Genomic DNA, 288,358 nt, shown 5'->3' with positions numbered 1-288,358 from the left:
AGACCTGGTGATACCTCTTGGCAAGCAAATTAAAACTTCCCCAGTCCACTGGCTCACACCTAAAGTAAAATAGAATTGAGCATCTGGCAGGAAGGCGGACGGAAAACGAGTGTCCGCAAAGGCAGCACGGAGATGCCTGCACCGGAAGCGCCCTGGAACCCGGAGGTCCTCGCCCAGCTCCACCCGCGGGTTGACCGCACTGGCTCAGGTCTTTCTCCACTCTCCGGTGCCCTCGAGAGCGGACCTGGAGCGGGCCCTGCAATGGTGCTCTCTGACAATGCCACCCCCCTGGGTGGAGGACCTCCGCCACTGTCCCCGCGCGCCTCTGAGCCCACCGTCTCCGACCCGGGCTGGAGGCCGAGGAGCGGTACGCGCGCCCGCCCGTGAGCACCCAGCCTCACAGCAGCCGTGTCACCCACCTGCTGCCCCAAGGCTAATGTGCGCTAGCAGGACCTGCCTGCCAAGTCTTCTCGGTGACAGCTGATGCCCGGGCGTTCCGGCTGGGCTGGTCTGCTGCCTGTTAATATTTCACCTCGCTCTCTCCTCCCCCTCCTACACACCAGGCACACCCCGTGTCCTAAACCCCTCCCAGCGGTTGGTGCTTTCCTCTTAGGACTTAGGGGAACTCCGGCGGTAAAAACCACAGACACTTCCCCTTAATCACTCACTCGGGGATTTCCATGACCCTAAAAGCGCGATTATTTCTAAACCTCGGTGTATCCGCGAGACATTTACTGAAAGGCTAAGCTCTGCTTCACTGATCGTGGGTCAGAGGAAAGAGTGATAACCTATGCAGGGAAGATGATCACTGGTCATCTTGACTGGAAATGGTCCATCTCCCTTACCTACATATTTTTAAAAACTCATGAGACTTGGTGAAACCTTTGTGATAATTTTTACTTTTTGGTCTAATTGAGAAATTAGACCAAATTAGGACCTTTGGTACTTGAACGTTGTACTTCCCCCACAGAATTTCAATATATATACTCAAAACAGACATCTTTGTTATCACTCTGGCACATATTTCTGAAATAATGTATGTGTAAATTAAAATTTAATTTTTTCCTGTGATCTAAGCCTCTAAGTATTAAAGAAAAATTCCTCATTGATTGCATTATCATTTATATTACTTTTGATACTTATTACACAATTGTCAAAATCACAAATTTTTATACATGTTGATAATTAGTAAAGATAAGTAAAATTCTATTACAAATGTAATCTTAATGGGGTTGCAGTTTATATTTTAACAGTCTATTCAAGTGTGTGTTCACAAATATTACCTATTATTGAATGTGATAGGGTTCACATAGATTCAGTTCCTTTTTCTCATTTCTAAAGATTGTAAGTGCTGAAAATTTCTTTTACACAAGTAAGTAGATAGGTCCAGAAGATATTATTATATCAATCACCTCACAATTTTTTGAACCTTTGTTTTATAGCTCAAAAGTCATTTACTAATCTTTAATCCAAAAATGTAATTAGTTATCGGTAGATGGCTCAATTTAGTTTAGATCTGTGACTTGGAAACTACAGACTTTTGCTCTCCATGTTGGGTTGCCAGAGTTAACAAATTAAAATACAAGGCCCTTAGTTAAATTTAAATTTGAGACAAACAACAAATCATATAACTCACTATTTATTGAATACATTATTTATTGATTATCTGAAATTCAAATTTAACTGGGTGTCCTGTATTTTACCTGGCAACTCTATACCCACATATTAAAGACATTCATTTTCTCAACACTAACAATGAATATTGCTAATTGTCCAGGAAAATTTTACACCCATTTTAAAATCCAAGGTGGGTGAGAAATGAGCCAGCATTTTTTTAAAGAGAGAACCATTGTGAAAATATTGGTGAGAAGACAGAAGAAAACTGGAAACCATAACTCTTGTTTTCAGACAGATCAATTTTAGGAAAACCTACATGTGGAAAAATGACTTGTGAAATACTACATCAGATTGTTAATTCTCTGAAACCTATTTGAGTTACCACTTACACATTGCTAAATTTTTTGTAAACAGTTGGTACATTCATCCAAGGGAACATTTATTCCAGTTTAAAGGTGATGGCCTATGAAATCCTAAACTAAGACTCCCAAGTACTTCCAATTAATAATGATTGTTGTGGCTCTGGCTGGTGTAGCTCAGTGGATTGAGTGCGGGCCTGCGAACCAGAGGATCGTGGTTCGATTCCCAGTCAGGGCACATACCTGGGTTGCAGGCTGGTTTCTTGCAGGCCAACTCCCAGCAGGGGATGCATGAAAGGCAACCATACATTGATGTTTCTCTCCCTCTCTCCTTCCCCTCTAAAGATAAATAAATAAATAAAATCTTAAAATAAAATAAATCATTGTTGATTACAAAAATGGAGTCGATCTATCACTTGGGACTACTTCAATCTAAAACTGCACCCAAATTTTTAAAAATACTTTATTTATTTATTTTCAGAGAGAGGGGAAGGGAAGGAGAGAGGAAGAGAAATATCAATGTGTGGTTGCCTCTCATGTGTCCCCCACTGGGAACTGGCCTGCAACCCAGGCATGTGCCCTGGCTGGGAATCGGACCATGATCCTCTGCTTCACAGGCCCACGCTCAATCCACTGAGCTACACCAGCCAGGGCCAAAATTTTTAATAGTGTAACATTTCCCTCTCTAATCCTTTGAATATTCATAAATATATTTTCTCTCCATATACTATTTTAGAGACAGAAATAAGGAAGGAAATGTTTGAGAAAAGTAGCAAGGTAGACACACAGGCCCATTACTACCTCTAGTTCTCCAGTTTTCTTCTACTGTAGGTGTGTAAGTAAGGTGTAAGTGTGTGAGAGGGTTTTTTACTCCATTCTGGTTTTGAATTTTGATAACTCTTAACAGCGGTTCATTGTCAATATCTTATTACTAAACAATCACCTTTAAAGTATTTTTCCCTTGAGGGTAATCAGGCTAAAAAATTCTTTTTCTGGAAGAAATTTCAAATAAAAAATAAGTGGTGACAACTTCCAGCCTAACGCTATTGCACTGTAAATTTTCAAAATTTTTGATTAAAAAGTCTACTCAGGAATCTAGAAGTGAAAATAAAAGTGAAGTCTAACAAAGGGAACATGCTGTTCTGTTTCCTAAGTAAATATGAGAGTAAATGCCAGAAATTTCTTAGTTTGTTGACAACTTATATCTTGCAAATAAAATACAGCCACATCAGCCTTGAACAAGTGCTGATGAAGATATTTACAAGTAAATATTTTTTTAAATATTGTATTTATTTATCTTTAGAAGAGAAGGGAAGGAGAAAGGGAGAGAAATACCAATGTATGGTTGCTTCTCATGCGGCCCCTGCTGGGAACTGGTCCCTGCTGGGAACTGGCCTGCAACCCAGGCATGTGCCCTGACTGGGAATCGAACCACGATCCTCTGTTTCGCAGGCCCACGCTCAATCCACTGAATAACAGTGGATTGAGCTACACCAGCCAGGAACAAGTAAATATTTTTAATTTAGACAGACCTATTTTTAACTAATGAAGTTTACCCTTGTAAATGGTGGCTTAATTTTTAATTTTCTTTAGTTAGTGGTTTTAGAGAGAGAAGAACAGAGAAAGAGAGAAAGAGAAATACTGATTTATTGTTTCACTTCTTTATGCATTCACTGGTTGATTCTTGCACGTGCACTGACCATGGATCCCACCCATAAATTTGGCATGTTGGGATGACGCTGTAACCAATTGAGCAACCTGGCCAGGGCAATGTGGCTTACTTTTCATTTTTGTCCTGATGGTACTTTAGTACCATATAATTTAGATAATTTTGATAACATAATTTAGATAACTTAGATAGTCTAAAGTGCACACAGTTTAAGTGAATAGCGCCTGAACTAACAAATATATATACTTAGGTGACCATTAACCAGGATCAAGAAAATTTTCCATCACCCAGTAAAATTCTTTTATGCTCTTTTCCAGTCATTACCTATCAAATCTACCATCCCTCCATCTCAACCACTATTCTGCTGTCTATCACAAGATTTGTCTGTTCTTGAACTTCATATAACTGGGATCATATAATGTGTATTCATAAAGGCTTCTTTCACTAACGTATTTTTATTTTCATCCCATTGTAGTGCAGCAATAGTTTGTGCTTTGTGTTGACATGTAGTGTTCCACTGGATGAATTTACCATAACTTGTTTATTCATTCTCCTGTTGACAGATACTTGGGTTTCTTGGTTTGATACCTTATGAAAAGCAAAGCTCTAAACATTTCAGTTCAAGTTTTTTTGTGAATCTATGGGTTCATTTCTGTTGCATAAATACCTGGACATGTAACTGCCACTGAATATGTATATATTTATTTTTCATTAGAAACTGCCAAAAATTTTTACAAGGTGTTTACACTGTCTTATACTTCCAATGGCAATATATAAGAATTTTAGTTTTCAGACATTCTTCCTGAGACTTAGTACTGACCACTGTTTAAATGTGAGCTCTTCTTTTGAGTTTGTAATGATACCTCATTATGTTTTTAATTTTTATTTCTCTAGTGATTAATGATGTTTAATATATTTTATGTGCCTTTTGATGATTTATATATCATCTTTTGTGAAGTATCTGTTCAAATTTTCTGTCCATTTTTAAACTGAATTGACTTTTTATTATCGATTTAAGGGAGTTCTTTATATTCTGAATATAAGTCCTTTGATATACGCCTTGTGAATGTTTTCTTCAAGATGGTGGCTTGACTTTGCCTTTATGAACAGTTTCTTTTATTTTTTAAAAGGTTTTATTTATTTATTTATAGACAGAGAGAAAAAGTGGGAGAAAGAGAGGGAGAGAAACCTACTTCAAGATAGTATTTTCTCCTGTGGTTTCTTTTAGAAGCTTTATGATATTAGCTTTTATGCTTTAAGACTATGATTTATCTCAAATTAATGTTTACATACAAAATGAATTGAGGGCCAAGATTTGTTTTTTCTTTGAATATTATTCTATCACAATTTATTGAAAAGACTCAATTCCTCATCAAATTGATTTAGTGTCTTTGTCAAAATCAGTTGAACTTATATCTGGAAGTTTCTTTTTGGACTTTATTCTGTCTTATGAATCCATTTGTCTACCATTATGCCAATGCTATAATGTATTGATTACTGTATCTTTATAGTAAGTATTGATATCAGATAGCATAAGTCCTCTAACTTTGTTCTTCTTCAGAATTGTCCATTTCCAGACCTTTAAATTTTCATTTAACTTTTAGAATTGTTTTGTGAATATCTTTTTTGCTGGGAATTTTGCCAGCATTACATTCCACCTATAAATCAACTTGAAAAGTATTGATTTTTATTGTTATTGAGTCTTCTATTGCATGAGTATGATATATTCCTGTATTTATTGGCTTTCTCTAGTTTTTTTGTTTTCAGTACAAAAATCTTTCTCATATTTTGTTAAATTTATCCTAAGTATTTCATATTTTTGATACTATTATAAATAGTGACTTTAAATTTTCAATTGTTTTTTAAAATATATTTTATTGATTATACCATTACAGTTGTTCTATTCCCCCTTTGGGACTGAGAAGGACAGTGCCAGATACCTTGGGACCCAGGCAGCCTGCCAGGGGTACAGATGCCCACATCCCAATCCGGTAGCCTGAGTCGCATGTGTGCCTGCATACCAGACCTCTCTGCCACAATCAGAAAAAACTGTCCGGTTTGGACAGTTTGGAAACAACAAAGGAAGGGTTTTTGTGTGTGTGTAGGGGGGGTGTTTCCCCTCTCCTTTTTTTTCCTCTCTCAACTTCTTTTCTAAGTAATCTTATATCTTTTAAACTGTATTGTTGCTCTGTCTTTCAATACTCTGTCCCTCATTTCTTTTTCTTTTTGTCCGGTTTGAGTCCTTCCGTTCTTCCCAAATTTTCCACTTATTCCTCCTTTCTCCTGACTTTTGAGTGTGTGTGTGTGTGTGTGTGTGTGTTGGATTGTTTGTTTGTTTGTTGCTTAGTTTTCTTTTAGGTGTATCATTATTTTTTTGCATTATTCTCACTTCTTTTTTTTATTTTAATAATATCTTTGTATTCCTCCTCTTTCTGTACAGGTTTCTTAGTCCTGGCTGTTTATATTTTACTACCTGATGATTCCCACTGCTCTTTCCTCCACAGTGTATTGCTAATTTTCTACATTTCACTTGCTTTCCTTTGGCATACTACCCAAGCTCTATAACCCCCATTTAGACAGATCACATAGAGTTTATCACGTGAATGTTGCTCTAATATTATTGTAAATAATAGCTGTTCTATACAACGGTAATACTTCATAACACATCTCTTGGACCTTAGACCACCTTACAGGTTCCTGAATTCTATTACTGTAGTGATTAACTCTATTTGCTCACACGCTACACCTAGTTACTAACCTGTACTCTCACCTTACCTCAAAATCTGACCACCGGCAACCAAACTGCTTTCTAGATACAACTCACAAGCCTCCCCTTCCCAACAAGAAACTTATCTTATGTCCATCCTTTCTTAAAATTGGCAAGCTGTGTCGAAGAGCCCGGTTAACTCTATACATAGCCTAAAGACTGTTTATTTCTTCTCTACTGACTGTGACTATAAATAACATAAAATAATCTTCTGCTATCATAAACCATTTTTTCTCCCCCTCCAACTGATCACACACCCACAATAAAGAAAGGAGTAGGTGGAAGCGGAGAACACCAAGATACCTGCAGGAGACTGCACAACTGAATTTCACAGGTATCCTACCACAGAAGTTCACACCATAAACCCAGGGAACCAGAACAGAGCAATTTAAGAAGCTGAGGCCAACAAGAAGAGCAACACAAAAAATGAGAAGACAAAGAAACAATCCCCAAATGAAAGAAAAGGAGGAAGTCTCAGAAAGAATTGGTTATCAGGAAATTCAAAGAGCTTACAACAAGCTACCAGAAACTACAGGGGAGCTACAATGAACTCTCCAAAAACTATACAAACATGAAAAAGGAAATAGAAACCATCAGCAAAGGCCAAGAGAAAATGAAGAATAAAATTTCAGAACTGAAGAACACAGTAGAAGGTATGAAGAGTAGGATCGATGAGGCAGAAGACAGGATCAGCGAGTTGGAAGACACAGTAGAAAGAATCTCCCAGAAAGAGCAAGAAAGAGAAAAGCGGCTTAGAAAGAATGAAGTGGGATTAAGAGAAATGCAAGACAACATGAAACGTAATAATATCTGAATAATAGGAATACCAAAAGGAGAAGAAGAAGAAGGGATAGAAAATCTACTTGAAAGAGTAATAACGGAAAATTTTCCTACTTTGATGAGAGATAAAGTCACACAATTACAGGAATCGCAGAGAGTCCCAATCAGGTAGAACCCAAAGAGGCCTACTGCAAGACACATCATCATTAAAATGGCAAAACTCCAAGACGAAGTGAGAATCTTAAAGGCAGCAAGGGAGAAAAAGGAAGTAACATACAAGGGAGTCCCAATAAGGCTGGCTACTGACTTCTCAATAGAAACATTCCAAGCAAGAAGAGAATGGCAAGAAATATTCCAAGTAATGAGAAACAGAGGCCTACAACCAAGGCTACTGTACCCAGCAAGGCTCTCAATCAAGATAGAAGGCCAAATAAAGAGCTTCCAAGACAAAAGAAGTCTAAGAGAATATGCCTCCACCAAACCAGTTCTACAAGAATTACTATGCCCTGGGTGGTGTGGCTCAGTGGATTGAGCAAGGGCCTGTGAACCACACAATCCCAGTTCAATTCCCAGTCAGGGCACATGCCTGGGTTGCAGGTCAGTTCCCAGCAGGGGACTCACAAGAAGCAACCATACATTGCTATTTCTCTCCTTCTCTCCTTCCCTTCCTCTCTAAAGATAAATAAATAAAATCTTAAAAAAAAGAATTACTAAAAGGGCTGCTTTAAGGAAAGGAAGGAAAAGAGAGACATGGAGAGGAACACAGGTACATAAATGGCAAAAAATAAGTACATTTCAATAATAACCTTAAACGTAAATGAAATAAATGCACCAATTAAAAGATATAGAATAGCTGAATGGATAAGAAAGCATGACCCACACATATGCTGCCTACAAGAGACCCACCTGAGGTCAAAAGACCACCACAGACTAAAAGTGAAAGGATGGAAACAAATTTTCCAAGCAAATGGACAAGAAAAAAAAGCCGGGGTAGCAATTCTCATATCAGACAAAATAGACTTCAAAAACAGGGCCATAGAGACCCAGAAGGTCACTTCATATTACTCAAGGGAAGAATCCACCAAGAAGAAATTAACATCGTAAATATATATGCACCCAACATAGGAGCACCCAAATATATAAAGAAAATCCTAGAGGACCTCAAGAAAGATATTGACAGCAACACAATTATAGTAGGGGATTTTAACACCCCACTGTCAAAAATGGACAGATCTTCCAAACAAAATATCAAGAAAGATATTGCAGCATTAAATGACACTCTAGATGAAATGGACCTAATTGATATATAGAGAGCCCTTCATCCCAAAGAAGCTAAATACACATTCTTTTCAAATGCACATGGAACATTTTCAAAGATAGACCACATGATAGGACACAAAAAGAGACTCAACAAATTTAGGAAAATACAAATCATACCAAGCATTTTCTCTGATCACAAGGGACTGAAATTGGAAACCAACCCCAAAGGAAAAAACCCAAAACACCCCAAATCATGGAGACTGAATGGTATACTATTAAACAATGAATGGGTCAAGATTGAAATGAGGGAAGAAATCAAAAAGTTTCTGGAAACAAATGAAAATGAACTCACAACAACCCAAAACTTATGGGACACAGTGAAGGCAGTCCTGAGAGGGAAGTTCATAGCAATACATGCTTACCTAAAGAAGATAGAAACATTTCAAATAGACAACCTAACCTGACGCATCCAAGAACTTGAGGAACAACAACAGAGACAGCCCAGAGCAAGTAGAAGGAAGGAAATCACCAAGATCAGAGCAGAATTAAATGACATAGAGACTAAAAGCACAATTCTAAGGATCAATGAATCCAGGAGTTGGTTTTTTGGAAAGATAAACAAAATAGACAAACCTTTAAGTAGGCTCATCAAGAAAAGGAGAGAGAGGACCCAAATAAACACAATCAGAAATGAAAGAGGAGAGATTACAACTGATACCACAGAAATAAAAGGGATTGTAAGGAATTACTATGCAGAGCTGTATGCCAATAAATTTGAAAACCTAGGTGAAATGGACAAATTTCTAGAAAAATATAATCTTCCAAAACTCAATGAAAAAGAAGCAGAAAACCTGAATAGGCCAATAACAACAGATGAAATTGAAACAGTAATCAAAAAACTCCCATCACACAAAAGCCCTGGACCAGATGGTTTCACAGGAAAATTCTACAAAGCTTTTAAGGAAGAGCTAACCCCATTCTTCACAGACTATTCCAAAAAATCCAAAATGAGGGAAAACTCCCAAACTCTTTTTATGAAGCCAGCATCATCCTAATTCCAAAGCCAGATAGAGACACAACAAAGAAAGAAAACTACAGACCAATATCGCTGATGAACATAGACGCTAAAATCCTCAATAAAATATTGGCAAATCGCATCCAACAATACATCAAAAAGATCGTACACCACAACCAAGTGGGATTCATCCCAGGGATGCAAGGATGGTTCAATATTCATAAATCAGTAAATGTAATATATCACATAAACAAAAGCAAAGACAAAAACCACATGATCATATCAATAAATGCAGAGAAAGCATTTGATAAGGTACAACACCCATTTATGATAAAGGTACTCAGAAAAATGGGAATAGAGGGAGCATTCCTCAATATAATAAAGGCCATATATGAAAGACCTACAGCCAACATCATACTCAATGGGCAAAAACTAAAAGCTTTTCCACTAAGATCAGGAACAAGACAAGGTTGTCCACTTTTACCACTTCTATTCAATATAGTATTGGAAGTTCTAGCCACAGTGATCAGACAAGAAAAGGAAATAAAAGGCATCCAAATCAGAAAGGAGGAAACAAAACTGTCATTGTTTGCAGATGACATGATAGTGTACATGGAAAATCCTATAGCCTCTACCAAAAAACTGCTCAAACTAATAAATGAATTTGGCAAAACAGTGGGATACAAAGTCAATATCCAGAAATCAAAGGCATTTCTGTATACTAACAATGAAACAGCAGAAGCAGAAATCAAGAAAAAANATCAAACTTAAAAGCTTCTGCATGGCTAAGGAAAACAGTATCAAGATAAAAAGAGAAGCAACTGCTTGGGAAAACATATTTGCCAATGATACCTCAGACAAAGGTTTAATCTCCAAAATATACAAAGAACTCACACGACTCCACTCAAAGAAGACAAGCGACCCAATTAAAAAATGGGCAAAGGACTTGAACAGACACTTCACCAAGGAGGACATACGGAGGATCCAGAGACACATGAAAAGATGCTTGATATTACTAGCTATCAGAGAGATGCAAATTAAAACCACAATGAGATACCACTTAACACCAGTCAGAATGGCTACCATAAACAAAGAAACAAACAACAAGTGTTGGAGAGGCTGTGGGGAGAGGGGGACTCTAGTTCACTGTTGGTGGGATTGCAGACTGGTACAACCACTATGGAAAACAGTATGGAATTTTCTAAGAAAACTAAAAATAAACGTGCCTTTTGACCCAGCAATTCCACTGTTAGGTGTATATCCTAAGAACCCTGAAGCACCAATCCAAAAGAACCTATGCACCCCGATGTTCATAGCAGCACAATTTACAATAGCCAAGAGTTGGAAGCAACCTAGATGCCCATCAGTCAATGACTGGATCAAAAAACTGTGGTACATTTACACAATGGAATTCTATGCTGCAGAAAGGAAGAAGGAGCTCCTACCCTTTGCAACATCATGGATGAACTGGAAAGCTTTATGCTGAGAGAAATAAGCCAGGCAGTGAAAGACAAATATCATATGATATCACCATTAACAAGAATCTAAACAACAAAACAAACAAGCAAGCAAAATGTGACCAAAGACACTGAAATACAGAATGTGCTGACAGGGTCCAGAGGGGAAAGAGGAGAGAATCACAGGGGAAAAGGGGAAGGACTCACATGCACAAGTATAAAGGATACATGGACAATAACTAAGGTGGGGGTTGGAAATGGGAGGGAGGTGGGGAGCACTGGGGGGGAGTAGGGCTGGGAATACAAGACAGAAAACTGTACTTGAACAAGAATTAAATTTAAAAAAATCCACTTCCTTGCCTTATTCTTAATCATAGGGAAACATAAATATTAAGTATGATTTCTCATAGATATTCTTCATCATATTCAGAAAGACTATTTCTACTTTACTAAGAGATTTTTTAAATTATTATTATAAATGGGATTGTATTTACAGTGATGATCATGGAATTTTTCTTTTTTATCTGTTAATAAGAAGAATTACATTAATTTATGAGCATTAAACCCACTTTGCATTTCTCAGATAAACTACACTTGTTCATGATGTAATATCCTTATTATATACAGGGTCCACAGAAGTAAGGCCTGCTTGAGTGTTGTGGGTAGGGTAATAATATGGCTATAATAATTTATAGTTTTAATTTGAACATTTTACCTGAAATGTCATATGCTGTGCTTGAGTGTGATATTGTTATATTACAGAATTACATGCTTGAGATTTTGTAATGAAAAGGGGGCATTATTTTTACTGGACCCATATTGCTGGATTTAGTTCTGTTTAGAACTTTTTAAAAAATATATTTTATTGATTATGCTATAGAGTTGTCCCATTTTCCCCCCTTTATTCCCCTCCATCCTGCACACCCCCTCCCACACACATTCCCCTGCTTTAGTTCATGTCCATGTCTCATACATATAAGTTCTTTGGCTTCTACATTTCCTATGCTATTCTTGCCCTCCCCCTGTCTATTTTCTACCTACTGTCTATGCTACTTATTCTCTGTACCGTCTCACCCCTTCTCCTCCTCCCACTTCCCTGTTGCTAACCCTCCATGTGATCTCCATTTCTGTGGTTCTGTTCCTTATCTAGTTGTTTGCTTAGTTTGCTTTTGTTTTTGTTTCAGGTGTGGTTGTTAATAACTGTGACTTTGCTGTCATTTTGCTGTTCATATTTTTATCTTCTTTTTTCTTGGATAAATCTCTTTAACATTTCATATAATAAGGGCTTGGTGATGATGAACTCCTTGAATTTGACCTTATCTGAGAAGCACTTTATCTGCCCTTCCATTCTAAATGAAAGCTTTGCTGGATAGAGCAATCTTGGATGTAGGTCCTTGCCTTTCATGACTTGGAATACTTCTTTCCAGTCCCTTCTTGCCTGCAAGGTTTCTTTTGAGAAATCAGCTGACAGTCTGATGGGTACTCCTTTGTAGGTAACTGTCTCCTTTCCTCTTGCTGCTTCTAAAATTCTCTCCTTATTTTTCATCTTGACTAATGTAATTATGATGTGCCTTAATATGTTCCTCCTTGGGTCCAACTTCTTTGGGACTCTCTGAGCTTCCTGGACTTCTTGGGAGTCTATTTCCTTTGCCAGATTGGGGAAGTTCTCCTTCATTATTTGTTCAAATATCTTTTCTACTTGTTGTGTTCCTCTTCCCCTTCTGGTACCCCGATAATTCAGCTGTTGGAACATTTAAAGATGTCCTGGAGTTTCCTAAGCCTCTCCTCATTTTTTTGAATTCTTGTTTCTTTAATTTTTTTTCTGGTTGAATGTTTCTTTCTTCCTTCTGGTTCACACTGTTGATTTGAGTCTCAGTTTCCTTTCCATCACTCTTGGTTCCCTGTGCAGGGGTGGGACTAGCATGGGGCAAATGTTAGTAAGAAGGAAACAGAGGTCAATTTGAACGAGGAGGCTATAAAAAGTAAGTAGCAACTCTAAATAATTCTTATTTTTCATTTTGGACAAATGACATTTTAGAAAACTTGAAAAAGTATTATTTAACTATTGATGTAATTATTTTTGAAAATGCACAAATAGTGGAAGAACTGGAAATGAGTCAACATTCTAATTATCCAAAAAGAAAAGAACGGAATTTCTGCAGACAGTTTGGAGTAAGTAAATTAACAACCATGTTAAGCAAGCTTCTATTATGAATAGTCAAAGGGTAGCATGTAAGCTTTTAGAAGTGAACATCATGATGTCGTTTGCAATCATAAGGAACAATCTGAATCTGACACACCCACTTCCTGTTTTGATAAGCTTATGACTGGTAGTAACTTTGTAGATGTTTGAATTCCATCAAAACCCCTGGCAAGAGCTCTCACAATCTCTTTGTGGCAAAGTAGACAGAAACTGGCTGGATGATAGCATAGGTGGCATTGAATTGTATCTGATGTTAAGTCGAACTTCGTACTTGTTGAACCGTTTCTTTCCTCCTTGCAGATTTTGATAATGTGTCTAAAGATATGATGCCTCCAAGATGATCTCAAATGTGTCCTTTGCAATATTTTAGTGACTCTAATTAAGATAGAGTTACTGTCATTGAAAAAAGAATAATAAAAAAGAATGGATAACGATGTTGCTCATCATTTTTGCAAGTGGCAGAAATCTAGGATTGATAACCAGTAAGATGGATAACAGTCTTAGTATTCAAGATCTTAATGGGCGAGTATGTGGTTTAAACTGACCTTGCCAAAGCATGTAATAGCTCAAGAATAGAGCTGCAGAGACATGTGTTGCAGTGTGACCGTGCTAGCCCGGCTGTGCTGGTGGGGGTTGGGCAGGAGTGAGGTGTGAGGAGCACACCCAGTGCCAGGACAGGGGTCATGATGACAGCAGTCTCTAGTTACTCTCACTACTAGAACTCTGGGCCTGTGCAAATCCCTTCCCCTGGGTAGCACCCTGGGTGGATTTCCCTACTTCCAGGGGCCAGTCAGGTTCTCCTCAGCAGCTGGCTTTGGTCTGGCATTGCTGCTTTGTGGACACTGCCCCTGCGGGTTGCTGTCACTCCTGCCTGGGCAGGGTCCCCAAAGCTCCTCTCTTGCACTGTCTGCCACCTTTACTGCACCTAGGTTTGGGGAAGAAATCTGCTCCCACCAGATTAACAAGTACTCTGCTTCCATGGTACCATGCAGAATAATGATCTTCAACTATAACCACCGTTTTCCTCCTGAGGAAGAGTTTCTACTCTAGTGAACAGAAATGGAAGTTACAGGAATCTGCAACTTTATATCTGCTTTGCCAGCCTCTCCATGTCACCCAAAATGTTCACACTGGAGTGCCTTGGGGCTCTTATCACCGATGACACTCATCATCTAAAGACATTTATGAGTTTACATTTCACTAGTACATACCTTCAGTCCATACTCTCCCCTGAGGTTTATTTATTTCCTTCTTAGTATTTGCCACTACAGTATGCTTAGCATATGTCCTTATACCACCTGGCATAGTATGTATCTTTCATTCATTTAGTATCTGAACCAATTACAAAGTGTGTCTGACAAGAGCAAGGATTTTGTATCCCCAATACACAGGACAGTACCTGCCATGTAGTAGATGCTTAGTAAAGATTTGTTAGGTGAATAAATGAGTGACACTTTTAGTTCAATATGAAGAACTCACTAAACAGAAGTTTTCAAAAATGGGAAGAACTTCTCCAAAGGCATTGAGTTTCCTGTGACTGGAGATACCTGCTTGTCAGGGATATTGGGCAATTCATTCAACTACTAAGTGGAAGCAAGGAGGAAACCAGAAGAGTCATTTGCATGAAATATGACTACTACAGGATTAGAGATGAAATATAGTTGGATTTTTCACGAGCACAACTGGTTTCTACCTCCAGTCCTCTTCCCATGTGTGTGATACTCCTCTCTGCCCGCTTCCTCTCTCAATTTCTTCCTCTCTGTCCTCACCTTTCTCCTCCACCTCCCTCTCCCTCACTTTCCCTTCACACACATGCACACACCACGCACACCTTTATGTAACCTGGATGCTGCTACCTGGAGCCCTGCCTCCCTTGTCCCTTGAGATCTCAATGGCCTTAAGCCCAAGTTTCATGGCACGGGGTGTCCAAGATTCCTACGAATTTCTGGAAACTTATGTGGTCTCATGATCATCTTTGCCTCAAGAATCCTGCATCTAAACACGCCATCTCTGCCCACGCAGTATGAACATACATGTGAAATCTAGCCTTTTCATCCTTTTCCATCAACGGAAGAACATAGATTTCACAGCGTCGCTGGGGCTTATTACATCACCCACTGCCCACAGTGACTTGGACATTTCTGTCAAGTCCTGTGCAGTCTCCCTTCCTCCAGGCCTCCATCCAGGTTCTCCCTCCTACCACTTCCTGCTTCTCCCCTCCCTTCTTTCCACTTATCTTACTCTCCTCTCCCACTCGTTCTCTCTCTTCCCCCTGTCAATGGTCCCCTGTGCTCATCTTTCCCCTCACAGCGAAAAGCACCCATTCCTTTTCTCTGTAAAACACTAATCCAGTCTCATCCACAGAGGGAACAGTAGGTCCGGGGAAGGCCCTGAGGCAGCCTCTACGGAGGAACAGAAGGAAATGGAAGATAAAGTGACTAATCCAGAGAATGCTGAAGAAGCAAAATTGAAAGAACAGTGTCCTCATCTGGGACAAAAGCCTGGAGGTCCAGATTTCTTAAGGAAATGATTACAGAAAGGGCAAAAATATTTTGATTCTGGGGATTACTGCATGGCTAAAGCAAAAATGAAGAACAAGCAACTTGCTACTGCAGCCTGGATAAGACCGGGGTCACTGGGGACCACAGTCCCACTCCACAGGGCCTTCCTCAAGGGACGGACCTTGTTGCTAACAAGCTGGCCAGCTGCTGACAAGGAACCACCAAACTGCTTGTAAACCCTTTCAAACAGTAAGTCTTGCCCTGGTTACTCATGCCTCTGAATGCCAGCCAATGTCTATACACTCTTATTTCTTAAATTTAACAAATCCCTGAACTCCATGCTTCCCCCAAACTCAATGCAGTATCAGGATTTTGCTTTGTTTGAGAGACTGTATTTTGTCCTGTCTTAGCCTACAATAAATTTACGTCTATTTAAAAAAAAAAGAAAAAGAAAAGAAAAGAAACAGCTGAACCGCATGCATCTTCTAATTCCCATTGTTTTCCCTTAATATGTTACTTCCCTGCTTTTCTTTTCATTTTGTTCACTCAGTCGTTTGAGAGGGACAGCTTTGCAGGCAGTGGAAGTGTGGGGAAGACACGGGAAGACGGAGAGAACGTGTCAGAGCAGCACAAAGTAACCCATGTGAGAATGATTGTATGCGTGACCTAACTCCTGGTGCAGGTCTGGTCGTAACAAACTCCCAAGCAAGTTTTACACTTTTAATGTTTTGGCTTTCTTTAATTCATTCTAATTACAGCTTGGTGTGTTACTCTTTTTTAATTAACCTCTACTGTATTGATTTCTTCTGTGTCTTCCCTTTGGATTTTATAAAGCAGACATTTAAGACCACAAGTTGGAAGAAAGTTCGCATATTTCAAACACCAATAAATGGGGCTCCAAAAGATTTATAATTCTGTGCTTGAACCTGAATGGCCTGAAACCTGATTCAGCTTTAACAATAGGACTTTGCTCGGGCAATATTTGTCCATTCTGGTGTAACTCATGTGACCCTAAGTGCTCATCGGCGGCCATTGAAGCTAATATTCTTATTCAGTTAGATAATTACAATACCTTTTGTTGTTAAAGATATGATTGAAGTAAGCACATGCATTGACTGTTGAATTCACCTTTGTGCCATTTTGTAGATATAGTCGTTTTGCACAACAACAACAAAAGCCTAATCCAATCAACACCCAGGCTCTGGTATCCACCATTCACCCAAACGTTTAGCCATCTAAGTGTCTCTGTTCCCCCCCCCACCACCACCACCACCAACGATCTCTTCTTACCCAGGAAGAGCTGTAGTAAAAGTGTCAGTGTGATTTATTTTACCTACAACATACTCGGACCTCTCACTACATGCCGGACCTTAATGGTGTTTATTTTCTACCCTTTAGCCTGTACCCACACCATGGAGACTAGTGCAAGGAATTCATCCTTGTGGGGAAAGTGAATTCTTGTTCAGAAAATTAGACAGGAAAAAGATCTGATTGTCTAACACTCTAGGTAAACAGGAATTGACCTACTATTCTTATAGCTGAGAATAAAACCAATTTCCCTTCTTCCTCATGTGAACCATCCTTTTTTTCAAAGGTGTTTATTATAATTTCTAATTGTAACATTAACATGTCCACACTCCTAAAATCAGGTGTGGACAATTAGGGTAGCTAATATGAAAGCTAGTGTTTTTTGAGTAGTTATTATGTGGCCAACACAGTTCTAAGCGCTTTACATATGTTAAGCATCATTGCCTCCATTCGCCACTGATGAATCTGAGAGGTACAGGCAGGTCACATTTGTTTCTCAAGGTCACACAACCAGAAAATAATAACAAATAATTATGCCACCTGGAGACAATCATCATTTCAGTGAATATTGTCCTCACTTTTCCTCTCATTAAATTCTTTTAAAAAATTTTTTATTTATTTATCTTTAGAGGGGAAGGAAAGGAGAGAAATATCAATGTATGGTTGCCTCTCTTGAGTCCCCTGCTGGGGACTGGCCTGCAACCCAGGCACGTGCTCTGACTCGGAATCAAACCAGTGATCTTTTGCTTTGCGGGATGATGCCCAACCAACTGAGCCACACCAGTCAAAGCCACACCATCATTTTTATGATTATACAGTGTCCCACTATGTGGAGAGGCCATAATATAGCCATTATATAGTACTTTTTAAATGTTTGAGATAAACATCTTATTCATTTATTTTTCTATTCACTTGTCTGATATTTTAACTTGGTACAAATTTCAAGAATTGTCACTAAGTCAAAGAGTACAACTCAGGTTACTTTCATATATTTGAGAGACTAAGAGATAATATTTTATATGTACTTTTTTGTATTACTTTTCTAGATCCAACATTAATAACAAAATTTACGATGAGGTGTTCTCCCATTAGAGCAAAAACAGACCTTTGTATGCTGTGTTTCCAAATCAAACTTCTATCAGTTGATTTTTTCTAACATAAACTTGTAAATACATTTCTTTGTAGGCTCACTGGGCTTCTTCACAGAGCTGGTCACACTGGACCAGGGAACTTTTGTTTTCTGGTGTTGTTAGCGCCTCCTAGTGGTAACAAAGCAAAACCTGGCCATGGTGGTTCAGGTTTGTTGGGGAGTTTTTAAAGTAAAAAAACATAAACATAATTTATAGCTTCATGGTATTTTTCCTTTTCTTTTGTTAATATAGCCACAAAGATTACGAAACTTCGAAGAAGAAATGAAAATATTTTTAAGTAAATTCAGAGCACAATTTCATCATAAATATGAAACCATAAATTGTAGTTTAGTTTTTATAAAAGGTCAAGATATTTCAGGAAATTCTAGGTTGTTTTTAATGGTAACTTTTCACACTGTCTCAAATTTTTTAAAAAATTTTAAAATATTTTATATATTTATTTTTAGACAGAGGGGAAGAGAGGGAGAAAGAGAGGGAGAGAAACATTAGTGTGTGGTTGACTCTCACACTACCCCTAATGGGAATCTGGCGGGCAACCCAGTCATGTGCCCTGACTGGGAATCAAGCAGGCTGGTACTCAGTCCACTGAGGAAGTTCACAGGCATATCTGAGGAAGTGTGGCTGGAGTGCTGTGAACGAGGGGAGAGTAACGGCAGAAGAGGCTGGGTAGGGTTTCTCAGGCTCAGCTCTGTTGACCTTTCGGGCTGGGTCATTTCTAGTTGTTAGGTTGGCCTGTGCAGGATGCTTAATAGCATCCCTGGCCTGTACTCACTAGACATCAGTCACACCCCTCACCCTCTTGACAAACTCCAGAAATTGCCAAATGTCCCCTGCGGGCCATGTAACATCAGCCCTGGTTGAGAAAGACTGGGTTAGAGCCTCAGGCAGGGCCTTGGAGGACATGGTAAGAAGATGCCTGCACTTTATTCTGAGTCCAGTGGGAAGACACGGAAAGTTCCAAATAAAAAAATTGTGTGATTCCAATTACCCTTTATGTTACCTTTGAACATCTTCTTCCAAGGTTATCCAATGACTTTGGTTACTACCACTGTAACTAGAATCTGCCAGTTCCAGTTTATCCTCAGCTTGCAGCTTCTCTGCATCCTTCTCTAGCCCTAGTTCCATGTCCTGGAGTAACTTTTGCCGATGCAGACAATAGCCACTGCTGGCCTTGCTTTAAGTAGGCAGGAAGAACATGGACTGAAACACACTTTATTCATCAGTAAAATGGAAATATTACCCGTCTCATAGGGCTGCTGAGGATAGCAAAACAAGTGTCTGGAACGGTGTCTGGGCATAGTGGCACCCTGTAAATCTTAGGAGGAAACAGAATGAAACAACTCTTGTGACATATGTGGAGGTGTGCCCCTCAGATCTCATTTCAGGAAAAATCTTGCTGCTCCACTGCCAAGAGTGTGGTTAGCTGACAGTCTCCAGCTGTTACTGACTTCAGGCTCTGTGACACGTTAGCACAGGTCATGCTTTTCCTTGGAAAGTATGAATATTTCTAGATTTTTCTGCCAAATGCAAAACTCCTGTAACAAACAGTCTTGTTCCAGCGCCTCCTGTTGGGTGGCCAGAGAATGTCAGATCTGCAATGTGGTCTCAGACTCTCCCACCCCATACTACCTCCCCAAGTCTCTTTTGTTTTTTTCATAGACATTGCTTTTGAATAAGCAAGCCTCTTGCACTCCTAACTCAGACTCAGCATCTGCTTCCCAGATGAAGAGAGGTTGGGAGCCCCACCTCCCGAACTATTTGCTTTGCCCTCCGCCTGGAACTTTCTCCTCCTCCTGTGCCGCCAAATTCCCATTCACCCTCCCAGTCTCAACTCCAATGTCACCTTCTTTGCAGAGTTTTCTAGAAAACTCATAGTTACTGCTCCTTCCTCGGTGATGCTACACAGAGCAGCCCTTTTGCAGATAAAGGCTCAGGGCGGCAGTGATCTGTATTCCAGAATAATTTTTCATTTCTGTTTGACCTGCTCTTTATTTTCACTACATAACAATGCTTTTCATGTGTTTTATTGTACTTTATCTGATTGTACTTCTAATTTTCAGGAGTGGAAATGCCCTATTTGTTTCTATAGACAAACATAGAATGGTTCTATATAATATTATGTAGTAAATGTTTAACAAATGAAAGAGTGATGACTAGATTGGACTTGTGCCACTTCTGTGTAAAAAGATACATTTTGAATAATTGTTAAGATGCATGGGACTATGACTAACACAGAACCAGATAGAGCAGAGCTGGTCTGGTGCTGTTAAATGCTAGATTAGATAAAATAAAACCTTTGAGTTCCAGGGAGGCCGTGGGTGGAAAAAACAGGTCAGCTGGGCCTGAGGACAAATGCAAAAACAGATCAGGTTTAAGAACCAAAATGCCAAAGCTAGCTGATTTGCAGAAAACTTCTCCAGGAGTAAAAATGTAAATATGACTGCAGAGCGGACCTTCGGGGTCAGCTAGAACAGAACCGGAAATGGGATAACTGCAGGGGGTGGGGAGGTTTTTAAGTCTCTGCTACAGAAAATTCTGGTGGTTTTTTTCTTTTAATAAACCAGTAGCTCAATGTGTTATCTTTATGTTTGGCTCCCAAGTTTGAAACATCTGAACCAAATTAACTGCTGAGGGCTATACTATCACTGTGGTGCTGAGGGCCTGGCAGCCCGCACTGGATTGAAAAGTTTGGGAGTTCGAGCAGCTGATATCTATGATTGCTCACAAAGAAAAAACTCTTGTGATTCTCCAGCCTGTAGCATTTAGGAGGTTGGTGGGAATGAAGGGGCAGCCGTAAGATTCTAGCACTGTGGTTGTTGTGATCCTGTGGGGACTGTTTTTTAGGCGGTGATTTGCAGCACAGATCCAGGTAAACATTGCCACCTAGTGGCAATTCACTGGAAGTAACCATCTATCCATGGTCGTCCGTTCAGTATTTACAACGTGTCAACTGTTCCAAGAACTATTCGACAGCAGAACAAGAGAGACTCCAAGTCTAAGCCCTGGTCAGCCACACATTCTAATGGGGGCCAGGCAAACCCCGACCCCCACAGTGGTAATGTAGCCCTCAGCAATTGATTTAGTTCAGATATCTCAAACTTGGCAGCCAAATACAAAGATGACACACTGAGCTACTAGTTCACTTTTTTAAAGCGCAAGTTTCCTTTTAATAGAGAAAATATAGATACATTACATGTTGGGTAAAGGAACCTCTGAATGAGCCAGCTCGAAAGTTCCTTTTGTATGCTACTTTTTAACTACTTTTCACTATCTCAAGTACTCTCCTTTTCCTCAATTCTTAAAATTTCTAAGACCATCTACGAATTCTTTAGTGCACTTAAGTGGCTTTCTTATGTTATTGAATGTCATGGGGAAAATACAATAAACTTCAAATTAAACATTTTACTAGTAATGAATATGAGACTTTAAAATTTTAATTCTTAGACTAGTCTGACTCCATTGTGGATGTCTGGCAGCTGGCAGCTCTCAGGCTCCCCCCGCCCCCTCCCCTCTAGGCACACCGAGAGAAAAGTGCCTTCTCCTTTGGCACCAAAGGCAAGTTCAAACCCTGTAAGCCCTGGTCCACACCCTGATAACAGTAAAAGCAGAGTCAGCTTTCTTTCCCTGCCCTCTCAAGCTGTCCTTGGACCTGCCTGGAAGCTGCCATGTTTTCCCCCAGAAAGCAGCATCTATGTGCTTAACAACCATTTCTAAGCAATCTTGAGAATATAGAAAAAAGCTGGAGGCATCGTGCTCCCTGATTTCAAAAACACCAACTCAAAAAGATCCATGCACCCCCATGTTTATTGCAGTGTTATTTACCACAGGCAAGCAATGGAAATAACCTAAGTGCCTGTGGACGGATGAATGAATACAGCACGAGTGGTATGTATGCGATGCAATATTACTCAGCCATTAAAAAGTGGAATCTTGCCATATGCAACAACATGGATGGACCTTAAGGGCATTATAGTAAGTGAAACAAGGCAGACAGTGAAAGACAAATATCATACACTCTGACTTATGTGTGGAATCTTTAAAAAAAAACTGAAGTCACGGATACAAAGAACAGATTGGTGGTTGCCAGAGGTAACGGTGGAGGAGGGCAAAATAAGTAAAGGGGGCCAAAAGGCACAAACTTCCAGTTATAGCCATAAGTTATGGGAATGTAATGTACAGCAAGGTGACTCTAGCTACAAATAGTGTATCGTACATTTGAATGTTCCTAAAAGAGTAGATCTTAAAAATTCTCATCATGAGAAAAAAATACTTGTAACTGTGTGTGGTGACAGATGCCAACTAGACTCATTGTGGTGATCATTTCACAGTGTACGCAAATATCCAATTACTGTGTTGTGCACTGGGAGCTAATATAATGTTATATGTCAACTGTACCTGCATACAATTATTTTAAATTATATTTTATTGATTATGCTATTATAATTGGCCCCGTTTACCCCCATAACACCCCTCCACTCAGCACACTGAACTCCCTCAGTCAATCTCCACACCTTAGTTCATGTCCATGGGTCGTGCATATAGGTTCTTTGGCTACTCCAATTCCTAGACTGTACACTACATCTCTATGGCTATTCTGTAACTACCTATTTGTACTTTTTAATCCCCTTTTCACCCATTTTTCCTGCACCCCCTGCCATCTGTCAGCCATCAAAATGCTCTCCATATACATGATTCTGTCTTGGAAAAGCTTGGAAATGTTTGTTAAGCACATAGATGCTTCGTTTTCCTGTCACCCAAGCTGGGTACTTGAGGTTGCCCTTCATGTGGGCTGAGTGCACCCTCCTCTTCTTGTAGTTGAGCCTTGGTTGCTATTGGTAGGTCAATGGGAGGGATTTACCCAGGCCAGTCGGTTTAAAGGATTGTCTGTGACCACTGACCATCAACCTCTACCCTTCATGGAGGATCAGCTGTGCAGGGACAGGGGGTTGGTGGTACACTGACATGGTCTGTAGCTCTCCACTGGGTGTGCAGGCTCTGGGGTTTCCTGGGTGGTGCAGACCAAGGTCATCCCCATCTGTGTTCTGTCCGGGTCCCCCCTCCCCAAGCTATAAAGCAATCTGAGATGGCTGCCACTTGTGCTAGGCTTGGAGATTCCCATGCCAAACCAAGCTGTCAATCTAGATTGGCAGCTGCTAGGGCCAGGCCTGTGGCCACATAGCAAGAGATACAGGGGTTGGGAGCTGGAGTCTTACTGAGGCTGGCTGTTGCTTGTTTGTTAGGATTTAGGGAGTCGTAAAGCATGAGCCTAGATCAGCCATTCACATCTTGGGTGGGCTCATAAGTTGACTGGGATGAAGTCTCAGACGATCTCCAGGGTGGGACAGACATGTTAGATGGGTTGATGGAGCCTCAGATATGGTGCCTGCCTGCCAGCTCTGTGGCCCCATGGGCAGAGGGTTCAGAAAAGGGACAGTGGCCTCCACCCACCTTTCTGTCTGGGAGAAAGCTGTCCCCCAGCTTTCACATTGATGCCAGACACTTTGTTTCCTCCCTGTGTGCCACTGGTGCCTTTCAAACTGCTACCCTAGTGCTAGAGGTTAGCGGGAGTGAGTCTGAGTAAGTTTGTATGTGGTTTCCTTAAGGGGAACTGCTTGGGACTCCAGAAGTTTCTTCCATTGACTCAATCCCTGCTGTCTTCTGCAGCCAGAAGTTACAAGGACTTATCTTCCTGGCATTGGAACCCTGGGCAGGGGGCCTGGTGTGGGGCTGGGACTCCTCGCTCCTGAGATATCCCTCCTGAATTTTTATCCACCACACGTGGATGTGGGACTAAACTGTTCTGCATCTCTGCCCCTCCTGCCAGTCTGGATAGATGTGATTTCTTTAATTCTGCAGTTGTCAGACTTCCATTCGCCTCGATTTCTGATGGTTCTAAGTGATGGTTGTTCTATATTTTAGTTGTAATTTTTTTTGTGGTTGTATGAGGAGGCAAGCTGCGTTCACCTATGCCTCCATCTTGACTGGAGGTCTCTAAAATTGTTTTAATAAGAATAAAAACTACTTCACGAGAAAAAAATAAAATAAGACCCTTTTCATACCATTTTGGTACAGATATAGCATAAAAAGTCTCCACATGTAAACCTAATTTGGAGGTGAGGGAGGGCTCCATCACACCTCTAGGTGGCAGCCACAACAATCCTGCTTTTCTGAACTATGAGAGCATGTTACAGTGATGACGATTAAATAGCAACTTGAGCATAAGCTACAGATTATATATTGTTATCTATATAAAAGCATCCAGACTTCCACCAAGATGGAGGCATAGGTGGAAACACTGTGCCTTCTCCCACAACCAAGTTTGAACACAACAAAGGTTTGGAGAACTAGGACACACCCAAAGACCAGAAAACGGAATTATACAGAAGTCCGACAACTACGAACCGTTCAACGGGGACGGTAAGAGAGGCAGAGCCAGCAGCGGAGCTGGGTTGGGCAGGACAGATCCCCCGACCTAGGCACGCAGGCAGCCCAGAACCAGTCCGGGTGTGGGGCAGACTGACCTCGGTCGCACATTCGCGCATAGTGAGGTGGACCACGCAGGCCCCAGGGGGCGAACCCAGTGGTGGAGGGCTGATGGCGGTGGCACACTCGCATGCAGTGGAATGAAACGCATGGGCCTGGTGATGGTGGTGGCTGCGGCGCTGGGGCTGCAGCGGCAGGCGGCAGATGGGAAGCCATTGTCCCTCTTTGACCCCGCCCCCACATACAGTGTCACAACCCAGCGACTTAGTTGCCCTGTTCTAGTGAACACTTTAGGGCTCTGATCCTGCTACGGAACAGGCACGAACAGCCCAAAAGATGGTGCAAGAAGAACTCAAAGTCCCAGAGCCAATAACTCTAAGCGACCGAGAAATTGCCAGCCTCTCAGAAGCACAATTCAAGACACTATTTATCAGGATGCTCACAGAACTGGTAGATTATAGTCACAAATTAGAGGAACATAGTCACAAATTAGAGGAACATATGAAGGCTAAACTAATTGAAATGAAGGGAGATGCACAGGAAACCAATAGTGATGGAAAGGAAACTGGGACTCAAATCAATGGAATGGACCAGAAGGAAGAACAAAACATCCCACCAGAAAGGAATGAAGAAATGAGAATTCAAAAAAATGAGGAGAGGCTTAGGAACCTCCAGGACATCTTTAAACGTTCCAACATCCGGATTATAGGGGTACCAGAAGGGGGAAAGAAACAGCCACGAGTGGAAAACGTATTTGAACAAATAATAAAGGAGAACTTCCCCAGTCTGGCAAAGGAAATAGACTTCCAGGAAATCCAGGAAGCTCAGAGAGTGCCAAAGAAGTTGGACCCAAGAAGGAACACACCAAGGCACATCATAATTACATTAGCCAAGACCAAAATGAAGGAGAGAATCCTAGAAGCATCAAGGGATAAGGGGACAGTCACCTACAAAGGAGTACCCATCAGACTGTCAGCGGATTTCTCAAAAGAGACCTTACAGGCAAGAAGGGGCTGGAAAGAAGTATTCCAAGTCATGAAATCCAAAGACCTACAGCCAAGATTGCTTTATCCAGCAAAACTTTCATTTAGAATGGAAGGACAGATAAAGTGCTTCTCAGATAAGGTCAAGTTCAAGGAGTTCATCATCACCAAGCCCTTATTATATGAAATGCTAAAGGGACTTATATAAGAAAAAGAAGGTGAAAAATATGAACAGTGAAAGGACAGCAAACTCACAGTTATTAACAACCACACCTAAAACAAAAGCAAACCAAGAGGACAGCTAGATCAGGAGTGGAACCATAGAAATGAAGAGCACATGGAGGGTTAGAAACAGGGGGGTGGGAGGGGGAGAAGTGGGGAGAAGGCACAGAAAATAGCATAGATGGTAGGTAGAAAATAGATAGGGGGAGGGCGAGAACAGTGGGGGAAATATAGAATCTAAAGAACTTCAGACACATGGTTATAAACTAAGGGGGGGAGAATGGTGGGGGAGGGAGTGTGCGGGTGGAGGGGAATGAAGGGGGGAAATAGAATAACTGTAATGGTATAATCAATAAAATATATTAAAAAAATAAAAAAAATAAAAGCATCCACTAAAGGTCAAGTAGTAAGGCACAAAGTTTTAAAAGGTTGAAAGATGCCTTTGACAAAATGATTTACACCATCATTATCGGAATCTAAAGAACATTTTAAAAATACAAATATTTTACTGGGTAGGAAATGCTGTTATATAGACTAACTCACCCCGAGGATCGCATGCAAGCCTGAGAAATGTGTTCTGAGGGGCACTAGTGGGCTAAAGAGAACCCCCACGCTTCACCTCTCCCCATGCCAGAATTTTCACACACGCTTTAGATCTTCCCCTCCAGTCACTCCCTAAGATACCAGAAGGATGTATGTTGCCAAAACAAAAAATTTTCCTTACTTGTATTTCTTTAAAGATTTCATCTATTTATTTTTAGAGGGAGGGGGAGGGCGGGAGAAAGAGGGGGAGAGAAACATCAATGTGTGGTTGCCTCTCATGTGTCCCCTACTGGGGACCTGGCCCGCAACCCAGGCATGTGCCCTGACTGGTAATCAAGCTGGTGGCCCTTTGATTGGAAGGCCAGCACTCAGTCCACACCAGCCAGGAATCTTTACTTGCATTTTATTAAAAATACTACCAACAGCCCTGGTCCGTGTGGCTGAGTTGGTTGGGTGTCATCCTGCAAACCAAAAGGTCATTGAACAGTCAGGGCACATGCCTGGGGTGCAGGTTCCGTGCAGGTCTGGGCATGGACAGAAGGCAGCAGATCCATGTTTCTCTCCCTCTTTCCCCTCTCTCTAAATAAATAAATAAATGTAAATGAATACCACTAACCAATATCATTATGTTAAGTGATATGAACAAATGAAAATGCAGCCACAAATATTTTCAAACAAATGTTAAGAAAGATAATACCATGTGTGGCTGTTCTCCTTTAATTCCTTGCTTCCAGATGGAGAAAATGTCAAACCATCACTTTGGTATAGATTTTTACTACAAATTTGGTCACTTCAACTTCCTTTCTGTTCTGTATTTTTTATGTTCTGGGCCACAGATTTTCAAGCCAAGTAAGAGACAGTAAAGGGAACACGCAGAACTAAGTAGAAACCCCAGCCGCTGCGCCAGATTCCTGAGTATCTGCCCGGCGTTTGCAGCTCCGCCTTCCCTGAGTTCAGGAAAACCAAAGGCCCCATTGATACTTAAAGGCTCACTGACCCTTTTAAAAGGGGTTGGTTCTATTGGCATATTTTTATGTGCTAATGTTTATCCATAAAAGGGAGATAGCTTTAAAATCAGGTTTGGGTTATTCAGGATTTCAAGATCAGAAAGTTAAATAGTAAACATATGAAATTAGACGATCTGTAATTTGTACACGGCCCTTTGCTTACCATCCTGAGACTTCTGCGTTTTATCCGGGAAGGATCCGGGGCTGAAGAAAGTGACAGACCCCAAAGCGCGGAGGAGCTGGAGTGTCTGGGTTTGCCCTTGGAAAAAGAAAGAAGCCGGATCAGCAGCATCGACAAGTCCCAGCACCGGCAATCTGCTCTCTACATCTGCATCTCAACGTTCCAGATGCTCTAAAAAGAGGGTCTGCAAGGCGGTCAGAGTCTGGCTTCACCCTCGGACCCGCCGGTGATGGCCTCTGGGCAGTCCCGTAGCTCCGGCCCAGGACCCAGAGAGGGCGGACTGATTTTGATCAGAGAGCACCCGACCGGAAAGGCACCTGCCTACACGCGAACTTCCATTAATTGTGCTAAATTCCTTCACGGGATACAGGTGAATGATATCTCTCAAATCCGGCAGCTAATTTTCCCAAGGAAAATCCTGAGGATTAACTCAGCTCTAGAACTAAATGCCTGTGATATGTGCGTGAAAACAAATGTAAATAAGCATAACAAAAAGGGCAGAAAAGGTATTCCCTTCCCACACTGTAACTTCCAGAAAGAGTGTTGTGACACGTGTGTCGTTTCTTAGCTACTTCTCAGCGAAAAGATCTGTGTTCCTGATATGACAGCCCGTGCCAGCACTCTGTGTCCATCATCTTTAATCATCGCAGTAATTGCCTAGCACCTTCCGAAAACAGTCACGTCCACCTGGGACCTCAGAATGTGACCTTATTTGGAAATAGGGCCTTGCAGGGGCAATTGGGTAAGGACCGATATGAAAGCATGCTGGGTCTGAGCAGGCCCTGACTCCGATGACAGTGTCCTTCCAGGACAGGGAATGAGACACATGGAGACACAGTGGAGAGGAGCCAGGGTTCCGGCAATGGGCCTATAAGCCCAGGAAGGTCGAGGACTGCCTGTGACCAGGTTCAAGGCACCCTTCTCCTGAATACTGTGCCTGTCACAGTGAATGTTTTAAGCTGAGTGAGTTTGAGAAGACAGCAGAAACAGGAAGGTAACTCTGACCTGCTCTGCACCCCACCCTTCTGCCCTGAAGCAGGTCATAAAACTGTGAGAGGTGCCTCCCGTATACTCAAAGGAAAGGCATGTCCTTGTCTCTGAAGACAAAGGGACACTGGGAATCCAAACAAGCAGGCCTTGGAAGCTTCTGCCAGTTCACCACACACACCTCATCCTCCTCACCTTATATCTTTCCACCCTTCAAACTGGCATAAAAATGCACAAGTTTAACCATTTCTTTAGGCCTTTATTTCCTTCTAAAGGTTCCTGTATCACATAAAACTTTGGTTAAATAAATGTGTATGCTTCCCACCAATTAACCCCTCTTTATCAGTTTAATTTCAGACCCAGCCACGGACCCTACAAGGGTCAATAAAAACTTTTTCTTGCCCTTACCAGCAACCCCTAGAAACTAGGAGTGAGGGACAGCTTCCCTGCCTCAGAGCCTCCAGCAAGGAATCAACCCTACTGACACTTTGACGTCAGACTCCTGGCCTCTTGAAATGCCAGGGAATAAATTTATGTTCTTTTGAGCTGTCCAGTTTGTGGTCATTCATTATGTCAGCCCTGGGAAGCTAATACACTGCAAGGTAGATGTCATTGTCATTTCCCCAAAGGTACTCGGCTGCTATGTCCCAGGCCACTGGCTACCTACCCCAAATCCATTCTTTTCTTTTTCTGACCAACAGAGGAAAGTTGTATTTGGGTTAAGATGTCCATCCTAAATGCTACATTTTCCAGCCTAGGGACGATTAATGAGAGAGAAGCAGAAGACACTGGGAAGACTCCTTAGAGCAGAGACGGCAAATACCAAGGCCGAGGCTGAAATCTGGCNAGGTAGATGTCATTGTCATTTCCCCAAAGGTACTCGGCTGCTATGTCCCAGGCCACTGGCTACCTACCCCAAATCCATTCTTTTCTTTTTCTGACCAACAGAGGAAAGTTGTATTTGGGTTAAGATGTCCATCCTAAATGCTACATTTTCCAGCCTAGGGACGATTAATGAGAGAGAAGCAGAAGACACTGGGAAGACTCCTTAGAGCAGTGACGGCAAATACCAAGGCCGAGGCTGAAATCCGGCCCTTCACCTTGTGTCTACCCAGCAGCAGCACCCAGCTCTTGCTTAACTGTTAAGGAGTATGTTTATTGAGTCCTAAAATTACATTCGGCCCTTCAAAGGCAACTGCGAGGCTGATGTGGCCCCCAGTGAAAATGAGTTTGACCCCCTGCCTTAGAGGAAATGGCTTCCCCCCTGCAGTAGAAATCAGAGACTGTGGGGATGGAAACCAGGCTGGAAGGCGGGTGGAGCAAACTCATGGAAGGAGCTTGGGTCCCTGATGGCTGTAGAGTTGCCATAGCAACCCTACCTCTTTATCACATGAAAATGATAAAAACAACCTTGCTTTGTTTATAAGCAGGTTTCTCTGACTCTCCTGAGGGGGAAGGGAGGCAGGGTCATTAGTTATGTCTGAATCTTATTTCTTAATAGACAGTTTGAAATTAATATCCCCAAAAGGCATCTTCGTGGTGGCAAAATTTTGGTTCCTTCAAGACCTGTGGTTGACAAGGGGGAGGGTTTCCAGGCAGAGGCAAGCTCCATCTTCCAATCTGTAAAATGAGATAACCGGACAAAGTGGTCTGGGCCATTCCCTAGACATGAAATGAGCACCGTGGGGGCTCGTCTAATCAAAGGGCTGGCTGTAGCCTCACTTGAAAATGCCTCCCACCGAGATGAGGTCCCAACTCAAAACTCCTAGGCAAGAATGTCTCTTAATCCAATGGATGCTTCTAGGGGTAATGTGAAAGAGAAAGGAGTGGGGAGAGATTGATCTGAGATCACATAAGCTTTAGAAACTAGCTAAACGCGATAAACGGGACTTGCTGCCTGCGGCACTTCTCACATCCATCACCAGATGATGGTCCCTGAAAGTGAGCTGCGGCCTGCGCGCTCTGCCTACCTGACCGCGGAAGCCTTTGTTCACGCAGGGCACCTGGTGAGGTCGTTATGTAGGACGCGCTTTGAGAACTAATACTCTACACCAGGGGCTGGCAAGCTTTTCTGAAAAGGACAAAATGGTACGTTTTTAGGCGCTGTTTTTAGGCCCAATGGTCTGTCGCAACCGTTTGATCCCGTCATTCTGGCCTGAAAGCTGCCATAGACAGTGTGTAAGTGGATGGGCATGGCTGTGTTCTAATAAACCTTTGTTTATGGTGTTTATGGATGCTGCAATATAATCTAATGCAATTTTTACATGTCATAAAATGTTTTTCTTCTTTGATTCTTTTGACCATTTAAAAATATAAAAAGCCCTCCTAACTCACTGGCCATGAAAAAATAGGAAGTGGAATGGATTTGACCTGCAAGTAATACATACTCTGCCAACTGCTGCCTTAGGGGAATAAAAAATTATCCCATTTTCCTCTTAATTGGTGCTTTTTAAAAAATACATGCTAATGGTATACTACTTAAAGTCACAGTGCTGGGGCTTGACAAAAAATAAAATAAAACAAAATAAAATAAAATAGTGTTTGCAAATCATATTCCCAACATGTATCTGAGGCAGAGGATTGTTCAGAAGAAAAACCCCATTTTAGATGTAGCTTTTTTATATAATTACTTCTTGATAGAAAAATGTGCAGTTTAACTCTGCACTTATATTCTGATTCTACATTGATAACAAAACCCCTGGAAAAATTAGCATATATTTTTCTAGTACTGATCTTTATTTCCTCTGCATAACTTCTAAAAATCTAGTTTTCACTCCTCTAGAAGGCACCAATAAATGCTCTTTGAATGAACACATCATCTCTTCCCATGAAAAGTAAATGGTTGTTGGGACCGAAGGAAGGAGACTCTGATGGGGCAACGGGCACAGGACACCCATGCAGGTGGCGTGCTTTTGGGTTGTGCACTGGAAGCCTGTGTGCTTTTGTGAACCACTGTCCCCCCGAGTGAATTCAACTAATTTTTTTAAAAGGTGGGAAACATTTGCATTCTGCCTAGCCTTAGCCAAAATTGTAATAAAGCTTATCTTGAACATGTTCAACCTGGCTTTTTTCTCTATGTGTGGTATGTCTATTTACTATTACTATCGTTTTTGAACCAGAATTTTCCCTTTCCCTCTCTAAGACCCCAATACTATTCATACTTTCTCTTTCAACTTTTATTAACACCAGTGCTCAAGATAAATAAGAGTCTTACTCTCATAATGACGTAAATGATTTATGTCAGCAAACAATTTTAACTGTTCTGTTGGATGTGCTTGCATTTTAACAGAAGGGACAAAACTTGGTATCTGGCGTACTTGTCCTCAGGAAGCCAGCAGTGAGAAAACCATTCCTTCCAGGAACTTCAGGTGAACTTCCACTCCTGAAGCACATCCCTTAAGGCGCCACCTCCTTCACCCATGAGGAAAGACTACGCCGTGCCACTGGGTGAAAACAGCTTGTTCGTAACCACACATGGTCCCAGAGGTGCCAGGCAGGGCTAGTCTCTACCAGGATCTGGCACAGATCGGGCAAATAGTGCCCTCCAAGAAGAACCCCAGAGAAGGACTGTAATTGCCCTTTGGATTGCACTTTAAAAATGCCTGTAGCGGAGGGAAATAATTCTTCCTCTACCCTTCTGAGTTCTTGGCTGAGACTTCCTGTAAGGAAAACAAAAAACAGATTAGGAGGAAAACACTCAGAAGTGTATGTGTATACATATATAAACTTTATGTACCAATGGGAGAGACCCAGGGAAAAACTAAGCCACCAGCTTAAATACCATCTTTGACTGAAGATAAAAGAAAAAAAAAGGGTTAGACTGTCAGCGGATTTCTCAAAAGAGACCTTACAGGCAAGAAGGGGCTGGAAAGAAGTATTCCGAGTCATGAAATCCAAAGACCTACATCCAAGATTGCTCTATCCAGCAAAGCTTTCATTTAGAATGGAAGGGCAGATAAAGTGCTTCTCAGATAAGGTCAAATTCAAGGAGTTCATCATCACCAAGCCCTTAGTATATGAAATGTTAAAGGGACTTATCTAAGAAAAAGAAGATAGCCCTGGCTGGCGTAGCTCAGTGGATTGAGCATGCGCCTGCGAACCACACGATCGCGGTTCAATTCCCAGTCAGGGCACATGCCTGGGTTGCAGGCCAGTTCCCAGCAGGGGACTCACAAGTGGCAACCATACATTGATACTTCTCTCCTTCTCTCCTTCCCTTCCCCTCTAAGGATAAATAAATAAAATCATAAAAGAAAAAGAAGATAAAAATATGAACAATGAAAGGACAGCAAACTCACAGTTATTAACAACCACATCTAAAACAAAAGCAAACCAAGTTAGCTAGATCAGGAGTGGAACCATAGAAATGAAGAACACATGGAGGGTTAGCAACAGGGGAGTGGGAGGAAGAGAAGGGGGAGAAGGTACAGGAAATAAGTAGCATAGATGGTAGGTAGAAAATAGATAGGGGGGAGGGCAAGAATAGTAGGGGAAAAATAGAATCTAAAGAACTTGAGACACATGGTCATAAACTAAAGAGGGGGAATGGTGGGGGAGGGGGTGTACAGGGTGAAGGGGAATGAAGGGGGGAATAGAACAACTGTAATGGTATAATCAATAAAATATATTAAAAAATAAAAATAAAATAATTTTTTAAAAGGTATGGGAGAAGGAGCCCAGTAATGGGGAGGTTACCAGGGAAGGGGTAGAGTTTGTTATAAGATTTAAGTTGGGACCTTCTCTGCTGATAAGACCCACTTCTGATTTGGTCACCTCTTACCCCGGGGCAGAGAGGAGACACCCTAACAAATGATTTTCTTTATACATGTTAACATTCCTCACTAAAAGATAACTCCTACAGCTTTCAGAGCTTCTCCTGCATCTGTTGTTTCTCAAGATAATCAGCTCAAAATAATCGTTATGCCGAAGAAGCGCATTGTGGAGTGGCATATTCTGCTACCTTCCACACCAGGGCACTGAGACCTACCTTAGAAAAAAGCGTCTACTAGAGTGCTTACAGGACAGACTTGGAGCCCACGCACCTCTCCCTGCTGAGATTCTGAGCCCATCACACAAAGGGAAAGACGTGAGATGCTTGGATAGCAATCAAAAATTCATGTGAAGTATCAACTTTTATATAACCTGTATTTACTCCGCCTTACTTTTATCAAATAAACGGGTAGTGTTCAACCTACCCCAAAATGGCACCTCTGTATTCCATCACTGACTCTGGGCCGTTGCTTGAAAAGAGAAACACATATTTAGAGCACAAACTCTCAGACTCCACAAGTCAACGTAAACTTCTTATCCAAGGACAATGTAACCTGCTGGCAAATATAATGGAGACCATGCATTGCACTGCGTCTCTCTCTCTCTCCCTCCCTGTGGTCATCTGCTGCCCCTGTGGATATGATTCTGGAACTCTGCGCTCTTTATGTTGATGGTTTGCAGGGAACTGAGGGAGAGTAAGAGCTGAAAAAGAAACAGGGGCTTCGTGGTCTCACATTACATTATACTTTCCACCCGTTTGAAGTTAGTGTAACCCCTCACTAAGTACTTGGCAAACTTTAAACCATACATCTGTGAGGCTGGGTTGGGTTGTTTTTCCCCCTTCACATTACCTTTCACCTACTTTAAAATAAACCATTCATTGTTCAAGAGGGAAAACTCAAATTTGTTTTTCCAAAGTAATCTATAATGGAGTAAAACATTGCTGGAAGGTTTGCAATTAACTAATTTACTGTGCAATAAATCTCAAAGGGAATGCAAGTTAATGAGGGATTCATTTTTCAACCCTCAATATTTAGGCCTCTATTTGCTTTTTCAAATTAACAAAATGTAAATTCTTTTTTAAATTGAAAAGCATATGAACCTGATTTTCTAAATGTTTAAACTAACGTAACATATACAATTAAAGGGGAAAACGTAAAAGCCCACTTTCTTGTGTGTCTTAATTTGCTTTAGTATTAAAATAATGGAAGCAAATTATGGAAATAAGAAGTTTGTGTGCAAATTTCATTAGACTTAACTTTCAGTTTGCCTACATTTTCCCAGACTTTATCACTGAGAGATAACAAAAACTACTTTAAATATGATTAAAGAAATATAAATATAAGGCTCGCTGTGTGCTCCCTGTGGTGCTATAAGCCAGAGGTGATACAAGATGAATAATCCAGCATCTTTAATTCTGTAATAGATATTTGTATACAATAAAAAAGATACTTTCTATTTGGGCTGCTAAGACTTTTCATGATGTTGCTTTGCTTGGTTTCCATCACTCTGTCTTGCATGTGAAGGAAACCAAGGTTTTGCCACCCCTGAAGCTACCCTTTTGGGGTATGGATTTTAAACTGCTTATTAAGAAACAAGACTCAGTCGGACTCTTCGACCCTCCAGCCTCTTCTGCAGAAGAGATTCAGAGAGAAAGCTGGCTCGGAAAGGAGACTGCGGGATGTGGTCCCAGCCTCATTTGAAGTAAATGTGGTAAATAACGGAGCACGTTGGCTAGATCCCCGCTGCGCTCCACTGCTTCTGGGTCGCCCGGCAAGGGTCTCCCTGCCAGTGCGCGGGCCCCTTCCGCAGCTACCCATAAATCACCCATTCTCGCTTCTGAAATCTAGTACCTCTTCCCCTACTTCTTCTTTGTCTGAAAATGTCGTATGTACCCAACGTTGCTCCCCTGCCTTTGGAATTTTCATGCTGATGTGAATTCCGTGTGCACGTGTACTACACATTTCTTTTCTCCTGTTAATATCACTGTTAATTTGGTTATTGGCCCAACTAGAAGATCTTAGAAGGTGGGAGAAAGAATATTAATTTTTTGAGCTCCCACCTATACTTTGCTTGGAATCGTATGAAACTATTTGCAATTATTCAAACATTCTAAACTTTCTTATGCTTTTATGCCTTTACAAACACTAATCTTATTTGTAACACCTTTTCCCTCTTGGAATACTTCATGAAGTTTTAGAAATCCTTCAAGTTTCAACTCAAATACCACCTCTTCTTTAATTTCTTCCAAATCTCCTGTTAAGTAAAAGTTAGTTACTTTTTGTCCTTGAATCTACAGCGCCCTAAACACATTGATATAAAGTGAATGTTTTGTAACTATTGATTTTTGTTTCTGTCTGGGGCGAGCTTCTTGAGAGCAAGGGCTGGGAATTTGTCATCTTTACTCTCCCACGGACTGTCCATCATGCACAGATAGGCAACGATACAAATGCAATGGCAGCTCTGAGGACTGAGTGACATCCTCTTTCTGGTTTCTGGGGGAAGACTTCCCAGAGGAGCTGACACTCGGCTTTCACCAGGAAATTCTCAGGAATTCCAAGTAAAGAAAATAGCATGTGCAGAAGCACACGTAGGAGCCCGCAAGGCTTCTAACGTGGGTTGGCACAAGACAGAAAGGTCCAGTGAGACCTGCTGCAGATTTGTCAGCAGCGTAGTGGACAGCCAGGAAGCTGATGTGATAGATGTAGGGAGACTGGGCAGCAGGCCATTCTCAGAGTCTGGGCGAGAGTGGCCACAGCCTAGCATGAGATTTCCGCAATAGGGATGGACAACACATTAAGGTTCGAGAAATACGTAGGGAGCAGAGTTGAGACTTGATTTGATATGGGATTCTGGGGTTGAGATAGGGTTTTAAACAGTGAGTTGTATGATGAGCTTTATACTTGAGAAAGATTACCGGCCACTGCTGTGTGAAGAGCGCATGGGATTAGGGGTACAGGAAGAAGGGGGCATTTATAATGAGACTACTACCAGCCCAGGTTCAGCTACGTTGTGTGTTAAGTAGATTTGGGGGGACCAGCCTATAGGCTCAATTCTCACTTGTTACATTGTTTCCATGGGAAAAGTGATCTTGTTACCATTGGTATTTAGCTAATTATTTAGAAAAGACAGGGGAGCAAAGAGACTTAGACATTGATCTTGACAAATTGGGGAGCATAAACCTCACCATGTTTGCTTCGCCAGGAAGCTACAGCTTTACACACCCCAGAGATGACAGCATGGATCCACCAAGGGGGTTAACACTCCTCCCTTAACCCCTTGAGTACCAAATCACTGGGGGATGCAGCGGGAGGTGCAGGACCACAGTGCCCTGTCAACCTAACTAGGGGGTGTAAAGCCATCCAAAGCCTGTGCAATCCTGGGAAATTCACTGGTCAATTTGAAAAAGCTTCTGGTCTTTCCCAAACCCAAGCTGAAACAATCCCAGGGAAACAAAGTAGCTCTCCCTCTCTCTCTCTCATCCAGGGACCCACACTTGCCAACACACTCGCTCAACACACTGGCTCGGCCTCTCTCCACAGCCCTGTGGCCCTGGCAGCCACGTGGCCCGTGGTCACACAGACTCCACATGCAGGCTCCGCCACAGCACAGCTGTGGATTGCAGCCGGGGACACTCGTTCAGTTAGCTGGATGCTGGGCAGGACTGGACTTTCATATGGAGCAGAAACTCTGGGCAGTGGCCTTTATACTGGCCCTACTGCAGACAAGATTGGACTTTTTCCATGGTGGGATGGATGGAGATAAAACCTTGAGAAGTCAGGAGGGGCACCCCCTTCATTTTACATCATTAATGAAGTTCACCCAGGAGCCCCACCCTCCCATGCAAGTCTTAGGAAAGTCTTGACTTCTCGACTCTGTGAGAACTCATTTTCCACCAATAAAAGAATGCATTGTAAACTGATTTTCAAACATATTTTTGGTATAGAGCCCACATGTAGCTGGGACTGGCTGTTCTGAGAGACGGGACAGGGAACCAGGGCCAAAGCAACCTGAGCACCAGTTTCAGCTAACTTCGCAAAAAGGATAAACAAACGAGCAATGTTGCGTATCCAGAGAAATTACTACTTGCTGCAGCAGATTTGTACCATTCTACTTCTATTAAGTGAATATACTTCTATTGACTAACTAGCCAATCTGCTAGTTAGTAGAAACAGATCGATTCTCACAATGCTTTATTTGCCTGCCAGTAAGCCCAGAAGATATCCATTTCTAGTAATTAACAAAAAATATATGATGATGGGAAATCACCCATCATCATATATGAAGTTGGAAATGAAGCAGTCCAAATGAAGCTTCAACAAAAAGACTAAAATCTAGGCCTGGAGAGAAAGCTGTGCATAAGAGGCGAGAGCAGTTCCTGAAACCCTGGAAGTCCAGACAGGCCAATGGGCCCTGGGTGACTTTGAACATGGGTGTCAAGTGGCCCCACGCAGCAGGCAGCCGGCGACAACAACACCCAGGAGGGAGAAGCTGCCTACACTGGAGGCTGCGTGGGAAACGTGGTCTGTGGTTGGTAACTGGCCGCTGGAGTGAGCCTTCCTCACCCTGAGGAGACAGAGTTGGCAGTCTTTGGATGTCAGGGCCCTTGGGCATTAATTCAGAGACGCCATATTCAAAGAGAGACAAATACCAAAGAACAGCAGAACTCAGCTCGCAGGGCAATGTTTGTGAAGTTAGAAAATAATTTTTGAGTACTTATCGTGTTGCAGTCACTGGACAAAACCTCGGGAGTGAAACCTAGACACTCTATGTGTGGGTGCCACCAGTTCTCCCTTCGGGAACGAAGGACTTACTCCTCGGCGGCTGGGAGTGCTGTTGGCAGAAAGCCCTCAGCGCCGGGCCCCTACAGGGACTGCCTGAACACAGAGGCCCCCTCACTCCCAGAGCAGCCCACGTTGCTGATCAGAGACGGGGCCAGCATTCTCACCCCAACTTGGGACAATTCGGAAGTCACTCCAACCTCAGAACTGCCCACAGGTTGGACTGAGGTGTCCATTCAAACTGCATTGTAGCCCTGGCTGGTGTGGCTCAGTGGACTGAGTGGACAGGCTGTGACTGAAAAGTCACTACTGGTTCAGTTTCCAGTTGGGGCACGTGCCTGGGTTGTGGGCCCATGATTTGTGTCTCTTGCACATTAATGTTTCTCTCCTTTTTACTCCCTCCCTTCCTCTCTTTGAAAATAATAAAATCTTTTTTAAAAAAAAACCTGCATTGCTGTGCAACTTCTCATACTTCCCAAACATTATTCCTATCCTTCTCTTCCCTTCATTTCAGAGGAAACTGACCCAAAGAGCACTCAACCAGTCAACCTGTTATCAGAGGAAAGAGGTTCGTCGCTAGTGTTGCAGGAAAAGAAGTTCTGGGACACTCATGTAGGAGGCATTTTAAGTAATAGTGGCAAGATTTATTAGCGCAAACAGTGACAAGTGACAGTGCATTCAGGGGAGGCAGAGAGCAAGCAAGCAGGCTATAAGGGAGCGGTTGGTTGCATGGATTCAGGAAAGGAAGTTATAAAAGAAAAAGGAGGGTCCTCTGCCATTGCTTTCTATTCCCCTGGTTGAAAGACTCATGGGGACCCTTAGAGCTGCAGAGAAAAGGCAGCAAAAAGTAGGAGCCAGAGAGAAGGAAGGGCATGGGCATGCTCCAAGGAGGGTTTCCTTGTCTAGCTTCCACATACATCCTTGGCTTTGAGAAAGAGCAGGCTTCTTTCAGACTACCCCCCATCTCTTTCCTGGCTTTTCCCTGGGCCTGTGCTGGTGCCCGCCCCCAGTCCAGTGACTTTCCTGGACTCTCTGGGGCTTGTGCCCTTCCCAAACCTGACCTTCTCTCCAGACTGTCCAAGGTCAGGCCCCTCCCCCTTGTACGGGCACCATTTGGGCTCCTACTGTGCATGCCTCACCGTTCCACTCGTCCTCTGGCTTCTACTGAACATGCACTTAGTAAAGGGAACCCCCCTCCCCATGTTCCCCCTCCCTCATTAATCAGGCTGGATGATGCCCATTTCCCACCTCCAGGGTGGCTGTAAAAGCCATCTTTCCTGCCTAGTCGACTAGGCAGGATGATTTGATCTGGTGGAACAATGTCGGTAACTCCCCCAAGTGACTGAAAAGTTAATCAGGCTTAATAAGATGTGTCTAGTCCTGTTCATTCCCTCCTCTTTTGTTCGTACCTAACTAACTGCCTACTCTAGCAAACCTAGGGCACACTGATCTCCACCTCAGAGTCTGCCACCTGGAGAGCCCAGCCTCCAACAGGTGGCACCATAAGTACCAGACAACCTGGGGCGGGGTTCTGGCGCTCGATCACCCACTACCCGGCTGGACACGAGGACCCGGTCCGCGGCGGCTGACAGAGTACCGATGCCCCAGCATGGGTAGCAGCACAGTCATTAAAGTGGGCACCAGTAAGAAAATGGAATGGTGTGTTTGCAGATGCTGTGCACTAGCTCGAGTGTGCTGTGTCCGGTACTGAGAAATACGGGGAAAACAGTCACTTACAGGCATCTCTTGTTAGGGAGGAGTGGTGTTTTAGAAAGAGAAAACAGGAGGCCAAAAGTGATGGAACATTTAGTGTGGAGACCACAAGGCCTCCTTTGTAGCACATTAAGAGGTTCTCAAGCCTGTCGTGGGAAAGCAAAGAAAGCCAAGGAGCAGACCCAGGGTTTAATCATAAGAGGAACTGAGTTTGAAAAGGAACTGGTCCGCTATGCCAAGATAAAGGCCCTGGTTGGGAAAGGGTAGATCCTTCACATGTGTTGGGATTAATCTGGGCTGATGATCCCCAAATCTTACACCTGAGATTTCTCACACCTGAGCCTTCAGAAAATGCCACCCATCCTATTAGGAGCCGGCATTCCTTACTTTCTCAAGGACAGTGCAGAGATCTCTCCCCTGGAGACAGCCCTCTCTCCCTTCCCCCTCCTCAAGGTCTATACCTACCTAACATCTGGCTTCAAGGGTAATAACTAGAGTAAGTCACACTATAACACAGATAAGATCATGCTGACAAAAAAGAAAAGAAACTATGACCAAACAGCTGCAGGTCCTAGTCAGCCTGGGTTTGCAGGAGCCAGGAGACTGTGCTTGAGATTCAGTTGAGGAGACTGGAGCATAAGGATGAGAGAAAAATGTTTATAGAGTTTATCAACTTGGATCAAAATATAGAACTGAACACCCTGGAAAACACCTCAGGGGGTGTTGAAAATATGCTAATGGATGGCTTCTAGACATGTGGAAGAAGTGAAGACTGCAGTAAGTGAGGTAGACATCCCAAAAAGTGGAAGAAGAGATGAAAAGGCTCAGAGCAATGGGTGTGCTGGTGAGGATATCTCACGTGAAGCTGAAAAACCTATCAGAACGCAGTGTTCCATGGAAGAGCCAAAGGATGTGGCACTTACAAAAGCAGTGAGGAAGGCACTGGCAACAGGGGCTCCAGCATCACGGCGCAGGGAGGAGGCGGCTTTTCTCTCTAGGTCAGGGCTGATGGTGGGAGATGTCACTACAGGACAAGGATCACTAACAGCCAGGGGAACGTTAGGCCTGCCTCCCAGCAATAGAGACCAGGTGGAAGGGCTTCGCTCTTAAAAAGCAGGGGGGATCAATTTAAGTAACTAAATAAATAAATTTTTAAAAAGCAGGGAATGCAGTTCTTGTCACGAGTGGAGGGGCACCCAGGGAAGTCCCACCCGCAGAGAGTTTTGGAGCTGGTTAATCAAACACAGCCTCCCTAGAGGCAAAAAAAGAAAAAGGAAAAAAAGATGGGTAGGCAACAGGGGTACTACGCAATCTATACAACTAAAAGAAATCAAGGATGGATAAATGGGGGCCTGAAGACAGCTCAGTCAAAAGTCACAATTTTTGGCTAAGTTTCTGAACCTGAACCAGTTTGCTAACTTGGAACCCACTGACTGAAGGAGAGGCCAGTCCCCAGGAGGAAGGGGCCTGAAGCACTACGGTCCGTACAGGTGGTAAAGACCGCCCTAGCCCAAGAGACTGGTGGCTGTTGACGCAAGTGGCTGCACACTAGGGAAAGGGAATAGCCAACTGTTTCAAGACCCGCTGGACACTGGGTCTGATTTGAAATTGAACTCAGAGACCCGAAGCAATAGCATGGATCCCCTTGTAGAGTGAAGCTTATGGGGATGAAGTAAGAAATGGAGTTCAACTCACAGCTGGTCCACTGGCTCCACAGGCCCATCACAGTGTCCGTTTCCCTACCCTCTGCGTGTATCACTGGAATAGACATACTTGGCAAAACCCACATTGGGTCTTCGGCCTGCCTGGGAAAACTGCCTTAGTGGGGAAGACCTGGTACAAGCTCCACAAGCGTCTTCCCTTCCCTTCCAGCCAAGATACAAGGTCAAAAACAGCATCTCATAAATTGGAAAATGGCATAAATTAGAGAACACTGCATGTCAAAGGGGCAGGAGTGTATGGAGAAGAAATCAGGTTAAGGTGGCAATGTAAGATATTACTGGTGGTCTGGAAGGGACTCGACGAGATGACATTTGATCAAAGACTTGAGGAGTGTGAGGGCTTGAGGTAAAAGCAAGGAATTGACTCCAATGTTTTTGGTTTGACCATTTGAAAGGACGGCACTGTTATTTACTGAGATGTAGAAGAGAGAGCGTGGGGTTTTAGTGAGCAGCTAGATATAAAGGTCTGTGGTTCAAGAGAGAATTCTGGGCTAGAAATAGAAAGTTAGGAGATGAAAACATACTCTGGTAGGTGGGACTGAATGTAATCAACAAGAGATTAAAACCAGAGGACCAAAGACTGAATCTTTGGGATTTAAGAAGGAAAGCAAGGAAATTGGGAAAGAGAAACCAACAAAGCAGACAAAAATCAGAACCTTGCAGTGTCTAGAAATGAAGTAGAGAAAGTTTTCAAGGAATTGAATTGGATAAACCATGTCAAACTATGCTCATGAATCAACTAAGATGACTGAAAACCATCTGCTAGATTTAGCTACATGGAGGTCATTTGTAACCTTGAAAAAAAGCAGGGTTTTTAAAATGTTAATTGTTGCTCAAGTACAGTTTTCTGCTTTTAACCCCCATCCCAGCCCACCCCCCACCTCCCCAGTCAAAAGCAGTTTTAAGGCCAAGAGCATGATTAGAATATATTCAAGAAAGAACAGAGTACGTGACAATGAGCCTAGATAGCTCTTTAAGTAGCTTTTCTCTAAGGAGACGTGGGGCTGTAACCAGGGGAGACAAAGGTCAACAGAGTTTTTTTTATAATGCCAGAAATACTGGTCGTATTATGTTTGTTTGTGACGAGAATTGTCCTATAAAGAGGGTGAAACTGATGATGTAGGAGAAAAGGGAAGACTGATAGAGTGATGCCCTTGAGGGGCCAGTGTGCCAGTGGAAATGCCGGCACAGGCAGGCGCAAGGGCAGCTCCTGCCCGAGAGCACGGGAAAGGCAGGGCCTCCAGCACCAGTGCAGCCGCGTGTGGAGTTCAAGTTGGAGAATGTCCAAATGCGCCTTTGATTGCTTCTGTTTGTGCAGCGAAGCAGGAAGTAAGGTTATCAGGTGGGAGGTGTAGATGTTTGGGTTTTATCCTCTGTGCAATAAGGATATATATAGCATGATCGGATGTGGATCTAGTGATTCCTAAGAACGAGGTCCTCGTCTGATAAATTAGTATCCTTATCAGAAAAATCACCAGAGAGCTTGCTTTCTCTCTCTCCACCCTGTGAGGCCGCAACACAGAGGCAGCCGGCTGAAGCCAGGAAGAGAGATCTCTCCAGACACTGACGGTATTGGTACCCTGACCTCAGACTCCAGAACTACGACAATTAATTTCTGTTGTTAAAGCCACCGACTCTACAGCATTTTGTTATGGCAGCCTGAGCTGACTAACACAATACAAAATCAGAAAAACCTAGCTTGCGATCGTCACTGTGATATTTTATATTTTTATTCAAGACCTCTTCTCTAAAGTGTTCTCACAACGTCCCCGTGGGATGTGTCTCTTTGTTACTACTTCTCCATGGCATACTAGCTTTTTGTGTGTAGATGAGTTACCTCCGATTAAGTCATTCTGTCTTTGAAGAAAAGGAATTTTTATTTTTACCCTTGATATTGTGTTGAAAGGAAAAAGCAAGCAAAACAAAAAGCTGAACTTAGGGCTTGCTAGACAAGGGAGGGGTATGCAGTCCCTCTCTAAACAAAGCAGAGAGTTAGAATTAAAAATAATTTACTTTTGCTTTATTCGGATATAATTGACTCACCACAGTCAAGTAATTAACATAAATATTACCTCACATAGTTACCATTATTTTTTTTTTTAATTTAGAGTTAATCATACATAGATTTCTGGGAAGTGTGGACTTTAGGGACTGGCAGACTCTTAGAAGTGGAAATGTATATAAGGACAGGTTGACCTTTAGCTGAGAAAAGTGTGTTTACTGGACTGAGACCACAGCTGATTGGCTGACTTTAGAAGTGTGAGGCTATCATCAACTTGTGGTTTTTATTTTATTTTTTAAAAGATTGTATTTATTTATTTTTAGAGAGAGGGGAAGGGAGGAAGAATGAGAGGGAGAGAAATATCAATGTGTGGCTTCCTCTCACATGGCCCCCTAATGGGGACCTGGCCTGCAACCCAGGCATGTGCCCTGACTGGGAATATAACCAAAACCCTTTGGTTGCAAGCCCGAGTTCAATCCACTCAACCACAGCAGCCAGGGCACTAACCTGTGGTTTTTAGAAGTGTGGTAACTAACATTGGCATTGATTAGTTGGAATACGTTTAAAATGGCCTGGCAGTTACTTGTATTAGGACTAAAGAACAAGTAGACCCTTTTTATGAAAACTTTTACTCTTGGTACCTAACATGGTGTCTTACTCAGCAAATGCTGAGTTTAGTGTTTTTTTCTCCCTCATTTTAAGTGCAGAAGAAACAATGTACTTTAAAAGTCCATAGCCCTGGCCGGGTCGCTCAGTTGGTTAGAGCATCCTCCCCGATATGCAAAGGTTGCAGGTTCAATCCCCGGTCAGGGCAAATACAAGAATCAACCAATGAGTATATACATAGGTGGAACAACAAGTCAGTATTTCCATCCTTCTTCCTCTCTTTCAAATGAATTTTTAGAATAAAAAGTTCATAAAAACAATACCTTAAAAAGACAACGACAAGGTGTTTAAAGCTACATAAAGCTTACCTTCAATAATAAGGCAAGAAAAGTGTGATTCATTCAGTGGCTAGATGTCTGTGTACCTTCTGAAAATGATGATTATCAAGACAGTACTGTCACCGAGTGAACCAGGGCTCAGCCATGTGGTGCCTTAACACATGACCCAACAATTAGTGCTGAAGGAAACAGGTTTTTATTAACAGGGTTCCAACCAGGGGGGTCTGAGAGCACTCCTGCTCAGAGCCTTCCTTTCCCACAAGACCCAGTACTTCCTTTGCTCCCCAAAAAGCTGCAAGCCAAAACCATGCCCAGAATCTCTCCATATCCTTCTCTGTTCTTCAGCCAGCTGCGCAAACGGGTCTCCATCCCCTCTGAAACGTGCGCTTGTGGGTCTCGGAGTCACCACCCTCTCGCAGCAGCAGCTCTCTCCTTCAGGACCTGAGGTGTGGCGTTCTCAGCCTCCATGCAATGGTTCAGAAAACATGTGCGGTGTTCTACTGGATCATGGAGGAGGCCAGGGAGGCACATGTTCCAGGAGAGTGACTTCTCCGCGTGTCCTCCAGAGAAGCAGGGTTCTGCAGCTTCGGCATTTCCGGTCACAGTTCAGCTCCAAGCATCCCCTGCGGATCTGCGCTTGGTCAGGCAGGTCCCCACACAGCTCCATCAGCTCTGCCCCCATCTTCTTTTTCTTATGCCAGAGCTCGTGTCATGCTCCTGCTCCAAATCATGCAGTTTCCTCCTTACACACCAGACCTCGTAGCCAACTCCCCTCTACACCCTTTTGGACTGAGTGGCTTCTTCTCTTTTTGCCAGCTCTCATTTCAAATGCTTGGCCCAGAACTTCCTATGTGACCTCATATCAGGTGCCTCCCACTATGTGCCATTTTTGCCAGTTCCCCCGTATATTTTGCCTTCTTTCGGCTGCCATCTCTAGTCAGGCGGAGAGTTCCCAGCGACTTCTGGGGTGGACACATTCCCCCCACCCTGCCTCTTGAGCAGACACTATATAAGCTCCCCTGACTATGTCAGGAGACCCTGCATGCTCTCAGAGCCATGTACACTTTTCATCCTAGGTGGCAGTCCCCTTCCCTTCAGGAAAAAGCACAGCTATCAGTTTGTCATTGTTGTGCAAAGTCTCTTAAATGATGTATCATCTACTTGACCCTTCCCCCAACCCCAGGTTGTGAGGGTTTTCTCCTATTTTCAGGGGACCCTCTCTCTGCACCCTGTTAGAGTATCACAACATGAAACATATTTTTGTTACAACAGTAAGAGAAAAAGATACAAAATACATAAGCAAGCAAAAGCATACAAATACTTTTTTTAAATGCACCAAGATATCCCTGGCTGGTATAGCTCAGTGGATTGAGTACAGGCCTGCAAACCAAAGGGTCACTGGTTTGATTCCCAGTCAGGGCACATGCCTGGGTTGCAAGGCCAGTTCCCAGCAGGGGACACATGAGAGGCAACCATACAGTGATATTTCTCCCCCTCCCTCCTTCCCTTCCCCTCTGAAGATAAATAAATAAAATCTTTAAAAGTAAATAGATGCACCAAAATAATAACATTGATTGTCCTTTAGGTTTTTTTGGTTTTTGGGTGATGTTATTTCTTTTTCTATTTTCTAGGTGTTTTTAGATGTGTCAATATTACTAATTATAATTACTTTAATACACTTTAAAGCTATACACATTATTTTCTCTTTACCTGTAGCACATAAAAATAGAACAGTAGGGTTGGAAAGAACTTTACATTTCATATACCTCTACTCACAAAGCCAAGTTCACCATTATCATGCAAGGTACCTGCTGAGTCACGGATATAGAAAAAAAGAAAGCAGATCTAGACAGAAAACAAGGATGAGTGAGAAAAAGTTGCTTCAATTCATGAAGTCAGCTTCTTTCAAGTGTGCTAGGGAAGACAAAAAATAAACATTTGCTGTTAGTCTTCATCTTGTATTCCCTGTCTACTCAAACCCGATACTTCCCCACTCCCTCCTCAAGTTCCCCATTCTCCTCACTGGTGTTCAGACCTGAACAGCTCCCCAAACCAGCACTGATGCAAACTGGGCATAAATTAGCAACATCCTCTGTCCCTTCTACTGTCAGACTTGGAAAGACTCAGTACTATTACTCAGTAGGCCAGTCACACCCGCCAAAGCTACTTCTGTCTGTGTTTCTTACCTTATACTACCCCATCCCCTATCTCCTGTAACTCGGGTCCCATGTTTTGACCAAGTCCTGAACTCTCCTCTATCCTAAATGCCCTTCCCTTTCGCCAACCCCATGGTGTTTTCAACGTAAGAAATGTACAAATCTGTAAGAATTTTAATGAGTTTGTTTGAGTCCAGCTGAGGACAACTAATGGGAAGCAAAATCTCAGTGACTGAAAAATGCTCTGCAAAATGGTACTTGCACCGCTCGTTTTATACCGTAGAATCAAAGGGCGACACGTAAGGGTCTTACATAAAGTTCATTGGTGACAGATTCGGGAGGGGGAGAGGGGAAGTTTCTGGGATTGGATAAAAAGTAAAACAAATAGACACACACTTGCTTTATGTTTGTACATTTGGGATAGTTAACAGTCAGTAATTAACACGATAACAACAACAAGGAGAGGATCTGTGGTCTCCGCCCTGGCTTTACCAGAAGGACCCAAACAAGGAAAGTTCCCTTGACATTCTGAAGGTCTGTTATAATACGATGGAGGCAAAAGGGCAGCAGACAGGCTCAGTTAAGTAAAGACTGACCTTTGTCAGGGAAGAGTCTGGCCTAGGACATGACTACCTGCCATGACCTGCTTTCAGTTAGAAAGTTTAAATTTAGACCATTCTGTGTGGCTACTCTGGTCTCTGAGTTTATAAGGCCGTCACACAGGCCTCGACTGACCTTGCCAGGTTCATGTGTTGCCCGCTTTCGTCCACAGTGTCCAACAGTGAGGATGTTTGGGGGTCAGAGAGATTCCTGACTTTAGCTATGATAATAGCCACTATTTGTGGTGCTAAGCAAAAGTGAGTATATAAAATTGACATATATATTTTATATAAAATGAATATATAAAATTGTTACATATATATGTATAACTATCATGTGCATGATTGATAGTCATTATATATGTACATTTATTTATATAATCCAAATATATAATTTATAAAAGAAATAATATACGTACTATTTTATTTAATATGGGAAAGCTACTACTTAAAAAATACCAATTAGTAGGCAAAATATACTTTTAAAATGAGGACCATGAGAGAAGTATTAGGAAATAAGTCCTTTTTGTGGCAGAGTTTATAATATACCAATACTATTGAACATAGTGGTAGACATTTTAAATCCTTTTTTAAAAAATATTTTATTTATTTATTTTTAGAGAGAGGGGAAGGGAAGGAGAAAGGGAGGGCGAGAAGCATCAATGTGTGATTGTCTCTCACGTGTCCCCTACTTGAGACCTGGCCTGCAACCCAGGCATGTGCCCTGACTGGGAATCGAACTGATGACCCTTTGCTTCACAGGCCTGTGCTCAATCCACTGAGCCATACCAGCCAGAGTTTAAATCCTTTTTGAAAGAAGGTCCTAAATTAATAAATAAAGGAGATATTGGTGTCTAAAAATGGCCATAAAGGGGGCCAAAGTTTTACCTTTCCGGATACTGATTTTAAGCTGGTTATTAAGAAACAAGACTCAGAAAGCACCTTTGACCCTCCCCTTTCCTTCCTTTCAAAATCAGGCATGAAGCCCTGCTTCAGAAAGGGAACCTTAGGATCGTCACGTTAGCCCAATGTGAACTGTGTGTGGTGGGTGGAAGTAACCTCCAGGGGGGACCTGGTGGCTGAATCCAAAAAGGCCCACATACTACCCATGATGAGCTCAGGGCAGGCCCATGCGGGGGCTCTTACACACTCAGGGACCTAAAGTAACCACCTGGATGTTCTGAAACTAAACCTTCCTAACTAAACGTGAGTCATGGTGAGTAGTCACGTCCTAGTCCTGTACCTTCCTTCACTGACAAAGGTTACTCTACCCTAACTGAGCCTGTCTATTGTCTTTTTGCATCTATGATGAATCAGGAATGTCTGGGTAATTTTCTTATTCCAAACCCTCAGGGCACAATTTTGAAGCAGAGCAGAGACCACAAAACACCTTATTGTTATTGTTATCATGTTCAATTGTTAACTGTTAACTATCTTTCCTAATCTACCACCACCGGATTTCATGTATCCCTTTTATGCCCCCAATATTGATTATAATGTATAAAATAAGGCACAAAACTGCCATTCACTGGAGCATTCTCTCAATCCATTGAGGCTTTGCTCCCTAGCAATTGTCTTTCTGGCTCAAATAAATTCATAAAAATTCTTACAGGTTTAGACATTACTTACCTCAACACTAGGTAAATACTTCTCTTTAGAGTCACTTGCCTTGTCATTCTCCGTGTTAAAATTTTCTTCAGTTTTTAGGGTCTCTGACCTGGCTAAATCCTTGTTTGTTAAACACTTTGCCATCCCCAACATTACATCCTCAACTTCATGTAATCTGGTATATTTCATAGGGTTTGCAATTTCAATTAGAAATCAATTTGCAAAGACAAACAGACTGGTTGACAGGCTAAAATGTCGACCCACAGGACTGCTGGAGGGGAGTTTGTTAGATTATAGTTTTATGCTTTGCCTTTAAATGCAGTGATGAGACATTATTGACTGCTCTGATGACTGAACCCTCCCAGAGCCAGGAAGAAACTTTTAGCAGTGAGCCAAATTTTCTCACTTTATAACTAAACCTCAGAGAATGGAGGAAGTAATCCCAGATCACAGAACAAATTAGGAGCAGCTCAAAGCTAAATTTCAGATCTGCATTGTGTACCATATAATCACCTGGAAAAAAATTGTTGACAAGACATTCTCTTACAACTCCCCCACCTGGAGGATCTCTTAGAAGGCAAATTACTCGTCCCCAAACCCGCTCAGTGATCCTCCCCAAGCAAGTCTAGAGCGAGGTGGAGAGAACCCGAAGCCAGCATTCTGCAATCTGAGATTAAATCACTGTTCACTAGGTTTGAACAAGGACTACAGCACGGTTATTAGCTAATCCAGCAAACTACTCTTTCAAAAGTAATGTTCATGGGCAAATCATTGAAATAAAAAAAAAAAAAAACCAACTCACGTATCACCTAACAGGAAACAAAGGGAGAGGAGCAACCCCACTAACTTGTTTAGGGCTTCTAATCCCCAAGCCAGCCTGCAAGCCTGAGCCTGAAGCCGCAGCCCTGCCCATCTCCACCTCTTTTGGCTTTTTCTCCAGGACATCTTTAGGGAGGGGCTGGTCTTATGCAAGTCTGATAACACTTTTGCAGCATGCCTTCTGGCTTCTTGATCCCAGCAGGCACGTGGAAGTGAGTGAAAAAGCAAGTTCAACAAGAAGCAATTGAGTAAGGGAGGTAGAAAAGCTTTAATTTTTTTCCCCAACCAAACAATAATATTGGCCATGGACCCAAGCCTTGTTCACAGAGGGGATATGAACACCCAATCAATCTCACTTGTAGAGAAAGAACTAACAGATCCTTCTAGTCTTTTCTGAGAATTCAGGACTACTTGGCCTGACCTGAAAAATCCCAAATAGTTTTAGACTCTAGAAGAATTCCTCATCTCACCCTCAAATTAAGCTGCAAATGGTGAGAGATTTGGCAATTAAATAGTACCTTGCTTCTGTGAGATCTCTACTCAGAAGAATCTAAAATTCAAACCCGATCATGTAAGTTTCTTGTGTAAGATACTTCAATGGTTTCTCTTTGCTTCAAGTGGAAAAATCTAGTCACTAAAATTTTATAATTTGGTAGTTCTTTCATGATCGGACCCTCCAGATTTCCCTCTCAGGTGGTATGAACCACTTCCAGCTTTCACTGTCTGCTCTCAACCCACATCTATTCTCTGCAACCTCTGCTCACTCTGTTAGTATAGATAGCTAGATGTTAATAAAGGAGGGAAGCAAAGGAAATCAGACATTATCAGCATAATAGAGGGGAAGCACAAGCCTGCCTGCTCTATCAGGAAGCTACAGTTATGCACACTCTGCAGGGAACTACGGGTCTGTTCCCAGCAAGTCACTGGGGGGAGGAATAGAACAATAAAATGGGAGGTAAGCACATGCACAATAGAAACCAAAAAAGCAACCATAGAGATCTCTCACTCTAGCCTGGGAAAAGGATCAGAAGGAAAACAAACACAGCCCAGGAAGATACAGAAAACAGATAGACTTTTGGTCACACTGTGCCTCCTCACACAACCAAAAGAAGGACAACAACAATTAAAAAAAAACAAAAACCAGAACTGACAGAAAATAAAACTGTATGGAAGTTCAACAACCAAGGAGTTAAAGAAGTCACATTTATCCAGATGGGTAGGAGGGGTGGAGTCAGGCAGCTGGGTGAAGAGTACTCGCAGCGAGGCGGTGGCTGGCGGATCAAGGCGGGGGGAGGGGGAAGGTGTCTGGCAGACCCAGCCAGGTGGTGGATTGTGGAGTGGGATGGGCAAGGCAGCAGCCGGTAGACCTGAGCAGGCAGAGGCTGGTGGAGTGGGCAATCCCACATTCACATGCCGATAAACCAGGAGGAACAACTGGGGAGCGAAACAGACTGAGCAACCCAGGGCTACAGCATAGGGAAATAAAGCCTCAAACCTCTGACTGAAAACACCTGTGGGAGTTCAGGTGGCAGTGGGAGAAACTCCCAGCCTCACAGGAGAGTTCATTGGAGAGACTCACAGGGTCCTAGAATGTACATAAACCCACCCACCCAGGAATCAGTACCAGAAGGGCGAACTTTGCTTGTGGTAGTGGGGGAAGTGACTGAAAACTGGCAGAAAGCAGAGCATCACAACACAGCAACATGAGTTACCCCATCCTGGTGAACACCCAAGGCTCTGCCCCTTACTATGTAAAAAACACATGAGACAAAAAAAGAAATTGCCCAAATGAAAGAACAGATCAAAGCTCCAGAAAAAAAAAATACAACTAAGCAACGGAGAGATAGCCAACCTATCAGATGCACAGTTCAAAACACTGATAATCAGGATGCTCACAGAATTGGTTGAATTTGGTTACAAATTAGATGAAAAACTGAAGGCTATGCTAAGTGAAATAAAGGAAAATGTACAGAAAACCAATAGTGATGGGAAGGAAACTGGGACTCAAATCAATGGAGTAAACCAGAAGGAAGAAAGAAACATCCAACCAGAAAAAAATGAAGAAACAAGAATTCAAAAAAATGAGAGGCTTAGGAACCTCCAGGGCATCTTTAAATATTCCAGCATCTGAATTATAGGGGTACCAGAAGGGGAGGAGGAAGAGCAACAAGCTGAAAACTTATTTGAACAAATACTGAAGGAGAACTTCCCCAAGCAAAGAAAGTTCTGGAGAAGGAGAAGGAAATCTGGCAAAGGAAATAGACTTCCAGGAAGTCCAGGAAGCTCAGAGAGTCCCCAAAAAGTTGATCCAAGGAGGAACACACTAAGGCACATCATAATTACATTACCCAAGATTAAAATGAAGGAGAAAATCCTACAAGCAGCAAGAGATAAGGAGACAGTTACCTACAAAGAAGTTCCCATCAGACTGTCAGCTGATTTCTCAAAAGAGACCTTGCAGGCAAGGAGGGGCTGGACAGAAGTATTCCAAGTCATGAAAGGCAAGGACCTATATCCAAGATTGCTCTATCCAGCAAATCTATCATTTAAGAATGGAAGGGCAGATAAAATGCTTCTCAGATAAGGTCAAGTTAAAGGAGTTCATCATCACCAAGCCCTTATTATATGAAATGCTAAAGGGACTTATCTAAGAAAAGGAAGATAAAAACATGTATAACAAAAATGACAGCAAACTCACAATTATTAACAACCACACCTAAAACAAAAAGAAAAGCATATTAAGCAAACAACTAGAACATGAACAGAACCACAGAAATGGAGATCACATGGAGGGTTATCAATAGGGGAGTGGGAGGGGGAGAGAGGAGGAAAAGGTAAGGGAATAAGTAGCATAAATGGTAGGTAGAAAATAGACAGGTGGAGGGTAAGAATAGTATAGGAAATGTAGAAGCCAAAGAACTTATATGTATGACCCATGGACATGAACTAAAGTGGGGAATGTGGGTGGGAGAGGGTGTGCAGGACAGAGGGGAGGGAAGGGGGGAAATGGGACAACTGTACTAACACAATCAATAAAATATATGGGGGGGCAACTTTGCCCACAAGATCCCCCCATCCACCAGGGATGAAAATGAAACTACCAAGACGTGATCTGCTTGGGGAGGAGAGGTGGCCAATCTCTCAGAGGAGAAAGACCAAGAGCTCCTTCCTCAACAGCTTTTATTGTGTTGAAATACACAGGAATACAGGTAAAGCTCATCAATCAATGTCAGGCAGCAAGGATCAAACAGTAGATAACATTTCAAAAATATCTGAGGGCTTAGTCTGAGTAAGTGTCTGTCAGATAAGGGGGTTGCAGAAACTTTGGGAGACATACTCATTTCCTGCTCAGACTTTTATCATATGAATGAAAGCACTCTTAGCAAAGCAGGCCTCGCAGGACTTTTAGGAATTCTTTCTTATGCCCAATCATCCTGGATCCCGCTCTAGTGGTCAAGGGGCTGCACTGCCTCCCCATCATAGGTTTTCAGGCTTAAGTGGATTAGAGGCAGGAAGCCTTTCTCCCAGAGGACATGGGGACTCAGGCTCTGTCACAATAGCTGGGGGATGAGGGTCCATCACTCCCTCTTTGTTGCAGCCCCACCGGTCCTTCCATGATGGCCTCCCAAGTGATCGTGCCTGGCTTAGGTTGCCCCTCTTCTGAGGGGCTGTACCCGTCATAGACTAACTGACCAAGCACTGGGGGCAGGGGACAAGCTTTGTCTCCATAGTGGCTCGCATTCCAGAGGTCGCTCACTCAGCCTTAGCCATGGGGGGCATTTACAACTCCAGAGCGGTTCCCAACAAATATATTTTAAAAGTTATAACTAAAATATAGAACAATGATCACACAGAACTGGCAAAACTGATTTGAATGGAAGTTCCCAGCAGTTCCTCTTAAAGAACCCACACTTGAACTACCTCAGACTAACTACCCCTGAGCTCCAGCACCAGGGTGGCAGTGTGAAAGGCGCCAGGGGCACACAGGGAGAACCGCAGTGGCTGCATCTAGGCAAGAGCTGGGGACAGCTTTCTCCCATACAGAAAGGCAGGTAGAGCCACAGAGCTTGCAGGTGGGGGCGCCATATCTGATACTCCATCAACGTGGCTAACACTGTTTGCTCCCCTCTGCAGATCCCCGGGGCTCTGTCCCACCCAATTTACAGCTTTTAATAGCAGCTTTTCCATATAAATGACTAGTCTAGGTCCATGCTTCACAACTTCCTAAATCTTATCAAACAAGCAACAGCCAGCCTCAGTAAGATCCTAGCCCACGGCCACTATACCTCTTTCTAAGTGGCTATGGGCCTGGCACTAACAGCAGCCAGCCTAGATTGACAGCTTGGTTTACCTTGAATTCTCCAAGCCCAGCACAAGTGGCAGCCATCTCAGATTGCTTTATAGCTTGGGGAGGGGGGACCTGGACAAGAACACTGATGGGGATGACCTTGGTCTGCACCACCCAGGAAACCCCATAGAGCTACAGACCATGTCAGTGTACCACCGCCCCCCTACTCCTACACAGCTGATCCTCCACGTGGGGTTGAGGTTGGTGGTCAGTGGTCACAGACAATCCTTTAAACTGATGCCTGGGTAAATCTCTCCCATTGACCTACCAACGGTAACCAAGGCTCAACTACAAGAGGAGGGTGTAATTAGCCCACATGAAGGGCACACCTCGAGGACTCAGCTTGGGTAACATAGAGGGGGCTGTGCCACTGGACCCTACAAGATACCTACTATGTTAGGCCACAATACTAAGACAGGGAGTCATAGCAGCTCTACCTGATATATAGAAAAAACACAGGAAGGCTGCCAAAATGAGGAGACAAAGAAACATGGCCCAAATAAAGAATAGATTAAAACTCCAGAAAAAGAACTAAACAAAATGGAAGATAAGCAATCTATCAGATGCAGAGTTCAAAACACTGGTTATAAGGCTGCTCAAGGAACTAGGTGAGAACCTCAACAGCATAAAAAAGATCCAGTCAGAAATGAAGGATACATTAATTGAAATAAAGGACTATTTATAGGGAAACAACAGTAGAGTGAATAAAGCTGAGAATCAAATCAATGATTTGGAACATAAGCAAGAGAAAAATAACCAATCAGAACAAGGTGAAAAAAAGAATAAAAAAAAAAAAAGAAAAAGAATATTATGAGCAGTCGCTGGGACAACTTCAAGTATTCCAACATTTGCATCATAGGTATGTCAGAAGGAGAAGAGAAAGAGTAAGAAATTGGAAACATATTTGAAACAATATGCAAAAAAAATCTCCCCTAAATTTGGTGAAGGAAATAGACATATAAGTTCAGGAAGCACAGAGAGTCCCAAACAAGCTAGACCTGACAGGGACCACACAAAGACACATCATAATTAAAATGCCAAAAGTTAGATAAAGAATCTTAGAAGCAGAAAGAGAAAAGCAGTTACCTACAAAGGAGTTCCCATTAGACTGTCAACTGACTCCTCAAAAGAAACTTTGCAGGCTAGAAAGGACTGTCAAGAAATATTCAAAGTTGTGAAAAGCAGGGACCTATAGTCAAGATTGCTCTAACCAGCCAAGTTATCACTTAGAATCTAAGGGTGGGTACACAGCTTCCCAGACAAGAAAAAACTAAAGGACTTCATCATCACCAAACCATTATTACATGACATGTTAAAGGGACTTAGTTAAGAAAAGATCAAAACTATGAACAATAAAATGGCAATAAATACATACCGGTCAATAATTGAATCTAAAAAACAAACTAAACAAACAAGAAGAACAGAGACATCATCTCAGATATGGGGAGTATTTTGATGCTCGCTAGGTGGGAGGAGGTATAGTGGAGTAGGTGAAGAGGTGAGGGGATTAAGAAGTAGAAATATGTAGTTACAGAATAGCCATGGGGATATAAAGTACTGCATAGGAAATGGAGTAGCCAAAGAACTTATACATATGACCCATGGTATGAACAATGAATGGTGTGGGGATTGACCGAGGGAGTGTAGGGTGCTGGGTGGAGAGGGGTCAAAAGGCAAAAAATTAGGACAATTGTAATATCATATTCAATATAATATAATAATAATAATAATAATAATAAAGCAAATAGGTTAGTGGGTGAACGAATCAGAAGCCCCAGAAACCTTGAGAAGTAGATTGGTTACTTTGAAAAGGCACCCCGTCCTTACTAAGTCTGCGATAACACAATCCCAGCTAACAAGAGCTCTCTCTCTCTCCCTGCTCCCACCTCCTGCTCCCCTCACCCCTACGCCTCCCACCCCAGTAAGGAGGTGCTCACCCTACTCGTTGGAGTGTCCTCTCTTCCTAGCATCCATGTGGGACTAGCAGCTGCCTGCAGACTCCGAAAGCAGTCCCCAGCCAGGGTACAGCCAGGAAAAAAGCTCAGCTAACCAGACGGTGAGACAGGCTGGACTGGATTAGCCTTGGCATGGCACAAAATGTCTGGACCGGCCCAGATCCTGGGCCTGATGAAGGCAAGATTGGGCTTTCCCATGGTAGAACGGATGGAGATGGAACATCGGGAACCCAGGGAGACTCTGATTTTGTATCTGGTGCCACAAATAAATCTTATCACTCGACCTCGTCCTCCCCTGTTGGTCTCCTTGAATGCTTTCCTGGTGACACTGTGAGAACTCCACTTCTGCCGGCAGCACCTCCACAGCCTCCTCTGCCTGGCCCTGACCTTCTGATTTTTTTCCCCCTGTGTCAAGGTTCCCCTGACATTTTGATACCAGCTTAGGAGCTCTCTCTCCTGTGCTTCAGAAGAGACCCAGCAATTCTGCCATCAAAGCACCCCCTCTACCTGTTTTACTTGTTCATCTTCTTCTCCACTAGACAATAAACTTCTGGAGGGTTATTTGAGATTATATCCCCAGTACCTGTAAACTACAGACCCTCAGTAGCTATGAGTTGAATCAGATTGGAAATTCAGAATCTGTAAAGAAACCAACACTGATGAGCAGCTATCAGTGTTAGGTACATAGGTAATTTAAATATATCTTTGCATTCATCCTCGAGCATCTCTGAAATGTAAGGACTATTAATTCCATTTTGCAGGTGAGGAAATTAAGTCCCTAGAGTTCAGTCACTTTAACAAGGTAGACATTGGGTAGGAGTACAGTGGTCCATACCAGGTCCCATGCTCTCTTCCAAAGTGGGGTGGCTGCTGCCTGCCAGGCTGGGTGGGGACACCGGAGCCCCAGGGTCCCTGAAGCAGGATCTGTCAGGTGGCAGCAGGAGGTGGTGTGCAGGCCCCGTCCACCACCACTGGGTACCCCCACCCACGACCACGAGGTGCCCTGCCCAACCTGTGCAGGGTTGGGGGGGTAGGACTCCCACACCTCTCCCCTACCCTTGTGTTAGGAACCAAGAGGCCGTGAGGCTTGTCCCAGTAGAAATGTGGTGGGTATCAGGGACGCTTCAGTTTCAGGTGGTCTAAGGGTGTGGCAAATGAGAATGTGGGAGAGGAGTTCATTGAAAGGAGTCACCCACAAATCTGACATCAACCGTTCCCCCTCAGTCAAACACAAGGACAGAGATGGGCCAGTGAAGCCAGGCTGTGGAGCTGGAAGCTCCTCAAACTCATCTCCAGCTTAAGTCTGAGGGTGGTTTATATAAGCCCCAATGGTCACGACAAGTTGTTTTTTCCTACACTATTCCAACTCCGCCAGGCTGTAAACAATGACTTTGCCTCAGAAGTTGTAGTTGAATAGGAAGAGCTTGGAAGAGCCTTTTGAATTGAATTGCCAAGTCCAAGCTTTTGAAGCTCCTCAGAAGTTTACTTGAATCACAGCCTGAAATACATCTTTTCCACAAGGACTGGACGTGGTTCAGGAATCTGGTGCGTCCTTACAGAATGTTTTCCTCTCCCTGACTGGGAGCTGCTCTCCATGCTCTTCCCGTCTTTGCTCCTTCCCAGCAGTTGAAACTGACCTTGTCCATCAGGCAGAGCCCACCCCGTGCGGAGCAAGCCCCTGTGTGACAGTGGCCAAGGCCACACACACTCTTCTGATGGCAACTTGAGATCTCACCGGGACATTCACCAGGGCATTTTGGACCCCAAGGCCTTGGTTCTGAATCTGCTCAGAGCTCGCCTTCCTGGGTACCTACTATTAGGTTCAGTGTCCTTCTCTGTGCCCCCAAATACCCTGTACATTTCTATTTGGGACAGAGAACTCACCTTTTACAAACATCTGTTTCTTGATCCATCTCCTCCGCTGGACGGTGGACTCCCTAGGTCAGAGACGCTCCTGTGTTGCTGTGTCAGCCCAGGCCCTGGCACTCAGAAACTGGGCTGTGGAACGAGCAAGCTCCTTTAGCTGTTAGGAAGGAAGGCTCCCAGAGTGTCTCCTTGGCCTGTGGAGGACTGTGGACAACAGATTCGAAGCAATGACCAACCCAGATAAAGCATGAGGCATCGGAAACCAGCAGCTAACACTTTAGTGATCTGATCTCTTATACATGGAAGCCACTCAGCTAGACTTTCAGGCAAATGACTACAAATTACTGCAGTTTTACATCTACCATCCTTCCCTCCCTCCTCTAACCCATAACCCACACGTATGTGTGTGGGGGTGTATGTATATACATGTGTATATATGTGTGTGTATACACACACACACACGTATTACCCTGGGTGTATATTCTGGAATTAGGTTATACTCAATTAAGAGACTTATCTTTATCAGCTTTCCCTTTTCCACATATTTCCCTGCAGAACTGATATTGGGTAGTATAGGGATATTAATATTGGGTAGTATAGTTGTCATGATCTTGAGTTTAGTACAGTTTTCCAGGCTTAAGTATGAAAAATGAAAACATTTATTTTTCAAAGGAGGGAATTCATGCTTAACCTCATCTCTGAGATTCATTCAGTTACAAATAATTTTTAAATTTTAATTTAAATTATTCAAATAAGTGTTGCCTTTTGGGGGGGATGTTTAATGTGTATTTAACAATGCTGTCATTTTTCAAAACATCTTTTGACTTATTTTAGGCCACAAAAAACGCAGACTTGTTTCGTTACTGTAGCTTGTCACACCCCCCAGAATCCCGAAGGCAATTGTGCAGGCGTGCTGAATGCAGCCTGGGGTTCCCATCGTCCTCCAAACGTCTCAGATTCACAATGAGTGTTTTTCTCAACATGAGCAGACTAAAATATCTGTTTTCTGAAACAAAAAGAAACACGATTTATTGACCTTACTTAACCAGAGGAAACACATGGTGTCATTTAACACTAATTCCAGATTTGGATCAAATTTTCGGAGTGAGCAATGCCTCTGATTGAACTGAGCATCTCCTGCCAGTAAGGAGTCATGCAAAGCTCCGCTGTTCAACTGAGAACAGAACAGGCCGAAGTTTAAAATTATATTCTCTGGGTTTCTACAGGTTAGTAAAATATTTGGCTAAATGGTTGAATACACTTAAATGAGAGTCATAATATTTTCTGATACAATATTTGGAATTGAACTAATTGCTGTTCATCTGTTTCTCAAACAGAGGGTGCAGCCCCCTCGGAGGTTCCCATGGCAACCGGCTATGGGTTTTGCGAAACCATAGACTAAGTGAGACACCATTTCTGGGAGCACCAATTTTGCTGAATGCCCATTAGCCTACAATATTTTCTATTAAAAAGAATACATTGTGAATAGAATGCAACATTTGTGAAATTTAAAAAAAAATAAACAGGAAATGTTTTTAAAAATGTATTTGCAGTGCCAGCACTAGCTCTCCATTTGCCTGAGGTTGTGTGTTCGCTTTCCTTTTCCTCATTAAGTTGGTTTGGGCGAACTTCGAGATGCTCTGCCGAGCATGTTGGTCTCAGTCAGAACTCACTAAATGACTTTGAGGAAAGCCAGCTAACTTTCACCTTGGCTGTGTTTTGGTCTTTATCATTTTAGTTCTTCTCTCCCCCTCTTCCTTTCTTTCTCCATCTCCCACATATACTAGCAACAAAAGGAGCTTGTTATACTACCTTTTAAAGGGTGCCTCCTTTCTCGGGCTGTACGTGAAGACTGAAAGAAGAGGCTATACTGTCATGAATTGTCTTTACAAAAAAATGTTTATAAATACCTAAGTGTTATGTATGATATCCACAGTTTCAGACCATGCTGGCGAGCCGCCATTGGGTGTCCCTTTCCTGAGAGTACCAATTCCCACACATCCGCCCGCTGGGCACCTTTACCTCTGACTCAGATCTGTTCCCATAACTACTCTGTCTGTAGCACCCAGGGTTACCCCTTCCACCTGCCTTCTTCGAATATCCAGGTGCTTCTCCTGATTCCCCAGAGAAACAAAAGGTGACGGCACGAGCAGTTTGGTGCTAACATTTGACGTGCAAACGCTGCAGTTTTCAAATTAGCTGGAGGTGAACAGAGTTCATGATTCATTTTACCTAAATGTTTAAGCTTCGTGTTTTCTTTTTTCCCCAATTACTTCAACTCCTTCAGTTTTTGCATAAAGCTTGGCAAAATCTCTGAGAGAAACTTTCTAGCATCAAAAAACGGGAACATGTTCTAAAATTATTTGGCCTATGAAGAGATGATAGTCTGAATGAGAGATATATTCCAAAGATACAGTCAGAAGCGTCATGACTGCTCCTACTGCCCCCCCAACATGAGACAGAGTAACAGGAAGCAACTGACCGGCCCATTGTGGGAGAAAAGAAAGTCGCTTACTTAACAGACTTCTCATTATACTCTACATTGGAATCAAAAGGCAGAGTCCAGGAAGAGAGCAGCACAGGGTGAAGAGACCCATATTTAGACAGATTTATGGTCCCCTCACACGGTGAAAACATTATTTATAAGGAACATGCGGTCAGGCCAGGGGAGAGCATGACTATGGACTTGGCTCTAAACCTCATCATTAGCTGCCACACAAATCATGCTTCCCATCCGAGTACACAGTAACTTAACGCTGGGTCTCAAAGGTGTGCAATTAAGTCATACCAGCACTGGGCAGAAGTTTTAAATAAAACAGATGTGATGTATATTAATGCCCTAATGTGACATCAAAGGAGCAGTTGGGGATTATTTTCTTTCTTTTTCCAAATGGGCTTTGATCTGGCTCTCCCTTATTGCCAGGATTAGTGCCATGGCCAGAGGCTCAGCGTTAGAATCGGACCGCCACTTAAGGACTCCTTGTGGGGCTGCGGCTGCCACTCACTGAATCCAATTTCCTGTGTAGAGATGGGACCATCAACAGTTCTCCTTAAAACAAAGCAAAACAAACTCTGGAAGGATTAGGACGTTGCACCAACAAATGTCGGGAACAAAGCTTTCTTTAGAGAGCCTGTTTCTGTTACATTATTTTATGCCTGGGTATTTTTCAAACATATAAGAAATAAAAATGGAATTAACCTGTTTAAAAGCTAATGTTTAGAAACAAAATAGGTTCAATATATCAGTCAATTACAAAGATAAAACAAAATATAATAATTTAATTTTTTAAATCCTCCTACACTTTACCGTCCTGCTCAGTGCAAGTGAAGACAGATGAGCGAAAATACACTTTAGACCAGTACATAGAATGGAGACCCTGAATGCCCTTTTTTAATGGTGAGGATTTGGAAAGAGAAATTTCTTTTTTTTTTTGGTAAATGCCAATTGATCTTAAAAGCTAAACTGACATTTGTCATTCCTTTGGCTTCTCAGCTTCCAAGCACCACTTGCTGTATTTGCAGAAACCCCACCTGTTCCAGAAGCTGAAATGTTGGAGTGAAATGTTTGCTTTCCCAGCCGACTTTGCATAGGATGGAGGCGTATGACCACAGTCCTTTCCTCTAGATGTCCCTCTCCAGGACTTTGAATTGGAAGCTAGCGATCCAAAAAGAGTAGAGACCCTACTGACTCTATTCTGGCAAGGATGGCCACAGTGCTGGCTCCTGAAGCTACTTCCCAGAGGTGGCAGGTGTGGACAGTTAATGTTATCGTCCAAGACTGATGTCAGTGGTGCAAACGGCAATGTGTGTACCCAGCAGACTCCCCCTGTAGCGTGAGTTTGGGTGAGGTTCTCGGCTCATCGTGACCTCTAACCCTGATTCTTTGGCCCTTGCAGAGTCTATGATTCTCGCTCTCTCTCTTTCTCTGTACACACATGCATACACATAGTGCATACAGGTATATGTGTGTGTGCATATTTATGTTTTCTGCTTAAAATAGCTGAGTTTATTTCTATTGCCTGTAACAAGAGCCTTCATTTGCACAGAAACCAATGACAAGAGCAGCTGCACACAGCAGCCTCCAAAGACATCATTGGAACCTGGGATCCATCATTTCGACTCTGCAGTAACGGGGATGCATATCCAACTGGTATTAAAGGACAGAGCTCTGGGAGCCTGTGCTGCACAATGGCACAACCGTTAACCAGAAAAACATCTGAAGAGCTCATAAAAGGCAAGACTTTGAGGAAACAAGTGGTGACTGACATGGAGCAAAATGAAAGCCACGAGGGACTGAAGAGCTGTAGGAGCAGGTGTTCCCTGCTGGACAGCTTAAAGAAAAGGAAAGAACAGCTCAGAATCCTAAATGGTTGACTAAGGACCAGCTAAAAACAAAAGACTTTCTATGTTGGTACTTAATGGAAAACTTGTCTCTTGTAGGTATTGGGCTAACGTCGGTAAAACCAAGCTCCAAGTTGGACCTTATTGATTGCCACATGATATTAGTTGAATTTATAGGTTCCACAGTTCTAAAAAATAAATTCTATCTGTGAGAGGGTGTTGCCCAAAGAATCGAAACAGATCATCTCTAGGACCTGCAATGTATTCTGAGCCTCCTTTGCTAGAGGAGGTTGCGGTGCTTCTCTTCGCATGAATCTGTCCTGGCTTACTTGAGGGCCCTGGCGCAAGTTAGCCGGTGTGTAGGGTGAGCCGGCCCTTCATTTGCCCGGTCCCCTCAGTTGTCTGCCACTCTGTGACTGCAATTAGAGCTCCACATGCCCCGAGTGGCCTTTTACAATGTCAGACTGAAGGGAGATTATTTGCTCATTTATTTTAGGGGGCTGGGGGAAAGATGCAATACCTAAGTGGTGTTCTGATGCTTTCAAGTAGGAAACATGAAAATATTAAGTTAGACTGAAATTTTCAATCTGGGATAAATTACCAGAGATTCTGAAATCACTGGGCTAGGTCAAACAGCCGGGAACAATTCTAATTGTATGCTCCATTTGTACATTAAAATCTAGCCCACTGAGACCCACTCTAGCCAACTACTGCCCAGACCAGCCACCACAAAGCTCCAAGTAGGCTTGATGATACAGAAAACAGCGGGAACCAGATTAACTGCGGCTGATTTAGAAATACCTTGTATGGAATTAGGTGGAGCCCTGATTGGTGACATGAGTTATCCTTTCAGCTTAAAGTGCTATGAAAGACAGCCAACCATGTTTCTAAATGCCACTGACCTGTGAATTCATTACTCTGTGAGAACATTGAGACCACCAAATTTAGAGTACACCTCTGTGATTAACAATGAACATACTGCAGTATTTGTCTACGCACGCCACACGTCTTCTTAATCATCTGTGTGTATTTTGAAGCAATTGTACAACCCGGTGAGAGAAGTCTTAGCCAGGTCTGAATTGTCATTCTCACCAATGTGCAAAGACAGACCCGCCTTTGTGGTCGGCCCTGGCTTATCCATGCTAATTAAAGTTGAGACACTAGAAATTCCTTGGTATTGTGTGAAGGAAATAATCAAAGATTCAGGGAGGTAGGAATGTTGTAGTAAATTCTTGATGTTAAACTCATCTCCTAGCTATGTTCCTTGAACAGCTAGAAGACACTCTGTTCACCAAGTGTCTTGAGAAAATGCCAAGACCTTGAGAAATAGTGGAAAGGAGGGCACCAGCATCTTTGAATATTGCTGTAATAGCTGTCAGAAAATACCCTAATTGAAATGAGCACGCTGGTTTCTGTAGAAAGAAAAATTTTGATCCAGAGGTGGCAGGAGCTAGGTGGAAGCCATTAATTAACAGATGCAAAGTGGGTGTCATGACAAAAATAGGCACCAGGGTCAGGGTCCTTTGCAGGGTAGTCTGACCTATAACACCCAGCAGTGGCTGATAATTATGAGTTCCCTTTGGTCAAATTATAGGGCAACGTATGCAGGTCCTTGACTGATCTCTACAATAATAACAAACAAAAATAAAATCTCTAGGACTGGTGAACAGTCCTGAGTGTACTCACTTTTACAGTGATTTATAGATTCACAAGTGGTAGGACCTGGTGAACAGGAAATAGTATACGACCCAGATGCCTTAGTAAGAAACCTGCACCCCAGAAGGGAAGATAAATCCCACAGAAACACAGGGGCCTGATACTGTATGATTCTTCTAAGAGTCTAGAGGTATGGAGCAGGTTGAGATATTCTCTTCTAAGTAAAGGTTAAAAGGATGGACAGATACAACTATAAAAATATATTCAATATGAACATATTATTGTAAGCAGAATCAAAAGACTAACGATAGACTTCTGGTCGAGATGTCAGTGTAGGTAAGTGTAGTACAGGCATCCTCCCATCGCCACATCAAAATTACAACTAAATGATGAACAGCCATCATTCGGAGTCACCAGAAATCCAGCTGAACAGAGGTCCTGTAACTCAGGACATAAAGACGCCACATTGAGCCAGGTAAGGAGGGTAGAGACCCAGAGGGAGCTTGCCCCACTTCCATACGTGGTGGTTAAAAATAAGGGGGAATATCTTGGCTGCTGAGGTCTTCCTGGAGGAGTGAGGAGTCCCAGCCCTACACCAGGGGCCCTAGCCCAGGGTTCCGGTGTTGGGAAGACAAGTCCCCATAACTTTTGACTGTAAAACCCAGGGGGGATTATGGAGAGCTGAGTGAGATGGAGAGCTTCTGGAGTCCCAGATGTCAGAGAGCTGATGCATGGACTTACTCAGACTCACTTGCTCTGAGTTCCAGAGCTGGGACAGAGCTCAAAAGTTTCATTAGGGACATACAGGAGAAACTGAATGGTCTGGTTTGGGGGTGAGAGTTAGAAGGGCAGCTTTCTTCCAGACAGAAGTGCTGGCAGAGGACACTGTTCCTTTGCTAAGCACCCCCAGCCACAGAGGCAGCAGGTGTGTGTGTGGGGGGCATATCTGAATTTCCATCAACCTAGTTAACACTGTTCACCTTGCCCCAGTGATTCCCTGAGACCCTGCCTCACTCAACTTGCAGAACCACAGAAGCTGTTTTTAGTGGCTTTTCCATACAAACAGGCTGTCTTGGCTCATGCATGAGACTTTCCTAAACTCTTCCAAAGGTTCACAAACCCCAACCAAGCAGCACTGAGCTTCAGCATGCCCCACACTTCTTGCTAAGTGGCCTCAGGCCTTCGCACTGGCAACAGCTGGCCTTGGTTTGCAGCTTGGCCTCTTCTGTGTACCTCCAAGCCCAGTAAAAGTAGCAGCCCACTGCAGAATACTTTGTAACTCATGCTTGCTGGCCCCAGGGAGGGCACAGATGAGGACTGATCTTGGCCTGCAGCTCCCCAGAGGTGCCAGAGCCAGCGTGTCTGATGGTCAACTGTAGTTGAAGCCAGTCCTCGCCTCCCACTGGACTTGGAATAAATCACTCCCATTGATATGCCAACAGCAACCCAGGCTTGGCTACAACAGGGTGGTGCACCCAGCCCACGTGGGGAGAGGAGGAGAGGGCACACCTGGAACACTCAGCCGAGGTGACTAGGGGGGTCATGCCACTGAGCCCTACAGGACACCTATGACATAGGGCCCCTTTACCAAGACTGAGAGATGTAGCAGCTCTGCCTAATAATACATAAAGCCAAACACAGGGAGACAGCCAAAATGAGGAGACAAAGAAACATTTCCCAAATGAAGGAACAGAACAAAACTCCAGAAAAAGAACTAAACAAAATTCAGACAAGCAATCTATCAGATGCAGAGTTCGAAACACTAGTTATAAGGATGCCCTTTGAACTTAGGGGGAAGAAGATGAACTTAGAAGTTCAACGAATAGACATGAAACATAAAAATGGAGCTAGAAAACCTACCAAAAAATCAGTCATAAATGAAGAATACAGTGAATCCAATGAAGAACACATTGTAGAGAATCAACAGTAGAGCGGATGAAGTGGGGAATTAAATCAGTGAACTGGAAGACAAAGAAGCAGAAAACACCCAATTAGAACAGGACGAAAATTTTAAAAGAGTATTCTTCAAAAAAGAGAAGAAAAAAGATTTTAAAATATGACTAATAAAATGGCAATGAATACATATCTATCAACAATTACTTTATTTACTTATTTTATTTTTAATTGATTTTAGAAAGAGAAGAAGCAGGGATGGGAAGGAGAATCAGAGAAAAAGAGATTTGTTGTTCCATTACAGTATCATAAATAATTCATCACCTTGTATCCTGGCAAGGTAGCTCAGTTGGTTAGAGCATTATTTCCAAACACCTAGGTTGGGAGTTCGATCCCTGGTTAGAGTACATACAAGAAGCAACCAATAAATGCATAAATAAGCAGAACAACAAACCGATGTTTCTCTCTTGCTCTTTCTGTCAAATCAATCAATGTAAAATTTTTTCTAAGAATTAATCACTCTAAAAAATCCCAAAGTTTTAAAAACAGCTTCATCAGATATAAATCACAATTACTGTACTAAAGCAAGTGATGAACAAAGTTTCAGACTGGAGATGCATCTGTTTACAGGCCATCAGAAATATGAATCCCCTGAAGGGAAATCTCCCACTCAAAGACATCAGACTATAATAATTTATATGTCACAAGTCCAAAGCTTTTATATTTTTTATTTTAACTTAACAATAATAACATATGCCCATTGTAAAAAAGTGACTGGAGATAAATAAAAAAGAATAAAAGTCACATACGATTGTGCCAATCAGAGAAAATGTCCGTAACCACTCTACTATACACAATTCTCTCTAAAAATGTATTTACCTAGTTTTTCAACAAAAAGAAATATATGTATATTTCTTATATACATACATGTTATACATATACATATATTTCTTATATACATATATGTTATACATATATGTATATATGTATGTTTCTTATATACATATATACATACATATATATATGTATAACATTGCTTTGCTACTCAATATTTTTTGAATGGCTGCTTTATGTTAGTCATGGAGTTAATCTCTAGCAACATAATTTTGTAACTTTCCCTTTCATTAGAGTATAGAATATTCTAAACATCTTTCCATCTCAATCCATATGCTTCTTCAACCTCATTCAAAATAGTTGCATGATACTTTGTTTTGTGAATATAATGTAATTAATTTAACTGAGCTCCCATTTTTGGAAAATAAATTATTCCCATAGAATTTGTGCCTATTTTGCTAAATCTTTGCACAAATCCTTGATTATTTTTTTAGGACAATCCCCTACAAGGGGAACCTACCAGCAATCTTGCTAGAAGCTTCAGTTGGGGTCTTCCACCACTTTTCTTTTGGTCACCAGGGCTCTGAGCTCCCCTGCGGGGTCAGGGGTGTGGGGTGGTGGATGCGTGGGGTGGGGGGAGGTCTCCACATCCTGCATCTCACCTTCAGTCAGGAAGGCCTTTCACAGTGAACCCCGGGGGTTCATCCTTGTCATTGGTGGAAGGTTTGCTTTCAAAACATTCAAAAGATATCAATGGAAAGAAAGCCTAAAGGGTTTAGTTTTAGTCAGTCTGTCAAATATTTTGAAGTAAAATTTTAATCCAGCACTCCTCTCCAATTTTATTGCACACGTTAAACAATGTAGTATATGATATATTGATGTAGTTAGGCCAAATATAGATTTTATTTATTTCTTAAAAGGTTTTATTTATTTTTAAGGAGAGGGGAAGGGAAGGAGATAGGGAGAGAAACATGAATGGGTGGTTGCCTCCCACACGTCCTCCACTGGGGACCTGGCTGGCAACCCAGGCATGTGCTCTAGACTGGAACTCAAACCAGTGACCCTTTGATTTGCAGGTTGGCACTCAATCCACTGAGCCACACCAGCCAGGGTTATTTATTTATTTTTAAACCAAGTTCTGGCCAGTTTTATTACAGAAAAATTTTGCATGACTTCCTCTTTACTAGTCTGTTCTGGCATGCTTCTAATGATACCAGAATTGCCTGAGTCAATGATAGCCGGTGTGCACACTCCAGGATTTTCCACACGCTGTGTCCAGTTCGGTACCATTGCCGGTGTTGTGATGGACCCCAGTCCCGGCCAACATGGCGTAGCACTCTGTTTCAGGTCTGCTCCAGGCTGGACAGTTGTTGGCCAGGGTGACCCATTTTGCTTTGCCTTCTCTGATCATCTTCAGAGTCTCCTGTACCCCAGCATCTACTTTCCACTTCTCATAACCAGTGGGAGCCTAGAGTTGATCCACTCCAGAGGCTTTTTTGTCTTGTTTGTGGTCACCATCTTCCTGCCTTTGGTGCGGGATGGCCTCCCAAAAAGAGCAGCTGCCAAAATGGCGGGGGAGCAAGAAAGGGCCAAATGTGTATGTTAAAAGAAATATATTTTATATTGCATACCCGCTTTCTTTATCAGCTCTGATTAATATCTTGGATTATAGTGTATTTGCCAGTTGCTTATTTGGAACCGGAATGAATTTACACACCAAAAGCAATTATTATGAATTGCTCTCCAGCACCAAATTAACACAAAAAATCTACTTGATCTATTGTTTAGCTACAATATCATGCAGGAACCCTGTAGTCAAGACCTCAACCCTTACCCCAATGGTTATGTTGAATTATGGAGGTTTATGCCAAAAAGGGAAGGTTCTCCAAACAGGCCGGCTCCCTTCTCCGATTCCTGGTTCTGATCAGTCCCTGCTGGGGACAGAGGCTCCGTTGCTGAACCCCAGCTGGGCAGAGAACAGTCACCCCCCGCTGGGTGTGGAAACCAGCGCCCGCCTTCATGAGGGGAAGCTTCACCCTCAGGAGTGCTAGTTTGACCATAACGGTCTCAGAGTGCTTTTAAAAAAGATTTGATTTGTTTATTTTTAAAGAAAAGAAGGGAGGGAGAAAGAGAGGTAGAGAAACATTGCTACGTGAGAAAAATATGCACTGGCTGCCTCTCATACACTCCCCAACTAAAGACTGGGTCGCCCCACAGGCATGTGCCCCGACTGTGATCAGACGGGTAAACTTTTGCTCTGTGGGATGATGCTTCACCAACTGAGCCACCCTGGTCAAGACTGGCTGACAGTCTTTATGACTGAAAGGTCCCATCTGGGACAGGGCCACCTGGGTCGCTGTGAGTCAAAGAATCATGAAGGAAACAGAAGCCCTTCTTGAACACACGCAGGTCAGTGATAGGTCTAGAATGACCTTTGTCACATTACACTTACTCTGAGAATCTCTCCCTGACCCTCCGTATCTGGGTCAGATGTCCGACCTGTGGTCTCCCTTAACAAACAGGGCACACTCACCTGTCCCTGCCAGTTTACCTGCCTGCCTCCTCTACCCTGGCTCAGTGGTTCTCAATACTGGCTGCACACACAGTTATCTGGAGGGCTCTGAGCAAACGTGGTGCTCAGGCTCTATCCCTGTCCAACTAAAGCACAATCTCTGGGGTGGAGCACACACACCACGATGTTTGAAAAGCTCCTCAAGAGATTCTAATAATCAGCCACGATTTAGAACCACTTCCCCGGTTTAAAGAACAAGGGGCTCTTTAAAAGCAGGGCACATGCTTGCTTATTCATCATGGGTATTGAATGAGTTAATAAACCTCTCAGAATAGTGCCTGGCTGGCAGACATTCAGCTCTTAATAGTTTAATTGCCATTTCATTAGTAGTAGTAGTAGTCAGTACAATTCCCGACCAGCAGGCACCTTACCACTCATTTAACTTACATAAACTAACCAACATACGCTGCAGACAAAGAGGAGAGGCACAAGGGAGACATTCTGTTTTAGAAGCCTGGGTGATTCCATGCACCTCCCACTCAGTCCTCAACGGCCTCGGAATAAGCCTGAAACCAGTGACCTGGGTCTGCTTTTCCCTGCACTGGTCTTGGTCTTAAGTGTCTTGCAAAGTATGAGCATCTTGCTGTGGTATATACAACACAGTTAACCTTGAACAATGTTGGGGTTAGGGGTGCCAACCCCTCGAGTAGTGGAAAATCCACATAAACTTTTAAAAAATATATATTTTATTGATTATCCCATTACAGTTGTCTCATTTCCCCCTCTTCATCCCCTGCACACCCTCTCCCACCCACATTCTCCCATTTTAGGTCATGTCCATGTGTCTTAAGCTCTTTAGCTTCTACATTTCCCATACTATTCTTACCCTTCCTCTGCCTATTTTCTACCTACCATCTATGCTCCTTATTCTCTGTACCTTCTCCCCCTTCTCCTCCTCCCACTGCCCTGTTGCTAACCCTCCACATGATCTCCATTTCTGTGGTTCTGTTACTGTTCTAGTTGTTTGCTTAGTTTGTTTCTGTTTTTGTTTTAGGTGTGGTTGTGAGTTTGCTGTCATTTTACTGTACATGTTTTTTATCTTCTTTTTCTTAGACAAGTCTCTTTAACATTTCATATAATAAGGGCTTGGTGATGATGAACTCCTTGAACTTGACCTTATCTGAGAAGTACTTTACCTGCCCTTCCATTCTGAATGAGAGCTTTGCTGGATAGAGCAATCTTGGAAGTAGGTCCTTGCCTTTCATGGTGTGGAATACTTCTTTCCAGCCCCTTCTTGCCTGTAAGGTCTCTTTTGAGAAAACAGCTGACAGTCTGATGGGAACTCCTTTGTAGGTGCTTTCCCCTTATCTCTTGCTGCTTCTAGGATTCTCTCCTTCATTTTGGTCTTGGCTAATGTAATTATGATGTGCCTTGGTATGTTCCTCCTTGTTTCCAGCTTCTTTGGGACTCTCTGAGCTTCCTGGGTTTCCTGGAAGTCTATTTCCTTTGCCAGACTTGGGAAGTTCTCCTTTATTATTTGCTCAAATAAGTGTTCCACTCGTGGCTGTTCCTCTTCCCCTTCTGGTACCCCTATAATTCAAATGTTGGAATGTTTCAAGATGTCCTGGAGGTTCCTAAGCCTCTCCTCATTTTTTTGAATTCTTCTTTCTTCATTCTTTTCTGTTTGGTTGTTTCTTTCTTCCTTCTGGTCTACTCCATTGATTTGAGTCCCAGTTTCCTTCCCATCACTATTGGTTCCCTGTGCATTTCCTTCGTTTCACTTAGTGTAACCTTCAATTTTTCATTTTATTTGCAACCAAATTCAACCAATTCTGTGAACATCCTGATCACTACTGCTTTGAACTGTGCATCTGATAGGCTGGCTATCTGTTCCTCGCTTAGCTGTATTTGCTGTGGAGCTTTGATCTGTTCTTCCATTTGGGCCATTTTTTTTGTCTTGTCATGCCTGTTATGTATGAGGTGCAGAGCCTTAGGTGCTCACCAGGGTGGGGCAACCCAGTCACTGGGTTGTGATGCTATTTGTGGGGTGGGGTCCAAGAGGAAATAATGGTGCTTGCTCTGCTCTCTGTAGAATTTCAGTCCCTTCCACCACTTCCCCCAAGCAAACTGGGTGCTTCTGGTGCTGATTCCTGGGGGTAGGGGGTGAGGGTTCTGTACATTCTAGGACCCTATGGGTCTCTTCAATGAAATCTCCTGTGAGACTGGGAGTCTCTCTCAGCGCCTCAACCCCACAGGTGTTTTCAATTGGTGTTTCGAGGCTTTATCTCCTGGCGCTGGGGCCCTGGGTTGCACGGTCTGTCTTACTCCCCAGTTTCACCTGGTTTATCTGTGAGTGAATGTGGGACTGCCACCTGGTCAGCCAGCAACCTTGCGGGCAGTGCCTCACTTCACAATCACCGCCTCGCTGGGTCTGCCCATTGCTACCCTGCGCCTGGGGGCTGCCAGGGAAGGGTCTTTCGTGCCCAGGGTGCCTTGCGTGCCCAGTGTCACCACTTTTTGTGCCATGACCTCTCTCTGCTGGGCCACCTGACTCCGTCCTGCCTACCAGTCTTGATGAATGTGTCTATTTTAACTCATTGGTTGTCTGACTTCCATACAGCTCAATTTTCTGTCAGTTCTGGTCATTGTTTTGTTTCTAAATTGTTGTTGTCCTTATTTTTGTTGTGGGAGGAGGCACAGTGTGTCTACCTGTGCCTCCATCTTGGCTGGAAGTCTCCACATAAACTTTTCATTTCCCCAAAACTTAACTACTAATATAGCCTACTATTGACCAAAAGCCACATTGGCAATGTAAACAACACATATTTTGTATTACATGTATTATATATTGTATTCTTATAAAGTAAGCTACAGAAGCGAAACTGTTAAGAAAATCATATGAGCCCTGGCTGGTGTGGCTCAGTGGATTGACTGCTGGTCAGTGAATTGAAAGGTCTCTGGTTCGATTCCCAGTCAGGGCACATGCCTGGGTTGTGGGGCCAGGTCCCCAGTTGGGGGTGTGGGAGAGGCAACGCATTGGTGTTTCTCTCACACACCCATGTTTCTCTCTCTCTCTCCCTCCCCTCCCTCTCTCTAAAAATAAATAAAATCTTAAATAAAAAAAAGAAAATCATAAGAAACAAAATACATTTACAATACTATACATATTTATTGAAAAATAATTGTGTATAAGTGGACCAGTCTGCTTCAAACTCATGTTGTGGTAGGGTCGACTGTATAGGCAGTTAAAGTTTTCGAGAATAATTTTGACTCTGTGAGTTTTTACCAAGGTATTTACATGATAAATTGACTGGGAGTCAAAAGCCTAAGGTTCTGTTCCAGTCTCTTTGAGCAAATCTCTTCAGCCTTCTGGGTCTCATTCTTCCCTTGAGAGTTTTATTCTCTGATTTTGAAATCTGGACAGACCCTGTTTTACTCCATCTTGTCTGCCCCTATGACCCTGGTAGATCGGGCTCCTTACTCAGGACTGCACGGGCCTCACTCCTGGCTGCCCTGCCCAGCTGCCCATCAAGGCTCTCACCCCACCAATGCCCCACGAAGCCTCCTCATGCCTGGGGTGGTACCGGGGAGGATGTTACATCAGCTCTGAATAGGACAGCAGCTGTGTGTATTGAATAAGTGGTCTTGGAAACCACTGCCATTTACACCAGAGTCCAAAAGAAGAACAATGCTATGGAATCATCTTTCTTGAATGCTGGTTCTGGGAATAATGACAGCTCCAGGAGTCCAGTTCATACTTTGGGATGTTTCTTTAAGAAAAAAAAAAGACCGTCTGACATTTCAGTCAGCCAGCCTGGCCTTTGGCCCAATTTTCCCAATCAAGGGAGGTTTCTCAGCCTGGCAGCTCATCAGGAACCACCGAACAAATGCCAATAGCAGTTCCCCTCCCCCACATTGTAAACAAGGTGTGAAGTGCTAATCAAACACACATGGCAGTCCAGTTAATTTAAAAATACACAAAATCAATGGGAGAAATGAGGCCAATTCCTGTTAGAGATGAAATAATAGAACTGCCAACATTCTGTTGTACTTACATTATTTTAAATGAGAGTCTTTGAGTAGGTCCAGGGGTTCTTTTAACCATGTGCCGAGGTGTTCTAATGAGGTTTGACCTGCATTTAAAAATAGTGAAGTAACAAATCTTTTAAATGCAGATTGTGCATTTGGGATTGTTGTATGTTTGTTTTGGTTCCTTTTGGTTTTGTTCTTAACTCTAAAGGCGTGGTGGACTGGTCTTGAACTTGGGGAGTTTCCTGAGTGTCATGTTAGAGTGGAAAGAGATAAGATACACTCAAGAGTTGCCCATTAACTCCATCTAAATCCATTGCTCTTCATAAAAACACAGGGTTAACAGAGCAGCAGCCTCTCTTTGGGCCAGGCAGCAGCCCTTCAAGTTCACTTGCACTCAGCCAATACATATTTTGTCAGAGAGATTTTACCCCTAAACCTCCTCCCCCTCTATCGTTTTACATTACTCTCTACTTCTCTCTTTGACACCTACCTATTCAATGATCCAGCCCGTTGCTTTTATCTGCTCCTTACACAGCCACAACCCTGGTGCTAGCCAGCACCCCCTCCCCCCCCGGGGACAACCGCTGTAGTTTTCCACTGGGCCCCTGTACCACACTCGCCTACCCCATAATACAGTGTTACACAGCAGCTACAGCAATCTCCTAAGCACCCTATTGTGATCATATGATCCCTCTTATGTAAAACTTCAATGACTCCCTTTTGTATTTTAATTTTGTTTTTCAATTACAGCTAACCTTCAATATTGTTTTATATAGTTTCAGGTGTATAGACAGCATTGTGCTTAGATGACAAGATCCCCACAATAAGTCAGGTGCCCACCTGGCACCACACATGGTCATCACAGTATTATGGACTCTATTCCCTATGCTGAACTTTACATCCCTGTGACTGGTTTGTAACTGCCAATTTGTACTGAACAGCCCCTTCACCCAGCCCCTCCAACTTTCCTCCCTCTGGCAACCATCAGTCTGCTCTGCATCTATGAGTCTATTTCTCTTTTGTTTATTTGGTTCTTTATACTCCATGTATAAGTGAAATCATATGCTATCTGTCATTGTCTGACTTAGTTCACTTAGCATAATACCCTTTAGGTCCATCCATGCTGTGCAAAGGTAAGATTTCGTTCTTTTTCATGCCCAAATAATATTCCATTGCATATATGTACCACAGCTTAAAAAAAAAAAGATGGCCAGTCTTTTTATTTTTTTAAAATTCTATTTTTTTTTAAATTTTAGAGAGAGGGGAAGGAAGAGAGGAAGAGAAACATCAATGTGTGGTTGCCTCTTGCATACCCTGTATGGGGGGCCTGGCCTGTAACCCAGGCATGTGTCCTGACTGGGAATCGAACCAATGACCCTTTGGTTCACAGGCTGGCACTCAATCCACTGAGCCACACCAGCCAGGGCTGTACCACAACCTTTGATCCACTTGTCTATTGATGGGCACTAGGGTTGCTTCCTTTTTTTAGCGATTGTAAATAATGCTATACTTGGGCAAGAGAAGCAACAGAAAAAATAAACAAATGGGAGTACATCGAACTAAAAAGTTATTGCATAGCAAAGGAAACCATCAACAAAATGAGAAGAAAGTTTACTAACTGGGAGCACATATTTGCCATTAATACATCTGATAAGGGATTCGTATCCAAAATTTATAAAGAACTCATACTACTTCTGCCAAAAAACCCACAAGAATTCAATTAAAAAATTGGCAGAGGACCTGAACAGACACCTCTCCAAAGAGGGCATACAGATAGCGAATAGACAGACGAAAAGATTCTCAACATCACTAATCATCAGAGAAATGCAAATTAAAACCACAATGAGATATCATCTCACACCTGTCAGAATGGCTATCATCAATAAATCAACAAACAAGTGTTGGCAAGGATTCAGAAAAAAGGAAACCCTTGTGTACAATTGGCAGAAATGCAAATTGGTGCAGCCACCATGGAAAACAGTATGGTGTTTCCTCAGAAAATTAAAAATGGAACTGCCTTAATACCACAGCAATTCCAGTTCCAGGTATACATCCAAAGAAACCCTGAAACACTGATTCCGAAAGATATATTCACCCCTATGTTCATTGCAACTTCAGTGACATTCCACTGCTGCTAGCTAGGATTGAATTGCGAATCCTCAGCATGGCTGAAGAGCCCTGCTGAGCCAGCTCTGTCTCCTTTATGCTCTTCTCACTGCGCTCCAACCACACCCGGCTTTGATTTTTGTTGTAGTTTCTTCAGGGCTGACAGAAGTTTCTTTCCATCCTTAGATTTTGAGGACATGCTGTTCCATCTGCCTGGCACGACCAGCTCCACGCCTCAGCTCCCAAGCAGCTCTCTTTCTCTACACCGTGTCTCCTCCTCAGAGAAGCCTCCCCTTACTTCCTTGCCCAGGTTAGGTCTCTACACATTCTCATCGCTCCCAAACACGTTATCGGTTAACAAGGAAAAACCGTATCTAAATTTAGTTAGATAACTAAAATATTTCAGGTTGGCTTCTCTCCCGAAACAGTAAGTTCCATGAGGGCAGGGGTGTTGTCCTGTTATTGCTGTAACGTCTCACCCAGCAGAATATCTTACACCTAGTGGGCGTTCTATATACTGACTGAATAAATAGTTTCTCCTACACAAATTGGTTTACTCTCTGGTATTTGTTTTAGTCCCCCCTTCCAAACTCATTTGCCTTCTTTATGACACGATTCAGTTTCTCCCTGAAAGGAGAGGCTGCAACAGTTCCTTCAGGACTGATCCCTCCCCTCTCTGGAGGGGTGAGTTGTGAAGGGTGGTAGGAACCCGTCAACACTGCACCACGGAGGTCCCTGCTCTCTTTGTGATTCTGCCATAGGCAGCCATTTTGAGGTCTTCTGGGAATACCTGTCTTCGTATCACATACCCAACCCCATTGATCTTTGTGTCGCCACTGGTCTCTAGTGAGCCACACAGAAGCAAATTAATAGGTAATACTATAAGATACTTTCCGAGTGTCACTTCTGCTCATACTGGCTCGTGGCTACTGCACACCCGCTCAGATGTTGGCACATCACTCAAGTGCCAACACTATATTTCTTTTAATGGGCCATGCAGAACGGCTTAGAGTGGATTTTTGCTTTAGCACATATGGAGGTACTACTCCTGCTGACATGAGGCAGTCTATGACTCCGGTTTTCTTCAGATCTTTTAGCTGGTCCATGCTTGTTCAGTGATCACCCAACTGCCGCCACTCCACCTGCAAATGGGCTCACAGCCTTTGAGTAGCTGCTCTTTTTTTTTTTTTTAAGTTGTTTTCCCCCTATAGATAGTATCCTGTCTGGTTGATTGTGAGATTTTTGTGTGTCTTAATTTTCAGAAGTTTGACTATGGGGAGCCTTGGTATGGATTTCTTTAGGTTTATTCTATTTGGAATTTGCTCAGTTTATTGAATCTGCAGGCTTATGTCTTTTGCCAAATTTTTAGAAATTTTTAACCATTATCTCTTTGAATTCTATCTCAGCTCTGCCTTCTTACTCCTCTCATTATGAGATCTGAACATTAGGTTTTTTTTGTTATAGTCTTACATGCCTCTGAAACTGTTTTGTTTTTTTCAGTCTATTTTCTCTGTTGTTTAGATTGGGTAATTTCAATTCTGGCCTCAAATTCTGATTCTTTCCTCTGTCCTGTATATTCTGCTATTGATTCTATGCATTATTTTTTTTTACTTTAGTTACTCTAATTTTAATTCTAAAATTTCCATTTTGTTCTTCCTTATATCTTGGATTTCTTTGCTGAGACTTTAAAAAATTATTTATTTATTTATTTATTTATTTTTAAATTTTTAAAATTTTGAGTAGCTGCTCTTGATGGCTTCACGAGATTAAATTTTCCATAGTTTTTCTTTGCTTGACATAATTTCACAAGTTAAGAATCTGCTCATATAACAGTTTTCCTCATTTCAATCTCTATTAATAGAATTGTTTCAGTTTGCTGCCTGAGCAGACGTTGGATTACACTATTGGGGAAACCAATTTGGTTGTCTTCAAAATCATCCCGTTCCTGTTTTCTACCTGGAGGGTTATATCAACATTATGGGAGTATTGTGGGAGCAAATCAAAGGTACCTGAGTTCACCGTTAAGGTCTGGAATGTGTATGCAGATACCGTATATGTACTTCTCTCTCCACGTGTACATCCAGCGCATTTGTGTTAACCCTTTAGGTAAGTTCAATTATAATTTTCCTAAGACTTGACTCTATTGCTTATACTTTAAATAATTTTTGATAGTACTGTCCTTCTCTTTAAAAGACCTGCACTCCTAGTGTTTCCAAAAGATATTCAAATTTCTCACTCAGCATATGGTGGTAACAGGTCAAGTTCTAGAACCAGACTGCCCAAATTCACTACTCAGAGATGTGTGACCTTTATGCCAGTTTTCTTATCTGCAAACCTATGGCAGTACCTACCTCACTGGCTTTTCACCAGGATTAAATGGGTTAATTCATTGAAAGTGCCTGGCATATAGTGAGTGCTCTGTACATAGTAACTCATCATCTGGTCATCAGTACATATTAACTGTTATCATCGGGCGTGTACTAAACTCCACAAAGGTAGAGGTTTGTGTCTGTTTTGTTCATTACTGTGTTCTTAGGGCCTGGAAGAGTTCCGGGAACAGTAAGACACTCAAGTATTTGTTGAATGGGTTAATCCATTGGAGGTTCACAGGCCAGCCCGATTGCAACACTCCCCATTCCCACAGAGTATTTTCCTGTTTTGTGACTTCCTCTAATAGTGCTTCTGTTGGCGAGACATAACCATTCAACGCCCACTCTAATACAACCTGTATGAGGCTTTTCCTAATCATCCCAGGAGGAAATCTGCCTGTAGACAATTATCTCTTGGTACATCACATGGACTACTCTCCAGCAGTCAACAGTCGTATTTCTTTGATCTTGTAAGCAACTTGAGGGAGCTACATATTACTAGAGTTTTCGTAACCTATTGAAGCACCATCATTGTGGCGGCAGTCTTTCTAGGATTACCTCTGCGTGGAGAGCAAAGTCTCACCCACTGCGGGGCAAAGGGTAGGGAAGAGCCAATAAATACAGTTGAGCCTCAATGTATATGGTTTGTCCAGTACATATTTCCCAGGTAAGGGTTATACCCTCAACTTCTAATTACTTCACAACCAGTGTGCGATTTGAACCTAGGTTTGAGGCCCACAGTTAGTAGTAATAATACCTACTACATCTTACAGAATTTGGTATGATCAAATACGGTAGTAAGTGGAAGTGTTTATTTAATATTGTTGAATACTAAGATATTGTTATTGAAATAAACAGCATATTTATATAAAATGGGGAGGGCAAATGACTTGGTATTTGAAACACTAATGAAAGCAAGGCAGAGCTTTGCCTGTACCTGTGCAAATACTGCGTACACCTACTGAAGTTTGAAGGGCAATTTTGAGTTGTTCAATAACAATGTTTCTAAACAACGCTCAGAAAAAATTATGGGCACATTAATAAAACAATCATGCTTCTAAAGTATGTTGTTTCCCAATTACTCTTACATTTTGTTTTGGTCCTCATAACCAGTGTCAGAACTGGTGTACATTATAGTTGTTTCACTTTACCCTTAACAGAAGTCTTAGTTTCAAGTCACACAGTCAATGATGGCAATGGGACGTCGACCTGATTGGAATAACTTGCTCCAACAGGGAAACTGTTGGAGATACTCAGGCCTCAATTATTTTGCTTCAATGACTTTGGATGCTGATGGGGACTTCATCTACAGTTATTTCTTAGTTCAGATCAGTGTTAAATTTCCTAAACAATATTCCAAATTTGGCCAGGGCTTCCTACTCCATTCCAGATCAACAATGTGCCCTCAAAAGGGAGTTCTGAGCTGGTTAATACACACATGCCCAGTGAGTCATCAGCTGTTTTCCTGTTGGACACTTTATGGGCTCATGCTGTTCTCCTGCAAGTCTGATTGTAGACTTCTGCATAAATTCCTTTGGCCTAGAATGCAGAAGAACTACATTGTTGCTCATGGCTTAGATTGTAAAAGATAGCTAAATCTCAAGTCCACATTTTCCTCTGGCCAGTCTCATTGAGATTATTTTATAGGGATCAAGAGACTTCCTGGTGCCCAGAGAAAACACTTCAGAAAATACTGTACAAGTGGTTTTGCACAGCATGAATTCAAGCTACTCATGATCTAGGTGCTCATGTATAACTTTTTGTCTCTGAAAAAACTAAGGCCTTGACTCATGGTCACCCCAGAGTTCAGAATCATACAGTTGTGATATTCTGACCCATCATTTAGATCCTGCTGACCTACAGCCAATGAGATGCTTCTCTCGAGTCCTGGCTGTGGGTATGTTTAGCTCGTAATCAGTAGAAAGAGGTGCTTAAATACAAGTTGGTACAAGGTTTACTTAAAGAGAAATGATCTTCAGCCAAGTTTTTTACTGCATTCATGACTATGTTGGCTTAGAGTAGCTGCCTTCAATAGCTCTTGGAGATAGTACTCAACTGAAATGCAAGTGTTTCTTCCTGAGATTCTGCCCTTTGACCCACAGCGTTGAGAACATGAATTTGTCTTACAGTTGTCCAGACCACAGGTGGCTAGGCTTGGGCCCAGGACGGCTATGAATGTAGCCCAACAAAAAATTGTAAATTTACTTAAAACACTGAGATTATTCTGTGATTGTGTCACAATGTCACATAAAATAAGTACACGTGCTCCTGCTCCTTGTACAAGTGCATGGCTTCAGTTTTACGGTGTGTGGCTTCCAGCGTGTTACCTTTCAAGCAGAGGCAGCAGATCGAACACCAACAGACATTACATGTGCTTGTGGTGACTTAGTGAGGCAGCGATTACTAGTGATATTTCAACCTACCATTGCAACGTTAGGCATTTGATGTTACTTAGAGGTCAGGTAAGCACTCTTATTTGATTTTATTGAAGGTACTTTCACACCTCAGCAGCACCTTGTACACTGCCCACCACGCTTTACAACTTGCCTTCCTCCTCATGCCCATCAGTAGCCACAAGGGCTGTGGAAAGGCCCAAATCTTGCTATTTTCCTGTCAATGAATTTTCATAATAAAAGTAAATGAAGGCCCTCATCTATTATTTTTAAAAATATTTTATTTATTCTTCGAGGGGAAGGGAGAGAGGGAAACATCGATTGGTGGCTTCTTGTACGCCCCCAACTGGGGACCTGGCTCACAACCCAGGTATGTGCTCCGATAAGGAAATGAACCGGCGATCTTTTGTTTCACTGGCTCGTGCTCAATCCACTGAGCCACACCAGCCAGGGTCCTTATCTATTATTATTTTTTTAGTCCCAGCATAGCTTCTCAAAAGAAAAAAGAACCCCCCAAAAGAAAAAATACAGATGAAGGGAAGATCGTTCAATTAAAAATGGACAGATGACTACTTTTTTGTCGAGGCAAATGGTAAGGCACTCTGCTTAACTTGCAGGGAATTTGTGCAAGTTTCCAAAGACTAATTTGAAAAGAGATTATGTGCAAAAACCATGCTGCCAAATTCAATGCACATGAAGGATTATGTTGTAAAGACAAAACAGCAGAACTTAAAATTAAGTCTGTTTTCTCAACAAAAATTTTTTCAAAAAGTTACAACTTGGGCAGATTTCATTGTAAAATGAAATTTTACAATGCATACATTGCATACTTAATTTCAAAAAAAATCAAAACCTTCTACTGATGGTGAGTTTATTAAGCAATGCATAGAAAGTGTGGGAGATATAATTTGCCCTAGAAAAAAAGGGATATTTCTAAAACCAGTTTGTCTCACCAGAGTACAGCCAGAATCAAAGAAATTAGAAAATCTATTGAAAGATGTTTGGAGAGTAAAGCTGCTAATTTAAAATTTGATGCTTAGGTGACGGGTGATGGCACTGAAGCTACAGATGTGGCTCAACCTGCCATTTTTATCAGAGGCATTGATGACGAATGTCACTGAAGAAATGGCTTCTTCAGTGCCATTAAAAGACATAATTAACTCAAGAGATTTATACGAAGCAGTAAAAAATATATTCAAGTGATTTTCTTTGTCCATTGTCAGCGTATCCAGTACAGTTACTGACTGTGCGATCGTGGATAAAAGGGAGGGACTTGTAAAATGAATAGAAGGCAGTGCAATTGCTCCCCAAAACTCACATTTTGCATAGTACGTCAGGAAATTTAGGCACAAAAGCTTTAAAAATGGATGATGTCATGTAAATCACCATCAAGACTGAATTTCATTAAGAGCCAAGGGATTGAATCATTGCTAATTCCAGGAATTCCTTAAAAGTCCTGAAGCTGACTATGGTGACACCATTCACTTTCTGGAAGATGGCTAAGTCAAGGCCAAATATTAAAAAAGATTTTGTGATTTGCGATGTTGTCATTTATGGTATCAAATAACAAATTTGTGCTGGAACTTAGACAATGAAAACTGGCTTACAGATTCAGCATTTTTAGTGGATTTAACTGTTCATTTAGATGAGTTATACATACATCTTCAAGGTGAAAACTGACTTGTCAATACCATGTTTCAAACCGTAACAGCATTCCACCAAGTGAAATGGAAATTAAGTTTCAGTGAATTTGCCAAAAAAAAATGGCAAGCAAATTAAGGGAAACAATTTTATGCATTTCGACATGTTGGCTAAACACAGTCCTGTGAACAGTGAAAAATATGCAGCCTTGCTTTTCCATTTGATACAAGAATTTTAAAACAGACGTCAAGATTTCCAGGAAAACAATATTTTGCTATATTTGCAACTCAATTTTTAGCCGACATAAATGTTACCTGACAGTTTTCAAATAGAATGCATAGAGCTGAATTGAACATTCTACTTAAAGAAAAATATGATTGTGTCTCTTTACTGGACTTTTGTAAGTCCTGTCTTCCCAGAGACAAATACCTCTTGCTTCACAATCACGCCTTATTCATGTCATCACTTTTTGGCAGCACCTACATCTGCGAGGGACTATTTTCAAGAATGAAACACATTAAGAGTAAAATTAGAACCAAAATATCTGATGAGCATCTTGAAAACTGAGAATTCCAACTACTTCTATCTCACCAGAGACTGATGCAGTAGTTTCTCAACTACAATGTCAAACATCCCACTGGTTTTATGTTGCCCTCTCTTACTTTTATAATGAAAAAAAAAATCAATGACAATAAAAAACTAAGCAATGGTTTTATTACTTAGATATGTACATTTTCTATATTAGTGATCACAAACTTGGGACCTGCTTAACGGTTTTAGATTATCAAAAGAACTGCTGCATAATGTGTGTTATTATGTGAGGACTTTCTTGCTTATTAGTGGTGGTGGATATCATGAAAATTACCCATGGACCTTATTATTATTTTTTTGCTCATCAGTTTTCATTAGTGTTTGTGTATTTATTTAATGTGTGGCTCACGACAACCCTTCTTTCAGAGATGCCAAAAGGTTGGACACTCCTGATCTAGACAGAGAAGAGTGTCATTTTAATCTTGTGTAAATCCACTGTAATGCAATAACTTGATTTATAATTGAACAAATGGCCTTAAAAGGACCTGAGATGTTTCCTAATATCCCACGAAGAAAATTAAACCCAAAAGATGTTTAATCAATAGATATAAATTCTGTGGAGGTCATGGGAACAATGGTCTCATAATAAAATATACTTGGGACAATACATGAAGATACAAAGATACATAAAGGTGTATCATAACCCTAAAAAATAAGTTGGCAGTCCTATATATACTAAGGGTATCCTCCTGGTTTCAACCTTGGTGATTTTTAAAAAATTTTAAAAAGATTTTATTTATTTCTAGAAAGAGGGGAAGGGAAGGAGAAAGCGAAACATCAATGTGTGGTTGCCTCTCATGTGGCCCCTACTGGTGACCTGGCCTGCAACTGAGACATGTGCCCTGACTGGGAATCGAACCAGCGACCCTTTGGTTCGCAGCCCGCGCTCAATCCGCTAAGCTACACCAGCCAGGGCTTTTGGTGATTTTTTAGAAAGGTTCTTTTTACTAAGAATCTAGCTCTGTCCAGTTACTTACTTTTACAAACCATGCCAATTTTATAAAATTGCACTCTAGTTTTTAATAGCCTTACATTGAAAAAAAATCCAAGCACCAGATTAGCTGTTTAGGAATTTTACAGTAGACTCTTTGCTCAGTTATCTCTAAACACTGCTTTGAGCAGCACACAGATACAGCGTCACAGGATTCTCATCTGATTTCTAATTCAGTAATAAAATTTTAACCAGAGGACTTTATCAAACTTCTCATGGTTATTAGACTACAGTGACCAAATGCCAACAATTTAAAGTGGGACAGGGGAAATATGGTATACACCCTGCCGAAAACATGCTTGACTCCAGCAGCACATATTTACTCAGAGCTGCCAAATAAAGCCAGATTTTCAATATAACTGAATACAAACCTACTACGATTTCAGTCGCCAGGACCAGGGAGGTCTGGCTGTCAGTAAAGAGGTTAGGAAACGGAATGGGGTCTTTGTGTTCTTCTTCACCAACCTCATCTGCTGACAGGATGGAAACCCGTGGGGGTTTCCATGACTCACCAGTGAACATGACTCACCGGTCTAACTGCCCTTGCTGGCAGTTACCATCTAGGTTTCCTTTTATTATTAGTTATTACTCTTTCTCTCTCAAGAAAAAAACCATTTGTCTGCTTAGACCAGCAGGGCGATTCATTTACTGAGCTGTTTTACTTTAGTTTTGAATCTGTCTTTCTAAAAGTAACATTATGTATTTTATTTAAATTCAGGCTCTAAGAAAGACTACTACACTTCTCAAATATCTAGAATGCCCCTCTTTGTTCTCCCTAGAGGCTCTTCCTCTCAAATACAGATTAATACACAGGAGTGGGCAAAATACTAACAGTCTGCCCACCTCTGTACTCTTCTGAGTGTTATGCTGACTCAGGTTCAGTTAGTTACCTACAGGTCGTATGATTCTGGTTCACAGGATCCAGAACAAAGATAACCGGGCTTTAAGCCACCCAACATAAGGTGTATTGCCTACAGACACAAGATCGTTTTGAGCTAAGATATACAACCACTACATTCTGCACAAGACGAGGAGGACAATGCATTTCAAGCTCTACAATATGAGCATTCTTCTATTGAGAAGAAATTATACATAGAGTTTTCAGATTTGCTTTGCCAAAACTGAGCTGTCAATAATTAAAGATATTATATACACACAGAAATAATTTTCAAAGACAATCAAATCTACTTCTTAATCAAAGCTCAGAACCTACCACTTAAATTTGTAAATTTTTTATTTATAAAGAGAACTAATGATTTTCACCAATGTAAGTGTTATATTTTGGATATTGTGAGACAATATTTGGGAAAAATAAAACCAAAGGCTATTTTGAAAGACCATATCAAATTCGTCCATTTCTTCGGTGCTGTTACATGTCATTTAAGAATGGAGACAACTGTGCTTACACTGTTGTCAATGGGGATGGTCTACCTGACAAGTATAGGCCATGAAGTTCAAAGAATTGTACCTGTACTTCAGAAGTTCCAAGTGCCAACCTAACCTTCATGTACCAGTTACTATTATAATCACCCTTTACTTTCTTTTATCACTAGAACTTGTTATATCAGAAGTCCACTGAAAAGCCAAAAAGTTTTAAATGTATTAATTGTTAAAAACAACAAAGAAGAGTTTAAAGAATATATTTGAACCACATAAACAAACAAAAAGGTAATACATAAGAAAAAATAATGTAACAATTTATGTAAGTACCTAACATGATGAGCATGCTCTTACATCTAAAACAAAAAAAGATAACATTGGTACTATATATATATATATATCTATATATTTGACAAGTGTGCATTAAAGAATTCTCTAATATAAAACATTTAAAATGTGGAGAATATTTTTTCAAAATACAGAAAACAATTGTTAGGACAGGCACACCCCCCAATTCTTATAAAAACATGCTGGCGGAAGGTAAAACTCATCTGAGCACTCACCTCTCAGATGTGCAAAAGCTACGAAGCTGTTAGTCACTGGATATTGGCTCCACTTTGCACGGTTTGAGTTTCAACACTGATTGGTATGAATTATGAATCACACAATTAATTTGTTATTTTCAGTGTTTCTGCCAAGGTTCCATACAGGAGGCATCAACATCATTTGTTTATAAAAGTTACTTCCTTTGTTCTTTTTTAAAAAAGGCACTATATTTAGAAAATAGTTATTATAGCAAATAGTGCTTTGGGAAATCTGAAACTCTAAATCAACGTGCTCCATGAACTGTAAGTAGATCTTAGAAGCCCTAATTGAAAAGAACACAAATGTAAAAAGCTCATAACGTGAAAGATTATAAAAACTGGTTTATTGTAAAAGCAATTCAAGAATACCCAGTTAAAATCTTAACCCAATGCTACCCAAAACAACCAAGGAGCAGTTAAACACGTTTACATTAGGAACAAGAACATAAAACAAGACCACACTGAGGCTGTGATTAAACTCAGGAAGAGAAAGGACTCAGAGGTCTCCCTCAGGTCAGTACAGAGGGTGTAAGAACCAAGCACTGCCTGTGTCAGCTACCACAGTGCTGCTACAACATTGAGGTATAACTGGGCAAATTAAAGTCAAGGGGAAATAAAGAACTCCATATTCTTATATTGTGGGTATACTTTGAAATTTTAGGAATAACTGCCTTTACTGACAGCAAGGTAAGTTTTTACTGAAGAAAGAAGTTATAAAGTTCTCTATCAAAGTCCCGCTAAAATCTTCGCAACCCCGCCCCTCCCTCTCCCTTACCTAGAGCTATTCTGCTGATATATAAGATATAGTCTTGATTTTCAGCTTACTGGCAAATTACAGGCACTCCTCTCTTTGATCTTCTGCACATTTAAAATCCAACATAGGCTCACTTCTCCGCCTTTTGGCTAAGATCAAATGTAAAAAAACCCAACATGCTACATCATCCATGAACTCAATTATATATTCTAGGTAGAATTTCATTATTGCTCTAAAAAAAAAAAGAAAAAAATCAATGCATCTGCACAGTGGCCATTTTCCCTCAGATGTGATTCAAGATTTAATCTTTCTGCTGTTTTCTTAATAAAAGCCTTAGAGTCAATTATTAGGAGTGATTGACCTATGAATCATTATATACAACACAGTGATTGCTTTTTTTTTGAGCACTGAAAATACTATAAAAACTTCTTTACCTCCAACTTTTTTTGCACTCCTCTAAATTGAAGGGTCAAAATACTTAGATTTTGTAATTAGAAAAAAAAATCTATCTTTCCAAGCTGAGGCATTTCATAGCAGTTTTAGCCAGGAAAAGAGATTTTATGCCTGTTATAAACCCTTGAAAATAAGGGCTTACTCTAGAAACACTGACAGGCCCTTAATCACAAAGGTACTAGCTGGTGCCACTGTAGTTCATAACCAACTACTGCTTCATAGCTTATACTGAAGAGTTGACTCGTGCTCATTTTTTTTTCCTTTAAAAAATACTCTTTGGAAACCATTATGAGTCCTGTAGACACATACTCTAGTTATATCTCTTACTGTAAAAATAAAAGTATAATCATGATTATCTATATTTCTTTGCTAAATTCAACTAGTAATATACATTTATTAATCTGATCACTTTACCAGCTAATGCATGACCTTACAGTATTATACTGTCCAGGGTCAATTCTGATTACACAGAAGTAGGAGCAAGTCTTATAAGTAAGGACAGTCTTATAGGCAATATTTCAATGTAGTGTTCAGTACAAATGATGACTAAAATACTAAACTTTACTTCCAAAACTAAGGTGAAGACAGGACTTCCAAAGCTAAAGGAAGGTGAATGACCACGTAACGTTTGCTTCAGTCATGTACATTAGAAAGCTACTCAGTGACTGATAATTAGTCCAAGGGAGTAACAAGGGGGAAAATAAAGCCATTTCTTGGTTACTTCTTCCAAATTCATCAGATAATATTCCTTGTGTGCCTGGAAGGCACACACTACTCCTTTAGGCACTGTCTGGAACAACTGCTCTTTCTAGAACATTCAACTACCTCCAACATCTGTAGACTGCCCCGACCAGATTTAAACTACCTGTGAAATATAAACGACTGGTCATGTATTCTAAATGCATACATTCAAAGCTACCATTTTAAAATAAACTGGAAAATAGGGAAGCCTAAAAAAATACATTCTGCTATCACACTATCACATAAACTTGTAAGTGTGTGGGAATATATATAGAGAGAGAGAGCAGACAATCAAGATTTAAATAAGAAGGTAAAAAAATCAGGAAATGAAGATTTTTACCAAAGAAACTACAATAATTGTCCCAGCTACAACAATAAACAGATTCACTAATATGGTAATTTGCCTTGGTTCCAGAAAAAAACAACAACATGACAACAAAACCACAAAAAACCCCAACCAATCAAGCAAAATAATTCCACAATAAAACCCACCAAAACCTATACTAGAGTATGTGGCAATAATTAATATATTTCTATGAAAATTGTCTCATGCCTTATAAGCTCCTAAAATAAAATCAAGGTCACTATGTGACTAATGATATAGCATTAGGAGGGAAAAAAACAAACACTGAAAATAAAACAGTCTTCAGCCTTGGTTTCAGCTCTCTCTCCAAATCAGCATTAAGTACTCAGTATCAGACACAACATTTTTGGCTTGTCAGACCAGTAAGTCATGTTTTTCACTGGCCAGAGGCAGCTTAAGAAATAATTGCTTAAACAAACTAAATGCTGTGACGTGAAGCATTTGACTTCCAAGTCTATTTGTTAAAACGACTGGTGAACATCTAACAGGGCAAAAGGAATGGCATCCATCATCCAAACAGGCTCACTTCCCCCAGCCCCCAAAACAAACAGTAGTTATAATAGCAAAAGAAACAAAAAAGTTTTTTTGATTCTTTAGGGCCAACTATGAAAGAGGTCAGCAATATATTAACAGCAGCAATGGACAAGGAAGAGCAAAATAGTGGATGAAAGAATCTTGCTGGACGTTTGTTCATCTTTTTCTGTATCAGCCAGAAGATCACAACTGGCTTATTTTAAAAATTTCTGGTATGTGTGTCTTAACTCCTTAGATCCTTCACAGATTTAGAATTCAGTCTACCTGAGGGCTCTATAACCATGTAAGAAAGCTTTCTTTATCTAGCTTGGTGGCAGCCAAAACAGACTCCATGTCATTAAGGATGTCAGAACTCAAAGCTTCCTGAAGACTTGGCATCAGCTCCTCTCCTTCTATGTTCATTCCATCTCCCTCCAGTGTTCCAAGGTCCACATTTGTCCCAGGAATGGCTTCAAGGTAGTCTGGAAAACGATTCTGCTGTGAGGGTAGGGTGCTTTGGTTGATAGTATCACCTAGTTGGAGCAGAAAGAGAGAGAAAATAAGGTCCTTTGTGAAAAGCTAACATCAGCGTTTTATCACGTGAGAACACACAGAAATGTATAGAGAAAAGCACTCCTGACTGACCTGAAATGATGCCATTTATTTTAGACCAAACAACTCACAAGTAACAATGCCGAGATTACTTCTGCTTCAACATATGTCCATATAACTATTTAACCAACAACTTGATCACTTATTCCTATGTACTGAGCACTAAGGGGGGGGGTCATTAAAAATGTAAAAATCCCTTGAAAAATCATATATACCAAGAGAAGGAACAAGCACACTACACAAGAGCATTACTGCTTGATTCTCTCTCAAATATGCACCAACAAAATAAGAGAAAATATGAAAACGAATGATATAGTCCCATCTTTCCCTTAAGTACACTTTGGAGAACTAAAATAAAGGACTGGATGAAAACTCTATTCCACTCTTAGAGATTAATATTTCCTAATAACAAAACAAGCCTCCCAGAAGTCTTTGAACAGATAAATCTTCCTAGCTTTGCTTAGAACTTTACCAAATTTACCTGGCCATAAAAGGTTTTTCTGTTTTTTTTTTTTTTTGGGGGGGGGTGTTGGGCGGCAGCACCTAACAACATTAACATTTCTTAGAGCTTCGTGAACATGCTTTCTTAAAAACGAATATAAACCATTAAGTGCTGTAGGGGTTTGGAGAAAAGACAAATGGGGGACAGGGGTAAGGGAATGTGACTAAGATGGGCTGAAGTGACTCCTAAGGGTGATTTAAGATGTAGATAAGCAGAAACAAAGGGGGGACACCAGGAAGCACCAAAGCCAAGAGCTGGATGAGCACTAGCACAAAGGACTCGCTGAACACTTTCAGAAGTTGTCAGCTGAAGAACCAGCTAGCTGGAAAACTGTTTCACTTCCCTGCCAGTTCATGCCCTTGGAGACCTGCCAAGTCCGAGGCCATCAGGGGTTGCCAGGCAAGCCACTGGAGGAATGACTCCTTAATGACCCCTGTGAGGAAGGGGTTTCTCAGCTCCTGCAAGACCCTTGTCACTATTCTAACCAGAGTAGGCGAGCCCCATGACCAAGCCTTTCCCACTTGGCTTCCTGAGCCTCACAACACCTACGTCGGACCAAAAACCCTCACAGGAAAGAGGGAGGCAGACACTGAATTACACAGAGAAATCTCTCTCCAAAGTTAAGGATATCAATCTATATTAACAGAGAATTCTAATGGAGTCCTCAATCATCCTGCCAACTAACTTAGTATTTTAAATGCTAAAATAAGTCATGTCACCAGTTTTGTTCAAATAGAGCTAAGATTCCATGACATTTAAAAACTGAGAAAGGATTCAAGTTACAAACTGCCATATGAAAAAAGAAAGCACAATATGAGTTGAAGTTTACAGGATTTGAATGATCCTTCTTCTGAATAGCCTTGGCTCACAGTAGTTATTAGACCTGGAGATACCTGCCTGGAAGTCAGATTCCTCAGAGGAAGGAAGAATACCAACCTGTATCCATTTCATCAACACTGTTCAGGAAGTCATCTGGGGTCCTAGGGACACTGTAGCTGCTCATGCTCAGTCCACTGTCTGTACTCTCATCTCGAGAGTGATAGGTGCCACTGGAAGAGAGACCAATATGAAAGTTTTAAAAATGATTTCAAGGTAAAAATAAATACCTGCTGAGTATGAACATGATTTTCAAAGAGGATCAGGGGAACTCCTGCCCTGCGGCAACTGAAACAGGCCCTCCTCCAGGGCCCATGCGCCAGACAGCCCTAGTCTACACAGTGAAAGAGACAAGGTAATCCCAATGGAAGCTGGCCGTTCTAAGGGACCAAGACTGCTCCGAAATCTGTGGGCCTGGTGGCTACAGGGAATGAAAAAAATACACCCAGTTTTCCTGGCTGACAGAAAATTCTCTGTATAGGTGTTCTCTCTGTAATGCCATTTTGAATCTAGGGACCCACATAGCTCTTGTTTCAAGGTCTCAATTCGCCAAGTGGTGGCGGCGCAGGCGGAGGTCAAAACACGACCTCTTGGTAGGCAGTGAGCAGGTCTGCACTAGACTCACATTAAATTCCTTAGCTCTTATGCAGCAAGTTTAAACTAAGGGGAAAAAAATCAAGGAATAATAAAGAACCAGAATGTCTTTTTGGACCAGCCCAGAACAGATAAGCCACTGCCGATAAGATAAGAATTCCCAGAGCTTGATCTTCTTGCTTCTGTTTAGGAGAAAAAAGCCCAAATACCTCAGCATAAGATAGGAGTACTTAGAGTCCCAACTGAAGAAAAGATTAATTGAAAAGTAAACAAAAACAAAAAACTACAAGGCACACACCTTGAGAAAAACAGAAAAACAGGCCAAGATAGATCTTGACTTTAGGCTAAATGAAGTTTCCCAGATTTACATACAAGTATAGTAAATATCCTCAAGACATTACTTTCATAAATAGAATACTTTCCTGGGCCAGTAGCATTGTAGACAGCAGCTGGCATTGACTGTAAAATTTGGTGTTCTACTAATTCTAGAAAATTTTATGGTGAAGTGCAAAATAAAGGTAACTGTTGTTCAAGGGTCTGTGACCATGATGTGAACTTTCACTTACCTCACAGCTTCAACACTTAAGCAGCTATTTAGCTTACATGAAAGTTAAAAACCAAATGTTTTACAAAGCAGCTTGAACAGTTGCTTTAGGTTGAAAGCCTGCTTCTGCCCAGCTTCTCCCCTAAATTACTAATGCTGCGATGGCTTTGCCCCCCACCCACCCTCACTCTGTACACTGCAAGCACTGCTTTACCCTAATGCTTCTACCAGACTGTTTCAGAGTAGCTGGACTGTCAGTTGTGTGGAGTTCTTTCCAAGCCACAGGGGCAGCACGAGAGCATTCCTGAGGACAGAGTCCACAGAGCCATTCCCCTGACCTGGCCCTCTGCCCTGCAGAATCCCACTGCCCGCAGCCCCCACTCATCCAATGAACATTCACGAGGATCTGCTACCATCATACACGGTAGGCATTAGACCAGCCTCAGAGGATGCAGGGGCTGACAACAACAAAACCACTCACAACTTTAGGGGTGGGGGGAGATGAACAAAAGTATTCAGTACATTAATGAGTCACATAAAGAGCGATGTGCTTCTATAACTAAGAAGAGGGAGCTTCAGAAGTACAGTAGGAAGGTTTCGTGAAGGGGGCATCAGAGGTGGCCTTGAAGGCTCTCAGGGTCAAAGGGAGGTAAGGGGATGTTACACCACTAAGAGTCAACTCCATGGCAAGGTAGGGAAACAAGTGTTTACAGCTTAAGGGATCTGTAGGAATCAAATAACAGACAACAGGGAAACCACCATCAGTTTTTGAAAAAATAAATGTTATAATCAGATGTATTTTAGAAACTACAGAGAGTGAACTAATAACACTGATGTTGTTTACCAGAAATTACAATTTTGAACTGCAGCCCAGCTTTGATCAAAGGTTTTAGGAAAGAATCTTCAGAAATGACTGTCGGAAGGATATGCATTCTATCCCTTTTTCTAAATAGCCTATTTTATCCCTGGATTAGTACAGGCATTACATAGATGGGTGCTAGAATTATATGGTCTAAAATTCCCCTTGTGGAGAAAAAAAAAGTTGTGTGGCTATCACCTTTCCTAATTAAGCTCAATTTAAATTCAGAGCTACATTACAATCTTGTATAAATACACTCGATTTTTGGCAGAACTTTAAGCTATCTGTGTCAGATAAGTAAATTTTGTTTTTCTTAAGATCATGAAGTTTTCAGCTCAATTGGTGAGGACTAAATGGGCAGCACAACCACTTGCCTAAACCACTTGCCCCCCCACCCCCTTAGTGCTTATCTTTAAATATTTTTAAAACTGCGCTGTTTAAAATTGGTTAAAAAAAATATATATCTAAGTACAAAGACCAGAAAATATGTGTTACTTCTTTTTAAAAACTGAAACTCCAAAATATTTTATAACCTAGAAGAATGAACTATAATCCAATCTTAATTATAAATGGCTTTCTAGGCAAAGAATACAACCTGCTTCAGTGGGAACTCACTAAAACGCAGCCTTCAGCAATGTTTCATATGCTGCCTTTAATATTAATGTATTTCTTGAAAAAGCACAACTTTACATTTTACCTCCTTGAACTTACAGTGTTACGGTGCTGCTGCCCTGGAAAGCTCTGACTGAATGCTTATGTGGAATATTCCTTCCAATCATCCCTACGGTGTAGCCCTAAGTTGGTTTAAGATGCAGTTCATTTGCTTTCGTAGAAAGGCATTTACATGTTTCCTCACAATTCTGTAGCTTTATGTAACTGTTAGTCTACATACAGTACAGGCAGAAGCAAACACGTGACTTTGAGTTAAGTATCCTCTCTACAAGTCTGAACAGCTCACTTCCTCTAACAGAAGCTGGTTGTTAATTCTCATTTTATGGTACTTGCTGCCATTTATGGAAAGATTCTTTCACAGCGATGATTTTTGGCCCACACAGATGTCCAAACAGCTTATTACAAATACTAAGGAGAACAGTCTCAAAGCTAGTAGATGATCTTTTTTTAGATAACTGCCCAGCAGCAACCCTCACCAACCTGTTCAGGAAGGGATCTGAGCTATTGGTCGTCATTGTTCTCAACTCCTGAGACATCCCAGGAGAAGACACGGGATTCTGAGTCCCACCGTCCTGCTCCAGTGTTGGTAACTGGCTCCGGAGAGCTAATTCCTAGAAAAAACAGACACAGACAGGATCAGTCTACTGATTAATGAATTTATGGTTAGGTTTAAAGAAATAAAATGCACATTAAGGTAACCATGTGCATATAAAGTTGAAGTATTAACATCTAATTCAAAGTGAGTAAGTTCCCAGTTAGAAAGACCAAATTCTCTCCCCTTCAGGTGACTGAAAATTAAGTCGTATAAACCGAAAGTTTATCTAGTCTTATTAACCCCAAAAGATGTACTTTATCATCTAATTTTATTTCGTTATTCTCATGAGACTTTGGTAGACACTCCCAAATCTTTCCATTGGGGTAGGATGGCAAATCTGGTCTTTTAAAAGACAATTCTTCTTTAAGTTTATTTTTACTCACCAACCCTCAATATGGTTTTGTGTGTTTGGCACCAATAAGTAAAAAATAAAGTGAGAAAAACATTAGACGATTTACTGTTAAGACACCAATCCCCCTCACAGCCCCCCACACCCTGTATCGTTCACAATTTGCTATCAGTGTCTCATTTTGATTTCAGGTTTTTCTGTCTTGGGCACCAAACAATTTTTCAGCAGGACTCTTACTTAGAAACCCGAGCAAAAGCTGCAGGCTGAAGGTTCCAAACGGCCTGCCTTAACAGGGCCCCAAACACCCGAGGCCTCAGCCTGGTATGTGGTCCAGACCTAGAGGAGAGTTTACCTCACCCTGGCCAACTCCTTAACACCTTCGTTCCTACTGTCCTTCCTCTCACTTTTTCGTAGGTTCACTGTTCCCCTTCTTACGAATTTCCCCTGTGCCTCCGAAGCTCTTATAAATATCATCTCTGCTACAGCATCAGCTTTCTCTCCCTTTACCTTTTTGGTTTGACTTGAAATACGGCTTTTTATCACAAGAACAGTGCAGCCCTCTTTGAGGCACAGGGTCACCATCTCCAGTCCCCTCACTGCCACAGTCATTGCTGGGCCAGAGGCTGTGGAGACAGTCTGAGCTCTGCACCACTTCTAAACCATGAAGTCTTCCTGATGCAAATACCACTTCTTAAAATCCAGGTTTATGCCTTCTGGTTACAGCATCCCCACAGAATGGGGTTTCTTAGCCAGAGGATCATGACAGAATAAAGAGGGCCTATGAACTTGGATGGAGGAAAGAAAACCACACCTTTATTTTCACTGACTTCTCACTGAAATACAGCATTTTATTTAATTATAATTGTAGGCAACAGACAGTAGTAGTATTTAGTGTATCACTGACTTTTCATCAGTAGACACTATTCTATATTACACTGTGGTTGTGTCAAATATCTTAGAATGCCATTTACACTACTATTTCAGTGTTTTGTGCTCATAAGACATAATGCTGTATCGTATTACTTATACATTAGGCAGCGGATTCACTCATTCAACAAGACAGCTCCTTGACCTTTTGGATTTCAGTGACCGTCACCTACACCCACCTCAATCATCCACTTGCACAGAGAAGACCTTGCTGTTTAAAACCAAACCGACCTCTAAAATCTTGTCACCCCCTGGAACTGGCTTAGAAATTTCTTCCCCAGAAATCTGACGTGCACTCATCCCACTTTCTGGGACGGTGACTTTTCTTTCCACCCAGTGCCTGCATGATGTGACTCCCACTTACTAAGCTTACAGCCTTAGGACTCCACTCTGTTCTCTCCCCCACCATTCTAGTCTATTGGCTTCCTTTTGTTTGTTGGTTTGTTAAACTGAGGTATAAATGGCATATAACATTACATTAGTTTCAGGTATACAACATGATGATTCAGTATTTGCTTACACTGTGAAATGATCACCATAGTAAGTCCGGGTACCAGCCATCCCCATACCTAGTTACAAATACTCTTTTGTTTCCTGTGGTGATGGTGACTTTTAAGATTTGCTCTTAGCAACTTTCAGTTATGTAACACAGTATTATTAACTAATCACCGAGCTGTACATTATATCCCCATAACATTTATACCTGGAATTTTGGACCTTTTGACTCCTTTCACACACTTAATTCACCCTTCATGCCTCCCCTCTGGCAACCACCAATCTGTTCCCTGTATCTATAGCCTTGTTTTTTTGTTTGTTTGTTTTTTAAGATTCTACTCATCAGTGAGATTAAACAGTATTTGGCCTTCTCTGACTTATTTCATTTAACATAATGCGCTCAAGGTCCCATGTTGTTGTAAATGGCAAGATTCCATTCTTTTTTTTATAACGACTGAATAATATTCCACTGTGCATATATACCATGCCTTCTTTATTCACGGCTAGACACTTAGGGCATTTCCATATCCTGCTTATTGTGAATAATGCTGCAATGAACATGTGGGTGCAGATATCTTTTCAAATTAGTGTTTTTTGTATGAAACTTTTAAATTATTCATTGAATTTGTTGAGGTAATACTGGTTAATGCAATCATATAGGTTTCAGGTATAAAATTATTAGTGCCTTCTTCTTCTTTGGATAAATATCCAGAAGTGGAATTGGTGGATCACATGGTAATTCTATTTTTAATTTTTTGAGAAACCTCCATACTGTTTTTCATTGTGGCTGCAGCAATTTATAGTCCCACCAACTGTGCACAGGGGTTCCTTTTTTTCCATATCCTTGCCAACGCTTGTTATTTTTTTGTCTTTTTGATAACAGCCATTCTGACAGGAATGAGGTGATACCTCATTGTGGTTTTGATTTGCATTTCCCTGAGGATTAGTGATGTTGAGCATTTTTTCATGTGCCTGTTAGGCCATCTGTTGGTTTTTCCCCCCCAAGGCTGATCAGTTGAAATACAAGAGCACCTTTAACATTCTTTATATACACATAATTTCATCTCAATATAGCAATTTCAACCCTTACTCCAATGTGCTTGCTTCATTTCTATACTAAGATCGCTAAGAAATGCTTGAAAAAAATCATACAATTATTCAGACTGTTTCTACAAAGTAGAAAAACAGTTTTTGGCCTTGGCTGGGCCCTTTGTACCACTCAATTTTTTTTGGTAGTTGGTCAGTTTTTCTTACATTCCCATGGTCACTACTACAAACCTGGCACACTTCCTCAAGCTCCTATTAAGTCCATTTCCATCTCTTTCCCATTTAAATAAGAACACTGAGGCCATGAAGCACAATTTTCTGGCTCCTCCCGCCATCCCTTCCTGCTCCCCACAAAGCTATCTTCACTCATACTCATCTCTTCTAGTCTAAGGAGATGGTTTTTCCCCTTCCTCCTGTTAAAAGCCTACATGTTTTTTTTTAGTAGCTTCTGGGAATCCATTTTATTTGTTTTCTCTCTATCCTAGATCTCTTTTTTTAAGATTTAAAAACATTTTTAAAATTTATTTTTAGACAGAGGGGAAGGAAGAGAGAAAGAGAGGGAGAGAAACATCAATGTGTGGTTGCCTCTCACATACACCCACTGGGGACCTGGCCCACACCCCAGCCTTGTGTCCTAACCCGGAACTGAACCTGTGACCAGTTTGCAGGCCAGAGCTTAATCCACTGAGCCACACCAGCCAGGGCTCTATCCTTATCTGTGATCCCTCCCATTCCCTCCCCAAGTGACAAGTGACTTTAAAACAATGACAGTCACTCCCCACGCAGGTCTATATGATGACATCTTGTCTCTCGGTACCATGTCTTTCCATATGCTCTTTCTGACTGGAATACTTTTCTTCCTTCTCTATTATTATTTACAGCTTTCTCTCCGTAACTCTCCATGATGATTCCACCTCCAGATGTTATGTCTTTAACACCCTGAGCACATGTATGTCACATGATTTAGTACCTATCACACGGTATTGTAATTATTTCTTTATTTTTCCTCTGTCCCTTAAGGGCACACTGAATGAATGGGTGGGCTGTTTGGGGGCATAAAATAGTATCCTCTAATACTTTTGAGAACTTATGTTGCTTTTGAAATAAGAATATAAATAGAAATGAGAATAGAAATAGAAATAAGAATACATATAGAAATGAATTTTAGAATGAATAAAATTCTGGATGAGGCTGCTAGCTAGGGTTCTGAGAGGAAACTCGGTCTTTCAAACATGAAAGTGATTTGTGATCATCCTGAAACAAACTTCATTTGCTTTCTATCAAAGAAGGCCTGTTCATGTCTGTGTACCTAATTTTGAATTCCCTACAACGCAAAGCCAAGTACATGCCATAACACTAACCAGGAAATCACTACTAAAATGACTGAATGAATTGGCTGACAAGAGACAAGATGTCATCATACAGACCTGCGTGGGGAGTGACTGTCATTGTTTTAAAGTCACTTGTCACTTCGGGAGGGAATGGGAGGGATTACAGATAAGGATAGAGCCCTGGCTGGTGTGGCCCAGTGGATTAAGCCAATTAAGTCATCTTCATTTTATGACTTTTTATTTCACTGTTTTTTAAATAAAATTCCTACTTCTTCATGACTGTTTATAAAGTTAAAGTCATTCATGCGCAGATTATACATGTTTTTGCTTTGAATTGTGCCATTGTGCTTGTTCAAAGCTGTCCAAGTTTTACTTTTTGTTGCCTTTAACAACTGAATTTCTACTCTTAGCAGACAGTGCAGAGCCACCTTACCCACATTTATAAAAAAAGGCAATTTAGAGATGAAAATAAGAAGGGAAATCACTCCAAGTTGCCTAACTAGACATCCACTTCTTGAACAGCTACGGAACATACTTTTCACCAAACCTACAGCTGAGCCTCGCATGACTAAGAGGAACAAAACTAGGGATTCAACTATACTGAATGGAAAAAAATGCTACTTTATTTACTGGTGGCAGTAGGAAGGTGTTAGCATTAGCAAATAGAAAGGAATCTGTCATGAAAACAAATATAATGTGATAAAGCCAATGATAAAAATTATAATATACAGATTATAGAAATCATACTGAAGGTATGAATATTCAACTCACTTTCTGACACTTCCAATTACAGCGAAAAGAATGCATTGATTACATGCCCTTAGTAATTTTTGAACAGCTTGATGTATAATTGTATAGTAACTTTCATTCTATTATTCAAAATGGATACATTCTTATGTAGCTCAGTATTTGCTTAAAGCCAAACTGGCTTTATATAATTAAAGTTTACTTGGCAGTCCTTCTCCAGGTCATTAATTCCTATGTTAGTATTTTTACCTGTTGTGAATATGGTTTATTATATTGGGTTTAATAAAGATGAAAAATTTCTGTTTCTATTTTAAAGAAATTATCAAAATTGGGAGAGAGACTTCCGTATTTAGGTAGGAAAAACAAGCTAAACTTTTCCCTGCTTTTTAGCCCTAAGTCTTTGGACTTCAATGAAATATAAAAACAGTTAACTTCTATTTCTCACATAAACACACACATCTATACAGAGAGTTTTAAAAGGCAGATCTTAGAAGTGAAATAGAAATTTGGGGAGGTGTCCTACTACTGCTTACCCACACAGATATCGAAGGAGAGTGAACACAGAGCCAGTGCTAACTGAAAGTTCTTCTATAAGCTGTCCTGCTTCCAGTGAGGAACAGTTAAATTGCGCATTTTCTGGGAAGTAAGCTTTATTTGTAACCGAGGACTATTACATTGTGAACAGATACGAATATGAACAGACTTGTCTAAAATCCAGAATTTTAGAAATGTTGAAAATTTGTTTCAGATCTGTAGAGACATTTTGCTAGTGACTCTAGAAAAAAATAACTATTTTAATATGAGTATGAAATCAAGTATGTAATCTGAATTTTTTAATAAAAAATGTATCTCACATAAACTTTCTCCATTACACTGCATTAAAAAGCCTGTATATATTTATATGTATAAAATACGCCTGTTTTATTGCAATAAATTAATTTTATTAAAACACATTTTGGATGAGTATGAATATTACTTTGTAACTGGGTAAATCTGGCCTGTTTAAAAATAAGCCTTGGGATATAACTGGATTGTCTATAAAAACTGATTTCAGTTGAAACATGTCACATTGAAAGTTACGTCTATCTTTAAAAAGTTTTTATATCCTGAACAAATGCCTAAAATTAGAACACTGGGCTAAAATTATAAGTTTGTTAAGCTTCTCTTTTCCCTAAGGTATTTAGAAAAAAATAGTTTGACAGACTTTCAAAAATGGAGAAGCAAGTTGATAGGAATTTCGGCCAAAATTTAATCATGCTTCTGTATTTCAAAGGTCAAATAGTCTTTTTTTTGAGTAGTATTTGATTTTTTCTAAGTGAAGCAAGTATTTTTAGCTCATTTTCTTCTGTAATAATACAAATATGTGGTGGCTTTTTCCCACTGAGCTTGTAAATCTTAGCTAATCTGGGACGCACTGAGTCAGAGCTATCTGCACTACAAGTAAAACCAATGGTCCCAGCTTGGTCTGGAGGAAACTTTCCAGGATGGTTTATAAAGAAAAACACAAGTTTGCCTGCTTTATATAATACACTTTCAGGGACTCGGGACCTAGCCATAAGCCACTGACCTTTTTCATATTGCCCTCCTTTCATTTAAATAGTAGTATTGTTTTCCATAGGGTAAAAAGACACTTGTAAGATAATATAACTGGTAGCTAAAGTATTTTGGCTCCATGTGAAATGGGTTTTGGGGTTCCTATCATTTAGAAAATGAGAAAGGCAACAGAAGTAGTTAGTAGTCTAGGAACATTTAGAACATTTCTAGGTCATTCAGTTCTTGTATGTAAGAGAACTGAAAGCATGTATCTACGCCAAGTCACATAACTCAGAAACAACTCACATGTCTGTCTATCAACAGGTGAGTGGATGAAATAATTGTAGTATATCCCTATAATGGGATGCTAGTTAGCAATAAAAAGGAAAGGACTACAGATGCAACATGAATGAATAATTTTCAAAACAGTAACGCTAAGTGAAAAAGTTATGATTCCATTTACAGAAAATGCAAAAAATGCATGCCAACTTGAATTATACTCCGAAAGCAATTTTTGTCTTTTAGCAGATACTAAGCTATGTAAGATTATATCCATTTTTGAATAATATATGGCACCTACTCCCTCCATAATCAAAAGAAAGGTAAGTTCATTAAAGTAGAAATCCAAATTTAGAAATGGAGAGTAACTCTAAAAACATACATTTTATACAGTTTGTCTCGATGATAGTTTATAACAAAAAATTCCAAAAATAGAGAGGAAAAACCATTTCTTCCAACTATTTTAAGATAGGCTCTGCCTTATCCCATTTTCCAATATAGCTTTAAACAGTCACAGATACTTCATTACGTCTGAAGTTATTAAAACATTCAGCCAATGTTTAGAATGCTTTTTGTTTTTTAATGTTTGGGCTATTTACCAAAGTATCTTCAGCTTCAGAAATATTTTTGACTGAAAAATGTGCATGCATGGATTTGGGGATAGTTATAACAACTGTACGACAACCCTAAATTCTGAAAAGTAATATCCATAATAGATTTGCTGTTTGGTGTGCCCAGCATTACCTTCAGAGTCACACTCTTTCTAGGTCTTTTGTATTTTGTATTACTTAAATAAAGTAACAGAAGTCATTATAGTATTCTTCAAATTATGTTGACTTAAACAGGAAGGGAGGGAAAGAAACCTATTAGAGTATACAGGGTGTGAGGCTGAATCTCCCACCATCCCTAAAAGATTTCAAACACGCCCATTAAAAATAAAATATAAAACTGTCACAAGAAAATACCTAAATGAATCTACAGTTTATATCAATATTAGGACTTCTAAAAGAAGAGAAATTATCTTGGGGAAAGTGTTCATTGGATTCTGAAACTGCTTTTCCAGCGTCTGCTAATAAGAAAGAAATTCAGGTGGAAAAAGAAAGATTGATAGGGCCCTGGCTGGTGTGGCTCAGTGGACTGAGCACCAGCCTGAGAACCGAAGGGTGGCTGGTTCGATTTCCAGTCAGGGCACATGCCTGGGTTGCAGGCCAGGACCCCAGTAGGGGACATGTGAGGGGCAACCACACATTGGTTTCTCTCCCTCTCTTTCTCCCCTCTCCAAAAAAAAAAAAAAAAAAAAAAAAAAAAAAAAAAAAAAAACCCAACAAAAAAACCCATTGATGGCATTTTTTCCCCCCACAGGGCTGAAGACTGGTAAAATTTTGGACATCTGAATCACTTTACCATGGTGGGCTAATGACATAGTACAGTATCTTCAACAGTAATACTGTGGGTTTTATCACTCATTAAACCAGTGACTGACTTAATGTATATTTATTACTCCTCATAAGGAATGGCAACTACACAATATTTATTAGTTATAAAATAGTTATAGCTATAATTTCTAGAAGATTGAAGCAATTGTTTGCTCATAAAAAGTATCTGTATACAATAGTCTTATATCTATTTCCTGGGAAGTTTCAAGAATTCTGATGAGGCCACTTAGGGATGAGTTTTGACCTAGGTCTTACAACGGAAAAAGAGAACCTTCACTGGTAAGAGGTCAGAAGAAAAGCCCATGAGCAGAACTGTGGCAACAATACATTAGACAGAACTCAGCAGAAGGAAGAGTAAACTGGCTGAATCAGCTTAATGACCACAGACCATGAGCCAGGTTGCAGAGTTTAGGCTAATCTCATAGGTATTGGTAAACCACAGGTATTAAGAACCACATTCTTAAAGGAGAAGAGAAGGTAAAAAAAACCATCCATACTCAGGGCTGACTATCTTTCCTTAAAGTGTCTATTTCAAAAGACCTTGAAACAAAATATGGGATGCGTTCTCAACCCAGTCTTTGTAAAGGTCTCCAATTTACAAAGGTGCAACTGATGTATTAGACAAACATGCAGGTAGAAAATTAAGCATTCTGTGCTCCATCTCACAGAGCAAAGATGCTATTCATACTTTCAAAGTTTTCCTCAGAAAATTACTTTTGAAACACAAAATAGTGAATAATCAAAGTAATAAAGAGTATAAAGGTCTATGAAGTCAAGATTCTCTAATGTTCTGTGAACAAACCCTAACATATTAAAGTGATAATTTCCATCTTTAACTAAGAAGACACTCTTCTACCTTTAAAGTAGTCTTAATTTTTCAAAATTTTGCATTAACCTTACCTATGCTGACATTAGTTTACGTGATTAAGAGAATCTTGCAATACAGACATGCTTTGTTAATTCTATTAGAAAGTATTGGGTTGGACAAAAAGTCTGCTGTTTTTTCTGTATGATGGTTCTAGTAGTGCTTAGTTGTCTTTAACTTCATTCGAAACAATTTTATTAGACTGCATAATGACAGCTGCCAATCAGGATGCATTAAAAAATCAAAATTGTTCATTTTTGTGCAGCCATTTTCATATTTAAAATGGAAGAGGATATGCAACATTTTTGTCATGTTATGCTCTATTATTTCAAGAGAGGTTAAAATGCAAAAGAAATGCAAAAAAATCTGTGCAGTCTATGGAGAAGGTTCTCTGACTGACTGAATGTGTCAAAAGGTGTCTGTTAAATTTCTTGGTACTACTGACATTTTGGCCAAATAATTCTTTGCTGTGGGGCTATCTTATGCATTGGAAGATAGATGTTTTAGCATCACCCTGGCCTCTATCCTAGAAGCCAATAGCAGGAGATAGCTGACATACTCAAAATATCCAAATCAGTAAAGTTATTGGTGAAAACGAAAAACGTGTGTTTTATGTTGTGGAAAACATGTAATGAATGGACTTTGGGCCAAACTATTACTTAAAGACAGCCTTTGAAATATGTAATTTATAAACATTTTAAAATTTGGTACCTTCTCACATCGCAAAGCATATGAGGTACAGAATTATACAATAACAACACTGATTTCTCATTGCTTGTTAACTCACCTGCACTAATTTCTATTAGAAAAGTAAAAAATAAACTTTGAACAACAGTGCCAGGCACTCATATTGAAAGGATCCATCCCTTTTCTCTATTATTCCTCTACGGTACTACATTTTCGTCCTTGAGAATGCAAAGCTCCTCCTGAGTTTCTTGGTTTTCCTGGTAACCTTATCTAAAGCCATCTTCACTTAAAATATGACCCTTCTTTGTGAAATCTTTCCTGACATCTACCTTAAGGTCATCTAGAAAACATGTAGGAGGAGAAAAACATCTTGTTTCACACAAATACTAACAGATTCCATGTATGTGAGCTACTCCAAATTTAACTCTATACTGGAATTTCAAACATTCATTAACATTTTCACAATCATGCCAATGACAACTAAAATTTATATAACAAGTCAATATTTTATTTTCTAGAAAATGCAATGTTGATTTACAAAACTATCTTTTTTAGGCTGCTTGTTCTGACTTAGATAAATCTAAGAAATCAACCCTGTATTTTCAATAGCAAATAAATTGAATAGAATTTTTATTACTTATGAGACTTACTTTTCCTAAAGTTTTAGTAGCAAAAAAAAAAAGTAACTAAGGCTCTGGCTGGTTAGCTCAGTTGGTCAGAGTGTCATACACCATGGTTACAGGTTCGATCCACGTCAGGGCATATACAAGTATCAACCTTGTGAATGCGTAAGTAAGTGGAACAACAAACTGATCTCTTCTCATCAATACATTAAAAAGATATATATCGTTAAAAAAAAGGTAAGAACTGATGAGAATTTTAGTAAGAGCAACTATTTACACTTATACTTATACTCAAGTACAAAATAAAAACCCAGAAGTGCTTAATTTTTTAAATCAGATTTAAGGTATAAATCTCAGATTGGGGGGAAAAAAGAAGCAACTTCAAAACACTTTTGGCATTTTATGTAATTTTTGCTCCTATGTTAGTTTCCATTTCATTTAGCACAAATAAAAGCCCTCTTTCAAAAACACCTCAGAGAAAAAGCATGGAAAAAAAAAACATCTTTACTGTATAAAGATCCAATGCTATGATGTTCTTCCCAGACAAATGCAGTTATTAGTGGCCCTCATTCCAAGAATGACTGTGTTCTCTGCTTTAGCAAAGATGACTTCTATGAGTTATTCCCTTATTTGATCTCTTGATTAAAAGGCATTAATGAGATAAAGAGCGGAGTTTTTCCTCTCACAAAATTAACTGGTCTCTATGACTACGGTTATCTGACTTTTCTCAGCACAGTGCTCTAATGGACAAGTTAAAGGTACCCCAAATGAGCGAAATTCTGCCAACTCTCACTTCTACAGCTGATTCTAATCTAGCACAATTACTTACTTAGCCTAGTGCAGAAGAGCCATATATCATATGAGGTGTTTATGGCTGCTTCTGCCCACCTGAGAAAGGTGCACTGATCCCCGACCTTAGTCCTTCAAATCCTGTGAACACTGAACACAGAATTTTTTTGGTTTCAAGAATTAGTTTCTTCCCACAAGTCAGAGAAGTGCCTGTGTTAGAAGGAAAACGACTACAATCTTTCCCTCTAAATAAGATACCTTCACAATCACGGCTTCCTGGTTCATCAGGGAGAAACATGTTGATAAAAGCCAACAAAGAAACCCAACACTACCCAGGGAGACCCTTCTCTTACAGTCATTTTGATATTCTTCCTTTGGAATCTCCACTGGAAAAAATCTTCCTTTTCTAAGAGAATCATTATCACTCTTAAAATTTCTTACAGTAGCCTATCCAAGTAAGTAATTCATGTGGTTACTGTTAAAATGATTACTTTAATACTATTTTAAGCTACACAATATAAAAATTAGACTTCAAGTCTAACAGACCGTATAATGGAGACATAATACACTTCAAATGTGGAATAAAAAAAAGACCTCCATGGAACGAAAATGAACACTAGCAGCCCTATGGGAGGAGGAGGAAGGGAGCAGATAGTGCAGACTCTCTGGGAAGAGCAATGTCATCTTGGCAGAAAGATGGTTCAAAGTTATATTCTATGCTAATCTTCGGCGAGGACAGGCCTCAGGAGCACAAGTTTCTCTCCTTCCTAATGTCTTTTTCTTTTTAACGCTAAAACATCAGATAAGAGCCTACCTGACATTTTGGAGAATTTGCTGTGCTGGGATTGATATTCCGCATTGCCTAAGAGTAAAAAATAAGATGGGTAAAAATTACTTTAAGCCACATGGTTTGGCTGTGTAGGCTGATTTACAAATTGCATCCAGACATATCACCATAGCACAGAATTCCCAAGCTACCCCAAGCAGCAGCAGACTGACGAAGACAGGAGCCAACGAGTCACCACGTAACAAACTGCACCTTCTGAGATGTTGAACAGCATCGAGGATAGGACAGCAAGACTTTAGGTGTCAGGACTCAAACAAAATTTGATATTGGCCAGGTAGGTTCTTTGCTTCTGAGTATTAGATGAAGCAGGAAAAACATAATTTGATGTTTTAGTGATAAGAGAAACCGTCAATGGAAGAAGTTCACAGGAAGCAAAAAGACTTAAGATATACTGAATTTATGCTGATTGCTAAAGAACAAAAATAAAAATATCCTAAAAATATAGACTATTAGTATAAGAACAGAGCAGGTCTGCCGTTCAATGTAAGAAAAAGGCAACACAGATGGCAGTAAAGAAGAAACAGAATAAGAAGTTACCTTTAAAGGAAGTGAAGCTATTCGGTCAAGGGCCCATCACCCAGAGTAAGAGTGAAAATAAGACTTAGAAAAATTCTTTGGAAGGAAGAGTTTTGTAAGCAACAGCATTCTGCCCACCAAAACAACAACAAAAAACACCAAAAAACAAACCAGGGTGATCTACAGCATACAACAAAATGACAAATGGCCCTTTCTAGACTTTACAAATAAAGTTATAAAAATCATTTTTCTTAAGACTTCTTGGTTTTCATAGTCTTCAATTCATATGTGAAACTAACCATTATCCTAACTTAGACCATCAGTAGCAACAAAATGAAAAGCAAGCAATGAAAACAGGCTGTGTAAAACATACTCTTAAATTACTTTATTTCTTCTAATAGGTACATAATTATATTCTTGATGGTGTTCCTTTGTTCTAATGATAAAGTTTTATTTAAGTGAGAAATTTTTCCTTTATACTAACTCGTTAGAAAATCAGAGATACAGTAAACTGGTTAATAGGCTTCCTGTCCCCACCTTCTTAATAGCAAATCTCTCTTTCAAGACCACTTCCTCACCTCATGCTGGCACAAACTCTCTTGCTTCTATCGGAGCCACCTTCGGTGCCAACCACACGACTACTGCACTGAGAGATTACTGGAGCACAAACAGTTTAAAGGTGAGCCTGTCTGAGATTTCACGGCTTAGTTTAATTCCTCAGGTACCAGTTCCTTAAACCCCAAATCAGAGTTCAATAACTATATCGAGTTCATGCATTTCCATGAATACTCCAGTGATAATTTTAAAATATAGCCCTTATTAAAAATAAGTACCTTGTTTAAATGCCTACTTCCTGGTAACAGAACTGTAAATGTAGAGTACTGTAATTTTTTAATGTCTATACCTAGTACGCTATAATTTAGCTGTGTGTGTAGGACGGAGTATGGATATGTGTACTGAGCGTTTGTAAACAGAGTGTCTCTGAAAAGAAAAAAGATCACAACTCCATTATTTAACTTAGACTTTACCACTCTCAATCAAGATAAAGTAAAAATTGATTTTTTTGATGAGGGATTATCCATTCTTATAGAACATAAAGACCAACAGTACTTTCTGAAAGAAAACTGGTGGAAAAGTCATAAAAGGTTCCAAGATTTCTAATTCCTTATTTTTTCCCAACATTAAAAAAAATCCATAATCAGGTAATTTTAAGGCACTTTGGGACCTTCCAAACTTAAGATAACTTGTATCATGCTTTAATAAAACATCATTGATTCAGCAATACTGAAGGATATTTGTCATACAAGAAATATCATATTAATGTATTCCTTCAGAAAAATAATTCATGTAGAGCAAAAGATATTTTCCCCCAAGTGATGTCCCAGAGTTTCCCCCTTACTGAAATCTTCAGAAGTACAGTAATCTACAATTCCATGTACATTTGAGGAAACAGCCTTGCTTCCTACAATTTTTGCCTGGTGCAATGACTATTCCAAAACATCTCTTTGAGATACGGATTTACATGTTGCAGACCATGTAATCAAAGGCCAATCAAGAAACTAAACTAAGACAAGGACAGAGCTCGTTGTCCTTTCTGTGTCACTCTGGTTTCCAAGAAACAACGTTCCTCTAATTAACAAATGCTAAAATGAAATACGCCCAACTTCATGTAGGAAAACAGACCCCAAAAAGTGGAAGGCTGGTTTCTAACCTGTGGCCTCACCTGCCGAAGCAGTTCTTGCTGCTTCAGTCGCAGTCTCTCTTTCTCCATCTGCAGCTGCTGCAGCCGCATCTGTTGCTGCTGGTTGGAGTTGCCACCACCCATGACTCCTCCCTGAGGGCTCTGGGGAGCCAGAGGTGGTGGCTGTTTCACTGGAGCACTTTGACTGATTCTCTGGTTCATGGCTGAAATGAAACAAAAGATCTGTCCTAAAAAACTAGCCAAGGAAAGGATATTTAGTTATTCAAAGCAATTAAGGATATTCAACTTAGTCTTTTCTGTAGTAAGACTGGAAATAACCTAAAAATCCATCAATAATACAATGATTATATTAATTTATCATTACTGTTATTGCCATCATTGTTACAAGCTGGGAGGCAGACAGAGAAAAGAAACAAGAGGTAGCTCTAACATGCAACGAGTAACATGGAACAGTCTAAGACCTATGAAGTGCAGAGGAGAGAGTGTGAAAAAGGGGCGGGGGGGGTACACATTACACACACGTCCAGAGACTGAAATGAAGGACAGCTAGGAAGCATTAACATATGTTGGCTCTAGAGCTGGGAAACTAGGTGACTGACTGAGTTGAAGAGAGACATTTTGGTAACTTTTTGAAGTTTGAATGGTATGACTACATTGTTTATTACAAAACAGAAATATATAGTTAAAAAAAGTATCTCCTAAAGCAAGTAAGACAAAACATTCTGAGCAGTAAAGCCCATCAGAAAGATCAATCTTTAATATATCCTGAAATACATACACATCTCGAATAAAGGAAGTAGATTACAATGATCTGATGCATACTACTAATAAAATAAGCCTACAAACACCTGGATGACAGAGATCTATCTCTTTCAACACAAGACCCCCACACAGACCAGGTAGTCCTTATTTTTTCAGTTGAACCTAAATTATACCATTTGACAATTAGAAATGGACTGGATTCTTTTTTTTTTTAAGATTTTTATTTATTTATTTTTTAGAGAGAGGGGAAGGGAAAGAGAAAGAGTAGGAGAGAAACATCAATGTGTGGTTGCCTCTTATGTGGGTCCTACTGGGGACCTGGCCTGCAACCAAGGAAATGTGCCCTGACTGGGAATCGAACCGGCGACCCTTTGCTTCACAGGCCCATGCTCAGTCCACTGAGCTATGCCAGCCAGGGCTGGACTGGATTCTTATACTAGTGAATTTTGGTCACTGACACAACACTGATCAAAGTGGATTGTGGTAACCTCGACAAGCAGATGGAAGCTTTATTGTATGAAAATGTTAAGAATGATATATGTATCATATTTTCAGACATTCAATTTTTTAAGGTCCAATGTTGGGTCACTATCTCTCGGAAATGTTTAATGCATTCCAATGGAAGAAAACTTCAGGCCCAAACAACTTCATAAATATTCAAGGTAGAATTAATACCAATCTTACACAACCTTTTCCAGAGAATAGCAAAGAAGGAATACCCCACAATATTTTTATGAGGCTAGTATAATCCTGTTACCTTAAGGACATTAGAAAGAAAGTCACAAAACTGTCTCATAAACCTTAGTACCAAAATCTGAAATAACATACACTGCAACTCTTGTGACTTACAGACCTTCCAGCCAGAGTGAACTCCTTGTGGTGATTTTTCACATGCCCTCTTCTGTTCCACAGAGAACCTTGGTAAATGCTATCTTTTATGAACAGTAAGAATTATCTAACCTCCAGACTTTTCCAGTTTGTCTACTGACATTTCTCATCTGACAATAATTTTTGATTTATAAATTTCTATACCCTCTTAGACTGAAGTACTACAGGAGTAGGGAGAATATTCTAATCACATATATCCCCAATGCCTAGAACAGGGTCTGGCACAAAGTTTGTGCTGGAAAGCCACTAAAATGTTCCTGAGTATTCACTGAGGCAGAAATTTAGCTATTTTAAGATACGACAATATAGAAATCCGATCAATTTCCCTTTAGACTGACAAACTCTTGGGGGGGGTCATTTTTTTGGTCCTTAATTCATTAGATGTACACAGTCAAAATCACTCTACTTAAAAATTACCTGAAATAATTCTCTGCATGATTCAGCCACCAACTCATTGTACTGTTTACTTGTGACATTTTGCTTTTGAATTTTAGAGACTTACTTTATTTCCCACCCACCATCCTCCCACTCTCAAGAGGTAACTTGAGGTACCATTTTGTTAATTCTATTTTTAAAAATCTAAGTAAACAGACACTTCTTAGATAAACTGTAGTATTCTATGAATACTTTATTCCGCTTCACCTTTTCCCATCTAATGATGCATTTGTGAGATTACTCCAAAGCTGTATGTATATAGAGGTTTCCCTCATTTTCTTTTTAAAATAGGTGATTAGTAAGTATTCCATTCTATTCCATTAGGTTTATACCATTACTAAATAGCACCAAACAGAAGTTCGTACATAATTTCATTATTTTTGCTACTGTATCTTCAGGATAGAGCGCTAAATTGGAGAGATTGCCGAGTTAATAGCTAAAAACTATTTAACATTGCCAAACCACCCCCTCCTTCCCATACTTAGGGGAGTTTTACTTTGTTGTGTCCCTACCAGTAATATACAAAGAGTGCCTCTTGATTCATCAAACCTTGCCAAACTTCTGGATTTTTGCCATTCTGAATGATGACAAATAGTTCTGCAGTATGATTTTATTTTGCTATGTTTTACTGAGTTGGCCAAAAATGTTTATTTAGTTTTATCCGTAAAATAAGACATGTTTTTCATTTTCACCAGTAACTACTGATTAGGACATTTTGAGTATGTCAGCTATCTCCCACGTGGTTTAACATCAGTTGTTCTCAATTCATGTTTCAATTTGATCGCTATCCACTGTAACTGGTCTACCCAACCATGAAGCTATGTCCAGTGAGAATCTCCAGCACCAAACTCTGTAAACCACTTTTGACACATTTGGTCAAGTTACTGCACCTTCTCTGCCCACTGCACAAATCTTTTTCTGCGTTTCAGTTTTTATCTTTCTTGAAATAAAGCCTAATATACCAAAAATGTTGATTATTTTCTGCCATTTTCAGTATTAATATGGCTACACAGAAATTTACCACTTTTGGTAAGTTTTTAAAGAAACGCATGATGGTAAGACAGCTGTCACAATACAATCTAACAAAATTGTTTTGAGTGAAGTTAAAGATAACTATATGCTATTAGAGCCAACTTACAGAACAAAACAAATTTTTTGGCCAACCAAGTATTACAAGAGTTTGGTCCACGTCCACATTTTAAAGGCCCATTTGTGTTTTTGTTTATCTTTTACTATATGGTTATTAAAATCTTTATATAATAGGTATTAAAAAACCTTTGTCATACATAAGTTAAAAACAATTTCCCTCAGCTTATTATCTTTTTAGTTTATTTTTTCCATTAATTTATTTTTAAGTCAAATTTATCAATATTTTTTGAAATTTGAACTACAGTTTCCCTCACTCCCAGGTGATGAATGAATTCATCAATTTTGAAATTCAAAACTAATGGCTCCATTTTATACACTGTATATGTATTTATTTGGCAATTCAATCCCTTTAGAATTTATACTGGTACATGGCATGAATGGATCTAACTCCATCTTCACAACTATCCATGATTCCAGATACTGCTCGTGTAAAGTGTATCCTTCCTCCAATCATCTTTATCAGATTAAATTTCCATATTCTGTTGTTATTTTTCTGGATTTTCTATCCTGGTCATTAATCTAGCTACTCTCATACTTGATACCACAATTTTAATGACAACTTTTATGTTTTAACAGCTGGTAAGGCTATCTACCTACCTACCGAAGCTAACTTTTTACTATTGGGATCTAATGTTAGTGCATGTGGTTAAAAGACTGCAGTCTGTATACTGATTTTTGAAATTTGTGACTGGACATGTAGTCAACCCTTGCTTTTTGTATTAGAATAAAGCCAGTCAGTTCTACACATGGTTTTTACAGTTGGGCCTATTTCTATATTTCCTTCTTTGTTCTTAACTTTGAGTTCCTGATATCCTCAGGAGCTGAATAGCCCCTAAACCCGGCAGGTCCCTAGTCCTGCCGTTGCTCACTGGTTTGTGTGGTGTTATTTTCTGACCCACAGAGATTATGACACTAAGTTATGTCTTTTTGGTTATCTCTTTCAAATATTTTGCCTGGAAGAGCAGATGTCAAAAAATGACTCATTATTCCATATAGTTCAAAGCCTTCTTAATGTCTTATATGGAAAACAAAGTCAGACTTATTTATGAAATGTCTTTACAAAGAACAAATGGCTAAAACTTTCACAATTATGGTTTATAGCTTAGTATTTTATAAGGGAATGTAAAGGGAAAAAGCCAAAAATATACGAGAGCTAACATTTGCCAGGCACCAATCAACTACCTCATTTAATGCAACTTGCTTGTATCTACCTATCACCCACATTATTTAATGCACAAACAACAGGTATGTAGTACGATTTGAAAAACATGTCCTTGTAGAGGCAAACAGACTTAATGAACACCATCAATTCAGTAATTCATCTAATTCTGTTTCCTCCATTCCATAAATGTTACTGGCCTCCCTTTTCCAGAACAGTTCCTTTTAAACTTTAAGATTAGTACTCTTACTGATAATGATCGAGGCCTTAATTCCCATACCCTCCTAAACCTCCTCCCACGTTACCATGCTGCTCACCTAGAATTCAAAGAATTCTACGATTCACAAAGATAATGTACACTTTATCTGTCCTATAAGATCTAAATGGAAAAAAATGGGTGGTGGAGACTGAGCCTGAGCTCAACACTCTTAGGGATCCTTCTCTTTTGATGAAACATGTTCCTGGCATTCCAGGACACTCAATGCATTTCCCACAGAGACGTGTGTACACACTGTGCTGTGTCAAGTTTGATAATGTGAATTAAATATGAATCCACGGGCTGATCTGAGAACCCACCACATACATTGAACATCTCATAGATTGAGGCCTATCGTAAACACCTATATTGGGGAAAGAATGTTTTCAGTTCCAAATTAAATAAATAAAACTGAAAAAAATAACTGCTAGGAAATAGCTCATTAGTAAATTCAACAGTGTTGGAATTGTAAGACATGATTGATTTCAAAACAGATTCTAGAGCTATACACTGTTAAACATTTCATCTATTAAGAAACATTCTCAGCTTTCCACTTTCAATTTTTTATTAAGTACTATAGCATTTAACAAATTAATAAAATATATATTCCTCGTGAAAGCTAATTGGATAATAATAAAGTTGCATGAAAATAAAGAGGCGAAAATCCTCTGCTTCCTAACCTTTTTCTTAGGGTTAGAAACCACAAGCAGCCATCACTAATGACAGTGACCACGCCAAATCCGTCAAGTCTTTTGCAAATCTAGGTTTGTCTGACTATTCCAAACCACGGAGAGGTAAAAATAGGATATCAAGAGATTAAAAAACAACTCTGCATAATTGAACAGAAATTTCCACAAAAATGTGCAACAGCAACAGCCTCTCTGGCTAATAAATGGTGAACATTTTAGGACCTAAATGTTGTGTTTACCTAAATGCTGTTACCTATGGATACCAGCACTGCTAGAAGGTTTCCATATAAAGAGCTCCCGGGTAGATGACCAATTCTAACCACCTTGTTTATCTACTGACGCTGGGATTTATCCCTCTCCAGAAGCATCCTGTTCTTTACCTTCTGAGTATCTCAAGCATTTCAAACAAAGCACAGAGCAGTGCACCCACATGGGGTGCAGCAGAGACCTCACAAGCAGGAATGAAACAAAACAGGCTTTGTTTCCTGGGGAAGGGGGGCAGGGCAGTTAGAAAAGAAAAGCATTACCAACGTCTTCCCCTCCATGATCAACTACTGAAAATCAATGTTTCCAGTTTTAATAAAATTTCTAAAAGGCAAAGAAAAAAAGATCCCTAAAATATGACAGAATTTAAAAAATTTCACATGCTATATTTTAAAATTTGGGTTCTAGAAGCCTGGACTATGAAATAGTAACTGTTTCAAGTTTTACTTACATCAATCCTGACAGCTTTATGGTAGCAAACCATCCACTCGGCAATTATGGACAAAGAAGAGACCACCTTTTCTAAAAGAAAGTAGGTCATCACCATGGGTCCCTCCCCAGATTTCATTATAAACATCTGAGTTGTGAAACTTCAGACAATTTTTACATTTACCTAATTTGCAACCTCAACCTTGAAATAGTACAAAGAACTACAGACCTGGTAATCAAACCTTAGCTTTAGGATGGGAAATTGAATCCTGAGAGATAAAATATACATTTAAATTAGAAATAATTGAGCATAAATTTAAAAACCAGAAATAATTTTGGAATTTTTGAAACATTATTTTTAACAAATCTTCCACAATGAAAAGAAGCACTTTTTACTTTGCTATCAAGTCTCAGACACTACATTTTAACATACTAACATGGCTCTATTATTTTGTTCATAACATTTAAAACAAATTTTAGGTTCTTCCCATACCTACAAGGGTACTAAACAGTGTAAAAGAGTAGACATATTAAAAGAAATGAATGCTTTTCTAAAAACACAAATAGGCCATCCGTAAGTCTTAAAATAGTAAACATAAAACACAAAACACCCTGTGCTAGCTAAGTGTTTACTACATGACCTGGGGAACTGAATCATCTACGATTTGCATAACTTACATACATATTTAAATATAAAGTGATGGTTCTTCGGTGAAAGTTTACACTATTTTATTCACACTGAAAACCTCTTACAAGAGGAGCAAAAGATCAGGGTCTTAATCTAATAACTGATTATATCTATTTACTATTAATATGCAAAAGATGTTTCCCAACTCTTGACAATGCCATGTCAGGAATGATTTATTAAAAAATGTTCTACTGAGATATTTCACAAACAGTAAAATTCACTCAACGGTTTGTACATATTTATAGAATTCTGTAACCGTCACCACTCATCTTATTTCTGAACCATTTCATCACCCTAAAAAGAAACCCCAGAACCTTAGCAGGACACTGCCTACTGCCCCTTCCCCGGTCTCGGGCAACCACCCATCACTGCTTTGCCTTATGGGGCTGCCTGCCTGCTCTGGATGAGTCATATAAATGGGATCAAACAATACACACCTTCGTGTGACTGGCTTGTTTCAAAGAGCATGCATGATGTTTCCAAGATGCATCCTTGTTGCGGTATCAGCATTTCATTCCTATTTATTGACAACTAAATATGGCATTGTATGGGTATACTGCATTTTGTTAGTCCATTTAGCAACTGATGGATATTTGTGTTATTTTTATGTTTTGTCTATTATGAATAATGATGCTCTAAACATTAACATACAGGTTTTTGTGTAGATGTATATTTTCACATTTTTTGCATATATATCTAGGAATGAAGTTTGCTAGGTCATATGGTATCTCTCTAACATTTTGAGGAACTGCCAAACTCTTCCAAAGTAACTGCATCCTTTTTTCAATGCCACCAGCAATGTATGAGCATTCCAGTTTCTTCAGTCTAGTAAACACTTGTTATCGTCTCTTTGGTTTTAGCCATTCTACAGGGACTAAAGAGGTAGGTATCTCAGTTTTGCTTTGCATTCCGTGTGAACAGTTCACCTCCTCTATTACTTTAAGTCTTGTCAGAAACAAAGGAATCTCTCCCCCCCATACTTTGTACTGCTCTCCCTTTCCAAGCACCAACCTCAGAGCCCAAAAACCGCGTTAAAAGTATAGCAGGTCCTCAAAAAACCAATGTCACTTTGTTTTAATGCTGATAAGATGCTGTAGGAACTTAACTCCTGTTTATATCAGTTAGCCTATGGTAACAGTGATTTCCTTATAGTCATTTCACTTAGAGTCACAGAACCTAGAGACTACTTCGTTATATTTAAATCTTTAAACTGTTGAGAAATACCCAAAACATCATTACTTCGGTCAATTTTTTAACTCAACTATCAAAAGACTAGCATGAAAATTCATTATAATGGTATTTTTCAAACAATACAATTATGGATGGAACTTTAAAAAAAACTCAGGAGAACATTTTCTCCTCATCACCTCATCAAGCATTCGGGGGCAGGACTCTGGGGCTGCTAAATGAGGTGAAGGGAGAAAGCATTCTAGCTAGTTTTCAAGCTTTCTGACCCCAGAGTACAGCCATGTTTTTTTTTCTTCTACTATGAAAATAAAGTTTAAAGTCTAGTTTGGAGAGAAAGTTCAGATAATAAGACTACTGGTCTAAAAAGAAAAGGAAGAAGTGTATTTTAAAATAAACCTACCACCATGAATTCATGGCAGTGAGTAAATAGTTCTATTAATAATAGCTTTATTTATGATTACATGTTATCTATTAATATGAATGCTCTTTCTCAGAGGAAGTTATAATTTAGAAGAGATGCATATCTTAGTTTTTACAAATAAGCAAAAAAGGTGGTTCTTTTATACAGTCAAAAACATGATATCGACTTTTTCTCATCCTTTGACATCCCTCTTCAAAATAGCCTTCCCTAGCCACAGATGCTCAAGCAGGTTTCTTCCAACCCACATTCTTCTCTTTCATGGCACCTTGTTTATTACCCCTTCATTGTACTGAACACATTTTGTAATGATTTATTTGTCTAGTAGCCTGCAACCCCTTCCCTGATAGGGTTAAGTATGGTGCCTGGTGCATAACTGGCACTCAAACATTTGTTGAATGAGTAAATAAGTACTGAAATGGTTTCTACCCCTAGTTAGTAGGATACTATTAGTAACGCACAGGAGAATCTCCAAGTTGAAGCAAGGCCAGAATGAGTTCTAAAATGACCTCAGCGACCAGGGTAGCAGAACAAAATGAGTATAAAACAAAACAAAAAGTATGTACCAGTCTCCTTTCTAAGTCATTCTGATTCATTTCAACAGAAATCTATGACTTATCCCTCAGGAAGTCTAGATAACGGCTTTCTCTGCTTCCTGTATCCAAACCTCTGGGTTGGCACCCAAAGTGGCATCACCAAATGGCTCTTTTCTTCAGCACACTTTGTAAAATACTTGCTATTGATGCAGAGTTGATACAAATATAACTTGCAACTAATTTTTAAAAGAAAATTACATTAAGGTTTTAGTAACACAAATAAACCATTAATGTAAATTATTATTAACTGACTTTGGTGGTTTTAAGCTTTCAAGTTTAAAAATTCTGTATGAATAAATTGTGTAAACAAAGACAATATTTCTTTGCCATGCAATTATTTGCATAATCGAATCACTGTCAAGTAGAAACTACATACTAACTTCCTTAACATGTCTACTCACCCTGGGCAAGTAGTGGAGAGATTGCTTACCATGATCAATAAACTATTTTAGCACCATCCTGCTGAATTTAATATAGATTTTAAAAAAGAAGAAAACTGCAAACCTCAAGTACTAAACTAATTTTGATATTCTACAATTGTATGCAATAAAATATTCATTTCAGTAAGTGCTTGTTTTAGAAGTAAAAAATGGACAAAGGCAACAATTAGAAACAATCTCTGTGTGTTTTAAATCAGGCTTCAAGTAAGTGCATAGCCTGGAACCTCATACCAGCTTACAGCAGGCTTTCCATTATGCAACTTTAAATTTTAGAAACAAAACATACCAAAATGCACCATCTTTAAGGCAGTGAAGCTGAGCCCTGCTAATATAAGCATGTTTAAATTCCTATATGCTTCCAAGAGTTTCAGACTGTAGACAAAACTGAACTATTCCACCCAGCACTGCCCATCCCCCCCAACAGTTTTGTTTGCCAGGGCATACTCACCATGTGATAAGGCTTATCTTTAGATTAAAGGTTGAAAGATTTCCCTGTCTCCTCTTCAAAAGTAATTCCCAGCTGTGACCAGAGAACCAAAAACTAAACTTAAAATGGTACAATAAATAGTTCAATGAACTCAAATCCGTAAGGCTATTTAGAAGTAACCTCAAGCAAGGGTCCAAAGCAGTCAGTGATGAATTCATAATCTAGTGTACTGTATTTAATTAAGGACTGGAAATATTCTTAAAGTATCCAGTAGACTACAGTCACATTTTACAGAAGAGAACAATTAAGTCAGGAGAAGTCAGACATCTTTCTGAACAAGCTCATTACCAGGAGAACTTGAGTCTCTTAACTCTCAATTGAGTAGCTAAATTTTTCTACATCGTGATTTAATTCTTTTGAATGCAGTACATTACAAGGTGGAGCAAAAGTAGGTTTACAGCAATATATATGGAAAACAATGCAATAATTAACAAATAATATAAGAATAAATGGTTTTGTGTACTTACTACTGTAAACCTACTTTTGCCCCTCACTGTATATAACTACCATGTAGAAAACAGGATGTTAGCTAACTTCTACTGTAGATTTTTCAAAATGGGTTTTTGGAGGATACATAAAATAAAATGCCAGGTCAAAGCAATGCCATAACTATTTTTCTCACTGGATAATATACATATAAAATACTATAATGAAAGACATCCAGAAGAAGAGTGAACTGGTAAAGTACTCAGAACTTTTAATACATTAAAAAAATTGGAGAACCCATAGTTAGAAAAGAATGCCTCTGGGATTAGAACTGTATCCACAAATCTGAAGGGAAGTACATATCTGGGTAATAAAGGAACACAAAGTTTCTGGTCATTACAACTTTCCTTGAACAGAACGAACTGTTTATACTGTGGTAAGCTTCCAGTCGAGGGAGAGGTTAAAAGATAATCTCCTAATAAAATGATAGAGGTGAAGCATGATAATTCATCTACATGGCTGTGCAGTCTGCTCCAATCATATATACCTTGTAATTTTCTTCTGTAACTGGAAGCTCATTACCTTTCAGTAATTTCCTCAAGATGAATCACGATATAGCAAAGAGGTAGTAAATGCATTAACCACTGTCGTCTTCTTCCCCCTGAAATTGCCATGTATCAGTACTGGTGAATTGGCTGTATTTCTGAAAGATTAACTAAATTTAATGTAAATTTCTTAAAATTTCTAGGTGTCAAAAGATGTTCAGATTTTAGTTCTGTCACTTATGTAACTTTGGATTGGTCACAATTTCCCTGGATCTTAAAGCAGCTCAGATTGGGGGGCAATATCCTCTACTTCTCCCAGCATTTAAAAAAAAAGACATATTGTTGATTTGTGGAGTCACGATGATGGGCTAGCACTATGGCATTTAGTGGGCAAGAGCCAGGGATGCTGACTGTCCCGCAGTGCTCAGAATACACCCCTCCTCTTTTGAAAAATGTTGATTAGAGGAATTATAAATTGTTTTTCAGAGCCAAATTTTGTGAGGTTTTTCTGTTAAAAATTTTTGGTTAGCAATAGCTCTCCTTACCTAAAACATCTTTACCTCCCCTATTGTAAGTAGGAAATAACATATAGCCCACAACCAAATACTTACAATTTAGGTTAACCAGGGAAGATTTTAAGAGGGTAAAAAAACAAAACAAAACCCACAAAATTCATTTTTAATGCACAGATATTAAGAAACTCACTTTAATAAAATTCAAATGAGATGCTGACATTCTATCTACCCAAGACTCCATTAAATGAGTCACAAGTTTAGATCCTACAGCCTTTAAAGGTTTTTTTCCATCTCTAATAGAACAGACTTAAGTATTTAATTGGTCATTAGGTGAACTTCCATCAAAAGTAAAATATTACTTATAACAGCTTTCAGAAATATTTGGTCTTAAATGGAAAAGGTTAATGAATGTCTAAATAGTCATAAATTTTAATAAACCTCTATTGATACAAAGTATTTAACTGTGATAACACAGGCTGAATAACTTTTGGCTTTAGGACTTAAATTATATATAGACATATATACATATTCTTTAACTTTATTAATACTTAGGAAATTATATCACACACACACACACACACACACACACACACAGAGGTAAGTTTTGGGAAACTGTAACAACGGACCAACATCAACATCTGGATTTTAATCACCTTGGATACGCCCATGAACAGAATTTCTAGACACAGAATTGTTGTCAGGAATTAAAGGATATTTTGTTTTTGCCACACTAGATTGTTCATTGATATACTTTTTTAACCCAAATCTCTGGTTCCAATATTTTATTTACACTAAAAAAGTCTTTATCCCAGTGGTGTTTTCAGCACTTATTTCCAGAAACACAGATTGCTAACACTATTTAATGTCCTTTATATAAACAATAAGAGCAATAGCATTATATATTAAAGATCAGTTCATTGACTTTGGAGTAGATCTTTCATTCTAAAAAAAGAAATGATACTTTTTGTGTGTTTTCATTATGACTTTCATGGGAAAATATTCATATGAATGCATCATATAAAACAATAATTCTACAATGTACAAAGAAGTTTACACCTGAGACTCCATGTTTACAAGTATAAAATCTCTCAGAAAAAAGAATGTTTATATGAAATAATTCAATGGGCTGTATAATACTCAAGCATCAATTTTCTTTAATGCAAGTTAAAAAACATTCTTAATATGATTCCATAAAAACAAGCCAACAAAAGTCCTCCTTTTTCCAAAGCCAATAAATATCAATGAGTCCTTATTGCCGTGTTACTTCATGATTTGTTACCAATTACTAATCAATTCACTAAAATAATATCAATGTCAAAGATATACTGTTTTTAAATGTTAAAGAACAAGAAAATCAGATGAAAAAGAACCAATTCACAAGTTTCTATTTAATTTCCTAAAATTATATGGGTAATTTGTTAACTTCATGTGGGATGTGAAGAAGTGATAGACTGTTCTAAATGTAATCTAAAACATCTGATAAAGAACATAAATATAAAAGAGAGTGGTGTTTGAAGGAGCTGAGTAACAAAAGTTAAGCTTACACAGAGGTGTACCTCCATTCTAAAATGTCGAAAGACACAGGTCAGCTTGATTTAAGCCAAGATTTGGTCAATATTTTAATACAGATTTGGGGTATATAGGAAAGCAAATCCAAAACCACGAAAGCACTAACCTACAACTTGTTTGTGTGCGTGGCTCAAAAGGTCAGAAAGGGGATAGTTTATATTTTTTCGGCAGAGATAAAACACAATCCGTTATAGCACTGCCGGTTTCAAGGAAAACTCCTTCAAATTCAGCAGCTAACAGCTCATCTCTATTTGCTGTCACTCTAGATCAGAGAAACCCACACTCTTCTCTTCTTTTCTGCTGCTCCCCCTCCTTTAGTTACACTTGAGCTCTCTGACTGAAAAGGTCTGGAACAGATTAAAAGTCGGGCTACAAAATAAAAAGCTTTGGCATGTTGTCAAGCCTGTCTGGAATACACATACACAGTGGGCCCAAAAGGGAATCTAAAGGCAGTAAGAGAATTTTATAAAACTTTTTTTTGGCATATCTAATTGTATGTTTGTGTGTACATTATGTGTTGGAGGTAGGGAGAAAGAACTTTCTTTTTTTGTACTTTCTCTGATTTAAAACAAAGGAACAAGCTGTGGGTGTAATTAATGAATCCACTGAAGCTCACAGCCAGGCTGTTTTATTTCACCGCTGTAACTGAAAATATGTTAAGAACAAAAAAAATCAGCTTTGTTCCAATTCCCGATTCTGCAGTTAACTAAGAGTTAATCATCATCTTTCATAACCTTATGTTGGGGGTGGGGGTGGGGGGTAAAAAAACCCACAGTACCATTTTAAAGTTTCCAAAACGTGGACAAGTTGAATTCGTTAAAGATGATTTAAGGAAACACGGCTGTTATCGTTTCAGTCCATACAAATGGCAACATTTATTAAATTCTCTACCTTACTTGGTTTCCTGTTTCAACCACAAGGACTTATTCAAGTATTAAATAGAATCTGAAGTTGCAAATTATTAACATGCCACATAACTTTTTTAACACCTAAATAGGTCTTGAAGCTCAAAAGGGGAGCATTTAAGCGGAGCCAGGTACCTGTCAAAATGACAGTCTCTGCCCTGACCCCACCTTTGACTTCACTTGAATAAGGGGTACAATCCATAAAGCTGGCCAACCCAAATGTTGGGGTTATTTAAAGGTGCACAAAGACATTGGAGAACTGTTCGTAACGTTCCTGACAGGAAAGTTATTTTCCCCACCAGCTCTGGGTAGTTTTCCTCTCCCAGTCCCACCTCAGGATTGGGTTTTGATGGCATTCACAGAGTTAATTCTTCTTTCCCGTAAGGGCCCCACAGTTGTTGTTAGGTCAACCTCTGTAAAACTTCAAAGGTTCCCTGTCCCCTCAGTCTGACCTACTCAGTGATCTGCACATTGTTTTCATTTAGCTGCATTCAGTCCAAGAAGAAAACTTTGAAACCACAATGATCTGCTCCTTTTTAGAGTCATTTTTCCATGGCTTTGGAAAAATATCTCAGAAACCTAACTGAAGAAACTGAAAACAGTGAAAAAATTTTGGATAAAAAGGTATTAAAGGGTTTGTACACTATTGTGAACATCTGGGAGGGAAATATTCTTTTGTGCAAATTGGTAACTTAATCATGTGATTTGCAGAGGAATATAGCTTTGCTTTTTACTTCCTAAATGTAAAACAAAGAAAAGAACGTTTACTTAAAAACAAAACCAACCCCCCCCCCCCACCAAACAGACAAAAAAAAAACCCAGGAGAATAGGAAAAAAAATGCTGTCATTGGACTTACTTCTAGGTGACAGCCCCCACCCCCATTTAGGTTTGAAAACACTCCAATAGCCAGGCCACAAGACAGTAACTCATTGCTCGCTGAAATTAAGCACAGGCAGACGTAAGGTCACTAACAAAAGCTGGTATCCCAGGTTTTAGATGCAGCAAGACAGCCTGATTATTATTGGAGCTAGAAAGATCATTTTAAAGAAATTACTGTATCTCCCAAAAATGTGCAAGGAACAGTGATTCTGGTTAGTGAACCACCACAACACTCCCTCAATCCCATCCCAAAGAATCTAAGTGAAACAGCTGATTTAAACCTGCATTTCTCAGGTTTAAAGTAAAAGGTATAAAAACAGTTCTGGAAAAGTTGAGTGGGCAGTCATTTTTAATACTATAATGCAATGCAATTTTATTTAAATATAACTTCTCAAATTCACGTACAAAAAATAGTTATCAAAAATATCTAGGAAGGTTTTGAGATGAACCTTTACCAAAACGAGGGTCAAGCCTTGGGTCTAGCCAAGAGGTGGTCTTGTTCTTATGGTTTATATAGTAAATTTCTCCATCCTGAGTCATGGCTTGTTCCCATCCATCAGGAAGAGGACCTATAAATATAGGAAAAAAAAATCATGGTTGGTTTTTATTTGGTGCACCTAAAAAAGTGGCAGGGGTACTAATTTAATAAGAAAATACATCTTGACATAAAACAATTCATTAGAACAAATTCAGAGAAGAAAGGTAAATCTATATACCAAAGATACAGAGAAAAAAAAGTCAGAATTTTAAAAAATCTTTTTGGAAGTCATGACCTAAATAATTATTATTACTGTTAGTACAAGACACAAAATGCTACAGTTCAGTCACCGCCCCCCTCCTCCCCCAAATCCAGTTTTGTGACAGTACTTTCCTAGGGAATCCAACGTTCTTTACAAAGGAATAGAATCGAGTGTTTTTAGAACATCTAAGTGTCATAAACATTGTTAAATATAAAGTACACTGTAGCTAAGCCTGCCAAGCTCCGTTTATTTCCATTATTTATGCGATGGGTTCACACCAAGAAAACTACAATAGAGAAAACTGTAGCTCAAGAAACTGTAGCTCTACTTATTTTTAAGTACCCCAAAAGTTGCTAGAAGGTAGGCACTGTGGCTGGGAGTTTAAGTTTGTCAGAGTTCTGAAAGGGAACAGGTAACTGCTGAAATTGCTGGGAAGGCAAACTTCTGGGGAAGAAGCTGTGAAGGGAGCAAACAACATCCGGGAGACAGGACTAAAGAACATACTGTATGTACACAGCAAGTGTAAAAAGATTACTACATCTTTATGAGGGTATGGAAGCTAAACAATTGCTTATGGGAGGTAATAGCTACAAAAAGAGAGACCAAGAATAAATTACTAAATTGGAGCCCATTCCTTGTCAATTCCTCTTCTTCCTCAGCATTCCACCCCCGGCCCCATTTCCCATCCCCACCAGGTCAGGAGAGGCAAGTGTAAATTGGAAATAAGAGTCTGAGTAAATGCCTAAAACATTTTCATCTGTGCACCAACATGAATTGAGTGCTTCCTGTGTGCCAGTCACTGTTCTAAGCATATTAAATACATTAACTCACTTAATCCTTACAACAACCAACGACAAACAGCAGTCTTATTTCAATTTTAATGAGGAAACTGAGGCACAGAGGGGTTTAGTCTGGTACAACCTCACAAAGCTAATTAGTGTCAAAGTGATGAGCCTTTGTTCATTATATAACTACATTTGTTTTTATTTATGTCCCACATCTAAGACAAGAGAGCGGGTATGCTTCTTCAGCAAAAACAGAACAAGTTCCTTCTTTCTATATTGGCTGTCCAACAGAGCCTTACGAGGGATGCTGAATAAGTAACTTCGGTTAAACAGATCATTCGCACAAGCCCAATGGGACCCAAAGTTCTAATTCTAGGCCAGTTCCATTTGTATCTGAACAGACTCATTTGCTACTGGACTATTATCAAAGGGCTGCTTTGAGGAGGGGGTGGAGGGGGTAGCAACATGCTGTTAGGTAACGCAGACAGACACATGAATTCTGGAGAAGCCACTTGGAGAAAGACCCCCCCGCCCCAGTCCTGGATGTACAGTTGTGTACACAATTCGAACCATGCCCAGGGTTGAAACTTGCTGTAAGAGATCCCATGTTTACTAATAGGTGAATGGAAGCAAACATATAAATCAAACCACTTTGCTCAGCAGCTTTCACTATAATTTAGGGCTCTATTTCCCCACCAGGAAGGTAGAACCTCCAAAACTACTAATGGTTGTTACTACCTTTATGAAGATGGCTCAAATGTAAAATGCTTTTGAAAAACAACTAAAATTCTAAGTTTCTAAGATACACTGATGAATAAGTCAATAGCAGTCACTGGATGCCTTCGGAAGCTTCAATTCAACAATCCCAACAGACATCATTATAGTGGCTAACTCTTCTCGATTACATGGATTCCCTACTTTAAACAAACAAACAAAAATACAACAGTATCACTCTGCACCTTAACTGTCTGAGTTAGAACCAAGAGTGGTATCTTGAATATAAACTAAGCTCACCTATCTGCTCACCAATGTCACTTACATTCTCTCTGATGGATCTGTCCAGTCCCTCTCTTTAAGAGCTCAGCCATCACTAGCTACCAGCTCCTTTCCCTGGTGCCTGACTTCTCATCTCCTCTCATCCAAGTGCCTTCTAACAAACACCACCAGGGTTTGCTCCTTTCCATATTAGCTAATCAATGTTTACATGTCACTCATTGCCTTTAAAAACATTTCCCTTGGTCTATACCATCAAAAGGTAAATGCCAGCAGGACTCATTTTTCTTAAGTCTTCCCCATACACCCAATCCCCCCCAATCCAATTTTCCCCCAAATTACGTCATCTCCTTGTGCATGCTGTTCCCGTTATCACATTCTGCCTAGACGTCACCTTTTTGTACAACCTTGTCCTCGGTTATCTCACACAAAGCGATTAGTTTCTTCTTCTACTTCATATTAACATTTAACAGATAGAGCTGAAATTACTTGTAGGCTCGTATCTCAGTAATTGCTCAATACATATTTAATAGAAGAATAAGTGTCCAGCCCTCTAATACTTTGAACTTTCTATAAATGAGCTTAAAATCATGTAGTATGTATATTATTTTCAATTAATATGTTTATAAACAGAATATGTGAATGTTATTAACCTAGTGCCTTTAACACCTTAAACCTTGGGATCATCAATGTATTCATGTTTATAGTTTATTTAAAATTGAAAAAACATTAAAAATTGCAGAAATACATAATGAAGAAAGCAAAAACTCCCCCTACCCCCCAGGTGAAAAACAAAATAGCTTCAGTTTTGTGATGATAGGCTCCAAATTTTTCGTGTGCACACCCCACAACATAGGCACGCCCACTGATGTCATATTCTACTTGTGCCACACACTTGCTTTATTCGCTTGATACAGGTCTCACATTCTCTTTAATGGCTTCATAGATGTTATAGTATGGATATATTAGAATTCACTTATCCCTTTTTCCAGTGTTGAATAGCAGAGTTGTTTCTAAATTTTTTTTGTTACTGTCATGCATAATCACGCAAGGCACCACCCCTGGGGTACCTTTGCGGCAGCACCTCTACCACTACCAGCTCCATTATTATCATCACACTGTGGCGACATCATCGCATCTCGATGGGTGTAGTGGCTCTACTGTGATGCGCTGTTCTTATGTTATCATCCAAATGAAACACAAGGACATTCAGAAAGGTGACTTGTCCAAGGCGGAGGGAAGGTTGGAACTCAGGCAGTTTGAATTCAGATCTTCTGATTTTAAACTACACTATACGCTGCTTCACAACGGTGAATACATTCCCCCAAACTTATGCAGGTGTTTCCATACATTAAATTCAAAGTGGAAGAGTATCTCTATCTCTTTATACATGAGTTTAAATACTTAAGTATTTACCATATAAGTCATGTATCAGGTATTTATCATACATAAATCATTAAGTACTTAGTATTTCACTAAAAACAGCAGACCTCAAAAATTAAATTCAGAAACCTTTTCACCAACAGTGTTCTTATAGACCACAAACAATCAAAAACAAACCTCTAAATGTGCTAATTTAAAAAATGAAGATATAAAAGAGACATGCCCAGTACAAATAAACAGTGTAGAGTGCTGCCTATTTTCTCACCATGTTTTTAATTAAAAGAATTAAATAATGTGCACATGAAATAGAACAATTACCATATAATTAATCTGATAAGCACTCAAATTTATAGCAAACTCCATATGCTAACAGAAAAGGATGCTTTATATATTCATTTATGTCTTTCATTTAAATTCTGGTAAGAAAAATGGGGTGGTCAAAAATAGGTTTAGAGCTGTAATAAAAATAAAATACAATAATTAATAAATAATAATACCAGACTAAACTATTTCATGTACTCACAACAGTAAGCCTACTTTTGGCCATATCTGTATAATGTTAATATGGAAAGAAATGGTCCAAAATGGGATGTTTCTTTATATAAAAAGAAAGGTATACATCAAAAGCAAAGGAACAGATAAGGAAAGATTACTTTTTAACAGCTTTGAATCACAACTGTATCTTTAGTATTAGAAAAAGAAAACTAAAAAGAATCTTCAATCCATGTGTGAATTACATAAAATATAGATTTGGGCTTTGTTCACTGGAAAAAATTTTTTTAATTTAAATGGTCCTTAGAAGAAATTCAATGACTTAATATTAAAAGCCAGACTGATATAGTTTCCGAATCATCAAGTTGCACAGCTACTTAAAGTCTGATTTGAGCATCTGCTTGGGCCAGAGTTAGAATGAAGTGAGGTCGGTAAGTTCAAGGAAGAAAGGAAATCTGGACTTCCCATAAAACTAAATTTATAAGAGGAGACTACAGGGATGGATGCCTTTGAGTTCAACGTATATTCTGATTTTAGTGTTTCACAAATATTATAATTTCTCCAATATGGAGTATATAAAACGAAGAAAATGTAAGTAGCAACATTTTATTTACAAAAGATGATCTCAACAGTGGTGCTCAAACTTCAGTATGCATCAAAATCTTACAGAGGGTTTGTTGAAACAGACATTCCACACTTAAAATTTCTAATTTAACTCACTCTGAGAACCACTGACCCAAAATGCCAACTTAGAATTCTTTAGCTGGTACAGAACTGCTTCTTAACTCTTACTTAGTGTGTGTTTTCTTCCAGGCTAGACTGTGAAATACCTGAACATCAGTGTATATTATTACATATTTTTCTATTTTACTGTCTAAAAGAGTACCCACTACTCTCAGAAAGGGTGGGAATAAATGTTGACTGAAATTAATGCAATCAAAATGAAATTCAATTAAAACCCTTTATTTATGTTTGAGAAAAAATACTGTTTTCTTCTTTCCGTGTATGTTCAATTTCTCTATTATTTGATAGCACTTAAACCGAAGGTGCTGGGATGTAGCAAATTCTTTTGTTCAAGAAGCATTTATTGAGGTCCTATTATATTCAGATACTATTTTAGGCCCTGGAGATAGCAATGAGCAAATTAGTTCCTGTTTCATACATAGACTTAATTAAGTTCTAGTCAGTTAGACAAACAGATATGTACAATACCATACTGGCTAATAAGTACAGTGAAAAGGGAGGAAAAGCGGCATGAATAGGGGGAAAGGAAAAATAAAAAGACAGGGTCTTTAGAAAAGTGGACCAAGCCCTGGCCAGGTGGCTTAATTGGTTGGAGCATTATTCCATACACCAAAAGGTTGCAGGTTTGATCCCCCATCAGGGTGCAGCATGTAGAGGCAACCAATCGATGTTTCTCATATTGATCTCTCTCTCTCAAATCAATAAACATATCCTTGGATGAGAATTAAAAAAAAAAGGCATGTGGACCAAGAATGGCGGTACTGAGAATGCAATGTTAGAGCTGAGGAGACCCCAGCACAACCCAAGTCTGCACATGTGATGATCTGGGGCATGAGCATTCCAGTCAGGTGAGACTGAGGAGGCTGGTATGGAGGGGACAGATAAGCAAAGAATGAGATATAGTGTTCTACTTTGTTTTTATTCAGACTCAACCAGAAAAGAAAACTTCCCATCATTTCAAACAACAAAGGGTTGAATGGATAAGGCCTAAAAGGGGCTGCCAAGACTAAAGGGTTATACCAACTTCTCCAAACTCATGGTCAAGTCAAGTGGGCAATAAACATTTCCACCCCCGATCACATTTACATGCACTGAACGTAGGATTTTAGACATGGGAAAGATATGGGAGTTTTTCAAAGCTGAAATATCATGCCTGACCACCACACCAAAGTCTTTTTGGGAAAGAAGAGGAGATAAAACAGAGGCAATGAATCAAAATGGCAGTAAGAAAGAAGTCAGCATTCCAATGAGACGTAAAAGGGTGAGATATTTGAATTAGGATAAGTAAGAGACAGTAGTAGGCTACAACTAAAATAATTAATAAATGAGAATTATCTATCCCTGGGGGAAACAGATTTTTATGTAGGATTTACTACTGCTGGTTGAATGATAACTTATTGATTACAGCAAATACTAACTTCCTGCAATATTTTAAAAACAAACAAAATACTCCACGTCATAACATTGAAGGTGACTCAACATCAACTTCCTGCTCTTGCCTAAGGACCCTCTTGCATTAGCAGTGACTAACAAACCATCTGCAAATCTAATCAAACAAGAAAGTCTTGCTAACCATGAGTTAGATGATCAACCTCTCCCTCTCGCCTGCCCCAAGATTCAGAAATAGAGAAGTCACCCTCCCCGCCCCCCCGCCCTGGACACCGAAAGCTTACTAAACACACCCTGATGAGTAGTTCAAATACAGGATTATGAATAAGTAGTTCCTTAGAATATAAGAGGAACAGGAAAAATAGATGCCATGACCCTGTAAAGGCATCTAATTCTGATCGATTTCAGTTTTTTTGAAAATCTGGTCTGTTGTATTTACAATGTGTCACAAACTGTTATTGTTTGAAGTTCTCCATAAGTAAATATTAACTTAATTAACAGCCCCATGGCACAGATACTACTGTTATCCTCACTTTATACATATGAGAAAACTCAGGCCAGAAAAGCTGCCCCAAATCACTTAGCCCAGAGTAGCCAGTGGCAGAGCTGGCGCTCAAACCCAGACAGTTCTGGCTCTTCAGAATCCATGCTCTTAAGTACTACATACTGTAAATAACAACGTCTTAAAACTTTCACAGCTCCATGACTAAATTTTGACAGTAGCCCCCAAATTGGTCTTAACCAACTGCTACATTAAACACCGTATGTGCCCCAAGATCATCTTGCATCCCCTCCTTTGAAAAGTAGCTCTCTGGCTCAGGGCTCTCCAAAGCCCACAGGAAAATTTCCCAAATCTTTATTGGGTTATTTATTCAAGGTCCTCCTCAGTCAGGCATTACATAGCACTGCGTGGGTCCTGAAAGCACTCACCACTATCATTCCTACTCCTCCTCCTCCTCTCCTCTCTAGGGTTTCCCCGAGGGAACTCTTCTAACCCAGCCTCCCTGCTTTGCTAACTTGTACTCACTCAATGTGAACATGTGAACGCCGCTTCCTCAAGAGGGCTTTGCCTACATAGTTTCCTCTCCTTTGCATCAAGTACTTTCTCTTTGGTAAGATGATCCCATCACATAAATAATTTAGTGATTCATTCCATGCCCGTACCCCGAGCTGCATAGCTTGTTCATTCCTGCCAGCACAGGCACACCTCACTTTACTGTGCTTTGCTTTATTGCACTTCACAGATATGCTTTTCACAAACTGAAGGCAAGACCCTCCACCAGCAAAGAGATCAGGACTCACTTAACTGCAACACACTTCACTGTGGTGTGGAACCGAACACACAGTATTTAGGTTGGAGGTCTGCCTGTATTTAGCAGTGTCATGGACTTTTTACCGCCAGACATCCCCAACGCTCCCCACCCCCTACATTGTCTCCTCCTAGCCTCCACTGTTTCTACACACTGAAATTCTACTCCATTCTCATACTGTATCTTTGTGAAGCTTTTCTCAACCCTATCCCACTAGTATGTCTCTTTCCCACCGACCGCACTTGTTTTGATTTTTTTGGATGCTTACTGCAGATTGTCTTGTACCTACAAGACAATTGAGTTAAATATAGACCAGGTAGTGACACGAGAAGAATTTATCATCCTGCTGCAGAAGAGAGAAAAAGAGTTCTTTATTTCAACAATGGGAATGTTCACTCTTCCAAGGTTGCTAAGGACAAAATGGCAACATTAGAAATGATCACCTAGTCCATTTGTGATATACTTTGATCTGCAGACTTGTGCTTGTTAGAATACACAGGGACTAAAATATATTCACCCCTGACTCATCTGCAGTTTCGTTTACAAAGGAGTCTTCCATAAACATCTAAAATTCATATGTGTGACCTTGTAAGCCCTAAACAATTCCTTATAAAGTTCTGCCCACACTACTAAAATTTTTAGGTAGAAACAATGGAAAATGTTGTCATGTACAACAAATATTAAATATTATTGTCACTAACTTTTCTGTGGCTTCAATAAGCTAAACATAGGACAAGTGTGTATAAACACATTTATTGAAGAAAAAGCAATTTATAAAATCAAGTCTTGGTAACAGAATTAGGATTTCTCTCTTTTTTTATATATAAAATTTTTTAAAAATATATTTTATTGATTATACCATTACAGTTGTTCTATTCCCCCCTTCAATCCCCTCCACCCGCACACTCCCTCCCCCACCATTCTCCCCCCCTTAGTTTATAACCACGTGTCTCAAGTTCTTTGGATTCTATATTTCCCCCACTATTCTCGCCCTCCCCCCTATCTATTTTCTACCTACCATCTATGCTATTTTCTGTGCCTTCTCCCCCCGTCTCCCCCTCCCACCCCCCTGTTTCTAACCCTCCATGTGTTCTTCATTTCTATGGTTCCACTCCTGATCTAGCTGTCCTCTTGGTTTGCTTTTGTTTTAGGTGTGGTTGTTAATAACTGTGTGTTTGCTGTCCTTTCACTGTTAATATTTTTCATCTTCTTTTTCTTATATAAGTCCCTTTAGCATTTCATATAATAAGGGCTTGGTGATGATGAACTCCTTGAACTTGACCTTATCTGAGAAGCACTTTATCTGTCCTTCCATTCTAAATGAAAGTTTTGCTGGATAAAGCAATCTTGGCTGTAGGTCTTTGGATTTCATGACTTGGAATACTTCTTTCCAGCCCCTTCTTGCCTGTAAGGTCTCTTTTGAGAAATCCGCTGACAGTCTGATGGGTACTCCTTTGTAGGTGACTGTCCCCTTATCCCTTGCTGCTTCTAGGATTCTCTCCTTCATTTTGGTCTTGGCTAATGTAATTATGATGTGCCTTGGTGTGTTCCTTCTTGGGTCCAACTTCTTTGGCACTCTCTGAGCTTCCTGGATTTCCTGGAAGTCTATTTCCTTTGCCAGACTGGGGAAGTTCTCTTTTATTATTTGTTCCAATAAGTTTTCCACTCGTGGCTGTTTCTTTCCCCCTTCTGGTACCCCTATAATTCGGATGTTGGAACGTTTCAAGATGTCCTGGAGGTTCCTAAGCCTCTCCTCATTTTTTTGAATTCTCATTTCTTCATTCCTTTCTGGTGGGATGTTTTGTTCTTCCTTCTGGTCCATTCCATTGATTTGTGTCCCCGTTTCCTTTCCATCACTATTGGTTTCCTGTGCATCTCCCTTCATTTCAATTAGTTTAGCCTTCATATGTTCCTCTAATTTGTGACTATAATCTACCAGTTCTGTGAGCATCCTGATAAATAGTGTCCTGAATTGTGCTTCTGAGAGGCTGGCAATTTCTCGATCGCTTAGAGTTATTGGCTCTTGGACTTTGAGTTCTTCTTGCGCCATCTTTCGGGTTGTTCGTGCCTGTTCCATAGCAGGATCAGAGCCCTAAAGTGTTCACTAGAACAGGGCAACTAAGTCGCTGGGTTGTGACATTTATGTGGGGGAGGGGTCAAAGAGGGACTCTGGCGTCCTGTCTGCCGCCTGCCACCCCGGCCCTCACCAGTGCCGAAGGGCAACTAAGTCGCTGGGTTGTGACACTGTATGTGGGGGTGGGGTCAAAGAGGGACTATGGCGTCCTGTCCGCCGCCTGCCGCCACGGCCCTCACCAGTGCCGCAGTTGCCGCCGTCACCGGGCCCACGAGTTTTGTCCCATTGCACGCGAGTGTGCCACCACCGTCAGCCCTCGCCCCCTGGGGCGTGCGTGGTCTGTCTCACTGTGTGCGAATATGCGCCCGCGGTCTGCCCCGCACCCCAACTGGTTCCAGTCTGCCTGCGTGCCTGGGTCAGAGGCCCTGTCCTGCCTGACCCTGCTCGCTGCTGGCTCCGCCCCTCTTACTGTCCCCATTGAACGGTTAGATGTAGTCGGACTTCCGTCTAATTCAATTTTCTGTCCTTTGGTTGTGTCTTTGTTTCTCCAAACCTTTGTTGTATTCAAACTTGGTTGTGGGAGAAGGCACAGTGTTTCCACCTATGCCTCCATCTTGGCGGAAGTCTATATCAGGATTTTTCTTCTGATTTCCATAGTTTTATTCTCAAGGTGAAAACTGACTTAAAGCATGCAGCTCTAAACCTTAAACTCAGGAGTTTTCGTTTTGTGTACAGACCTATCTGTTTCAGAGTGATGGCAAGCTCGTTACCCCCGACCCTCGAGTTCAGGTGTTCTCCTATGTCTTATAGGTAACTAACTAGAAGATTCTTCTGCCAAACTGCTTAGACCACAATGAACAGTGTAGTAGATTAAGATGAAACTCTGCCCTACACATCTGAAGGCTTAGGTTGGAATCCTGGCACTGCTACTTGCCTGCACTCTCCTCACTAGCATATTGTGCCCCCAACCACTGCAGTCATGTCCTCTTCGTAGCAGATGCTTCTCTGTCCCCTCATCATTTGCCTAAACCTCCCCTGCACCATCAGGCTCTAAGGCTTGCACATAAGCACCTTATTTGCTTGCCTCAGTATCCCCAGAGCTCAGCACTGCCACCAAACACAACCAAAATTTGCTGAGCTGAAAAAATGAAGAAGTTATCTGTGGCAAGAATACTGACTGATCTTGGTCAAGTCACAATCTTTCAGGTCCTCAGTTTGTTAAAAACTGATAGCACTTTGCAAGATTTTTATATTGAATATGATCTCATGAAATAAGAGTGATTCACATGCATTAGGCACTTAGTAAAGGTTTTATTCTAACTGAAAATAGGAATAAAATTTAAAATGGGAATAATAAAATAGATCATTAATGTTTCTATGGGTTTTAAGTTTCCATTTTAGAGTTTTGGTATAATCCACAGACCAGCAGTATCAGCACCACATGGAAACTTAGTAGAAATGAGGAATCTCACTCAGGTTCCATTTCAGACTAGTTAATCAGTATCTGCACTTTACAAATCCCCAGGCAATTCCTTCACACACCACAAACTGAAAACCACTGACCCAGAATACAGAAAATTAATAAGGTTCACTTATTTTATTAACCTTCTTTATAGAATTATCCACCATGGATTCAAATTTTACCAATACAGGAACACCCATTTGGTGGATTACTTGGCTTAAAAAAATCACCTCTGATGCATTTTAAATGAAATTATTATTAAATATAATTTTAGCCTTATAATAAACTATAGAAAGATAGCATAGTTAAGAAAATGTTTAGATTCAGACAGACCTTGGTTCAAAATCTTGGATCCAATATTTATTAGCCTTCTAACATTAAACAAGTTCCTTGAACTATTTGGTGCTCACCTTCCTGATCAAGAAAATGGAGATGAATATTTTTCAATTAATTGTTGTGAGGATTAAAGGAGAAAGAGCTTGACATCAGGCAAAAGAGTCTGTTCCCTGCACTTTCCTAGATTAGTCCTGCCATTTTGTTGTAATATATTTAATTTACAAAGGCTGTGTGTAATGTAAGAAAGCAGGTTTATGGAAAAAACAAAAACAAAAACACCTGGGCCTCAAACATGAAATGATTAAGAAACAAATAAAGGGAACCCATAAAAGGCTTTCCCTTTCATAGGGGAATGACCCAGGAAAAAATTGTATTTTAATGTCTCCCCCAAATTTTCCAGGATAAAGCCCAAACTCTTAGTTGATCACACAGAAATTTTCTGTAAATGTCTTCAGTCTCACCCATTTACCTTTCCACTGGTTATGTGATGCTGGGGGGTCTCAGGCCCCAGTAATCTCTCACATATCACCACCTTTACCTTCCCTTTCCTTCAGCAAACTTAACTCCTACTCATCTACTGAATTCAGGTCCTGAATCCAACCACTTCTACCTCCACCACACTGGTTCATCTTTCCCTTGAATTACTTCAACTGTCCCATAACTAATCTCCCTACTTCTAAAAATCTTGGATTATATCACTCTTCTGTTCAAAATCTGCAAGCCCCTGTATAATATGGCTTTCATGCTACCTTCCACCAAGTCTGTTCTAGTTGCAGCTGCCTCTTTGCTGTTCCCTAAACATGCCTCAGCATCTCTGAACTGCCTGTTATGTTATGCATGGAACATTCTTCCCTTTTTACCCACATGTCTGCATGATCTCATTCAGATCTCTGCTCAGAAGACATCAATCACAGAGGCCTTCCCTGCACAATCTATCTAAAATATCACCCTTTAACAGGTTAGGTTTATTTTTCTCTTTCCATTTCAAATACCTCACACATACATTTGTTTATATTCTGTATTCTCATGATTTGGTATACTGCCTGGCACATATTAAGTATTTAATGTTTAATGTAGGACTAAATGAACCTCTGGCTTTTTAAAGATGTATTCTCTACTTTTCCAACTACTGATTCACATTTTCCTCCTCTACTTTCTCAGCATTTAGTGCATATGAGTGTCTGCCATAACATTTATTGTTATAATTATATGGTGTGTCGGGGGGGGGGGCTGTTTTAACTTGACTCTTCAATCCCTGTGGCCACTACAGTGCCTAATGATTTAGAAAGGGAACAATTCAATTGTCTCACATTGAAACTTGGGAGACTTCATGAAATGCCATTTTCCTGTTTGTCTATTACAGTTGGATGAACTTCCTAGAGAGGAAGGCTAAGTATAAGCTCAAAGAACTTTCTAATATGCAACACTTCAGACTTTCTTCACTGCAACTTAATTCTTTTAGATTTTCACATAATAACTTAGTTTTAGTAAGTACATTTATAAAAGATTAGCTTTCTGTTAAACTCATTTAGATTTCAGAATGTTCAAAATACAGCAATGACCTTTTGTTAAAATGTTAACCTAAACTAAGTTTTATTACCTCCTTACCTTATTGGCATCAAAAGAAAATATTATTTTGGAAAACTCTGCCTATTGCTGCAGGATTTATTTCATTTCACTGATGCTGCCTATATATGGTAATCTATGGATATCATTTTTAAAGAATTAGCATCTTAATCTTTCACAAAAATATTCCTCTTATGAGTCACAGAGTTATTGTAGCAATAGAGTAACCAGAAGGATTTACAAATCAGTGGGAAAGACAAAAATAATATCTAACACTTACTAAGAGAAGAAATAAAACAGGCATTTCTTTGGTTCCTAAATATAAATAATTTGTAATCTCTTTCTCATTCTCTCTAATCCAAAGCAAAGTTTCTAAAATTCTACAAATAATCATGGAAGAAAAGTTGAACGGAGATACTTCTATTTTTAAGTATCACTATCTAATAACTGATTTTACTCAGAAAGCTGATGGCAATGATACTAATGTGTCAATGTTTTTTCTTTATACTTTTTTTTCTTTTTAAAACATCAACTGGTTGCCTTGGACATGTCCTTGACCAGGGACCCAGACTGCAACCCAGGTATGTGGCCTAACCAGGAATCAAACCAACAACCCTTCAGTTAGTGGGGCAACACCCAACCCACTGAGCCACACCAGCCAGGGTTTTTACTATTTAAATAGTATCCTTTTGTCTTCATAGTCCCTATATTTTGCTTATTTGCAACTATTAAAATAAAATATACTGTTTCACACTTTTAAACAAAAAAAATGGTTCTTGTTTCTGTATTATTACACTTTTGCTTTTTACTAGTATCCCCCTTCTTGTGGCCATCTTTTCTTAATCTACCTAAATTCCCAAATCAGAAAAAAAGAAATGAGCAATTTGGTCAAAAAAAGATATTAACCAAATAACGTAGATATCTTAGTTAAAAAGATATTACCTAAGATATTAATTTGAGATCAACTAATAGAAATACAGTCTCTTACTGCATTCATTGCTCTGGACTTTGGGCTTTGCTACAATGTCATTCCTGTAAATACTGTTGATGCACTCCTAGCAGAGTTTGTTCCATATACTCTGACTTCAGGCTGACAAATAATTTCTATTGTATAGTAACTTTCCAAAAATCAGAAACATTTGACTCATGTAAATTCATGTAAATGCAGCCCCAGAGACAATGTGGTAACAGGTTTTTAAAATTATTTTAAATGAAGAAACAGTGCCTACTGGCTCATACAAACTGATAAAACTTAAAATATCAGATCAAATCACATTTACTTATTTATTACACGAGTATATGCAATTTATCACACCAAGCACTGTATACTGCTAATAATAATTTCTAACTATACACTAATCATCTCATATATGTTGTGTCATTTAATCTTCTCAATAGCCCCCGTGTTCAATGTTATATGATTGTTATCCCCATTTTCCAAGTGAAGAAACTGAGGCACAGGTAGGAAGAGTAATTTATCCAGATCTCGAAAGCACTAAGCGACAGAAGTGGGGTTCAAATCCACGTCCACCAGACGCCGAGAGCCCTCAATCTTAACCCCCAACTATAGATTCCTTTCAGTTCACTCCAAAGGTGAAAAGCATAACATCGAAGTTTGTGAACTACAACATAAAAAGTAGGAATTATGAACCCTTAAAATCTGTTGTCAGCTTTCCAACTTCTCACACATCCCTGTCCTTTTCTGTAATAACCTTACATTTACTTTTTACCTGTCATTTTTATATTTCACATCTATTTCCTACCTGTCATTTTTCTTGATAACAATTCTTCTTCCCCAGTTGGTCTTTGGTGCTCTGACTGAGATTACACAAAGCCGGAGAAACACAGCAGGCAGACACTGAGGCAGTTCTGTACTCCTCTGGCTGTACTTCAACATTTCCCCCAACTACAGTGATAGGTGGTTAGCACATTCCTCTAACAGGTATCATCTTTCTCCATCTAGAGCATTTTCTCCACCCATCTTGAGGTATTTCCTAGGAATTCCATGCAGATTCATACGGAAATCTAAAAGTGCTATATTGGTAGGATTTGAGCATTAGTCAAAAAATGGCTGACTTTACAACAAAAAAATAATGAATCTTTAAAAATGTATTGGTAGTAACACACTTGACTTTTGATTGTTATCAAAGGTATATATTTAAAAAGCAGATAATTGGGTTAATTGATTTTGCTTAATTTAAATCACAGCATGTAATTTTCAATGTTCTAAACAGTTCCGAAACAGCCTTTGGTGTCAAGTTATTTTTGAATTATCAGTGAGTATAATTTCTTGACTTTATTGCTGCTTTAAGATTCAGCGATTTTGTGTCACTGTTAACAAGCTACTACTAAAAAAAAATTAGTATCTTCATTTAAAAAGATAGAGCTAATTAAAAGTACCACTTTTCTCTCCCCAAGACATAATTTTCTAATGTCTAACACCCAAGAATCACTAATGTTCACCCAAATCTCAGTATGCACAACTGTTTTATTTATTTCTATTTTAGATTTTATTTATTTGTTTTAAAAGCGATGAGGGGAGGGGGAAAGAAGCATTGATTGGCCTCTCATATGAATCCCAACCAGAGACTGAACCTGCAAATCAGACCAGTGACCTCTCTCACTTTGCAGAATGACGTCCAATCAACTGAGCCAGGGTTGTACAACTATTTCACATAGATCCCAAACATACATCAAAGAGCCATTCAATCGATATGCTATAAGCATAATATATTTAATAGAATTTCTATAGGGCAATCATATCAAATAATTTAATAGAACAGTTTATATCTATATATACTATATATTTAATGTAAAGTAAAATAGAACCATTATCTTACTGAATTATTCAAATTACCTTTTATTTTTTCTTTTCCTCACCTTTCAAATACTTTTCACAAAGTTGAGTCATTTATTTGTCAATTAAATGAACGAAAATATAAACTAATGTTCTTTATAGGATCTGGTAAGTCTTGTTGCTCTAGAACCCTCTCCAGGTACAACTTTAAGTGATTAGTCAATTATATACACTCCTTTCAACCTCACATTCTGAAAAGTAACTTTTAAAACCAAGTACACTGACCATTTTTGCTAAACAGAATTAAAGTGAATAAAACAAACAAAATTTCATAGTAGAATTTCACAGAATCTTAAAAGATTACCCACTCTAGCTAACCATTAAAAAGTAGGTCTGGAAAATCTAGAGAAGAACGACAGTATTTTAAGGAAAGCAGTATGATTAGAAACGATTAGAGCAGAACACAATGCTGGACTCAAATATCTGAATGAGAATTCCTTCCCAAGAGCAAAACTAGAAAGTTCTAGTTAAATTAATTAATGATAAAAATGTAAATCAAGTTGTATTTAGTTTGATCAACCCAATGAAATGCTTCAAAAGAGCTGTGTAGCTTTCTTTTATCTGAAGGCTTCAGATTAGCAGAAGGCATTCCCTTCAGGGTGAAAACTAACTGCAGACACCATGCCTAACTGCAAGCCCTGTGCTGCTCTGTTAAAGTAAATGCCTTCGAAACTTAAATGCCCTCACAAATCTCCTTCCTCACTATTTCCAGGTTCTAAAAACTCCTTAGAAGATTATTTTCCAAGCACAGACAAGTGTCACTTTTGCGGCTTTTGTTTCAAGTAGGAAAGTCCTGACTGGGAAAAGGTGCTGTGTATGTGCTTCACTAGGCACTAGGAAAGGCACAGCCGCAAGCATTAGGGGTGCTTTCCAGATGGAGAAAGACAGCCCCTACGTTGAAACCTTAGTAACATGACATTATCTATAATTTTATATAAACATGAGGTATCAAGATTACAGTTCCTGTGATATCCATTCCAAAGCATTTCAACACCATCTGTAAGTCCTCTATTTATTCTTTAAATGTCCACTGAGATGGGAAAAATAAAAGACAACAATCTTGTGCATGTAATTCAGAGTAAAAACAGGCATTTACTATAGATATCATCAATAGCCTCAACTTGATTTGGTCATTAAGCCTCCATTTGTATTTGTAAACATATTTAGAATCCACACTTGAATTTTCATATATACTTAATTTAATACCTTACCTTCATTTTTAACTTTTGCCAACTCCTTTTTTTTTTACAATCTGTTTGTTTGTTTTAAAGCTTTTTAGCCCTGGCTGGTGTGGCTCAGTGGATTGAGCGTGGGCCTGTGAACCAAAGGATTGTGGTTCAATTCCCAGTCGGGGCACATGCCTGGGTTGCAGGCCAGTTCCCAGTGTGGGACGCATGAGAGGCAACCATACATTAATATTTCTCTCCCTTTCTCCTTCCCTTCCCTTCCCCTCTAAAGATAAATAAATAAAATCTTAAAAAAAAAAAAAGCCTTTTGGTTTCACTATACTGTCTCTTCCTTTCTTAACTCATCATATTGTCTGACCTTCCCATTAAAGACAATAACCTCTAGTGTCCTCTTTAAATATTCTAAGGTATAGTGTTCTTTTATTAGTCACAAAATCTCTTTTAGCAAATATCCTCACACCAACCACCTTCTGGAGAAAGATTTCTGTAGTGTCCAGTGTATCTACTTACATTTATTTTTTTAGATTTTATTTATTGTGCATCCCCTGCTGGGAAATGACCTGCAACCCAGGCATGTACCCTGACTGGGAATTGAACCATGGTTGTTTGGTTCACAGGCCTCTGCTCAATCCACTGAGCTACATCAGCCAGGGGTCTACTTATATCTTAAAACAGTGCCTCTAGTGTATTAACAGATCCTATCCCCCATTTTCTGAGGCTTTACTTTCTATTACTTAGCCTAACCTTGGTCATGTGCACACTAGGAACACAGGCTCTAGAATCCCATTCATTACCAGAGCCTGAGAATTCTGGTTTCTATCATTTAAAAGGTGTGTAATTTGAGGAGAGTCATTCATACATGAAAGTTTTCTTGTATGTGAAGTGAGACTAGTAACAGCACTAACTTAAATGACCATGATGAGAATTAAATCAGATAGCACAAAATGCACTTAGCAGAATGCCTAACATATAAATACGATTTATAATTTTTTTTGGTTTCTTTAAAAAAAGTATATTCTATTGATGGTATTATTAGAGTTGCCCCATCTCTTTCTCCTCTTTATTCCTTTACGTCCTGTACCCTCTTCCCTCTAGCATTCCCACCTCCCCTTAGTTCATGGCCATGGGTCATATACATAAGTTCTTTGGCTTCTACATTTCCTATACTATTCTTCTTAACATCCTCATCTTATTTTGTACCTACCATTTATGCTTTTTGTTCCCTGTACCTTCTCCCCCATTCTCTGCCCTCTCCCTCCCTGCTGATAACCCTGCATGTGATCTCTATGTCTGTGAAACTGTTCCTGTTCTAGTTTGCTTGGTTCATTTTTTTTTTTTTAGGTTCAGTTGTTGATAGTTGTGAGTTTGTTGTTATTTTACTGTTTTTATTTTGATCTTCTTTTTCTTAGATAAGTCCCTTTAACATTTCATGGAATAAGGGCTTGGTGATGATAAATTCCTTTAACTTTACTTTATCTGGGAAGCACTTTATCTGCCATCCATTCTAAATAATACCTTTGCTGGATAGAGTAATCTTAGATATAGGTTCTCACCTCTCATGACTTCTTTCCAGCCTCTTCTTGCCTACAAGGTTTCCTTTAAGAAATCAGCTGACAGTCTAATGGGAACTCCTTTGAAAAAACTGTCTCCTTTTCTGTTGCTGCTTTTAAGATTCTCTCCCTATCTTTAATCTTGGGTAATGTAATGATGATGTACTTTGGTGTGTGCTTCCTTGGGTCCAACTTCTTTGGAACTCTCTGAGCTTCCTGAACTTCCTGGAAGTCTATTTTCTTTGCCAGATTGAGGAAGTTCTCCTTCATTGTTTTTTCAAATAAGTTTTTGATTTCTTGCTCCTCCTCTTCTCTTTCTGGCACCCCTATGATTCAGGTGTTGGAAGGTTTAAAGTTGTCCCAGAGGTTCCTAAGGCTCTTCTCATTTTTTTGAATTCTTGATTCTTCATTCTGTTATGGTTAAATGTTCATTTCTTCCTTCTGTTCCAAATCGTTCATTTGAGTTCTGGTTTCCTTCCCTTCACTGTTGGTTCCCTGTATATTTTTCTGTATTTCACTTTGCATAGCCTTCACTTTTCCCTCTATTTTGCAACCATACTCAACCATTTCTGTGAGCATCTTGATCACCTGTGTTTTTAACTCTGCATGTGACAGGTTGGCTATCCCTTCATCGCTTAGTTCTATTTTTGAAATTTTGATCTGTTCTTTCATTTGGACCATATTTATTTGTCTATGCATGCCTGTTATGCTGTAAGGCCTTAAGTATTTGCCACGCAGAGCAACCCACATTCCTACATTGTGGTGCTATATGTGGAGGATGGGTCTGAGAGGGAACAATGCCACTTGCTAGAGTTTCCTCTGGCTTTCAGTCACTTCCCCTGTAATCCACAAGCAAATTGGGCCCTTCTGATGCTGTTTCCGGGGTGTGGGGTGGCGGTGGGGTGGTGTGGGGTGTATGTTCTAGGACCCTGTGGGTCTCTCCAACACACTCTCCTGTGAGACTGGGAGTTTCTCTTGCCACTGCTACCAACTCCCACAGGTTTTTACAGCCAGAAGTCTTAAAGCTTTATTTCTCTGTGCTGGAACCCTGAGCTGCATGGTCTGCCTTGATCCCTAATTGTTCCTCTCAGTTTATCTGCACACAAATGTGGGACTGCCAGCCACCGACTCGCCTGGCCAGTCCTTCAGCCATTGTCTTGCTGAGTGTCCTCTCCACCCCAGGTGCCCATTTCTATCCCTCATATCCGTCTGGATGAATGTTTCTCCTCTAACCCCTTGGTTGTCAGACTTCTATACAGTTCAACTTTCTGGCAATTCTTATTATTTTTTGTTTTTAAATTTGTTGTCTTTCTTTTAGTTGTGTAAAGAGGCTAAGTGTATCTACCTATGCCTTCATCATGGCAGGAAGTCCAGGTTTATTATTTAATACCTTCTACTACCGTTTACACATGCGTAAGTTTCTTTGGGGATGGTTTTTCCCATTTCAGGTCCCCCTTCCAACATCTATCTCCAACCTTCTCTTCATTCTTTTTCTCCTCTCACTCCTAACCCACTATAATCATGCTTCTTCCCACTCTATTCCAACTGTTACAGCCTGCAAAAGACACCACCTCTCTTTACTAAATAGAGCTGCTCCAGATAGAAGAGGGGTTATGGGGATGGGCTAAAAGGGTGAAAGGGTGCCTGGCTAGTATAGCTCAGTGGACTGAGCATGGGCCTGTGAACCAAACAACCGCAGTTCGATTCCTAGTCAGGGCACATGCCTGGGTTACAGACCAGTTCCCAGCAGGGGATGCACAAGAGGCAAATTCTCTCCTCTCTCCTTCCCTTCCCCACTAAAGATAAATAAATAAAATCTTTTAAAAAAAGTAAATGAAGCTAAGCATCTCTTAAAAAAAAAAAGGTGAAAGGGATTAAGAACAAATTGCTAGGTATAAAATAGCTTACAATGCCCTGACCAGTGTGGCTCAGTAGGTTGGATGTCGTCCCTCAGAGTAAAAGGCTGCTGGTTTGATTCCTGGTCAGGGTACATGTATGGGTTACATCCAGGTTCAGCCTAAGCTTGGGGCACATACAGGAGGAAACTGATCCATGTTCCTCCCCCTCTCTCTGTCTTTTCCTCCCTTCCCTTCACTCTAAAAATAAATAAAATCTTTAAAAATAAATAATGTCTTTAAAAATAAGTAAATAAAGTTAGTCTTAAGAATGTAAAACTGAACATAAGGAACAGGGTCAATAATATTGTATCATGTTGTTCAGTCTGTTGGATAGGGAAGATGTATGAGTTGTAAAGATGAAAGCTGTCAAGGCCACTAGGGCTGCCAATGACTACTGCCATTTGTGCCTTGAACCAGTGCACTAAACTAAGAGGTAAAGTGTGGAAGGGAAGGGAGTGAAGAGACATCCTGCCCAAATCCTGTCCCTGATTCCAGACATGGGTTTGCATCTTCCCAGAGGAGGGCAACATCTTTTTCTGTGAGCATAAAGAAGCATAATGGGGCAGCTATGGACTTGGGCCCACAAAACAAAGAAAACAGCTAGATAGTATCTAAATTACTAGAGAAGAGGCCTTTAATTATACCTACTATGTCCTAGAACTGTAATAAAAGCTTTATATGTATTATACTATTTCCTTTAATATCTTCCTGTCTATAGAAAGGAGCATTGTCACTCTTCATTATGTAGATGAGAAAAATGGCAGATTTAAGTAAATTGCCAAGTAAGAGGCAGGAAAAAAGATTTATACTCAGGTTTATCGCCTGTGAAAACGGTGGAAATTTGTTCAATAACACGTACTACACCTAAGAAAGATGGCTTGGGGTTTGTAAATTGCAGTCTCCCAGTTAATCTCATGGTAAACAATTATCTGGTTGAAGAGGTAGGGGATTAGGTAGAGAAACACCACAGCTTGGTTTCCTACCCAAACCACAAAAAGGATAAACCTTCAATACAAGAAAGCAGAAGAAAATGCAAGCATGTCAAAATTAATCAACATAGGAATTTGAAATATTCACTCCAGAACTGAAGCTTTAAAAACTGTGCCTTTCAGTCACCAGCCTGAACAATGCTTTGGCACATAGCATGTTGTTTTGAAATAAAGTAAATCTCCCCTATGGAACTGGATAGAAAATAACCATCACCCATGGTCCATTTCCTTAAAAGAATAATTACTGTTTTTCCAGAGAAAAGTTTTATCAATGCCTAAGCATTACTTGGTGTTGTCTAATTACAGGGTCTGACTCACCTGAGGCCGAGTTCATCATATTCTGCTGCACTGGTGGACTGGTAGGGGCTGTAACATTTATCTGGGAGAGCATAGCCTTCCTGGGGTCTTGCCATGTTGTTGTCTGATCGATGTGACTGAGACAAAACAAACAGTTGCATTAGATAACAAATACCAGGTCCTACAAAAAACACTTGCACATATAAAAATAGGGTAGATTATATGGGCTACCCGGCAAAGGTGTCTAAACTAGCTCTGAAAAAGTGTATAGTTGTGACACCTCACTGTCTTCCTCTGCAACGTTTTTTTCATCTTATCACTCAGATTTCACTTCTTAGATCTTAAAAGTGCAAGAACTGGAAAAGCTACGCTGATGTTTTCTCTCTCTCAGCAATGAAAAAATGTTCTTGGGTAAAGATTTTAAAAAAAGATAAACTATGATTTATAAAGTGATTGTCTATAACAGTGATCATGTGACTAAAACCCAAACTTTGCATGGGAATGATCCATGTTAGTTCTCCTAAGGTAAGAATGCCAATTAACATAATTTTAGACCTAAAACCCTTTAGATAAACACAAAGATATTGTCTTATTATACACTAAAGCCAAAATAGAATAAAGACTTCATTTATAATTTTTTATTATCTCCTGTGACTGTTGAAAGCCTTTATTTGCTAAACCAAACATTTAAACATTTTCTACATACACTTAACTTACTGCAAAATATCTTAGACATATGCATAGAGACTTCTTCACCTATAAAACTGGTATGAAAATGGCCAAAGAGTCTATGAAATGTAAGATTACAAGTCATCTAGCACAGAATCTAGTATATGAACATTTAGTTAATTTATATAAGTATTAATTTCCTTCTTCTAGCAAATATTTCAGTGATAACAACTAAAAATATTATGAAACTACCTAAAACACTATCCTGAAAACATAGCCAGAGAGGTACTCAAAGAATCGTGCCAGGTTCTCATCTGTGTAATTTATAAAACCAAAAACCTGAAAGCCAGCTAACACCTAATGATAGGAATTAATTATAGAAATATTGTTTAAGATGATGGATTATAATGCAGCTACTGAATATTCTAGAAGAGTATTTGATAACATGGAAAATATTCATAATATAGCTTTTTAAACTTGGTGGTAAAACAGCATGCACAACATGAGGCTTATTGTTTAAATGTGTGTGTAGTGAGAACATATGGGAAGGACAGACATCAAAATGTAACTGTTTATTTCTAAACAACAAATTTATAGGACCCCGCTCTGCTAGATTTTCTTATTATTAAACAACCACGAACTCAATAAGACATTTTCAAATTTCAAATCTTGAGTTCTCTCTTCTTGAATCATCCCACGATAAATACATATGTAAATGGTTAGGAAATGACACCCTGTCATTTACTTTCCAGACATGGAATCAGAATGCTATCTTCATCAATAACAGTACCAAAAGCACAGAAAATAGACTCTGGCTGGAACAGACCAAAAATATTACCTCTACTGGAGATGGGAGAATTCCTATAGGCCCCAGGCAAGCAGAAAAGGGATGAAAACAGGCAGGTAACAATGGGGAAGGTGTGTACACTTAGGAATGACAGGGGTACCTGTCAATCGGCACTTCATTGCCCACTGGTCACAGATGCTTTTTAGCAGTAGCACTGGCATTTGCTCAGGTCTAGACAGTACAGGCAAAACCTTATTCAAGTCTTGCTATGTAAGCACCTCATTCCAAAAGATAAAGTCCTTATCAAACCCAGTAAGGGCTTATTCCTCTTCTTTTTCATTTGTCCATAAGCCAATGAAAAAATTAAACCATAAAATGTGCTCTCAATCTACAGCGCTTTTCATGCTTACAGATGGTAAGCAATACACATACAGTAATTAACATAGTCACACTCAATGGAAGAAGTTTAAAATCCATTAAGACCAAAATTTAGAGAAATGTTTTTTACTTCCTGTTATAATGTTAAGCAATTGGGAAAGGAAATGGCTGGTAATTCATTATTAGTGGTTCTTAAATCTCAATGAAAGTATATGTCAGTGCCTACCTTCTTGTCCCCAGTACTTTTAAAACTCCCTAATATTTGTGCGGAATAAAGGAGAAGAGGGAGGTAAAGAAGCAAGTTTATGATTCTGACTGCTGAAGATTTTCTATTATGTAATAGTTGGGTTTCTCTAAAAACTAACTACATAAATCATGTTAATCTATTCATAAATAGATAAGGCTCCACCCCAGAGTTTAGGAAGATCCCATTCTGAACTACCAATCTTCCCAAATATGGTAGCCAACCCATAAATCTCTTCTCAAGGATTCTTTCTTCCTTAAATAAATTAGGGATTTTAATATAATATAAAGAATGTATAGTTTTACTGCTCTTAAAATATCAATTATTTTGCTGAAATGACATAAGTACAAATGCTAAAATTTCTACTCCTGAAAAAGCTGTCGAACCTCATTAAGAGTCTCATAGAGCTGTATTGTGTGGACCTCAGCTAATGTTCCACTTCTTTAAAAAAAATATCTACCTCTCTTTATGGAACAAAGATGCTATTATCTAAGTTGTCCAACTATAAAGATGCCTAAGAAAATGTTAAATGAGGGTGCAGTTGTCACTCCCTTCTGGGTACCAGCTCCCCAATGTCCTGTGCACTGCAGGCTGGCGTCGGCCCGTAAAAGCGGAGCAGGTCTGCTGGTTCAAGTGTTGCGGCGGTGCACTCGTGGGGAGAATTGAGAAGAGGAGCAGACACCAAGGATAAGCCCAGAAAAACAACGAGGAAAAATATCATGGCAAACATGCACCATGAAAACGAAGAAATGGAGCAACGCGTGCAGAATGGACAGGAAGATCGTCCTTTGGAAAGAGGCGAAGGCCATCAGCCTGCAGGAAATAATAGACGGGGACAAGCTCGCCGACTGGCCCCTAACTTCCAATGGGCCATACCCAATCGGCAGGTCAATGATGGGATGGGTGGAGATGTAGATGATATGGAAATGTTCATGGAGGAGATGAGAGAAATCAGGAGAAAACTTAGGGAGCTGCAGTTGAGGAATTGTCTGCGTATTCTTATGGGGGAGCTCTCTAATCACCATGACCATCGTGATGAATTTTGCCTTATGCCCTGATTCCTGTTATTTTCCATGAGATTAATACTGTGATTTCCACTGTTTTCTTTTTCCTTGCATTTCCTGATATGCCTTTATTGATTCATTTGCTGTGAACCATATGTAGTTTCCATGTGTCAAGCGGGTTCTGTGTTACCAACTTCTAATTGGAGATTGCCTTGGCACACAGTCTTAAGTTTCTGTCAACAGTACTTTCACCCATTTGCATGGAGAAATGTAAAGTTAAATAAAGCAATGAAAAAGCAAAAAAAAAAACAAAAAACAGAAAATGTTAAATAAAAATAGCTTTAGAATTTTTGTCTTCACTTAATCTGTATGATTAAATAATGAAAAATACTGCTTTGTCCTAGTAGTCAATTTGCAACAGTATACCCCCAAATACTCAGTCTTCCTTTTTATCGCACGAACAAGAATCTTTATAAAAACATTTCATGCTACAAAAAAGTATTTTTGCTAAGACCAAATAAACAGTTTGCTAGGCCCACTCTTCCCCCAGGATCTGCATAGTACCTCCCCTTACCACGGTCTGTCTTTGCTCAAGTACTATACTCTTAGTGGGGCCTTCCTGGACACGCCATCTAAAATCTACCCGATCTAAATTTCTCGACTCTCCTTTGCTTTAATTTTGTTTGATAACCTTTATCATTATCTGACATGTATTTTCCTTATTTTGTTTGGCTGTTTCCTCTAACTAACAAAAGGTCCAGGGACATAGGGACTTTTCATCACATTACTAATTACTGTACCTTCAATAATTATAAAAATGCTTGATAAATACTTGCCAACAAATGAATGAATTTTTTGCCCTAAGAATATCAAACTTTCTCCTAAAGTCCTTACAGCCCTACTGACTTTATTAACGCCCACTTTTCCCCATAGAAATGAAATAATAGGAAAGGATCATAGATCCACTAGAATTAGCAAGAAGGAGATTATCAGCAACACTGCCAAGAGCAGCCTCAGTGGCCTGACAAGGCCAGAGTGAACTGGAGGTAAGGAAGCAGATAAATTTAGTTATGTAAAGAGAAGGGAAAAAAATGCAACTGGATGGGTATGAGTTTTTGCTTTTTCAAGAGCAAAAGACACATATCTAAAAGTAAATAAAAACAAAATAGCTGAAGATGTGCTAAGGGATCACTGAAGAATTACAGTCATACATCAGCTGGTAGAAACACAATGCAGACATTGCTTCCACTGTAAAAGAAAGCGGGAAGGGATAGGGCAGAAGCAAGTAATTTCACTGGCTGGTGAAAGTTGAGTGATTTCTGGTGTAACCTGTCTCTTAACCACAGGTATAACATTAAGATGACTGATGAGGCTGGCATAATTGGTACCTCCCTTAGGGACTTACACAAAAAGGACTGCATCAGATACCCAAGAATTCTGAAAACAAGTTCTGTATAAGACACATATATGAAAAGGATAAAAGTAAAACATGTAAATTCTTTGTAATATATTGAGTAACAAATATATTGCATACACACTAAGAAGGAATAGAATAAAAAGGAATGGGTATTGAACATTCAACAAAAAGTACCAGAATATTATGGAAAAATTTCTATTCCTGCCAGAATATAAGCTGCTTGAGGGAGGTGCAACTGGGAGAGTGCTTGGTACACAGTAGGGCTAAATAAATATGTGCTGAGTTGGATGAATATTAAAGCAGTGTGTACTGTTTAAGAATGTGATGACTAAGAGTTCACATAAATGCTATTCTGGAAAAGTGTTAAAAAATAATTTTTTCACTCTGATTCTTAGAAATGTCAAATTATAGATAACAGAATAAAAATATACAGACAAAGGAGATAAAGTTAAGGAAAAAGCATAAAACAATTTTCACAGTTGAAACATGAGTGGTTGTATATAACACAAAATAATTAAAAATTTAGTTTATCTTGTTCCTAAGAATAGTCTAGTTGAAGGACTTAATACAGGAAAAGAAGAAGTGTGAAATTCTACAGCCCCTTCAATACATGCAAACAAATTATTCTTTGCTATTACTTTGGGAAAGAAAAGGGAACTGGCTTTATGACCAAGGTCAACCCTATGATCTCACTCTAGAATAGCAAGGGCTGGGAAACAATGAACTTGCCAAAGTTTAGGCTGATGAAACCAAGCCTGACCAAGGTCCATGTCTAACAGCAGTTTCTTCTGTGTATAGAGAGACACCTTTCCTGTTGGCTTTTGTCTCTTATTTTACACTGCAGAAGTCGGTCTGACATACTGGATGACTAAACAAAATGTATCTACAGAATCCCCCAAAGGGTAGAAATCCTGATGTGAAGCATTAGAAAACTGACTTTTTGCATAATACCACAGGTTAATTCAGGCTCCGATATACAGCAATATTTAAAGAGCTTTATATCCTCTTATGAAATGTAAATCTTATGCAATTCAAACCTGGGCCTTAAACATCCAGGGATTCTCATTTTATAAACAATAACAATCTGACTAATATGTAGCTGTTCTGGAATTTAAACTCAGAACTGACACAAAATCTTCACTCTTTCTACTACAAGAGACTTCCTCTTATGTTATGAAATCATTTTGTTGTTGTTTAGATTTCTTAAGACTAACCTCTATATTACCACCTCCCCTCCTCCAACCCTTGCAATAATTTGGTATAAGAAAAAAAACCCCTCTGCAAAAACATCCAGTGGACCAAAATCTGGAATCCACTCTTTCGCATCTCTCCCACTCAAACATAAAGGGAATATGGTAGTTGAGAAGTTCCCAGGGCTTTTCTTTTTTCTTAAAAAAAATTTTAAAAATTTTAAATTGAGTTATAATTGACATTCCTAGAGATTCTTAAATGGGATCAATGATAGACAAGCATATCTTCTCATAGATCACTTGGATACTGGGGGGAATAGGGCAGTAAATCCCTCTGTGTGAATTCTGAAGGTCAAAGCACATCCTACAGACCCTTCCCCACATTTAAGATGCATGTGCTGCCTCCCCAGCAAAACCCTGGGATTTACTGTACAGGAGATAAAGCTGCCAACATGTTAACTGCTCTAAGGATGCTACAGCTCTTCCAGGAACCAATGACTGCAGACAATGAAAAAGGACCAGAGAATCTGGTACTGGGATGATGAAAAGCAGAGACTAAGGGCACAGTTAAGGCTTTCCTACCTGAGATCAGAAACCAATCACAACAGTTCTCAGTCATGTCTCAGAACAATCCTTCCTTAACAAATGAGGACAAAGCAGCTGAGAAAAGCTGAGAAAAGTTGAGTAACTGGCCTTCAGTCATACTGCTAGTAAGCAGCATTGCCAGGATCAAAATGTCTTTTAGCTTCTAGCTCAGTGCTCTTTTCACTCAATCTTACTGGTCTAAATAGAAAAGGGTTTTGTAAAATGATAACTTGCCACTCTAGTGAAACAGATTTCCCCCCCAGGGAATATAATTTAAAAGGAGCATCAGAATCCCTTTAAATGCTTTCTTTTTAAATTCATCAACTATTAAAACTAATCCAGGACTAGCAAATGAGCCAAGACTAACAAATCAGATGGAAAGCTACCTTTATCATACAAAATGCACAATCATTAGAAAATGTTAAAGATATGTCAATTGATGGCACAGATACAGAGATAAATTGGTTACCGTGGATATTATGCTTACTATCCCTTTTTCTTTAAATTGGTGGTTTGCAGTTCTAAAAAGTTATGCTGGTTTTTGTTCTTTCCACTTTGCTTCTTACTTTAGAAACAACATTTATGGAACTGATATAAGTTGATATGGATGTGATAACCTGCAATTTGCTTGCCTATCCCGGTAATTCATGTCTTGTTATATTGTAGTGTCTAATCTACAATATAGTAGTGTCTGCTACATTTCTTGAGACTCCTGTTCTTCCTCGGGTAATCCTTTCCCCATCCGGTCCACAAAACACCTTATTCTACCTAATCTTTCAAACCCCAGATTCTTCCCTTTTAGAAGCCTTTGTGGAAGAGTAAGAGAAGTAAAGACAACATGGACTCAAATCCCAGCTCTGCCCATGATAATCTGGGTTGTACAGACAGGTAATTTTATCAATTTGTTTTATGTTCAGTAAAATCTGACTGATTTATTTACTTCCCAGATTTGTGAGGATTAAATTTGGTAACATATAAAAGCAACTAGTACTGTGGCTCCTGGGATACACAAAGGGCCCTTCAAATATTTTCCTGACTTCTTTCCTGTGCTAATCCAGTATTTAAAATTGGAACTACTACATAGTAAATGGGCCAAGTCAAGAAAATGTTTAAGAAGGAGATATGAGCTCAGCTTTCATCTTATAGGTGATGAAGAGATACAATATACAGACACTATAGGTTTTGGGGCAGGAAACAAATGATAAAAATGTTTCTGGACTATTAGATCAACTTTCACAGACCTATCAGCTTAGAGTAAGAACGAACTAGAAACCACACAAGTACAGGGAAAGAACAGCAAAATAATTTGGGAATAAAGAATAATCTCATTCCTATAACAAAATATCTCAAATATTCATTGTTGAAAATTTCATCATACAAATGTATTTTTTACTTAAACCACAAGATGGTCAACTCTGTCAATCTAAGCCAAGGCAAAGAAAAAGCAATAGGTCTTATGTACCATTAAGACCATTCCAACATTCTCTTAAAATTTTGGGTTGTTATGTTTTATTACCAAATATTGAATCCATAACACCTTTATTTAGGGGAAACCCATTAACATAGAGGGAGCTGGGTTTTATAATGATGACTTTCTTTTATCTATCCTCAAAGTTCAAGATTAACTTGATGCTGCTCGTTACTGAAAGCATTAGAAAACTAAGCTAATGCCATTCATTTAGTAAAATAATTTTAGTGATTAACATTGACACTATACTGTGACAAAGTTTAGAAACCTCGAGAAGTAAATAACTAACAATTCCCTTATACTCTGTTCCTTAAGAGTGTATGCTTCCAGCCGACAGCATTAACACCTGGGAGGGAGTGTGTTAGAAATGCAGAAGTTCAGGTTCCACTCAACCCACTAAGAATTTGCAGCTAACAGGATCCACAGGAGATCTGTATGCCCATTAAAGTTTGAGATGCACTGCCTTAGATAATACTTGAGCATCTACACTGTTTTAACAATGGCTAATGCCTGGAGGCTAAAGATTTTGTTTAGACCTCAGACTTTAAAAAAAAAAGCACAACCAATAATCTACAGTAAAAAAAAAATCAAAGTTCAATTTGCATCATTATTGTAGAAGGGTACACTGAAAGCCATTGGCCACTGACTGCACGATAAATAAGTGCCATTTAAGTCACAGGTAATAGCATTCTCATCATTACATCAGTGGTGATAGTTTACTCCTTCATGCTTACTTTTAATTAAAAAAAAAGCACTGCAACTTTTCAAAAACTGATCTGATATTGCACTAACACATTTTTATTTAGGGCAGCAATTTTCAACCATTTTCATCTCATGGCACATGGAAACTAATTACTAAAATTGTGCAGCACACAAAAAAATACATTCTTTGCCAACTTGACAAAAAAAAAAGAAAGAGGTGTAATTTTATCCATTCACACTGGACAGTTATTGTTGTGCTGGCTGCTGTCATTTTTTAACTCAACAACTAAGGGAAGAGCGGTTGGTGCCCCTGACTAAATAATCAGGTATTGCAAGTTTTAAAAATTCTTGTGGCACAGTGGTTGAAAATTGCTGGTTTAGAGCCATGGTTATCAATTTAGAAGTTGTGGGGGAGGCTCATTTATGGTCATTAGAGTCCTACAAACATTTACATAGGGAGATGGTACTGAATGCTAGATTTCCGGCAATGCAGGAGTAGGTCTCCCAAAGCTCTGGATAGTCTTGCCAGACATTCATGTAGGTAAAGACACATTTACACACAAAACTCCACTTAATACACAAACAACATGTGCTTTGCACATTTTAATTACATAATAAATTTTTCTGGAAGGTGATCAATCATACTTATTAATTTTGTTTGGAAATTAACTAATACTATATCCTTTTTGGATAATCACAACAATTTTTAGTTAACAACTCAGTACACTTGGTCTTTCTTCAAAACTGGTATGTTCATGGCAATTACAGGTGTAGATGCAGGCACGTGACTATTATTGTTTCTAATATAGTCATGCCCAAGCATTTATATATTAATATTATATTAATATACACATTATTTTACCACAATTTCTACTCAACATTATACAGACTGATACTGTTGATTTTTAAAATTATCTATGTATTATTACACATGAATTTCATTTTAGAATAAACACTTTCCAAAATTTTCTTTCTTAAAGGGGCTGATGGAACTGACAAAGGCATAAACCACTGCATTAAGAAACCAAAACTACAAATAGAGTATGTTTTTTATAATACAAACCTAATGTCTCCCATCAGATTATTACAGGTAGACAATCAGAGCATTAGGGGAGTCTCTCCTATTAGCCAAGATGGAGGCAGGGAGAGGTTCTTACGCTGAGCAAGCAGAAAGCTAGAAATATCAATGAACAGGGCCTAAGTGAAGGAAAAGCGAACAAGAGAAGTGGATAGAAAAAAGCACTCCCCTAGACCAGACTGGGGATGGGACCAGGGGAAGGCAAGCACCTGCGCTATAGATATCACACTGGCGAAGGGGGAGGTTCTGGACCAAAGAGGCCTGTCAGTCTAGCCTGGGGAAAGAAGGGATTGGCTGGGAGATGGAGCTCCTAGACTGCATGAAAGCACCTTGTCTGTCCCATGCCCAAAACTAATATAATCCCAGGGGAACAATGGCTATCTCATGGGTTGCTCACTTGCTCTCCTTTCACCTGTTCTCTCCAAGGGCGCTGTGACATTAGCAGCCACGTGGTCCATGGCCCCCAGGAGGGAGCCTCTCTCTCTCCTTGCCCACCAGGTGATGCACTGGCCCATGTGTTGATGCACTCTCTCACCCAAGAGCATGCAACCATATAGCCCTGGCAATCGCATGGTCCATGGTAGTTCAGGCTCTGCACACAGGATCCAGGAGGGAGCCTGAAATGGAGAGTAGCTAATAACAACCTAAGCTACCTGGGTGGGGACTAACGACCCCTTAGGAGTGCCTTTCGGCTCCTGAAGCAGAAACTCTGGACACTGCCTTCTGTCTTGGTCTTGCCAAGATGAGCTTTGAGACAGGAGTCCATTCTCCCAGATCAAGCAAGCATCTGAACACGCAAGCATCTGAATAAAACCTCTTTCCTTTTACACCAGCATCTGCCTCACGAATTTGGCTTTTCTGACAAAAGGCAGCCGAGCCTCCATCTTTTTTGTTTGGTAACAAGATCATGAGTTTAAAGATCTCACTCTTCCTCTTATCCTTTATATATGTAATACATAAACGCAGTGCTTTGCAAGTAAGTGCTCAATAACCATTAAATAAATTGAGAGCTTATGCTATTGGGTTATTCTTTAACAGCCAAGTATTTACTGTGACCTAAATCCTGAATGGGATCAACTACCATGCAAGGTATGGTACCCAGTGAGGAATGAATAAGTTTGCTACATTTTGAGACTACAGCTAATTTTACTCAATTTTAAGAGTCTCAAGACTCTTGGAGCAGTGGGAAATATATGCCAATATTTCAATGTAAGTGTAACAATGCACCTATGTGTAACTGTAAGAACACAAAGGTGATTTAACAGACCCTGGTTTGGGAACAGGGAGGGAGGGAGGGTGGAGAATGAGGAGTCAAGTATCCTCTCAAACACCCTGTCAATTTGAAAAAAAACCTTAGTTAAAATCTACAGCTAATACATATTTTTTGACAGTTTATTTATTTTAGAGAGGGGAAGGTAGGGGAAAAGAGAGAAACATCAATATGTGGTTGCCTTTCAAGTGCCCCCTCCTGGGGACCTGGCCCGCAACCCAGGCATGTGCCCTGACTGGAAACTGAAACCATGACCCTTTGGTTCGCAGGCTGGTGCTCAATCCACTAAGCCACACCAGCCAGGGCAAGAACTAATATTATTAAAGTTGTTATAAACTTAAGCCTAATTATACTATATATATAGTTGATCCATTTTTGAAAATGTTCTTCTTCTAAACTGTAAAACATACTTCTCACAAAACCCCGGCAGTGTAGTCTTAAATTATTTGTACCTAAGCACAGCTGCCTAACAAACTGGTTCATTCCAACTCTGCCAAGGTTTTTTGATGTCAGATGGCACAAATTAGTTATAAGAATTTAACAATATAATCTATAAACTATATGAACAGAAACTTAAAAAAAATACAGTTGACAAGTGTTTAATCTAACACCCCTTTTAGACTTTCTTCATTGTGATGCAACAGGAGGAAAAAAACCCCAAATTTTTGGCAAGAGTGACTTGTTTAGACTCTGATAAAATGCGTCTTTCTGAACTCATCTTTGCTGCATAGGCTTGTAATATAACTATTATGGGAATTGTTAGAAATTTCTAATTTCCCAGTGATGACTCTGCTTTTAAGCTAAAGACATCTTGGCAACCATATTACCACCATTCTTGAAGAAAGAAAACTTGTGCCCAAGTATATGTCAGACCACAAAAGCTAACTAAAAGATTCTTTCTATTAAAAAAAAAGGTTCTCTTTTAGGAACCAACAAAAATAAGCTTAAAACTGAAAAACCAGAAATAATACAAAATAGATGTGAGGATAGTTTTAATTTTAAGACTTCTGTTATTGCTGTCAGGCACTCAAAATTCTATGATGGCAGGGCTGGTTCTAAAATTTAGAAAAGTGGGCAGTCAGCCCAGATTTATTGCTCACTTATCAAGCCCACGTTTGTTGTGCAAGTGTTATTTATAGAGTCACATGCTAGACTGTACCCAAGCTAGCTAAACCTACACGCTTAATTGACTCTAAGAACAATGATACATTGTTCAGTCTAATCCTATAAACTGCAGGTCCTAAGCCACAACCATATGGTTTTTATATTTGTGTATGTCACAATGAACTATTTTTAGAACCCTTAAAAGTTGCACATAATGTAATTTCTTGATAAGGATGAGAATACTCACACACTTTGCGTCTAGGAAAACATAGTTCTTATATTATTGGAAATCAAAATCTTAAATTGAAACGTAAGTAACTGGGCTATCACTCAAGACTGTTTAAAAAAATGGGTTAGATTTATGAACCAAGGCAGGTGGAAACACATAAAAGCAAATGTGACAACCAATTACACTACAAATTGCACACCACACTGTAATTTGACCCTATAAGCCTTAGGTTGAACGAAATTAGTATTTGTTTTCAAGTATAAAATCAACTTAAACACAATTTCACCATGTTGCCATACAAGAGTGACATTCTTATACTATATATCTCTACTGGGAAATGGTTATTCCCTAAGGGAAGGGGTGAGGATGGAGCAGCTATGAGGATAATGCCAAAGCTAAGTAGAGGCTTCCTATAACAAACACACAGTTCTCTCAATTCAGTCACAGATAGCTTTTATCTGTAGTTGTGCTTAGAATATTCTTTTCATAATGTCATAATGACTGAGAACGTTCTCCCCAAAAGTTAAAAAGTATTTATTTCTCATTTCATAACATAGAAAATGACTGATGTTATTGCCGTATGAATTGTGACTCATGGTTGTAATACTAGAACAAAGACCAGAAATCAAGTCTCTTAATTCTCAATTATAAAATCTACCTAGTTCCTTTCACAAGAGTCACCTTAAAAAAAGAATTAAAAAAACCACATCAGAACTATGACCCCCCAAACCCTCAAAAAAACCAAGAAAACTCTATGAAATTTTCAAACACAGAAAAATGTACAAATATCCAAACATGATCCTTAAGACCACTTGCATCAGAATTAGCTGAGTTATTTATTAGTTCATCTGTATTTCAAGCACAGTAAGATTGCAGTGTAATTGATCTAGCAATTTTATATATTCTTTCACAATCTGAGATCCTTACATACAATAAGACATCACCCAGAAGAGCCAGAAAAGGAATGCCATCTCTTCAAAAGATATTGTCCTCATACTCCACTGTTTTGCTTAGGCTGGTACTCCTGAGCAAATAAGTCTTTTAAATGAAACTACTACATGACAGATGTCAAAGAGAGGCAAACTTTTTTATACATGTTAAAAACCTTGCAGTGGTATTCTTTCATTTTATAACTGCCGCTCTAAAGGCAGGAAAAAAAAAGACCCAGAAAGACAGGGCAATAAATGTGTTGAGTACCAACTCTGACCTTATTTGTCATGACATGACTTAGTCTTGAGGCCCTCAACCAAGGACCAAGAAGACAGACAGGTTTAGGCAGACACACAAGCTATAATCAACTTTCTGTGTCTCATCAGACACCAGTGGCTTCCAAATAAGGATCTGTTCAGTCGGCTGGCACATGCGTCTATGTGAGGAAATCACATTTAGTTCAAACCTGGAACCACATCATTGCATATTTATGGCTACATTCAAATCTTCAGCTATTATCAACACAACAGGCTTCAGCCACTCAAAATATTAATACAGGACGCGTCTAACAGCCTGGGAAACAGATCCCAACTGGTAAATCGCCAGGAAGACAGTCAAGAAAATCACAATAAACACTTCTAAGCCAAGTAGGCAAATGGCTCCACTGGAACAAAACACATAGGGACCTTTTCACATAAACTGCCAGCAGCCCCTATCCCTGCTATTAAAATCAAATCTTTTTTACTGATTGATTTTAAAGAGAGGAAGAGTGAGACAGGGAAAGAGAAACACTGATTTGTTGCTCCACCCATTTTTATGCATTCACTGGCAGGTTCTCGCGTGCGCCCTAATAGGATGGAGATCTCCAACCCTGGCGTGTGGGCATGATGCTCCAACCAACTGAGCTACCTGACCAGGCATCATTTTTTCTGAAGACAATACAATTAGTTAAAGAATCTTATATATTTTTCCTTCATTACTGCATGCTTTAAACAATAGTTTAATAACACTATAGAATATCTTCAATCATCTAGAAATATTCATACTGAAATTAGCAAAATGACTTGGGGGAAGATCCCCAAATTTATTTATTCTACACTGCATTTTCAGAATGAATGTGGCAAAGAGAAGAGTAAAATTCTTTCACTCATGGCCAAGTCGTGGTCTACCTTACTTCCACTTTTATCCATTAAAAGTGACCTCTGTCTGGTCATGCCACGCTGGTAAAAATTTTAAAAGAAAATGAATACTCATCCAAAACATATATATACTCATCCAAAACAGGCTTGCCTTATAGACAAAGCTGGCTTACACAGGATACTCTCAGTAGTCCATCAACAGTGAATTATAAACACAGATTCGATGTTTCCTTCTGTCTCCTCTGGGCTTAACACATTCATTAAAAGAAAGGTGTACACACACCTAAAACTTGTATAACATTATAGACCAATTTTACCTCAATTAAAAAAAAGTCATTTCGCAAATCCTTCAGCTCACCAGAATCAGAGCATTTGTCCTGAAAACTAGGACTGCTTCTTATGAGCTGTAACTGAAATGTGATCCTGTCAGTGAAAATACAGTCGCCTTCTTCAAATCTTGCAAGATAAATAACAATGAAACTCAATTATACTATAAAATATATCAACAACTTTTTGAAGGACTTTTATAGATGTTGGTAGAAAATGTTACAAACAGTCCCAATCACAGTCATTAAAAGGACATTACAAAAGGGTTCCACTGTAAACCTAAGTGACATGACCACTCAGAATGATCTTCGAGACGGTGCTAGAAGGCTGAAGGCTGGGTCCTCGGTTGTACATGAGCTATCGCCCAAGGAGGAGTTTCATTTAGTTTCTAGTTCTGAGGGGGTTTCTGTTTGTTTTGTCTATTTTTAAGGAGCTCTTAGTATAAAGAGGGCAATCCTCTACTCTCTGATTAAAATGCCAAACATTTACCAGCTTACTGAGAACAAATTCAAGCTTTAGGAATCTAAAAAGTTAATGAAAAGGGCATGTATTGGATTGGGAGTTTCACTGAAATTTTCCGTAAAATTCTATTTTGGTAAATAAACTTAATAAAAAGATTCCCCAAAGCAGAAAGGTACTTTGGTTCTCTATGGCGCTCACTTTGTTGATTTCCTATTTCACACAGAATGGGCACATAGAAAATAACTAATTCTCTAAAATAGTGTTAAGAGCACACTTGAATTTTAGATTCAAGAAAGAGGAAAGAGGAAATACCTGAATTATAAAATAAAAATTATTTCTTTGTATCTTAAAGAAAAAAATTCCACATAAGGAGTTTTCATAAAATGTTTTGTCCACTATGACTTTGGCAGGAGGGAGCAGTGGCTGAATGGCAGAGTGGCCAATAATGTCTGCCTATTATGAATTACTTGTATCTGTGAAACTGCGAAAAATTTTTGTCACTATTGCTCAAGACTGACATGATGGAGCTGCTGGACAAACTATTACAATGACTAGGGACTAGAACAGACCAGGTTGAACTAGAATGCCTAAGCCTATAAAGGTGAAGTCCTAGTGGAGATACAATTAAAATTGCAAATGGAAAGAAGATTCAAAGTTCTCAAAACATAAAAAAAAAAAAAAACCCTGACAACTGAAGGAAAACTTCAGTGATCAATCACTGTATGATCTCACTTACATACATGAGAAATCTTAGAAAGGGAAAAAAAATCCAAACTCCCAGAAAAAGATCAGTTAGAAAAGATCAAATGTGTGGTAATGCAGGGGTGGGCGTGAGAGGAGGGAGCAAATGGATAAAAGTGGTCAAATGGTACAAACTTCCAGTTGTAAGATAAATAAGTACTAGGAATGTAATGTTCAGCACAAATTCTACTAATTGAGTAGACCCTAAATTACCTTCGGATCATTCGGTTATGTTCTAGGTATTACCTGAATTTTTTCAATCACTAACTGGCGAGTTAAGTCAACACAAAAAGACAATTGTTAAAATCAAAGGGCAAACTTACATAGAATAGTACCAAGTTTGAGATACAAGAAAAACTAGACCTTCTGGACAACTGTGTCCTTTTATAGATGAGAATGGACAAACACAGTCATTAAAGTTAAGTACAATGGGACTATAACCGATTTTCTGACTCACAGAGTAGCATGACTTCCTTTGGCAACACCCACACTGATCTCTTAAATCAAGGAGCTGGATCTAGAGAGGCCAGAGTGAAAGGTACACAGGCACTGCCTACCTGTCAAACAACTGCTCATCACATCGAGGTCACTGGTAGAAGCAACATCTACAATTGCTTTGATGTCAGTGACTCAGAGGTTGAAAAACAACTCAGAACAAAACCACTTCATCAGCATCTTCCAGTTCTTCATTAGCCAAGTGGGAAATACTTACCTTAGAATGTATGTAAACCAGATTAAATGAGCATATTTCACTTAACCAGGACATCAATAAAGGTATATCCTAAAAATTACTTCACAGGTAAATGAAGGGATCTCTTCATTTGGATCTCTGTGCTCGGCATTTATTCACTATTAACTACTGTTTGTTATCCCTTGCCTTAAGTTATGGGGAAAATATCTTTAAGTTACACTAGGTCTTTTTTTTTTCCACTCTCGGACACACAGCTGTGCTCAATAAGACTGTCGAGACCCTGGTTAAGCGTGTTGTGATACACTGCTTACAGGATGAGTGCTATTCCTGATCCTGTAAATTTAATCCTCCGTCTGAAGATGACAGAAGCGAGACTCATGATGTCACTCAAGCCTAAAATCATGATACTAAGTAGGTGATGGAGGCAGCACTGGAATTCAAGTCAGCTATTAATCAGATTCTCTCTCCACAACTCCAACTCTCTCCTATACCAACTCCCTCCCCTACCTCAAACTAAACCTAAGACAAACAATATTATTTGAGCCTCAGTTCATTCAAAACACTTACTGCCATCTGTATGTGTTATATATATATTTTTTTGGCTAATCCCTGGTGATGGCCAGAGGGGAAGGGTGACGAGGAGGAAAAGAGACTTTGCTTGAGGTGAGAGCCGCACAATACAGTGTGCAGATGATGTTTTACTGAGTTGTACACTGGAAACCTGTATGGGCTTTTTCCACTTTAATGCTCACCTGATATTTTTTTAATATTGATTTTAAAGAGGGAGGGCCCTGGCTGGTGTAGCTCAGTGGATTGAGTGTGGGCCTGTGAAGCAAAGGGTCGCTGGTTCAATTCCCAGTCAAGGCACATGCCTGGGTTGTGGGCCAGTTCCCAGCAGGGGACTCATGAGAGGCAACCATACATTGATGTTTCTCTCCCCCTCTTTCTCCTTCCCTCCCCCTCTCTCTAAAAAATAAATAAATAAAATATGTTTTTAAAAAAGAGGGAGGGAAGGAACAGAGAGGGGGAGAGAAACATCAATCAGCTGTCTCCCATTTATGCCCCAATGGGGATAAAACCCACAACCTAGCTAGGTACGTGCCCCGACTGGGAATCAACCCCACAACTTTTTGGTGAACGGGTAGACACTCCAACCAACTGAGCCACTGGCCAGGGCAAAACCTGTATGGTTTTGCAAACCAATGTCACCCTAATAAATTCAACAAACAAACAAACTAACTAACTAACTAATGTTAAACTAACAAACACTTACTGTACGCCTACTAAATGTCAAGTTCTGCTGACATCAAAATGAGTAAGACATAGTCCCTGACCTGGTAAAGAAATTTCCTTCTAGTAGGAAAGATCCAGAAAGATAAAATTTTAATAAAAAATGATACAGAGGCTCACAATGTTTGTGGAACAGTTCTTGGTCCAACCTATGAATACAGAGGACACAGAGAAGAGATAACCTCTGACCCTAGCGCTGAAGAACCTATAAAATTAGCTCATTGAAGAGGCTGGAAAAGCATTCCACAAAGCTGGGGAAGCATGGCCTAATTAAATCACAGAGGTGTGATTTTTGTCCAATTAGAGCCAAATAGATTTCAATGAACCTGAGGAGGTCAGAGTCAAAAAAATTACAGTTCAGGTCATGTGTAACCAAGAGATACATTCATTACTAGTATGTGCTGAAATGTGAAAAACAATTTAAAACACTGCAAATTTGCATTTATTATATACATATAACTTGTGGGTTTTTTCTTTGCAGTTACAATCTAGAAATTGTTAAAACAGATATAAAAAATAAAAAATTTTCACATCTTTTGTGGAGTTCCGGCCAAGATGGAGACATAGGTAGAAACCCTTTGCTTCCTAACACAACAAAAGGAGGATAACAACCATTCTGAAATCAGTAACCAGAAGTTCCAGAAAATCAAACTTCATGGAAGTCTGACAACCATGGAATTAAAGAAACGGTCAAAAAGAACAACCAGACTGGTAAAGCAGCAGACGGAGAAAACCTGTGGCAAGGCTGCAGGTTACGAGGGTACAGCTGAGTTAAGGGGCAACTGAGACTCAGAGCTGGCTGTGGATACAGCGGTTGCCTTGGCGGGAGAAACTCCCAGTCTCACATGAGAGTTCATTGGAAAGTGGGCTAGAGATGAGCAGGGGAGCTGCATTGTTCCCTCTCTGGCCCCTCCTACAAAAGCAGCACAGCATCACAGCAAGGAATACCCAAGGCCCCACCCCCCTACAATCTAACAGGTGCCCCCAACAAAGAAACACGGCCCGAACGAAAGAACAGAGCAAAACTTCTTAAAGTGAGCTAAGCAATCAGGAGATGGCCAGCCTATCTGATGGAGAATTTAAAGCCCTGGTAATCAAAATGCTCACAGAACTGACTGAGCTTGGTTGAAAAATGCAAGAATAAATGAAAGACAACAAAATGAAATAAAGCAAATATTCAGGGAACCAACAGTGAGAGGAAGGAAACCAGGACTCAAATCAATGATTTGGAACAAAAGGAAGAAATAACACCCAACCAGAAAAGAATGAAGAAACAAGAATTCAAAAAAAAAAATGAAGAGAGACGTTTGAACCTCTGGGACAACTTGAAATGTTCCAATATCTGAATGATAGGGGCGCCAGAAGGAGAACAACAACAGCAAGAAACTGAAACTTATTTGAACAAATAATGAAGGAGAACTTCCCCAGTCTGGCAAAGGAAATAGATTTCCAGGAAGTCCAGGAAGCCCAGAGTCGAAAAGAAGTACACACCAAGGCACATCATCATTAAGTCGCCCAAGATTAAAGACAAAGAGAGAAACTTAAAAGCAGCAAGAGGAAAGGAAAGTTACCTACAAAGGAGTACCCATAAGATGGTCAGCTGATTTCTCAAAAGAAATCTTGCAGGCAAGAAGGGGCTGGCAAGAAGTATTCAAAGTCATGAAAGGCTACATCCAAGATTGCTTTATCTGGCAAAGCTGTCATTTAGAATAGAAGGGCAGATAAAGTGCTTCCCAGATAAGGTCAAGTTAGAGGAGTTCATCATCACCAAGCCATTATTATATAAAACATTAAAGGGACTTAGAAAAAGAAGATAAAAAATATGAACAGTAAAATGACAACAAACTCACAACTATCAACAAATGACCCCCCCCCCAAAAAAAAAGCTAAGCAAACAACTAGAACAGGAACAGAATCAGAGAAATGGATATCACATGGAGGGTTTTCAGTGGGGAGGGGGAGGAATAGGGGGGAAAAGTACAGGGAAGAAGAAGCATAACTGGTAGGCATTAAATAGATGGGGAGAGGTCAAAAATGGTATAGGAAACAGAGAACTCAAAGAACTTACATGTACAACCCATGGACATGAACTAAGGGGAAAGGAAGCTGGAGGATTGGGGGGGGTGCAGGGTGGAGGTGGGAAAAAGGGGGGGAAATTGGGAAAACTGTAATAGCATAATCAATAAAATATACTTAAAAAATTTTCCTTTTCAAATAAATAACAGAAACATGGATATTGCTAAAAAACACAACCCCCCAAATTCTGTAACATTAATTAATCATAATCTTCAATGGTTGGCTTTACAGAATGTTTCTAAGAATTATCATAAACAATACTGCTATGCTCAAGACTTGTAAAAATGTTTTCACAGCACTTGCAAAAATATTTTAATGCAGTTTACTTTCAAATATCATATACCCTTACAAAACATGTTATAACCAAACTGACAGCTTAAACATTATGGCTAAACATTAGTCATGTACAAATGTGCAGCTAGTCAGACTCTGAACCTATGCATCCACTATATGTAACAATATTAAAGAAAATTATAGTTTGTATTTCTCAGATCAGCCATAACCTCCACAGGCCAAACAAAACCTTCTTGCTGAAAATAATTTCATGTGATTCCAGCAATCAAATTATGTCTCCAAACATTATCACACGCTCCAGGGGGAGAGAGGACAAAACCAACCCTGGTTGAAAAGTACTCTGTGTTGTGGTCTTAAGAATAAAGATCACGTTCTATTCATCTTTGCATCTCTAGTTCCTAACCATTCCTTATATATGTAATAATGTTTCTCCAACCATATTTCTTAATTTTATAACATGTTCTAATAATATTATCAATTAATAAACATTAGGCATAAAATATATATGTAAAGCAAATATATTTTGGTTTTACAATACATAACAAGTACTAGGCGTGTGTGTGTGTGTGTATGAATTGAAAATGTAAGAACGGATCCAGGAATACATGAATCACCAGAATAAGGATGGCTACAAGCCTCTAAATAGTATACAAAGAACATCTATAATAATAAGAAACAATATGGTTCAATTTTTATTCCTGTAGATTAGAAAACATTAAGGATCTTAATATTTACTTATAAAAATAGTATATTACAAATTTAATTCCAAATTTGGAAGACTATTATCTCTATGTGGCAGAAACATTTACTGATCACCAAAAAAATCCTCAAATGCTCCTTCCTGCACATTTCCTATGCCTCTTACAGTGAGGAGGGATCTAGGGACTCATTCTTGCCAATGAGCTATGACAACTTTTGTTTCATTTTCAGAACAAAGCATAGTACTGTGTTAATTTTCTGTGTTTTTCTTTTCTTTGTATGATGACAGTAAGGGCAACATGTAAAAATGGCAAAGTCACAAGACAGATACATCTGGGATGCCTGAAATACCATTAAAACGGAAAGCCACAAGAACACAAAAAATATTTGTGAATGAGAAATAAAGTGCTTACCGAGATTTTTGGATCGTTGCAGCATTGCATGGCTTGTCCTAATACACCACAAAGTACAGAGGGTTCCCAATAGAAGATTTATCTTATGATTTTCCACCTTCTTGATGGTGCCAAAGCAATAGGCATTTAGGGAAAAAACAGCTAGGCTAAGCTATGAAACTCGGTAGGCTAGGTGTATTAAACACTTTTCCAATTTACAATGTCTTCAACTAACAATGGTTTTAATTGGGATATAACCGTAACCCTACAGTAAACAGAAGAGCATCTATACAAAAAAAGGGCTGCTAGTATCTAACAACACACCCATTCAGATGTTTAATACACGAGAGTACTTCCTGTAGTATTTTAATAGGCTCCAAACTCCTCACCTATGACATAGAAATAAGGGTTCAAATTTTTCACTGATCACTATCTTTAATTAAAAAGGATGGACTTGAGACATTTCTCCAAAAAAGAGACACAGTCAGTAAGTACAAAAAAAAAAAAAGATGTTCACTACACTAGTCATTAGATAAATACAAACCAAACCCAATAAAATACTACTTTACATTCATTTTGATGTCTACTTAACAAAGAGAAAAAAAGACTTGGCAGAGATATGGAACATTTATTTGTGCATTATTCATATGAATGTCAACTGCTATAACCACTGTGGAAATACCTGGCAGGTCCTCAAAAACTTAAACATAAAATTACCATATGATTAAGCAATTCCACTTCTAGATATAAATCCGAAAGGACTGAATCCAGGGTCTCAAACAGATAAGTGTACACCAACGTTCGAAGCAGTATTATTTTATCCATTATTATTCACAATAGACAAAAGATGGAAAAAACCCAAGTGTCCACCAACACATAAATGGGCAGAAACAAAATGTGACGTACAAATACAATGGAATATTACTGAGCTATAAAAGTCTGATATATAGAAGGACAAGTATTGTAATATTCCACTTGTAGTAAGTACCTTTAAAAGGCAAATACATAGAGACAAAAAGTAGAATAAAAATTTCCCCCAGATCCCTGAATGGTGTGGCTCAGTTGGCTAGGTGACATTCTGCAAAGTGGAAGATCACTGGTTCAGTTCCCAGTCAGGGCACATGCGTGGGTTGCAGGTTGGATCCCCAGTAGAAGCTTGTACAAGAGGCAACCAATCACTGTTTCTCTCTCACATCAATGTTTCTTTCCCTCTTTCTCCTTCTTTTTCCCTCTCTAAAAATAAATAATCTCTTAAATTAAAAAAAGACTTCCCCAAGAGGCTCGGGGAGAGGGAAGAATGAAGAATTACTGTTTCACAAAATAAAGAATTTCTGTTTGGGATGATGAACAAATTCTGGAAATGGATACTGGTGATGGCTGCATAACCCTGAGAATGTACTTAATGCCACTAAACTATACACTTAAACCACATTTTCAATTTTGTCTTTCAAAAACTATAATCAGCTTCAATTCAAAGTAACTTGCAAACAGGAAAAATTGAAAGAAAGTCAAGATGACTTCACAAAACCACTTGATACCTTCCACTGGCAGAGTTAGGCTTTGGTAGCTGACAGTATAGCAAACAAATAATGCAGCAGAAATTCTCAAGCTACAAGCTAGAAAGGCAGACAGGCCAGCCTCGTGGGAAATCAACCAGATACATTCTGCTTAGGTAAAGGTTTCAGGCTTACTACGTATCCCCAAACAGGCACACCATCAAGAATCTATGTAAATTGGAAATGTCTGATTATTTCATCAAGGTAAAGAAAATGAAACTTTACATTGTGATCACAACTGTATAAAAGATATACTATTTGGATACATGTATTTTCTTAAGGAAATATAGACCTCCCCTTCCAAAATATCTGCATGTGTAAGAATTTTTCATCTTTTAAGTTTTGTTAACATTCTTAATGTTATAAAATAAAAAATATTTTAGGTAGTAAAACATATATGAGTTCAGTATACACAATATTTGTCAATTACTGTAGACCATGAAAAATTCTACAGACATTGTGGAAACTACAAAATAAACTCAAGATAGAACCCTTATTCTCTTTAGGATGCCATCTAAAAGGAAAAGACTTGGATGAAACTCTCAGATAACCACATACATCATTATCAGGCTTAACCTGAAAACTCAAGCTATTTATCATTAGATTTTGTATCTGAACAATCTGCCCAGCAAGATAATTATGCACTAGGTCATCATTTTAAAAGTTCCCAAAATATTGGCTCGGATGGCAATAGCTGAGTTGGCCAAAAGATGAAAACATCCTGACACTTCTTGAAAGACAAAGACTAAAATGACACTCCTAATTTCTGTAGAAAGAAGTGAGCACAATGCTTACAATCTCTTTATTAACAAATAATAGAATTCTCTCTGGCACTGATCAGTTGGTCCCATGACTATCTTCTCAATTTATGACAACGTGTCCTGTTTGTTCAGTTTTGAGAAATTGTATGCAATTATAGCCTTATGTCCCTCCACAGGATAATCTTGATGTTGAAATATCCCCTAAAATATATATTCTTTCATTTATGCAAGTAATTGATGAATGTTCCTGAACATCGACTATGGGCAAAGTCATCGTGCATGGTGATACGGGGAACAAATAAGGGAGACCCAACCTCCAAATCATAGTCTGAAGTATCAATAGAGCAAGGGCTAAGAGGCAAATAAATTTAATATTTTATTGGGTTGGCCAAAAAGTTCATTTAGTTCTTTCTGTAAGATGGCTCTGGTAGCGCTTAGTTGTCTTTAATTTCATTTGTAACAATCTTTTTAGATTGTACTGTTGACAGCTGTCATATCAGCATGCATTAAAAAAAAACCTTATCAACACTGGTAAATTTTTGTAGAGCTATTTTCATATTGAAGATGGAAAAAATAAGCAACATTTTTGGCATATTAGGCTTTATTACTTAAGGAAGGTAAAAATGCAACTGAAACACACACACACACACACACACAAAGATTAGTGCAGTGAATGGAGAAGATGCTGTGACTGATCAAACATGCGAAAAGTGGTTTGTGAAGTTCTGTGCTGGTGATCTCTCCCCGGACAATGCTCCACAGTCAGGTAGACCAATTGAAGTTGATAGTGATCAAATCAAGACACTAATTGAAAACAATTAATGTTATACCACAGGGGAGATAGAGGACATACTCAAAATGTTAAAATCAATAAAGTTATTGGTGAAAATTCAAAAAATATCTGTCTTTTATTTTACAGAAAAAAATAAAGGGACTTTTTGGCCAACCCAAGTGCAACCAAAAATAATCATTTTAACTTTTCCAAAGAAATTCTTCCTACTTCCCATGATCATAAAAGTAATATTAAATCATTTATATACCCTGACACACTCAGAAATAACAAAGTCTGGTTAATCATTTCACATCTGTCTTAAAAGATTTAAACTCACCTGGTTCACAGGACACCTTCCATACAGTTGCTAGGCCAGATTCCCTAGAACGTAATTCATTATCCAGTCTCTTCCCTCCCTTTACAACAATAAATCTGGCTTCCCCTTTCACCCATTCTCTTGATTAGCACTTAATTTGACCCCTGCCCCACCCGTATGTCCCCAGCTTCCTTTCTCTCTTGTACTTATATTGTCTATTTCTTATCCAGCACATAGATCATGCTCATCTTATATTCCATCCCCCTGTACAAACCACATAGACCACCCTCTTCTTTTTCTTACCTTATAGACACTTCAAATTCTGACTCCAAAACAGCTGGTTCAAAAGTTGTACATTGTTTCCACTGGCTAGTGATCATCCTATCTTAATGTGCTCAAATTGTATAGCATTAATATTCCTGTAGCTTTTTACTTTACAGGAACAATCTCCAGTTTTCCTCCATATCCTACAGTATGGCAATTTGCCTAGAGTGGTCACTTTAATAACTTTAAGAACTCATAGTTCAAAATATAACCAAACAAAAACTACAGAGCAGTAAGTGAATACTAAAAGACAATAGCAACAACATTCTAACTCAACGTTGCTAGTGGGAAGACACATAGTTATAACCTGACTGAAGAGTTGTTTGGCAATATCCAACAACTGTAGGGCAAACAGCCTGAATATATATAACCAAAATGTTACTGATGGGTAGTAAGGATTATGGGTAATTTATTTGTTCTTTTGGCCTGTCTGTATTTTCTAATCCCCACCCCCGCAATGAACCTCCATTATCTGTGCAATGGAAAATATTGGGAAGACACATAGTTATAACCTAACTGAAGAGTTGTTTTGCAATATCCAACAACTGTAGGGCAAACAGCCCGAATATATATAACCAAAATGTTACTGATGGGTAGTAAGGATTATGGGTAATTTATTTGTTCTTTTGGCCTGTCTGTATTTTCTAATCTCCACCCCTGCAATGAACCTCCATTATCTGTGCAATGGAAAATATAATTTGTATTTGTTTTAAAAGATGAATTGAACCCTGGCTGATATGGCTCAGGGCAGGTGTGCGTGATTCAACAGGTCATTGTACCTCTCACACAATGTTCTTCCTCTCTTTCTCCCTCCCTTCTCATCTCTCTAAAAATAAATAACATCTTTTTTAAAAATTGGATTGACATAATGATCAGAAACTTGCAGAAGATGAGTAAAGACATTTCAGATGAGTAAAGACATTTCAGACGTTCGTGTGCTATCCACAGAATAGTAAGATAATACTTAAAATTGCCTATTGCCCTGGTTGGTGTGGTGAAGTAGACTGAACATCAATCATCTGGAGAAAGTTTGCTGGTTTGATTTCCAGTCAGGGCACATGCCTGGGTTGTGGGCCAGGTCCCCAGGTAAGGGAGGCAAAGAGGCAACCAGTCAATGTTTCTCTCCTTCTCTTCCTCTCTTCTTCCCCCATCTCGAAAAATAAATAAATATTTAAAAATAAAAATGTCTATCAAATAAATACTCTATAATAGTTCTAGTGCTGTACAGCTTTCCCTATATTTGACACCAACACTGAAGTGTAATTTTTATAGGATCCTTAAACTTGGCACAGTAATGCCATCCAGAAATCATCAGTGAGCAAACAGGATTTACTGAACTGAATGAACCCCTGCTAAACCATGTATAGTTGTAGGTCTTATTTTTTTCGGCTATCTATTATACAGTATTCTTCAGACAGATAAACTGAACAAGCCTAACGTCCTTTTGCAGAAATACGGACTGTCATAAATGTATCCTTATCTCAGCTTTCAAATTAATGGTTCGTAGGCTCCCCAAAGTCCTGAAACCAGGTATGTAGAGACAGGTCAGGTATTTACTTGCAGTTTGCAACTCAAAGCTGCAATTTCTCTTACAAGTCAACTAAGAAACAAAAATTCTTGGTTTAAGCATGCAGTTATTTTCATATGTTAAGAAATGGACTGTATTTTAAAACAGACTAAACACATTCAAAATTCTTGTTTTATAATAGACTGTACTGTTGATTATTCTAAATAATCAGAAATATTCAAAGTTAGCACAGACAGAAAATTCACAAGGGTGCCTTTTAAAGATTTTTCTGAAGCATTATCTTACCAAATTCCACAATATACTAAAATATTTTTTAAAAGCTAAATAATAAACATCTTTTTCATGACTTCAATTTTTTAAGTTTCAAAATGATTTTTTTAATCTCTATTGTATATTTTTTCCATTACCGTTTACTCCCCTTATATTCCCTTCCGCCCTGCTATCACTACACTCTTGCCCACGTCCATGAGTTCTTTCTCCTTTGGCTCAATTCTTCCACCCTCTAACAACTCCCCTAGAACTGTTATCCTGCTCTCTGTGAGTGGGTCTCTATTTTGTTAGTTCAGTTTGTTCACTAGATTCCACATATGGGTGAACTTGTATTGTATTTCTCCTTCACCGATTGCTTTATTTCACTTAGCATAATATTCTCCAGGTCCACTCATACTACTGCAAAGGGTAAAATTTTCTTCTTTTTTACAACCAAGTAGTATTACGTTGTGTAAATGTCCCATAGTGGTTTTATCTTCTCATCTACCCGTGGACACTCACGCTGCTTCCATAGCTTGGCAACTGTAAATAACACTGCAATGAACAGAGTGCTTATGTTCTTTCAAATTAGTGTTTTGGGTTCACGTGGATATATGCAGATTCCCAGAAGTAGGATTGCTGGGTCAAAAGGCAAGTCCATTTTTAATTTTTGAGGTTTCTCCACACTGCTTTCTACAGTGGCTGCACCAAACTGCATTCCCACGAACATTCGAAAGGTTTCCCCTTTCTCCACCAGCACTTGTTTTTTGATTTATTAATGATAGGCATTCTGACAAGTGTGAGATGGTATCTCATTACAGCTTTAATTTGCATTTCTCTGATGATTACTGATGTTGAACATCTTTTCATATGTCTATTGGCCATCTGTATGTCCTCTTTGAAGAAGTGCCCGTTCAGGGCCTTTGCCCATTTTTAAAAAATATATTTTATTGATTATGCTATTACAGTTGTTCTATTCCCCCCTTCATTCCCCTCACCCTGCACACCCCCATCCCCCCCTTTAGTTTATGACCACGTGTCTCAAGTTCTTTAGATTCTATATTTCCCCTACTATTCTTGCCCTCCCCCCTATCTATTTTCTACCTACCATCTATGCTATTTATTTTCTGTACCTTCTCCTCCTCCCACTCCCCTGTTGCTAACCCTACAAGTGATCTTTATTTCTATGGATCTTTATTTCTATTTCTATCAGGATCTAGCTGTCCTCTTGGTTTGCTTTTGTTTTAGGCATGGTTGTTAATAACAACCACTGTGAGTTTGCCGTCCTTTCACTGTTCATATTTTTTATCTTCTTTTTCTTAGATAAGTCCCTTTAACATTTCATAGAATAAGGGTTTGGTGATGATGAACTCCTTGAATTTGACCTTATCTGAGAAGCACTTTATCTGCCCTTCCATTCTAAATGAAAGCTTTGCTGGATAGAATAATCTTGGATGTAGGTCCTTGTCTTTCATGACTTGGAATACTTCTTTCTAGCCTCTTCTTGCCTGTGAGGTCTCTTTTGAGAAATCAGCTGACAGTCTGATGGGAACTCCTTTGTAGGTGACTGTCCCCTTATCTCTTGCTGCTTCTAGGATTCTCTCCTTCATTTTAATCTTGGCTAATTCAATTATGATGTGCCTTGGTGTGTTCTCTCTTGGGTCCAACTTCTTTGGGACTCTGAGCTTCCTGGATTTCCTGGAAGTCTATTTCCTTTGCCAGGCTGGGGAAGTTCTCCTTTATTATTTGTTCAAATATGTTTTCCACTCGTGGCTGTTTCTTTCCCCCTTCTGGTACCCCTATAATTCAGATGTTGGAACGTTTAAAGATGTCCTGGATGTTCCTAAGCCTCTCCTCATTTTTTTGAATTCTTGTTTCTTCATTCTTTTCTGTTTGGTCATTTTTTAATTCCTTCTGGTCCACTCCCTTGATTTGAGTCCCAGTTCCCTTTCCATCACCATTGGTTTCCTGTGCATTTCCCTTCATTTCAATTAGTTTAGCCTTCATTTGTTCCTCTAATTTGTGACCAAAATCAACCAGTTCTGTGAGCATCCTGATCACCAGTGTTTTGAACTGTGCACCTGAGAGGTTGGGTATTTCTTTGTTGCTTAGAGTTATCGGCTCTGGGGCTTTGAGTTCTTGAGCCATATTTTGGATTTTGTGCCTGTTACATATGAGGAGCAGAGCCATATGTAGTTGCCCCCGAGGAGTGGGGCAACTCGGTTGCTGGGTTGTGACACTATATGCGGGGGCGGGGTCAAAGAGGGACATCGGTGGTCCCCTCTGCTGCTTCCCACCGCTGGGGCCTGCGTGGTCTGTCTCACTGCTCGCTCCTTTGCTTGTTTATCTGCATGCGAATGTGTGATCGTGGTCAGCCTGCCACCTTGCACCCTCACTAGATCCGCCCACGGCTGCCTGTGCCTGCCTCGGGGAATCTTTCCTGCCCAACCCTGCTCTGCTGCTGGCTCCGTCCCTCTTACCAGTTTGGCTGAATGGTTCATTGTTGTCGGACTTCAGTATAGTTCAATTTTCTGTGTTTTGGCTGTGTTTTTGTTTACTAAAACTTTGTTGTCTTTAAACTTGGTTGTGAGAGAAGGCACAGTGTTTCCACCTATGCCTCCATCTTGGCAGAAGTTTCTTTGCCCATTTTTTAATTGGGTTGTTTGTTTTTTTGGTGTTGAGTTTTGTTAAGTTCTTTTTAAATTTTGGAGGTTAACCCCCAGATGTATCAGTGAATACGTTTTCCCATCCTGTGTGTAGTTTTTAAATTTTGTTGATGATTTCCTTTGCTGTGCAAAACCTTTTTAATTTGAGGCAGTCCCATTTGGGGGTTAAAATGTAGTCCCATTTTGTTTCCCTTGCCTGGGGAAATACCATATATCTGATAAAATACTGTGATGAGCAATGTTTAAGATTTTGTTGCCTATGTTTTCTTCTACAATTTTTATGGTTTCAGAGCTAACATTTAAGTATCAAATCCATTTTGAATTTTTCTTGTTTGTGGTGTAAGAAGATGGTCTAGTTTCATTTTTTTCTGTATGTATCTGTCCAATTTTTCCCAACATCATTTATTGAATAAACTATCTTTAGCCCATTGTATGTTCTTGCTTCCTCTGTCAAATATTAATTGACTATAAAGATGTGGGTTTATTTTGGGGCTCTATCTCGGTTCCATTGATCTATGTGTCTCTTTTTATGACAATGTCATGCTGTTTTGATTACTATGGTCCTAGTTTTTTGTTTTTTTAAAGATTTTATTTATCTTTAGAGGGGAAGGGAAGGAGAGGAGGAGAGAAATATCAATGTATGGTTACTTCTCATGCGGCCCCTGCTGGGAACTGGTCCCTGCTGGGAACTGGCCTGCAACCCAGGCACGTGCCCTGACTGGGAATCGAACCGAGATTGTGTGAGTCACAGGCCCCTGCTCAATCCACTGAGCTACACCAGCCAGGTGGCTGTTTTTTTGTTTTTGTTTTTCTTTTAATGTCAGTTCTTAAAGTCCATGGTATGGAGGACAGAGAAACTATGTGGCTAACATTAAATGTAAATATAAGGTTATGCATGTTTTGATAATGGCTGTTAAATGAGGTTTAGGATAATTCTTTTGTGGAATAAAAGGATGGTGGGAAAACATTCCCTAAAAACCCTGAAGTAAAAATGAAAGACCACCACAGAGGACCTGTTTACATAACAGAGATCCAATGCTGAAACTGAATTCTGCTTGTACTTCTCTTTCAATCAGTTGGTCAAGTTATTTCATCTCTCTGAACCTTAGTTTCCTCCTGTGTAAATAGGAGTGATGTCCACATTCCTGAAGTGTAGAAGATGCTCAATGTTTGTTCATTTCATTTACCGTCTGCATTTATTTTAGCAACTGAATTTAATAAATTCAAAAGGTGAAAGACCCAGAATGATCATTTGATTAACCCCTATATTCTAGCATGTACATTCCTTAATGGTAAGAAATTACTTTATCTTGTTTGTCTCTTATAGTGTCAAACCTGGACTAGAATGTATGTATATCTAGAGATCGTTGGAGGGAGTGTTCTATTACATTATAAATCCTTATGGGTTTGTGAGGGAAAATACAGCTAAGCACATAGCATAGTGCCTAGTTAAATAAAGATTCAATTATATTTTAGTACAGAATAGTGGCAAGGGGTGTGGACTCTGGCACCAGAGTGACCGAGTTGGAATCCTGGCTGTGCCATCTACTGGCCATATGATCTTGGGTGAAATGTGCCTGCTTTCTCATCAATAACAGAGCTGTGAGGATTCAGTGACTTACTCCACATAAAGGACTTAAACCAGTACCAGCATGTAATAAACACTTAAAATATGCTAGTCTTACACTGATATACTTTAGAACAAATCATGCCCTTGAAATTTAACTGAATATAGTAAAAGCCAAGTGAAGTATTTCAATTTCATTCAAGAACCTTTGAGCAGAAACTACTGGGTGTTAATGCTGGCAGAGGAATTAAAGATACAGCCCCAACAAAGAGTGCAAGGTCCAGAAAGAAGGCAACCACAGAACCTCAATTTTCTCTCAAGAGTACCAGAGCAGAGAGGTACCTTGTTTAATCAAATCTGAAGTCCAATGTGTTGTTAGAAGTACCCTAATTTCACAGGCTAAAATGTGAAAAATACACTTATTAGAATCAAAGAAATGTTACAGGAATAAAAAAGTTAACACCACAAAAGTTGAGATGGGAGGTTCAAATACTGAAAGCTACAGGGAGAGTTCCGGCCAAGAATGGAGGCATACATAGAAAAGCTTTGCTTCCTCACCCAACCAGAAGAAGGATAATCACCAATTTAAAAACAATAAACAACCAGAACTGCCAGAAAATCCAACTGCATTGGAAGTTCAACAACCAAGGAGTTAAAGAAACAGTCATCCATATAAGAAAGAAAACTGTACTTGAACAAGAATTAAATAAAACGTAAAAAAATAATAAAAATGACAAAACTTAAAAAAAAAAAGGAAGAACAGCCATCCAGACTAGAGGAGGGGTGTAGAGGACCAGTGGCAAGGCAGGATGGAGTGGGCCAGGAGGGGCAGACTCACCTGGAAACTAAAGACTCAAAATCTCCAGCTGTAAAATACTGTGCGGGGTGTGAAGGCAGGAGAAACTTCCAGTCTCACAGGAGAGTCTGTTGGAAATTGGGGCTACAGCACAGCCAAGGAGCAGCATTGTTCCCTCCCTGACGCCCCCCCCCCGCCCCCGACAGACAGCACAACAATGCAGCAAAGAAGGTTCCCCCATCCTGGTGCATACACAACACTCAGCTGCCTTACAAGGAAATGGGTCCACCCAGACAAAGAAAAGCCCAAAAGAAAGAACAGATCAAAACTTCAGAAAAAGAGCTAAGTGACAAGGAGAAAAACAACCTATCTGATGAAGAGTTCAAAACACTGGTAATCAGGATGCACACAGATTGATTGAGCTCAGTAGCAAAATGAAGGAAGAAATGAAGGCTATCCAAAGTGAAATAAAGGAAAATATACAGGGAACCAACAGTGAAGGGAAGGAAACTGGGACTCATCAACACTTTTGAACAAAAGGAAGAAGTAAACATCCAACTGGAACAGAATGAAGAAATAAGGGTTCAAAACAATGAGGAGAAGCTTCGGAACCTCTGGGACAATTTTAAGCATTTCAATAACTGAATCATGAGGGTGCCAGAAAAAGAGGAAGAGCAAGAAACTGAAAACTTATCTGAACAAATAATGTAGGAAAACTTCCCCAATCTGGCAAAGGAAAAAGACTTCCAGAAAGTCCAGGAAGCCTAGAGAGTCCCAAAGAAATTGGACCCAGTGAGGAACACACCAAGGCACAGTATTAAGTTACCCAAAACTGAAGAAGGAGAGAAATCTTAAAAGCAGCAAGAGAAAAGGAGAGAGTTACCTATAGAGGAGTTCCCATAAAACTATCAGCTAATTTCTCAAAAGAAACCTTGAGGGTAAGAAGGGGCTGGAAGGAAGTATTTGAAGTCATGAAAAGCAAGGATTACTCTATCCTGCAAATGATTGCTTTGCTGCATAGAGTCATCTTGGTCCAAGATTACTACAACCAAGATGACTCTATCCAGCAAACCAATCATTTAGAATAGAAGGGCGATAAAGTGCTTCTCAGATAATGTCAAGTTAAAAGAGTTCATCATCACCAAGCCCTTATTATATGAAATGTTAAAGGGACTTATCTAAGAAATAGAATAAGATGATAAACTATGAACAAAAAATGACAAACGAACTCACAACTATCAACAACTGAACCTAAAAAACAAAACCTACTAGAACAGGAACAGAATCACAGAAATGGAGGTCACGTGGAGTGTTATCAATGGGGAGAGGGAGGAGGAAAAGGGGTGGAAGGTACAGAGAATAAGAGGCATAATCAGCAGGAATAAAATAGACAGTGGTAGGTTGAAAACAGTATTGGAAACAGAGAAGCCAAAGAACTTATACGTATAACCAATGGATGTGAACTAAGATAGGGGAATGCTGGAGGCTGGGGGGTACAGGGCAGAGGGGGGATAAAGAGGAGAAAAAAATTGGAACAACTGTAATAGCATAATCAATAAAATATACTTAAAAATTAAAAAAAGAAAGCTACAGGACATTTTGTGCCAATATCTGAACTGGAGCTGGGCCTTAAATGATAAAATAAAAATAGAGCCTTTGAGGAACCTTCCTGGATAAGTAGCCCAAACAGTGGGAACATATCATGCAAAACCATAAGCACATGAACATGCATGGTCACTGTCATACAACTGACTGGTGGTGCACGGTGGGCAGGGAGAGATGCTGAGGGGAAGAGGTGATGGCCAGGTGATGTTAAGGAGGTTTGGGGCCAGGCTACTTACCTTTATCTCTAGGCTAATGGTTCCACTGACTTGCACAAACATTACATAAATGAGACTTAACCAATTTAACTAACCAAACTAAGTCCTTGACATAACTGACCCAACTAATTTAACCTAACTGAATTTTGATTAAGTGACCTATCTATATTGACTACCTGGGCCAGGTAATATAGGGCTTCTCTTTTGTATCTCTCTGGTAAGCTATGGCCTCACAACTAGTTTTGTGTTGAAAAGACTACAATATTCAGACATGAAAATACTGTTAAATTTTGAAAAGCATAAAGAACAAGATGAGTAAGCAAAGGAATAGGAAAGGTAGAAATACATATAATGCACCTTAAATCTGAAAAAGAATCTTGAATTCATTAAGTATTATTAATCTTACCCATAAAATGAAGACCTAGGAGGTCTGATATGTTTTAATTTTGAACAGTTCGAACTAATAGGTTGAAAAATATGACCTACGCTTTATAAATATTCTCCATCTCACAGATTAACCTCTTTCTTCATGCTTCCTAATAATCTTTCTTTAGTTTCAATTTGTTTTCCTCAGTTCAGTATTTATGGTTTTTAGGGCTTAAAGTTTCCAAGGATGAAAAGACTTAGATGATACATTTGTTACACATTTCTTTTCAAGTTGCTTCTAGTTAACATAAAAAGGGACATTTCTTTCTTTGTTTGAAGACAACTTCTATGGGCTGAGGGCAGAGGCAGGTTTGGGCTATCAGTGGTATTTCTGGTACACCACAATTCCTTCCCAAATGCTCTGAAGAAATTATTCACATTTTGCCTCTTCTCTCCCTACAAAGAAATACTTGCTTGTCCACTCAAAAGATATACAAAACCAACACGTGTATCTGGGATTCTGACCAATTATTGGAGAACACCATAAACACTGAGTCAAACCCCAATCATTAAGCAGAGTACTTCTATTCTTAGGAAACAGCAGGGTTTGGTTCAGCTGGCAACACTCCTGGCCTTTGGATTGAGAGGTCACAGTCTCACATTTCACATAAGAACAACCCTTGCTAACACTCCTACAGAATAATTTAAGAGGCATTAAATCACAATCTAATACTAAAAAACACATATCGGCAAAACTTCAGATCTAGAAATATGGAAATAAATTGGACATATGAATCCTTCTTTTAAGCAAAAGACTGTGCACTTAGAGATAGTAGCAAGAGAGTGAATGTGAGCATGTGTGTGTGTGCATGTGCGCACGTATTTTGGCTAAAGGCACAATAAATGAATTTTATTTCATACCTCCACTACATTTGCTTTTAAATATTGCCCTGTGGCAAAAAAAGTTAAGGCAACATTTGCAGTAAAAACTTTATTAAAAGTAAGCTCTGGTCTCAAAATATGTCTATTAAATAAGCTAGCTTCATACTAGAGTAGTGGGCTAAAAATATAGGAAAAAGTTTTGCATAAATAAGAGGCTGTCTGTATCAAGTGATTTCATGTAGACAATCCACAAGCACACAACTCAGACAGGGTGGCACCAAGTGCTTAACAGCCCTTTATAAAAATAGATAAATAATGTTGCAATACACAAGCTCTCATTTGAAAGCACTAGGCTGAATTTTAAAAGCAGAAGCTTATTCTGTACTTTAAAAATAAGCGTCCTAGTAAAACCATTAAACCTCATTTAAAATTTCTACATCAGGTGTCTTAATTTTAATACAGAGTTCCTAAAACATCATAAGGTAAATTTCTTTAATAAAACTATTTTCCCTACTTAAATACTTTACTTCCATAAAAATAGTTCAGCCCTTAGATAATCAAAACTATGTAATTTGAACTAATTTTGTACATAGTTGGAAAAAATTATCTGTGTGTGGATATAATGAATCTTTCATAATGCCATGGATTTTCAGTTTTCATTTAAATGGGCATATCTGGTACCATTATTTTCAGAGGTCTAACAGCTTTATTGCCAACTTCTGATCACAGGTCTGGAGCCAGAAGGTACCCAGAAGGTCATCCTCTTCTCACAATGAACTGCCGATGCTGGAACACGCTTGAGCACACACCTGTCAGGCTGCACATTTGCTTAGTCTTCTTTACATGTCTTTAAAGCCACTTTTTCTTAATCAGGTCCGATAAAAGAAATCATTCTAACTGCTTAACATTCCCAGAAGTGGGAAATTCCAATCAGGACAGTTCCATTAAGGAAGTTATAATGAGTGATTTCAACTTGCTACTGTTTTCACAGTTATATAAAAACAGAACCTCATGAGCCTAAATGAAATCCTTATCAAATTCTAATCAACTGGGTAAGTACTAACGTGTATCTGTTCAACTAACATACTGGTTTTCAGATAAAGCAAGATGTCTGTGCAACCTTCTCTCCCTCGGTGCCTATACCATGTGACCTACTCTTCCCACCAAATAAGGACAGGTAATAAAGAACAACATTTACACAGTCTTATACAATGTAGGCAGTACTCTCATGTACATTACCACAAATATAAATAAAATAACAAAGGGAACTTAAATTTGCAGCAGTGCAGGGGAGTATGGGCTAAACTTTCAAATCTGTAAATGAGGATCCATCTATTTCACAGCTTGATGTATGTGTTCAATGATTTAGAATATACGACATGTTGAAACTAAAGTCTTTTCAATTCACTCAATGACTATTTGATAAGTGGGTGCATACATCAGATTCCCTCAGGAAGCTTTTGAACAGTAGATAATTCTCCTTACTAGTGTCATTTCTTTTAAGGAACATGGTAAAGAAATTAAAGCACCTTAATTTAATTAGCATTCAATAATCACCAAGCATGAAATATTGAATGAGACTATGAGAAACACAGCATAAATTTAACGCAGTCTACAAAAAAACCCTCCACTGATGGTAAAGAGACAACACAGATTTAATAGAACTGGCTAGTGCTATGGAAGGACAAAAGCACAGATGGGTGTAAGTTACTTCGCTTCTTCAAGTCAGACCCCCAATCTACAAAAAAAGGTAATATTTACATATTTAAGACTACGGTGAAGATTAAATGAGGTAAGGCATGGTAAGTATTCAAGACATGGTTACCCTAACTTTAAAGTGGCTAATGTCAAAAGTAGTACATGAAACAATTTTTACATGTTCAAAAGGAAGCTTAAATGTTTTTCTTTGAAATTAAATCTAAATATAAATCACTATCCACAAAATACTGACATTCAACAAAGCAACTAAATGATCATCAGCCATTTCCATCACTGGCTACAATGGGTTAAAAAATTCTAAGTTGTATCTGACAATCAAAAAAGTCCAAAAGTAAAACTGATTGTAAAAGATATTCCAAAAGATGTGTAAAATGCCGAACTGCTATAGTTCTCCTCTCAGAAGACTATAAAAAGCCTTTTTTGGTACTAAGGATGGTGATTGTTTAACCAAGTTTTTTTGTGCTAACAAAGAAGATACAAAAGAGAAGGAGTTGGTAGTTTAAATCCTGAATTTCTCTTTCCTAATCTTTCTTTACAGTTCAATAAATAATAAACAAGTTGTTACGTGTTGGTTTTTCCTCAATAGAACCAATGTTTCTTAAAAGCACTTTGCATTCTTGCAAAAACTATGACACCAAATTAATCACTGATTTTGTAACTAGGAAAGTCAGTCCTTTCTTTTAGTACTCTTTCAGCCCTAAATATAAATTCCATCTTAGTATCTACCTAAAGTCATTAGAGCTTTTTTATTGTTTTCCTCCAGTTAAGTCACAGTCAGGAAAAAAAAATCCCTCCTCTAAAATACTACTCCTGTTGCCAATATTACTAAGTGCTTTTGCTTAATGGTAGTATTTATATATTAAACTTAGTATATTTTATGATAAATTAAAAGTACATCACATCAGAAATTAATTTGATATTTATATGTAGAACTGGGAATTCACATGAATTTGTTTGTTGATTTTCGCAACACTCTGGAGCTGGAAAAGTGCTTAGACATCATATATTCCAATCCACTGATTTCACAGATAAGGAAACCAAGGCTCTTGGAATTAATTATTGGGTTTGCCAAAAAGTTTGTTTTCTTCCACATGATGGCTCTAGCAATGCTTAGTTGTCTTTAACTTCATTCAAAACAACTGTTCAACTGTATTGTGACAGCTCTCATATCAACGTGCATTTAAAAAACTTATCAAAATTGGTGAATTTTGTGCAGCCACTTTACTATTTAAGATGGAAGAAATATGAAACATTTTCAGCATATTATCCTTTATTATTTCAAGAAAGTAAAAAAGCAAGTGAAACTCAACAAAAAGATTTGTGCAGTGTATGGAGAAGGTGCTCTGACTGACTGAATGTGTCAAAAGTGGTTTGCCAAGCTTTTGATACTATTGCCATTTTGGCCAAATAATTCTTTTGAAGTGGGGCTGTCTTATGCACTGGAAGATATTTAACAGCACCCTGGCCTCCACCCACTAGAAGCCAATAGCGGGAGATAGCTGACACTCAAATATCCAAATCAATAGTTACTGGGAAAAACAAAAAATGTGTCTTTTATATTACAGAAAAAACTAAATGGACTTTTTGGCCAACCCAATAAATCAGCTACCCAGTCAGCCAGATTATTAGGCATTTATTATATGCCACACTCTATGTTAAGAGTGTAAGACACAATGGTGAACTGAATGGGTCTCACAATAACCTGGGGGGCGGTGACAAGCAACCAGGCAATAGAAACTAAAATAAGAGAAAAACATTTTTTAAAATCAGACATAGGATTTTACAAAAATCACACATTGCTAGATTACAAAGCCATTCATCAAAAAACAAAGTCAAGAAATGGTTTCAGTATTCAGTATGTAATAAAATCCTATTCTATCTAATCCTATCCATTCTTCAAATACAACCAAAGGCCCAACTCCTCCACAAACTTCCAATGAGTCTAACACAGAAAGCGATGTCTTCTTTTTCTGGTTTACTAACATAGTGACTACTTAGCACTCAGGGCTTACGACATTGTTTAGCAGCCAACAAGATATTTTCTCATGTCACTTGTTTCACACACCTTGCCTGCTAACTGAGAATGGGGACGATGTGCTCTCGGTCCCTCCAGGTTCTGTAGCTGAGCATATTGCTGAAGCTGTCTGACGGCACCAAAACATGAAAATAACTGACATTTAAAATATCCAAATCAATCAAGTTACTAGTGAAAATGAAAAATGTGTCTTTTATTTTACAGAAAAGGTTTCTGAAGTGACTGGGAAAACATGTAAAAACAATTCTCAACATTTTTTGGTGAGCAGTTAATATGTGCTGGCACTGTGATAGGTGCAGGATATACATTACAATGAGTATATGAGTAAAAACACACCCCATGCAACAAGGTGCACAGGAGGCCAGAAGAGGGCGCTGACTCTAAAGCCCACTTGGAACTAGGGAAAATCTGGGAAAACACTCCAGGGAATTAAAATCTGAGCTCAATCTTGAAGGAATTTGTATTTCATTTAAATAGTGGTGGGGGGTGTGTGTGTAGAAATAGCCAAAAAGCAGTTTCCAAATGCTATCATTTAGCTAAATACTACAGAAATGCCCTAAGTCATGGAACGAGAAAATGTCTCTCAATTATAACTACTACAGTTAAGAAACTCACTATTCCACCCAATCTGTGAAACTCGATTATTCAGGAATTAGGTTGCCATTTTGTAAAGGCGTAGTAATTTGGTGGGCATCCTGTAAGGACACTATTCTTTCTCCTTTAGTCTATGCTGTTAAATAATCATGGGTTGTTGGAAGAAAGCGGAAAGCGAGAGTTATAGAAACAGTAAATTAGGAAATACTCATCTCTGAGAATGCTCACAACCAAAATATCCTATTCAAATATCCTATATTATGACAACACTTTCAAAGAATTTGAATTAAAAGCATATTTCAATTCTTATAACATAATTCCTGATTTTGTCAATTGATGTTTCCTTAATATTAAAATTACAAGTATAGCTAAAAACCAATTTTCCTTAGTCATCAAAAAAAATTCTTGAAACTGAATCCAGAACAACACAGATTTTTAAAAATAAAACAGAGAAAATCCTGTGGAACAATGTCTAACTTTTTAAACACACCAGAATACAATGTAGAAGAGCTGCTAAGTTTTAAAAGTTTGACACCAAAGAGTGAAAAGGCTGTAAAATTCACAGATTATAGTAGTGTCCTATTTAAGATAAAACCACTACTAGTAATCTTATTTCTGAGCAGACTGAAGCTCATTGGTTTTCATTTCATCGTGTGCTTCTGTCAAACACAAATGAGCCCATTTAATTTATTTTCTATCACCATTAAAAAAATTATAGAGAAATGATGTTTTCATAGGTAGGCAACAAAGTTATCTAAAATCCGATAATCAAACTCTTCTCAAACAGGCTCCGGCTCTCAGGATGTATACATTAAATTGAAATCCCTCTATTAGACAACTCCTAACATCTGTTTTAGTGAAGTTAAGTAAAACTGCTGGACAAGATCTGAACCTGATAAGATGACCTGATTTTAATTAACTAAAATGGAGTGGGGGATGGGGGAAATTATATTCTTGGATGCTGAACTATTTCCTGAAAACTCAAAAACAGTTTATATCCTATAACCACTTAATAATCTAAATACTAAGAAACTGAGTTTAGAATGCATAAAACCAGCCTGCTCTTTAAAAAAAGTAAGCGACGGACAGTAATTAAACAGGGCAAACTTCGCACAGCAGTAGTCCTGAACTCTTATCCACACAGGCTGCAGGGTGGAGGCCTCAGTGACTGCTGGCGTGTAATCACTGACTTGCTCAGCAACTTTGCTGTAATGGCTTCAAATTGCAGGCCTGAGGAAATGCTCCATAAATAGCTGCTCTTTTCTCTTGTGAAGACTCTTCATAGACCCAATACAACTCCACTACCAAAAATGGAGGAGTTGCCATGGACCTTTAAAAAAAAAAGTCAAGAGAATGAGAGATACCCGGCTAACCACATTACTGATTGTAGGAGTGTGAAACACAGTGCAAAAATCTAATTCACTGTTTAAATTCAACTTTTAGGTAACAATTTATGAAGACTCAAATCAGTTTTTTTACAATCCAAATTTCATGAAGAGCATAAAGCCTTGTTTTTATACGTTTAGAAAAGGAGAGAGATGCTTAGTTTTGAAACTAAATGCTTGAGAATGTCTTCATTAACTCCCCAAGAAGCAGTGATCCTCCAGTCTTCCTTCATGAGCAACTTAGAAACCTAAGCACATGTGGTGCTGCCACTGAAAACACTTCCAAGAAGTGGGAACAACAAAAATACACACCTTCTAAAAGCACTGTGAATTCTCACCAACTGCAGTACATATGAATAGGCAATCAATATAGTCAAATCTATTAGCAATAATAATACAGATTTTTCTCAACTTAACTGAATTCAGATAGGGAAGGAAAGTAATGTAATTAAATTGAAGACAAATAGGTAGAGGACATCCAGGTTCCATTTCTGCTGTATGTTCCATGTGAATTTATGCCTAAATTAATCTAAAGATAAATAATGTAAAAGAAAGTTTGGGTAGTCAACTTCTAGAGGATAATTACAATTATATGCCAATTACAATTCATGGTCTTGATCCATACAGGTAAATTGTAACTGCAAAGCCCATATTTTGTCTAACCTACTGAATGTTTTAAAAAGAACTTGACTGACTTGTCGGCACCTCAAGAGGAAAATACCTATCAACTTATATTACACTACTCACAAAAAATGAGATTTCACTTAACAGTATAAACTGTTTCCAGTGGCATTATGCTCTACCCTGAGTTTTTTAGGTCCCAGATGAAAATTCACCTACTTGGAACATTTTTTAAAAAAACTTCCCATTTAAGTATTGTAGACTTAAAAACACGGCCACAATATTTTGCAACTCCTATCAAGAGGCAGAGTCTACTTCCCAACTCGCTGAATCTGAGCTGTCAAATGCTTAGACCAGCAATTTTCAACCAGTGTGCCATGAGAGGCAGGCACACTGGCGTGCCGCAATAATTTTTAAAACATGCAATACCTGGCTATTTAGTCAGGGCCACTGATTTCTTTTCATTAGATCATCAGATAAAAGAATGACAACAGCCACCATCACAATAGCCATCTGGTGTGAATGAATCAAAATTACACCTATTTTTTGTCATATTGGCAAAAATATATTTTTTGGTGTGCTACAGAATTTTAATAATTAGTTTATGCATGCCATCAGATGAAAAAGGTTGAAAATTGCAGGCTTAGACCTACAGAATACAGAAGTGACATTGTGTAACAGCCTCAGGAAGCTTTGCAGCTTCTGCCTTCATCCTTTTAAAAGGTTCCCACCAACATGTAAAGAAACCTCTGTGCACACAAAAGAGGTCACGGGAGCACACAGCAAGAGGCAAGTGCCTATTAGCAAAGAGAACAAGTCTCAGAATAAAAGGTACCTGGCTGGCACCTTGCTCTTGGACTCTGTAGCTTCCACAACTGTGAGAAGTTCTGGGTGCTTGTTTAAGCCACCCAGTCTATGGTTTGTTATGGCAGCCCAGCTTCCTAAGACAACCAGTAACAGTGAATGACCTCCGCATGACTTACACTATAAAACAAAGTTGAAATCTTAACTCTTTTAATCACAGAAGTCTAATATGCTGCTTTCGACTTTATTCACTTGATTACTAGCATTCCTGAAACTCCTAACTTCTTTCCAAAATCAAATTAAATTCTGAGTTGAGGTAAAGAATTCTGACTGCTCTGTGTTCCTGAAAAGTTTTACTAATAAACTTTAAACCCTAGAGTGTTTAAAAGACAAAATTTAGTTTCCACAGTAACTTCTAATGGTGACAGAGTATTAGATTTGCTTTACAATTTATTTTAATATAGCTGATTAATAAACAACCTTTCAAATATTTATCTGGTTTTGGTAATGTAAAATAAACTAAACCATCTAATTTCGCTCGTCTAAAACAAATTCTAAAGCTTAATTTGAAAAATGCTTTAAATCTCTGAAAATGTTTCAGTCAGTAGCATCCTTATGCAACTTTAAAAATTAAAAAATTGTCATTTTTACAGTATATTTTACAATTCATTCAATTTGTACAATGATAGAAATAACTGATGCATGAAGAGTTTATATTGACATAATTCTAATAAAATTTACTTGATAAACAAGTGAACATTAAGCTAAATTTAAACAGTGCCAGAAAAATGGAAAGAGTCACTTTTAACTAACATTTTCTGCCAAATAATAGTGACAAAAATAGCAAAAAAACTTCTTAAATAGGCTGTAATATTAAAATAAACTTTAGAAGTGCATACAGGAAACACTGTATGTGACAATGTTCACATAGTAGATGGTCCTCAAAAAACTTTTTTTTTCAAGCAATAGATTAAAACAAGTCATTTAATAGTTTTCAAGTATTTTGATATTAAAATCACTTTAAAAAATTCTTAAAGCGAGGGGTAGATTTAACTACAATTAACAGCTTCATTTTGATGAAGAGAAGAACCCCTTATGATACAAAGGTCACCCAGGTAGGAAGACCAAACCCTTGGTTACCAAAAAACCTGTTTGTAGCACAGTCTTTGACCCCACCCCCCTCTACCCCACATTCATTGAGTTGAAAGTGCTAATTCTGTAAGTATAGTACCATCTCTTTGCCTGGGCTCCCATAGTAGTCTACGCACTGGTACCACTTCTACAACAGAATTTTACTTATTTATTTAATTCTAAAGCAGTCCAAGGAAGATATTTATAATACCCTACACAGAACTGTTATTTATATCCAGAAAATAAATATATCTTTTAAAAATAATTCTAGATACACTATTTGAGTTTCAGAATAACCTCAAACTTACACAATTAACTTTGTAATACACAAGGCAAATACTCTAGCATCTTTTTTGCACAAAATTACATTGCATTAATTATGCAGGGACTGCAGGCATCGATCAGGGTTGACTTACTGACCAACAGACTCTGAAATGAATGAGCACTCTAAGGGATGTCATCTGCCAATAAATACACCAAGAGCTACATACATAAAACTGAGCACAAAGGACAAAAATCTATGATCACTGAGCTCATAATCAGTGAGCCTCAACAGGTTCTTCAGTGGGAGACGGTTAGCAAACTATTAATTCTGTCGCAACTCCAGACTGGGACCCAATGAATCCTCAAAATAATGTCTGCTACATAAAACCACTGGGGGGGGGGGGGGCAGGGTTTATGATATCAAGAGCCCAGTAGGCACACTGAGTGAATTCAAAGAAAATAAATTTTAAAAGTAGGGAGAAAGAAACCAAGTCCACACCAGTGCAAGTGACCCGACACATACCACCGAACAAGTTGTTCTTTCTTGGGAAAAATCACCTCGTGTGTGTGGAGTAGAAGTAGTCAGGACACTGATAGATAAGCTGTGCCAATTCTTATCTGTCCTGTGATAGGCACTAAATGAAAACGTTAAGAATAGACAGGTACACTAAGGACATGCTTTGTCTTCAAATACAGAAGATAATAATAATAATTTCATATCCTGGCCTGGAAACTGATTATTTTGTCACCCACAAGAAGAGATCTGTACCAGTCCTAACAAGAAAGTCTGCACACCCTCCAGCTGAGGGGGATAAAAGTGATCCTATTACATCATCTGGAGCCCATCCAAACTACACAATTTCTGAAACATAACCTGTATCAGTCTGAACATGTGTAGAGGAAAAACAGAAACATCTGTATTTTAGCCACCTCTTCCCCAGAAGAGTCTTTTTTTAAGATTAAAAAAAAAAGTCATCCAGGTGAGCTTGGTAAATTTCCACTCTGACTCTATCACTGGTAAGTTTCAAGCAGGGTCTCAGAAATCTCTGTTTATTTATTTAGCTCATGTCTAATCTCAGCACTTGGCTATTTTAACACATTCCCTTACTCTTCATAATTAACAACAAAGGGTCCTAATACATCTCAGTCACCCCCTCTGGGTGAGTATTTTACCATACACCCAATTTTCATGAAATGAAACTAACTACTTACATCTCCATGGTTAGTTTATACGTTAAGAAGATACTCTCTCGCCCTGGCTAGTGTAGCTCAGTGGATTGAGCACGGGCCTGTGAAGCAGAGGATTGCGATTGTGGTTCGATTCCCAGTCAGGGCATATGCCTGTGTTGCAGGCCAGGTCCCAGCGGGGGACACACGAGAGTCAACCATNCATAATTAACAACAAAGGGTCCTAATACATCTCAGTCACCCCCTCTGGGTGAGTATTTTACCATACACCCAATTTTCATGAAATGAAACTAACTACTTACATCTCCATGGTTAGTTTATACGTTAAGAAGATACTCTCTCGCCCTGGCTAGTGTAGCTCAGTGGATTGAGCACGGGCCTGTGAAGCAGAGGATTGCGATTGTGGTTCGATTCCCAGTCAGGGCACATGCCTGTGTTGCAGGCCAGGTCCCAGCGGGGAACACACGAGAGTCAACCATACATTGATGTTTCTCTCCCTCTCTCCTTCCCTTCCCCTCTAAAGATAAATGAATAAAATCTTTAAAAAAAAAAAAGAAAACACTCTCTCCAAAATAATATAAAATGTAAACTGTAATTGAAAAAATTTAACTAGGAAAGTAAAACTAAAAAAATAAAATTGTTCTGCAAAAAAATAAAATTCTTTATATTAATACTATTCTATGACATTGACAATAGTCTATTAAAGACACACAGGCTAATTTTCTAAGCTATCTATTAAAAGAAAACAACCTATACTAAAATAAAACCAAGTTATATACCACTGGAGGTTTACCTACATAAGTATACCAATTATTATTTAACCAAATTAGACAAGCATAAATATTTCCCTCAGCCTACCACCAACTATGTTGATGAAAACTAGAAGGAATGTAGGAAGACAGATACACACTAACTTCATAAAACTCTTTTACTTTAAAGTCCTATTTTTAAAATCTGTGTACGCTAGACAAATTACTTGAAAATGACAGATAGGTATGATTATCTCCATTATCGTTTATAGGGTCCGGCAGAAGAAATGCCTGCTTGAGTGTGGTTGGTAGGGTAACAATATGGTGTAATAATTTATAGTTTTAATTTGAATATCTCGCCTAAAATTTCATATGGTGTGCTTGAGTGTGATGTTATGTCACAGAATTACATGCTTATGATTTTGTAATAAGAGTTTGTAATTAAAAAGGGCATTATTTGCGCCAGACCCTATACTAATAGGAATTAAAAGTTTCTAGTCTATCTTTGCACACTATTTCAGAATCCAAACCCTCTGGACAAAGTATACTCTATACAATGCCAATTTCTCTTGTGTCAGAGTACACAGTTCCCCTTTAAGAAAACCTAACACACAGATGTAAACCTGAAAAACTGACACTAAATGGTACAAATATAATTGAATTGATCATCTGCCTGGCAAAAACATTTACTTAAGCATTCACACAAAAATGTTGCTGTAGTATTTAAGTCAAATCACACAAAACTGTCTAGTTACTCTTTTGGGCTCAGAAAACTCCATCTTTACAGAGTCAACCTTATCAATCAAATTGGATTTACAAAAATTTAGCTTAAACACAATTCTTTAAAAACCTACTGCAAATTACCCCCCTCCCTGGCCCAAGGAGACGGGAAATTCTATGCTCCAGAGAAATGGAGCCACAGGCTCTGGACTGAGATACTTAACATAGTCCAGTGCAGGGATGAAACCCCACACTGGTCAGCCCTAAAACACCAGCAGTCAGTCAGTCATTCTTAACACCCATCACTACCAATGCTCTCTGTAAACAGGACTGCAGATTTTTATCTGGAGAAACTGGTCACTACAAGAGAATCTAACTGAGATATGCACATTTAGGGCCCCCACAACTTCAGAGCCTGATTGGTCCTTGTTATATTATAGTGAAGCCTAGTAGAGGCACTGGAAGTAGCAGAGAACACTGAAAATGACATATCAAGTACACTCGGGAGGACCCCCCAAAAACAGAATGCTTCATTAAAAACTGTGTATTTACTCTTGCACATTGAACTTCAGCCACCTTCAAAGTACTCTCCATTTGATGCAATATACCTATGGAGACGATTATCCCACTGTTGAAAACAGTTTTTGGACTTAATGATTTTGGTGCCTGTTAGCGCTTGTGCCGTTACTTATTTCACCTCTTCCACGTCAGCAAAACATTTCCCTGAAGACATTTTTCACCCAGGAGAACAACCACAACAAAATCACTTAGGGAGAGAGTAGGTAAACAGGAAGGGTGGGGCATGGGGGCCATACCATTTTTGGTCAAACAGTGCTAAACACTCAGTGCAGTGTGGGCAGATGTGCTCATAAATCACCCATCATGAAAGGGGCAAATGTGCTGAAAGTCTTCAAAAAATTCACTGAAGCTGAGCACAACTTCTCACAGCAACACCAGCTGGTACACTCATACAGATGGGTTCCCAGAATGCTGACCTAGTGGGAGAAATCCTACAAGGGGCCCACCCTCCAGAAGACAATTCCAGTTTTGGGGGGTCTCTCCTCATACACTGAGAGGTATTTTATTATTATATCCATGAAATAATAACTGCATTCCATTAAAAAGAACAATGAGCTCAGAAAAGGGTTCCTGGAAATTATGAATGAGAAACAGCTTTTGAGGGGTAAAAATCAACGTAAAAGTTAAAAGCTAAAGTTGAAGGAATCTCCCAGAAAGCATGAACAAAAGGCTAAGTAAAGGAAAATAGGGGTTAAAGACAATAAAATTACAGAATTACCCTGGTTGGTGTAGCTCAGTGGATTGTACATGGGCTGAGAACCAAGGGGTCACCAGTTCAATTCCCAGTCTGGGCACATGCCTGGGTTGTGGGCCAGGTCCCTGGTAGGGGACACATGAGAGGCAACCACACAATGATATTTCTCTCCCTCTCTTTCTCCTTCCTTCCCCTCCCCCTAAAAGTAAATAAAATCCTTTTAAAATTAAAAAAAGTATTATTCTGAGTAGCCATTCCAGGAAAAGAGAACAGATAAAACAGATTGGAAGAAATTATATAAGAACTAATTTAAAAAATCTTTCCCAACTACACTGCAAAATGTTAAGGGGCACCATTCACACTGAAGACAATTTCCAAGCTATGCGATCTTTACAAATGAATTTAAAAAGGTACATACCAAAGCACATCATGAAATTTAAGACCACCCTCCAAAAGATTTAAAAAATTGAAAAGATTAAAATATTAAAATCCCCAAAGAAGCAAATTGGGTTTAACTGATCAATAAGAAAACTAGAAACTAGAATAAAATAACATGTTGACTTTAAAACTCCAAAGAAAAATAACTAAACCTTGAATTCTACAACCAAACTGCCCATCAAAAGTTAACAGACATTTTTAAACATAAACGATCTCAATACCATTACCTACCATGTACCTTTTTTCTCAGCAAATTCCTCTGGATTAAGCGAACTCTAAGAGTGTGTAAATCAAGAAAGAGAAAAGTGATAAACAGGGTAACCAACCAACAAGAGTGATGTGGGCACCTGCCAAGATAAGAGTGAAGGAAAGTCTCAGCATGAATGATATGAACATGTTACTTTTATTAAAAAAAAACATGCACCTTATTTAAGAAACCATAAAATCTGATACATGGGGAGGAAGAAGAGGGAGGGAGGGCAGTTTCATTAATATAAAAGAATCCCACATTCATGCTTGTACATGAAAAAATCCACATTTTGCCATCATCTTCCAGATGGTAGGATTTAGTTCCTTCCCTAAAGCCAACTCCATATTACAGTCATTTCTGATTATATGAGAAGTTAAATTTCAAACTTTGTAGTTCACATTTAATATTGTGAAAGCACATAGTAGCACTCCGAAGAAAGTTGTTTTTACGCTAAACCCCAAATCAAATTAATCTATAGATAAGTTTTCATGAATGTATCAAAAAACACATCTCTCCAAACATACTTGCAGGTAACATCAAGACCTTACTTTAAAAACAAATAAACAAAACCCTCCTCACTTTAGGTTAACTAAGCAGCTGGAAGAGGGAGGAGGAAGGATCTTTTAACCAAAAGAACCTTCACCACCCTTAAATCTGGACCCAGCTGAAGACCTGGTAAACCCAGTGAAGAGATAAGAGACCCATGCTGAAGTGAAGAAAGGTAAGTAATAGCTCTACTATAAATAAAGCATTTTAAACACTTGGTGGAAACAGCAATAATGTAACAGATACCTCCATTTGCATTATTTTGCTAATCTGCAACATTATTCAGAGAAACAACATATTATTTGATGTATTAAAGATTATGCTTCTTGTCATGCTAAGAACCAAATGAAAATTAAACCACTGACCACTTTTTCTCATCTAAAATATTAAAAGGAAGAAAAAAAGACCTTTGTGATTTACACCAAACTTCTCTGTTCGCCTTTAGAAGGGGCCAAGCCCTACGCACACAGAAGTGCTTCCAGAGTTGCAGTCCGTTCCCAAGAAACTTGGTGCTACAGAACTTAAGCAACCAGAACCATGAAGCAATTCTTCTTCATAAAAACAGCAGTGTCCCTTTCAGGACTTGAAGTTCTGATTAATCCTAGAATCAGAAGCTCTTTTTTTGTAAGAACTGCATCACTTAGTAACCATAGTTATAGAACTATGGTTCTGTGGCCCTTTAAGAACTCCCTTTATACATTGCTACTCAACTATTATTAAACTTTCGAGCCATAATTAATGGTTAAATTATGCAATTACTGAAAGTAGCAAATTAAGTTTGAATAATCTTAAGTCTTAACAACTGATTTTTAAAATGTCTTCACTTTGATTTGCCCTAAGCCTAAACTACACCAGACAATTTGAGGGCCTAAAGGTTAGGTTTAGAGTTTACCTCTTCCTTAAAGACTTAAGATAAAAGATAACTGTTATTAGCCTAATAACTGAGTTACTATTACTATTACTATTTTAGGATGCTAATGTGCATTATATTTCTAACTATAAAGTAAAACCTGTTTTTCCACATTCTACTGAGGACTGATCTCAGGGAATCAAAAACATTAAAAAAATACTTTAATTATTCAAAAACCACCTAGGTATTTTTTCTTAATAGTTAACATCAGGCTTTTGGGAAGGACTATTTTTTAATGTTACTTTTAAAAGAAAATTAACTTACCATCTTATAGCCCACTGACAGTCTGCTGCATTTAAACACCTCGTCAGTTAACTAAACTTTAACCTTTCCTAGTTCACACTAAAAATACTCATTATTTCCCCCAGGAAATACATTCATCTCTATGTTCTATTTACTCTGTCACATCCACTATCTTCCAAATGTTTTTCTTCTGCCACTGTGTTCAACTCCTCCAGAGTTTTTCTGCCTAAATCATTGTGGCACTGTGGGCCATTCTTCCCTGGGATGCCCGCCCACTGAGCAGAAGCAAGCATTTTTTTCTTAACGCTGAGGGCACACTTTAATCTTCTCTCCCCACTCAACCTCAACAGCAAGACAAACAGGCAGAGACTGGCCCTGCCCTCACAGAGGGAAATACTTTGTGATTACAACTTGAACTGCTTTTTGCAACTTAATCAATATTAAATGGCAATATTACAAACTTTTCACTTTTAAAAGGAAATCATATCAAGTTACACAAGATACACAGTGAAACAAAAAAAAAAGTATAGCTTTAATCTTTATGAAACGGCTTCTTTTAAAAATACCTAATCTTTATTATGGTAACAATACACATTGCCAAGTATTTACAGCCTTCTGGGAATGAGATAAGTGTTTGGGTGAAGCATATATCAAATTATAACAAGACAGTTTAATACATCTCCTTTAATTGATACATTTCTAAGGTAGCTTTAATCAGAGCAGTGGAGGATTAACTTCTGAAATAACACATAACAAAAAAGAAATCAAAGCATTAATAGTGATCAATAACATCTGCTGCAAGGCAAGTTCTTTAATTTTGTAAAATTGGCTAATCGATATTACATGCAATGTTGAAAATCTCTGAATGAAAAAAACAAAAACAAAAACAAAAACTGTGGATCAAGATGCTCAATATAACCTTTACACAGATCACAGCTGCAAGAAACCTTGAATCTTCAAGGTTTAAAAACACTGTGGCCAGTTACTCAGAAAGTGAAAAATAATAGAAATGAAACAAAATAATCCTTTAAAAGTTAGAACATTATTAAAATAATGCAAATCTACAAACTTTTAAAACCATTAGATCACATTTCTTAAATCACAGTATAAAGTCCAATATCGTACATTACATATAAGAAGTTCTTTGTACATGGAAATAGTTACAAGGTATCAGATTCAATAAAATAAATCTGAGAAAAACACTGCTTGTAACCAGAGATATTATAGAATACTAATTCAGGAAGTTATTCACCAGTTTATAAAGAAATAGGAAGCTGTAGACCAACTACTTGAAGAACTATTTCCTGTAGGAAAACTGTAAGACAGCTGAAGGCGGCAATAATTTTCAGAGTAATAAAGACAAAGGATTCTTTTAAAATAAAAGCTCAATATACAACTTTAAAAAGATTAGTTTTAAACAGTAAATTTAGTAGAACAAATGTTACACATAATATACAGTCTAAACCTTTTTTTTGCATACTTCACAATCATAGCAGAGCTTAAATATGTGTCATTGATAAATAAGCTAGTGCCACCATTATTTTACTTTATTATCTGCCAAACTAAGGTATGTCTTCTCCAGAAGACCTCACTGACCTAAGAAGGGCTTTAAAAATACCATGACTGCCTGTCTATAATCCTTCAGTAACTGTGCTGCCTTGAAACTGGAGGACAGGCCAACTGTTTTCCAAAAGCCATTCATCTGTTGTCACAAGGCAACAATTAGTTGTTTCCAAAGACAACATTTACGTTTTCAATCAAATTACATTACCTTCCAAGTCTGGACATTTTATGACCAGATTTCTTCATGACAAGTATAAATTATGTACTTTTAACTTAAAAGTTAGTTCCAACAAGTATCTACAAAGATGTTTAGTCAGATGTAATTTTTGCACATGCAACTAGTTTAAGTCTTCATTCTCTGTCTAGTGACAAGAATCTTCTTTAGATTCAAGGAGAAGGAAATATATAAACATTGATTGAAAAGAGAGCCTGAATTTAAAATATCAAAACTAGAATAAAGAGTGAACTTTGACAGAAGCAACTTGGCTCCAAAAGCTTCATTCATCATCTCTGACTTAGAGTCAGGACAGATATTAACCATTGACCTGTGCAGTACACAAAAATAAGTTGTTTATGACAACTCATAGAGCCCATATCATTATGGAAGTAGCTAATAACTGGATGTAAACTAATCTTCTTCTAACTTTTTCCAAACTGCATACTGTTCATAAAGCAGATACCCTTTAGAAGAAGAATACCCATCTTCTATGGGTATTATTACACAGAGCCATTTTTTAGGAGCCCTCTCTGTAATTCCTGACAGGTACCAACCAACCTATAATTCTTCTTGCTTTTACTGGCCCAAATCTATCATTCAGGGGAAATCTGTCTATTTTTGAAAGGTATGAGATGAGAAAATCATTCCACTGAGTCAAAAAATCCTCATGTTTCTTAACATATAATAAGCCTAATTTTACTGCCACATGAGAGTCCCTCAAAAATATTTTCCTCCACTTTTTAACTCTACTTAATATCTGTTACCATACAGTTACATAATTTTTCTTATGACAACTTTTAAGATTTACTCTCTTAGCAACTTTTAAATAATGAAATTAAAAAATCTTGAACATGACATTTACATCTTTTTTCTCAGGTTCTTTTTTTTCCTTTTCCAGTTAAGCTTCTGTCCACTCCTGTAGCCATTACTCTAAATTCATAATTTTCATATCACTTTGGCCTGGTTTACCCCCCCCCCAAGCCCCAATTCTAGTTAGGGTGTTCACAGTGATGTGGTGGGTATGTGTATACATTCTTCATTAATCCTTCTGTATCAATATCTTTAAGAGAAACACTTCTCCCCAAAGGAAGAACCATTGGAGGCTTTAAAAAATAAATTATGTAACATTCATTTCAACTCAAAACAAAAAGATCATTCAAAATGAAAATGTAGGCAGATATCGCCAATGAACAGTTATTAAAAGACACAAGAGTAAGGAGAGCATAAATGTTGCGCTTTAACCTTATACTTTCAGTTACAGAATCAACCAAAAGAAAGAAGGCAAAGCAGGCTATTAAGCTGTTTAAAAATCTCCCCAGGTCAGCATGTGACCCAGCAGGGAGAGGTTCAGAAAAAGTACAGCTTTCCTCCCCCCACCCCGCCCCCACCAACAACCTGTTTTGTTTCCACTCCTTTTCCCTTAAAGACACAACCTCACAGCTAGCAGCTCTTTCAATCATTTACTTTGGATGTCTGCTTGAGAAGAAATGATCTTGCTCATTCAGATGAGTTTGCCAGACTTGTATGTACTTTCCAGTCTCAGGCCCTTTATTGTTCTGGTTGAAACCTGACCCTTTGAAATGGATACCAGGACACCAGAAAATGAATTAAAAGAAGAAAAAAAGTGCAGGAAAGGGGGTAAAAACTGTAGAAACATTTCAAGATCAAACTTTTCCCTCTGCTTATCTCCTAATTAACCCTGCCACAAAACTGTATCTTATATTACAAAGTAACAACCTACTCTAAAAGCCAATTGATATAAAATACTAAGACTCACACAATAAAACAGTATCATTAATTGTATTATCTAATAAATAAATATTACATTTGCTTTAGGAGTCGACTGTCAAGACAAATCTCAATAACACAGTTTGTTTTTCACTTTATTAAAAGTGAAAATACTACCTGATTAAATACTACCAAATAAGCTACTCTTCTAAACAATTTCAGTCTGTAATAACTACTTTTAGAAAATGTTTTGTATACACTTAAACAAGCCAGATAAAAATATTAAGGTCTCATCTATAATTCCAAAGCAGGAGGGGATAAAATTCTACTTTGATCTTTTCAGCTTTAATGAAATTTTACCATTTTGTTAAAGACAAAAGGTCTGATAAAAATAAATGACCCAATGACCTTGTTCTTGTTTTCCCAGAATGGATGAATTCTATTTTGAAGACTTGCTAGTTTGAAAGAAGCCTGCCAGTAAGAGATTGTGTATCAAACCTGAAAATTCTGTTTCTCATTACATTTTCTGAGGTGGATGGGGCAGTAACCTGATAAATCACATCAAACTGCAGCTAAAAGTTTGTCATTTCACAATCTAAAATACTGTAAAATTAGACACTCAAAGAAGTCCTACTTATTTTTGTTCTTCCCTAATAAAATGTTTACTTAAAAAGATATGACTATGTTTCGTATTTCCTAAGACTATGTTAGTCCTATAATTCTCACAATTTGAAATTTTTTCATGGTATTCTTTCAGTTTTGAACTAGGTTAACTAATGAGTAAGTCTGGCACAAACTCAAAATGAGAATACCCAAATTGCCACAAAAGATTATTAAAAGGCTCTGAAACAAGAATGAATCAAGCTTCCAAAATTTACCCAAGCTAAAGAAGGTATTTACATCATACCAAACAAAAAATTATGAAGCTGTAACTGAACATGATAGAAATATTACGATACAAAAATAAATGACATTTTAATTCTTCGTACCATTTTATTGTTTTCCAAAATACATTTTCCCTAGAAAAGCATCTCCCTCCAATATTTTCACTTACTTTAAGAAGTATCTCTGACCAGAAGATGTCTTCGCCATCTCCCAGCCTGCTGGCAGAGGTACATCATCAGGTATCTCGAAAGAAGACTGTCGAAGGTGTTGAGCAGTGGGCGTAGCTGCTGGGCCAGAGACTACTCCAGTGGGGGTCAGCGCCCCAGGAGACACGGCTCCCAGCTGCAGGGAAGCTGGGGAGGAATGAGCTCGAACATGCTGTGGAGTCAGGGCTCCTGCACTGCCTGCATCGGTACTGGCCTATAGAGATATTAAGATGAAAACTTCTTTAAAATTGTATTTTTTAATTTATCTATTGATTTGAGAGAAGCACATCAATACGTTATTCCTCTTATTTATGCATTCAATGGTTGACTCTTGTATGTGCCCTGACAGGAGATGGAACTCCCGACCTTGGTGTATCAGGGGGGTGCTCCAACCAACTGAACTACCTTTTTAAATAGTCCCTTTAAATTTCCTAGATAGATTTTCCACTGCAACCAAATATCTAGGTGCCAATGGCAAATCTCAACATCTGACACAGAGGAATATAGGTTTGCAAAAGGGTATTTTGAAATGGTTTATGTAATTTTAATATATACTCTTATAAATGCTGGTGATTTCATCAATCAGCAGTCCATGTTAGTGAATTTTCTACCCACTACATATTTGATGCGCTTTCTACATATTAAAGGCAAACAGTACAGAATTAAGAAAACATCCATAAAATAATAAGTGTTGAATTTTCCAACCTAATTTCTATAAGGCCAATGCTGTATGGGTGCCTTTCCAAGTTCTAAAATGTTCCAGGACCCTGGCCAGGTAGCTCAGTTGGTTAGCATAAGTCCCCAACCTTTTTGGCACCAGGGACTGATTTCATGGAAGACAATTTTTCCACAGACGGCAGGGGATGGGGATATGGCTGTGTGGTCCAGGTCCTAAAAGGCCATGGGCAGGGACCAGGAAGGTCCATGGCCCCAGGACTGGGAACCCCTGGGTTACAGCACACTCCCTCCCAATAAGCCAAAGTTGCAAGTTCACTCCCCAGTCAGGGCACATAAGAGTCAACCAATGAATGCATAAATAAATGGAACAACAAATTGGTGTTTCCCTCTCTCTCAATCAATAAAATTTTTTAAAAATGTTTGAGGTATCAACACAACCTAAAGAAAATAATAACTATGTACGGTTATTTTTTACTAGGTTTTAAGTAGTATTTTTTTTCCTAAGCCAGGCCCTAAACAGAACTGTCATCTTTTTTCTCATTATACACAAATGGCAACAATAAAACAATCACAAGTTATACAACTTTTAATGAATGCATTACATTTACAAGTAGCAAAGCCACCTAAAGCATGAAATGAAAACCCAACCATGTATTTGTACCTAGATGATAAAGATGTCAACAGTTCAATTGCAATATAACTTAAGAACTAACACATTTACATATCTACCACTGTATAATAGCAGAAAAAAATTCTGCACTCAGACCCCAAAGGTCTAAGTTCCAGGCAAAACTGGTTATAATCTCTGTCTCAGTCCTCTCATTTGTAAAACAGCTTTTTTCAGGATAAAAAAAAGTAGATACAGGTATGATTGATTTTACATATAATACTTTGTGAATAATAGTGTCTACAACCCGTATTTACACTACTCATACCTCTGTTATTTAAATTCCACTATTAGAATTAGTGGTTGATAATCAAAAACATTTCCTAGATTTCATATATGCAAGAAAAGGAAACTGGGAGCAATCAGAAGAGGCATTTACGCCTCAAAGTCATGTACATTTCTGAGTTTCCACTCAGAATATTTCAATTAGGAAATCACTAGCATAAATAAAAGTCAAACTTGCAGATGCACAATAGTTAAGGAACTTACTATAAACAAAACTAAGCTGTCTGTTTATACACACAACTGTATAAACCCATAAACTTCTGGATATAAATTGTGCACTTATTTACTACAATAAGAAGTATACTTCTCAGTTGCAATTCTTTTTGGCTTACAGTTGCCACAAAATGGGGAATTCAATCTCTTATGTGTATTATACTTTCAAAACACATTAACTAGCAGCAGAGCCGTGTAGTCCGTAGGGTGCAATGCCAGAGCACATTTACCCATAATGAGTCCAGAAAACCACTTCCAGGGTAGGAGAAAAAGGCATAAGCCTACTTCTCACATGAAGTGTTTTAGGAAAGCAGCTAAACTGCTTTTACTTCCTCCTTATTAACCCAGGTTTTTGTCAGCAGGTTAAGTGAGTTTTTCTAAATTCCAAAATCCCTTGGTCTTCGGCAGAACATGCCACAGGCTCGCAAATAGGTAGGGGAATGAAGAAGGGGGGATGGGGGTGATAACTCTGCTTTTCACTCAAGTTACAGCCCAAGTGGACTAACTACATTGGAGTATTTGGAAAACCAATTAACTTTTGGGCAAAGTTCCTAAATGAAGTTTAGCCTCAAGCAAGTTCTTTTAAAAAAAAGGTTAAGAAAGAAAAACCTACACTAAACAAATCTACTGGGACCTATCGGAATGTTAACACTCTTGCAATAGTTTCACTTCTTGTTGCATCAAATCGACAAAATAATCGAACGCTGTGTATGTGTAACAGCCATGTTTATATTCTCAATGAGAATTAAAAAGTAATGGCGAGCCTCGAATTAGTCATCGCTTCCCCAACAGTAACTTTTAATCACAGCTGAACTAAGCAGGACTGGGCCTATGAGTCAACCTGCAATGTATTATCAAAGGCTTGTGTTAAAACCAAGGCACAGTAAAGCGCAACTCAGGTCCTAGGCAACGAGCAGATGTGGCTAATTTAAAAGCATCTCGGCAGACTGTAAATAATAGTCCATGATTGGGAAACCAACACGTGAACCTACTAAGTTTGATAAGAGCGAGCCTCCCGGAGTTCCATGGCACAAGGGAAGCAAAGGGGTGAAAGTACTAACTCTATAAACAACTTCCAGGAAAGTCTGGATCCAGTCTTCAGAAAGCGCCGGGGCCGCGAGGAAAATAAATGCTTTCGGGAGGGGGAGGGGAAGGGGGAGAAAGAGCAAGAAACTGAAGGGACTGGTTCTACCCCCACCCCTAATCAACACTGGAAAACAAGAGAACAATTATTTGACTCCCCAGGAGACTGAAGCGAACCGAGAGGCCCCGAAAGAAAGGGGGTGGGGGGTCGAGGCTCAACTTCACAAACTCGGCCGCCGCTGGCAACTCACCCACACACAAATGCCAGAGGCCCCCCTCCCCCTCCCCCAGCACGGCGGCGGCGGCGGCGGCGGCGGCGGGAGCGAAGGTGCAGAGCGCGCGGAGGCGCGCGCATTGTGCAAGCCCACCGCGGTCCGGGCCGACTCTCCCCACCCCCTTCCTTCCTACCCACCTACCCCGCCACTCCCGCCAACCTCTCGGGAACCCCAGGAAAAAAGAAAGGAAGGGGGAAAGCACGCCCCCCGCGGCGGCAACCTCAGAGAAACTCCGAGGGGAAAAACAAATCTCGGCTCCGGACTCCGGGAGGAGCGGGGAGCCGGTAACTGGGGCCCAGCGGATGCCTCCAGTTTCTCCACTTCTTCGGAGACCACCCCCGATCCGCGACCGGCTAGAGCTCCCAGACCCCCCTCTCCCGGCCAAAGCTGGCCGCCGCTGCTTCCGAGCGCCCCCGGGCCGGGGACCCGCCCAACGGGGACGTGGGCAGAGGAGCGGCGAGGTTACCTGTCGGGAGTGGGATTTGGGTTCTGGAGGCTTGAAGAAGGAGTCAGGCAGCTTCCGGAGCCTCATAGGCACGGTCTGGGGAACGTTGGCCGTCTTGGGGTTCATGACGGCGTTGAAAAGCGCCTCCAGGTCTGTCTCCGAGTCCCCTCGGACGTGCACGATCTGGTGTCCGGCCGGGGGGGCCTGCGGCGCCGCCTGGGACCCTGGGGGTGCCGGCTGCCCGGGTCCGGACGGCGGGCCCTGCCCCTGTGGGGGCTGCGCGGGCGGCTGCCCTTGGCCCTGGGGGGCTGGCTGAGGCGGCGGCTGCTGCGCGGGATCCATGGTTTCTGCCTCCCCCGACGCGCACCCGGACCAGGCGGGCGAGGGCTCCGCCCGCGCGCCCCGGCTCGACGAGCCCAGACGCGAGAAGCGATGAGAGCGACGGGCCGGGCTGCTCTGGGCGGCGGGAGCAACGCTCTGTTCGCTCTCAGGGCTGGGGGGCTGCGCGGCGGCCCCGCATCCCCCGCCCCGGCGCCTCCGCCCCCGCCCTGCGCCCCGGCTCCACTGGTCTGGCGGCTGCGCCTCGGGAGGGGCTGCGAGAAACCGGGACCTGCGGCGCCTGAGAACTTTTTTCCTTCACTCCCTAGACGGATGCCGCACTGCAAGTTGCTTATCCCCTCCCCCTTTCTCTTTTACTTCCTTTTCTTGTTCCTTCCTTCCTCCCTTTCTTTTCCCCGGCGGCGGCTGCGCCCGACTGAGACAGAAACTCGCCTCAGACGCCAAAACTAAAGTTGAGAGAACCGCCCGCCCGAGCCGCTCACCGGCTCCGCCTCCTCCCGGCTCTTCCTTCCTCTGCGCGCCCGCCCGCACTGGATCCGGGCCGGCAGCGGAGGGAAACTTTACTGTGCGAGTTGCTGCATTCCCGCAGACTCCCGGCCTCCAACGCCCCTCCTGGCCTCGAGAGACCAACTCGCCCAGTCCAGGCCTCCGCCTGGGCTTCTCGGACCCGGCCAGAGTGCTCCTGTGAAGACTCGATGACCAGTGTGGAGTCCAGTCTGGGTCGGAGCTCTGGGCTCTGCGGAGCACACCGCTGCCCTTGGCCGCAGGGATTTCTCCCGCCCAGCCTGGCTCTTTCCCTGCCTGTTCCTCGGGAAAGGCTTGAAGGGCTTGCGGTTCGCCCCGAGATGCGAAATGGCTAAGGCCGAAAGGAGGCTTGGGGGCGGGGGGGGGGGTGTCGTGTAAGCCCAACTAAACTCTCCCTGCGTTAGCTTAACTAGACCAGCCGGAGAGCCGTGCGGACTTAAAGCCTCAAGGATAGGTTGGGGTTAAAACAGATACCCGTTAACAGGAGCTGACTTTAAGGGTCCATTTCTTTTTTAACATTAACTTGATTTTTTTACTGCGTAATAACGCAAATCCCCCCTTCAAAGGGATAGCCGCCTACTGTAATTTGAAGCTTTGAGATTACTAGAAAAACAAAATTGCCCTTTTTAAAAAGGAAAACGTTTTTAGCAGTGAAACTTGCAACAGTCATGAGAAGCTCAGCGGAAAAAAAAGTCAGTGCTTCGGCTGCAAGCATTCCTCTGTACCTGCCTCTCATCCTCAAGGGTATGGGAATCCACCCCCACTCCCGTCTTTCTTACCCTGTGCCTGGCACAAGGGTGAACTCAGTGGACGTCGACTGAATGACAAATGGAGAGGAGCAGACCCCAGGCACCTGGTTCTCTATGTGGCCGTGCAAGGAATCCATTTGAAATCATTAAAACCAAGGGGGAAAAAAAGTTCATTCCCTTCATTCTGATTTTTTAAAATAAGCAGCTTTATTGACATAGAAGCATACTATACAGTTCATCCATTTAAGCAATTCCGTGTTTTTACTATATTCACAGGATTATGCAATATCTGATTTTAAATCCACTAACTTATTCTAATCAAACCTAGTTTCTTGTCTTAATGAGTTTGTCTGCAATGCTAGTGTAACAAATGTATAAATAGGTTTAAACTAGAGAAGGTATCCGGGGCAAAGATAATCTCTCTCCAGCCAGGACATGCCCAAGAGAATTCTGAGGAAGGAGAGGGTGGAGTCAGGGGGAAGTGGCTTCATGCCCTCAAGATTCTAAAGCAAGGTTCTAGTCAACTGTGGACCTCAGTTTCATCTGAAGAAATAAATCCCTCTTAATGAAACCCCTGACACTTCAGAGATTTATCTCCACCCCAAACCCAAATGTCAAGTGCATCTAACCGTAAACTTGTGGGTTCTGGAGTTATAGAGATTGGAGTTCGGATCCTAGTTCCACCATTTACTAGCTGTGAGGCATTGGACAAGTTGCTTATTTTCTATTCTTTTAACTTCTTTAATATTGTGGTTGGGTAATAACAGCTACTTCATATGTTGAGGCATTAAATGATTCAATGGACAAAAAGTAAGTACTTAGCCAGGTTTTGCCTGTAATGAGTTCTGTATAAATGTCAGCTGTCATTGTCCACGTTCATATATTCACATGTGGTGACGTGGCCTCTCCTTTGCAGCAACCCCCCTCAGGATCCTGTTGGCAGTCTCTTTCGTGTCCAGTAAGCAATCCATGCAAAACCTTTGGTCAGAAACTATACATTAAAAAGTTTAACTGGAAAAAAATTTAAGACCCAAAGAGATTAAAAACCTGGGATTGTAATAGAAGCTGTCCCTTAACTAGGGCATTTACTGCTATGAACACTATAATTAAAGAGCTTAGGGTACAGCAGAGGTTGCTTTGTTCAATATTGTTTCACCTGCCATTAAAATGAGAACAAAATTGCTTTGATAAGTGGATTGAAAGGCTGTTTGGAGTGATTTTATGTTCTGTAAGCACCTCTGTAGTATCAACCAAGATTTTGCAATTTACTATACCTCATCTACAGAATTCCAACCAAAGGTTAGTGTGGGGTAACGATAACATGTGTTCAAGTCTTTGTCCTCTCTCTTCTGCTCTAGCCCCACTTGTGGAGCAATTATCAATTTAACGCGCCTTAGGATAGGGAGTCTCCTTCTTCATACAAAGACCCACCATTATCCTGGGTCATTTTCAATGTCCATGTCACAAAATGCTAGCTCTCTCGGCTACAGGAGACCCTCCTCTCCACTCCAGGTTAGCCACCTACTCCTATGTCCACACCCCATTATCATCCAGAAATACTTCAGCTGTGAAATCAAACTTTATAATACTATTCTCTTAATAGCATTTGGTTCTCTGGCTTCATTACTCAAACCTCACTTATTAACCTCTCTCTTTCCCACCAACTTGTCACTTCCCCCTGTTTTCATTTCTTTCCCAATTCAGTTTAGAAATCATAACTCACTGCTTCAACCTCTCTTAACCATCTATGCCCTCATGTATTTCAATGTATTCCATTGCCCCAGGTATTTCAATGAACTGAATCTTTTAAACTGTGTTAATCCAGTCATATGTCTTTTCCATTACAACGTCTAAAGCTTATTGGTTCCTGGGCCCCACATTTATTAAAAGCTTTTGACATTTTGTCGAACTGAGATTATACTATCATCCCAGAGATATTAACCAACACAATCAGAAGAAAAATCCATTGTAGAACTTTAAACTTTGTCCTATTACCAAATGACCCTCTGTAATGCATTATGAATTAATATTTTAAGTAAATTCTGTAATTATCTGGTGAACAGCATAATTACATTGCCCTATAATCATTGTGTGTTAAAAGCATTAATTTGTTAAGTGTAGACATTTGAAACACAGCTTGGTTTTGTAACCCTCTCTTGGCATTCTAGCATGCTAGAGTTTGAAAAGAAATATCCAGCCCTTTCAGTCTCTGAATAGCCTGCCTGACACCCAGGTTCCTGGGGAAAGTTGTGGGGAATCTCTCAAGTGAGTAAATTGGTGCCTTTCCTTATTTATAGTCTCTCACCATGTTGCCCTGTGTTTGCAATCAGCTTCTCACTCATAGGATTGCTTATTCTAAACTTTACCACTCTCCTCACCACGGTTATTCATCATCTACCCACACTTCAGAAAATCACATCCCCTCCAACTGCTCAGAGAATGGAGGTCACCATGCCCAGAAGCCCTAAAAATCTTTCCTTGAACCCAAAGAAACATTCACACAGCCTTTCCCTGCACATGTACATTTTTGGAAAGAAAAGGACTAGTCCACGTGCTTGTTCTTTTCTTCCTCACCTTTTGTTCATTTACCCTCTGACTCAACACATCCAAAACTGAACTCTTTACCTCTACCCTCTTCCACCTCCAACCACACACACACCCTCCCAAGCCACATCCTCCTTCTGATTCACCATCTCAGTTAATGGCATCGTGATCCACTCCCTTATTCAAGCTATAAAACAGTGTCCTCTTAATCACTTCCCTTTATACCACTTACATCCAGCCAGTTAACAATTCGTATTAATGTTCTTTCAGACCGCTGAGAGCCTGCTGCCCATCTCCATGTCCATTTCTACTTCATGTTTTACATAGCTTCAAAAATCATGCCTCTGCTTCTAGGTTTACTTGGCTCCATCAGACTTCTAATGTCAGCGTGGTCTTGCTAACATGCAAGTCTGATCATGCTGTGAAATCAAGACAAATTCAAACCCCTTAACATGGAAGATAAGGTTCTTAGCCATTCTGCACCCAAACTGAGCTCCTCAACTGATGTCTTGCAACTCACCTGTAAGTGTTATGCTTTTCAGGCATACTGAACCACTTGTGGTTCCTTGTACAAGCCATTTTCACTCTCATCCCTTGGCCTCTGAAGATGTTCTTCTTGCTGTTTGGAACTCCCTTTTCACCTGGTTTGCCTTAGTACTCAACCTTCAACCCTTGTATCTACCTCTAACAAAAAGCCCCCTTTGGCTCTCCCCTTCTCCCTGGTCCCCACCCCACACGCTAAGTGAGAGGCTTCTCCTCCGGGCTCTCACAGAATCCACCCACCATGTCCGCCATGGCATTTACCATAGTTTATTGTAATTGTTTATGTGTTGGTGTCCCCAACACCACTCTGAGTGTATCTGCAACAATTTCTCCCATCTCTTTATCCCCATGCCAGCAATGGTTAACAATAGGAACTCAGTAAATACAGAAAAGAAGGAAGGGAGAAAGCTAAGGAGGTATCCCAGAGCCCAAGAATAGAGGTATGGGTGTGAATCTCAAACAGCTAACTTGCGGTTATGATTGAAGTTTTGAAAATTCGGTTTCCACAGGCCAGACAGATATTTATCATATATCTAAGAATGTACAACATTTAATAAACGCTAATGAATTTTCTTGAATTTTCAGATGTTCTTGATGCAGTAAAAGTAACAGTTAACATTCTACAAGACATTGTGCTAAATCCTCTAAATGAAGTATCTCATTCATTCCTTATAACAATTCTTTGAAATTAAAACTAAAACAACGTCTTATAGATGAAGAAACTGAGGCACAGAGGAGTTAAATAACTTGCCCAAAGTTGTACTGCTGGTATGTGATAGAACTGAATTGAATTTGAATTGACATTTCTGATTGCAGAGCTTAAACACCCCATCAGGAATATTATTATGTTTAATTTGAGACAGTTGAAAAGGGTTATTGACAAATTTGTGCATGCGGTGTAAAGAGGTGTAGGAACCCTGTCATTGATGGACTATTTTATTTGTTTATTTTGACCAGTAAACGCTGGTTTACAGTGATGTAGTCTTAATATTAAACGTTAAGGACAAACCTGGATTGATCTCCAGAGAGTCAGATTGGAAGTATAAAGAACCAGTCTTTCATTCCAAAGGAGTTTAGGGAAAAATTACTGGACAATATACTTTTTAAGGTTTTTCGTACTGCAAGGGACATAGTTTACCTCAGTTAATGAGGGTCTAACTTAAGAATTCACAGAGAGAGAGGGAGAAACAGTCCTAGCATGTGTTGCTGGGCTTCGTGGAGCTCTGGGTCTTGCTCAGGATTGGCTGTAGTTCTAACTACATTGGCAGTGATCTCCTAATCCCCCAGAATCAATCACTCCGTAAATTCCCTGTCATGGTGATCCACTGCCCGGAACCAGCTTCCCTTGCTGCTAACTAACACTAGAGAAGTTCTTGCCTCTCTTCCTCATGATTCTTGTTTGCTCTTGGCTTCAATAGCCTTAAACCTTCTGCTTATTCCCTTCTGTTTCTGGATCTTCTCACTCTCTGCTAACTATATGTCTGGCATTGAGTGGATAAAATTAAGATGAAACAGTTGTATAAGTACTTGTAAAGTATTATTATGTATAACAAACAGTTGTATAAGTACTTGTAACGAATTATGTTCCAGGAAATGGAAGTAATTGGTATAATAATACCTATTTCATAGAATAATAGTGAGGATTAAATAAATAAAATAAGAAGTGTGCATGAGTTTTTATTTTATTATGGGGATTAAGAAAGCCTGAGATTGGCTGGGTATGATTACATGATAAGAAATTAAGAACAGTTTGCTAAAGAAAAGTTCTCCTCGACCTGACAGAATTTGACTAGCAACTCTGAAGATATTATTTCAGAGTTCTCCACTCCAACATTTAGGAGATATTTTGTGTGTGCTTGTGAATTAACATAGCCCTGAAATTATTTTTATTCTAATTCATGTTCTGAATTCTCAAATATAAAATGTTTATTACCACAGCCTTTGGCGATTCTTGTGCATGTTCCACATTAGACACTAATCAGTAATTATGAACTAGATTCTGGCTTGAAGAATATCCCTCTGAAATAGCTAGAAATAACTATGAACAAGAAGTAATATGGTAATAAGAAGGCTTATTGGTTTTAAAAACTGTTTTTCAGTCTAGTTATAGACAGAAGGGAATCTCAAATCTCATAGCCCTACCTCTAATTTATAGCTGTAAACCACCCACTTTAAAAAATTTTCAAAAACGAGTACAAATTATTGGTCTAGTTTAAGAGACATTACCAAAATTGAAGAAGAAAATTAGCATACAGACAGAGGTTTGAAGACAGGGTCCCCACAAAACCATATACTCAACTACAGGATAGATTCTGCAACTCCTGAGGTACTTCATTTATTCAGAATCCATTACTTTGAAGTATGTAACAATAAGTGGTATTAGACTGGGTTTTTTCCCCAGGCTATAGCTATGGTAGGTCTAAGAAAGACAAAATCTCAAAAGTATCACCTACTTTTACTTATTGTATTTTATTTTTAATTATTTTTAATATTTTTATTTATTCGTTTTAGAAAGGAAGAGGAAGGGACATTGAGAGAGAGAGACATTGATTTGTCGTTCCACTCTATGCATTTTTTGGTTGATTCTTATGTGTACCCTGACTAGGAATTAAACCTGCAACCTTGGTGTATTGGGATGATGCTCTAACCACCTGATCTACCCAGCCAGAGCTTTATTTTTACCGGTTTTAGAGAATAGGCACTTTTAAAGCACTTGAGAAATGAACATCTACATGTGAAAACAATAGTTTAAAACCCCAAGATCACATTCACCCCTGTTTAATTACACAGTATCGGTTGGCATGGGGAGCAGGGGTTAGAAGAGAGATAAGCTGCAGTCTGTGACAGTACTTCTTTGTAAAAAAAATATGCCAGCTTTTCACTCATTTAAATTGGTGTCTCTGACACTGGTTGTATAGTGGACATTTTTCCCTGATTGCAGAAAAAATATTTATGAGCAATTCTACTCAGGTTACTGTCTGGGGGAGCTAGTTGCTTAAACTGGTAAGTATTACACCAGGGTAGTGACAATCTTCCAGAAAGGTTTGAGGGGACAGGTAACTTGCTCGATCTTGTTCTTTTGGCATGTTGGAGGACCTGTCAGGCCTATTACAGAAAGAACCACTCCTTTCAAGTTTTTAATATATGTGTGTATGAATATATACATGTACATATATGTATATATATATTTCATACTATACCACAATAGATGCATTTTGGCTAATAAGCTTCTTTTAAGTATCTTCTAAAAATACTAAACATATCATACTACCTACCAATGGTTCTCAAGGTTTGATCTGCAAACCAGCATCAGTATTAGTGTAAACTTGTTAGAAATGTAAATTTTCAGGCTCTAACCCAGACCTACTGAATCAGAAACTCTGGAGGTAGACACGGCAGTCTGGGCTTTAACAAATCCCTGTAGGTGATTTTGATGCAAGCTTATGTTTAAGAACACTATATTACATTCCACATTTTGTAATATTCTATGAATATTAAATGTTTTGTCAACATTATACATCAAGGTAAATACCTTCACCATTTTATGGATAAATATCCCTTTAATCTCATTATTTATTCCATAAACACCTATATCTGATATATAACATGTTTTTGATCATTGAAAATAATTTATTTATTTGGTCACATTCATGTTGTAAAGTATCTCAAAAAGTGATGTCTTGAATCTTGCCTGAAAGTTGACAATTAATCCTATTTCAAAAGATCTCTTAAGCAGTATTTCCAATTTGTTTATAGTTTTAACACTCTGTGACTCTTGTTTTGACATATGCATATCTACAACATGACACACGATACAAAAATGTTTTTAAAACCATTAAATTAAAGAAGAAATGAGTTAGATAACAAAAAGTACTTCAGAGAGTTTGGTATAGTCTCAAAAGAAACTTAGTTTTTAATGTAATGGTTTTAAAAACATTTTTTGCACATGTGCCACATGTCGTATTAAAGATGTAAATGTTACCAAATTACTTTAAGTGGGTTGCTGCCTATATAGGTTGTGGCAGTTGTTTTAGTCATGTCTCCTTCCTGGCCTCCAGCTATTTAATGTATATGTGTGTGTAAATGTGAGTGTGTGTGTGTGTGTGTGTGTGTGTGTTTACTGAAATGTCTCCAGTCCCTCTGACCTTCCCAGAAGCATGAGACACTTTTCAGCTCACACCTCAATTCCTGGCTGGTCTCCCAGGCTCCATCCGGTCTTTTCTACTCCCATCAATCTTCTCTGATTCTACACCCATTTCCCTCCAGTGCCATTTTCACCATTGCTCTCCAACTCAAAACTTCAGGAAATTTCATACGTGTAACAACCAACCTAAGGTAATTTTCTTAAAATCTTATTGAGGTCCGGCTCCATACCTAGCACAAGCTTTGTACAAAAACTTAAGTGTTATGGATAGAATAAGTAATTTAAAATGGTATGGTGGGATCTGAGAACCAGGAACTGGAAGTTCTGGTTCTGTCACTGAAGAGCTTTATGGCCTAGGGCAAGTCTTTTAACCCAGTGCTGTCCAGTAAAACTTCCCCTGATGAGGGGAATGTTCTGAATCTGCACTAAGACAGAGCTATTAGCTGCATGTGTAGCTACTGAGCACTTGAAATGTGGCCAGTGTGACTAAGGAATAGAATTTCCTATTTCATATATGGCTAGTGACTACCACACTGGACAGAACAAAATGCCTTCTCAAGACCTCAAGTCCTTGTGTAACAGGAGAGAGCTGGGCTAAGTGATTGATCTCCTTTGCCTTTTAGTTCTAAAATGCTGCTATTCTTTTTTATTTATTTATTTATTTATTCATTTATCTTTAGAGGGGAAAGGAAGGAGAGAGGGAGAGAAATATCAATGTATGGTTGCCTCTCATGAGTCCCCTGCTGGGAACTGGCCTGCAACCCAGGCATGTGCCCTGACTGGGAATCGAACTGCGATCATGTGGTTCGCAGGCCCATGCTCAATCCACTGAGTTACACCAGCCAGGTCATATGCTCATTTTAAGAGTTCAATTTTTGATTTCCTAAAACAAAATATATTTCTAGTGAATGTTAAAGTATACACTTTACTCATAGAAATTAGGTAAATAATGATCATCACAAACTTTATTCAATTGTGTACATGACTTCTTGGACAGGATATCGGACAGATTGTGACACTGAAGACTGGAGAAGAACATGGGGTACTTGGAGAGGACTTAGATGACTGAAATAAGATTAAAGAATTGAGAAACAAGACATTGAATAAAGGTTAAGGAAGTAAGATTCTGTAGGGAAAAAGACTGGGGGAAGACAATAATTATACTCCACTATATGAAAGGTTATTTTCAATAGATAGAGGTGATGTCCAGATAGTCTCCATTTGTTAGACACGGTAGACATTAATTGAATGATCTGCTTTTCTAAGCTCATTCGCTACTTTTCTAAGCCCATTTGCTGTTCAAGGAAGTTTGCAACACCACATATATTTTCTACCTCTACACTATAGCAAGGAGCATTCTCTCTGCCTAGAAATCATTCCTTCTCTAAGCCAGTCCACGGTCATTTCTTTTGAGGAGTACTTCAATTCCCTTCTCAAGAAAGCCTTTCGTCATGGGTTGTCCTTGACTCTGATGACTCCACGTTACCTCAGAAGATCAATGGTATATTTAACCTTATTTAATGTGTATGGAGTATTTTAGCAATTAGAGCTTTATTCTACCATACGTTAAGAGAATAGTGATGGTGAACCACACGACTGCGGTTCGATTCCCAGTCAGGGCACATGCCTGGGTTGCAGGCCAGTTCCCAGCAGGGGACACACGAGAGGCAACCATACATTGATGTTTCTCTCCTTCTCTCCTTCCCTTCCTCTCTAAAGATAAATAAATAAAAAAAAAAAAAAATATATATATATATAAAGAGAGAACAGTGATGGTAAAAAATTTGGTTGAATGAAAGTTCATTTATATTGTCATAGTTGGTTTCCATTTTACTATTTCTCACATACCTTTCTAGTAGTGAAAAAAAATGATTTACAGATTTTTAGTGTTTGTTAAAGCCCAATGACATTTTCCCTTTTTAAAGAAAGAAAGGAAGGGAAAGACAAAAAGGATAAGAAACAGGAATGGTAAGTTTCAACCTTTTTAAATCCAGTTTAGCCTGCCTATTCAAATGAACTTTAACATGTGTGCCAAGTCAGGAGATTGAAGACTTACGTTCGAGGGTATCAGGTATACCAGCTGCTAGAAGTCTGCCAGTTGGACACTGCTGAATGTGGCACTAAATACAGCTTTTAGTGCTAATTAATGCAGCGTTTACTGTAAGACACAGCATAATTCCCTGTCTTTTATTCTTTTCTTTGTTTTTTTGTTAATTTTATCTATTCCCCACCCCCGCTCTCTTTTTTTTTACACTAGAAAAAAGTAGAGAATAAAACAGTAGTTCCCAACCCTGAAATTGCCCACCAGAATCAATGCAATGTTTATGGAAATATACAAAATAATGCTCTATTCTGTATAAAAAGTCAGAGCAGTTAAAATAGTAAGCCCTATTTCATACTTACCAGATTGGAAAATGTTTTCAAATGTGAGCATGTCATGTCTCCAACAAAACAAGTTTCCTGAGAGTAACTGGGTATTTCTGTCTCTCCTTGCACCTGACACTGTTTACGAGCACTAGAATGCACACTCCCAAATACAGAAATTTTTGTCTGTGTTGTTCATTGCTGTGTTTGCCATGCCTAGAAACTATCCAGCACATAGTAGATAATTAATAGACATTTGTGAAGAATGAATGATATAAGTTCTTAACAAACACTGGATTAATTGGATGATTAAGAAGCCCTCCGGATTAAATTTCCCAAAGAAGCCTCCAGTCAGTTTTTAGAAACTGCAGACCTAGGTTTTCAAAGTTGCAAGGACTAAAGTTGGTTGAGCATGGGTTGGGACAAGAATGAAAGGCAGGACGAGGGATTTCCCCTCTCTGACCACATCTTCCTACCACAGTTCCCACTTCTCAGTTCTCAGTACCTCAAATACCGAACACTTCATAATTCACCCAGTCATTAATCTTTGGGGGGGCCATATTTCATTTTTTTCTAATCTGCATTCCATTGTCACATACTTCATGATTCCCCAAAAGGTTTCCATTGCTATTAATTTAGATCAGTCAATTCTGTGCTTTGACAACTACTATAATCTTCTGTTTGATCTTTGGACTTTGGACTTTCTTCACCCCAATTCATCACTGCCAGGATGATCTTTCCAGAATATCACTTTCATGATGCTACTACCCTGCTCAAAACTATTTTAATGACTGCTATATGTCATCTGCTTAAAAGATTTAAATTTCTTAGCTTTGTGCCCACAGCCCTCAGTGACCAGTTCCCCATTAATCTGTCTTCTCTGTGTTATTACCCAGAACTCCTAAACAGGACTCCAGCTCTAACGAGTCAGGTGTACTCATGCCCCTCCCAAACCACCTTGTGTTCTTCTGCCTCTGTGGGTATGTTTTTCTTCATGAGACCTAAGTGTCCCAAGTTGTCCAGTCTTCATCCTAAATCCCATTTATTTTATAGTGACTTTTTTACTGTTGTTCAGTTACAACTGTCCCACCCTTTTTCCCATCCTTCTCTCCTACCCCATCCACACCACTTGTACTGTCAATTCCCCCCATTGTCTGTGTCCATCAGTTCTCTATTCCTGTTCCTTTGCTTCCTCCTTCCCTTTCTTTCCCGCATTCCCCTCCCCCCCCCCTCCTCTAGTCACTGCCTGTTTGTTCTTTATTTACAAGTCTCTGGTTCCATTTTGCTTTTTTGTTTATTTTGTTGATTAGGTTCCACTTCCATGTGAGATCATATGGTATTTATCTTCCACCCTGGCTTATTTCACTTAGCATAATGCTCTCCAGTTTCATCCCTGCTGTTGAAAAGGGTAGGAATTCCTTCTTTCTTTCTGTTGTGTAGTATTCCATTGTGTAAATGTGCCACTGTTTTTAGATCCACTCATTTACTGATGGTCCTTTAGGCTGTTTCTGGCACTTGGCTATTGTAAAATAATGCTACTATGAACATTGGGGTGCAATAGGTTCCTTTGAATTGGTGATTCAGGATTCTCAGGGTATAGTCCCAGTGGGAACACTGGATTGAAAGGCAGTTCTATTTTTAGTTTTTTAAGGACATTCCATACTGTTTTCTGCAGTGGCTGCACCAGTCTGCATTCCCAGCAACAATATACTAGGAATCCCTTTTCTCTACAACCTCTCCAGCTCTCGTCATTTGATTTATTAGTGATGGCCATTCTGACCAGTGTGAAGTAGTATCTCATTGTGGTTTTAATTTGCATCTCTTTAATGGCTAGTGGTGCTGAGCATTTTTTCAGGTGCCTATGGGCCTTCTGTAGGTCCTTCTTGGAGAAGTGCTTGTTGAGGTCCTGTGCCCATTTTTTAATTGGGTTGTTTGCCTTTCTGGTGTGAAGTTGTGTAGGTGCTTTATATATTTTGGAGATCAAACCCTTGTCTAAGGTATCACTGGCAAATATGTTTTCCCACACAGTTTATTCCCTTTCTATTTTGTTTATGTTTTCTTTAGCCATGCAGCAGCTTTTAGTTTGATGTAGTCCCATTTATTTATTCTTTCCTTTATGTTCCTTGCCCTAGAGGATGTATCTGTGAAAATATGGCTACATTTGGATATCTGAAATTTTCCTCCAGGACTTTTATGGTGTCACAACTTATATTTAAGTCTTTTATCCAGCTTGACTTTATTTTGGTGTATTATGTAAGTTGGTGGTCTAGTTTCATTTTTTTTTTTGCATGTATCTGTCTAGATGTCCCAACACCATTTATTGAACAGGCTATTTTTACTCCATTTTATGTTACTGCCCCTTTTGTCAAATATTAACTGACCGTATTGACATGGGTTTATTTCTGGGCTCTCTATTCTGTTCATTTGGTCTATGTGTCTGTTCTTATGCCAGTACCAGACTGTTTTGATTACAGTGGCCTTGTAATATAGTTTGATATCAGATACTGTGATCCCTCCTGTTTTGTTCTTTCTCAAAATTGCTAAGGCTATTTGGAGTCATTTATGATTCCATATAAGTTTTTGAAATATGTGTTCTATGTCTGTGAAACATGTCATTGATATTTTGAGAGGGATTGCATTGAATCTATAGATTTCTTTGGGTAGTATGGACATTTTAATGATGTTAATTCTTCCCATTCATGAACACTCTGTATGTTTCCATTTGCTTGTGTATTCCTTACTTTCTTTCTTCAATGTTGTATAGTTTTCTGAGTACAGGTCTTTTTGCCTCCTTGGTTAACCTTATTCCCAAGTATTTTATTTTTCTTGTTGCTATAGTAAGTGGGATTTTTTTCCTATTTTTTGTTTCTGATATTTCATTGTTGGTGTAGAAAAATGCCTTCAATTTCTGAATATTGACTTTGTATCCCATTGCTTTGCCAAATTCACTTATTAGGTCAAATAGTTTTTTAATGGAGTCTATAGGGTTTTCTATGTACACTATCATATCATTTGCAAACAATGACAGCTTTACTTCCTCCTTTCCTATTTGGATGCCTTTTATTTCTTTTCCTTGTATGATTGCCATGGCTAGAAATTCCAATACTATGTTGATTACAAGTGGGGAAATTGGATAGCCTGGCTTTGGACCTGATCTTAGAGGGGAAGCTTTTAGTTTTTTCCCATTGAGTATGATGTTGGCTGTAGGTCTCTCATACATGGCCTTTTTTTTTAAAAGATTTTTTTATTTGTTTATCTTTAGAGGGGAAGGAGAGAGGGAGAGAAACATCAATGTATGGTTGCCTTTTGTGCGTCCCCTGCTGGTAGTTAGCCTGCAAGGAACCAGCCTGCAACCCAGACATGTGCCCTGACTGGGAATCGAACCGCGATCGTCTGGTTCGCAGGCCCACGCTCAGTCCACTGAACTACGCCAGCCAGGGCACATGGCCTTTATTATATTGAGGTACGCTGCCTCTATTTCCACTTTGCTAAGTGTTTTTATTATAAATGGGTGCTGTACTTTATCAAATGCTTTTTCAGCATCTATTGGCATGATCATGTGGTTTTTGTCTTTCATATTGTTTATGTGATGTATTCTGTTTATTGATTTGTGAATATTGTACCATCCTTGCATCCCTGTGATGAATCCCATTGGTCATGGTGTATGATCTTTTAAATGTATTGTTGGAAGCGGTTTGCCAAATTTTGTTGAGGATTTTAGCATCTATGTTCATCACTGATACAGGTCTGTAGTTTTCTTTCTTTGTTATGTCTTTATCTGGTTTTACAACTAGGATAGTACTGACCTCATAAAAAGAGTTTGGGAATTTTCCCTCTTCTTTTGTTTTTTGGAATAGTTTGAGAAGAATTCGGGTTAGCACTTCTTTAAATGTTTGGTAAAATTCTTCTGTCAATCTGTCTAGCCCAGGTCTTTTGTGTGCCAGTAGTTTTGATTACTGTTTCAATTTCACTATCTGACATCGGTCTATTCAGGCTTTCTGCTTCTTCCTGGCTCAGTTTTAGAGGATTATATGTTTCTAGAAATGTGTCTACTCAAATTTATTGGCATATAGTTGTTCATAGTAATTTCTCATGATCCTTTGTATTTCTGTGGTATCAGTTGCAATTTCACCTCTTTCATTTCTGATTTTATTTACATGGCTCATCTCTTTTTTTCCATTTTTTATTTTTATTTTTTTATTGTTCAATTATAGTTATCCCCATTTCCCTCCATTACTCTCCCCCACCCTACACACCCCTGCCTCCCACATTCAATTCTCCCCTCCCCCGGTTGTCTTTGTCCATGTTCCTTGATGACCTCTCTCTTTTTCTTTATGAGTCTGGAAAGCTTGTTGATTTTGTTTATCTTTTCAAAGGAGAAGCTCCTGGATCTATTGATCCTTTTGCTTGTTCTTTTAGTCTTGATGTCATTTAATTCTGCTCTGATCTTGGTTATTTCCTTCCTTCTACTTGCTCTGGGCTTTGTTTGTTTTTGTTCCTCCAGTTTTTGTAGATGTAGGGTTAGGCTATTTATTTGAAATGTTTCTGTCTTTTTAAGGTAGGCCTGGATTGCTATGAACTTCCCTATTGGACTGCCTTCGTTGTGTCCATGGGTTTTAGGTTGTTGTGTGTTCATGTTCATTTGTTTCCAGAAACTTTTTGATTTCTTCATTGATCTCAGCATTTACTCATTCATTGTTTAATAACATATTATTCAGTTTCCATGTATTTTAATGCTTTTGAGTTTTTTCATTGCAGTTGGTTTCTAGTTTCAAGCCATTGTGATCTAAGAAAATGTTTCATATGATTTCAATTTTCTTGAATTTGTCGAGGCTGGTTTTGTGTACTGTCATGTGGTCTATCTTTGAAAATGTTCCATTGCATTTGAAAAGAATGTGTATTTTTAAGTAAACATTCTTCTTTGGGGCAAAAGGTTTTGAATATATCAGTTAAACCTATTTGACCTCGCATGTCATTCAGTGCCACAATGTCCTTGTTGATTCTTTGTTTGGACGACCTGTCCATTGTTGACAGTGGGGTGTTCAAATTCCCTACTATAGTGTGTTGCTGTCTGTATCTTTCTTGAAGTCTTCCAAAATTTTCCTTATGTATTTGGGTGCTCCTATGTTGAGTGCACATATGTTTACAATGTTTATAGCTTCCTGATGGATTCTTCCCTTTAAAATTATGAAATGACCTTTGTTTTGAAATCAATTATGACTGATATAAGTATTGCTACCTTGGCTTTTTTCCTATTTATAAAAGTATTGCTACCTTGGCTTTTTTCCTATTTATAAAAGTATTGCTACCTTGGCTTTTTTTCCTATTTATATGCTCAGAATATTTTCTTCCAACCCTCCACTTTCAGTCTGTGTAGGTCTTTTGTTCTGAGATGTTCTTGTAGACAGCATTTGTGTGGGTCATGTTTTTTATCCATTCAACTACTGTAAGTTTTTTGATTGAAGCATTTAATCCATTTACATTTAATGTTACTACTGATAGGTACTTATGCATTGCCATCTTTTTTCCTTTTATACCTGTGTTCCTGTCTCTCACTCTACCTACTTCTTAAAGCAGTCCCTTTAACATGTCTTGCACTGCTGGTTTGGTGGAGGTGTTTTCTTGTTACCTTCTTTTGTCTGGGAAACTTCTTATTTCACCTTCTATTTTAAATGACAGACTTGTCGGGTAGTGTAGTCTTGGTTGCAGACCTTTGCTTTTTGTTACTTGGAATATTTCTTGCTATTGCCTTCTGGCTTCTAGTATTTCTGTTGAGTAATCAGCTGCTGGCCTCATTGGAGCTCCCTTGTATGTTACTCTCTGTTTCTCCCTTGCTGCTTTTAACATTCTCTCTTTGTCTTTAAAATTTGGCATTTTACTTATGATGTGCCTTGGAGTAGGTTTCTTTGGGTTCCTCTTGATTAGGACCTTCTGTGCTTCCTGATCTTGCACAGCTTTTCCCCTCTACAAGTGAGGGAAGATTTCTGTCATTATTTTTTTTGAACAGGTTTTCTATTACTTGCTCCTTTTCTCCTCCTTTCGGTATTTCTATGGTTCAAATATTGTTATATTTCATGTTGTCCTGAAGTTCCTTTACACTATCCTCATACTTTTTGAGTCTTTTTTCATGTTGTTGCTTTACCTGGGTATTTCTTTCTATCTTGTGTTCCAGCTCACTGATTTGTTCCTCTGCTTCATCCAGGTTGCTTGTAATTCCTTCTAGTGTTTTTTTAAAATTAAGATATTGTATTCTTTTTGTCTTCCTGGTTCTTGTTTGTAGTTTCTATTTTCTTTTTCATGTTGTTGTAGTTCCCACTCAGTACCTTGTAGTTGTCACTGAGTTCCTTGAGCATCCTTATAACTATTTCTCCCTCTTTTTAAAAAAATTCTATGTCTGATAGATTGCTTGCATCAATTTCATTTAGCTCTTTTACTGGGGAGTCTTCCATTCCTTTCGATTGGGGGTTCTTTCTCTGCCTCCCCATTTCAGGTGACACTTTTTGTTTCTGCATCTCAGGGTGCTCTGCTTTGCCTGCCTGTCTTCATGGGGTGGACTTCTATGGTAGGAGTTCTGAGAAACTCAGTAGTACAGTCTCTTTCATCTCCTTGGCTGAGGGCTCCAGGGTTGCCCTTTCTTCCATTTGTGTGGGCTGTCTTGTTGTACTTAGGCTTTACTTGTTGATGGCGTCTTTGTTGGTGGGTTCTCCCCTCCAGCAGGTTACTGGAAGCCACGACTCCCACCTTGTCTTGTATGCTGTTGTACAGGTGTTGGTCAACAAAGCAATATTACCGAATACCAAACCTACACCAGCAAAAAGAACCCCTCTACCACATCAGCAATCTCAACTACAATTAAGCAAAGATTAATAAAGATGAAAAGAGATTATCAATATATAAGATATGACATAGAGAATATGAGATGACTAAAAGAGGAGAAATATTATTGAGTGGGAAGAGGGAGGAGAATTGATTAGGGATAGAAGCGAGGTGAAGAAAAGAAAAGAACAAAATTTAAAACATAAGTAAAATACGGAAGGGTGATAAGAACAACAGAGTAAAAAAAGGGAAGAGTATACTATGAGATTTGAAGTAAAATTGACAAGGTATTGGACGAATGAGAACAAAATTGCAAAAAACCCACAGTAGGGTGGATAGCAATGACAGCTGAATGTGGTTTAACAAAGGTGGAATGGGCCCTGACTGGCATGGCTCAGTGGACTGAGTGTTGACCCGTGAACCAAATGGTTGCTGGTTTAATTCCCAGTTGGGGCACACGCTTGGGTTGTGGGCCAGGTCTCCAGCAGGGGGCATGTGAGAGGCAACTGTACATTGATGTTTCTGTCCCTTTCTCCCTCCTTTTCTCTCTCTCTAAAAATAAACAAGTAAAATCTTTTAAACATTAAAAAAATACAGGTGGAATGGGAATAAGAATATTGACAAAATCAAAAAGTGAATATGAGATGTCTATAGTAGAGAGAAATGATTTGAGAGGATGGAGGAAGCACACTAATAAGAGCAAAGAGTAAAGCCTGGGTTGAGAGAGGGGACAAAAAATGAAATAAAATTGAGTTAAGAAGAGAAGAGCATTTATGAAGGTTAGATGGAGGAGAAACAGTGAGAGTCAGGGATAGGAACATGGTGTACTATGAGAGAAAATGGTTTTCTAAAAAACAACAGTAAGAAAGGTCAGAAGATGGCAAAGACCAGGGAAGAGTGCTGCTGGGATTTGGAATAATGATGATATGATAAAAATATATATAATCTGACAAGTATAAAGGACACATGGACAATAACTAAGGTGGGGGGCAGAGATGGGAGGGAGGTGGGGAGCCCTGCTGGGGCAGGGCTGGGAATACAAGAAAGAAAACTGTACTTGAACAAGAGTTAAATAAAAAAAATAAAAATATATAATCTGAATAAAAACAATAAAAAGTAAAAAACCAAGAGTAGTGAGTTATTTGGAATATGAATGAAGTGAAAGAAGATTAATTAAAATTCAATATGAAAGGGAGCAAACAAAACCCCAGGAAAAACAAACCAAAAAAGCCCAAAATGAACAAACAAAAAAATTTAAAAACGAAAAGAAAGAAATTTTTTTAAAACCCGGCAAGTTCTGTTGAAGAACAAGATGAAATTTGTTTCAGCTGTTGGTGTTTGCTTTTTGACTACTTTCTGGATGTCTCTGTTTTTCTCTTAGCTCTAGGTCTTACTGTCTTACTTCTGAGGGTGGGGGGCGGGGGAAGACAAGCCTGCTGCTGCTTGTTAAGCCTGCCCAGCTAGTTTTGCAGATCTTCCCAGCACTGGCTGTGGCTGCTGCAGGCTGTGGGGGTTTGGGCTCAGTTTTCAGTGGGGGCTGTGCCCCAAGGAAGGAGGCTCAGTCTGGGCTACAATAATCACAGGCGCTCAGTTTCCAGCTCGCTGCCCTCCCAGCACCCTGCGGCTGGTGCTCTCTACTCTGCACAGTTGCTCCAGGTTACCTATTGACAAACTACCTCACTTTGCGCCCCTTTGGTCAATCCGTGAGGTGCACTGAGTGGGGGCAAATTGCGCCCACCATCCTCCCTCCTTGTTGGCCAGGCAGCTGCATGCTCAAGGCCCCTGCCCAGTGAGCCTCAGTTCCCCTTTTGAAAAATGTCTCTGTGGGTGCCACTGCCGCTCTGAACCACTGCCTGGTTTTCCACACACTTCAACCCTGGCAAGTCCAGAGTATGTCTGTCATGGCCAGTTGCGGCCCACCTTTTCTCCCAGCTCCAGGTGCCGCCAGGATCCCTCTCCCGCTCTCTGGCACTCTTCTGACCAGTGATGGCTGCACTAGCTAGGGTGCACCGCCCGCTGTGTGCGTGTGTGCCCCGTCTTTTTCGCACGACTGGACACATTCTAGTCTCTCCTGGAGCAGGTCGGCGATTTCCCCATCCCCGGAGCAGAGGGAGCTGCTAGGCTATCACTGGCCGGGTTCTCCTCCAGTGTTGAACCCAGGGCAGCCATGGTTTCTGGCAGCATGCTTGGGCACTTTCCGCCTCTTCCTAGGAAACCTCCTTACAGCCCGTTTTGAGGCATCTTCTGCACACTTTGGCTTCCAATCTTCATATCGACTAAAATTCTTTTGGCTGTTCACTTTATTTTTCAGAAGATCAGCTAAGTGTCGAAGTTGGGTGCATGAGCAAGTGGGCTCAGTTCCCACCTGCTTGGCTGCCATCTTCTCTCCCCCCAAATGCCTTTTTTGAAGGTCCAAAGTACAATTCTGCAAACTTTCTCTTAAGTCATTGTCCGAATTTCTGAAAAATACTCTCAAGTCCCAGAAAACCATTGTTACCACTTTTTACCATGGTCAGCTTCTCGATTCACAATAATTCTCCCTGCTCAGTTGATCAGATTGCTCTTTCAAAGCTGGCTTCCACAGGCTGCTGCAGTTCTCCGGGGATAATTCTGTCCCGGGCATGCTCCCAGACTGCACATCTAATTCCACACAGAACAGCTACATCCAGATTATACTAGTGTGCAACATTTCACCCAAGGCTTAGGGATAACTAGTGGAACTACTGTACTCCCGATGCCCTGTGACCTTAGTCACCAACCCTTCCCAGCTCCCTCACTCTCCACACCTGCAGTAACACTCAGGGGCCAGCTTTTCTCCATCAAATGGATTCAGTGTGCCAGGGGACAGATACTGGGTGTCAGTTATGTGCCAGGCAATATGAAGACACAAGGGTGAAGCAAGCAGACACAGTTCCTGTTTTCATGAAAGATGTTAAACAATTACAAAGAGTTGAGCAAATAATTCTAAGTGTGCAACACACTGCCAAAGAAGTACATGGAGTCCAGGCTTAGGTCCTGTACATCCTCTGGGGCTCAGAGAAGGGGGGAAAAGGGCTCCCACTTCTCATATTCTACCTAATCAAATTAATAATAAAATAATCTTTACCAAAGCAATTCCTGCTTTCAGGAAATCAGCTTATTTTTTTTACATTATGTTTACCTCATGATTTTATTCATATTTCCTCAATAAAAAATGAAGAAAGCCAAAATTCATGAACCCTTAAACCATGTGTGTGGCACCATTCAAAGCCCAATATATATACTGAGCTGGCCAAAAAGTTCATTTGATTTTTTTCACAAAATGGCTTTAGTTGTCTTTAACTACATTTGAAACAATTTTGGCAGACTGTATTGTGACAGCTGTTATATCAGTATGCATTTAAAAAGACGAATCAAAGTAGTGAATTTTTGTGTACCCATTTTAATATTAAAGATGGAAGAAAAGCAATGTTTTTGGCATATTAGGCTATATTTTTTCAGGAAAGGTAAAAACACAACTGAAATGCAGAAAAAGATTTGGGCAGTGTATGGAGAAAGTGCTATGATTAATCGAATGTGTCCGAAGTGGTTTGTGAAGTTCCGTGCTGGAGATTTCTCACCGGACCATGCTCCATGTTTGGGTAGAGCCCAGTTGAAGTTGAAAGTGGTCAAACTAAGACATTAATTAGAATAATCGGTGTTATATCATGCTGGAGAGAGCCAACATGCTCAAAATGTCCAAATCAATAAAGTTATTAGTGAAAATAAAAATGTGTCTTTTACATTACGGTAAAAACTAGAAGGGCTTGTGGCCAACACAATAATTTTCACAATAACCTATGAAAGAGTCCTATTAATTTCCCCATTTTCCAGATGAGGCAACTAAGGTACAGAAAGGTTTTAACTAGCTCAAAGTCACATAGCAAGTAATGGCAGAATTAAAAATGCAGGCAATCTGCCTAGCTCAAAGTCTTTATTATTGCCTCTTAATAGACAAATTTTGTATAATCACAGGTAGGTCATTAAAATGATTTTCCCAAAACAATAGTTCAATCTTCCTCCAATGGTGTAGTCTACCTCCACCTTTAAAGCAAAGAAAAAGCACTGGCAACCCCTCATAATCAGCTTCCCATCTTCTGCCTCTGAACTTAATCCCAGACTGAGGCTCTGGGCACTCGCCAGGTCACTCTTCTCTACTCCGATGGACTCCCTCCTTTTCAGTTGTTGAAACCACACCCGCTCTTCTGTAGAAATCAGACTAAGTGCCTCTTCTTAGGGCTAGTTCGTAGTGACCTCTTCCATCTCTGAATTCATGTAACAAGCACCATTTACGGCCACACACTTACAGATGACCTTCTCCACTAAGTTTATAGGGAGTGTATATTTCCCCAAAGTAAACAGCACAGTGTCTTGCATAAAATTGGTACCCAGAAAGAACTGACAGACTAAGAGGGTCCCCAGACTGTAGGGGATCTGTGTGGCAGGCAGCAATACTGGTAGCAAGTAGACATTTTAGTTCTTGATTTTATTTTTTGTGTAAGATTTTTAAAAATCTATGGATACTATGAACATATCTGGAAGATATTCATCAATAACTGTTTAACGTACTAGTTAAACAGGTATTAAAAAGTAGATTAAAAGTAGGTATTAAAAGTAGATTAAACTCTCTTTCCTGACCTCCACAATTTGCCAGCTGCCTTCCAGATATATCCACAAATTCAAATCCAAGATCATTGCCCTTATCTCTACAACACAGAAATAAATATTCCAAACTTGCCCCTCCTTAAAGTCTTAACATTTCTTGCCAGCTCTTCATCACCTTTGAGATATATGTGTCAATTATTTTTCCCTTAAAAAATCCAAGTTATATATTCATTCTATGAATGTAATGAAGAAACAGTACTAAGACTATGTTCTTAACTATTTTGTACCTTAATAATGCCACCAGGGCACTCTTTCTGTTCACATGTGGATCTTGTATTAGCAGTGGAGCAGCTGCAATTTTAATGTATTGTTTCCTAAAAGAGTTTACAATCACTTTCAGAACATTATTATTTTTTAAATGTTTTATTTTATTTTGTTTTAGAGAGAGGGCAAGGGAGAGAAAAAGAGAGGGACAGGAACATTGATCAACTGCCTCTCATGTGCCCCCAACCAGGGACCTAGCCTGCAAGCTAGGCATGTGTCTTGACTGGCAATCAAACTGGTGACCTTTTGGTTACTAAGATAATGGCCAACCCACTGAGTCACACCAGTCAGGGCCAAAACATTATTTTTTAACTGAGGAGTGTAAGTGGGACAAATGAAGCAAAGGAATTACTATGCTTTTCATAGCCCTCGAGATACAATCTTCATGCAACATAGAAATGTAATAAAATAAAAAATACTAACAACTTATATTAAAAATCAGTGGTAGAGGTGTTTAGTTTTCTGCCACAATTTCAATCCAGAATTAATTAGTTTCTAAAATAAAATACATGGAAAATTAAAGACTCACTTGAATCTTAATGCAAAAAATATAGAGTTTTAGTTCTTTATAACTTTCTATACAAATTATGCAAATGTATTGGTATAGATTATTTGAGGGATGAAATCTGGTTCCTATGTTAGCTTCCCAGACAAATTTAAAGAAAGGCATCTTGGCTTTAGTTTGCTTCTGCTCTAAGTGGGTTCTTTACATTTTACTTGAATTAACTTGCAAAGTAATTGCTTATCTATAAGTTAATATAAAGTAAAAAATTGGTAAAAATAGTAAATATAGATAATCTGCAAGAATACTGTTAAGACATTTCTCCCACACCATAACGGTGGTATAAAACATGAAGATGACGCTTGATGGGATCCACAATAAAGTAAGAAAATGTCTGTTCATGACTCTTTGTTGAAGGGTAGCATAAACCAACAGAATCCTGAAAAAGATAAATTTAAAATTACTTAGTATACAACCTAATTTAAATAATAATCAACATATTTAACTAGTATATTTTCTGTTAAAATGTCACAAAACATATCAAGTCCTGACAATAAATTGACAGTTAACTAACTTTAAAAAATATTGAGATTTAGAACTTCCAGCCAAGATGGAGGCATAGACACACTGTGCCACCTCACACAACTAAAATAAGGACAACAAAAATTTAGAAACAAAAAAACAACCAGCATTGACAGGAAACTGAACTGTATGGAAGTCCAACAACGAAGAAGTTAAAATACACACATTCATCCAAACTGGTAGGAGAGGCAGAGTTGGGCATCCAGGAGGAGAGGGATCAAGGCAAAAAAAAGAAAGTAGTGGCTTGCGGACCCCAGGTGGGCAAGACAGCAGTAGGCGGACCCTGGGTTTCCAGGCCGTGGCTGGCAGACCCCCACAGGGTGGCAGCGGGCAGACCCAGTGAGGTGTGCAAGGTGGCTGGTGGACTGGGTGGTTCCACATTGCAGAACAGATAAACCAGGCGAAACTGGGGAGTGAAACAGACTGTGTAACCCAGGGTCCCAACTCAGAGAAATAAAGCCTCAAAACATCAATTGAAAACACCTGTGGGGACTGAGGTGCTAGGAGAGACTCCCAGCCTCACAGGAGAGTTGGCTGGAGAGACCCACATGGTCCTTGAGTGTACACAAGCCCACCTACATGGGATCAGCACCAGAAGGGCCCAATTTACTTGGGGGAAGCAGTGGAAGGTACTGAAATCTGACAGAGAGAAGAGCAAGCACCATTGTTTCCTCTCTGACCCCTGCTCCACATACAGTGTCACAACCCAGCGACTGGGTTGATCCGCCTGGTGAACACCTAAGGCTCCGCCTCTCCATACATAACAGGTACAACAAGACAAAAAATGGTCCATATGAAAGCACAGATCAAAGTTCCAGAAGAAACTAAGCAATGAACAGATAGCCAACCTATCAGATGCACAGTTTAAAGCACTGGTGATTAGGATGCTCAAAGAGTTGGTTGAATTTGGTCACAAATTAGATGAAAAAAGTGAAGGCTATGCTAAGTGAAATAAAGGAAAATATACAGGGAACCAATAGTGATGGGGAGAAAACTGGGACTGAAATCAATGGAGTGGACCAGAAGGAAGAAAGAAACAATCAAACAGAAAAGAATGAAGAGACAAGAATTCAAAAAAAAATGAGGAGAGGCTTAGGAACCTCCAGGACATCTTTAAATGTTCCAACATCCGAATTATAGGGGTTCCAGAAGGGGAAGAGAGAGAGCAACAAGTGGAAAACTTATGTGAACGAATAATAAAGGAGAACTTCCCCTATCTGGCAAAGGAAATAGACTTCCAGGAAGTCCAGGAAGCTCAGGGAGTCCCAAAGAAGGTGGACCCAAGAAGGAACACACCAAGGCACATCATAATTACATTAGCCAAGACTAAAATGAAGGAGAGAATCCTAGAAGCAGCAAAAGAAAAAGAGACAGTTACCTACAAAGGAGTTCCCATCAGACTGTCAGTTGATTTCTCAAAAGAGACCTTACAGGCAAGAAGGGGCTGGAAAGAAGTATTCCAAGTCATGAAATCCAAAGACCTACATCCAAGATTACTCTATCCAGCAAAGCTTTCATTTAGAATGGAAGGGCAGATAAAGTGCTTCTCAGATAAGGTCAAGTTCAAAGAGTTCATCATCAGCAAGCCCTTATTATATGAAATGTTAAAGAGACTTATCTAAAAAAAAGAAGATAAAAAACATATACAGTAAAATGACAGCAAACTCACAATTATTAACAACCACACCTAAAACAAAAACAAAAACAAGCTAAGTAAACAACTAGAACAGGAACAGAATGACAGAAATGCAGATCACAAGGAGGGTTATCAACAGGGGAATAGGAGGAGGAGAGAGGGGGGAAAAGTACAGAGAATAAGTAGCGTAGATGGTAGGTAGAAAATAGATAGGGGGAGGGCAAGGATGGTAGAAGAAATGTAGAAGCTAAAGAACTTATGACACATAGACATGAACTAAAGGGGAGGAATGTGGGTGGAAGAAGGTATGCAGGGTGGAGGGGAATGAAGGCAGGAAAATGGGACAACTGTAATAGCATAATCAATAAAATATCTTTAAAAAAATAAAAATATCATCACAGTCTACCATGCTAACAAAACATATGCATAGTACAACACAAACATGCATAATTCTTTACTTTATGGAGTTCACAGTTCAAAAGGAAATCTCATCTTTTAAAAGAGTGCTTATAAAGTGCTAATATTGCAGAAAATTATATTTTGCAATTTTCTTCTGTCTTAGCTTTCTTTTAAAACATGGTCCATATGTACTAAGAGGGACTGTTTCTTTTGTTTATCAGCCAAAAGTACCTAGCCCAGCATAGAAGCTAACAAACAGTAAATAATAAATACTGAACTGATTAAATGAAGATACTTAGCAAGTGTCATTTGTGCCAATAATCTTTTTAAAAAACTATTATTTTTTAACTATTTTCATTTTTTAGATTTTATTTATTTTTAGAGACAGGGAGGAAGGGAGAAAGAGGGAGAGGAACACCGACTGGTTGCATTCTTACTTATTTGACCTATAAATTGTGGTTTGGCAGAGAACTATGTTTTATTCCACTTAAGTCACAGATTTAGCTCTTAACTAAGTAAGGGCTATTATTAGACATGTACAACAGAAAGGAAGTTAGGGAAAAAGGTTCACACTGTTTTCCAAACAAAATCATACCTTATCAAATTTTAATTTTAACTAAAAATTAAATGTTTTTTTTAGCAGGTAAAGTTAACTCAGTAATGGCTTTAATTCTCTCCTGTGATAATTGCCTAGATCCAGGAGTCAAAATATACCTTAAAAAATTTACTTTTTGTTTGGTAACCTGAGCCTTCTTCTTTGATACCTGATATCCTCTTTCAGCTAGGAAATTCAGAGTCTGGATGGTATTTTGATCAGGAGCCTCTTTGGAGGTGCTGTAGATTAGCATATCATCTGCATATTGTAAAATGGCACCTCCTTGTAACTGTAGCTCTCTAAGATCCTTTCCTAATACCCTAACAAAGAGGTGGGGACTATCCCCAAACCCCTGCAGCAAGACAGTCCAAGTGTATTGCTGTCTCACCATCTTTTGTTTAATCACTCAAAAGCAAACAAATACTGAGAATGAGGATGCAAAGGAATGCAGAAGAAGGCATCTTTCAAAGCTGACTCTCAGTACCACATAGCATCATCAGGTATCTGTGAGAGCAAATTATAAGGGTTAGCTACTATTGGGTGTAAAGGGACGACTGCTTCATTGACTAACCTTAGATCCTGGACTAACCTACACTCTCCAGTGGGTTTTATCATCAGTAAGATGGGAGTGTTGCAAGACTGACAAGGAACTATGAGCCCATGTTGTATAAATTTATTTATGATAGGCTATAACCCCCCAAAGCCTCTTGTTTAATAGGATACTGCTTCCTGTGCGGATAATTTGACCTTGGCTTCAATTGGATTTTAACCGGTAATGCAGTCTTTGCTCTTCCTGGAATCCTGGACTCCCAAACTAGGGGGTTTACTTCATCCAGAGCTGAACTGGGGTTTCCCTCCTGGTTTCAGCTACTACTGATTATCATGAGCTTGCTTAACTCAAGTGGCTCTTCAGGGAACAAGATGGTTCCCATTCAGGCTAACAGGTCTTGGCCTAACAGAGGAATAGGGTACTGAGGAACAATCAAAAAGGAGTGTTTGAGCCCTGGCAAGTGTGGCTCAGTGGATTGAGAGCTGGCCTGCGAACCAAAGGGTCTCCAGTTTGATTCCCAGTCAGGGCACATGCCTGGGTTGCTGGCCAGGTCCCCAGTAGGGAGTGCGAGAGGCAACCATGCATTGATGTTTCTGTCTCTTTCTCCTTCTTCCCTGCCCTTGGTCTAAAAATAAATAAATAAAATCATTTTTTTTTTTAAAAAGGAGCATTTGAATATTTGACTCTCAAAATTGGCAAGTGATAGGGAATGTATAAAAATAAGCCTTAAGCTTTCCTGTGACCTCTATTATCTTTACTGATTTGGAGGAAAGAGGTTAAGGATAGAATAAATGACCCCAATATTAACAAGAAAGTTGATTTTATTTCCTGCTGCATCCAGAGTTACCTGGGGTTCCTCAGCAGAGATGGGAATATGAGTATTCCCTGGGGCCAACCTGTTCCCTGGGCAGTCCTCGAGAGTAGCCGTGACCTTGGGTGATGACCCCTTTCCACTCCCTATCAGTTGCAGTGCCAGGGGTCGGAACTGATATTCTGCAAAGAGGACAGGGTCCCTAAGGTGGCTGAGTGCAGTTCTTTGCCCAGTGTCCAGGGTGCTTGCACTTATAACGGGTTGATCCTTTTGCCCCTGGTTCTTCAAATATCATCATCTTTTTTTCTAGGCATAACACTGCCCTGTTTGCTAACTTCAGTTATAACAACCCTGTTAATAGCAAGTACTTAATGTCATTGGTAGCATATTTCCCCTCCACTTACATATGCTGTAACTTTAAAGATGAAAGAGGTAATTTGTATTTCCTTTGTTTGAGGATGCTTTCGAACACTAAAATAGAGAAGAAAGGTATGTTTTAAATATAACAAGCATTGGAATTATACACTGAAAATATTGATACATTTTAGTATTCAGGTATTCTTAATCATATAGAGTCTGGCACAAATAATGCCCCTTTTTATTACAAAATCATAAGCATGTGATTATGTAACATAACAATATTGCATTCAAGCACACCATAGGACATTTTAGGTGAAATGTTCAAATTAAAACTATAAATTATTACACCCATATTATTACCCTACCAAACACTCAAGCAGGCCTTCCTTCTCTGCTGGACCCAGTATAACATGGAAATATATATCATCCAACTAAAGTGGTTCAAAAAGGATGGCATCTGTAGTTCCATTTAAGGATGACATAAAGTCGACTAAGTTGAAATTGCAGAAAATTGAGTTTTAGAAGGTTGAGGTCGTGAGACTCAAATGATGAAATGAGTCCCTGGCCAGAGACAATTATGGGAATACAAGAATTGGTAAAAGTCAGACTGAAGTGTAGATACCTGTAAAGGGTAAATAAATGAATAATAAATTAAAGAATTACAGGACTTAAACACACATGCTAGTTCTACCACCAATCTGTTCCTTCACTTTGGGCAAGATTAACTGTTCTGAACCTTGATTTTCTCATATGTAAACAGGGCATACTATGGTTCTTTCAAGGATTCTAGGGGAATTAGGTGGGGTAATGTATATTAAAACTATTTCTTAAGTTGTGTATTACTAAATTATATAATATTAAAAGCATTGTCTCTCAGTAGCTCTCTTTCAGTTACATTCCCCACAAAAGATCACCTGTGGCAATACACAGTGGGGGGAGCAAACTGAGGATTGAAAATAAGCTACAGATAGATACCCACATATAAATATATACAGATACTGTTTATAATGCTTTACAATCTGCAAAATACATTTAATAATTTACCTCATAAAGATTACACAATTCAATGAAGTACACATTATTTTGCCACTTTTATAAACAGTAGGAGTAGAAAAATTAAATGACACATTTAATATATTGCAACTAAAAGTGGTATTTCTAGGAACAGAACCTAGGTGACAAGAGCCCAGTTCTCTTTCCCCACACTTCACCTGTTTATCCTATACCTACACTCTATAAATAAATATGAATCAGGGATACTGTTCAGGTGTGGAAGGTATAGGTTAAATATAAAGGGAGATACCCCTCTTCTTCACTTTACCAAGTGAAAGCATTGTTTCTCCTTCAATACTTACGTGAAAGTAATGGGGGAAGGAGGGGGGAGGAGGCAGAAAGAAGCTGGACTTTGTGGAAGGGTGAGGGTGTGTGTGTGTGTCTTTGAGCTTATGCACCTATTGGGGATGGCCAGACCTAAGCTATTTCAGGGTTCAAGATTCTTAGGTAGCTTTTACCTCTAAAACATTTCATTCCAATTTAAAACCAGGAATCACATAATTAAATTGATTTCCATATATTTCTATGACATGGGTTGAGGTCATTTTATTTCTCTAATGACCAAGACACACTTTTTAAAAGTTGAAGACTACGTTTAAAATGCTGTACGATAACCACTACATATAAAACATTTGTATATACTGACAAAACCACCCAGATCGAAATACAAGACATATTTACAGCTACATCTAACTTAAGATATTGATTTGGGGGTGTTTATGTGGGTATAAACTTACATAAAAATTAATCAACCTATATGTACACTGTGCTTTGTTCACTTTACTGTATGTAAATTACTCAATTAAAAATTTTTTAAAAACCCTTGTAAAATTTACGCTTTTCAAATAAACTTGGGAGAAAATTAAGTATTTGATACTTCATTTAACAACGACTTAACACATATTAACATCTACCATAAGTGTATTCCTTAAAAAAAGAAACTATGATTTACACATCAAAAGCTGGTTCCTAACAGAAAAAAAACTGTATTACTCCATTTTATTACCTCTAATCCTATATTGCTATCACCTTAAAATATCTCATAAGATAATTTGTCTAAATTTTTATAGGTCAAGTACAGTGTCATCTGCCTGGTAACTCTTAAGAAAGAAAGAAAAGGAAATGTAAAGTGATATTCATTAGTGACCTCAGCTTTACTACTAATCATTACCTTGTATGAGATTTTTGACAATCACTAACTCAGTTTCCAGATAGGTTTTTAAGGATCCTGGGACATAATTTCCACATACTTTTTTTTAAAAAGTGTGATTTTATTAATGGTCTAGAAATAAATAATAAATGGCTTCTTATTAATATCATTTGTGCTAATTTCTGAGGCTCAGTCCCGTGTTGACTCTAAACATGGTATATAGACTACTCTAAGTAACTGCTCATTTTAAGAAATAAGAATCCCACTGCTTAATTAGCATTCAAAGTCCATAAGCTAAGCCTCTCAGTTCAAATAGTAAAATTTCACATCTGAGACAGATAAATAGTTTGGGAAACCTCTCCAAAAACTTTGACAAGTGCATTTGTTTAATGTCTAAAGTAAAAATGACACAGGATTATAATAACTGTAGAATTATCTGCATACATATTTTTGAAACGTAATGAAACAGTTAATCATTTACTCTAATAAAAAGGGCCTAAAAGTATTGCCTATGTTATTTAAGAAACCATATCACTTAAAAAGAAGGCATTTTCCAACACTTTAAAAAGGTGTATTTTATAGAACTGGTAATAACGATAAGGGATAAAATATCTTAAACATGTTTTTATCCTTGTGTTTGAGTCACAGACTACTAAAGTCAGACTCTGTAATGGGTCCCCGACATCCACAAACAGTAGAATGGGCTCCTTTGTCAGAATAGGTTAGTGATGAGGTTTATCTGTAAGGGCAGGTTAGATCCTGTAAAGCAGATACTGCATATATAAATGGAAAGATAGCAGATGTTTAAATAATGTAAAAGAATCCAAAATTCAGGTAAAGGAATAGGAAAAAATATTGTTCTCACTTAAATTAACTTGTACACATGACTTACCTGGATATGTGGCTCACAGTTCTGAGAGATTACTCTGATACTCCAAGTCTACCTATGTGTCCTCAACTTATATACTGAGGTCTGCCCAGAAAGTATCCAGCCATGTAGTATGAAAGAAACATTTATTGAAGGAGATACAAGATACAAGAAACATTGTACATAGGACAATGATGCTTCAGTCCCCTTCAAATTAGGCACCTTGGGGTCTCACTCAGTTCTTCCAATCACCATCAACTATCCTGTCGTATTTTCCTGAATCTCATTGATGGTCTGTCTGAAATCTCTTCCCTTTCAAAGTTGATTTTAGTTTTGGGAAAAGACAGAAGTCGCAGGTGTCAAATCTGGGGTGTAGTGGGGCTGAGTCATTTGAGTGATTTGATGTTTTACCAAAAAACTCAGCACAAGACATGATGCATGAGCAGGTGTGTTGTTTTGATGAAGCTGCCAATTACCAGTTCCCCATAGCTGCGGCCTTCTGAGTCATCTGAATAGTTACCTTGGAGGATATGAATCATCTGGAGGAATGTTCAAGTTTAGCGCAAAATTTGATGAAGATTCATTCCTCTACTCAATCAGTCATTTTGAATGTGATGGACACACAGTACACACGCTCACTCAACAGTGTCTACTGCCCCCACTGACTAATACAGTGAAGTTGTCATTGTTCTTGCATACACATTCCAGTCCACTCTCCTGGCTGCCAGGTTACATTAATGTCGTGCAACATGTTCTTGTTATATTAACAATGCCCACACCTTTTCTGGACAGACCTCATATTACTTAATAACTGCTATATTAGTCCACCCTACATCTTTACCTTTACCAAGTGATACAGCATCTAACACAAATCAACCCAACCGATATTAGAAAAGCCACCAGCAGTGCATGTGATAAGCAAACCAGTATAGCTCTTAAGAGATTCTGAGTTAACTTATTCTATTCGATTGCTTTGTGTTGGCATCTAAGCCACCTTAACCAAATATTTATTCCAATTATAATTTCCTACTGAAATTGCTCTGGGAAGATAATTTCATATCCCCTCCTCATTCAGCAGAAAAAATATTAATAATAAGCATGCTTAAGTTTGCATATGAGAGAAATATTTTTGGTTCTCAAAAAAAAGTTATGGTATAATTGAACTGTGCTCTTTCTCCCCTAGCATGAGGATTTACGGTGCATCTCCCTCGAACTGGAAACAGACTGCCTCCCTCTCTGCTGGTGCTCATGGACTCTATTTGAATCATCAAGACTTCCATGACTACTGACATTGACAATTTTCTCTTTTCAATTCCTGGAGTATTTGTTGAAATATAAAGAGCTATAAACATTTGCCTATAATTAATTGAATGTTTAATTATATAAAATTTTACTTATAAAATATTTTAAACAATTCTTTTACTATTATTTAATGTTAGTTTGTTGTAGTTTCCTTAAAGTTAAGGACTATCTGATGCTCCTCTTGTAGTCTTTTTAGACTTTGGCGGAGTTCTGCGCACAATATTAACACCAGCTGGTTGCCTATTTAAGTTATTTGGACACAATTCCTATTTGTCTGTAAGATACCATGAACTTTGGTTACTCATTTAATGAGTGGCCATTACTCTTTGAGTCATACTTTTTCTTAGCACCCAAAGAGTGTGGAAGAGAATCACAGAGGAGAATCCAGGGGAAGGAATGTTGGAGAAAGCAGAAGTTTCTTCAGTATTTAGATTCTAAACTTACTTATATTTCAAATATCTCCAAAAGAATTTCCTCCTCCACAGTGCATGGTAGTGAGCAATGCCACAGGTTCACGTGGCTGACGAAGGACAACGCACTTTGGCGGCAGTATGTGTGTGTGTCTACGGTACAGAGAGAAGCATCTACAGGGAGTGCTGGAGGTGGTCTTGTCAGTTTATGAGAGCTGCACACTATAAGGACAAACTACTTTTGATGCAGGTATGTATAAGGGTTTTCTGAAATTCTGTCACTAACGTACCTCTTTCACAAATCTTTAATAATTTTTTCCATAAAAATCAGAGACCAGTTATAGAAATATTTTTGTTTTTAAAACCATATGACAGAAATTAACCAAATAAAATAGCTAAATCAGGCAGTCTGCTGTATACTTATATGATACATGGAATGGATAAGAGAATTGATGTATTGAGTGTAAGTAATAGTCAAGAGTTCAGTAAGAAGCAAATTCTGTTGTTTTCCTAGTAAGGCATATTTTATAATGAAACTCTGGGGTCATTTTTTTACTTGTTCCTGTCCCCTTTGCTTATAAAGATTATTCAATATCTTCATCACTGAAAAACCCAACCAAAGAACTTTCACTTCATTTAAAATTAAAGTATAAATAAAAGGCATAAAAAACTTTTATCCTCATTTGATCTTCAAAAAGAAAAACAAAACTCTAGTAAAATACCATATTTTTTTCAGACCATAAGACGCACCCAGGTTTGAGAGGAGGAAAATAAGAAAAAAAATTTTGAAGCAAAAAATGTGGTAAAATATTTAATAACATAAATAACATAGTATTTCACCAATGTAAATGTAAAGCTACATTTGGACCATAAGACCCATATCCCTTTTCTCCCAAATTTGGGGGGGGGAAGTGTGTCTTGTGTGTCTTACAGTCTGAAAAATATGGTACATGAAACAAAGTGGGATTTGGGATTAGTTCGCAAAAGTAAAGATTACATCTAGATGAAAATTCTTCCATCTCTTTAGAACAAAGGTAATATTTTTTTCTACTATTAGTCAAGCAAATTCGAATACTCTGAGACAATCTCACGTTTTCTTGAGATCTAAAAGGAGGCTGGGGTAAAAAAGGAGACCTGGAAAATGGCAGCTGCTAATGGGGAATGGAGCAGGTAGCAGGTCTGAATGAGGGAACAAGAGGAAGAAGCAGAAGAAGAGTGAGGGGACTGAGCACTAAAAGAGGGTCAGGGAAATCTAGACATTCCCTAGCCTGGAAGAGGAGGAGGCTATAATAACGGGGTCAGGGTGGTGCCATTTTTATACATTTGGGTTGCTAATAGGACCACAAAGAGATGCTGGGTAATCTCACCAAAGTTAAACTATTTACTCTATTAACCGAATGTTTACTTATGGTAATCTAGCAACATTACCTCACTAGATCCTTATAGATAAGCTTTGTTGTTTCCAGATATGGATTAAGTACATCCTCATATTGGCAAAGGGCTCCACCAAGGCAAAGATGTTTGAAAAGACAAAACAGGAACTCTTCTCTATCTGGTTGGCTGAAGATTTCATATTTTTCTGAGTCTTCCACTAGCAAAACCTATGTAAGGTGACAAAATTCATCTTAATGTAATATAACTCGAGGTTCAAATTTTTGTTTTTGAAGTTTCAACATGTATTAAAAAATAACCTTAGACCTATTTTAATAACCAATCCTGAGGCAATTGGAGAGCATGGTCTATGACATGTGCAACACTTGTTTTTATCCCATTTTATAGTTAGAAACTAACCTTCTATGAAAAAAAAAATCTAAATCTAAGCCTTCTCTTCTATATTATTTTATGTTCTAGCTTTTGTCTTTGGTAATTGTTTTAGTGCTATTGTAATTTAGTGTTGAGTCACCTTAAATCTTATTTGGAAACAACAGAAGCACAAATAAGTGGAGAAATTTCTCCATCACATTAGGTCTATAGTCTTTGCTTCTTTGGAGGCTAAACACAATGGTCATTTTCTTTCTAAGTCCTCTGACCTTACAGTGTTTGGATCACTACTGTCCTTACCCCACAGTCACTCCATTTTTAACTTATCAGTTAATTAGAGCCTCATAACCACCTCTCCTGTTCCTGCTCTCTAATATCACCTTACCCAACACCAGCTACAATAGCTTTTGCTGTCTTGAGACTTTGCTACCACTTTCAGAAAACAGTTTGACTAGGTCTGATGTTGGGGATTTTCTTATACCATTGGGAATTACAGGCAGTTAATTAATTTGTTGACTATGGTGAAAATGAACAGATGATGAATGTATGTTATAACATATATTTCTTTTAAAAAATTGTTTATGCCCCACTTTTTAAAAAAATACATTTTATTGATTATGCCATTACAGTTGTCCTATTTCCCCCCTCATTCCCCTCCACCCTGCACACCCTCTCCCCACCTACTTTTTAAAAAGAGAATAAAAGAGCTAACAATAAAATAGAGATAAGAAGAAATAATAATAAAAATGGTTACCAAGAAACAAAATGGGAAAACAAATACACCTAACTCTAAATGGAGGAAAGCTGCAAAAGCTGCACATACACTTAACACTTCCCATAGATAAAAGAGGAAAACATGAAGTCATACAGCAATCACTGTCTGGTGCAAGGAGTACACTTAATTGTAAAAACTGATTAAGCTCAATGCATTATTTACCCCAATCTCAAGTGAAAAATCCAACACAAGATCATGATACGAGGCATTTTAAAACATAATAGACTCTATGGTGTTGTCTATATACAGTTTACATATAATGACTTGACGAAAGTCAAAGTTATATATAGTAAAGGGTAGGTAAGGGGAAGCGGCCCACAGTTCGCTGCCCTCTGGGTGTGGCACTTGCACATCTCCCAGCTCTTCCCCTCCGCAGGGAATGATGTGATACTAAAGCCCACGTTTGTGGCTACTTAAAGACCTGGCTTAATACAATGGTGACTAAAGCACTTAAGAATAAACAGTTTAAATATATGTTGATGGAAAATGATTTATTTGACTTTGGGTAGTGGGCGCACAATGAAATATACAGATCTTATTAACCAATCTCACCCAATTAATTTAATTTACAAAAAAGAATGAATGAGATACATTCATTCATTTCTTATGTTCCTAATACATTTCTTATGAACACTCTCATATATTGAATTAATTAGGTTGTGCAATTTAAAAATTACAATAATTAGCCCTGGCTGGTGTGGTTCAGTGGATTGAGCGTGGGCTGTGAACCAGAGGGTCACCGGTTCGATTCCTGGTCAGGGCACATGCCTGGGGTGTGGGCCAAGTCCCCCAGTGGGGCCACATGAGAGGCAACCACACATTGATGTTTCTTTCCCTTTCTCCCTACCTTCCTCTCTCTAAAAATATATAAATAATTTTTTAAAATTACAATAATTAGAAAAATTTTGGGATGAATGTTAAAACAGTAATTCTATGGCTGATCACCCTCTCCATTCACATACAGGTCTACTTACAGCACTAACAGATTTGTATGCAATGGTTAATGAGCCAAACTTCTGAGCCACAGTCAGGAAGAAGGTTGTTATTATCAGTACTTATGTTACACAGTGTGCCAACAGAATCTGTGTTGCTGCACATTGGGGGGCCCTGAAACTTATTTATCTACTTTACCAGCCAGAAAGCAACCAAGTTAAAACTTTCCATTGCCACAGAGTGGCAAAAAACACGAGTAAAACATACAGACAACTAGCAGAAAAAGAGTCCCAGCACTTCCTGAATAGAGGTGCTATTCATGGCATAAATAAGACTGGCCACAGAAGGCAGTTTTAAACAGAGTACTCTGTTGGAAAGCAAATCCTCCTTTTCAAAAAGTCCACTGTTGTGGCTCTCTCTGTAGAAGTGTTGGTGAACTCTCCAAAATTAGGGGTAAGGGCCTTGATACAAAAAAAGTATGGCAACACAGATCAGTGACAGAGAGGAGTGGAGATTAGTCCTACCCAAAGAGAAACCCAGATAGATCAGACACTTTCTGAAGGATAATTTCCAATCTTTGGTAAGCAGGAGTAGAAATTAATGTCAGATCCTTACTGTACAGAATTTATGTTGTTATGCATAAATACACTTAAGACCAAACTATATACAGTCTCAATCAGGTGAGTTTAATTAGTCTCAATTAGTTCGTTTTATTTTCTTAAACGAAGAGTTCTCTTAGGCGTTGTGCTAGTGTAGATCAACGTAGAGACTAGCTGGATGCCTCCTGGTCTTCTACAGACAACACTGCTCTGTTCATTATGGAGCATCAGCAGCTTCCCTAGTTCATTTCTATCTGGATTTGCAGTACATTAAACTTGGATATTTCCTGTCTCTCTTAATGTAGAATGACAGTAGTAATTAGTAGTAGTAGTTAATATCAAAAGCTTACTTAGCGCCAGGCATTGTGCTATGCACTTTAAATGCATTGTTACATAATTCTTACACTATTCCCATTTTATAGATAAAGAAACTGAGGCTTAGAGAGGTGAAGTATAAGTTATTAAGTTGTAGAGCATGGATATGAACCCATGTGTTTGATAACAAAGCCCTAATTTGTAATAACTTTGTGAATACTTTTTCAATAATGATAATAATATTTCAATAGTATTTCATACTTTTAAAAAAGGGCACTTAAATGTTTTCTCATTTTCTTGATGCTTTTGGGGAGAAGGTAGAATAGACATTTAAAATTTTTTACTGATTGATTTTAGAGAGAGAGGAAGGGAGAGGGAGAGGAGCATCAATTTGTGGTTCCACTTATTTATGCATTCATTCATTGACTGTTGTTTGTGCTCTGACCAGCGATCAAACCCACAAACTTGGCATATCAGGACAATACTCTAACCAACTGAGCTACCTTGACAGGCCCTAGAATGGACATTTTGATTTCCATGTTGAACAGTTAAGATCTCAAGGCTCAAGATATTGAATAATTTGCCTATGACTATTATTATCTTTTAAATAATATATAACTCAGAAATTAGGTTAATCTGATTCCAAGTTCAGTACATCTCAAAACGAAAGAAAATTAACTTAATCAAATGGATTTTTTAAATCTCAGTGATGAGATAAAAAGATTCTTTTACTCCAGGTACATTTTTAAATACCCATTTGATATGTTAAGAGCCCCACATTGAAGAAAAATAGATAGACCAGGATTTCTCAGCCTTAGCACTATTGACATTTTGTTGTGAGGTGCTGTCCTATGTTAGCAGCATCCCTGGCCTCCCATCCCATTAGATGGCAGCAGCACCCAGCTGAGAACTTCTGAAACACACAAATAATTCAGTTGATAGTAAAACTCTCCTCCAACACAAAACCTACCAATGTAATAATTATTACATTACTGATCACTATTCATTGATAAAAGCTATTTTGTGAATTTTAGACAGGCAAATGTTTTTGGTAAGAAGCATTTCCTGAAACAAAATTTTATTGTGAAATTTAAAAATTCTGTACCTACCTTTCGTAACTCATCAGAAATGAGAAAGGGATCACAAAAAGAATCTAAACATTTAACAATATGTCCACTGTCTCGTACAATATCTTCATTGTATAACCGTCTAAAAAATGACATGGAGAGCTGTGTGCAAGGAACATTTATAGCTTCAATTTTTTTCACTTCAGTTCCTGAAAAACAATATTTTATAAATACACATATAAAATTAATTATGCACTTGTTATTATTTCCAAAACAAGTATTATTATGCAGAGGTTCAAAGTAATAAAATCTAATATGTATTGATATATTTAAAAGATATATTAAAGAATTTTATTAAATGTTTATTTTCCAACATTTTGGTTATCAATCATTAAGTTTGTGAGAAAATCTCACCATTTCAGGCCTAGATGAAGGATAAGTAAATTAGAAAGTACTTTAAAATGAAGTAGATTTTCTTTATTGTATGTGTAATACAGGGTTCTTCGATCACTTTTTTGAAATACATGTTATTGATTATGCTATTACAGTTGTCCCATGTTCGCCTCTTTATTCCCCTCCACCCAGCGCACACCCTCCCACCCACATCCCCCCCTTTACTTCATCTCCATGGGTCATACATATATGTTCTCTGGCTTCTACATTCCCATTTTCTACCTACCACTTATGCTACTTATTCTATGTACCTTTTCCCCCTGTCTCTGTGCCACTCCCCCACTGATAACCCTCTATGTGATCTCCATTTCTGTGACTCTGTCCCTGTTCTAGCTGTTTAGTTTTTGTTTTGCTTTTTTAGATTGAGTTGTTGATACTTATGAGTTTGTTGTCATTTCACTGTTCGTAGTTTTTGATCTTCTTCTATCTCTCAGATAAGTTCCTTTAACACTTCATATAATAAGGGCTTGGTGATGAAGAACTTCTTTAATTTTACCTTATCTGGCAGGTACTTTATCTGCCCTTCTATTACAAATGATAGCTTTGCTGGGTAAAGTAATCTTGGACACAAGTCCTTGCTTTTCGTGACTTTGAATACTTCTTTCCAGCCCCTTCTTGTCTGCAAGGTTTGAGAAATCAGCTAATAGTCAAATGGGAACTCCTTTGTAGGTAACTCTTTCTTTTTCTCTTGCTGCTTTTAAGATTCTCTCATCTTTAACCTTGGGTAATGTAATGATCATGTGCCTTGGTGTGTTCCTCCTTGGTCCAACTTCTTTGGGACTCTCTGAGCTTCCTGAAAGTCTATTTCCTTTGCCTGATTGGGGAAGTTCTCCTTCATTATGTTTTTAAATAAGTTTTCAATTTCTTGGTCTTCCTTTTCTCCTTCTGGCACCACTATGATTCAGATGTTGGAATGTTTAAAGATGTCCTGGAGGTTCCTAAGCATCTCCTCATTTTTTGAATTTTTATTTCTTAATTCTGTTTTGGTTGAATGTTTCTTTCTTCCTTCTGCTCCAAACCATTGATTTGAGTCCTGGTTTCCTTCCTGTCACTTTTAGTTCCCTGTAGATTTTTCTTTATTTCACATAACACAATCTTCATTGCTGCCTGGGTCTTTTTTATGCTGCTGAAGTACTCATTGAGTTCCTGGAGCACCCTGATAACCAGTGTTTTGAACTCTGCATCTGATTTGTTATCTCGTTACTTAGTTTTACTTCTTTCTGGAGCTTTGAACTGTTCTTTCATTTGAGTCTTTCTTTTTTGTCTCAGCATGCCTGTTACGTAGTAAGGGCTGGAGCCCTAGGTGTTCACCAGGGCAGGGCAACCCATGTCGGTCTGTTATGATACTCCCATGGTATGTGGGAAAGAGCCTGAGAGAGAACACTGCCACTTGCTCTGCTCTCTGCTGGTTTTCAGTCACATGCCCCACTGCCCACAATCAAATTGGGCCTTTCTGGTGCTGACTCCCATGTGGGTGGGTTTTTGTACCTTCTAGGACCCTGCGGATCTCTCCAATGAACTCTCCTGTGAGGCTGGGAGTTTGTTCCACTGCCACCTCAACCCCCACAGATGTTTTCCGTTGGTGGTTTGAGGCTTTATTTCCTGGTACTGGAACCCTGTGTTGTGCAGTCTGTCTTGCTTGCTCCCTAGTTGTTCCTCCCGGTTTATCTGCACGCCAATGTGGGACTGTCCTGTCTGCCACCCACTGCTTCACCTGGTCCCCCAGATGCTGCCTTGCTGATAGTCCTCTCTACCTGGCTGCTCATCTCTGGCCCTCCTACCTGTCTGGATGAATGTTTCTTCTTTAACTCCTTGGTTGTCAGACTTCTACACAATTCAATTTTCTGTCAGTTCTGGTAGTTTTTTGTTTTAAAATTTATTGTCATCCTTGTTTTGGTTGTGTGAGAAGGCACATTGTGTCTATGTCTCCATCGTGACCAGAAGTCCCACAGAGCATCTAACCACTTTTAATGCATACAAGTTCTGTCTGGAAAGTACCCAGCCAAATACTATTACAAATAGACACACTTAGTATGGAAGAAGATACAAGAAACATTGTACATAGGACAATGATGCCTCTGTCCTTTTCAAAATAAGCACCTTGGGACCTTACATAGTTCTCCTAGCAGCTCTTTCACTGTTTAAAACATTCTGCAAAATCCTTTGTTGGAATTGCCATCAGCTGCCCCCTTGTCTTTTCTTGAATCACATTGATGGTCTGAAATCTCTTCCCTTTCAAAGGTGATTTTAGTTTTGGGAAAAGCCAATAGTTGCCAAATCTGGGCTGCAGGGGGACTGAGTCACCTGGGTGATTTGATGTTTCTCCAAAAAAAACTACAGAAGAGGTGGTACTTCTTAGTAATTGTTTGGCCTGGGGTGGTGTACTCATGATGGACAACATCTTCCCAATGAAAAAACACAGGTAATATGGTCTTGATCTTGCTGCCCCTTTGCCATGCCTTCTTCAGGTGTGAAGAACCACGTGACTTCCATTGGAATAACTGGGCCTTGTTTCCAAATCATAGATGTAGACCCATGACTCATCTCCAGTTATGACCTACTTGAGGAAATCTGGTTCATTGGTAGTGTTTGAATTAAGCCATTAGCTACTGCTGAATGATGTTCCTTCTGCTCTGATAACAGAAGCTGTGGAACAAATTTTGCCATGACATGTTTCATGCCAAGAGCCTGCATCAAACTCTTGGACATAGCAGTTTTTGGAATCCTCAGATCAGCTTCTAGTTCTTGCACTGTTAGTCGCTGATCTTTGTTGATTGCAGCCTGTGCACAGTTCAATATTCTCAGATGTTTGCTTGTTGCAGGCCTTCCAGAGCATGGATCACTTTCAAGGCATTCTTAACGATCTTTGAAGCATTTGTTGTCACACTTTTCTTGTACTGCACTCATTGCATCATTCCTGAGCCTTCTGAATCATCTGCATAATTTCCACTGAGCAATGTTCAAGCTTAATACAAAACTTGATGTAGATTTGTTGCTCTACTTATTGTCATTTTGAATGCAACGGTGACAGCACACATGGTCACACGATGGCACGCATCACCCCCACTGACTAGTACAGTGAAGTCCTCATTGTTCATGCATGCTCATTCCCATCCACTCTCCTTGGCTGGTAGGTCATATCGATGTCACAGAAACTGTTTTCATTATATTAATAATGGCAAGACTTTTTCTGGACTGAGCTTGCATATCAGAATTGCCTATAAAAGCACAGGAATTACTTTATATGACTTTGGATTTGCATTATGCTTAATGCATTTTGCATTACAAACATTTTACAAACATTAATTACAAACATTTTAATTAATATAAGTAATGGGTATTTCTAAACTCCTTAAGGGTGTTTTGAATATTCTCCATCTAAAAATTTCTTCCTTGTGACCTTATTTACACTGTTTATTGCAAAAGAAAGGTTTTCCTTTTTAAGGTAAATTTCAAACTAGGCCCTAATCAAGTTATGACAAGTTTAGAATTAGAGAAATTTGAAACCATGGTCTTTTGTATATTTTTTCTCTTGTAGTTTCGGTTTTCCCCCTCCCCATTCCACTTACTTCCTAAATATGTCTTTTAGGGATAGATTTTTCATTACTAGAAGTTCTATTGTTACAGAAATACATAAAAATTAAGCCAGTATCTTTAACATTGCCTCAATGAATCAATGAATTTCTCTTTTTTGTGTGCCTATATATAGACATTCTCACAGATTTAGTGGTGTGGTATTCTACTTTCTTTAGTTAGGGAGATTGCAGACCAAAATGTGGAGGCTATTGGTATATCCTCTCCTAATACATTTGCCAGTTCTTTGACCCCAGAAGTTGCTTGAGATTCAGAGGAGTAATTCTGGTGATTATCTGCACTTTTTCCCTCTGGCTGTCTACCTAGAGTCCTGCTAGGACCTGATCTGGGGCTAGTGTAAGGGCAAGAAGGATGCCCAGAGCCAAGAACTGTATATACCTCAGTAATTTCAAAAGCACTATGGCTAAGAAAAGCTCCTTTTGTTTCAGAAGCAAAATCTCCTGGGAGATTACAGTGAAAAGACCACAAAAAATAACTGAGTAGATCTAAGAAATATTGCAAGGCCAAAAAACAAGAACAGTAAAGAGCAAGGCAGTCTCTGACAATGGGTTGGTGGCCACAGAATGAGGGATTAACATTGGGCAACCTGCCATTTTAACAAACGTACACAAGCTCTGATTTAAGCAGTAACAGGAGGGTTTGGATTTTGAGAGAAGGTAGTTAAGTACAGACTACTTAATCTGAGGCACAGAAACAGTTTACTGTGGATTGAATTGTGTCCCTCTAAAATTACTATGTTGAAGCCCTAATCCCCAAAGTGATGGTATTTGGACATGGGGCCCTTGGTAAGTAATTAGGGTTAGATGAGACTATGGGTAAGGTTAGGACTTCAACATATGAAGTTCAAAGGGATACAATTCAGTCCATAGCATTCTGCTCTTGGACCCAAAATTTCATGTCCTTCTCATATACAAAATGCATTTATTCTATCCAGACAGCACCAAAAGTTTTAATCATTCCAGGATCAACTCTAAACTCTAAAAACCCGAAGACTTATCTAAATATCATCTAAATCAGCTATGGGTGAGACTAGAGATTAAGATTCATCCTGAGGTAAAATTCCTCTCCAGCTATGAATCTGTGAAACCAGAGAAGTTATATGCTTCTAAAATATAATGGCGAGATAGGTATAGGACAGACATTTCCATTCCAAAAGGGAGACATAGAAAAGAAGGAAGAAATGATGATTCCAAGCAAGCCAAAACCTTATCAAGGCAAATTCCATTAGATTTTAAGCCCCAAGAATAATCCTCTTTGGTTCAATGTCCTGCCTTCCACATCCACCAGGGCAGTGGCTCTGCCTCTGTAACTCTCTCCCCAAGACAGGGTTTGTTGTTGAAACTGAGGGAGGTCCTGATAATCTCTGAATTGCATTCTCAGTTCTCTTTTCTTGAAAAACAGAGCACGTTTGCAGCTGAATGGCTTTATGGTAGTCCTATAGGGTATAAACTATTTGACAGCCTTCACTTTGTCTTTTTTCCCCCTCCTGTTCCCTTCCCTTCTAATTGGTGTCTTTTTACCGGTAAAATCCCCATTTCTACTCCTGGCTTCTGGTGAAATGGCTGATTAAGTGCATAAACTGAACCCATTATCTCTTTATCAAATGGTTGCTCAGCCACTCAGTGTTCTCTTCAGTACAAGCTTTCCCAATTTTTTGCAATATAGGTATGCTGGGAATTTCCCAAATCTTCAAGTTCTAGTTCCTTTTTGCTTAATTCCTTGCTCAATTTCTCTCTTTTCTTATTTTACCATAAGCATTCTAGAGGACCTAAGCTGATTCTCTGACATTTTGTTTAGAAGTCTTCTCAATTAAATACTCAATTTTATCACTTGTGAGTTCTACCTTCCATAAAACATTTGCCGGGTTCTCTGCCATTTTATGACAAGGATTGCCTTTCCACCAGTTTCCAGTAACATTCCTCATTTCCATCTAAAAACTCACTATATCAACCTTAACATCTGTATTTTCAGGATACACCTCAAGTCATTCAGCCTATACTCATTTCTGTTGCACAGTTTTAAACACTTTCACAGTTTTAGTTATTTGTTACAGCAGGACTCCACTTCAAAAATCTGTACTAGTCAGATCAGGCTGCTATCATATAATACCATAGACCGGGTGGTTTAAACAACAGACATTTATTTTTCACAGCTGTGGAGGCTAGGAAACCCAAGATCAAGGTTCTGGCTGATGTGATTCCTGGTAAAGACTCTTCTTGTTTTGCAGATGACTGCCTTCCACCTTTGTTCCCACAGTATAGAGAGCTCTGGGATTTCCTCCTCTTCTAATAAGGGCCCTAATCCCATCATTTGAGCCCCTCCTGACTTCATAACCCTAATTATCTCCTAAACGCCTCATCTCCAAATACCATCACAAGGTTAAGGCTTCAATATAAGAATTTTGAAGGGATATGATTCAGTCCATAGCACATGCTATTTGTTACATAGGAATTTGGTTAAATTATGACTCCAGCATTTATTAGATATATAATGCATGACTCTAATCAAACAGAAAATTAAAATGTATTATTTTTCCCCTTGATACTAGCATTATAATACACTGGGTGCCTCATTTTTATTTTGTGTCCAAGTTGGTGCTTTCCTGGCAACCTCATTAACATGGAAGTGGCAGAGGCAGGATGGCATAGTGGTCAAGGTCTTGAATTTTGGAGCCTGGATTTGAATCCAGTATAGCATAACAACTTAGCTCATGCCTCTGATTCCTCATCTGTGAAATTTATATGTGTGTGTGTGTGTGTGTGTATTTCAGAGCTGTTTTGAGAATAACGTATATAATGCTTTTAGCTGAGCACATAAAAAGCATCCATTGTATGTAAGTCAAAAAGGGGCAAAGTGTGGCTAAAGGAAGAAGCCTATGGTGGTTGGCTGAGAGGATGAAGCTGCACTCATAGCTGGCAATCAAGGCAGTGCAGTCAGTAGTAAAGGAGGTTCCATCTCACTCTCTTTAACATTGGTTCACTTGCTAGAAGATGTTCTTGTTCTCATTTTAAAAAGCTGTTTGTTTACCAAGGGCCCCAGAGGAAAATCAGAAGAAAGATGACCATATTTCAGAAGAAAAGTAGGTAGGGAGAGAGAAAAACAAGTTAATGGAAGAACACTAACAATCCACTAGACACATCTGCTTCTGAAATGAGTGCTACCTTTTCTACCCTATTTTCCACAGTACTTCTAATCAGGCACTCTGTCAGGCACATGTGGAGTTTTAGAACCTTTCTTTTTGCAATGGCTTTTTTAAAAATTAAAAAAAAGTGTTTTGTGAAGTATGTACCAATGTGGGGGAAGGCTGAACATTTTTTTCAATGAATCTTATTTTTTTGTAAATTAATTGACTGGTTATTGTAAATATGCTTTATAAACACTGTGATACATGGTTCATTATTTCCTTTTGAAGATTCTGAATTGGTAAATTTTCCTTAGATCTTCAGTTTAACTTTGTAAGTAGTCTGAAGAGCAAGCTGTACCAGCTTTTAACTGTAAATTTTGCAGTAGTCCTTTGGCCAAAAGCAATAAAATGTGACCTACTAAGTCTAACATCATGAACTGTTTGTAATCTTGTTTTTGACTAACACTAAGAAAAGTTATTTTCGTGCAAGACTACTAGAATTCCATAAAAATGCAGTGTAAGAATTCACCACAATGACCCCATCCAATTTAAAATCAACTTGCTTTTTCTTGAGCACAATTCTTATTACCAACCAGTGATGAATGATGTCAAATGCAATGATGATTGTTAAGAGGCCTCAATCTAAAGTGTAAAATACGGTGTTCATATACAAACTCATGGGTGTCAGATGGGTGATAGGTGAAAGAAGATGAAGAGGTTAAGAAATACAAATGACCAATAATAAAAACAGTCATGGGGATATAAAGTACAGTGTTTGGAATATAGTCAATAATAATGTAATAACCATGTTTGGTGTCACAAGGGTACCAGACTTATCAGGGTGATCACTTCATAAGCTATAAAAATATCTAATCCTGGGGATGTAAGCCTGAAACTAAAATAATATTGTATGTCAATCATAATTTTAAAAATGAAAATAAAATACAAATTAAAAAATACATATTGTTCACATATTTGTTTTCAAAATAATCTTCTAATAATGATGATTTATTCCTTCACCTGAGAGTCATTTAGGGATTTGACTGTTCCCAAGTGTTTAGGTAATCTTCTCTAAATAAAGATTACTAGTTATGTTTTAATGTATTATGAAAACATTAGCTATACAAAGTTCTCTTTTTGAGAATTTGAGACTCTTCTAATATTTAATGTACTCTTTTTTACAAAATTAAATTTGGGGGGTTAAGTATTATTATAATTAAAAGAATATTTCATAGTGGCTAGCACCTATCAGAAATCCATTACCCTACCCCAAATGAGATTTTTCCCAAGCACCCCAAATCAGTGGAATTTTACCTGATCCACCCCCTCCTGTGTAGAATTCATCACTCCCCTCCTTTTGCTCCCACTGCTATGGTAACACCTGTGATACATTATTGCACATATTTTTCATAGATCGAGTTCTTTGAGTACAGGTTTTCTCTTATTCATTTTATTTATTTTTATTTTTTTAAATTTTATTTATTTTATTTTTTAGAGCGGGAAAGGGAGAAAGAATGGGGAAGAAACATCAATGTGTGATTGCCTCTTGCACCCCCCCTCACTGGGGACCTGCGCAGCAACCCACGCATGTGTTGGACTGGGGATCAAATCAGTGACTCTCTGATTTTCAGGCTGGGATTAAACCCACTGAGCCACACTAGCCAGGGCTCTCTTATTCATTTTAATGTTCCCTGTACCTGGCAGAGTCTATGGAAGGTACCAAAAAAAAGTATTTTCCAAATTAATGAAAAAAGAAAAATTGCTCTTATGTGCTAAGTCAGGAGAAAGAAGCAGGGCAAGCCTGGCACAGCTAATTATATTTGACCTTGATGTTATCAAACAAATGACTATTCACAATTTGTATTTTAATAAAAATTTCTGAGGCACATTTTTGTTATAATAGTAAAACAGTCATCTGAAAAGATAAAAATAAATTGTATTTACCTAATGTAATCCACTGTCCAGAATCTGAAAGTAACTTCAAATTAAGAATAACATTTGGGTCTTTGAAAAAAGCCTAAAATACAAATTTGAGGGAAACAAGTTAGATCCTTTATTATAAACAATAATAAGAACTTTTAAAATAACTATAGTAAAATCTCATTTAACTCAATTGGGGAAAGATAATTTTAAATTGGTAAAACGTCTAAGTAATAAGCACTTTCTAAAGAAACGAAGTTTTTTTACCTTCAAGTTGGCACAGTATGAATGATACTGTATGTTAAATTATAGATATCTTTGACACTTAATAAACAAAAATAATAATTTACAGAGAAAAGGGGGTTATATAATGTTTGAAATTTTTGTTTTCCTTTATTCTTGTTTTCCCCATCAATTGTTTTGGTAATCACTACCACCTCTCCCCAACTAGAACAAAATATAAAAGTGATTGTCAATTCAATTCTATCCAGGAAGCACCATAGATAAGTCATAGGTTTGACTTCCTAAAAATAAAAAACTTCTGTATTGCAAAAGAAAATAAAGTGGTCAGGTTTTAGTTTCAAGAACCAGCAGCTGACTCCAGCTGAAACGATCAGAAGAGAAACTTGTTGAAGTATCTCAGGCAGTGCACATAATTTTCAGGACATGGAATGAATTGGCTAAAGGTCCAGCCCTGGGAACAATCCAAAATCATACACAGAACTGCCCTGGTGAGGAAACAGTCTTCCTTGCTGCAGCCCCACCAAGCACTGAAGGAAGCGATCACCACCCGTTCTCCTCGGTAAGGCCAGTGCTGTGCCAGGACTGCCCTGCCTGAAAGCTGAATGCCTCTGCCATCACCCTTGCCAGTGAAATGGATTCTCTGTGCACCTCTTTCCTTAAGTTGCTCACTTTGAAATCCCGGTCCTGCACTGATAAAAGTCTGATTGGTAAACCTGGACCCCAGGTTTGTGCCGAGTGCAAAGGCAGCAAGTGTTACAGGTTTTCCTTTGGACTTCCTAAAAATAAAATTACCCCCAAACCTTATATATGTTCAAAAGGGGCTAGGCAGTCAGTAAAAATAGTGATGTCTAAGAGAGCAATAAAAGAAAATAAAAACAACAGATTGGGAGAAAATATTTGCAACATATTTTTTTAAAAAATAGGAGCTAACATTCCCAATGGTTATGTTAAAAATAGTCCAATTTAAACATGGCCAAAGGATATAAAAATCACATAAAAATACAAATAGCCAATAAACTTATGAAAAGATGCTCCACTTCAAGACCAGTGAGAGAAATGGGAAAAAAAAACCCCAGAAGACATTACTTTAACCCATTACATTGGCAAGATTTAAAGACTGGTGACTTTGGCAAAAGTACCAGGAACTATGCACTCGTACACACTGCTGGTGAAAGGATAATTTTTACAACCTTTCGGGAAGTAACTGGATATTAATCTTGAACATTAAAAACATGCATATTTTATGATCCAACAAATTCCACTCTTGGGTATGTGTCCTGCAGAAATAAAACCACTGATAGATTAAGATTTACGTACAAGAATTTTTTATAGCATTAATTGCAGTGACAAAACCTGGAAACAGTTTTTTTTCTTTTATAGATTTTGCTTAATTTTAGAGAGAGGGGAAAGGAGGGAGAAAGAGAGGGATAGAAACATCAATGTGTAGTTGCTTTTCACATGTCCCCGCATTGGGGACCTGGCCTAAAACCCAGGCATGTGCCCTTACTGGGAATCGAACCAGTGACCCTTTGATTTGCAGGCCTGCGCCCAATCCACTGAGCTACACCGGCCAGGGCTGGAAACAAGTTTTCAATGTCCATCAACAGAAGAATGGTTGAATAAAATACAGTACATTTACACTAGATGGTATTCCGTTACTGAAAAGAAAGTACATATTAGAATAGAATGTAGGCTCCATAAAAGCAGAAGCCCTGTTTTTCTTACTAACTGCTATATTCCCAGAACTCAGAACAGGGCCAGGCACATAAACGTTACTCAATAAACATCTGCTGTATTGACTGAAGGAAAACCATAAGCCTTTTGGGTAGAAAGACTAGTTTAGGAGTTATGTGTATGATAGAAAAACAAGATATAGCCTCTATTTATATGAATGTAAAGTATGGAAGAATATATACCAAAACATTAATGAACGTTACCTTAGAAGTGGTGGATGCAGTGTTGTGGCAATGGGGGGCAGGTGGAGAAGGTAGGGGATAGGATTAGATGGGAATAGAGGATGACTGTTGACCCTCCGAACTGTTCTTTGTGCTTAGATTGTTTAAATAAATATTTCTCTTATTTCAACATTCCTTTCAAGCTATCAGTCTTTTCCCAAATACCTTCTTGAATGAGGAATCTATTTGTTTCACTTCTCTACCAGTTATTCTTCTGTATCTGGCTCCTGCTCCCATTACTCAATTAAAAATACACTTGACTTTCTAACTCCAAAATCAAATGGAAATAGTTCCTGCCCTCATGGAGTTTACAGACTAAGGGAGATATTACTAATATGCTATGACTTCTATTAAGAAGTGCCAGGTATTATAGAAGTACATAATAGGAAGATCTAATCTAACAATATTGGGAAGAAAGGTTAATGCAGAAAGAACATTAGATCAAAATGGTGAGTAGCATGTAGTTGGCCAAAGGGGCATATTGGTAAATGTTTAACAACTGATACTACTCCCCCCACCCCACAAAAAGCCTTGATTCATAGCATTTGCTGATTTCTAAGTTGCTAACAATTTACAATCAGCATAAGATTCCTGCAAATTTAACAGTCAAGCTGTGCTGATCTGGTTCTATCATGACACTGGAAAGATTATATTTTTTTAAGGTGGAGAAAATGGAGAATTTAAGTTCCTTTATGTGAGAAAGGAGGGGGCATCCCATTCAAGAAAAGTAGAGAGGTTGAGTGTGACCAGAGCCAAGGGGTAATGGTCAGATGAAGTTGGGGAGTATAGACCTTGTAGGTCAAAAATTTTTATCTTGATCTAAGATTGACCTAGATTGATCAGCATTTTTTATCTAAGAGCAGTAAAAGACATTTAAGGAATTTAAACAGAGAAGTGATTAGAGTTATTTTTAAAAGCTCATTCTGGCTGTAGTAAAGAGAATGAATTCAAGGGCTTCAGAGAGTGGTTAGGAGGGAGGTCTGCTGTAACCCAGGAAGGTCTGATACTCACAGGAGTCAAGCCCACAGCAAGTAGGGAAGTACAGAAATAGATGGATTAAACGAGTATTTAGGAGGTAGGGACAAAGGGAGCCAGGGGAATCAAAGATGACTCCTGGAAATTTTGCATAAAGGCACCACACAGAATGAATGTCATTTAATGATAAAGGGATCAGTGAAGGGACCGGGTGTGTGGAGTGAAGATGAATACATTCAACAAGTATTTGTGAGTGTCTGCACTTTGCCAAGCAAAACAATGTCCCTGTTCCCATGGAGTTTGTTTATTGGTGGAGGACAAAGATAACACATTACAGGTGTCAGACACACCCAATTACAAAAAGTGAGTTTTCCTCAAAATTATTCCTCAGGGAAAAAATTGCCTTATGACTTTACAAAGTCTTTCAAAGTAAAGAGTGTATGTGCAACTATTTTAGTTTATATAACATACATGTTTGAAAAGTAAGAAGTGGAAATTAACCTCAATCAGTACTGGTTTTGAATACTTTTAAAGAGGTCTTCTGTATAAATCAGTAAAAGGGGGACCTTTAATTAAGATTTAGCAATTTTCCCTGGGGAGTAACAACTTACAACTACATTTAGGTATCACTATACACAGAAGTAGTCTAAGTGGCCTGTGGTGAACTGATCTGGAGCCAATGGAAGTCTTTATGAAGGCCCCTCAAATAAAGGAATATGATAGTTATGCTATTAGGATTAAAATTATAAATCTAAAGAATGAATTTAAAAAAACACCCTACCCTAATGCATGCAAATGGTATTTTGGGTTTTGAGAGAATTTCCAGTGAGGCATTAGAAGGGATTCTCTGTGTCTCAAATAGCTTTAGGAAAGCTTGAGGTGTTTTGGAAAAAATATTAGATGATTCATAAATTAATAATGGCGATAACAAAGATATTGATGATAAAATGCATGTGAAGATTTGAATAAACTTGTTTCATAAAATGTTTGAAAAGTATTTCTAAATTAATATATTTTCTAACAATTTTTAATGTATGTCTACTATATGCTGCATATATGAAACATAGGTGGGTATTTGACTTTATCATCTGTAGGGCACACTGCTGGTTTCTGATCCAGTATCAACCCTTAAGGAATCCCAATTTTATTTGGGAAAGTTGCTTGCTCAGCTAAAAGTCGGCACTTCTCGTCTCTGTGGCATGTGGCCATGAGGTGTATGTAGAGTCTAGTCATGAAACGTAAGCAGAAGTGCTGTGCAGACCCTAGGAAAGCTCTGTTAATTAAGGAGCTTCCTTGAAGTTTATGTGGAAGATTCCCCTCATTATCCCTAATCCTATGGTGAGATGCCCACACTGACCCCAGTGCTCCCTTAAGATTCAAAGTGAGATCTTATATCCAACTATCTAGGATATTGCCACCTAGATACATACACCTTATGTTCAGTGTGCCTAAAACTAAACTCATTTTGTTTGTTTGCATTTTCTATGTGTTGAGTGACACCACCTGCCACTTGTCACCTAAATCAGAAACTTAGTCATCCTACACATCCCCCTCTGCCTCAGTCCTGACTCTCAGGATTTTATCAGTACGTGTGTACTAGCTTTTTCCTAAATCTCTCTCCAGGCCATTCTGATGCTACTTTTTAAAAAAAGATTGTATTTATTTATCTTTAGAGGGTAAGGGCAGGAGAGAGGGAGACAAATATCAATGTATGGTTGCCTCTCATGTGTCCCCTGCTGGGAACTAGCCTGCAACCCAGGCAAGTGCCTGGACTGGGAAACTGCAGTTGTTCAGTTTGCAGGCCTGCGCTCAATCCACTGAGCTACACCAGCCAGGGGTACTTTTTTTTTTCTTGGTACAACTGATTAACTTAGACCATCACTATATAGTGTCTCAGTGCTTCCAGACTCAGTCCTAACTACCCTCCATACTTCTGCCATGTATTTCAGATTTTGCTGTCTTGCTGAAAACCTTTCAGTTACTCCTCATTAGCTAGATAAAGCTCAAAGTCCTTTGAATGACTCAAAAAGTTCTTCCAAAGTATTGTTCCACCCATCTTTTTAACGCTGTCCCCCCACTTTGTCTCCCTGACAAACTTCTTCACATCTTTCAAGTGACATGTCTTTTGGAAACCCTCCTGTGACCACCTCAGTCAAAAACAATCAGTTTCTTTTTTGTGCCACCACAATACCTTGTGTACACGACACGTCTGATATCATTGCTCACTCTGCAATGCAATTTTTGGTGCTTCCTTCTCCTTAAGTGTCTTGTTTATCTGTACAGATCTAGGAACTAAAGAAATGTTTGCTGGATGAATGTTTCCTTCCTTCTTTCCAACCATTTACTACTTCACATATGAACCTTGGAACAATATTTGTTTTTAAATTGAAGGGAAAAATCTGAAATCTGGAATTCTAGTTTAAGCAATACCCTTTGTTTAGTTATGATGATTTATAGTATTGTAGAGATGACATGGGTATTTAAGTCAGAAGGCCTGGATTTTGTCATTTGGTGGGCATTCTTGCACAGATTATTTAACCATTCTGAACTTTCATTTCCTCATCTCTAAAATGGGGTTTGAAACACCAAATTTACCAGATTATTGTAAAGATTAGTGACAAATGAATAAAAACTGCTGAAAGCTAATCTGGCAAACAAGAGTTACTACTGCTATAGACACATACTTTGTAAAGTAGTATACAAATGTTATTAATATGACCCAGGTATTTGTGAAGTATTTTGTGTATATTATCTCCTTTAATTTTGATAGCAATTCCCCCAGATATTCAGTAGTATTTTTATATTCACACATACTTCTGTGTCATTTTGTAGAAAAATAAATGGAGTCCAAAGAAGATTAAGTAACTTGCCCAATTATCAAGTAAGTGGCAGAACTGGAATCTGAACACAGCTAACTAGAGGACAAATCAAGAGGATCCAGGTTTTACATGGCCTTAAGCTTACACAATTTTAGGGGCTCTAAGAATTCAAAAACATGTTTTTGAAAAATTTCCAAAACATATGACCATGTGACTATATTGGTAGACTCAGAGTTCTTTGGAAGGGGCTTCCACAAGGGAGAAGCTTGCGTGAGGGGCCCGGAGGATTCATTAGCTTCAATGGAAACCCCCTGCTGGGCCATGCTCTCAGCCACAGTGCTTTATTTCCTCCAAATTAGTTACGTGAGTAAAAATGATCGTATTAGTACATTTCTTTGCACTGAAATATGGGAATAATACCATCTACCCAACAGGAAAAAAAACAGGACAAACGTGAAGATTTTGAATATTAGAAAAAATTGCCTGGTATTGAGGAAACTGGTTGTGCATTATGGATGAGTCTTGAATCTACCGATGAACTCTGTGTCTATTGCACAACCTGAATAAATTCTATAATGTCCTCCATGACATTTTCCCCAACACCATTGCCCCTCCATTGAGTGGTCTTTTTTCCTGTGCCTAGGGTACCTGATATATTCCCAATTATGGCAATTATGTTATTGTGTTATAAAGAATACTATACATTTCTAGCTTCCAAAACTATATGCTTTGCAAGCTGCGATCAGATCTTTTTTAACAATTCCCACAGGGATATAATAAGAATAAGTGACTTACATTAAAATTTTTATAGCACTCTCAAATTCAGTGAATTAAATCCTGATCTTCTTCTTATCTTAGGGAAAGAGAAATAGACATTTGACCCATTTACCCTCTGTTAAGGGTTGAATTAGTGTGCTCACCAAAATCCATGTCCTTCCTGGAACCTCAGAAAGTGATCCTACCGTCAGTAAGTGAATGGATCAAAAAATTATGGTACATATACACAATGGAATTTTATGCAGCAGAAAGAAAGAAGGAGCTCCTACCCTTTGCAACAGCATGGATGGATATGGAAAACATTATGCTGAGTGAAATAAGCCAGGTGTTGAAAGACAAATACCATATGATCTCACCTTTAACAGGAAGCTAAACAACAAAACAAACAAGCAAGCAAAATATAACCAAAGACACTGAAATAGAGAACACGAGGACAGTGACCAGAGGGGAGAGGGGAAGGAATTTCAGGGGAAAATGGGGAAGGATTTACAGGAACTAGTATAAAGGACACATGGACAACAACTAAGGGGGGGTGGAAATAGGAGGGAGGTGGGGAGCACTGGGGGGGTGGGCTGGGATGGGAGTAAAAGACAGAAAACTGTATTTGAACAACAATTTAAAAAAAAAAGAATGATCCTAGTTGGAAACAGGACTGCTGCGCATATGACTAGTTAGGATGATGTTTTACTGGAGTAGGGTGGGCCCTTAATATTTACTGTTCTTATAAAAAAGAGAAGAGACATAGACATAGACATATAAAAGAAGAGGTCTAAGTGACTTTGACAGGGGTAGAGACTGAAGTTCTGTAGCTGCAAGTGAAGTGCCAAAGACTCCTGACAACCACTAGAAACTAGGAGAAGGTTAGGCAGGATTCTTCCCTACAGATTTCAGAGGGAGCATAATCCTGCCGTCACCTTGACTTTGAACTTCTCACTTCTAAAACTGTGAGATAGTACATTTCTGTTGTATTAAGCCACCTCTTTTGTGGTGCTTTGTTACAGCAGCCCTGGGAAACTAATATACTGTCACAGTAAATATTTTACTTTATTAATTAGTCTACTTTCTTGCCACAGGCAAGAAAGATCCCTGTAAGATCCCTGAAAGCCAGGCTTGTCTGTCTTGTTAGGTCTTGTATCCCCAGCACTTGACAGAATTTCTAGCACATGGTAGGCCCTTAGGAAGTATTTAAGAATGAGTGAATAAATCAATGCCTGAGGGCACAATGGCAAAGATAGTATCACAGATCATAACATTATTTTCCATTTGACTGAGGAGAAAACACCCAGGAATTACAATAACATGAATGAATCGTAACTAATGCACCCAAACCTGTACTTTCAAGTTTTTCTCCTTTCAAAGCACTTATTTCTAGTAGCTAAAAGACATTCCTTTTTTTGGAATTCCTCATTTGGAACTGCTTTTAGAGCCTGTTCTCACAAAGGTTGATTTGATTTTGAGGAACCAAAAGTAATTTGAAGCTAAGCCTAGTAATTAGAGCTGGTGATAAAGCTGGGTCGTAATACTAAAAAAAATGAGGTAGAGGCTGATTCTCCATAAAGAAAGAGACTGACTTTCCAAAATAGTGAAGATCTCTATGGAAGGATACAGAAGATGGGCAAAAGGATGGTGATGGGAAATATAAAAGATCATTTTAAAATTTATCACCTGCATCTTTCACTATTCTCAAGCTCCAAGAAAACCACAACACTAAGTAATCGAGTGTTCACAAGAATCTATGCCTACGTGGGGGAAAGAGACGCAAGCCGTCTCCAAGGCCCATACCAACCATAACGAAATCATCCTTCCGGTAGGCCTGAAACACCTGGTCAAACCCGAACGCCTGTGCCTTGATTCTGCCCAGCATGGACCTGGAGCAGAGGAGGGAAAAAAAAGTCAGCTTCGGCCTGGCACCTCTAAGAACACATTCGGCCAGGCCCACCCGCGGAACCCCTGCGCGCGTGTCACCGCTGCCTCGCGGTTTCACCCAGGATGGGGCCGCCCCACCCCGGACCGGCCCGCCTCGACGACACCCGGCCCGCGGCTCCACGGCCGCGAAGGACGAGAGGCTCTTCTATCCTTGCCCTTCGGCCTCTCACCACTGGCGGAGCCGGCTGGTGGTCTCCTTCGTGCAGAGAGACTGGAAGGTTTTCTGAGGCAGGTGTCTGAAGTAGTAGCCGCCCAAATCACCCTGCTCCCCTTCCGCCATTGTGGTCTTCGCTGCGCTCGAGTGGGGCCCGTTTCCATAGAGACACTGCAGCCGGACGCTGTGGGGGGCGGGGCGGGCGGGGCGGGGCCGGAGAGGCCAAGAGTTCGTAGTCTGGATTGCTACCTGCAGCCGCACCGCGGGGCGTAGGTTGTCAGGAGAGAAAATCAGCTTCGGCTTTCCTGGGAGTTGGGGCCCACGCTCTTCCCGGGTCCCAGGGCACTCGCACTCCTCCACCCCTGGCCTAGCGGTTATGGTAACTAGGGGTCCGAGGCGAAGAGAAATTGCCAATACATCCTTGTAGAAATTAACTTAATTACTTTGCATGGGTTGATTTACTGTCTTGATTACTGCAATCTTGGATGCAGAGTTATCTAAGTTTGATGACTCAAACATTTCTGAAGAAAAATTCTGACTTAATTAGGTTTATCTATTTTGGAAGACAAAAGTCTATGTGACTACTTGGGAAAGAAACTATTCTGTTATACCACCTGGCTCTTTCTGTAAAGTTGCACCTGTAGGCTAAAACAATTTTTCCATACATATTGCAGACAATATGCTGTTTAATAGAAAAACATACTTCTTACCTTGTACTGAAAACTACCTTTTGTATCTATAATTCTTATTGTTTTGTTTTGTCTAATTGCAGTGTATCTGACTTAAGAATGAGGGTATAGTTTTCCCCATCTCTGCTAATTCCCTTTCCTTTCCCCTTAGTTTTCAACAACTGATCTTGATTATTCCTTAGTCAGCAACAGCAGGAGAGACAGGGCGAAAACCACAAGCCCACAGAGAATATTTTTTTCCACCATTGATAAATACTCCATTGTTTGCTACACCACAATTTAAACTTTTGTTTTGTTTACAGTTTGAGGGTATTTTCAAAGTAGCCATGACTAATCAGGTGCATATCTCTTGATGGATTTATGTACTCATTCTTGTTGGAAACATATCCAAGATTGGAAGTGCACAGTCACAGGGGATACTGGTTTTATGAGATACTGCCAATAAAGTTTTCTAAAGTAGATCAGTTTGCACCCCAGCCAGCAGTGTGCGAGATTTCCAGTTGTTCTACATTTTTGCAAACACATAGCCATTATGATGAGGGCTTGTATTAATTTCTTGTTGTGATTTTAAATTTGCATGATAGTTAATGTTGTCCAACAATTTTTTATATGCATATTGGCCATTTGGATACCTTCTTCTGTGGAGAGCCTATTCAAGTGTTTTGTCCATGAAGCATTGCCAGTCTCTTTTTTATTTATAGGAGGTTTATAATAGTCTGGATATGAGTCCACTGCCAGAAATATAAGGCCTGTCCAGAAGGTATCCAGCCATGTACTATGAAAAATAGAGACATTGAAGAAGATACAAGGTACATGAAACATTGTACATAGGACAATGACACCTCAGGGCCCTTCAAAGTAGGCACCTTGGGACCTCCCACAGATTTCCCAATTGCCATCAGCTTCTCCAGCATATTTTCCCAAATCTCATCAATGATCTGAAATCTCTTCCTTTTTAAAGATGATTTTAGTTTTGGGAAGAGACAGAAGTTGCAGGGTACCAAATCTGGGCTGTAGGGGGGCTGAGTTACCTGGGTGGTTTGATGTTTTGGGAAAAAACTGTGCACAAGACATGATCTATGAGTAGATGTATTGTCATGATCAAGCTGTCAGTTACCAGTTGCTTGTAGATGTGGGCTTCTGAATCATATGAATAGTTTCCATGGAGGAATGTTCAGGCTTAAGTCAAAAATTTGATGCAGATTCATTGTTCTACTTGCTCATTTTGAACATGACGGCCACACAGTACACACGCTCACTGAATGGCGTCTACGGTCCACAGGCTAGTATAGAGAAGTTGTCGTTGTTCATGCATGTGTATTCCAGTCTACTCTCCTTGGCTGTCAGGTTACACCTGTGCTGTGCAAACCATTCTCATATTAACAATGGCTGAACTTTTTCCGGACAGGCCTTGAGCATTTTGCAAATATTTTCCTTTTAGTCTGTAGCTTGTGTGCAGCCTAATGCTCAACAATTCATGCTTTAAGGAAACCCAATTAAGTTTCTTTTATGTGCTTTTTTCCCCCTACACAGACTCATGGAGCTATTCTCACGTTTATGTCCATGATTCAGCTTAAAACATTTTAAAAGCTCATTTCACTTTTTCCATATGCTTTGCTATTTGACCTAGCTCTATACATGATAAGAACATTGAATATTTCTATCCCACTGAATTCAAGTGACCCTTTAAAAAATCTGGTAATTGTTTCTGCTTAAAACTTAATAAAAGCATTTTCCACAGGACCTAACCATATAGTAATTTTTTCTAGGTTTCTCCAACTTTATTGAGATATAATTGTCATGCAATAAATTGCAAATATTAAAAATATACACTGTGACAAAGTTTGAAATATGTATGCTTTGTGTTTTTTTAAATCCCAAACTAAAAATATAGATATAATCATTTTCATTTTGGGTTTATGATGCTGATTTGGCCCTGAGTGGTATGGCTCAGTTGGTTGCACATCATCCCACAAAGCAAAAGATTGTGGTTTCAGTTCCTGTTCCTGATCAGGGTACATGCCTGGGTTGTGGGTTCAGTCCTGTTTGGAGCACATACGAGAGGCAACTAATTGCTGTTTCTCTCTCACATCAATGTTTCTCTCCCATGCTTTCTCCCTCCCTCCTCCTCTCTCTGAAAATAAGTAAATAAAATATTTTTTTTAAAAAGATGTTAATTTAAGTTTAGGAATGTCTTTGCTTATTTTTTGCATTACTCAAAAGTAAACCATTTTTATTGTGTTGAAGACATTCATTATCTTTTTTCAACCTTATATTCAATGTCTCTATTTTGAGTATGTAGTCTTAAAGTTCAATGTTTACTTGGAAATTGAACATTTTCTCATTGTTAGCTGTCACGTAAATAGGTATGATTGGTATACATTCTATACAACCAACCTTTTATTAATTCAAGCTTGACAATGTTTTTATTTTGGTACCTCCCTATCATTGTTAAACTTAAAAAATCACAGAAACAACACATGTTAATAGAGAAACAAGGAAGCAAAAAGAGTACAAATACACATAATCCCAGAGACATAATTTTTCAAGTTTTTGGAACAATGAAGAATATTTTCCTTAGGGAGATTTACTAGATAAAGATGTGTTTAGTCTAAATTTCACTGACTCACATTTTAACAAACCTTGGCCAGACAAGTATATATTGGGGGCGGGGGGATCCTTTCATACTTATCATTTGATTTTTAATTTTTTAATTTTTTAATTTTTATTTTTGATGCTATCACATGACCCCATACCTCCCAAACCTTTCATATGTACAAAGCAGTTCTTACGTTGTATTTAATTTTACAAGTTTGTGGTTTCTTTTATCTTTATTGACTTTTATGATCAGTTTGGTATTTTTACAGTATAACTATGTTAATGGCATGGAAATAGTCAGATCAGAAATCCATTTCAGCTCTAGTGTCTAGGCTTCCTCACCTATAAATTGAAGATAAATTTTCATTTTTTACTTCATGAGGTTATCATAAGATTAAATTAGTTACTTGGTATGAAGTGCTTTTCACAATGACTGACACAATGTATGGTAGTCATTAATATATATATATATATGTTTAAGATTTTATTTGTTTATCTTTAGAGGGGAAGGGAGGGAGAGAGGGAGAGAAATATCAATGTATGGTTGCTTCTCATGCGTCCCCTGCTGGAAACTGGGCTGCAACCGAGGCATGTGCCTTGACTGGGAATTGAACCAAGATCCTTTGGTTCGTAGGCCCGCGCTCAATCCACTGAACTACACTAGCCAGGGTGGTAGTCATTAATATTAATGGCTAGTTTCATACGGCCTATGAACAGAATCTCAATATATAGTTTGTATATATAAGACATAAAGTTTGAGTTGACAGATCTCAATTTACGACTATTCTCTAGAAGAGTGATTTTCAATTGGTGTGATTCAAGAATTTTTAAAACATGTAGTACCTGACTATTTAGTCAGAGGCACTGACCTCATTTCCCTTAGACTGTCAATTAAAAAAATGACAACAACCAACACAACAATAGCTGTTCAGTGTGAATTAATCAAAATTATACCTATTTTTTGCCAGGTGGGCAAAAAATAGGTATAATCTGGTGTGCCACAGAATTTTACTAATTAGTTTATATGTGCCATGAGATGAAAAAAGTTGAAAATCACTGCTCTAGAGACATTCTCTGTTAGCTGTTTCTAATTTTCCATCACTTAATTTCTATGAACTTCCGTTTTGGATCCTTAAAACATAGACACTAATACTGATTGCCTCATTAGATCGTAAATTGGCACTATGAGATTAAATGTGTTAATTATACTGCTGGCTCCTCTATCACTTCATTTAACTAAAATTTTACCAAGTGAAACATCATTTTGTCATTAGCTATTATTGTTCCTTCAGGTTTTACATTCCCTTCTTCTGGCCAATGAGCACATACCTGCATATTGCTAGGCATTATGGGAATTCCAAAATGTACAAAATATCGATCCTGCCTGCAAAGTCCTTAGGAATTCATTGGAATTTTTTGTACAATTTTTGTTATATTGCTAGTCTATATGTTTAAACTGTACTTAGTCCTTTTCATCCTTTTTTTAAAAAAGATTTTATTTATTTATCTTTAGAGGGGAAGGAAAGGAGAGAAGGAGTGAAACATCAATGTATGGTTGCCTCTCATGAGTCCCCTGCTGGTAACTGGCCTGCAACCCAGGCATGTGCCCTGACTGGGAATCGAACCGCGATTGTGTGGCTTGCAGGCCCGCGCTCAATCCACTGAGCTACACCAGCCAGGGCCATCCTTTTAAAATTCAGTACTACTCTTCTCAATAACCATTTACTGGTTCTCTAATTACTTTTTAAAGTTGCCAAGCTACTAGCTTTTATCTAATAATTTAGAACACACACATATTTAACCTATGGTAAATCTGATGAAAAACATTCAATAAAATGAAGGGGGAGCTAATTCTAATATCAATTTATATCAATGTTTCAAAACAGCACTTACCTTCTACTGGGTACAATCTTTCTATAGTCCTAGTGATTTGAAAAAGATTTGAAATACTTAGAAGCCAAGAACAATATTAGGTTGATTCCAGTGGTTGTATGTTCCTGATAAATAATGATAGATGTTTGACTATTATAGAAAAATTATCACAGCTGGGCACAGGTAACCAGGTTCTTGGTGACAACAGACAAAGAATTGAACCAAACACAGACAGTTTATAGCAGAAAGAGAGTGAGCAGATTTATTAAGCGATAATATACTCCACAGAACATGGGAGCAGGCCAACTCAAAGCAGAGATTGACCTCAGGGGCTGGAGGAATTCTGTTCTTACAGGGTGGATATTTCCTGGCTAGATTTGGCAAGGTTTTGTTGTGCACATACAAGTAGCTATATTACTTTAAAGCTACTGCGCATGTGGATTCCCATGGTTTTCCCTGATTGGCCCCTGGGGAAGGAGGTCCCACAATGTTAATTTACTGTAATGCTACTGTAATCCTACTGTAATGAAGCAGGGGTCATGTAGCAGCTTCTTCGAAGGAGCATTCATGACTCAGCATGATTCAGCACTTTACCAGAAAGCAGGAACAACCTGTCTCAGAACTGCATCTTTGTCCTGTACCAAAGTCCTTTATCTTAGCCCTAGGGCTCCTCCGGAGTTTCCTCTTTTCTGTCTATCTCCTGCCTCTGAATTGTTACAATCAATATTTAGTTAGAAAAGGGGAGCAAAGGCAACTAGACATTGAGATTAATAAAATGGGGAGCATGAGCCTGCTTGCTTAGCCAGGAAACTACAGCCTCACATTCTAGAGGATTATAGTATTGCTCCACCAAGGGAATGAACACTTCTCCCCTCCTGCCTCCCGCGCTGTATTGGATTGTTGGGGGACACAGGGGAAGATACTGGACCACAGAAACCTGTCAGTCTAACTAGGGGGTGTAAACCCATCCAAAGTCCATGAAAACTTGGGAAGTTCATTGGCCGATTTGAAAAAGCTCCTAGTCTGTCCAAGCCAAAGCTAATATAATCCCAGGAGAACAAAGAAGCTCTTTCTCTCTCCCTGTCTCTCTCTCTCTCTCTCTCTCACCTTATGACTCACACTTGCATTGGTGCACCTGCCTGTTCTATGTATGGCAATGTGGCCCTAGCAGCTTCATGGCCAATGGCCGTGGTGACTCCACACGCAGGCTCCAGGAAGGAGCTTGAATCCTGCAGCACAGCAATGGACTGCAGCTTGGAACATAAGCTAAACTAGCTGGATGCTGGACTGGACTAGACTAGACTTTAATATGGAGCACTCTGGACACTGGCTTTTGTTTTGGTCTTACTGAGGACAAGATTGGACCTTTTCCATGACAAGATGGGCAGAGATGGGACATTTGGAAGTCAGGAGGGGAACCCCCTTAATTTCACATCATCAATAAAGTTTACAATGGAAACCTACCCTGCTGTGCATGTCCTAGGAAAGTCTTATCCTCATGACACTTCAAGAACTCATTTTCCACCAATAACAGAATGAAATAGTTATTGCAACTCGTTGAAACTTGGAAAATGTTGTTTATCAATAAGTTATTTTGGCCCTGGCTGGTGTGGCTCAGTGGATTGAGTGCGGGCCTGTGAAGTAGGGGGTCCCCGGTTCGATTCCCAGTCGGGGCGCATCTCTGGGTTGCGGGCCGGGTCCCCAATGGGGGATACGTGGGAGGTGGCCACACTTTGATGTTTCTCTCCCACTTTCTCCTTCCCTTCCCCTCTCTCTAAGGATAAATAAATAAAATATTTTTAAAAAAAGAAAAAAAAAGTTATTTTGTTTAGATCAGTGGCTATTCAAAGCCAGTCCATAATGAAAAAATTCACTTCACCTGTGGCAAATGAAAAATAAGAGTGATGTACTTCTTCTAAAATTACATCTGTTTCCATTACAGAACTTTATTTTTAAACTATTCTCTCCATTTTGTAATTAAACTACCTTTTCTTTAGAAAATCATGATAATTAAGTAAAAAAGTCTTTGTTAAAATTGGCAAAAAAATCACAACCCTGTGAACTAAGGTTTCTAGAGTAGACGCTTGCTACTCAAATTGTTGTGGACAGACCAACAGCATTATCATTCAGGATAAAAATGCAGTATCTCTGGTCGCAGCTCAGACCTACTGAATCAGAATCTGCAGGTACGAGATTCCTCATGTCATTCACATATAATCTGTTAAATGAGAAGCGCTCATCTGGGCAATATTCATTCATCGTGTGTACCCATCTCACCCTTTTTTACTCTTATTTTCAAAATATACTGGATCTCCATCTGTCCTGCTGCTCAGTTCAGAAATCTGAGACTTACCTTTGATCTTACCTTGTACCACCCCTGCTTCCCATCCTCTCCTATATCAAATTCATCACCAAACCTTACAATATTCTAAATGTGTATATAATCTGTCTGCTTTGCTCCGGCTTCCACTGTTGCCACTTTAGTCCTAGCCACTACCTTCTTTTTGCTGGGATGACTGTAAGTAAAACTTCCTAACTGGCCTCTTTCACTCTTGTCCTTCTGACATCTATTCTGCACACAGCAGCCAGATTGAATTTTTAAAANAACCCTTTGTGAACTAAGGTTTCTAGAGTAGACGCTTGCTACTCAAATTGTTGTGGACAGACCAACAGCATTATCATTCAGGATAAAAATGCAGTATCTCTGGTCACAGCTCAGACCTACTGAATCAGAATCTGCAGGTACGAGATTCCTCATGTCATTCACATATAATCTGTTAAATGAGAAGCGCTCATCTGGGCAATATTCATCCATCGTGTGTACCCATCTCACCCTTTTTTACTCTTATTTTCAAAATATACTGGATCTCCATCTGTCCTGTTGCTCAGTTCAGAAATCTGAGACTTACCTTTGATCTTACCTTGTACCACCCCTGCTTCCCATCCTCTCCTATATCAAATTCATCACCAAACCTTACAATATTCTAAATGTGTATATAATCTGTCTGCTTTGCTCCGGCTTCCACTGTTGCCACTTTAGTCCTAGCCACTACCTTCTTTTTGCTGGGATGACTGTAAGTAAAACTTCCTAACTGGCCTCTTTCACTCTTGTCCTACTGACATCTATTCTGCACACAGCAGCCAGATTGAATTTTTAAAAATGATAAATCAGCCCTGGCTGGTGTGGCTCAGTGGATTGATTGAGTGTGGGCTTGCAAACCAAAGGGTCACTGGTTCAATTCCCAGTCAGGGCACGTGCCTGGGTTTCAGGCCAGGTCCCCAGAAGGGGGTGCACAAGACGCAACCACACATTGATGTTTCTCTCCCTCTCTTTATCCCTCCCTTCCCTTCTCTCTAAACATAAATAAATAAAATCTATAAAATGATAAATGAGATTCTAAAACTACACTGTTGAGAAGCCTTTAATGGGTTTGTTTGCATTGCACTAAGGTAAAATCCATACTCCTGATAGTCTATATTTTTCCGTTCCAGCCTCGTTACCTATCTCCTTCCTGTGTTCCCTACTCAGGGACCACTGGTCTGCAAAGAGCCAAACCCTTTTCCTTGCTCAGGACCTTTATGGAAAGTATGTCCTCTGCCTGGAGCACTTTCCTCCCCTTTACTTTTTGCCTAACTACTTCCTGTACATCCTGCAAGTTTCAGGTTAGGAATCTTCCTGACTTCCCAATTAATATTGGTTTTCTGGTTATTCTCTCACAACATGTACTTATCCCTTATAGCACTTATATCAATGTACAATTACTTCAATATTTGTGTATTTGGTAGTTAATGTTTGTCTCCTTCACTAGCCAGTAAAATGCAAGATTTCAGAGATTGATATGTCTATTCAACATTGTGCTCTTGGTGACTGGTATAAAGAAGGAAATTCCAAAAAATTTATTGAGCAAATTAGTCAACAATTCTGATCTTACTAGTCTATATTATATTATACAGTATAGGGCAAAAGTAGGTTTACAGTTGTTTTATGGAAAATAATACAATAGTTTATAAATAATAATAAAAGAATAAACTCTGTATTTCACATACTCACAACGGTAAACCTACTTTTTGCCCCACCCTGTATATTATGTGTGAAAAAGACATAATTTGACTAGGTTGACAAGTTATATACATATATATTTTAAGGATTTTATTTATTTATTTTTAGACAAAGGGGAAGGGAGGGAGAAAGAGAAGGAGAGAGACATCAATGTGTGGTTGCCTCTTGCACATCCCGCACTGGGAAACCCGGCCTGCAACCCACGCATGTGCTCTGACTGGGAATCAAACCGATGACCCTCTGGTTTGAAGGCTAGCATTCTATCCACTGAGCCACATCAGCCAGGATGACCAGTTATATTTTTGTTGTCAGTATTAAGTTTAGCCACAGGAACACTTGCTCTCTATATATTTTTAATTGAAAACAATTGGAGTTATTAATGTAACGGAACAAACTGGGTCTCATTCACATGGAGCCTTTATGCATGACCCAACAATTAGTGTTGAAGGAAACAGATTTTTTTTTTACAGGATTCCAAGCTCCCAGGGGCTGAGAGAACTCCTGCTCAGAGCCCTGTTCTCCCATAAGACCCAGCACTTCCCTTGCTCCCAAAAGAACTATGCCCAGAATCTCCCCATATCCCTCTCTGTTCTTCAGCCGGCTGCGCAAACAGGTCTCCATCCCCTTTGAAATGTGCGCTGTGGGTCTCGGAGTCACCACCCTCTCGCAGCAGCAGCTCTCTCCTTCAGGACCTGAGGTGTGGCGTTCTCAGCCTCCGTGTAATGGTTCAGAAAACATGTGCGGTGTTCCACTGGATCATGGAGGAGGCCAGGGAGGCACACAACCCAAGAGAGTGACTTCTCCGGACGTCCTTCAGAGCAGCAGAGTTCTGCAGCTTCAGCATTTCCGGTCACAGCTCAGTTCAGCTCCAGGCCCCTCTCGCAAACCTGTGCTTAGTCAGTCAGGTCTTCCCGTGGCTCCATCAGCTCTCATCTCACACCCTTTCCTCCTGCATGGATTCTTCCTCCTTACACTCATTCAGACCTAATGGCAGAATACTTCCTACCCCAGGCCACATGGTGGAATCCCCTTCACTCTCAGTCCACCCTTATTTTAAATGCTTGGCCTGCAGCCTCTTGTGTTACCTCATATCCAGCCCCTGTCTTTTATTTCCCCCCCCCCCCCCCCCGCTGCCATTTTTAGTCAGGGCAAGAGTTCCTCATGACACAGGCCCATCCACCTCCCCTGGCTATGTCATGAGTCACTACATGCTCCGAAAGTCAGGTACACCTTTTGCCTCGGGGCAGCAGCACAACTGTTAACTTGCCATTGTTGTGCAAAGTATCTTAAATGCCATATAGTCCACTCTCACTTCCCCCCATTTTAGGGGTTTCTGGGGAACATGCTTTGCTATTTTCAGGGACCCTCGGGTTGTTGCAATAATTCATTGAGGCAATGTGTGTATGTGCTTATCACAGTGCCTTGACTGTGCTGACTAAATGAATATTATTAATTGCTTATTGGCTTTGACTATATTTAGTACAGCAGCAGTCTGTCATTCATCAGGCCAGTATCTCCTGATAGCTAAAAGGCTTTGTGGCAAAGGAAAGGGTTAAATCAGTCCACTTTTTGTTTCTGGAAGATGTCTCCCTTGGGGATGGGATGGGGTGGGGGGATGGATGAGGTGGAGTTATGGCCCAGGAAGATATAAACAAGTAGGGGCTGGAACCTGTCTCAGTTCTGTGACAGAACTCCCGTCGTTGACCTCAATTTAAAGCTTTTTAGGGCTGTCAAGAAAAGCAGTTCCTTTGCCTTCCTAATGGCTGGGTATAACGCATGCTAGTCTTGTTTGATTTCTAGAAAAATACTTTTTGTTGCAAAATCCTGGTTACACTTGTTTAAAAGAAGTTTGTGCAATGTTATAAAGCAAGTTACCCCAATTTTCTACTCAGAACAAGTATGTCCAGGTTCCACTTCTTTAGCACTGAGAGGGAGATAAGGCCCAGCCTGGGGCTATGACTCTGGCCCGCAGGGAAAATGCTAGAGGCGAAGCAGGGGGTTCCACCTTAGGGAACCAGGTGCTCAGAAACAAGGCTCGAAGCTCTAGTGGGGCAGGGTGTGGCTCTTGATGACCATTTATACGTCTTTCTTTCTGGGTAAACCTGTAGCTAAATGGATACTTAATCTAAGAAATGACTATTTTGGATTGCTTGAAGGAAAGGACCACTGAGCTCTTTCATGTTTGTTTTGTATTAAAATGAATTCTGGTCAAAGATACTCCAGGCTAATGGGCACCACCCTTTCCCAAACAGCCCAGTCCTCACAATTTTACTGCCCTTCCCCATCCCCGGCGAGGTCCTGGCTCATTGTGTTGTTTCTCATTTGGAAATAGAAATATACCTGTGAGGTTCAGTCTGTGACTGTTTCTTGGTGCCCCACCGTAAGTGTCATATTTATTTAACTTCTCAAGCAGACACAACCCCTCTTTCAAGGCCCCAGGGGCCTCTCTTTTGTGTGTTGCTGTATGAGGGAGCTGTGGGGACGAGGGGGAGGGGTCTCCAGTCAGGCAGGCCTCTTTAGAGATCCCAGGTGACAAATTTTGGAGATTTGAAAACTTTATATTTTTCAGGGAGGGATAGACTATTGTTGATGTTTTGTAAGATTGTTATGATTTGTAATAAATGGCTCCTCAGAAAGCACAGTTATTTTTTTTAATCCTCACCCAGGGACATTTTTTCACTGCGGTTAGAGAGAGAGGAAGGGAGAGAGAGAAACACTGATGGGAGAGAGAAGCAGTGATTGGTTGCCTCCATGAGGCACTTGAACCAGGGATCACAGATGCCCAGACCAGATGAGACTAGGGATGGAACCGGCAACCTAGACTTGTTCCCTGAGCAGGAATCAAACCTGCAAACTTTTGGTTTCAGTACAATGCTCCAACTAACTGAGTCACACTGGCCAGGGCAACACAATCATTTTGATAAACCTGCTCATCATGTTCTATAGACATACACTTGAATAATTATTAATACAGATGATATGATGAGGGTCTTAGAGATAGGCAAATATGAATATCAGTCTTTCTTGGCTATAGGTTATGCTATTTTCATGTTCATGTATTTCTTATCTTTGTAGTTCCCTGTGAATGTTTTTAAATGATTTGCTTTGAATAATATATGACTAAGAAAAACATATGGAACTGTGTATATGGCATTTGGATTTTTTTCTCTGCTCCTTCCCCATCTCCCTACCATACACATGGAGTAATTCCTTAGATTATCAGGTGTATCCAGTTCCAGTGTTCCAAAGGTATAAGCTTACCTCATCACATTCAGCCAGCAACCTGAGATGGTGGGTTGTGAGGATTAATGATTTAATGCACAGAATGTTTTTATATCAGTCTTCTGCACATAGAAAACAATCAAGTGTTAGCCATCGTTATTTATTGGGTGCCCATTATTTACAAAGGGGTCTGCGTGCTTATTACTAGTTATAGGGGAATATTGTAAAATTTTATAATATAGTAGGGGAGAAGGACAAGTATACTACAGTCAGAGTGACCTTGTTTTAAAAAGCCATCTGAGCACAGCATAGGGAATGTAGTCAATAATATTGCAGCAACTATGTATGGTGCTAGGTGGGTACTGTAAATACCAAGAGGAATGCTTTGTAAAGTATGTCATTGTCTAACTACTATGTTTTACACCTGAAACCAATACAAATAATATAGAAAGTAAACTACAGTTGAAAAAAACAATCTGATAAGGTTTTTTTAAAAAAAATATTTTATTTATTTATTTTTTAGAGAGAGGGGAAGGGAAGGAGAAAGAGTGGGAGAGGAACATCAGTGCGTGGCCGCCTCGCATGTGTCCCCTACTGGGGACCTGGCCTGCAACCCAGGCATGTGCCCTGACTGGGAATCGAACCAGCAACGCTTTGCTTCACAGGCCCGTGCTCAATCCACTGAGCTACACCAGCCAGGGCTAGATTCTTTCATTTCTTAGAATGTAAGCTAAATGGAGGGGAGAAGGAATTTTACTGTTTTGTTTAGTGATCGAATGCCAGCATGCAAGATGATGTCTGGCACACAGGATGAGATCAGTATATTTGTGTATGTTGAATAAATGTCAATGTTAGCATTTGTGGCTCACTCTGACTTGAATACAACCCATTTGTTATCCTTAGCACCTCCTTGTACTGAGCTATTCTCTACTTATTCTTTCGCATTTAATATCACTTCCTTAGAGAGTCAATCCCCAACACATTTGTTTGAATTAAATTCTGTCCTACATGCTCTCTGACTACTGTTAACTCTTTAATTTCCAATTATTTGCTTATAGTATGAAGACGATCGTAGCTGTTTTGTTCACTCTATATCTTCAGGTCTTGGTTGATTGCCTGTATCAATGTGAGTTCTCCATTCATTAAAGTGAAAAATTGGTCTCATGGAAGATAGACAAAGATAAATGCCATAGGGCCATAAGAGGAATATAGTTAGTGTGGGGGCAATTTTGCCTGCAAGTCCCCCTGTCCGCCATGATGAAAATGAAACTGCTAAGACATGATCTGCTTGGGGAGGAGAGGTGGTCAGTCTCTCAGAGGAGAAGGACCAAGAACCTCTTCTTCAACAGCTTCTATTAGGTTCGAAACACATAGGAATACAGGTAACGCCCATCAGTCCATGTCAGGTGGCAAGGATCAAACAGTAGGTAACATTTCAAAGAAATCTGAGGGCTTAGTCTGAGTCAGTGTCTGTCAGGTAAGGGGGTTGCAAAAACTTTGGGAGACATACTCATTTCCTGCATGGACCCTTATCATATGAATGAAAGCACTCTTAGCAAAGCAGGCTTCACAGAACTTTAGGAACTCTTTCTTATGCCCGATCACCCCGGATCCCACTCTAGCCTGCGCAGGGCTGTACCGCCTTCCCCATGATAGGTTTTAGGTTTAAGTGGATTAGATCCAGGAAGCACTTCTTCCAGATGGAAATGGGGACTCAGGCTATGTCAGAATAGCTGGGGGGCGAGGGTTCATCACACCCTTTTTGCTGCAGCCCCCCTGAGTCCTTCCTTGAGCGCCTCCCAAGTAATTGTGTCTGACTTAGGTTGCCGCCCCTCTGAGGGTTCGTACCTGTCATAGACTAACCAACCAAGCACTTGGGGCAGGGGATGAAGCAGAGACAAGCTTTGTCTCCTTAGTGGCTCACAGCCAGAGGTCGCTTACTCAGCCTTAGCCATCGAGGGCAGTTACAACTCCTGAAACCAGGCAGAGCAGTTCCCAACAAGTTAGAGTACTTGAAATTTAGAGAAGAAAGCTATTATTTATAATGACAAGAATCAGGGAATATTTAATGGAGAATAGAGTATTTGAGCTAGGCTTAATGAACGGGTAGGATTTGAAGGTGGTAAGAAATGTTATCCTTGACAAGATAGCCTGAGCCAATGAAGTGTAGATGAGGTGTAGAAATGTAGATGTGTAGAAGAGGTGTGTGCCACCCAGTGTACAAGTGTAGAAGAGGTACGTGCCACCCAGAACCCCTTGAAGAATTGAGGCACTTCTTCCACCAACTGATGGAATTGTGGTCTGTGGATGGTTTCCATGTCAGAGTCTCTCTCCAGGAACTGCCCACAAGAAAAGAGGGCTTCTTTTTCCAAGGAGCCCTCCTTGGAAAGAAGATGGATAGTGTAAACTTTACACTAATGGGCAGCCACAATCCAGTGAATGGACAATGCTGCCCCCTTACCTCAATTTGGGACATCTCATCCAAGCTTCAGATTTCCTTCTTATGGACTGGTAACTGCTTCATAGTTCCAACACCTCTGCTCAGTTCTACGTCTTTACTCTTTTATAGGGTGCTTGCCTCAATAAACCTTTTATAGATAGATATCTACCTCAAAGTCTGTTTCCTGTGGAACTTGATTTATGGTAAGCAGACAATGTGAGACTTGCATAGGAGGATTGATCGGCCTAGAGAAGTGACAGTATTTTTTTCTTTTAAAGCATTTGAATCTCCAATAAAATTCTTGTCTGGAAGCACTGACATGTAAATTAGGCAAAAGGGGAGTTTCTATGCCTGAGGTAGAAGTGAGTGCTGAGCTCCTTACCTGTTTGGTTCCCTTATTTTTGCCAAGATGTTTTTCAGGGGGCTTCGCACACTCCCTAGGTCTCATCTGAGTACAGTTTGGAAACAAGTAGGAAAACCAGAATCCATGACACGGGGAAGGAAATAAATAGGGTCAGGTCTTTGAGTGCTTTGAATGCCAGGACAGGAAATTGGACGTATTTTAGAGTGAAGGTTAGAAGAGCAGGGATAGTACTGATAGCATTTAATTAGAGAGCTGATGTGATCAGGGATGTGTTGAGGCAAATGGTGAACATGCAGAAAATAATCAAATCTGCCTTATACTGTGTAACAAATTCCCAGGTGGATTAAAGACATGTATAGTTACCGAAAAAAAATATTTATAAAGGCTTGGGGTTTCTCTCAAAACATGACAACACAGGAGTTACCTGGGGGCATTCTTTTTAGGTGTGATATACAGGAAAGAAAAAGTGTGATAGATTTTGATAAAAATTAGAAACATCTGCACATGTAAAAACCCATAACCAAAAAAGAAAGCCAAATGACAATTGAAAAATGTATTTTGAAATGAATGAAATAGATTAAGGATTGCTATTCTGAATACAGAAAAGACTTGTAAAGATCAATTTAAAAATAGAAAGTTAGATAAGTACATGAGCATCCAATTCACACAAAAAAATTAAATAACCAACCAAAGTGAAAGTGAAAAAAAGCCTTTCAATATGTCTAATAATCAAAGAAATAAGTGCAAAGTAAAGCAGTGATGTCCCTTTTCTTTACTTATTAACTAGTACAGCAGATACTGTTGGTGGTATACCCAGTCACATTTTCAGATTTGGCAGAGGTCAGTGTTCTCAGTGAAGGCAGTTCCAGTCTCTGGGTTAGGGGTAAATCTGGTTTATCTAGGCTGTTGAAATAGAAGGCCAAGTTAGCAAGAAGGCTTTTAGGGAAGACTTTCCTCCCTGTGCTCAATGTTGCTGGGCAATCCTAGGAGATTTCTCTAGTATGTTCACTTCTGTACTTTTGTTTTTTAAATTTATTTTTTATTATATATTTTCCATTACCATTTATCTCCCCATACGTCACCCCCCAAAATCACTAAAGTGTTTTCCATGTCCATGAGTCCTTTTCCTTTTTGCTCAATCCCTCCACCCACTAACTGCTGCCCCTGCCCCGCCCCTCCCACCAACCCAGAGCTGTCAGCCTGCTCTCTGTCTATGAGTCTGTCACTATTTTCTGCGTTAGTTCAGTATGTTCATTACATTCCACAGATGAGTGAGATCATATGGTATTTGTCTTTCTCTGACTGGCTTATTTCACTGAGCATAATGTTCTCCAGGTCCATCTACACTGTTCAAAGGGTAGAATTTTCTTCTTTTTTATAGCTGAGTAGTATTCCATTGTGTGATTGGTGCAGCCACTGCAGAAATCAATATAGAGATACCACTTCTCTACTTTCAAAAACAACTAAACCATATCTTCTCCTATAGCCTCTAACTTATACATTCCCATTTCCACTTCAGCTGGTGACCTTACCTCCTATTTGAGTGAGAAAAATAGAAGCAATCAGAGAGAATCCCTTAATTTTAACAGCATCTACTGTGCCAACCTCCTTGAAGCATCGCCCTGTTCCCCATCAAACATCAAACCCTTCACTTGGATTTGATCTCCTTTCTTCTTCAAGGACTTGTATTCTGCATCGCCTTCCCCCCCAACCCCCACCAGCATTACCTGCATTAGATCTTTCTACTTGACTCTCTACTTAATCTTCGTTACTTGACCATTCACACAAATATCCACTATTGACTCCCATCCCAAACACAAAACAAAAACAAACTCATAAAAACTTCTTTGGATTCTATATCACCTTCTGGTCATTACACCATCTCTCAGCTCCCCTTCAAAACAAAACATCTTGAAGACTTGTCCGTAGTCACTGTCTGAGTTTGCATTTTTCTCTTTCTGTTCCAGTAAAACTTCTATCCGCACCAATCCACTAAGACTCTTCTTTTCAAGATTATTAGTAACCTCCAGTGTTTCTAAATCTTATTGTTTCTTCTTTTTTCTCCTCTAACTTGACCTTTGAGGAGTTTTATACTGGTGTTTATTCCTCTCCTTATAAGGATACCAGTACTTCTGGATTAGAGCCTCTACTTTATGACCTAATTTTACTTCCTTATGGGCTCCAGCTCCACGTACTGTCACATTGGGGGTAGATCTTTAATTTGTGAATTTCAGAGGTGGGAATACACAATTCCATACATAACAAGTTATCTTAGTTTTAAATACCATCTACTTGCTATGTTGTCCTCCCTCCCTCCCTCCCTCCCTTCCTTCTTTCTTTCCTTCCTTCCTTCCTTCCTTCCTCCTTCCTTCCTTCCTTCCTTCCTCCCCTACTTTTTCTTTTTTAGAAATCCCTGGCTCTGAGTTCTCTCTGAAACTCCAGACTTGTGTCTCCAAATGCCTCCTTAATACCTGGTGTGGATATTGAACAAACACTTACACTTAACATGATCAAAACAGGTCACCTCCCACTCCTGCTTCTTTCACCACTTTCTAGTATTTTCCATCCTAGTAAACAGATCTTGCATTTTCTTGGTAGTTTAAATTCCAAACATGAGAATTACCCATCTTTCCCTTATCTCCCACTGTGAGTCCACCAGCAGCTACTATCAATTCCACTTCTAAAACGTGTTTCAAACCTGTCCATTTTCCTCCTCCTTTCCCACTCCCACTCCAGCACAAGCCTCCATTTTCTCTCCTGGGCTATAAGTAGAATCTCTGATTCTACTTTTGCTTCACTGTAATCTATTCTTACAGCAGTTGACCTTGTTGTAAGATCTTGTTAAATGATTTTATCGTTGCACAGTCTGGTTAACAGGTCTTTTCAGTCCTGGCTGGTGTGGCCCAGTGAACTGAGTGCCTGCCTGCAAACCAGGGTTGCTGGTTCAATTGCCAATCTAGGGCGCATGTCTAGGTTGCTGGCCAGGTCCCTGGTAGAGGGCATGTGAGGGGCAACCACACATTGATGCTTTTCTCTCTCTTTCTCTCTCCCTTCCCCTCTCTAAAAATAAATAAATTTAAAAAATATTTTTAAAAAATTAAAAAAGAGACCTTTTCAGCCCTAGCCAGGTGGCTTAGTTGGTTGGAGCATCATCCTGATACATTAGGTTTGCAGGTTAAATCCCTGGTGAGGAACATACAAGAAGCAACCAAAGGATGCATAAATAAGTAGAACAACAAATTGATCTCTCTCTCAAATCAATAATAAAAATTAAAAAAGGTTGTTTCATTCTTCTGTTTAAAATCTTCCAGTGGATCATAGAACTATATGTAAGAACATTTAGAGAAATGATTTGAATAGACACTTCACCCAATGTATTAAATGGGTGACAAATAAGAATGTGAAAATACTCAGCTTCACTAATGTTAGGGAAATGCAGATTAAACAATGAGCTCTTGCCACTCCAGTGCTTAAAATCCTACAGTAAATATTAGACCCAAATATAAAATAACACCAATGAAAGAGCAAATAATTTCAATAGATACTTCACCAAAGATGATGAATGGATAGCAAATAAGCACATGAAAAATACTCAGCATCACTGGTCATTAGGAAAATGCCAGTTAAAACCACAGTGAGATCTTGTCATTTCTCCCCTGAGAAGCAGTCCAAGCTTTCATCGTTTCTCCCCAGCACTGTAAATAGTCTTCTAACTGGTCTCCTTGCTTCTACTTTGGCTTCATTGGACCCCATTCCTCTCATAGTAACTGCATGGTCTTGTTAAAAAATCCTGTCACTCCTCTGTTTAAAGCCTTTTAATGCATCGTGGAAAAGGATGGTCTTTTCAATAAATGGAGCTGGAACATTTAAATACCCATGTACAAAAATCAAACAGACAGACAAAACCCAACCAAAACTTTGAATCATGCTTTCTCCTCAAATATAAAACTAACTCGAAATGAAGAATACTAAACATAAAACCTAAAATTATGAAACACTTAAAAGAAAATGTGGTGGAAATCTTTGTTACCTTGGGTTAGGGAAAGATTTCTTAGAACATGCAAAGTGTGAGCCATAAAAAATTTGATCAAAATTAAATTTTTTTCTTCAAAAGACACCACACAGACTTGTATTTGAATATACATAGCAATTGATTCATAACAACTCCAAACTGAAAACGCAGGTGTCCATCCATTAGTAGATAGCTAAATTGTGACACATTCATACGATAGAACACTACTCAGCAATAAGAGGACAAGCCATGGAAACAGGCAACACGAATGGCTCTCCGTGCTCAGTGAAAGAAGCCAGGCGCACAAACTGTGTTCTGAACTTGGGTCTGGCTTCATGGTTTTGCGATCTGTGCAGTCACACAGGGCCTTGTGGTTGGTTTACGCTCTGCTTTTTTTTGCTGCAGTGTTCTTAATCATTTTTTAAACAAGGGACCCCACAATTTTGTTTCGCTCTGGGCCCTGCAAATTACGTAGTCGTTTTGACTGCCTGATTCCATTAAAAAGACATTCTAGAGAAGTTAAAATTTTAGTGGCAGCTCAGTGGTAGGGGAGAGAAGACTGACTACAAAGAAGCAGGAAGGAACTTTCTTAAGTGCTGAAAACGTTTTATGTTGTAGATTGTGGTGTTGATTACAGCAGAACTGTATATATTTAATCAAATTGTAAACTTAAAATTGGGGGAATTCTATTATGTATAAATTACCCCTCAATAAAGCTGATACACATACACGCTTTTATATAAAAAAAATCTCCAGTGGCTTCCCTTCGCATTTGGAATAGAACTCCACACTCTTTTCCTCTCTGGTAGGGGAGCCATGCCTTCCTAAACTTTGCAACCTCATCTCCCTTCCCCACTATGCTGAGCCACGCGACCCTTCTCGCTCGTTTCTGCCTTAGGCCTTTGCCCCAGCTTTCTACTTGTCTGGAATACTCTGACCCTAATCTTTCTGTGGATGATCCTTGTCCTCAGATCTCAATTTAAGACCTCCTCAGTGCAGCCTTCTCTGACCATCCAGTTGACGGTAGTCTCAGACACCCGATCATATCTCCCTGTTTTAATCCTTTGTATGGCACCTGTCAGCCCTGGCATTTTCGTTTTCTCTTTATTATTTATTTTTCTCCCCTGCCAGACTGGGAGCTCTGTGAGACTGGGAACCTCATCTGTCATATTCAACACTATATCCTTATGGCCCAAGACAGGGCCAGACACATAATAAGCGTTCAGTAAATATTTGTTGAATGATAAAACATTTGATGAAGCACTGTTTAATGATACCGAAAAAGCTTCTTGATATATTGTTAGGCAAAAAAGAACAGCTAAGGAAAGCTACATACCTCAAGTCCTTGTCCAGTTGCTCCTTAAACTCAATCTTCTCTGGGAAGGGTAATCTTTGCTGGTGGACACCTCCTGCTAAGGGTCACGGAGATCTATAAAATTGTCTCCATAGTCCTGAACAGTGTGGCTCAGTTGCTTGGGCATAGTCCCCAAAACAAAGGGTCCCTGGTTCTATCCCCAGTCAGGGCACATGCCTGGGTTATGGGTTTGGTCCCTGCTTGGGGCATGTATGAGAAGCAGCAGATCTATGTTTCTCTCACACATCGATGTTGCTCTTTTCCTCTTTCTCCCTCCATTCCCCTCTCTTTAATAAATAAATAAATAAATAAATGCAATCTTTAAAAAAATGTCCCCACAAATTGTACATGGGATTAGAATACGAGAACTGGTGGTTTAAAAAATACCAGTGGCATGTGCTTCCCTGTAGATCTTAATCTTTCCCGCCTGGAGACCCACACTCTACTCTTTCTTCACCTCTGAATGCTGCCAATAGCATTGTCTGTGACTCTCACAAACTCTCATACAACCTCCCTTTGCCTCCCAGATTCCCAACCCACATGGGCCTTGAATCCTGAGCAAAGATCACTTGCCAAAGGATATTTTCAGACTCTGGCTGGGAATGAAAGGGGTCCCCTATATTGGAGCCATTGAAAACAGAGCTGGTGGTCAGGGTGTGAGTTGTACATTCCCTACCCAAGTCCCAAACAAAGTGTATCCATACTTATCGGGTTGCAGACTTGGAGAGAGTTCATCAGACACTCTGCCTCCTTAACACTCTTTCTGTGCTACAATTACTGAGATATCAGTTTAATGAGCAACCTGGATCATCACCTGCTTTTATGAACTCTGATCTCCAACCTAGACGAACCCTGGAAGGGCTGCCCAAACTTTTGGTGTCTCTGTGCCACACATTAAATACACTGACTTGTAAACACAAAAAAATCTCATAAAGTTTTAAGTGAATTTACAATTTTTGTTGGGCCACATTTGCAGCCACCCTAGGCTGTGTGGGGCCTACAGGCCGCAGGTTGGACACCCCCCGCTAGAGCCTACACGTACCGGAAGCATCGCCACTCACTTGGTCCAGAGAGGGCGATTAATAGAAGACATACCTCAGGCAGTTGAAATCAATTTAAAAATTTTTTAAAAGATTTTATATATTTCTTTTTGGAGAGAGGGGAAGGGAGGGAGAAAGAGAGGGGAGAGAAACATCAACGCAAAAGACACATCGATTATTTGCCTCTTGCATGCCCCCAACTGGGGACCTGGCCTGCAACCCAGGCGTGTGCCCCGATTAGGAATCGAACCAGAGACTTTTTGGTTCACAGGCAGGCACTCAGTCCACTGAGCCACACCAACCAGGGCTTGAAATAAATTTTTAAAATTGCGTTCAGGTGTATTCTAGACTTGGCCTTGCCCTGATCCCAGATCTGGGCTGAAACACTCACGTTTCGTGGTGCCTTGGTTTCTCTCTGTACTACCACCCCAGAGCTGGCCAGTGACTGAGGGACTTACAGGCTTCTAAAGAGGACTGAGAGGTGCCAGGATGGTGATAATGATGATAATGTAATAATAAAACAATAGCTAATGTTTTTTAGCATTCACTGCTTCTACAGGCATTGCTTTAAATATTTTCCAGGGCTTATCACTTATTTCTCTCAAAAACACTGTTATGTGGGTATTACTAATAGTACAAAGCAACGAGGAAGACACTGTTTCCCTCTCCTCCCAACACGTACGCATTGCCTTCCCGTAAAGAACAACATCAAAGACAGTGAAACCGAAGATTAGGTCTTTCATCTTTGTGGAATTCACAACGCTATGCCTTCCATCGTTATCTACTTCATCTTTCACCACCCCTTTGCTTCACCTGACCAGCTGAAACCCTGCCTGACACCACACACTCTGTTAATCTGCGGGAAGGAAATAAATTGCAGAGAGGAAAAGCATCAAATGGCTTTTGACACCAACTCAGCTAAGTACTTAGTACATTTGTAATAGTTCTTGGGGAGTTGAAAGAGATCCCATAAATATGCATTCACCTCAAAAATATGCTGGAATTTATTACAACTCCCCATTGGGATAACTAAGAGAATGCTCATTCCACCCTACCTTGGAGAGAATGGTGTCTATTTTGACTCTGGACCTTTAAACTTGGCTGTCAACCTTTGCTGCACATGCTGGCCAGTTTATATAAGCAAAACAAAAGAACGACACTTGACCCAGACCTCTCTTTGAGGTCCATGCATCAATCATTGCTTGTTTCCCTGGTTTTTGTATTCCTCTTGGTGCCTTACACTGCTTTTAGTATCTGTTTCTAGACAATTTAATTTGTAGCTCACTCTGGCTCCTTGAGGTTTAGTTTTCTGTTCTTTTGATTTTGGCATTCCCTGTGGTCTTGTGAGAGATCCATTCCTGCAGACTGGGGAGGAAGGCAGGAATCCACACAACTGCAAAGTCCTCTCTGTATAATGGAGGAGGTAAGGGAACTTTCGGGTTTATTACATTTGAGATGAAATCTTGAATTCTTTGATCCCTTCAAGTGTCTACAGCTGCATACTAGGTCTCACCAAAAAAGGTTTTGGTAGACAATATTCAGCAATTTAAAATGAAGAGTTCTAAACTGTGTGTATTGCACACTTTCTTTCATTATGTCTGGTGATAATTTACAACTGTTTTCCATTTCATTTTGTAGGCATACCTTTTATGACTTCATCTAAGTTACTAATGAAAAATGTTGATGGGACCAGATACAAAGTCCTCTGGCATGACACTAAAGACTCCGTAAGACGGGCAGACTCACTTTTATAAATACCATCTATCTTAGAACTCATGTTTATCTACTTCATCTATGAGAACATACTTTACGATCCACTAGGTCTATGGCAGTCTCTCTGTCTCCTTCAATCTCTTTCAGCCTGTCTTCCCTGGAGCCCTGAATTTTGGGGGAAGTATCTCAGTCTCTCTTTTGGAGAATGGAGGAAGACGCATATGGCTTTTCCTCTCCTACTTTGGTTAGAAAGGCCCTGCTTTTATCTGTTTTAGAGGTTGAAGTGCTGGGTAGTGTTTCACTTGCAAAGAGGATTCTTGGCTTTAAACTGTTTTAAAACTGTTTTTCAAGTAATGACTATTGCTAAAAATAGATACAAAATATATCCTTTTGCTACCAATCTCTTCTGTGTCTGAATTGGCTCACTAGTCATTCAAGTTCAGTTAAGTGTGTATAGTCTATTGTCTAGACATGTTTTTAGGCTTTTACAGATTAGCTTGTGAAACTAATTGCGGTTACGATATGGTTCTAAAGGAAAATTCATTCTGAATTTCAAGAGTTAGTGGTATATTATAAGTCCTGGGGTCAGATCACCTGCTTTAGAATTCTGACTCGTCATACTTTCTGTGCGGCTTTGGGCAAGTTTAATTTCTCTATACTTCACAGTTCCCATGTGTTAAAAGGAAGAGGAAGACTGTCTCACCTACATGACAAGGTTCTGAGAGCCTTAAATGAGATTATCATGTACTGCACCTATAAATACTTGGTAAGTGTTAAATAAATTATCATTAAAGTATCATTGTCAATATCAGTGTGAATAACTTATCATCATTGTAACTTATTCAAAATTTTCCCATGGCTGCACACCACTGTTCATTTCTGAAAAATTACCTAACGTACCTTAATTTATGAGGACTTAACATGAAGTGGGTCCTCAATAAAGCTGGCTGAGATTTAGTTGGATCTTTCTTACCTTTCTGTCTACGGAGCACCTGAATCTATAGGCAGGTCACATGTATAAAAACAACCATCTCTCAAAGTATTTTTGTTTGATTGCTTTCCTCTTAAAAAAAAGGAATATGAAATATTTCATTAATAGGAAGTTTGAATTTTACCTTACAATTAAATGTATTCTGGAAATTGTAGAATGTAAAAACAGTCATACTTTAAAAAAAGATTTTATTTACTTATTTTTAGAGGGGAAGGGAGGGAGAAACATCAATGTGTGGTTGCCTCTCATGTGCCCCCCACTGGGGACCTGGCCCACAACCCAGACATGTGCCCTGCCTGGGAATCGAACTGGCGAACCTTTGGTTCAAAGCCCATGCTCAATCCACTGAGCTATGCCAGCCAGGGCAGTCATTCTTTTTGAAAAGAGAGAATTCTCAAAATGATATACCTGAATAGAAACATTTAAAATTATTTAAACAAAAGTGTTAAATGTGTAATATGCATATTTTAATATTATGCAAAGTTTAATATTGCCATTGTATTTCTGATTCATAACAATAAAAAACAGACTTGACACAAATGCATTAACGAGGCTGAGAGGTTTACACACTGCCCTGCTTTCCAAATATCTGAAACACTCTATTCCTTAAAAGGATTCCTTTTTTCTTTTCTTAAAAAATTTTTAAAAATGTGTTTATTTTATGTTTATTTAGCTACTCAAGCTGAAAGATGAGGTTATGTGAACTATTTAAGAATTGATTTGATCAAGAAAATGAGTCAATGAAAGTTCAATGTAGGAGAAATACTCTAGCAGATGTTTTGAGGAGATTACCTTTTGTTCATAGCCAACTTGTAAATATGACTTAAATGATTAAAAAACTAACCTTGCTAATTATTATAAATTACATGTAATTTCTAGCTTGTCATGAAAACAAACTGGAAATTGAGGAGATGGTTTTATGGAAGAAACTGATTTCATTCTCTCTCATTTAAAATGATGTTTTTGGCTCCTGATTCATTTGGATTAAAGGTCCTCTTGGCGTCCTAGCCTTGCACACCTTCCAAGTCTTTTCTTGTAACGCTCTGATAGTATCTGTGGGCCTTTGATGGTATTTTTGCCTTCCAAATTCGTTTGGCAAAAAGCCATTTGAAAATCTTACTCACTTCAGGTAATACACACATTTAGAAAGAAACCTAAATAAATACACTGGAATACTTTTTATTGGGGTAGATCAGCTAGATTATCCTAGAAATGTGGTGTCTGCTTGCTAAGCCTGTGGCTTTAATAATTCATTTTTTAAAAATTCCATTTACTCTTTTTTTTCCTAAGCCAAGGAGAAAACAACCCTACCTCTCTTGGCTGATGAAATAGATTCTGTGATGTGTTCTTATTCTAATCCCTAGCCCTTAAAAGAAAACTATCTGGAGCTATCTGAATTTTTTTTTTCTTTCTGGTAACTGGAATGTAAAATGAAATATTTTGTATACAGAAATGACACACTAAAAGTAATATAACCCTTAGAGTTACTGTGTGTAAATTAAAGATGTAAACTTTAATGTGCGACCCCGAGTGAGGATAACTTACCATTCATTATTTAACCAGGAAATACATTTGTTTGCATTGTGTTTTTTTTGTTTTTTGCTCTCCTCCTCTTTCTTCCTCTTTCAATCTATTTTCTTCTGCTCTACATTTTGCACTGCTTTTTCTTTTGGTATTTTGAATCTTCTTTGTGGTTTTATATTTTACAACAGCTTCATTGACATATAATTTATATACCATATTTACCTTTGTAAAATATACAATTCAGTGGTTTTAAATACATTAATAGAGTTGAGCAGTAATTACTGCTATCTAATTTTAGACTAATTTTATTTTTATTTATTTATATATTTTATTGATTATGCTATTACAGTTGTCTCATTTCCCCCCTTCACTCCCCTCCACCCTGCACACCCTCTCCCACCCACATTCCCCGCCTTTAGTTCGTGTCTTTGCGTCGTACTTATAAGTTCTTTAGTTTCTACATTTCCCATACTATTCTTACCCTCCCCCGTCTATTTTCTACCTACCATCTATGCTACTTATTCTCTGTACCTTTTCCCCCTCTCTCCCCGCCCCACTCCTGTTGCTAACCCTCCATGTGATCTCCATTTCTATGGTTCTGTTCCTGCTCCAGTTATTTGCTTAGTTTGTTTTTGGTTTTGTTTTAGGTGTGGTTGTTAATAATTGTGTTTGCTGTCATTTTACTGTACATGTTTTTTTATCTTCTTTTTTCTCAGATAAGTCCCTTTAACATTTCATATAAGAGCTTGGAGATTATGAACTCCTTTAACTTGACCTTATCTGAGAAGCACTTTATCTGCCCTTCCATTCCAAATGAAAGCTTTGCTGGATAGAGCAGTCTTGGATGTAGGTCTTTGGATTTCATGACTTGGAATACTTCTTTCCAGCTCCTTCTTGCCTGTAAGGTCTCTTTTGGGAAATCTGCTGACAGTCTGATGGGAACTTCTTTGTAGATAACTGTCTCCTATTCTCTTGCTGCTTTTAAGATTCTCTCCTTATCTTTAATTGTGGGTAACTTGATTATGATGTATCTTGGTGTGTTTTTCCTGGGGTCCAATTTCTTTGGGACACTCTGAGCTTCCTAGACTTCCCAGAAATCTATACCCTTTGCCAGATTGGGAAAGTTTTTCTTTATGATTTGTTCAAATAAATTTTCAATTCCTTGCTCTTCCTTTTCTCCTTCCGGCACCCTCATGATTTGGGTATTTGAATATTTAAAGTTGTCCTATAGGTTCCAAATCCTCTCCTCATTTTTTGTTTTCTTATTTCTTCATTCTGTTCTAGTTGGATGCTTCTTTCTTCCTTTTGTTCCAAATTGTTGATTTGAATTTTGGTTTTCTTCCCTTCACTGTTAATTCCCTGTATATTTTCCTTTATTGCACTTTGGGTAGCCTTTATTTCTTCTTTAATTTTGTGGCTGAGCTGAATCAATTCTGTGAGCACCCTGATTATCAGGGTTTTGAATTCTGCATCAGATAGCTTGTCTATCTCCTCGTCACTTAGCTCTTTCTCTGGAGTTTTGATCTGTTCTTTCATTTGGGCCATATTTTTTTGTCTCAGCACACCCATTAAATTGTAAGGGATGGAGCTTTAGGTATTTGCCAGGGTGGGGCAACTGGGGCTGGAAAGAAGTATTCCAAGTCATGAAAAGCAAGGATCTACATCCAAGATTGCTCTATCCAGCAAAGCTTTCATTTAGAATGGAAGGGCAGAAAAAATGCTTCCCAGAGAAGGTCAAGTTAAAGGAGTTGATGATCACCAAGCCCTTATCATAGGAAATGTTACAGGAACTTATCTGAGAGATAGAAGAAGATCAAAAACTATGAACAGGGAAATGACAACATGTGGGAGCGACTTTCTTCTCAAGTCCCCCCGAGTGCCACAGGTGAGAGTAATCATGACTGAGATATGATGTGATCTGCTTAGGGAGAAGAAGTGGCCATTTTCCCAGAGGAAAAGGGCCATAAGCAGTGGCCAGTTTCTCCGAGGAGAAAAAGGCCTCCAGCCCCCTCCTCCAGGGCCTTTTATTGGGTTCTAATACACAGGAATACAGGGCAGTGAGGATCAAACAGTAGATAACACTTCAAAGAAATCTGTGGGCTTCAGAGTCTGTCAGGAACAGAGTTTTAGGGTTTCTTGCTCGAACCCTTAACATATGAATGGAAGCACTCTTAGAGCAGATTTCACAGGTTTATCAGGAAGTCTTTGTGGTGCCAGATTTTTCCCCAGGACATGCTCTAGCAAGGCAAGGAGCTGTACCTCTCCCCATCAGGTATTCAGGCTTAAGGAGATTAGAGCCAGAAAGCACTTCTCCCAGAGAACATGGGGACTCGAGCTATGTTATAGCCGGGAGGCGAGAGTGCATTGTTCTTTGTTGCAGCCCCGCCGTGTCCTTCCACGAAGGCCTCCCAAGTGATCAAGTCTGGCTTAGGTNAGTCTGGCTTTGGGCCCCCCCCCCCCCCGCTATGAAGGGTCTTACTCATCATTGACTTCCGACCAAGTTTGGGGACAGGGAGAGGAAACTGAGGCAGCATTTGCTACCAGAGACAAGCTTTGTGTCCTGCAGCTCGCATTCCAGAGGTCATCTCTCGCCCTTAGCCACAAGGGGTCGAGATATAATTCCTAGAACCAGGCAGAGCTGTCTGCAACAACAACAGACCCATAAGTATCAACAACTCAATCTAAGAAACAGAAACTAAAGAAATAACTAGATTCTGTGATCAGAATCACAGAAATGGAGATCACACAGAGAGTTATCAGTGGGGAGGGGTGCAGGAAGAATGATGGGGAAAGGTACAGGGATTAAGAAGTATAGTTGGTAGGCATAAAATAGACACGGGGAGGTTAGGAATAGTATGGGAAATGGAGAAGCCAAGGAACATATGCACAACCCATGGACATGAACTAAGGTGGGAGGGAATGCTGGAGGGTGGGGGCATGGTGCAGAGCAGAGGGGGGACAAAGGGGAGAACAGAAATTGGGACAACTGTCATAACATAATCAATAAAATATACTTTAAAAAAAAGAGAAAGAAAAAAGAAAAGGCCATTACTTTACTACCACTGGAGGGCAGTATATTACATTAGATAGCTTGGCCTTAATACATAATGATCCAGTTTTACAACGGATTCTGATAGACATAAAATTACACTTAGAAACATGTTGAATGTTGATTTAATGTTATTTGAGGACCTACTATGTGACATACACCAAGTTAGTATTATATTGATGAATTAAAACATGTGCTGTAATTTAGTAAAAAGAAAACTGTGATAATATAAGGCCGTTATCCATGTGTTTTTGTCTTATATCTACCTTTCTAATCTCATATCCTGCCACTGCTTGACTTGGAAGGGGAGCTACAGTCACGCTGAAGTACTTGCAGTTGCCTTGCACATACTGTTCTCTTTCTGGAATATTGTTTGTGCTTCTCTCTCCCTGGTGGACCCCAGCTTACACCTCAAGCCCCAACTCCCGGACTTACCCAGGCAGAGATAAGTGCAGGTAGGTGCTTTCTCCTTTCCACTCCTTTGGGGTCACGTTTAGCCCTATTACAGTTGATTACTTAGGTCTCTTTTCCCCAGGAAACTGAGCTACTGGAAGGCAGGGGATATGTTTTTTTTAATATATATTTTATTGATTATACCATTACAGTTGTTCCATTCCCCGCCCTTCATTCCCCTCCATCCTGCACACCCCTCCCCCATCCTTCTCTCTCCCTTTAGTTTATGACCACATGTCTCAAGTTCTTTAGATTCTAAGATTTCCCCTACTATTCTTGCCCTCCCTCCTATCTATTTTTTACCTACCATCTATGCTACTTATTCTCTGTACCTTCTCCCTCCTTCTCCTCCTCCCACTCCCCTGTTGCTACCCCTCCATGTGTTCTTCATTTCTATGGTTCCGCTGTTGTTTTTGTTTCTCTA

General features: G+C 39.3%; 4 protein-coding genes and 1 pseudogene across 17 annotated transcripts in view; 2 read left to right on the top strand and 3 right to left on the bottom strand.

Moving 5' to 3' along the window:
- The window catches only part of BIRC3 (baculoviral IAP repeat containing 3), an 18,144-nt gene extending 17,613 nt beyond the window's left edge, over positions 1-531 (bottom strand). Inside the window, exon 1 of the mRNA XM_037029728.1 lies at positions 420-531. The gene's annotated coding sequence lies outside the window, so the exon portion shown is untranslated. The remainder of the gene's footprint in view (positions 1-419) is intronic.
- Positions 532-15,495: 14,964 nt separating this feature from the next.
- LOC118975717 (cAMP-regulated phosphoprotein 19-like) lies at positions 15,496-15,839 on the top strand (annotated as a pseudogene).
- A 69,446-nt stretch (positions 15,840-85,285) lies between these two features.
- YAP1 (Yes1 associated transcriptional regulator) lies at positions 85,286-202,979 on the bottom strand. 12 transcript variants are annotated; one of them, XM_037029776.1, is made up of 9 exons: positions 201,996-202,316; positions 198,292-198,542; positions 144,112-144,227; positions 122,488-122,607; positions 107,360-107,553; positions 105,100-105,147; positions 93,063-93,193; positions 89,974-90,086; positions 85,286-88,456 (listed from the first exon to the last, which is right to left on the bottom strand). In XM_037029776.1, the coding sequence occupies exons 1-9, from the start codon at positions 202,314-202,316 to the stop codon at positions 88,218-88,220; spliced, it is 1,533 nt and encodes a 510-aa protein (XP_036885671.1). In that variant the 3' UTR covers positions 85,286-88,217. The 12 variants fall into 12 exon arrangements, with proteins under 12 accessions (XP_036885671.1, XP_036885675.1, XP_036885673.1 ...); XM_037029778.1 differs by having other exon boundaries at positions 88,218-88,456; positions 107,372-107,553; positions 201,996-202,979; XM_037029777.1 differs by having other exon boundaries at positions 88,218-88,456; positions 122,494-122,607.
- LOC118975703 (protein BEX3) lies at positions 146,709-147,425 on the top strand. The gene has a single exon (XM_037029789.1). The coding sequence runs from the start codon at positions 146,888-146,890 to the stop codon at positions 147,224-147,226; it is 339 nt and encodes a 112-aa protein (XP_036885684.1). The 5' UTR covers positions 146,709-146,887; the 3' UTR covers positions 147,227-147,425.
- Positions 202,980-214,707: 11,728 nt separating the features above from the next.
- CFAP300 (cilia and flagella associated protein 300) lies at positions 214,708-258,722 on the bottom strand. 3 transcript variants are annotated; one of them, XR_005064114.1, is made up of 8 exons: positions 258,570-258,722; positions 258,256-258,341; positions 249,729-249,801; positions 240,656-240,822; positions 236,592-236,764; positions 230,425-230,491; positions 225,200-225,886; positions 214,708-214,717 (listed from the first exon to the last, which is right to left on the bottom strand). XR_005064114.1 is itself a non-coding variant. In XM_037029748.1 (7 exons), the coding sequence occupies exons 1-7, from the start codon at positions 258,715-258,717 to the stop codon at positions 225,758-225,760; spliced, it is 843 nt and encodes a 280-aa protein (XP_036885643.1). In that variant the 5' UTR covers positions 258,718-258,722; the 3' UTR covers positions 225,026-225,757. The 3 variants fall into 3 exon arrangements, 2 of the variants coding, with proteins under 2 accessions (XP_036885643.1, XP_036885645.1); XM_037029748.1 differs by lacking the exon at positions 214,708-214,717 and having other exon boundaries at positions 225,026-225,886; XM_037029750.1 differs by lacking the exon at positions 214,708-214,717 and having other exon boundaries at positions 225,026-225,886; positions 258,260-258,341.
- Positions 258,723-288,358: the final 29,636 nt, after the last annotated feature.

Source organism: Sturnira hondurensis, unplaced genomic scaffold (assembly GCF_014824575.4).
Source record: "Sturnira hondurensis isolate 20B ecotype Veracruz unplaced genomic scaffold, ASM1482457v3 Scaffold0020489, whole genome shotgun sequence".
In the NCBI taxonomy this organism is placed as follows: Eukaryota; Metazoa; Chordata; class Mammalia; order Chiroptera; family Phyllostomidae; genus Sturnira; species Sturnira hondurensis.
This window is presented reverse-complemented; position numbering and strand designations above follow the sequence as displayed.

Excerpts from the sequence above, each read along its gene's own strand:
- LOC118975703 (XM_037029789.1), top strand. The coding sequence starts at position 146,888 with ATGGCAAACATGCACCATGAAAACGAAGAAATGGAGCAACGCGTGCAG.
- YAP1 (XM_037029776.1), bottom strand. The coding sequence starts at position 202,316 with ATGGATCCCGCGCAGCAGCCGCCGCCTCAGCCAGCCCCCCAGGGCCAA. Across the intron at positions 107,554-122,487 it reads TGACCCTCGTTTTGGTAAAG|CCATGAACCAGAGAATCAGT; the intron begins GTTCATCTCAAA and ends GTTTCATTTCAG. Across the intron at positions 90,087-93,062 it reads TCAGATCCCTTCCTGAACAG|TGGCACCTATCACTCTCGAG; the intron begins GTTGGTGAGGGT and ends TCTCTCTTCCAG.
- CFAP300 (XM_037029748.1), bottom strand. The coding sequence starts at position 258,717 with ATGGAAACGGGCCCCACTCGAGCGCAGCGAAGACCACAATGGCGGAAG. Across the intron at positions 240,823-249,728 it reads TGGACAGTGGATTACATTAG|GAACTGAAGTGAAAAAAATT; the intron begins GTAAATACAATT and ends ATTGTTTTTCAG. Across the intron at positions 225,887-230,424 it reads TCTTTAAAGTTACAGCATAT|GATTCTGTTGGTTTATGCTA; the intron begins GTAAGTGGAGGG and ends TATCTTTTTCAG.